Below are 242,519 nucleotides of genomic sequence, written 5' to 3' on the forward strand. Positions count from 1 at the left end.
TACATACTTTTTTTTCCATTTCTATTAATTAATAATTATTAGGATGCTGACCCAACACTATTTTACCCATAGCAACTTACTAAACATTTATCCAATGATTTTTTCCAAGGTGACATATAATTTTATATAATAGGTTTAATTTAATAGGTTTTCACTTAGCCATGTGCAATTATTTACTCATATACAGTAGGGTATCATTCACTGGAGCACCCCGATCAAAGGTACTGGAATGTGGATTCAAACCCAGGTTCTTTGACTGCAAGGCAATGGCTCCAACCTTTGAACTACCTGATGCCCTAAATTACAATTTACGAAAAGATATTTTGCTATGTAGATTGTGCTCTAAACTTTATATAAGTTTGTGTGACACCTCGTACAATTGAGGAAGAGTTGTTGATTAGTAATAGACTTAATTAGAGTAAAAATAGTGTATATGGTCACCACTAATGCTGAAGAAGGCTGAAAACTGTTTTTCACTCAAAGGTTTAAACATGCTACTCTTCTCATTCATTTTATGGACTTTTTTTGGATTGGCTTCTACAAATTCTATATTCATTTCCCCCTAATTGTGTATGACTTCTCAACAATTTCTCTCCGATTATTATTTTTGGTGTAGCTCAACTTAGCTTTAAAAAATTTCGCTTGTTCGTTACCGCTGACACTGAAAAAGGCCAGTAGCTTGTTTATTTGAGCTTTAAATCCAGCGTTTCCTCTCCTTTGTTACATTATTTATCCTCATCATAAATAACTTGTGAAATGTTAGTGCTAACAAATAGCTGAAACGTAATAGCAGACCTCTGACATCCTAGGGATGACTGGGCTCAGCTCCAGTGCTCACACACATGTTTGGGGATGGTGTTATGACTGTGTTTGTTGATGCTCTCAAGCTGTGAAAGCTGATATGCACGTGTGTTTCCCTGCAGACTGCTGTGTACACTGTGTTCTTGCCTGCCTCTTCTGCGAGCTGCTGTCTCTGTGCTCGGTGCTGATGCAGTGCCTGGCCTGCGGGCAGGGTTGTGAGACTCTGTGCTGCTGTGGGGGCGGAGCTACAGGAGGTGTGGCCTGTGGAGAAAACTCTTGCACAGCTGCTTTGGATTGTGGGATGCTTGAGGACTGCTGTGAGTCTTCCGACTGTCTGGAGATCTGTCTCGAGTGCTGCTCCATCTGCTTCCCGGCCTAGCAGAGGCACTCTGCCCCGACCCCGAGGTCCCTGATAGGGAAAATAACATTGGCTCTTTTCAAGTATCGTATTGCATATTTATTTCGCAGGTTAATTGTTTTAACGAAATGAATCAAAACACGCAAATGAAAAAGCCACATTATGTGATTGTGCAACATAACAGTTTTAGTCCAGTACTATAGCAGGCTGATTCTTACGGTCTTAACGTAGTTCTAAGTGGAAAACTTAACTGCAGTAGTGGCATACGTGACATGTAGGCATCTCATTTACAGTTTGCTGACAAAATTTTCGTGAAACGCAACTGTAGGATGTTAAATAGGATTATAGTGATAGAGTGTATAGGAATATTATCACAAATGCAACTATATGGAAAAGATGACACCAGCACAGGATGTTAGAATATAGTGTTAAGCGCGACATTTCTGTGCTTTCAGGCATGTAACAAGCATCCTGTGTTTCATGATACACGGCCAATACACCTTTAAACAAAGCACCATAAATAAAACCAAAATATTGCCTATGGAAACTGAAATACTGTCTCTCTCATAAAGAGTTGTTTTCATATTACTGTGAATGAATGCGTCACATTTAATTCTAAATTGCATATTTAAAACCATAGTTTTATATATCAGAATATTCATTATTAAATTATTTAATTATTTTTAAAATTAAATTTTAATCAAATGTACTTCACATCAGGTTCCTTGTGGGTGATTACTTATATTACAGTGATGAAGAAAAAACTTGACAGATGTGCCTGTATTCACAACCTGATCAGTTCATTGTGTTTCTCTATGGAATATGAGAAATATTTTCTGCAGTCACAGAACACAAGAGCAGCCAGTTAATGAGGCCAGATCCTTCCACATCGTCTTAATGTCACTGATTAATGTTTATGCTTATTAAACTGCCTATAATGAATATTTATCCTTAAAATACAATTGACACAAATAGTTAAATGAGTTGTTATATGCTAAAAAGTTTTTGTTGTTCTTTCTTTGCCAAGAAAGGAAATCTTTGTAATTGTGCAAAAATTGTAAATATTTTGACTTTTTGATATGCAACAAAATGTATTTTAAATTGATTTATATACTTCTATTTGTTCACGATCTATAAGACTCGAAAAATTGTATTTATGTTGTACTTTAATCTGACAGCCCAAGAAATTAGCATTTTCTTCTTTTTTCACTTATTTTTTTGTCTTGTAACAGTGTAATGGTCATATTCACCATAAGCTCTGAAAGGTGTACAATTGCATGTCTACTTGTTCTGAGAATATGTTTATGTTATATATGTGTATACATTTGATTTTGTTTACTTTTGTGTTGGGGGTGCAGTGGCACAGCAGGTTTGACTGGGCCCTGCTTTCAGGGGGGTCTGGGGTTCAAGTCCTGCTTGGGGTGCCTTGTGATGGACTGGGATCCTGTCCCCTATGCCCTGTGTTGCTGGGTTAGGCTCTAGTTTGCTGCAACTCCATTTGAGGCAAGTGGTTTCAGACACTGTGTGTGTGTATTTTTGTGTTTATACACCAATCTGCAGAGGTGGGTAGTAACAAGTTACATTTACTCTGTTACTAGTACTGTTCTAGTGTACTTTTCACACTAGTGTTGAGAATAATAATTTTTCTTTAAACAACTTACTGTACTTGTCATTTTTCATTACTTTTAAAGTTTTGTTCTTTAATTGAGCTATGAGATGATTTGCACCTATTTTATTAAGTGAATGGAATATGCTGACAAAAATGGCATTTTCATTTTAATTTTACTGAAGTAAATTTCAGGGGGTGTGGTGGTGCAGTGGGTTGGACTGGTTCCTGCTCTCTGGTGGGTCTGGGGTTCAAGTCCTGCTTGGGGTGCCTTGTGATGTACTGGTGTCCTGTCCTGGCTGTGTCCCCTCCCCCTCCTGCCTTATGCCCTGTGTTGCCGGGTTAGGCTCTGGCTCCCTGTGACCCTGTGTGGGACAAAGGGGTTCAGACAGTGTGTGTGTGTAAATTTCTGGACAAGTGCTTGAGTAATTTGTTTTGAAAGTAACAGTACTTTTACTTAAGTACTGTGTTTTGCACATGAAAATAGAGAAAAAAACAGTTTTGAAGTTCAGGCTGAAAACTCATACAGGTTAAACAATGACTCATTTGTTTATATACAATCAAAGCATTTTTGCCTGTATTTTAGTGTGCTTGTAACTGCTCCCTACATTTATAAATTTAGCAGATGCTTTTATCCAAAGCCATGTACAGTGATTACTGTGTGCTGCTTAGCTGTCACCCTTATCCAAGGTGTATTACAACTCCCTGGGCACTCTGAATCCTTGAAGTCCACCATCAGCTCCTTCGTCTTTCCAGTGCTGAGCTACAGCTGGTTCAGTTTGCACCACTCCAGAAAGGCTTTCAGCAGGCTTCTACTCATCCTCCTGTCCATCCCTGATAGGCCAATAATCACTGTGTCATCTGAGAACTTCAGCAGATGACAAGACTCTGATGAACAAAGTGTCGGAGGTGTACAGTGTGAATGGGAAGGGAACCAAGACTGTCCCCTGAGGGACCCCTGTGGTGCACACATTTGACACATAGCCAGGCAGCCAAGGACACAATGGATGGGTCCACCCTCATAGACTGAAGCATCTTCCCCAACAGTCCAGGCTATATGGTGTTGAACGCACTGGAGAAATCAAAGAACACGATCCTCATTGTGCGGCTCATCTCGTCCAGGTGGGAGTCAGCTCTCTTCAGCAGGTAGATGATGGTGTCCTCCGATAAACATGGAACTTGCATTTGATTAAATCATGTTTAATATACCGTTTATTGAGACATTTTTGGCAAAGTGATTAAGAATGCATTTCACACAAGGATCAGTATGTTGGGAAGTAATTGTTGTTGGACAACAAGTAATAGTTGTTTTGCAGTGTTTCATGGAGGAGGGGGGTTGCCTGTCTGCTGAAAAGTTGGGGTGGGGCTTCCCTAGAAAGAAATCACAGCTACATACTGTAATTCAGTTGTAAGTAGTTTAACATTGTAAATTGTTTTGGAGAAAAGTGTCAGCTAAATGAATATATGTAAATGTAAACTTACAGCACGTGTATAAACAGAATACACGTGATGAATGTGCAGGAAAAACACCAAAGGAAGGGCAGACATAAGGACATCAATATGAACAGGACATCATGCCCCATGTTGGCAGTATCATATCGCAAATATTTGCCAGCTTAGGTGGAGCTGGAGGGATGGAATTTTTTTCCAAACAGGAAAGAATTTTTTTTCTGTAGCGCAGTGGAAAATGATGTCTAATGCTTGTCATGTAAAACTGAAATTTTTGGTTATAATCTAAAACAGTATCTGCAAGAGTCAGAACCTACATTTTCTAGGTTTTGTCTTTCTAGAATCTAATTGGAAATTTTGAAAATTCTGAAAATAAACTAAACATATGCCAAACTTGTGGATGTCAGTTAATGTAATTGATACAGAGACTGAGATGCACAAATTAGCAGAGAAACACACACACACACACACAAGCACTTAGTTTTGATTTCCCCAATCAACAGTGCGACAGTTTACAAAAAGCCTTCAAACACTAATAAATGTGAAAGAGCTGCACTTAGACTTTCACATGGAGAAAGAAGTGGCATAGTGTTTCTTTCAAAAAACAATTAGTCAAGTAAAATGAAGGTGCTGAGCTGAAAACCTTAAATAAAAGTACCAAAAGTACAATAAAAGTGTCAAATGAAAAAAACTACTCAAGTGTTAAGTTACTTTCTAATGGCCAGAATGACAAGAAATGTTAACAACGTGAAAATGAAGTTTTAATTTGAAAAATTTCAATAAATTAAAATGAACCTGAGACACAATTTAGGATGTCTGCTGACTCCTACAAGTGATCAACAATCTCCAGGAAACTACCACTGCCCCCACCCTGAGCCCATGTTTTCTTATTGGCAAAACCCCCAGTGTGAAAAATCAAAAACAAATTACATTATTTACAGGGCTGGGTAACTTTACTGGAGCAATTTAGGCAAGTACTTTGCTCAAGGGTGCTACAACTGGAGGTGGGATTTGAACCTGTGACCTTTGCATCTAAAGGCAGCAGCTGGAACTACCAAATTGGTACAAGAGTTATTGCGCAACTTGGTTTTAAGGTGTGATCCTGTGTCCACAGAGACAGCTGTCCATTCCTGACACTACTGTCTCAGATGTAGTGGAACGGTGGTCCACCACAAACTGCCTAATTTTCAAGGATGAGAATGGTCACTGTCGAAAGCACATTTTACAAGGTGGTCGGGTACGTTGATGAGCCCTGTGTCCAACCAGAACCCAGTGGTGTCTACTGTGATGTGTGCCCTACCGTGGTGACCCACTAGTCATCTCTGCAAAGGACCAACAGGCAACAGAATCTGATGCATTTTACTTGGTTGACAGTGAGCAAAGAGAACTCCTCTCCATGTGTTTTGTTGTCCAATGAAAGCTGGAACTCATAGGGTGAAAAGAAATTGGTGACTCACGGCAGAAACATCGGAGAATGTGTTGGGTTTTTGCAGCAACTAAATAACAGGCCATGACTCCAATTAGAGAAAAAAAGGGGTAAGATGCAAAACTGTACCTATTTCAGGTGTGCTTCATATCTATAACTGTTACTGTAAGAAAAAAAATCTAGTTCTTCCACCTTAACACTGTAAGTCACTTTGGAGAAAAGCATCAGATAAATTAATAAATGTAAATGTTAATGTTATGTTCAGTTAACGACTACTGTTGTACAATAACACTGAATGTCATTAATAAACATAATCCAGATTTAATACACAAATGTACATAATTTCAGTTTCATTTACGAGTGTCATGGCAACAGACGGACTGGAGACAGACAGGTAGGGTGTGAACCCAAGTGCGGGCTGGTTTTATTCTTTTCTCCAGGTTTTAAGGGTAGGACAGGATCAAGGTCAAGGACAGGCAAAGGTCTTCGAGGCGCAAATGTCACAACAAGGGCAAGACAAACTTCGGCGGTGAGGAAACAGGCAATGGTCAGGGATCAGGAACAGAAGTCGTAGGCTCGGGACAAGAAACCGCAAAACCACGAGGGCATTTGCAAGAATCCGCACCATGGTGTGGTTCTGAGCTCCTTTTTCCCGTGTGTCATCAATTAGCCACAGGTGTTGTCGCTCCGCTCGTTCCCGGGGGGCGGTGACAACGACACTTTCGGAATGTGATCATACCTCCTTTCTTATTTATTCCTCCCTGTGTTGCAGTTAATTAATATGCATGCAAGTGGAATTGTTTCAGTAGTCATAGATGAGTAACTGTCTATTATTTCAAAATTGAAATTGAATATTTGATCATTTCAGAGGTGCATCAAATCATTCAGTATCATTTGCATTCCAGCAATATTTGAAAACAGTCACAAACTATTAATACTTTTTAAAGGCAGCGTAATTGATTGTTGTTTCAGTATTCACCCCCTTTTCCTTGATAGTCTAGATTGGGTCAGATGTATTCTGTTTTACTGACACATCACTAAAATGTGGACATCCTACCTGCACTGAGCTGGAATCTACATGTTCAGTTGGACGAGTGCAGAATAAATATGATCAAGCTGGTGAGGTCTTACTGCAGAAACATCACACTCACCGCACTGTTCGGAGTTCGGTAATCGTGCTCAGCCATCCACAGATTCGGCCTCTTGGCCAGGGGTGATCTCTAAGAAAGACCAGTAATGTCCCTCCTGCAGTTTGCTGAAAGCCATGCAACAGAACCTGAGGCCTAGAAGAAGACTTGGTAGACTGATGAGACCTAAGTTGAGGTCTTCGGGATGAACGCACAGCAATACCAAACATTGCTGATCAACACCTTCTTTCAAGCACGGTAGTGGGGACCACGTACCTTGTCGTCATCAATGATGAAATGGATGGAGCCAAATACAGCAAACCCTGCACGATTATCTGTTTCAGCTGGCAAGAGATCTGCATTTTGGACTGGGGCCTCATGTTTCAAGAGGACATACAACCAAAACTCCAAAAGAGTGGCTTTAAACAAAAGGTCAGTATTCTGGAATAACCCAGCCAATATGTGATGTGAAAACTTCTGTGCATGAAAAGTTTCTAACTTGGCATACGTGGAGCAAAAATGCAGAGGGAAGAGAAGAAAAATTTCCAAAATACCCTGAAAGACTTCCAGACTACTTCCATTACATTTGTTTACTTAGTAGATGCTTTTCTCCAAAGTAGTGTTATCAGCCCACACACCTTATTCACCAAGGTGACTTACACTGCTAGATACACTACTTACACTGGGTCACTCATCCATACATCAGTGAAACACACTCTCTCTGTCACTCACATACTATAGGGGAACCTGAACAACATATCTTTGGAGTGTGTGAGGAAACCAGAGCACCCAGAGGAAACCCACGCAGACACGGGGAGAACATGCAAACTTCACAAAGACTGTATTGCGCTGCACACACACACACCACCAGAAATTGTGAACGGGAAAAGAATAAAACCCTGACCTCTGTCTGGAATTCAAACTGGAGCGGACATGCCTTGATTCCACCATCCACTCCACCGTCACCACCTGAGTTCATGCCCACTGCCAACACATGCTGGGTGCTGGGTTCCCGGTTCCAAGTAGGACAGGTTTGGTAGCGGACTTGGCAGCTACCGCCGTTGCAAAGAAAGGGCCAGGCAGCAGCTCCCAGCTGGACTTACCTCAAACCTCAGAGAAGGAAACAGGGTTCAGACCTACACAAAACACAGCACTGGTACCATAAAAAAAATACATAGCATGAATAACTCAAGCACAACTGATACCTAAGGTTTTGGCTGAAGTTATTCATAAGCAACGTAGAGATGAGCACCAGAGCTCTTAGTTCCGGTCAAGGGAAATTCAGCTGAGAGAACAACTCAACAGACCTCTGTGAGCTGGCCTTCAGATTTATTCCATCAGCCTGATTTCTGCTCTAATACTAAGACCCCTTGCAAAGATTGTGCTCGAGTTTTTACCTGAACACCCCGGCTTCTTTAATTATGAATAATCATCTTGTGATTTTTCAGTGATGGAACAATTTCTGTTTCTGTATTTATTTTCAATTGCTTTTTCTTCACTTATTTTATAAATAAAACTTTTGTTTGCTGTGGAGCAAATGTCACCTGTATTTATGAGTCTAGCCAATGTGGGGTCAGTAAACACACTAAGACAGAACAGGTGTGTAAGAACAAATTACTATTCATTCATTTTACTAATGGCTTTCAGTAAAGTGCCTTGTAATGTAGAGTAAATAATTGAAATACTTTGAGTTATTTATCCATTTACACACTTTGGCAATTCATGGTTAGCACCTTGATGCAGTGGGAGATGGGATTTCAACCTGGGCCTTTCGATTTCAAGGTGACGGCCCAAATGACCTAGGTACCTGCCACTGGCTTCCACAGTACCGACAGTGTTGCAGAGTGTTTTCTATTTATTATATCTATATCTGACAACTTTACAAAACCAACCATCCAACCATCCATCCAACCATACAACCAGCCATTCAACCATCCAACCAACCAACTAACCAACCAACCATATAACCATCCAACCAACCAACCATCCAACCAACCAACCAACCATCCAACTAACCAACCAACCATATAACCATCCAACCAACCATCCAACCATCCAACCAACCAGCCAACCTACCTGGAAACACAGGGCACAAGGTCAAAAGGGGAGGGGACACACCCCGGATGGGACGCCAGTCCACCACAGGGCACCCCAAGTAGGGCTCGAACCCCAGACCAACCACACAGCAGGCAGTGGATCTTTACAAAACTCATCCCATAAATAAATTGATTTCTTTTGGACTTCTATGTTAGCAAACTTCTAATGATAGTGGTACATTTTTATAAACTAAGGAAGTAGAGCAGTTACTTCAGTGTTTAACTGGAGAAAAACTGACAAGTTATACAGCTCCAGCGGGGGTTTCAATGTTTACATTTATTCATACAGCTGACATTTTCCTCTAAAGAAATTTGAAATGCTAAGGTTACAATTACTGACCCATATATAGAGCTGGGTAATTTCTACTGGAGCAATTTAGGGTAAGTACCTTGCTCAAGGGTACTACAGGCAGAGGTGGAGATTGAAGCTGTGACCTTTGGATCCAAAGGCAGTAGCTCTAATCACTGTACCAGCAACCACTCCCAATACAAGCAACCAAATCTGTCCAAGAGTCCCCACTCTCACTGTTACTCTGCTGCCCCAGGACATCTTACCTGGTAGTATTATAAGCACTTTGTACAGCCATGTGCCACTGATCGAGGCAACACAACCGTGTTCAACACATGATAAAGAAGTGGCTGCCTTGGTCAAGATCACGTTAATCATGAGTTCTTTGAAGTAACCGTGTGTACATCTCATTGAGTCCACAACTGTTCATCTGAGAGAGGGTGGGGACCAAGAAAACGGTGGTGTCTCCTATAACTCCGAAACATTAAGGAAGTTTCAGTTCTAAATAGTCTGAAGGTTTTTTTTCGTATCACGCAAAAGTAGTGGTACATTGTGATCGTTAGAAATTTTGTTTGTTCAGTCTCGATGCACAAAGATGTCTCAGGTTTCCTTGTACAATCAGTCAGAGCAGAGGCCCTTTGCTGGCTGAGGAGACAGGAAAGGCTGGTTTATTGAAGCCATATGCCCAGCCAGTGTCAACAGGAAGGACAGGAAGGACTAAAAATGAGTCGAAAGGGACGGTGCTGGATGACCGACCGTTCCCACTGAGCCCAGCGCACAGCCCTGAACTGGCGCTCAGCTGACCTCCAACCTTGGCCTGCTGGGCTTCAAAAGCAAGCCGATCGCCCGGAGAGGAAGCAGCTTTTCTCGATGTCACTTCACTGGGACCCCGTGCCAGTGGTGGAGCTCAGTCCAGTGCCAGAATTCCACAGCAAGCCCATCGCTCACCACTCTATGTGAGCAAATGCCGTGACACCAAGAGCGAAACTTGACTAGACGGTAACTTCTGGGGCTCACAAACCTACTCAACCATTTGGAGCTGGAACCCAACTGCCGCATTCGCGTGAATCAGCAGTTTGCTGCTCTCCACCTCAGGCTTCTTTCCAGTGAGACCTTTATTTTTTTTTTGTTTCCACACTGTCAGAATTGGAAGAGAAACAGCGGAGTTGATGCAAAACCTACTGAAGAAAACGTGAGCTGAGACTGAGGTGACCGGTAGACACAGGGCCCATGAAGAAGGAGCCACTGGGGAGAGAAATAACAACAGTTCTCCTGGGTCACGTTTCATTTTTTTGACCAAATACTGCAGTATGTCCAGAACAAATATCTGTAAAAAAAAAAAGATTATAATTTGCGCATTTGTAATTTTTAAGCAGAAGACAACAAACTTGCTAAAAGTTCTCATTTACAGTGAAAAATGTAACATTTCTGTCTTCAAATTTCTATCTGACCCAAAGTCATTCCCTTATCCTTAGATCATTTTCCTTCGTTCATTTTTACCTTGATTTACCAGCTGAATGTAATTTTGAAAATATTTTTACCCAAATATACACTTTTGCTAGTATTTGAAAAGATGTGTTTTCAATTATATCTCTACCTCCGTTTTCATGACCCTGATTTATGAGAATTTGCCTTTCCAAGCAATTAAAACCTGGACTTTAAAACTTGATTTACAGTCTACTTCCTGGACCTAATACCAGGACATTACTGGCAAGAATTCAAACCTTAAATGCACACACGTCTCCTTCGTGATGCAGCGGATATGCAATATTTTCAGTTGTTTGTTTTTCAGTCGGGTCGTGTAAAGAAATTCAACGCCGTTTCAACGTTACGGCACAGCACACTCAGCACAGCAATATGGTCACATCATTAAAAACTGGAAAAAACTTCACTTTCTTAATATCTTGTCTCACTTGGGTGCTTGCGTGGTATTTCATGAACCGATCTTACTTTAACTGGATAACCTTTGCAAAAAAAGAAGGAATACAAAGGAAAAAGGGTCAGGATTTTATCCGACAGGCCTTTCTGCCTTTTGTCAACATTTATTGAGGTTATTGGGCTAATTTGAGTAATTCTGCTTTGGGAAACATTCTTTTGCTCGAAAGGAATGTCAGGTGGCCAGAGGTACAACAATCTGTATTCATGCATGAACTTGCTTACGGAGCACTATGAGTGTACAATTTGCTATGGTGTTTTGAAATCATTTTCTACCACATTTTGCATTTATTTATTCAGCTGATGCTTTTCTCCAAAGCAGTTTACAATTATTCACCCCTTTATACGGTTGGGTAACACCACTGGAACAATTTAGTGTAAATGCCTTGATCGAAGGTATTATAGCTGAGGAGGGATTTAAACCTGTGACTTCTGGGTCTGAAGGCAGCAGTCCTACCCACTACCCTACCAGCTGCCCATCAATTTAAGCTCATGATTTTGGCCCCTGGTTGTCCCAGTTCAAAGTAGCAAGATACTTAACTTCTGTCCGGGGGCACGGTGGCGTAATGGGTTTGACTGGGTTCTGCTGTCTGGGGTTTGAGCCCTGCTTGGGTTGCCTTGTGATGGACTGGCGTCCCGTCCTGGGTGTGTCCCCTCCCCCTCCAGCTTTACCCCCTGTGCTGCCACATTAGGCTCCTGCTCCTTGGGACAAGCGGTTTCAGATGATGCGTGTAACTTTTGTCCACTTGAGGAGTGTTTTAAACAACCCCCAACGCTTTCACCTTATAGTTGATAAGACTTGTTCATATGAACGGCTGTCCGAACATTCTTATTTTTGAGGCCTGCGACTATTTCATCTTCAGTTATTCAGTTTAACTCCTAGGAAACACACAATTTGCACACAACTTGCAGTCTATTTAACTCAATGGGTTCAGAAAAGATCTGTTGCATGGCAAAGTAAAATCTGCCAAAATGAAAGGGGTGGAAACTTACGAAAATGCACTATTTTGTAGAAAATTACTATTTGGAAATGCACTATGTGTCAATATCTGAGGGGGTGTGGTGGTGTGGACCAGGTCCTGCTCTCCGGTAGGTCTGGGGTTTGAGTCCCGCTTGGGGTGCCTTGTGATGGACTGGCATCCTGTCCTGGGTGTGTCCCCTCCCCCACCAGCCCTATGCCCTGTGCTGCTGGGTTAGGCTCTGGTTCCCCACAAGCGGTTCAGACAACGTGTGCTAATATTTGAGTCACCTGTGATCCTTAGACATCATGCCTGGCAAAACACTTCAGTGGTCTTTCTAAACATTGATATCTGGAAAAAGGCTATGAGAGCTCAAAGATATTGCATTTTAATACAAGATATTTTACTTAATGACTCCAGAAGTCTTCAGCGCAGGTAAGTTACTCCTTTTTCGACACTATATATAAGGAAACGACAGGTCCTACTGTTTTACACAGGAAAGCAAAGGCTTCAAGAGGGACAATATAAAAGGAGCTCTAGAGAGCCATACCTCAGAATGCGGTACGGAAAAGTACGCCGGAGGCACCAGCGCTGTAGACGAAGTGTCGGGGGGCACGGGGCTCAACGGTGAGGTATGTTTTTAAAGCAGTTCTGCTCACCAGACGTCGAAAAAAGAGAAAACAGCAGAGGTGCCGCAGCACTTGTGCCAAAACCAACAGACAAGCGCAGGGTCTCCCAGGCAAAGTGGGTGCCGACGCCCTCTGGAGCGAGGGCTCGGCCCCTTTCCCTTCCCCGCCACTGATAAAGCACTGCTCCCCTTGGCTATGAGCTCAGTGCTATATTTATAAAACACCAGCGGCAAGACACTTCAGTCCATATTCATTTATTTAAGCCTCATCCACCCAATCCAGTGGCCCACCAAGCCCAAGGTTAAGCTAACAGAGCTCAGCAGGGAGAGCAGAACTCGAGTCCAAAGTTAATAAAAAAGTAACGAAGGGAAGTGGCTTTTATGCAAAAAAAAAAAAAGGATCGCAGATTTCATGACAGGAAGGGAAGGAGAGGATAAAATCCTCATAATTGCTGGGCCTTTCTGGGTGGACTGACATCTGAGAAGCCAGCTCCGCGCTGCCCGGTGGCGGATCAGTTTTTCAGAAGAACAATTTGCGCATTTTCGTGGAACAATGCAGGTCTTGGTCGGGACAAGCACGGGGAGGGCGGCGGCTGAGAGGCAGACGGGGGCTCGGGCGGTCCGAGATGCGAGAGCACTTAGGGACAACACATTCACGCGTGCAACGCTGCTGAAACAACAGCTGAAAAAAGGAGATCTGGCGCACCGCTTGTGGGATAAATACTACTCGAAATGGTCCCTGTCATCATGGTGTGTGTTTACCACACTCCTCTTCGCTTATGTACTTGGATCTTAAAAGGGCACTCTATACGGTATGGAAATTTCACAGATGGCCTTGCTGACAGAATTGTACGAAAGGCCTTGGGTCACCAAACAAGGTGAACTAGAACCTAAAATAAAGGTTATTATAATTCGGCCTAGAATATTTAACATATTGCAAACGTATAATGGGCGGCATGGTAATGCAATGGGTAGTGTCTGGGTGGAGGTTTGACTCTGCATGTTCTCCCTGGCTGTGTGGATTTCCTCCGGGCGCTCCTGTTTCCGCTCACAGTGCAAAGACAGGTATTTCAGGTGAATTAGCAATGCCAAACTGTCCGTAGCATGTGAGAAAGTGGCAAACCTGTGAAGGACTGGTGTTTCGTCTAGGGTGTAAACCTGATAGGCCATAGCCCAGTGATTCTGGGATAGGCTCCAGACTGCTATGATCCTGACCTGGATGAGTGCTTAGGAAACGTGGATGAGAGTGTGATGTACATAGACTGGCTGAAACCACTTGTCCTGAGCAGGGTCACGGTGAGCCGGAGTCTAGCCCGGCAACATGGGGCGCAAGGCCGGGGGGACGACACCCTGGACGGGATGCCAGTCCATCACAAGGCACCCCAAGCAGGACTCAAACCCCAGATCCACCAGAGAGCAGGACCCGGCCAAACCAGCTGCACCACCGCGCCCCCCCGTGACATACATAAAACACTTTAAATTTGTTGTGATTAAGTAGTTTTAAAAACATATAGTCAAATATATACAGAAATAACAGATTTTATATCCAGGGGTATCCATCTATTTTATTGTACTTCATCATTAACACTTTCATTTTCAGTCTAGGATGTATGATACTGTTAACAACCATACTAAAACCATACACCGATCAGCCACAACATTAAAACCCACTGACAGGTGAAGTGAATAACTAACATTGATTATCTCCTTACAATGGTACCTGTCAAGGGGTGGGATATGTTAGGCAGCAAGTGAACGGTTAGTTCTTCAATTTCATGTGTTGGAAGCAGGAAAAATGGGCAAACGTAAGGATCTGAGCAACTTTGACAAGGGTCAAATTGTGATGGCTAGATGACTGGGTCAGAGCATCTCCAAAACGGCAGGTCTTGTGACGTGTTCCTGGTATGCACTGGTTAGTACCTACTAAAAGTGGTCCAAGAAAGGACAACCGGTGAACCGGCGACGGGGTCATGGGCGCTCGAGGCTCACTGATGCGCATGGGGAGCGAAGGCTACCCGGTCTGCTCCGATCCCACAGAAGAGCTACTGTAGCACAGATTGCCGAAAACCTTAATGCTGGCCATGATGGAAAGGTGCCAGAACACAGTGCATCGCAGCTGGCTGCATATGGGGCTGCGTAATCGCAGACCGGTCAGAGTGCCCATGCTGACCCCTACCCGCCACCGAAAGCACCTACAATGGGCACGTGAGCATCAGAACTGGACCATGGAGCAATGGAAGAAGGTGGCCTGGTCTGATGAATCACATTTTCTTTTAGATCATGCGAACAGTCGGGTGGGTGTACGTCCTTTACCTGTGGAAGAGATGGCAGCAGGTTGCACTATGGGAAGCAGGCAAGCTGGCAGAGGGAGTGTGATGCTCTGGACAGTGTTCTGCTGGGAAACCTTGGGTCCTGAGATTCATGCGGATGTTACTTTGACATGTAGCACTTACCTAAAGATTGTTACAGACCACGTACACGCCTTCATGGCGATGATATACCCTGATGGCACTGGCCTCTTTCAGCAGGATAATGTGCCCTGCCACACTGCAAAAATTGTTGAGGAACGGTTTGAGGAACATGAAAGAGTTCAAGGTGTTGACTTGGCCTCCGAAGTCCTGAGATCTCAATCTGATCAAGCATCTGTGGGATGTGCTGGAAAAACAAGTCCAATCCATGGAGGATCTGCTGCTAACGTCTTGGTGCCAGATACCACAGGACACCTTCAGAGTTCTTGTGGAGTCCGTGCCTCGATGGGTCAGAGCTGTTTTGGCAGCGCGAGGGGGACCTACACAATATTAGGCAGGTGGTTTTAATGTTGCGGCTCATCGGTGTATACTTACAAGTACTGGTTGATGCGCGATATAAAGTTGTAATTCCGCCGGGACTGGAAAAAGTTGATTATTCCCATTAGGGAGCTTATTTGCATGACAGCACAGAGAAAGAGAAAAAGGTGTAAAGGGAACCTGCATCTTCTGAAACTGCTCGTTTAGGGAAGTGCAATAACCCCATGGGAACACCATGACCCAGAGGGCTCTCCTGGGCCCACGGTCCTAAGGGAAACCCTGCATCTTCCTCCACATAAACCCTCTTTGTGAGGACAGTCAAGCAAATAATGGCAAAACACACCAAAAAGGCTAAGATCAAAATAACCCCATTACATGTCATTGATACGTTGGAGATTCCCAGCAATCGTTACTCATCGCAGCAACGACGCGTTGGCAGTAGAACCGTGAGGTTCTTGCCACATCTTAAACCGAGAAATTCTGAACATCGATATGTAAAAGATGCCACAGGGGAAAAAATGTTCGTTATTAATAATAAATAAGCATTAAAAAAAATAACATTTATGAAAGCAAAGAGCCCACTAGTTGTGTTCTTTGGTTTAAGCAGCAGTGGAGAGTATGGAGGTCTTACTGGACTGAGTGACACCACTCTGCCCCCTGGGGGAAAAGGAGGAAAATTACAATCAGGCTGAAATTTCATTCCCAGCAACCACTTGTCCAGTGCAGGCTTATGCAGAGCTGTGAGATACCTGCTCGCCTTTGCCACTGAGTTCCAATCCATCTGAGCCAATTTTAAAAAATATTCAGCGTTACAGCAAGCTCACTTGAGTGCTGGAGGTACAGAGCCACAGTCATCCTATATAAACTGACAAGTCAATCTATAAAATTTTATTCATGGCCATAGCAATAAATCTCTGCCATTGATTTTGGTACAGTAATAATGTTTTTTTTGTGGCTTTTAGTTTTACCCCTAAAAAGGTTAATCATTGCAATATTCAGAAGGGAGATCATGTAACCAAGCAAGTCAGCGAATAGCATGATTTTTGGAACCGAAATAAGCAGAAGTACCGTGTTCCTTGTGTGGTCCTCCTGTTATACCCTAAAAGAGAATACCTGTACTTGTTTCTGTGGTAAAAATTATTAAAATGTAATTAAAAGTTATGGGGGTGGGGGGGGTGCAGTGGCACAGTGGGTTGGACTGGGTCCTGCTCTCCAGTGGGTTCGAGTCCCGCTTGGGGTGCCTTGCGATGGACTGGCGTCCTGTCCTGGGTGTGTCCCCTCCCCCTCTAGCCTTATGGCCCGAGTTGCTGGGTTAGGCTCCGGTTCCCTCCGACAAGCGGTTCAGAAAGCACGTGTGTGTGTGTGTGTGTGTGTGTGTGTGTGTGTGTGTGTAAAAGTTATGGAAGTGCATGATTATAAGTCATGAAATAATCTTGTGCTCATATCACTGAAAATATTGCAGGCATAAATGGACAAGGCCCTTACGGACCTTTTGTTACCCTGATACTGAAGTAATAGTAAATCACAAAATTCTAGTGACAGCTGGAAGAAAAAATATCAAAACAGATCAAAACGTGCAAAAGTACGTTAAGTATTTCATGTCACTTATATATATATATATATATATATATATATATATATATATATATATATTTTTACCTCATCTGTCTCTTAAAATGTTTTCCAGTCATCAACATTTTCTCCCATGCAAACAAATCTGACACATGTATTATTTTTGTACAATTTTATTATTTTTTACATAAATGTTTGACATAAAAAAAATGTATGACTTAAGTAAACAAGATTTTCTATGGTTGTGTGATCAGAAAAGGGAATCACGGGTCATGGAAAAAGGGGCCCGACGCGACGTAAAACAGCACAGCGGAAGGGAAGAATAATATAAAAACTGCATCAGAAATCCCTTTAATCCAAGACTGGTGACTGGACTTTTTACAGTACAGATTTCAATTGCAAAATTCGGCACCGGAAATCATTATTACCCGTTGCCTTTCTATTCCCTCGCGTATACATGGACTGCATCGGATGTGTATTTCATCGACGGAAATAGGCTTCTTGCACAATCCGTGAGCAAGTCTGCCACACCGGATTATGCAGAAAAAAAATGACATAATCGGAGAACGTTACATCGGACACGAAACAGAAATAAGGCTCAATGATTGCTGCATCTTACAAGACGTGCTGCGGATTAAAAGCACTCATTTGTCAAAGCTTGTGCCTAAACACAAATGTTATACAGAACACACACACACACACACACACACACACACACGCACATCGCCTTTTCCGCGTTGTTGCTGGACAAAAATAAGATGGAAGAAGCTGCCACTCAGATGGCGAAAGATGCCCGAACCAGTACCGCGGTACAGATATTTGGCCCACTCTCGAGGGAACGGGACGGGACAGGGCGACGCGGTCACGACCCGACTTACGCCACACGGCACCGGGGAGCTCGCCGCCGCGCACGGTCGCTAACGTCTGGCCAGGGAACCGCTTCCGGCGCGAGAAAGCTTCGAGGAACACGATTTCAGGGAAACGGTCACGCTGCACGACACCATCTCTTTACGTGCAGTGGCTTAATTGAGGGAAGGGGCGTAGGGCGAGCACGCCCGTTAGTCGCACATTGGCTGTCCAGGCACGGTTCCGTTTACCGCGTTGTCTCTACGCTCAAAAGTGGAAAAAGGGAACATCATCTGCTCTAGATGTCAGATGTTAGATGTCAAAGAACTTCTTTGAATAAACCGACAGCCGTGACCATTTTCCGAATCCCTAGTTCACGAAGCGTACGAAACACGTGGTCCCCGTGACAATCTTTCACACAACAGGCAATGACATCGCAGTGGCAGTTGACTACTGACGGCACGTCGACTAGGAGCGCGCACGCACACACACACACGCACAGAGAGAGTCAAGGCGCTCTTCCCTGATCAGTACACACACTTCCCACTTGCTAGGAGTTCCCTCACAGGGGCTGTCAACATACGCTGCACCTGACCGACAGTCAAATATACAACAAGTCAGAAGAACTAAGACAATCGTAAAAAAAGTTATACAAGAACAGCAAATATCTCATTTCAGAAGCATTACAAGAAAATCTATTATGTATTTTACTATTACATACTAGACAAGTATACATACTCTCTTTAAAATATACCACGTGTAGGAATATTTCTTTCCGAACGCCATACATACAGGTGTGTGCGGATGTATATATTACATACATATATACATACACACAGATGCAAATGCATTGCATATGGATAAATCACTTTGTATATTTTTATAAAACATCTTTTTACATAGTATTTTACCTTTGTGCCCTAGCAGTACGGTTGAAGATGGCTTCATGCGTAAGTGTCAAAATATATGAACCGGTTAAGACTTATAAGCTGTAACACAGAAATGCAAGAAACCTGTATAACTCTTTGAAAATGTCAAATGCAGAAGTGACGAGAAGTGAAATAAAAGAAAAACCACAGTGTGTAAAAACCGGGACACGTCCCTCTTTCTTAGTTCTGCTACATGAGACGGGATGGCACTGAATTCGGAGAGAAGCGTAATAATTTTCCCTGCAGTAAGAGCTCGGATGCTGGAGTTGTGATGCGAGCAAGAGCAACTACGCTTCGCGTCCACGTACAACACCCACTGCGGGATGTTTACTGGATGGAAGAACTTACAAAGAGTGACACCAGCCACCAGGAGGTGTGCGCACGTAAATATTTTACACATAACACGTTATAATGGAACAGAAGTTGACGAGCAACTAGCGCCGGAACAGTTTCCGCTGCGGAGACGGGTATATCCGCCGAAGAAGCGAGGTCCACGGAACGAAGTAACGTTTGGACCGTAAGAACAAGGGTGGTCAGTTGTTCTGAAGGAGACGGATCCATCTATTCCATTCTTTTCTGGGGTGCAATTGTACGTTGCTGCTCTCCTGCCGCTCGCTTTAAACGAGACGCGGCTACGGCTCCCGCGTGACCGGGGGAACCGGAACGGACAGAAACGCCAGGCGTGCAGACAAGGTGTGAATGCCTCCACATCTGCAAATCCAGTCAAAGACAGGCGGAAACCCCAAAGTCAATTCGGAGGGGTTGTCCTCCGAAGCAGCACGAGGGGAAGACCGTCCTTTGCACCGCAGGCAGAAGGGACGGAGCTAGACGGTCGTGTCCATCGTCAACGGGTGTTTGCACACATGCACACAGAGCAGATATTCCACAGTGAGCCCAATTACTACTGTCTTTTTATGCTGTAAACATGTACAATGATAATTAACATGATCTGCAAAAAGAAAAAAAAAGTCAGTTTTGTATAGGTTTCAGGTCTGCATATTGTGAAGGGTAACCCTTCACAAATCACACCATCATGAACAAGTTCTTTACACCCTTGCAGTTTGGGTGCAGGGGAGAGGGGAAAGAAAAAGGGGAAGAAAAAAAAAAAAAAAAAAAAAAATCACTGCTCTCTCACAGTGAGTGGACATTTTGCTTATTGCTTATGGTCTTGCACAATTAAATGCATATTTTGTTTTGGGGAAAAATGAACACAGTGAAGATGACGAGCGATTTATTACTAAATCAAGTAATTCCTTGGAGACGTTTTACTCGCGTATTTCTTGGGTATCATAAAAAGGGACCCGATAGTTAAGCGGGTGCGTTTCCGGTGGGTTCTGCGAACCGTCAGTTTGATGTCGGCGTGCGGGTGAGCAGCAGCGCTAACCATTACTATCTCCCTGGAGTGAAGCAGTTACTGGGAGTCAAGACATTAGTTTGCCTGGAACTCAGCAGCTAGAGGTAAGCGGCAGGTACGACAGTCGAAAGAGCCCAAGGGGTCTGGTTGGCAGCATGTCTGATCTCAACTCCCTCCACCCCCATCGCGTTTTCCTCAAACTGTCAGTCACTGTCAGTTTAGCACAAACGTGTCTGTCATGTCGCTGTCATAGGAGCGCTCATGCCTGTACATTACATCTGTACATTCACTAGACACACAAGTCAGTCTCAACATATCCGTCACAGAGGACAGCAGACTGCGACAGGACAATTTTGTTAAAAGGTCAGCGCTACATATTGACCGCAGGCAGCTGGTCTTCCCTAAAACCCAATAATGAACAGAACTGTTTAGTCCATATCTTGCGTGTATTTTTTTTTGTCCCAAGGACATCAGAGCAGGATGGCAACTGCTTTCCGAGGCCATACAGTGCTAGGCTGAAAACCCTACTGTTAAAAACCCGGTATCCCTTTTGCAAGTCAACAAGCTATAATCCTGTAGATGAGATTTGACATTAACGCACAAATATACTTCCATGAAAAATCTAAAGTCGGTAATAAAAAAAAAAAAAAAAAAAAAAACACTAAAGTTTCTGGCAACTGAATCACATACCTTCTTTCGTATGTCTTTGTTTCACTGAAACAAAGGGAAAACACGAATACTTGAAAAGTTCTCTTCCCCCAGAGTTACAGTGCTTTTCACTATATCCCAACAGGAAACACTTTCTAAAGTACAAACCAAGAAACAAACATGAAGTGTAGATACGCATCTAAAACACACATCTGCTCGTGTATAATACAGCTGGATATTTCTTGTTGCTCCTGGTAGCTAAAATATTGGTAGAAGTCCACAGGAGCCACAACAATTTCTGCATTTCACACCAGGTTCAGCTCTCATTTTTATTGCTGCAACTTTTTCCACGATAAAAGCCTTTGGTTGAGGTTAGCTGCCTTCACAGCCAATTCTTTTCTGCTGGACTTGGGAGACTGACATCTCCTTCAATACAGAGCAGGGAAGCTGGCCACCGGGCACGACCCTGATGAGGGGTGGTGAGGGATGGTGCAAGGGGGCGTTCCTCGCTCTCCGGGATTTGAGCTAACCCTATTCACAGAGCTGGAAAGCAGAAGGCTTGTTGTGGCTCCTTGCTGGAGTCTGTCCTGTCAGTCTAGAACCTGGAGGCCATACCCTTGTCACAAATCCTCTTCCATGCTGACGCTGCTCCGGCGGCTGCTGGCCTTGGAGGCACCAGGGGACACGGAGGACAGAAGGGGGTCAGCGCCCCCTACGGGGGAAAGGGCACACCCGTCATCCATTAGGATATCCCCCAGACCCATGTCTGACATCAAGGAGGGGTCAAAAGTATTAGAGGTGGGGTTGTCCAGCTCAGCAAAGGTCAAAGAACCCAGGTCAAGAGGGCTGCTTATGGGCACACCCACTGGGGAAGCGGAAGTGGCCAGAGACAGGAACGAAGGGGAGGTGGCGTGAACAGAAACCGGGCCTCCTCCTATCCCTGGCCCAGCCATGTTGAGCAGGCTGTGGGCGAGGACATCAGAAGAACCTGACCCGAGGGACTGGCCAGCCAACTGATGCTGCTGCTGCTGCTGCTGCTGCTGCTGCTGCTGCTGCTGCTGCGAGAGGCGATCTGACTCAGGGGCTGACGTGGTGGAGGCAGCGGTGCAGAGGCCATGGAGCCGAGCCTGCGTCTCCAGTTCCTGCAGGTATACCCCGGGAGATTCTCAGCAGACAAGTCAAATATTTGGCATACACACTGTATACTTTACACACTGCTGACAGAAATCACAAGTATCGTCGTCGTTTTGACTGCCAATATAGCTTATTTATGTAACGGACAAACACCTTCAATCCAACACTGCATTTTCAATTCTGAAATCCTGTGAAATGATCAAACAAGTAAATGACTGTATATGGTGCTGGTTTCTTTTCTGGGAGGCATGTCTGATAGCAAGTCACACCGCTCAGGGACAAATTTAAGAGTGGTATGAGTGAAGACGGCACAGGGGCCTCTACTAAGAAGCAGAAGAAAGACAAAATGCTCCATGGGAGATTAACCCAAATGTGCAGGCAGTGGGAAACGGTCAAGGAAACCCGGGAAGACAATGCGCTCTGGAGTCCGTTTGTCTGACCTGGACACGGAGCAGCAGACTGCGATTGGCATGTTCCAGCTTCTTCTGGCGCATCTCCATCTCCTTGGCCTTCTGCTGCTCCTTCTGCAACTTGCGAATGTAGTCCACCGATGCCTTCAGGATGGTGCCCTTGTTCCAACGCATCTCCCTGTGTTCACAGCACAGACGAATGGAGACTGCAGAGTCAAGCGGGAGGCCTTTTGGCAGCAAGACACAGTGCCAGACACACGCAAACACACTTACGGGTCACTGGACTTCGGAATGAGCTCTCCTAGCTCCTTGATGCGGTCATTGATGTTAAACCTCCTCCTCCTCTCGACTGCACGGAAGAAAAATCGGTCAACTGGAGCACGACGCAGGCATTACCCCAGCTCAGAAACTGACGTTCAGACACACACTCATATGTCACCGTGTAACTCACTCAGGTTGTGGTTGTCCTTCTTCTGTCGCTCCTTCATCAGTGCCTTGGCTTCTGACTCTGCAACAGGATCAACACAATGCTATAAAACACAGGTGGAAGAAGCCTTTTATATTTTTGTGATGTCTGTCCCAGATCCAGAACTCTGTATTAAAACATTTTCCATATGCAGCTGAGGTTAGGAAACAGCTGTCATGGAGAGTGAAGGCAAATCTAAATGCAGATGTAGGAGAGACTGACGGTGCAGACAGACTGAACAGAAATGAGGGAAAAGAGTGAAGAAGGCAGAATCCAGGTGAGGAGGCACCCCACGGAGCTGCTCGCACCAGTCAGCTCCTTCTTGACGTTGGTCAGGTCCGCTGGGCAGGAGCTGCTGACGGTGACGGAGGGAGCCGCCATCCCCGTGGTGCTGTACACATCCAGAACGTTACCCGACACCGGCAGCTGGGAAGAACAAGACACAGCCACATCTACTTAACGATGGCCCCGTCGCAGACAAGGACAGGCTTCTCCACGCATGCTGCACGAACGCGGCGGCCGCCCCTCTGCAGTCACAAACTCTTTTCCGCCTACAATCGATAAAGTCAGATCAAATACGAAAAATCTGGACCGAAATTTGAATTTTCTCTCAAACTGCAGGGTTAACTAATCCGACAGGGATTAGTTAAATGTCAGAACAGCGAAGGCATACGCCTGCGTACAGATACCATTGAGGCACCATCAATAAACCAAGGTCTGCACGTCCCTCCGTCAAGAGAAAAAGTCGCGCGAGTCCGGCATGGACGTGTTCTTGCCGACAAAAATCATTCCACTGTTACGGGTCACGTTCATAAACCTTCTTGTGAAACGCCGACCTCTGCCCTAAGACAGCCTACCCACGGAAACAAGTCGGCTCGCTCAACGCGAGTCAAAAATACAGAAGCAGCATCAACATAAAGAAGTGACTGCGTGTCAGCCTCAGAGCAGCAGAACGCCAGCAGCAGCCGCGCCGCGAACGCACAACAGTCCCTTGCAGGAACGCCGATGGCGAGACGCGAGAGAAGACCCGCTCTCAGTCGCTTCACACCACATCCCCCGGCTCCCCGCCGATGTTACAGAGGCCGAGTACAGCGCCGGGGCTGGAAAATCCACCCCGACGGCAGGAAATCCACCGTTTCAATCAAAACGTTCAGAGCCTACGAGACAACGAAATACGCAGCATTTCCTCTAATCTCGTTCCCCTTTCCCCAGCAGTCCCACTGCGCTCCGCTTTACTCCGCATTTGTAGCACATGTTCCACTCTTATCACCACATGTCGTGAAGTCCGGACATACAAAGCACACAAAACTTTAATGGAAGACGCTCTTTAAACCAAAGGGAAACGCATTCAAAGGATAATAAACGTACAGTAATATACGATCAGCACTGACACGTCGCCATTATTGCAAAGGTACAAATAAGAATCCTTGAACAGCTGTACAGCTCAGCTCCTCCAACATTTACCTTGACGTTACTTTTTTTCTGTTCATGATCCTGCTGCACAAACAAAATCCTCATCTTTTGCTCAACAGCAGTAAGTTCGCCTTCCTCTTTCTCTTTCACTGGACTGGAGACAGTTGAAAAATGGGGAAATGCCTTGTGAAGACAACCAAAAAAAAAAAAAAAAAAAAAAAAACCCCCCATCCAGTTTGCTATCAGCGTTTCGCATGCGGCGAGGACCCCCTGCGGTCTCTCTCCACCCAAACCCCACAGATCCGGCCAATTTCAGGCACGTGTAACAGCTCGAGCTGGATTTCCACTGCTCAGCTGGACTCGTGTCTGCCCCAGGTCAGAGCGCAGGCTCCGAACACACACCCCATCCACACCCAGAAGTCCCGCTCCTCCCACCCATAGCCCCGCCTTTCCTCCCATTTAGCCGTTTCATACAAAACCACAATTAAGCAACAAGTCTAGCAGGCATTCCTCCAACATGCTTCCCACAACCACCCCGGCAAGAGAGCAACCAGTTATTTGGGTTTGACGGCAATCAAAGATGTATTCTTTCTCATGTGTGAAAGGAGTGAAAATATGCAACAGCTGAATGTTCCTGGACAAATCGGTATCCTGCCAAAAATGTCATCACCAGTAAGCGTACACCTTACAGCAAGTGAAAAAACAGCTCACAACCACACTACAGCAGATATTTTCATAAAAGTTCACCAATTTCCAGAAAAATTCGCTCTTAGTTTGGATGACAACTCATGGCACAACCTGACGCTGAAGAGGGGCAGATATTTTGGTAAAAATATGGGACAGTAAACGACATTTAAAGCGCAAAAAAGGGAAACAACTGAAATCTGAAAATCTCTATACAACGAGCTAAAAGTACAGCATATATTTCAGAAATTCAAGTGCAGCTGAATTAGGAAGCACATCTATCATAGACTGGGGAAGATTCAGGTAAACTTGGTGCAACCACATATGAACGCTCTCATGTTACATACCGTGCTGGGCTGTAGGCCCGAGTCAATAAAAGTCATGATGTCATCATTGAAACTTGATTCCATGCTGATGATATCATCAATGACATCAATCTGTAAGGTTGGAAAAAAGATGATCACAATCGGACAAAGAAACAAAGGCGGCCTTCCGTATTTCGGTTGAGGGTAGCTGAAAAGACAATGTTGCAGAAGAGTAGTACTATAGGGCTAATATTTATACACAATCCATTAATACCGATGGTAACACAGACAGACAAGCAGCTCAGTAAACACAACCTGCTATATCCACCCTAACAAGCAGAAACTACAAGATGGTCTCAGGCAACTCATCTCAGCAATTTTCTACAAAAGAAGTGGCTTTTGCTGCTGCTGCTGCAGACACTAAGTGCAATATTATTATGTTCAGCTTCAAGGCTTTCTATCCGACCCTTGATCATCTAAGCAATGATTTCATTTGCCGTATGTACAGTTAATACACTTAAGACTAACCTCCATGAAGCGATCACCATGAGCTTTGTTGGCCGCTGGATTATTCGGTTATGGCGTACAAAGAAGAACTTTTGGGGGGTCCTTCTTACCAACCCAGGGCCTGTTAGCTCCTCAACGCGGTGAAGCAGGGAAGTGCTTCTAGTGTAACGTAATAGTATGTGTCGATTTTGTTATTTCCTATTTATTCTTTTCGTAGGTATAACGGAGCATCTTGTCGATAAATGTCATGTCATCATAAGATGCTGTGTGAGTTTTTTTGCACAAATTAACAACATACCTATCCTATCTTACTCTAATTTGATTATGGACACCCAAACGAAACACTGAGGCATCTTGTTAAGCCTTTATTTACATTCATTTATAGTGTAGTGCTATCAGCCCACACACCTTATTCACCAAGGTAACTTTACACTGCTAGATACACTACTTACAATGGGTCACTCATCCATACATCAGTGGAACACACTCTCTCTGTCGCTCACACACTATGGGTGAACCTGACCAGCATGTCTTTGGACTGTGGGAGGAAACCAGAGCACCCGGAGGAAACCCACACAGACATGGGGAGAACATGGAAACTCCACACAGACCGAGTGGGGATCGAACGCACGTCCTCTCGCACCACCCAGGCGCCGTAAGACGGCAGCGCTACTCGCTATGCCATAGTTTTTACCAGTTTTGGCTTGTGTATGAACTACGGGTGGTGGTGTCCTTATCCTGCTGGTGTGGAATCTGGTAGCACAAACTGGCACCAAAGCTCAGACTGACAGTGACAGATAAGAACCGTCTCCACAGCGAGCCCCGATAAGGAACCAGTAAACCCAGGTCTGACGAGCCTTCCATACTGAATATTTATCATCTTTCAACTGAAATAATGTTATGTGATGTGATCACTCAACGCTTGTATATTTTGCTTTTAAATACTTACGGTTGATCCGGAGACTTTTCAACCTAGATACGAGTCGTGTGCAAACTATCAAGAAAAACTTGATCGCTAGTGACTCGGAACACATTCGTGCACAGTAGACAGCTTATTTGTACCCATTCTAGATGGCACATTTGTAACACCACCTTATACGCTATAACTAGGTATTTGTTTGTCTGCGGTAAAGTTACACATCTCTAGTCGTTCGGGATATTTCAAAGCATGTTTGTAAGTAGGAGCGTGGCCGTGAAGCGCAACGTAGCTTCACTGCGAAATGCACGCAATGAGAAGCACCGCAGGTTACGTACTTCCTCTTTGTTGGAGCCCAGGTTGAGCAGAGCCATGGGGCTGCTGGGGGTGCTGCCGGCCGCAGGAGCCAGTTCTGGGGCTGATGCAGACTGCGGCGAAGGGGTGACCCCGAGCGTCTGATTGGCCACCTTTGTCCCGTGGGTCGTAGAGAGGTACTGCTTCACCTGTTGCCTTTGCGCCTGCTGGATGTGGTACTTCGTGGGATTCTCGAGATGGCTCTGCACCTACAGGACAACAGAACGACAGAGAAGTATATCTACTGCTGCTAAATGGGTTTAAGAGTGGCAGCGTTCAACGCTTCCCACAACCGTTGGAGAAGGGATACTTAAATGCAGAAATGGCTTACAAAAACAGTGGCAAACATACAAAGGGTTTTATTGAACAGGACAAAACTGGAGAGCAGACAAAGCCTGTGTGACATCCTTACCCTTAGCACCTCCACCGGCACCTGCGCTGCAGCTGGACGGACAGCGGAAGGAGGTACGGACACGGAGATGGCAGGAGAGGAGTCAGTTGGCCGCAGCTGAGCCGTAGAAGCCTGCTGCTGAGCCTCACGCCTCTCCTGGTCCCGGGCCTGCTCCCGCATCAGCTGCTGCCGCAGCAGCACACGTGACGTCATGGCTGGGGCAGACAGGGCGAACGGGGTGGCAGGGGTCACGGAAGGGCTGCGGGAGAGAGGAACCAGCACTCAGATGGGGCCAATATTACGTGCCTGATAACTTTAATAATATTTATTTAGCAAAACAAAGACAAATGCTTGCTATCCAAAGAGGTACTGAAATCACTGACATTTGTATACTTTATGTATATTTGCTTTTTCTAGAAAGAAATGCTGTTTAAGGCTCATAAAACCAAGCCATGCTGTACCCAGTGTATGATATTTAAAAAAAAAAAAAAAAAAAAAAAAAAAAAAAAAAAAAAATCACACAACCAAAAGGTACGTTCCCATCAGTGTCCAATGCAGTGTTTACTGCTTTCTCTGTGGTACCGCGCAGGATTCCTCCACTCATCACGACTCACACACATTTCAAATGTCTGACATGGCTGGGGCAAAAGGGATCACTTCTAATAATGAGCTACACTTTGAACCCACGCTGAACTCCTTTCAACGACGTTCACTTTCGAAACAAGCAGAACTGGCACTTTTCCTACGGTAGACCATTCCTCGGTCCTGGGAAGAAAGCAAACTTCAAAACAGTTCACATAAACGTTATCCTTTTTTTCATTTCAGAAAAGACACATTCATTACTGTAAATCATCGCAGTCCACTGTAACTAAAACATCACTGAAATCACTGCTCTCAGCCAAAAGGATATCGTAATCCTGCTGTTAATTACATAATTTCCAGAAAATATGTGCAATCCACTGTACGACTAGGCTGGCTGCTTCTCTCTCGAAAGGTTTCATTATTATACAAACACCATTTGTGAAACCACTCCCTTCTCTTTACTCTCTCTTTTTTGCGCACGCTCGCCACATCTCTGCTTTTCTTCCCTTGGAAGACGGAGCGACTGCCTCAACCGGAGCCTGTCAAACACACCCACTATGACGTCCCCTTTGCGGATGGACAAGACCCCCGGTACCGTCGGCTCCCTGCGGGAGGCCCAGAGCAGCACTGTGGGTCTGCAGTGCAATTCAAGCGGCTGCAGGGCACTATGGCCACGCAGCTCATTCCCTCCTTCCCAGCGGCCCACGTCTCATTCAAATCTCCAGCACAGCTCTCAATAAGTCCTGGAGAATCCAACTGACCACCCTCAACCCGGTCGGCCCCTCCTCGCCTTTGATTTTCACCTCCCACCAAAATCCGTGGAGACGGCCCCAGATTTGCTTTACGTTTACACTTTTTTTTACTTAGATGCTTTTCTTCAAAGCGACTTCCAATGGATACTATGTAGTGTTATGAGCCCACACACCTTATTCACCAAGGTGACTTACACTGCTAGATACACTACTCACAATGGGTCACTCATTCATAGATGCTTTAAAAAGTCAAAGTCAACTTTACTGTCATTCTTCCCGTATGCGAGTTACGCATACGGGAGAACGAAATTCCGTTTCTCTTTGGAACTCCGTGGAACATACCATGCATTTGGGGGGCATAAATACAGACAGACAGACACAGGGGACTAGACTAGAGACACTAGCTACACTAGCCACAGAAGCAGTAATAAATTAATCGTTTTCAGTGTATTGTTACTTGCTTAGTTCGAGTAACTAGCGCAGATTTTCTTTTATATGTGCGGGAAATCAACTATTTCAGGTGATGGGTGTGCAGGTGGTCTGGGGGAGTGGGGGTTGTGCTGTCGAGGATCTCGCAGCCGGAGGGAAAAGCGCCCGAAGATCAGTCTCCCGGGGCAAAATGACGGAAACGTCCGAGCAGGGGACCATCACGCGCCCAGGTAAAACCAACTGCCCCAAAAACCATAATATTAATTACTTCCACATCGTACTGCATTAATTACACCGGCAAGGCAAGCTGGCATAATTGTGGAACTCATTCCTTTGAGATCAAATGTATTTTGCTGGTTGAGTTACAACAATTAGGGGTAACCTTTCGATAATGGCACTTATTGTTACAACTGAGCCGACGGCTTAACTTGTTTCAACAGCCATCGCCTCACAGTCTCATTATATCCATTTTCCCTCGCAGCCGGCATTATTAAATTAAACTCTACTTGAAACCTACTTAATCTACTTAACAAAAGTGAACGGGAAACAAAATGTCCACTGTTGCAGCGGCGCGTGCATGCGACGTGTTGCCGCGAAGGGGCAGGGAGGGCGTCGGTGTAACGCCGATGAGTTGCGTGATGGGAGCCAGCGAGACGTGGGAGTGTGCTGAGTCACGGCGGGGAGGGCCCTGCGCCGCAGAGCCGCGTTCCATCCGCCGGCAGCGCTCGGCACAGAAACACGCAGCGCAGCCCGCCGCAGAACTGACAGAGCACCGGAGCTCTCCACACGCATTCAAGAAATGTGGAAATTTACCATGTGATGGATGTGCAGCAGAGCCGGCGGTGCGACCATCTATGGTCAGCAGTGCATGTTGGGGTAATAAATGAATCACACTTCTTTTTTTACTGAACATGTGGTTGGTAAGCAATGACCCCAAAAAAAAAACAACAAAAAATATCTGCAAAAATGTGAGAGGTTCTGCTTTTTCCGGCTGAAAAACTCCCCGGTTCACAGGTACGTTTCGCGTGAAAGCCGCGTTCGCGACGTACAGGAGACGCACGACAAACAGAAGACGGGAACCTAGCAGTCTGCGTAACAGGGAAATGTCACAGTCCTTCCTCTTCCCCTAACGTGTCCTATTTTGTCGCGGCGTCCGAATCCATCGGGGTCAACACGACTACACCGACACTTATCCGCTTAGGAGATGCTTTTCTCCGAAGCGACGTACATTACGTGATGCACGTTATTTTTACTGAGAAAAACGCTACGAGCGCATTGCGTACTTGACCAACTATAACAGTGTGATGCCAAATCATGGAGCCTTTAGCCAGTAAGACCCACAGACCTGAACAGCACTGTATTTAAACACATGCATGATGTCCTTTACAATAAAACTTGTGTATAAATGTAGCGTACCAGTCGTAAGCCTGAGTAGACCTGGACAACCTGGGCTACATTCTGGCTTTTTGCATGACAAAAGAAAGCCATCTGAAAGATACAAATATTTCCCAACTGGTTTATTTTTCGTTCCATTTTCTTTTCCATTTTATCCTCTGAAAATGCTTTGTGCTGCAGAGCAAAAGCATCCTGTGTGTCTGCACTCAGCTCTTAAGAGTAAAACACTCACAATCAGCAGGACTGGACTGGCATTCCATCTAAAGTGTACCTCGACACACTGCCTACACCTCCAGGATAGACGCTGGACCACTGCAACCCGGCACTGGAGGAGCAGCTACTTTTGATGGAGGAACGGACAGAACCGTCACAGTATTTTTAACCATTTATTATAGCTTTATCGTCAGCTTTTACACGAGAGACCCAGGAATGAATGGAGAGACATCTGTATTATGAGGCTTTTGTTGATTGTAACTAAATTTGTTTCTTTGCAATTACAAAATCGAGCTATGAACGCATTTCCGGTCCCATCGAGGAGTCAGCGCACCTGCATGAGACAAAGTGAAGAGAAAAGTGAAATCAAAACAACCCGAGTGCCCTACATCTGTGAGAACAGAAGAGTGGGGGAGACGGCTCATTTCCTGCTCTAACTAGTTAACTCGGAGCTTCGGACTGGTGCGGTACGTTACTTCAACGAGCAGATTAATTTCACGCAGCAACTGAGCTGAAAGAGGGTACACCTGCAACCAAGGCTCAGCTGCAGGACACAACATACAGTACTAGAAATGAAGCACAACAAACATGTAGAGATGCAGGTGCGTACCTTCCAAAATGTGGATGTGTGCGATTGGACCCGGGCTCACCTGAGGGTGATGGGCTGGCTCTTGAGTTGGTAGAACGTGTCCGTGTCAGAGAGGATGTTCTCCACGTCAATATCGGCAACTATACCCGACTCGGGCAGAACAGGCTCCACGCTGGTGAGAGATGGAGAACGCAATAGAATGAGAGATCCGAAGAGGAGCAAATCACTGCATTTCATTCAGCGCAGAGCAATAAAATGAACTGTGGGCATCACATGGCTGCCTTCTCACAGCACGGATGAGTGACCTATACAAGCCGTATCGCTAGCTGGTAGCGTAGTGGTTAGAGCTGCTGCTTTTGAAACCAAAGGTCGCAGGTTCGAATACCACCTCTAGCTGTAGTACCCTTGAGCAAGGTACTTACTCTGAATTGCACCAGTAAAAAAAAATAAAAAAAAATAAAAAATCTTCACCTGGTTGTATAAATGGGTAAATAACTGTTTAACACTAAGTCACTTCAGAGAAAAGCATAAGCTAAATTAATAAATGTAAACGACAGCTGTATCGTGTTTTCTTCAACAACAATTGACTTCTTACCCTTACTTTAAAAATAAAGGGGCAAAGACCAGAAACTGCTCAGTCAGTCTGACAGCGTCACTAGAAATTTTCTGTTAATCTCACACTACTTGATTCATTCAAAGTTCTCAGGCCATCGCTTCTTCCCCACAGTCGCTGCAGGAAAGTACAGCTTGATCCCAGCTGTGGAAAAACACACTCACGCTAGCAAAACAGAACAAAAACAAGAATGGGAGTAGCTGCCGAACGTGTCCTGACAACAGAGCGCCTGACTTGCAGGCTTTCAACACGACAGGCGTGTCAGTGCTTGCGTGCGCACGTTGGACGGTTACTGCTGAAACAGCATCGTGCGGCCTCGTCTCGTCGCCGTCTCCAAGCGCACACGAAAGCGGCCGAGGGAAAGCGAGCACAGCGCGCTTGCTTCCCCTTTTACCATCAAAACCACCTCCAATAACAGACATTACAATGTACTTTTTTATCCTGCTTAATCAACCACGCTTCGGACATTCAACTCACACCTAGTAAAATTATCAATTAATTAAATTGTTGCTCAGTAATAATAAACATATAACAATAATAGTGCCTTTAAAGGGGCCTATGAACGCGCATTACGGTAAAAAGTACTGTAAGTTACAATAATCAAAAACAAGCATTACAATAAGATGCATTGATGCAGTAAACAGCACTGCTGCCTCATAGCAACTGGGTGGTGTGAAAGGACCTGGGATTGATCCCCACTCTGTCTGTGGGGATTTCCTCTGGGTGCTCTGGTTTCCACCCACAGTCCAAACACATGAAGTTTGGGTGAACTGGTGCCTCTAAACTGCCTGTAGCGAGCGAGCGTGTCTGTGTGTGTGTGGCCACCCTGCGATGAACAGGTGTCGCATCCAGGGTGTACCCCCCTCAGCTTTGCTCGCAATGTTTCCGAGATAGGCTCCAGATCACCACGACCCTGATCAGGACACAGCAGTTATTGAAATTGGATGGATGAATTACAACAACAGTCAACATTAAAAATTAGAAAAAGAATAGAACTTGGTAAGGAGGTTAAGTCGCACTGCAGTTTGGCTTCCCCGCAGGGACGACATTCACCGCTCAACACACCACGAACGAAAATGTGACCTGAAGGCTTGTTACACTGATGTGCGAAGCACCGTCCCCTTGACTTCGGTGTAACGGCTTTAAAAAGGTAATAACCGTGTGTAAAACTGTAAACAATGCTGCTCACCCACAGAATCTAGTCCGCCTGAGCAAATATTTAATATACAGGAAGTGGCTGGATTTGAAATGTTACAAATTGTCACCGAACATTTGAGCACTTAATCCCCCGTGAATAAACGATGTGTGTATACGAAACCATGAGGAGGAAAGGAAGCTAGTTTAAAAAAACAGAGATTTTTGTTCCCATTAAGTTATCTTTCTGGGGTACTTTACATCGACCACTATGAAAACCAAACCAAAACATACACACACACACACACACACACACACACACACACACACACACACATAGACGGAAGGATAAAACCTGCCTGTTCATTTCTAAAATTACAAGACAAAGTAAATATACACACACACACACACACACACACACACCATCTGAACCGCTTGTCCCATAAGGGGTTGCAAGGAGCTGGAGCCTACCCCAGCAACACAGGGCGTAAGGCTGGAGGGAGAGGGGACACACCCAGGACGGGACACCAGTCCGTCACAAAGCACCCCAAGCGGGACTCGAACCCTAGAACTACCGGAGAGCAGGACGAGGTCCAACCCACTGTGCCAGCGTGCCCCCACAAAGTAAATATAGCGTCTGCTAAATGAATAAATGTAAATACAGTACATGCTTTGTCTTCATAGTGAATAGTGAGCAGGTACACACAACATGACACCCAACCACACAAAACACCTGCAAATCCAACAGTATCTCTAGTCTAAGAAACTGGAACTAAAGCGTACAGGAAGCTAGTAAAATGCATTAAACTTGTGTTTAAAACTGTATTTTTTTTGTCTTTGGGAGTGTGTGCTTTGAAGTGAACACACACACACACACACACACACACACACACACACACAGTACTACTACAGGGAGCACCCAGTGTTCCACCAGGCTGCACACACTGCAGTTCCACATTCACACGGTCGCACCGTCTCACTGGCGGCTTGGCTTTCACACCACGGAGAAGGAAGCCGGGTGCCGATGTAGAACCCGGCCACGATCCCCACTTTGCCGTGTTGAAAGAGGAAGCAAACCGAGTGCAACCGTAATAGCGCACGGGCAGCAGTTGTGCATCCCGTCTCTCGCACGCTCGGCAGATTGTCCTCTGCGCTTCGACTGAAATGCACCTCTCTCAACCTGCAGAGCTTTGCGGAGGAGCCGAGTGTTTTAAAGCGGCAAAGCTTGGAGCCCCAAACACAGTGAGAGTTTGGCTAAAAATAGCGACAAGTAAATTGGGGGCACTGCGTGGTGCCACCAGCTCAGCACACACACAAACACAGAGCAAAAAAAAAAAAACCTCAGAGACGTGGAAACATGGCTCAGCTGCTCGCTGCCGGTTTCTCTTCTGTGGGAAAGTTGGGTTTCATACCGCATGTTTTTGCTTCTAACATTACTAAAAGTAAACACATTTTCTCTGTAGTACCACAAAAGAACTAAGAAACTACAATAAATACATAGTAAGTAAAAGTTATCATACATGACAGGATGACCCCCTTTCTGCACCAAAAAAGCACACATTTTTGTATTATCATCATCATCATCATCATCATTATTATTATAATAACAATAGAATTATTATAGAATGTCAACCCTAACACCTATGGACCACAGAGACACTTGGTAACAGTGGTCACCCACATTACATACTTTACAAAACTAGCAAAGAACATGTACATATACAGTAAACAAAAGCTTTGAAATATTTTTCAGGATTGTATGGATTGCAAAAGGCTTTAAAAACATACGCATAGAACTGTTTCCTACACCGATCCTATAACCCTAAACTCTTACACTAAGACCAACAAAAATCCCATATCCGTACAGTAACAGTGACTATAACATTTACATGTATCTGTTTACCAGGTTCTTTTCTGCAAAGAAAATGATGATTATGTAAAATCTGACACCTTTATTCAGTGACTTTCAGTGCAGATACATTACACTGAACTCCTTACAGTCCTTCGCCCATCTAGAGCTCTTAAACCCTTAAACTAATAATTCAAACTCAAAATAACCCCTAAACACTCAGAGGCAATAACTAAACCCCCAAACCGTAACAGTAACAAAGACTAAACACTGACCCCCCAAATCCAAAATAAAAGATTTCAAAAAATATGGAGTCATTAAATAAACACTGCAAAATAGGAAATCGATTTTTTTTTTGGATTTCTTAGCATCAATGACTTCTTCTTTGAAGACGTCATGTTTACACTGTGACCATGGTAAGTAGATGAACTTTTGTCCATTGGTAGAATGAGCCTTAAAAAAAACTGATCTGTAAACAATTTACTGCACGTTAGACACGGATAAAATTATTAACAGAGAAGACAAAGAAGGGATGACTTATGAACTCAATGAGTTAACAGAATACAGATGAAAATCATAACAGTCTTCAATCTTCTAAAAATAATAATAAAAAAAAAAGGTACATGCATAATCATTAAAATGTGTCATGGATGAAGTGTTTTAATACTTCGAAACCACACTAGGGGCGGAGAAAAGAGATTACAATGTTTGTTTATTCAAGTGAAGGCAAGAAACTCGAATTCAGCAAAACCACAATAATTCCAGCCAAGAATTCCATAGGAAGTCAGAAGAGAGCTGTGGGGCCGTGGGGGTGGATATGCTGAGTCATATCCTCAGAGATTCAAGGTCCAGCGACACAGAGTAAAAACAGACTCGTATACATTTTAATGGAAGAACTAGGGGGGGAAAAAAAACATTACACAACAACCACCAAATGTCTAAACTGCAGATGCAGCCAGATGTTTCGGTGCCCCCCCCCCTTTCCTTTCTACCACCCTCTGTTTAACTCAAAGCCCTACTGTGAACGTTCAAGGTGTTCGCAGTTGGTTACAACCACAGCAATGAGCAGAAATACGTCAAGATCGTTCGCTAACACAAAGATTTTCTAAAACCGTACCGTTACATGCTGCACGACAACAGAATTATTAAATAGCCATCAACTATCACTTATTAAAATAGTGCGTCCATTATTGAAATGCGTGACACTGAAAGAGCACAATGACTGCGAGCGAAGACCACTCAACGGTGCTTGAAGTTCGAAAGTTCTGCGAAGGGCAGGGTTTTGCATGGGAATTTCACAGTTGGGAGGCCTTTTCTTATTTTATCGCTTGAGGCAAAAACGGGTACGGCAGAACCGAGAAGCACTTATCTGATGGCAGAACATCTGCTCTACTTTAATGCTGCATCAAGAGCAGCACGTTCTTACAAACCTTCGAAAGCACGCAGCTCGTTTTGAAGTCCATCCATCTCCGGCATTTAATCCCACCAACACAAACGTCTGGCAATCCGCATGATGGTTTTACCTACTGTGTAATACTGCCCTAGCTCTCCAATATTACTTTGATTTATTCATTTATAAACATTTTCAATTTTCTCAAATGCTATTACTGGCTTAATGGTTTCCAAATGTTGTGAATATACCGGAAACGCACGTTCGAACGACACCACGCTTCACGCTCTCGGTTTGCGCATTATAATTACAACGTGTTGATGAGATTCTCATTTTCAGTGCATCCTTTGTTCTGTGTTTACTCGTCCTTCTTTGTGCCACCTACCGTGAAGGGAAATCCTATTCTCTCGTACAATGGTGATGCAAACAGGCACTTTACCGTAAGAAATTCATCAGAATGCAGGATGAGTCACCCGCTGTCACCCCGAACTTGGCCGTCCACACTAGATGAGTAACTCTTTTAATAGGACTTGGAAATGGAAACAAAAGCGTCTCTGTTTTTAAAGTTCTCACATTGACAGCTCGGTGGGTCAGTAATAAGAAAACACATGCCTGGAGCTCACGGATTCCTTTGTAACGGCATCATAAGTAATTATGTACTGTATTTGTTATAAATAAATGGGACTAAGGGTTCATTAAGAAGTGCGACTGTCCATGTGCTCTACACACTGCTGGGTTTTCGTGACCTGGACTAGTTAGTGAGCCTGACTCGAACACCCTGCTAAAGACCAAAGGAGTTCAGCGTACTACTGCACAGCACTGGTTAACAAAACCAGAATCATGATCTCCAGCTCTGAAACTGAAAGTGCATCTTCAAGCACACTTGGTTTCACCCCAACACAATCAATACTCTTCACATCACGCACTCACTTTCTTAGTTTCTCCCCAGCCGCTCAGGGATGGGAATGGTGGGTTGGATGGATGGATGGATGAATGAATGCGTTACACACAAGTTCTCTCATCACACACCATGAACATCCTTTTATGTCAACATTTTCGTTACATTTGATTTGTCTTTTTTTAAGCACCGGCTTTTCCATCTTTCCAGTAACACATGGGCAAGATCATCATGTAGCCAGTATAATCCTGATCCATCATGCACCGCAGCAAATGCGAGCTGAGACCGGCGGCACAAATTAAAAGACGTGACACGGTGTCACGGAGCAATGAATGCAAACGCTTTGATGTTACAGTTTTATTTCTCGTTAAATCGCGGAACTGTGGCATTGATTAAAATATACCCCGGGGCAATTTTTTTAAAAACGCAAAAACGAAGCAGTCCTTTTTAGATTAGTGCTCCGACCACTTCAGGTCACGCTTCTGAAGTGACAGTCGCAGTTAACTACGCTGTTCGCACATCGCTGTACGCGGCCGCGCGGGAAGGACACGCGGCGGCGGCCCGGGAACGCGCCGCGGCCGGCTCGCGCGCACACACTGACTCCGAGGCGGGAAGTGACCCGGCAAGCGTCCTTAAGACGCCGTTATTAAAATAATAATTTAAAAAAAATAAATAAATAAAAATTTGACGCACACCGGCCGTGCCACCCTGCCACTTGGCGGAGACCAAGTTGGTATAAACTGCCTCAAATCACGCCATGCTGGCTCGTCGCTCCGCTTTAGGCAGCAGCTGAGCTAGCAAACGCCAGACTCGTGTAAACATCATGGGCCAGAGCAGCGGAAGAGAAACACTCCGCGCGAGCTCTTTTTGCACGACTGCGTCACGCGCGGCGCCAGTGCAGTGCGAGGAGGAGACTGGAGAGCAAACACACACCTGAGCAGGTTCACCGCGTCCGCGGTCGAGTCCACGATGACGAACACCGTCTGCGGCTGCTCGCGCGCACCCCGTTGTCCAGGTGACGCCACCTGGTCAGGACGGGGCTCGCGCACGTCTGCTGTCGACGACAGCACTAGTATTCCCTTGTCGTCCTTTTTCTGTGCGGAGGAAACAGCGGACATTTCTGAGACCGTTCGGGGGTAAAGTTTACGGTCTCCTATGTCAGATTATTTCAAAAAGTAAATCTGCCACTTGTTATTCAGTCAAAAGAAATCCTTATAGGTGTCAAAAATGGAGTATCGCGAATACGAGTGCTGGCTTGCTAATAACCTCACTTGTCGCTTTTACGTAGAAATACTGACCTAGTTCATATAAACACTACCAGTCGTGATATGTGCTCGCTTGCTACCAAATAGCGAGTACCACGGCCGAACGTCGTCTGGCTTGCTGGAAGCGACAGCCAATCAGATCGCCTCCTGGCATAGGCTGACGGCCCATGTCACGCTATTTGGAGAAGTAGGGGAAACCCACGGTGACGCAGCCCTTCAAGGACGAATCGGCTGAGGAAAGGACGACAAGAAAGCAGCCCAATGAAGCGAGCGAACGGTCCATGGTGACGTGTTCCTCATCCAATAGAGTCACGGGGCGGGGCGTATATTTGGACAGAGTTCATCTAACGTTACCAAACGTTTCGTCAGATGGGTTACGAAATGTCGCAGCTTTTTCCCGTAATGCGACCATTATTACAAACTTCAATACAAACTACTACTAGATTTCTACTTGTAGCCCTTTCAATGGCAACTCTGCTGAAATATTAACAAAACGAAGAGTACTAATTACGGATGGCCAGGGATTTTCTAGATGACATTTTCTCTACTGAGTCTGTCTGTCAAAACGGCCTAAGCTTTGAGTAACAATGTGTCATATACAGTATTGGGCACAACTATAATAGACTATATTAATCATGTACTCTGAGGCTGTGCCCTAATATTAGGTTTGTCGAACATCGGTGGGGCGTTAACACCTCCTTTATGCCCATGAGGTGAACAGTTCTTTGTACAAGATCTTCCTTGTGTATAAACATCTGGACAGTTATTTATTAAATGAGATGGAAATGGTATGACCGATGTTATGGTATGATCGGAACATGCGTTTTGGGAACACGACCAGTTCTCGCTACTCATGTATTATAACTTGGATCCCTTTGTCTGGAATTCTGGAATGGAACCGCAACAGCAAAGTTTAAATAGTGATATTTAATAACTGACTAGTGCCTAACAGGCCAGAACACCTGGCTGTTGAAACACTTAAATAAGTGTACAGGACTATATTTAAAGATTTTTTTTTTAAAAGAAAATAAAGGTGCTTTAGAAATGAGTCTGAAGTTTACTTTTTAATTGATAAACATTTTCATTGTTTTGCACAGATTTCAGTGGGATATCAACATACAATGGTACCCAGTGGCCTGCCACTAATATAATTAATAGTCATAACAATAATTATAACAATTATAATAACAGTAATACTCAATGTTTACAATTATCCTATACAGTTTCGATTCACGAAGAAAATTGTGCCACATATGATTTAGCAAAACTGAAATACTGTTTTAAAGCTGACAGGACTTAGTATTTCGGCAGTACTCATGCGTAGTATTAGTTTGAAATTCAACCATAGAACATTTTGTAAATCAAAGTAAATCCAAATGAGCATAATTGTGCCAGATTGGAGCTGTGAGAGTACTGAGGTTACCCAGATACTCAGTGACCTGTAAACACAAATGGAACACAAAATGTAAACATCAAAATATGGGTATTCTTGATGCACACAGTTCAATACGCATGGAATGACAATGCATAAATGTAAGGATTCTACATATATAGTTAATAATTCAAATGTTATTTACATGTTTGTTGTTTGTTTCAGCATGATGTCACAACCACATTCCCTTGCATTTTAGAACCGGTATGTTCTAAAAACCGAATTAATTAAAAACATGATTAAATCCAATTTACCAGTTTCTACACAGCTGGAAGTCAAAACTTGGATAGAATTTAGAATAAAATAAACACAAAACCAAAGCAAGCAAACAAACAAAAAAACACTGATAGCTGTACCGGTAATATTCCATCATGGTTTCAATGTACTTTGGCAAAAGCAGAGATAACATAAAAGTTGCACTTACTGCTAATTACAGAGACGTAGTGAACTGTAAGACATACGTAAGCCAATGATGATGCAAAGCAGACATAAGGTTCAGGAGAAAAAACAAGAATGGTTAAAATATCTCCCGGCTGAATGTGAAACAAGTGTAAATTTCCACATCTTGCACAGAGGGGGAAAATCATTTTCAAATGGGAAATGAAAAACTTGATAGGCTCAAGTGTCCCATTTGGGAGTGGTTTAAAGCACTTCTGACTCAAACCAAAATCATCTATGAACTGAATAACAACCACCGCAGCTCTACTGATCACCACATTTCATTGAAATCAAGGGTGTTGGTTCCTCAGACAACACAAGTGTCATCAGCCCAGCAGGCACTTTCTGCATTCGCTTACATGGCACTCAAGGTACGGGGGGGGGAAAGAAAGAAAAAAAAAAAAAAAGAAAAAGACGCAAGGATTCTGAACTGTTAAATATAAAATCACAAACTCTGAGGTTCTGTCTGGTCTGGGTTTACTATTAGTCAATTTTTTTTTTTTTTTTTTTTTTTTAAATAACAACAACCACAATAACAACAAAAGAACAAAACAACAACATATCTGATCTGAATTTTTCTTTTTCAATTCACCCACATTGCCTTTTAGCACAGAGAGCAAGAGATGAAATAAAAGAGGAGGAGAACACATCGCTCCTAGTTCCCTTCTTGGACCTGGACAAACAAGCTGAGCATGGGGGAGCACAAGTGGCCATGTAAAGAAAGAAAGGAGGGGGGAGAAAAAAAAAAAAAAAAAAAAAATTATTATTCCCACCACCACCATAATGACAAATCCAATTTTGACTGCACAAGATAGAACAAACAAGCTGCTCACCCTATCGCCCTCAGGAACTGGGCTTCCAACATAATAAATTATATTTACAAATGCATTTTTCTATACCTTTTCACCACCCCCCCCCCCCCCCCCCCAAAATACCCTCATATTCCAAAACCCCTGCATTGCATCTGAAAAATGTGAATTGTTCATGTCACCATACATTTAGTAAAAGCAAACCAAAACTTTAAGAATGTAAAGAGGCCACTATGAGGAAAACGCTAACACTATCTCAGTGACTTTTTTTTTCTTTATACTGCCATCAAGTTTTAAAATATCTACATTGCCTTATGGAGTTGCAGGGAGAATGTCGATTAGTGTCCACCACCTTTCATGCACACAATCACCCAGTTACACATCCCCACATTAAACAAGCCCAGATATACAATGGCAAAACACCTCTGGCTAAAGTCATCATTTTAAATAAGCCACTTTTCAACTTAAATTTTTAAACATTTACTGACCCACGAAATTATCTGCCCTCTCACACATCCCCCCTTCATGGTAAAACACATAGGACTTCTCACAGCTATTTCACTTCAGGTAAAATATGATTTTTTTTTTTTTTTATGGCATCACTACTGGGATGATAGACTTCTTTAGAATGTTATACAAAAATGACAATCTCTCAATTTACATTAAAAAACAACAGCAGTCTAAAATGTACAAATCACATTTTTTGGACAAATTTACATCCTGGAAATAATTCCGTTACATACTGTATAAGTTCTGGCAAAATTTGAGAAGTGTTGTTTTCACGCCTTATTAGCAGTGTTTAATACAGGACCTAGACTGCAAAAGCACGGTAAAAACAGACTATGTCACTTTAATAACCATTTAAGTACAACTGAACAGAGAAGAACTGAACTGAAAGGCAAATATATCACAAATATTTTCTTCCTAACCAGCTAGTGCTTTTACGAACGTAGTGCCTCGATTCAGTCGACGGCACAAAAAATAATTTAGGAGACACGGTATGGGACACAGCTCTTTTAAAGATGAACACATTACACAGTCAACTTGATTTCCTCTGCAAGTGTAGATACTAGAGTTCACACGATGCAAAACAGGTAAAATCAACCATGAGAAATAACCTGCCATCTCAAATCATACAAGACTAATCTAAAAGTACAAAATTGTGTGAACATAAACTTTTATTACTCATTTGAACCCACAAGAACTGTGCAGGAAAAGGATTTCACTAAGTAAAGAACTGATCTGCATAGAAAGTGCACCAAAAAAAAAAAAAAAAAAAAAACAAAACAAACTATCCCTTATAAACACTGCAATAAGTGCCCATACTGTTGACAACCTACAGACTGGCTGCTTTACTTTCTTTAAAGCCATACCATTTCAACAGATTGCAGTTGCGGAGTATAAAGAGACCAATAAATAATAATATTTCCTGTAAGACAAGCTGCAGATACACGTTTGCTCTTTGGTGTACGTTTGTGCAATATCCAAAATCTTCCACTAGAGGACACAGAAGATACGACTGCTGATTAACATATCCCACAGTGGATGTGATTAAGTATTTCCCGACAGACATAAAAGCATCCCAGGGGTCAGTATTTGATGCTGGTGAGGAAATACTAAATATGCGTCTCCGTGAGGAAATGAAAAGGATTCGACACACCTGCTTTTCTAAAACCTTGAACAAACTTCCACCGATTCATGTTCGGAATAAAATCCCACAGAGTATGTCAGTGCATATGATACACAAAAACTGTATGACTTATGAGGGGAGACTTTTTTTTTTTTTTTTTCTTCGAGGGTCGGGAAAATTCGACGACGACGACCAGCAAAAGCATTTTTGTTGCTTTGATGGAACAGTTTAGACACAAACACTTCGGATCTTGAAAGACTGCGGAAAGTTCACGAGCGATCCCTCACCAGACCGTTCGGTACTCGACCAGACGTGCGCCGGTTTGCGTCAAACGGTCTAAAACACATTCTTGAATACGCGGAGGTGCTGCAGTAGAACTGCGTATGGCCTTGGCAGCGGCAGCGAGGACCATTCCTGCTTGGCCGCCTCCTTTTGCATCTGTAGCCGTTTCTCGGGGAATGTTCTCAGTCCTCCTCGTACGCTCGTCACGTCCTCCGACACGTTGCTTCCCATCGCGAAGGGATGCGGCGAGCGGCATCCAACAGCCACTCGGAGGGGAGCTGGAAACGAGGGCGCCCTCAAGTTCACATGCCACGTTAAAGTCACCACATTCAGACAACCACCATTCCTTTAAACCACCGAAAGGGAGAGCGATGGACCGTATGCGAGTTAATTCCTTAAAACATTTGCACCGTTTCATATTTCTATACATTTCCTTTTTCATTGTCCAAAGGGTAAGTATGTTTCTAGCTAATTTTGAAAATGAACATTAATACTAGGGGACACTGAGCCTTTTCTCATCACATGCAACTGACCGATGATATTAAAAATGTGTATGCAACCGTTTTGCATGTGCGCACTTCTGACTCTGTGTGTGCGTGTGTGTGTCTGTGTGTGTGTGTGTGTATGGATTTATGTAAGTGTGTGTGTGAGACTGATGTTACTGAAGCAGTCATGTATTTTCTCCTGCGGATACTGGCTCCTCCCCTTCTTCCTCTACAGCCTCCGAGATGGGAGCGTGAGCTTGAAGCTCCTCCCCTCGGCCTGCTCTCGACAGGACTTCCATCCAGCGTCGCTGTAGCTCCTCCCCTTCAGCACTGAAGTACAAGGTTAAGTGACTCTGGCTGATCTTGAAAGCATGGCGCCGCTCTAGTCGGTCACATGTCTCTGGAAGAGACACTTCAAACCCTATTAGAGGGACACTCCTCTGAGCCTTAACATCCTAGGAAGGGAATAAAGAAAACACAGATGTTCAGTCAGACAAGTGTATACCATCTGCTTCAAAGCATCCCTGAAACCGAAATCGCTAAATAACCGTTAATGACACGTTTCCTCATCTCCTCCCACTGGCTGTGCATCACCTGTCGCTGGATCTCTCATCAAACAAACCGCTCCTCTGCCTGCCCCTAGAACTGAGAGACAGAGGGACTGAGACGCCTTGGTGAAGCTACCGCCTGCGCTGCTGGCCTGTGCCTGCCATTAATGGCTCCCTGAGCTTCCTAAACTTCACCGTTTGGGAGCCTTAATTTTTAAAAGGGCTCGCTTGAGTGAGAGTCACCCTAGGATGCTTACAGAGCGAGCCAACAAGTATAGTGTCCCACCAGATTCATGCTGGAGACAGAGACACGTCACCTAAACAAGTCGTATTTGGAGGACTGATGTCACCTGTTTATTGCGTTTCACCCTAACCCTTGTTCAGGATCTCGCGCTGTACGCGAATGTTTTGGTGAATGGAATCATCTCCTGTTGGCAGGCTTACCTGCAACATCTGAAATTTCGGTTTATAAGTTCAGTGCAGTCCAACGACTTCTGATAACACCAAATTGTTAACGTTGTGACAATCCAGAAAGAACCAGCAGTACTGAGTGCAGTATCATTCGTGATAATCCAATCATACGTTATCAATAACTGCCTGCGGAATGCATGGCTGTGGCAGTCCCGAGCACAGCCCAGAAGCGCAGCACGTGAGGCAGGGTACACCCTGGACGGGATCCCTGTCCGATCACAATGCTGAGTCATGTGTCAGACTCGCACATACACACACACACGCTATGGGCAGTTTAGAGTCGCCAGTTCACCTGAAACACAAGTCTTTGGAGCGTGGAAGGAAACCACAGAATCCCGAGGAAAGCCATACACACAAACACAGAGAGGACGTGCCGGCTCTCTTAGGCGGAGCTGGATTCGAACCCGCGTTTACATCCATCAGCACTATCTTTTGTGTCACCACACATTTGCAGCAAACAAACAGCAAATTAAATCACACAAATGCATTTGGAATGATATTGCATTTCAAGATCTCTGCATTTCAACACTTTAGGATTTAAACTGCTGGGTAAGGCTTTTATATTTGCCAGCTCAGCATCTTTTAATATGTTTTTGCTGTAGGACTCTATTTTGATAGATTGTTTCGCTACATGAGAAAGGGTCACACGAGTTCTGAGAGGTGCCGGCAAGCGGGCGCATGGCGATGAAACAACCGAGAAGACACAGCCAGCACGAAAGGGGCCGCTCGGCATGGGCTGCGGGAATTTTAGGGCACAATTTCAGGGCACCTCGTAGCGTAGTGGTTGGAGCCAAAGGCTGTGGGTTCAAATCCCATCTCCAGCTATAGCACCATTGAGCACGGTAATTACTCTAAATTGCTCCAGTAATATTACCCGGCTGTATAAATGGGTAAATAATTGTGTCACTTTGGAGAGAATAAATGTAAATTACATGTGCTCATGAGCACAGATCATTACAATATGAGCACTCATTATGCGGGGTGAGATTGCACTTGACAAAAGAGGGTAAAGATGAGAGACGAGTAGGCTGGGGTGACGAACTGTCTTCCGCTTACCTGTGGTGCCCCATAAATGTACAGGACCAGGGGCTCGTTTTCCGGGACGACAAACCATGCTTTCTGCCAGCCACGCCCACTCCCCTTCTCCATGTGGTGTAGGAAGCTGCAGAGAACACTGTTCTCCGCAACCACCGAGGCTTGTTTCTGTGGACAACACGTGCACAGGTCCTTAGAGCAGCCTCTCACACATCAAACAGCGACTCTTACACCTGCTCCGTGTGCGGCGTCAGCAACTAAGCAGATCTGAACCTGGTCGATATTTCTTAGGCAATATTGTGACGCTACTTTTGGACTGCTTCAACGCTAACGCGAAGCTTCATATTCATACGCAGCTAAGTAAACATTTTTTTTTTTTTTTTTTTTAAAAAGTGATGTCTGCTGTCCACGGTTGCCCTTAATCCTGCATCACACGGCTCTCTTGTCCTGGTAGCACCTCACCTCCAGTATGGACCTGCGCCTGTGTGTAGACTGGCTCAGCCCAGCGGGGGAGGGGGCAACCCCATGCAAGGTTGTGTAGCAGTCCACACACACGCGGTTGGCCCGGTTGTTGTCGTACAACAGACGAGCCCGGAACTCCGAGCACTTCCCACACACCACCTTCAAAGTAAGACAGCAAAAGCTCGCTCAGTGCCATAGTGTATGGCGGTTCACGCCGAACTGCTACGAGCCTACAGCACGGACACACGAAACACTGCTACTTGGTTCTGCGCATCAGCGGATCAGACACCTGCCAGACAATCGACAGCAAACAACGGAGCCGACTCAACGTCCAGCCGGACCCCGAACCCCAAGACGTACATGACCGCAGGCCTTGCAGTGATGGCGCCTCTTAGTGATGGAATTAAACGGTTCCTGACACTTCATGCACAGCGTGACCTCCTTCTCGCGGATGGGTGTGGGGGCACGTTTCCCCAACTCTGTGCAGTTCTGGGAGAGACAAGGAGACGTAGGTCAGCACAAGCAGATTATCATGGAAGGGACAGAGGGTGCAGAGTGTCCTGTACTGACACTAGTCCTACTACTGAAGAACGAAGCGGGTAGGTGCCTCTTACTGGAGAGTTGGGAGGGGTATATTCCTCATCTCTGGAAGAGCAGTTGAGCAGTCGGAAGGTTTCCAGGGTCTGTTCGTGTCTCTGAATGGTGGCCTGGATGGCCTGGGTGAGAAAAGGGTCGATGTAGTAAAACACCACTGCAGGTAAATTGATCTCCATCAAGACGCCTGTAGTAAACACTGCAAAAGGATTATGGTAACAATGTTACCTGGATCCAGTCTTTCTTCTCCTCTTCAGTCCTACGCAAAATAAAAAATTAGTTCAATTAAAATCTGCAATAAACGAAAGCATCTCTCATATACTTAGCTATGAACCGAAGCACGTTGAGGCATCCGTTTGACGATCTCGTGTTCAGGTAGCCTGGGGTTCCCTGCCTGTGTGCGGAAGAGCCAGCTCACCTGGCCTGCAACTCCAGAGAGCGCTGTTTGCCTGACACAAGGAATGTCCTGGGCATGTTGACACTACTGGTCTCCTTCAGCTGCAAAACCCAGCATGAAGTCACCACAGAGTCAGTTATGCTTCCTGCGAAAACCAGTAAGTCATGCTGGCATGACTGGCTTTCAACAAGTCATATTTAAAAACAGGTCCATAAATCAAGGAATATTCATGCAAGCTGGACATTAGCAGTCAGCATGACCATCGTTGCAGTGACAGCAGCTCTGGAATCCCAGCAGTTTTAGTGTTACAGTGGTGAGAGTAAAAAATTATATATATATATATATATATATATATATATATATATATATACTTGAATCACCATCATTGTACAAAAATGTGTAAAGATATGAGAGTTAAAGACATGGAAAAATTATTCAACTTAGACTTCTAGCGAGTCCAGACTCACCTCCATGCCATCTACATCAATCCTGGCTCTGACTCCAAATTTCTGACCAATCAGCCGTAGTTTGGGGACACAGTATAGCAACCTGTCGTTGAACTTCAGCAAGAAGGAGAAGTTCAGGAAAGGACACAGATCGCACATGGTACACAATTGCTATAATACTTAATTACGTGTTGATCACGCTCACTCACCAGTATGAGGTATCGATCTTGGGAAGTCCCGTTCTTGGCTGACAGTTTGAGGATGTGCCCTTCCTTGATAAGCTCATTGGTGGGGTTAACAATGTCCTCCTCGCCACCCAGCAACTCGTACACCTTCAACAGCTTGTGCATTCTCTCCTGAGACACAAAGACGCACGCAAACACGCGGACGCACGCGTTAAAGCCGGCACCGATCAGCGGAGCGGTTGCACACCAAGCTTTCTGACTGGGCTCTGCTCTGCGGCACAGCTGGCGGAGTACTTTGGCGGGCGAATGTGCTTCGGAGCTCAAGTCTATGTACGTGAGAGACTTCAAACCTCAAGCAACTAAATATAAACCGTATCAAATTCGAGTCTTTGCAGATAATGTTTGAGGATGTTAATGTGGTCTGCACTCTGCTGTGTCTACTCACCATCTTTCTGATTGCTGCGTTAGAGTGTTCTGCAGCTGTTGCTATCAACTCCAGCGATTCTAAAAGACAGAAGAACTACATCAGAACAAAAAACCTTCCAGAACGCCAGTAGAAGTGCTCTGATGTTATAGCTCTCATATAATTTCTCTGATATTATCAGACAACGAGATGACCTCATAGACTTGTGCGCCCAACCACAAATGAGTACAACTCAGACGAGGTTCTCCGGAGGAGAGGTTGCACTGGTGAGAGCCCAGATGCGCTGGAGTCAGAGGCGGCAGGGTGGCAGACTCACTCTGAGCATCCTTGAAGTCATCGGCATCCTCTGGTAAGCGGTGCAGGTAATCCTTGAGCAGCAGTTCATAGCGTGGGATTCGCTGCACTGGCTCCAGCATGTGGTGCTGTAGGGTGAGGTTCCCACACATCTCTTCTTTCTGAAAGACGGATGTAGGGAAAGTCAAGCCTTGAGAAGTACATACACACACATACACAAGTGTTCGGAGACAGGGTGCGAGGTACAGACAAAGTGTTCAAAGAGACGTATACTGCTGGCCCTCGACTTTGACCAACAAACTTTTTACATTTACATTTATTCATTTAGTAGACGTTTCTGTTCAAAGCGACATACATCTCAGCAAAAGTACAATTTATGCATTACATTGAGAAAGAGACATAGCTGCAGACATGTAAGTCTCAAGTAGACGTAGTTTGTTCCCTACCACTTGTTGGACCGAGGTTCATCGATCGAGTAGGTGCATAAAACACAGGATAGACAAATCCCAATACCCTCCCACCAATTTTTTAAAAAAATATTATAAGATACACAAATAAGCAAGTACAATGCCAGCGTAATGGCTGAATAAAGGTTGTATCTGCGGATGCTTATGGAGTTACGATGCGTGAACAGTTACACCGTAAATGAGCTGGAGAGATCTTGGGCGAAATGGATCTGGAAAAGGTGAGTTTTCAGACCCTTCTTGAAAGTAGACAGTTTCCGCCGTTCTGAGTGACAGGGGAAAGTCATTCCACTGCAACGGACCCAGAACCGAGAACCTCCGACCTTTACCTTTCGTGCGCAGGACCAGTGGAAGTACTGAGAAGTATTTAGTATTTGAAGATGAAGAGGGAAGAACAATAAACATCTTCTTTTTGAGGAAATTTAGAAATTAGTTCCACTTAATGACACTGAACCACATATTAATAATGGAGTAAAAAGAGAAAAACAATCAATGCCCATGTATTTAGCAGGCAGTGTAAATATAGCCCAAGATGAAAGAATGATCAGAGTCTACAAGGCAAGAATGATCAGTTTATTGGTGATTTCAGTATGGCTTGTAGTTGTGGAGTGAGATTCTTTTGTAATTAGTTGACTAATTTCAGCGTGAAAAGAGTTTAAATATGAAAATTCTAGTAAAGATGGACTGTTTTGATGGATTACAAAGTTTGAACAAACCCAAAGACACACCATGGATAAAGAGGAATAAGTTATAAGAGTTACTTCATGATAGTCTGACACTCATTGCTAGAGCTTTGCAATAAATTTTTTACATGAACATGGCTCATTGAGCCAAATTAAAATGTATTTTCATGGAATTAATGTTTATGGGGTCATTCTTCCCTCTGCATTTTGATTTATTATTTCATAAAGCTTCACCCAATATGCTGACAGCTGTGAATTTGCAAATGCTGCTTTAAGTTTTTCCAACACATTTCTTCACCTGTGGCCAGGGTTCTTTTTCGTGCTCTCTTATTTACGATGTGTCATAAATGCTCAAAATGTGCAGCAGTGTGTGCACGAGGCATCCTGGCTCACCAGCATGGCCTTCTCAAGCTGCCCAATGGGAGAGAGGGGTAGAAAGTCTGCTGTCCAGCACCCGTCCAGCACCCATCCAGAAATGCGGATGGCTCCCAGCCCACAGGGCTATCATGTTACTGACATTTACATTTATTCATTTAGCAGATCCTTTTCTCCAGAGGTGCCAAATATCAGAATAAACAAGAGTACATTTTGCAACACATGAAGAGTTATAGATGCAGACATGAAATTCTCAAAGCACAGGCAGTTTGTCCGAACCCAGTGTTTGCTGGTGCGCATTATACAAGCAGCTGACTGTAGAACCGAGATAATACGATATAATTTGTTATTCTTCTTCAACTAACAAACTAATGCTCACTCCCAAATAATTTCCTAAGCTGGGAACCAACTACACAGAGAAACAAAGGCATGGAGAGAGACACGTGCACAAAGCATAGAGAGACGAACACAAATACCAGGGACAGAGCTACACCTTGTGAGAGAGCACAAAAGTATAGCTCTCAACCTTAATTACCATTTAGTAGGATGGCATTTTGTGTCGGTTCATTTTTAGCCAACCAAGTCATTAGACATGTTGTTAAGCAGTCAGGATCACAGATAAATATACACATTAGAGGAAGAAACATGAAACAAGAAAAGTACTCTTTCGGTTTATTTTTAATTGCATTTTCAACGGATTTTTTAAAATCTCACTGCCTTTCTGGATTTTGCTGTCCAGGTAATCAATGTCAGAAAAAAGGGTAGTTGGTAGTGTAGTGGTTAGAACCTGTGGACCCAAAGGTTGCATGTTTGAGCCCCACTTCCAGCTGTAGTACTATTAAGCAAGGTACTTAATCTGATTTGCTCCTGTAAAAAATTCTAGCTGTAAAAAGCCCAGCTGTTGTCACGCCCTCATCCACCGGCCCCTCAGCGACACCTGCTACCAACTGGGGTAACACGGCATAAAAGGGTGTCCCGGAAGCTCCTCAGTGTGGAACCTCCAAAGAGAAACCGCAGCACCCCGTTCCTTATTTTTCATTGTCCCCCGTGTTCTTTCTTTCCTGGTTTTTGATCTCCGTCTTGCCTCACTGATGACGATTCTTGTGTATTTTCTTTGAACAACGTTTGCTCAACGATTGACCACTCTTTCGCCTGTCCCTTGTTGAAAATAAAGAAGAACAAGACCGCACTTGAGTCCATCGCTTAATCCCGACCGCCAGAAATGAAAGAAGGTTCCACCTCACCCACGGACAGAGTGGGGATTGGACGCCTGCAAACACCATCTTAGTGCAAGGCGCCAAGTTAGGAGCCCACAAGCAATCCCTGAAGCTGATTGAGGGGGACACTCCACGAACTGATATTGGCTCTCCAGTCCAGCAGGCTCATACAGTCTACAGAGGATGCTGCAGAAAGTCCTCCTAGTGGCGATTTGACAGCGACACCTCTGAGCGCCCCGCCTCTCAACCCATGCTTCGCTACCCCGGAAAAGTACGACGGGTTGCCGTACAACTGCCAAGGTTTCCTTATGCAGTGTGAGCTGGTGTTCTCCAGCTCCCCCCAGGTCTATCTCAATTCAACAAAGACTGCTTACTCGGTGGCCCTCTTGACCGGACCAGCGTGAGGGCAGGCTGGCACACCCATACCAAAACCACATACGCCGACTTCTGCAAGAAGTTCGAGGCGGTCTTCGACCACCCGCTCTTAGCACACGTCGCCAGCGACCGCCTCCTGCTCATTCGGCAAAGTAACCGCTCAGCTGCCGAATACGCGCTGGAGTTCTGGACGCTGGCAGAACAAAGCAGATGGAACACCGTGTCCCTCCTGGCTTGCTTCTGGAACAGGCTGCAACCCCTGCTCCAGACACAGCTGGCATATCACGGGGAAGAGGGGACTTTCGACCACTTTGTGAAGACCGCTGTGGACAACCTTGCTCATAAGAGAACCCCAAGGCGATGGGCGGTCGCACCAGTTACGGCTTCCCAAGAAGAGAACCCCAAAAAAATGCTAATTGGATGGAGTCAACTGAACCCCGATGAGAGACGTGCCACCTCCAAGTTTACCCATACCTCTACTGCGGCACTCCAGGTCACTTCCCCTTCTCCTGTCTAGTGCGACCACCTCGAGGAGCCCACCCAGAACCACAGGTCAGTTCCTTTTGTCATCCGGGGCAACTTACTATACCGGTACACGTAGCCTGGCCAGGTAACCAGAGAAGTAACCACGCGTTAGTCGACTCAGGGGCGGCTGGGTGTTTTATGGACGCCGAGTTTGCTCAGGCGAACGGGATTCTGGGCAAAGACTGTGACGTAATGTTAAGGGTGAGCACACTGGATGGGCAGCCCCTAGGTTCGGGTGTCCTGCGCAAAGACCCTCCACATGACCGTTAGGGCATGCCATCAGGAGAACTTGGTGTTTTTTCTTACTCACACCCCAGACATCCCTGTCATCCTGGTTTTCCCCTGGTTGATAAGGCATCTGTCACGAGGAACACAGGGAGCCAGGACGGCTGAACCCAAGTGCAGCATTGTTCATCAGAAGTTGAGGGAAGAGGCGAGTTCTCAAAACCAGGGACAGGCGAAGGGTCGGTCGATGGGCGAACAGGACAGGAACGAGGATCCATGGACGTAGTCGGAGAACGAAGCAAGGAGTCAAAAAAAAAAAAAAAACCGGAGATCGTGAACAGAACAAGAGTGCATGTAGTAACACGAGAAAGGGCGGTTGTCCCAAACGAGATTCCGCAACGGTACGGGAGCTGAAGAGGGTCTTTATAGGGTGAGTAATTACTCATGAGGTAGTGTGGAGTCAGGTGTTGTTGCTTGTGTTGTGGGCATGGATGTGACAGCATGATCCAGTGGCCACTCATGACATTTTGGACCCTGCTCCGATTGTTGCTTTTTACAGGGACCGTCCAGCACCTCGTCCCGGGGCGTCCCCCTTCTCAGCATAGGGCGGCAGGGGCCACCCGTATGGGGGGGATACCTTCAAGTTGTCATCCACCGGCCCCTCAGTGACATCTGCTGCCAATTGAGGGGAACACGGCATAAAAGGGTGTCCCGGAAGCTCCTCAGTGCGGAACCTCCAAAGAAAAACTGCAGCACTTTGTTCCTTATTGTTTCCTTGTCCCCCCTGTTATTACTTTTCCGGGTTTTGATCTCTGCCTTGCCTCCCTGACGAAGATTCTTGTGTATCTTCTCTGGACAGCATTTGCTCATCAATCAACCCTAGCCTGGACTTTGACCATTCTTTCACCTGTCTGTTGTTGAAAATAAAGAAGAACAAGCCCGCACTTGAGTCTGTCACTCAGTCCTGAGAGCCAGCAATGACAGCTGTATAAATAGGTAAATAACTAAGTAGTTTAATGTTGTAAGTGTAGAAGTGTCAGGTAAATGAATAAATGTAAAAACATCCAAGTAGAAGAGAATTATGAGACTGCCTTAATTCAACTCCTGCGGTGCTTACATCTCGTCTGATATTTGAGTGTCAGAAATCAGTTGACAAAATGTATTATCAGCCAATTTGTCAAACGCTGAATATTAAAAAAGGTCATGAGTAATGACTTTGTACCTCAAAGTTATTGTTTTAGTAATTACTTCAGTTGCACTTTTCTGCAAAGCGGTTCTTAAGTTTGTATACCGAGTCACAGTTGGTTCTGCTATAAAACCTTTTAATTAGCAATTTGGATATAATGGATGCATAGACTAATAAAATTTACATAGTGCCATCTTTTGAAAGCATGATTTGGGAATAAGACCGTACACTAGTAGATGCAGTTTTAAGTTATAAACAAAAGATGTAACACTGAAATTTCAAACATGTTTTGGGTTTGGTATTTAATTTTCATCTGCTGTATTATGGTGGCATGGTGGCACAGCAATTAGAGCCTGGGTGGTGCGAGAGGATGTGGGTTCGATCCCCGCTCTGTCTGTGTGGAGTTTGCATGTTCTGCCCATTTCTGCGTGGGTTTCCTCCCAAAGACATGCTGTTCAGGTTCACCCATAGTGCTTGAGTGGTACAGAGACTGATTTACACTGATGTATGGATGAGTGACCCCTTGTAAGTAGTGTATCTAGCAGCGTAAGTTACCTTGGTGAATAAGGTGTGTGGGCTGATAACACTACATAGAGTTTGCTGGAAGTTGCTTTGGAAAAAAGCGTTTAAGTGAATAAATGTAAATTTATTACAGTTAAATGTGGTTGGCTAAGTGTATTGAATTACAAAAAGGGACTGAGTGCCAGTTTCATTGTAATATATATAATACATATATGACGCCAAAACGACCTCTTGCTCCCAGGCCTCCTAAGCCCCAGAGACTGCTGCAATGTTCCACAGAAGGGTGCTGTGTTAGTATTGTACAGGTGCAGGGAAGAAGCGTTTGAAGGCACACTGGCGCTCTGGGCCTAGCCCCATTAGCATTCCTCCAACTCTCCAGGACTGTTTGATGTCATGCGTAACTCAAGGTGGACTGGGTAGTCAAAAGTCAATTATTCAGAACCTCTGCTTTCTGAAAAAGGTTAGAGATAATTACTTAAGCTCATCTCACATCTGACTTTACTGTAGTTCTCGGTGCTGTCATCATCTGAAGCGGAACAACTCGGAACCCTTAAACCCTTTCCTGACACATTACACTGAAGTCAACGAGGGGAAATCTACATGCTGTTGGAACGCAGCCAGAGTTCTGCAGAAACAAAATCAAAGCCAACATTTAAAATCTTAAGGAATTTTAAACTATTTCAAGCCTTTTACCACAGCTGATGACCACATGCACATTTACCTCTGCTCAAAACGTGTAACGGAATAAACAGCATCGTAACATTGTCCGTGTCTCCTCACACACAAAACTGTAAAAAATATCAATAATTTGTTGTATTTTTGTATAGCACCTTCTTAACATCCTCGCTTTAATTGCCTAACACTATATAGTGCAAAAGGTTAAAAGCAAAAAGGAACATTAGGAATATAATAATGTTACCGTTTAAAAAAACCACTACACCCCAACCAAACCGCTTCTCTCTTCCACTGCTGCCTGCTTGGTGGTCCCGCGCACAAAAGGTAAAGCACGGAGGTTCTGGGCTCTGTCTCCGTTGTGGCGGAACGACCTCCGCCCCCCACCCAGAACTGTTGAAACTCTGTCCACATTTAAAAAGGGTCTGAAAACTCACCTCTTCCACACTCACTTCACCCATGATCCCTTAAAGCTCACGTAAGGTGTAAATGTTCATGCACCATAACTTTATGATCACGCCCGGATAAGCCTTTACGCAGCTGCTACTCCTGCATTGTACGTAAATGTTTGTGCATCTCAAAAAGTAAGGTGGCGTAGGAGTAGCAAAGTGATCAGGAATCATCTGTTTTGAGTTGTGTGCAGCAACTTGTGTGACGAACATTGTTGCATCTGGTGGAAAGAAACTAACTTTAAAGAATCACACATCTGAAACTATGTCTCTCTTTCTCCTAATGTAATGCACAAACTGTATTCTCCGAGACGTACGTCACTTCGGAGAACAGCGTCTGTTAAGTGAATGAATGTAAATGTAAAAAAGAAAGAGACTGGACTGCAATGAGAAAGAAAGCAAAACCTGTAAGGCCGGTACAAAATGAAAAACTTTTGAGAGTTCAAGGGCAACTGGCTGACTAATTCCGCATTTGTAAAAACATGGTCGCTTGAAGCCGGAATTTCCATTAGCGCCTCTCAATCAGGACTCTATATTATTATAGATATATTATAATATTGCACTAATAAGCAGCATTTTACAAGTTAAAAACAAAAGATGTATCTGACTAAAAAACATAGAAGTAACAGTATTATAAAGAGAAACTAAGAAATTTACAACAAAAGCATTTTATAACTGTTGGTTCATTGTCAATAAATGTGGTAAATCACTGACACTTTCCTGCTGATACAGTCCATTGATGAAAATGCAGCTGATGATAATTGCACAGAGGGAAACGTTATAATCGCCTTCAGAGTGAATTGCTTTGCAAAACTATGCTGCCGATTATGCTTAGAAATCAAAAGAGAATTCAGGGACAAAGCGCTGTGGTATTTATAACCCCCCCCCAAAAAAAAACGGTCCTGCCACTAATATGTATCCGGCATGTGTGAGAGAGAAACAATGGGAAGCACGCACAAATGGCAATGTTTTACTCCATCATAAGAAAGCATAACCAAAACTGAAGTCAGGGGCCGAGCAGAGGAGGTTCTCACCTGAATGTCATGAATGATGGCCTTGAACTGGGAGGAGCGCTCCATCCAGGTGTTGACCAGCTCCATAGCTCGGTCAAAGTTCTTCACGTACTCCCCGTACATCTTCAAGAAGGGAGCCAGCTTCTGCAGGATGTCCCCGATACGGGGGTTCAGGTCCCTGAAGAAGCGGGTAGCGCATCAGCACTTGGACAGAGCAAAGGAGTTGGGGAGATCCTGGGGGCCACTTTTCTGCTGCCATTTTCACGACTTCGCTCATCCTCTACATCCTTATCTCGTTCCAAACAATTACACAGTCTAACGCAAGCACAACTTTACGTCCTTGCGTTTGGGAAGAATGGCTTTCATTGAGCACAGTACTCTTATTACATTTTTCACTTGTCAAGTGCATAAGTTGTGCAAAGGGCCCTAAAATGACAACCCGAGTCAACAGCAGCACTTCATTTGCAATTACGCCGTCCTCCACGGTTCAACTCTTTGACTCGTGTGGGTGGGATTAGTCACTACGGTTAAAACTGTGATTAAGTGAACGTGTGTGACACTGAAGAGTGGTGCATATCTGCTTCCGCTTATTAGCCGCAGCTGGCTGTTGCCGTGCACACCTTTTTACATACATCAAGGATTTATTTTGATACTGATATAAGCCAGCATTGCCATACAGCTATTTTTGTATTTTCTCAAGATACTCTATCTCCGGTTGCCTGAGGACATCTGAGAAAGGTAGGAGGGAGCTGAACAAAGTGCTAGAGTCCTGAGTCTCTCTCACCACTCCTCCATGCGTTTCTCCAGCGCCGGTAGCAGGAACTGCTGGTGGAAGCAGTAGATGGAGCAAATGTTGGAGAAGATGCCCATGACCACCTCGCAAGGGAAGGAGCCACGCAGGCGTGCCTCCTCCATTAGCTGGGAGCAGAACACCTGGTCCAGGAGGTGCAGCCTGGACACGTAGGCTTTCTCCGTGTGCAGCAGCTCATTGGCGATGTTGAAGACCCTCTGCTGGACAGACAGCTGCTAAAAGACACAAGCAACACACTCAAACTTAAGAGTTCTGCGATATGCATTCCGTGGGTAGGCTGTTTTATTCACCCTACTACTTAATCTGAAATGTTCAGTTATCTGATGTTGGTTCTGTACATGCTATATATGACTGATAATCCAACCTTTTCTTCTGGATTCCTTAGTGACTGATGAAGATCTCGTTACACTCTAGTGTACCAAGCGTATCATATGTGATTATACATTTTCATTAAAGAAGGAGAGTCGGCTATATGCAGATACTACAATCCTTACATAAAACACAGAGATTATTAACGCAGGTTATTTTTGAAAATGTGGCTGTGGATCATCCTCACGACTGAAGGAATAACATCAAATAATCCATGAAAAAGAATGACAAGAGGGGTGTCAATTTTTGGGGAAATATTCTGGAAGGCAGCCGCTCACCTCCGAGGAGTCCTGCCTTTCAGTCTTGGGCAGGGCGAGGGGTTGTAATGTTGTGGGGGTCAGCTCACTTTCATCTCCACTTCCCTCCTCCATATCACTGTCCCCCTCTGAGTCCCTTCCCCCTTCTGCAGAGGCTGCCCCTTCGCCCTCTGGCCCCTCCGTGCAGCTACAGGAGTGGACAGAGGAAAGGGTGGGGAGGGGCTGGGCAGGGCTGCAAGGGCACACCTCCCTCCCGTGTCCTGCCCGCTCCTCGTCCCCACCGAAGCAGAGCTCCTCGCTGTGAGATGGCGAGCTGATGCTATCGATGCCACTGTCCCTGTTGGCCAGTTTGCCGTCCGTCTGCGGTGGGGGAAGGGACAGGCGCTCGGAGGGAATGCCCGACTGACTGGCCAGCAGGTCTCTCATCTCCAGCGCGTCAAGTAGCTTGTCGGAGAGGCTGTAGCCAGACTCCAGAGAGAGCCGCCTCTCTGAGCACGATGCCCCCAAGTCCTGTTCCTCCTGCCTGTCCTCTCCACCCTCCCTTTCTCTGTCAGCATCGCCCTCCTCTGCTTCATCGGCTGCCTGCAGCGCCACGGACTGGACCTCCTGAGGCTCGGGGCTGGGCAGGGAAGGTTCCGGTGCGACGGAGGCAGCCACTCCTGCTCCTGACTGTGGCTCTGGGACTCTCGGAGTACACAGTGCCCCCCCGGTGATATCTGGCACCACAATTATCTGCTCTCTGTGAAACGGAGTACGGACTTAAGGTCAGCATTCAACTAAATTCCAGTGTTTCTGAGGAGTAAAAGTGAACTCAGTGTTGAGAGGGAAACAAAAGAACTGCCAGTGGTGGGTGCACTAAAGACCATTGACCCTCATATGCAGAAACCACCTAAAAAAGCTGCGAGCACTTTGACGAACACCTCGGATGATGTTCTTACCTCTCAAATTTCTCAATTAGAGAGAGCACACAGGAAGGAGACACAGTCCCCTCTCCACGGGTCAGGGAAGAACGGGTGGAGCGTGGGTCTGCTGGGAGAGGCCTTGAAGGGGGTGGTGGTGGAAGGGGCTTGTCCGGGGCTCTCGGTCGACGCCCACTTTGCAAATGAGGTGGCTTTGGGGGGACTGCGGACAATAATAACAACTGATGTTTTACTGCGGGGTTCTCGCAATCACGCTGCGTAAAAGGTGAGAACCGAACTACCTTGTGGTTTCGGGCCTGGAAGGGGTGGGCGTGTCTTGGGCGTGGGTGCAGTTATCTCCGGGAGGCCCTTCTCAGGGGTGCCATTGCAGTGACGAGGTCCCAGTGGTCCCGGGTCAGAGCAGAGACGCTGGGGGGTCTCGTGGCTCCCAACACAGGGGCCAGGCTCCAGGGAGAGGCTCTTGGTGAGCAGCCTGGGACTGGAGGAGGAGGAGCCTGTAGAGAGAAGGAGCCCGGGGCCATTGGCTTAGGGTAGGTTCCATTCCACGAACACGATAAAATGTGTAATTTTTGCTCAAAATATAATTTCTACTAATAGAAAGAAAACTGCTTTCAATTTGTCAAACGCTTTCAGCAGTTCCCCAGAGAATCGCATAAATATCACTACAGTCAGCAACCGATTGCTAGACTGACGGGGAGAAACCGAGACAACTTCCGCGTGAAGCACACACTTGACCCACAATTCCCCTCCGTCTGAGTGTGTGGCTTCGACAGAAGTGATGTCACCGAGTTATTCAAAACTCCCAGGCCACCCGTAATACGAGGACTGCTCGATTCCTGACCTACATCTGAAGTTTCAAACCTAGACTTTTTCCCAACCTCGTTTCGGACCCTGCAGGTTACTGCCTGTGCGCTCTGTTTACGGTGCATTCTTTGACACGACGACATCCAACGTGCCGAGACATGTGAAACACGTTGAAATATTTCGAGGGTTCTCGTTTAACCATCAAATCTCGAACCCTGCGGCAGTGAAATCATCGAGGAGCGAAACGTACGTAACGAAGCGTGTTTCACGTTCAGGTATAAAGAGAGCCAGCGCGTGTTTTCGCAAGTAGGAATTGGTTTGAATTGCTCTGAAGCAGACCGAAGGAAATTTCAGATCGGATTGCACAGAAGTCGGCATTTCTGAGCAGAACCACAGCCTGCTTTGTGCGCGGCTGGGAGCGCAATTCGGCGGCAGCGCGTTCGGCGACGGTGCTCGAGGATTAGGAACGGGCGGCGCCGGATTACACTCAGGAGTGTTTAGTGGGTCAGTGTGTTGGTGCCGGGCTGCAGCGTGTTCAGTGGGTCAGTGTGCTGCAGGGGGCTCCCCGTGCCAGCCCGCGCTCCAGCGTCGGCAACCAGCAAGTCGAGCATCACGGTCAAACCTACGCTCCGCTTCCCAAGAGCTGCGGCGCGACCCCAGGAAACTCCCGAGTTCACTCCCATGGATATCTGCCTCCCAGCGGGAGTAGCAGCAGAGTTCAAATGCACCCCCCCCTTTGTTTTCCCCTAAAATGGCTATGATACCAACAAAAGCAAGTGACCAAACAAGAATGTTTTCCAAACTCGCAAGGAATCTCTTAAAGTGGCGTGGACAGGTCATTCGGTAGGCAAGCTCGCTGTCTGGGGGACGTTGCCATCTTAAAAAAAAAAAAAAAAAAGCAAGCCTGTCCCCCACATGGTCCTAATTGGTTCCGTATGATGATACCAGGACCCATTTCTCCAGACCGGGGGATTTAAATGAGTTCCACATGTTTTCCTAAAATTGTTTCAGTGAGACAGACTAGTATCAGCAAACCCAAGCTATTCTGGCCCTTGGTTTGGCTTTCAGTTGTTTGCACTAATTTCTTTTTTTTTTTTTCCTTCCAACAAAAGGTCAAAAAGAGCATAGAATACACACACAGACACGAGAAATACTGTACTGCTATTTTTAAGACAATCGACTGAGAAAAACATTGTCTTAGAAATTCGACAAGGGAACAAAAGGTGCATTTTAGCACCAGTAACATTCAAAGTATAATGCCAGCGCTTTCCCTTTTATCCTTTGACTTTCAGCGATAACGTGGCACCAACTCTGCCTCGTGATAAGCAGTGTCCTCAAGCGTACCTCTGGTAACGGGATCTATACATGACAAATGGCTCCGAGATAATCAGATGTGGTGGAGGACGAGGAGGAGGAGGAGGAGGAGCTGGCTGCGAAATGGGATTTGCATGGCAAAAAGAGACCAATACACATCCCAAAGGGCCTCCATGGCCTCTTCAAATCTAAAACCAGTTTGAAAGCCCTTTGAAAGTACCCCAGCTTAACTCACCGCCCGGACGCACCGAGATCCACCACAAGATGCTATACTTTTCCTTTTGAAGCATTTTAAGGGTGCATTTTTAGCTGCGATCAGTAGCTGAGCCTTAATCTAATGTCACTCATTCGATGGTCACCTCCTCCTGTTCAGGCAATTCACAAGCCAAACAGTTCACAATCCTTGGTGGATTTTAACCATTTGCTTTTGGAAGAACCACAAAGTAGAAACAAAGCAAGTGTGAAATTACGATCTAGCACCGACAGAACTTGTGAGCGACTTCACCTTTATGAGGCCCTGGATGCTTGATAATCCCTCCGTACCGGGGCCCCTATTCCCATCTCCGTGTTGGATTTAATCCACCTTTATGATTACATACACTCAACACCAGGCTGCACCAGATGACACCCTTGCCATATTTTAGTAAAACACCTTGTTAAATGTGTAACTCATAAAACACTATTTCTGGCTGCGAGTTCTGGTGACATTTGTGAACCGCTGCCGAGTGTGGTCCAGAACTATTGAATGATCCATATATGGGGACCTTTGACTAGTATATGAAACAGCCTCGCAGAAAAGAAGGAGGAAAAAACATGGCATCAGACAAAAAAAAAAAAAAAAGAGGGGCAGCAGGTAGCGTTGTGATTGCAACTTTCGCCTTGCAGACGAACAACCCCGGGTTCAAAGCTGGAGGTCTCACAATGTGCTGTAGTCCCCTTGAGCAAGATTCTTATGCTAAATCACTCCAGTAAAAACTACCACACCATATAAATGGGTAAATAACTAAGTAGTTTAAGCATTTTTTTTCAAAAAAGAGTCAGTCAAGTAAAAGAAAAAACACAGAATAATGGGGGAAGGCTCAGTATAATGGACTCTCTAACCAAAAAAACTCTGGACCCCAAACAATATCCCTAAGCAGTCCCTACTCGCACCAATCAATGATTCATGGACTTATTTTTAGTTGGTACAGGTCTGTCATTACTTGCCTTTTCAAGAACCCCGACAACAGAAGCCAAAGATGGTGCGAACAATCATTTTGTTTTAAATCACTCGTCTTCTTACCGACTCTCGCAGGTTTCCGGTGTATCTACAGGTCGGAGCTTGAACCCTAAACACCTTACGGCTGTCGCAAAGACATTCAAAGAAATAACCGAAAAAGGCTGACGAGGAGGGACGAAAAAAAAGTGTCAGACTTATGCGAATTGATTTTGAAAACGCAATATTGACTTAACCTTCAAAGCGTTAAGAGCAGCTCCTTCTTTCCGAAGACTCATCTGAACACGGAGGCAGAAGGATGAAAGCCTGCTAAAATCTATACAAACAGAACAGCAATTACAAGAACACATGAGACTAACTGATAAACAGTTCATTGCATATTAACACCACACACACAATGTTTTTAAGAACAGCTTGCATTTACACAGATGGACATTTCACGGGACCAATTCAGTTAAGTACACTGCTCCGGCACACAATAAAAGGATGCCTCCTGGGACTTGAACCTGCAGCATTCTAGTCTGTGTCCTTAATTACTGCGGTATTCACTGTCCCAAGGCACTGCCTCACACACAGATGTCTGCCTTGTCCTCTTGTCCCACTGTATTTCATACCCAGCTGGCTTACAGTACATTTTCTTGCCCTACTTCCCAAATAGACAGTAAAAGGCAAAAGGGGAGGCTTTCAGGTCTGCACTACACATGGGCTGAGAGCAAAAGAACCATCATGGTAACAGACACTAATCAATAGAAGTAACCAACAATTTCAGATTTTAGATCATAAAAATGTTAATCTGTACAGAAGGGGGTTTAACAGTAAGTTAAAAACAGCAAGACAGGAGGCAGAAGCAAAATCGCCATATTTAGTGTGTTATTCTTTCGTCGCCTTATTTATGCATTCTAGGAAACTGAGACGTCTGTTTCATTGAAAGCAGTAAGAATTTTTGTAAGATGATTTCTAAGTGTAAAAGGTATTTTAAGAGTTAGTTAAATATCGAGTTTTAAAGAGGGGGGGGTGCAGTGGCACAGTGGGTTTGACTGGGTCCTGCTCTCCGGTGGGTCTGGGGTTCGAGTCCTGCTGGGGGTGCCTTGCAATGGACTGGCATCCTGTCCTAGGTGTGTCCCCTCCCCCTCCAGCCTTACGCCCTACGTTGCTGGGTTAGGCTCCGGCTCCCCGCAACCCCATATGGGACAAGCAGTTTCTGATGATGATGTGTTGTAAAGAGTACACCCATGCAAGCACTACTTGGGTTTTTTTGGGGGGGGGGGGAAATCAGTCCATGTACAACAACAAAAGAAAGATGAGGAACCTGGCTACTAAAAGTAAGCGGGATTCACAGATATCCTCCTTTAGACAAATGGTCGCTAATTTTCACATTAATTCGCAATGAGGATTCAAGTGAAGGTTTATTTGCCAAGGACTGCAGGCTTCATAAAGAATGGGAACACGCCGAGAAAACTGCATGCACCAGTGACCAGGACCGCAACACCAGAAACCACTTTTTAGTAGCTGCTTCATTGACACTACTGGCTCTAAAAGACGAGGACGAATTAAGAAATGAATTATACGACCGGACCGTATTTTAAATTTCTAGTTGACATGGTTATCTTTGACAAAGACAAAACGGCAAGATCACCTTACAAAAATATAGAAAGTGCATTGAATCAAAGTGATTCGGATCACCAATCTTCTCCGACCATATCGGAGTGCCGCAAGGAGACACGAGAATCGCTCTCCGACAGTCAACCGCCACAACCTCCCTCCATCGTTGCGATCCATTGGAAGACTTGCCCGGGTGTGATGATGGTGACAAGTGAGGGGAAGTCTACAAATCATCTAAATTCTCACTTGATTGGTGTACAGGATCTGGCAGGACATTGTGAATTGTCTCGTCTTTATTGTCACTATTTTCTTGATGTCTTCATCTGCAGCTGGACAGCTTGTGTAGGCCTCACTGCTTTCACAGAGCTGGGTTATTTATAAAAACAATTCACGTTGCTCAAGCTTACCAAAAAAAAAAAAAAAAAACCTCCCCACCTGTCAAAGTACAGCTTCTGCATTCATGACCCCGCCTAATGCCCAAGTACGGAAAGGTGAGACCGAATTTACATCCTAAGGTGTCATTTGTCCAGATTCGGCGCTTGCGTTACAGTATAATGATATTTTGAGACACAGACGTCTTTTTTAACGCCAACTTTATTAGGCTGAAGCTACCACTGTCTTTGCCATACATTTTGCAGGTCACCTTGCTGCGAAAGGCGGCGATGAGGATTAACATTCTCCTCTCGCACACGAACCACTTGAACGCCTCCAAATAAAGAAATGTTGACGAAACCCGGCCACGTACGTCGAATGTCCTGACAGGCTGCCCTGCACAGGAACCCATTGTCCGTCATCTTCGATTGCACCTCATGACCGGTATGAAAACGCTGACTTGACTTAAACCCGTGAAGTGTGACACACCCCCTAAAACAGGTTGTCCAGATGAGTGCGCGGGCGCGCACACACACACACACACACACACACACACACTACAGGGCCTCCAAAGCTTCCCCAACACATAGGTTGCAAGGGCAACACTGTCAAATAAAAAGGATGCAATGATTCCATCCGGTGTCCTACTTCTGGGTGTCCACCTCAACCAGAAGCCATTTATGTACCTATAGCTGCGATGTCTACGAAACGCCACATTTACATGATCAGCACATCGACATCGCCCTGGCCAAACACACCCACCAAATTCAGCTGAACGAACTCTGACGGGCACACATCTCTCCCTACCCAACAGAAGGCAAATACACACACTCTAGCATGTGTGGTCGTGATGGACTAGCAACACACACACACACACACACACACACACACACACACACACGATGAATTGCCTACTGGATCCTCCACTGCACCGCTTTGGAAAATTATGGTTTTCATGAAGGGTTCTCCTTGTAACCCTTTGCATATTGATTTTAAAAAAAAAAAAAAAACTGCATTGAAAAAATAGTGGTCACCCAAACTAGATTATGCAGGCGAGATGTATATAAAAACCAGACACAAAAAAAGCGGGCAAGTTCCCTCCTTCGACAATGAACCGTTACAACAAAAAAAATAAATAAATGAGAGCGACTGTGTGACCGTTATTTCTATTAGCATCAATGCGATCCAGGCGCGCGCGCGCACGCACGCACACGCACATCTGCGTTTTCCAACACACTCGCGGAAATAACCCTTTAGCCATTTGCTCAGAGGAGAACCTCGTCGAGCGGGATCGCACCGCAAACACAGCACATACATGATGAAGAAGACGGTGTGTCCGTGATGCGCCGCACACATGATCGTGCGCACGCTACGGACGAATTATATCACACACACACACACACACACACACATCATCATCATGCACAGACACACTCGCAGCAGCTGGGAATGTGTGTAACATCATCATCATGTCGGTGGGTTCATGCATGCTCGCCGCTGCTCTCGGTTCGGTTGCAGCGTGTGCAGAAGGAGCGGCGGCGGCGACGGCGACGGCGTCGGTCTCTTACCCCGGAGCACGCTGCTTTTATCCATGTACATCGCGCAGCACAACACGAAACCGGTCATTAAAACAGGGAGCGGGAGACAGACGCGGTCCCCCCGATGGCTGCCAGAGACGGAACGACGTGGATTTATTCTTCCTTTCGGCGTGGGGGGGGGGTAAAAAAAGAAAGGAAGAAAGAAAGAAAGAAAAAAAAAAGCAGCTCCGCCGCCCGGTCGCCCGCCACACAGGGACACCGACGACGGTAAAACACCACCAGGCAGCGTCGCCTTATTTCAATAAACGGAAGCCGGCGTTCGAAGGAGCCGCTCCGCTCGGCGGCATCCTCACCGGGCGGGTCAAAAGCAGGAGAGGAATCCGACGGAGCGACCGGCGAAAACGGCTCTAAGGGTGGTGGTAAAAAGCAGTGCGCGGACAGTGGCTGTGGTCCTCGTCATCCTCGTGGCTCCGGAGCCGATCCTCGCACGACACACCTCTTCTCGCGCCCGGGAAGTAACTGGAAAACGGCGATTTCGTGCGTTGTGCGCGTTTCAGACGCGCTCCCCCCACCCCCCGCTCCCCCCCATGTTCCCGTGGCGGCGCGCGTACATGCGATGTGACCCGCACCCCCCTCCCCGCGTGTGTCTGTCTCCGCCGCTTTCCCACCCCCACCCCCCCCTCCCCGGTTGTTTCCTTGACAACAAATTAGAGGCAGTGAGTGCGTCGCTGGCGAAGACACACCGACACCAGAGCACAAGTTAGGGCGAATGACAGTAGAGCGAGGTATATAAAAAAAAAAAAAAAAATTTAGAAGAAAAAAAAAAAAAAAAGCGCTGCGGTGCGCTCCGCTACGGTAAATGTGCGGACACGGAGCCCAAGGTTACACTACGAATCCGCAGTACAGTCCAATACCTGACAGCAGCTGCTCACACCCCGCCCCCCCGACACCATTGATACAGCTGCTGTCACGGCCTCAGCAGGAACAGGACTCGAACCCACAACTTACAGGACACCTATCCAGGTCTTCAACCATTACAGTAGCATAGAAATTTGCGGTGGCCCCAGCATCACTTACGTTCGCTCGAAACAAAATCATTTGGCGTGTCTCGTGTGTCTCTGGCAATGTAAATATTATTATAGTCAAGCATTTTATCACAATGCATAGAAAAAGCAAAAAAAAAAAAGAGAGAAATTATTAAAACCAAAATGGTATCTGGTTATCCTTACATTTATTCACATAGCAGACACTTCTCCAAAGCAACTTACAATCGATACTATGTAGTGTTATTAGCCCACACACCTTATTCACCAAGGAGACTTACACTGCTAGATACACTGCTTACAAAGGGTCACTCATCCATACATCAGTGGAACACTCTGTGTCACTCACATACTATAGGGGAACCTGACCAGCATGTCTTTGGACTGTGGGAGGAAACCAGAGCACCTGGAGGAAACCCACAAAGACACAGGGAGAACATGCAAACTCCACACAGAAAAAGTGGGGATTGAACCCCTGTCCTTTCACACCACCCAGGCACTGTGAGACAGCAGCGCTACTTGCTGTGCCACCATGCCACCTTTAACTCATCTACATATATCTATACATGTCCCCACACACACACACACACACACACACACACACACACACACACACTATATAGCTTTGAAGGGTGTCTCATGCCACCAGTTAATATCCCTAAAAACATTGTACTGTTCAGTTCTTGGTGCAGCGGGTTTGGCTAGGTCCTGCTCTCTGGTGGGTCTGGGGTTCGAGTCCCACCTGGGGTGCCTTGTGAGGGACTGGAATCCCGTCCTGGGTGTGTACCCTCCCCTCCCCAGCCTTACGCCCTGTGTTGCCGGGTTAGGCTCTGGCTCTCCGTGACCCCACTCGGGACAAGCGGCTTCAGCCACTGTGTGCGTTCAGTTCTTTCACAGTTGGTTCGAGGCAAAGCAACATGTATAGCCACCCATTCTAGTTTTAGAGTTCAACCACATCCACTGAACAGCTTTAAAAGAGTTTGTGCAAAAGCTCAAAAGCTGAATAAAATGCAGCTTATTCATTTAGAAGTCAAATAAATTAAACTTGCTTTTCAAGGTTTTTGTCTCCATGGATCTCAAGACCTTAAAGATGCTCACAAATGACATGGTATTTTCTGCTAGCGGATTTTATACCACGCAATATCAAGTCACAATATGGCATGAGAAATCGGGCTCCTTGCTCTCCCCGTTCGGCATGAGAAATGAATATAAAAGTGATTCTGGCACTCAAACTGGTCATCCTCATATTGATCCATTTTAAAAACAAAGAACTCTAAATATTGCGATACAGCCAGATATTTAAGTAGGGCGTAATACAGTTTACAGCTCTATATTACAGTTAATACAGCTGGTAGCATAGTGGTTAGAGTTGTGGCCTTCGGACCCAAAAGGTGGCAGGTTTGAATCCCAGCTCTGGCTCTAGTACTCTTGAGCAAGGTACGTACCCTAAATTACCCAGCTGTACAGACAAGTTAAAAAAACTCAGTTTCTTCAGAGAAAAACATCTAACTAAACGTAATACAAATGATATTGCTATATACAGGAGAATTACATATACTAAGCATTCTTACTGTAGACCAACGATAAGAGTCCAACCATGGTGACCATTCTGAACTACAACACCCACCCCACTTATCACTTGCAGTGAAGAGGGAAGTACTTTACTAATATTTAGGATAATTTGCAGTAACTGGGGAATGATTAGATGGCACGCTTGACTGAGCCAAATGGAGGAATTGGCCGTAACATCCTTATTTGTTTGCAAAAAGCACCTTGGGATTCCTAATGACCAGAGTCGGAGCCTTGATTTAGAATCTGCTGTAGAAAGCAGGAGGTCCTACTGCGCAGTAACGCCCAGCGCTGCCTGGGCCAAAGAAAGGAACGTCTTCGCTGGAAACAAAGTTTAATCCGGCCTCCCTAGAGCGTGTGAATGAAAATGGACAAAGGCTAATTAAAAAGCAGTCATTCACAAAAATGTGATGCAAAAAAAAGGGGGGGGGGGGGGGGGAAACTCGGTCAGTTCTGTCATCTTATTGAGTCTCGTGATGTAACAGACGTGGACTTTGCCGTACTACCGCTGAGTACCCTTGAGCCCAGCATTTACCTTGAATTGCTCCAGAATAAATTGCACATCTGTATAAATGGGGGGGGGGGGGGTGCGGTGGCACAGTGGGTTGGACCACAGTCCTCCTCTCCAGTGGGTCTGGGGTTCGAGTCCCGCTTGGGGTGCCTTGCGACGGACTGGCGTCCCGTCCTGAGTGTGTCCCCTCCCCCTCCGGCCTTACGCCCTGTGTTACCAGGTTGGCTCCGGTTCCCCGCGACCCCGTATGGGACAAGCGGTTCTGAAAATGTGTGTGTGTGTAAATAGGCCAAATGCTTTAAATCACTTTGGACAAAAGCATCAGCAATTTGCCAGTTTAAAACTGCAATAATAAGGTGGTGTACCAGTAGCGCTGGCACAGAAGTAGTAAACTGGGCCAATTAAAGGTGCACAGTAAGGAATCTTCCTGCATGTCAAATGCATAAAACTACATAATGATCTATTTCTCTGCTGGTAAACATATTTTGGCACTATACAATTTTTAACATTTATTTTTAACTGACAATTACGTTAAAAGTTATTCTTTGCGTCTCTAGCTACACCTATCCACCGATACAAAAACCACTTGTCCGATGCGGTGCCGCGATGGTCCGGAGCCTTTCTCGGAAGCATGGGGCGCGAGGCACGGTACATCCCGGACAGGTTTGTCCACCGCAAGTCACATCTCACACACCCACACGGTCCCACACTAAAAGCACTTTAGAGTTATAGATCCGCCTGAAACATCTCTTTGCACTGGGAAGGAAACTGGAGCACCTGGGCAGAACCTGGAGAGAACGTACCGTCTCCGCATAGACCGAGACGGATACAAAGCCAGAGCCGAAGCCACATCCCCAAGAGCCAAGAGGCACCGGCACGACCCATCGTGCCACCGGACCGCCCTCCTCACATTAACGATAACAAAAAAAAAAAAAAATGCAGACTTTGGTTACATTTTACCCGCTGATGCTGAAAACTCTTTTACAACCGCTTTAAATTTGCCATTTGCGCGAAGGCTGAAAAGCAAACACCGGGACATTCGTTTTCGCAGTGGTTTCCCATTAATTCCGCTTTTCTGTATCTTCTCCTTCGAAAAATTTAAACCATGCAAATCCGATGGAGATTAAACGAGCTTAGCACTGGGTTAAACGGTAAAAGAGATTTATTTACAGTTACAGTTACCGAATGATGGGTGGCGTTCCTGGGCGACTCCATGCACCGGATGCAATGGGAAAACACACCGCCGTCAGGTGTTTGTCCACCTAGCTCTCGCATACAGCAAGGCGGTGCAATGTGTACGGCCAAGGAGCCACGCTACGCACGCCGTCACGCGCATTTTTGCGGACGCGGTTCTAACCTCGGGCACGCCGCTGTCGGGGGGAGCTGGCACCCTCCTCCGGCACGTCGGCTCCACCTGGCTCTGCTGGCTTGTGGCCCGCGCCGCCCCTCCCGTCCGCCCTGGCGCAAGCCGCGCTCTCTAAATGGAGAGATTTACCCCCCGATTTCCCCTGGGACGACACCATCTGCCCACTGTCACCAGCTCCATTGTAGCAGCAAATGCACAAACACGCACACACACAAAACACACACGTTACCTCCGATTACGAACTTCCAGGACAGACAGACGGCAACCTACATTTACCGCACGCAGTGGCCGCTACCTCCGCCGCATTACTATGCGTTTCTCTTCCCGCAGGTAATATATAAGCTGATGTAAACAACAGATATTAGAAATACCTATAAAAAGCACAGACATCAGAAAGCAGCGTGAAATAAATAACCAAGTTCGCTGGGCCTATTTCTGGGTAACGGGTGGCTCTCGGACGCATCTTTTCCGAGGCGCTGAGGGACATCTCAATAATGTGACCCCACCCCACCAAGCCCTCGTCACACGAAGAACAGCGGGAGCCTCCTCAGATGGTCATTGATCCTCCGCTGCAGTAGCCTAACTGACCCGAGGGTTATCCGAGGTAACATTTACATGCTTTTCCAGCAAACAGACCCTTAATCCAATGGAATTCACGCCACGTTAACTTCAATCAAAATAAAAGTGTGTTTTTGTACCCGAATGTTGGGATTCCTTAATTTCATAATTAACCCGTAAGTATAGCTCCCTAAGGGGGGGGGGAGGCAGTGGCACAGTGGGTTGGACCACAGTCCTACTCTCCAGTGGGTCTGGGGTTCGAGTCCCGCTTGGAGTGCCTTGCATTGGACTGGCGTCCCGTCCTGGGTGTGTCCCCTCCCCCTCCGGCCTTACGCCCTGTGTTACCGGGTAGGCTCCGGCTCCCCGCGACCCTGTATGGGACAAGCGGTTCTGAAAATGTGTGTGTGTATAGCTCCCCAAATATAACATTTGCTCGGCGCAAACGCACTCTTCCACCAGGGCTCCGTTACGTATGATTCTTTGCTTCTCCCCTTGAAGCGAACCAGAACGCGCCGCTTTAGGCCACCGTTCGTTTTCGGTGCCAAGTGTCTCAGTCAGCGCTCCTTGCGATATCACCAACTCCTCGTTACGTTTTGTTTTAAAGCTCTCAACGCAGACGAGTCTTCTGAAGCTCTCAGACGCAGAAATAATTACAGCACGTCGTTGCTCGTAACTTTATTTTTAGCACTAGCTTTCCGACCTAACGTTTCGTCCTTCGTGTTAACGGTTATTTTAATGCGCCGTGCACGAGGCCCGCGAAAAGTTATTCCCGACATGCGAACGTGAGGTGAAAACGATGAGCAGCGTGGAAATACCAAGTTCCAGCTGTCTTGGGGTCTACCAGTAGCCCGGCCCCGAAGGCTCGGAAGCGTACGAGCAAGGCACAAAGTGTGACGGCGATGACACTCCCAGACGGGGAGGGGTAGCACGCCCTCTCCCAGCTGTCCTCATACGCATTCAGGGGAAAGGTCCACGGACAGAGCCGTTGACCCTCACAAATGCTGGCTCCCTCTAGTAACCAACACAACCACCACGTTTAACCCGCCCTTTTTCTAAACAGCCATAGGTCCCGATGAAGCTCCCCCCGCCCCCCAAACTCTCTTCTGGTGTGGAATGTGTTTGTTTCATTAAGAATAGCAAACAAAAAAACCACAGCCGTGGAGTTGAAAAAGCACCTTTTCAAACACCCTTCTCCGCCGGACGATGATAAACATCAAAGGCGAAAGAGTCACAACAAAGGCCTTTATCAGATTTCCTTCGGCCGACATCTGGAACGTTCCGGTTGAGGGCTTTCGGGAGCCGAGCCTCATCTTAAACGCATTTCCCATCTGACGGCGTAACAAAGCTGAACGCGCCACACCCCCCAAAGGGATCGGAGAGGAGCCTGGGAGCTCTCACGGGCTCTTCTGTAAAGACCTCAAAATGCATGACAACTGCAGCTAAAGAGTTCTTAAATCAAGCTAATACATAAAATATGAAGCTGAAATCTCTGAATCCGTAAACTCCGTACGGTTTAAACGTTCTGCGTAAATACAGGCTGATTTGACAGCCCTTTGCACCCAACTTGCACAAACACCTTTCACTGGGACTTGCACCGTAAACACCAGGACGGTTCAAGTACGCGCTCGCTGTGCTACCAGCGGGCTTGTCTGTGCAGACGAAGAGAGAGACGGAAATTGTTGGTAGCCCAATTAATTAAAACTGATCCTGCAACGCTTTGGAAAAAACAATAGGTGCGTTTAAAGCTGTTGCTTTGATGGCTCATGGCCTTCATCTCAAATCCCACTCCTGCTGTAGTACCATTATTCAAACTACCTACTCTGAACTGTGTAGTAGAGATACCCTGCTGTATAAAACAGTAAATCACTGCAAGTTGCTTCGTATAGAAATAAAACTGCAACTTGCCTACGACAAAGGCATTAAGATAAAGGTTAATAAATAATAATAATAATAATAATAATAATAACGTAACGATCCCTGTTACTGAAGAACACCCCGTTTGAGTGGGAACAGATGTTCATTTTGAGTAGTTGTGAATGACAGGAATGGTGGGAAATGTAGAATGGTTGTTCAACCTTGTTGGGGGCTGTGAAGGATTATAAGGAGGTGAGTGCATGTTGGGTAGCGTGTAAGGCTGGCTCGAGGTGGTGGTCCTAGAGGGAAAAATGGGTCCTCGGACCGAGAGCATTATTTCCGTTGACACTGGCCGATACCTGATACTAGACGATGTCCAGATGTCTTCTACATCACTACATGAAGCACCATGTGCACAGTTCTTTTCGTAGTAGAGCACTGATCTGCTGCTGCTAGTGCTGCTTTATGGAAAGGACACGGCAGATGTCTCACGGTCACATCACAAACACACAAAGGGCACTCGTCGGCTCAACTCTTGTGCCGTGTGGAAGGGCAGCGCTTTAGGACTGCTTGTTCAAAGTCAGCTACACAACTCATCTGTGAGATGCAGTTTGGTCAACATACCATACTCCTCCCCAATCTGTTCCAGTCTTTGAACAGGATGGCTGAACTGTCAGCGCACTGATCTCAGGCTGTTCCAGAAAGAGACGATAAAATGCTTCTCTCAACTTGGTGCGGTAAGCACAGAGTTTCTTACCAGGCGTGTCAGTTGTCAATTTTGTTTCTTTTCCGTTATACATGACTAGCCAGAACAACTCCTTTCGCAAGCAGCGGATGCTACGCGGTTGAATGAGGCATGAACGGCAGACTGTTACGAACAAACGTTGTCAGTTGAACTGCCATTTTTTATTCCGTATTCAATAAAATGTTTAATGCATGTGCTTTTCCTCCTGGTAATAGACACTATGTATGGATGGCTGGGCACATGTTAATCTGGTGTACAGGGTTGGCCACGTGTGTTCATTTCCGAACAGCACGTTTCCATGATATCCGCACTGCCTTGATTTAATGAAACGTGTTTCACGGAGGTCAGCCGGTAGTGAGGAAGTTAGAGCCAAGGACCCGGGTTCAAATCCATGCTGGGCCCGTAGAAGGGTTAGGGTTAGGCACTTACCGTGAATTGATAGTGGTAAAGCCCAGCTGTAGTAAGAGAGAGGTAATTTCAGGGTGGCACAGTGGCACAGCGAGAAGCACTGCTGTCCCACAGTGCCTGGGTGGTGTGAGAGAACGTGGGTTCGATCCCTGCTCAGTCTGTGTGGGTTTTCTCCAGGTGCTCTGGTTTCCTCCCACAGTCCAAAGACATTCTGTTCAGTTCCCCCATAATGTGTGAGTGAGAGAGTGTATGTTACACTGATGTATGGATGAGTGACCCATTGTAAGTAGTGTATCTAGCAGTGTAAGTCACCACAGTGAATAAGGTGTGTGGGCTGGCAAATAAACGTAATTTATAATAATGTGCAAAGGTCTCAAATTCATGAACTGTACATCTTCAGCCAAGGTTGGAGTTTATTCTACATCATTCTCCAGAGTGTATGTGTACAGTTTTAAAAGCAGAGGTGACCAGGGCTCCCCCAGAGAGCTGTCAGACTGTGCTGACAGACACCCTGCCTCTCGAATCGCCTGCAAGGCCCTGCTGTGATGATGGATCTGCACCTACGCAGGCGTGGTGTGAGCTCCAAGAAGGGACTGCACCAGCTTCCCAACACATCCCTACTACCTACTTAAAAGCCAGCAAATCCTGCACGAATAACTATGCACAGCCTGCATTCCACATCAACAAACACATGCATGTACTAAAATATGACATCGCACACAGCAAGCTCATTCCATAGTGTGTGTGTGGTGTAAGAGGCTGCAGATAAGCCTGACAGTAATCTGTTTTCCTCAATATTCTCATTAGGTTTTCTGCTGTGGGGGGGGGAATCAAAGGATAACAGAAGCATATTTTTCCAGTTATCCTGCCTCTCTCCGTCATAAGAGTTTAAAATATCTCAACCAATTCAAAGCTACATCCTCCAAGTTATGACACCCTGCCTTCCAGGGATTAAAACGTTCCTCTCACGGCAGTTTAAAGCCCTCTCCCCCATTCGTCTGGAGTCGCCGAAGCTAGTTCTCCAGCTCTCCCTCTCTCTCTTTTTCTCTCCCTCTCAGCGCTGCCACGTTGTCTGTGGTTCCCAGTGGCATGGCGTTCCCACACACTGACACAGTGACACACTCTCCGCTCAGCCCCTCCTTTCCCTCTGCACGGCTTTGCGCGCAGCTGCCGCCGGCCCGTCGCACAGCTCTCGTGTGGCCACGTGCGTCACGGATCAAGCAAGCTCTCGTTTGCTCGTTCGGGGATCTGCATCGCAGCCGCACTTACAGAGGAACCACCAGATACCACACATACACACACACACACACACACACACACACACAGCCAATAGCCTTTCCAGGCACTGCACCAATGCCACTGTAGAGAAGAACAGCAGGAATAGGAATAATAGCACAGTGGTTCGTGTCACACAGGACTTCCAGAGGAGATGAGCACAATCAAGAACATGCCAGCCCATGCGCCCAACAAATGAACGGGTATTTGATTACCGCAAAGACGTACAAAGATTAAGAAATCAGGCATCAAGTATTTTAGTTCTGTTTTGCCCGCACCGACTGCAGTGTCCCTTTGGTAGGAGGAGGAGGCACGGCCGCCCTACAACCCCCCCCCCCCCAACAGTTCGGGGATCCAGCAGAGCCGTCCAACCAGGCTCGCCGGAGTCTCGGATCAGCACAAAGCACAGCGGTATGCAACGGCACTCCTTCTCCAGAACAGTAACTACAATGACTCCTTTCTGGAGTAATTTGAGGTGGTGGACAACTGAAGAACGCCTGCATTGCCTTTTTATTGAATTACCAGCTGCAGTTCGGTAAATGCAATTAAGGGGAAGGAGAGCGATCATGGCAACAGTCCCCGCACACAGAGACAAAGTGTGTCCCGTCTGTTTTCTTACGCCTCCAAAATCTATCCTCGCCATCATTTCCTAGCGTCCCTTGCACTGATCTTAACATCCAGCCCCGGTTCATCATCCTGGTCAAAGCAAAACTGTTGGAGAAATAAAAATTAAAAACCACACTCTTTTATGCCTCTATTTGCACGCAACCATTTTCTACATGAGTAAATGCGGAGTTTAAACACTCGCTTGATAAAATCGGTGATAAGAGCAATTATAAATCTGCTAGACAGAGATACTCCACTGTAAACGTGAACAGTTGCATGTGCATATAAATAAAACATTAGTACTGAAGACCCGAAGAGCATCTTTTCCAGTGGTTGAATCGAGGGGCTTCGACGCTATGGTACGGCAACGCGTATGGTTATGTTCACAAGGGGCGTCGGCGAACCCAAATGACTGTCTTGCCACCTAGCCAAGGAGTCACAAGACCAAGATTTTATGGAAAGTGGCCAATGAGTGGGGTCCGCTCCCTCACCGAGCGCAACACACACACACATCCATACAACACGCTATTTATATCCGCAGAGCTCTCAGCACCTGTCCCCCATCACTGACATTCTCAGTCGCCATCCCCAGCACAAAGACACGTCTTGGCACATGTTCACGCCAGCGCTTCCCTCTGCTTACAGCACACACACAGAGAACACCGGAGATCCTGCGCAGAGGCTCTAACGCTTGGAGCTCTCCGCTGTACCGGCACCCGCAAATTTCTTCCCGGAGATGTTGGCCTGCTGTTGGAAAAGTCCAGTGTCGTCCACAATAAAGCTTTTCCTCTTGCCCTTATCTGCAGCCACTTTCACCCTTGACCACCGGAAGCTCTTCCGCAGTAACCATTAACCGAAGACTCTACCGAAACATGTGGTCTTGCATCAAGGTACGTACAGCAGGGGCAGCTGGTAACGTAGTGGTTAGAGCTACTGCCTTTAGACCCAAAGGTTGCAGGTTTGAATCCCACCTCCAGCTGTAGTGTCTTTGAGTGAGGTACTTACCTTAAATTGAATGACACTGGGAGATCAGAGAAAAGAGAAGCCAAGTAGTTTACTGTAAGCGTTTGGCCAAATCCCTCCCACGCTTAACTCAAATGGTGCAGATAGATGGCCTTGTTACACAGTTACTTCTCAGTACTAATCATATCTCTAAAACTTCCCTTTGGCCACAAGTAATGTTACGCTTTTTAAAACTCTTACTCAAAAAAGGGGTACTTTTTCCATATTAAATACTTTTATCCCTGGTAACGCACCAGAGGAATGGTTCCCTCAGAGGAAATCTCAGGCAGAACAGGAGCAGACTGCAGCATCAGGAAGCGATTGGAGAGGTGCCTTCTCTTTAATTAAGCAGCGTGTGTATTTCTTAAGATGTCTGGAAAGTCCTGGAACATCACATCCCACCACTTATTAGTAGAAAATGATCAGGGATTAATCGACGCTTGATGAAGATAGGGGAGATCCGAACGATTTACACAAAAACGGTTATACAACGTTCACACTCCTTAACAGTTCTAGTGACACATCCTTCCGTTGGAGACTGTTAGAGGCTTAAAGGATAAAAACGGTAACAGAAGCAGCACGGCATTTGGAATGCAAAGTATCATTTGACTGCAAAAATTGTACCACAAGAGCCAGATCACACAAATTTGTTTGTTGCTACTGGAACACCAGCGGAGGCTACTGAATACATGGACTTCAGCTGGATCACTTCCACGGAGGAAATAATACACGTGGCTACGGAGAAAGCGCGGTTGTGATTGTAGTCTTCTCCCTGGAAACACATTTTTTGTGCAGGAGAGGGGGGAGGAAAAAAAAAAAAAAAAAATTGTAGGCTTAACAATTCCCATAAATAACATCCTGCATGGCAATAGACATAAGGCAAACGCTATCTGATTTTAAAAATCATTCATTTTTGGATACCGTATTTTCCATTCAGTAAGTGACCTGGAACCCAAAAGCTTTTTCAAAAAAGTACATCTGACCCCGGTCCAGTTCAACACCTCTCTTACATTACAAAATATTCGCTGAAGAAGCTTTCATAAAATCTGCCTTGAAACAGAATGATGAAAACATTTGCATTTTTTTTTTTTTTTTTTTTTTTTAAAAGAAAGGAGATCAGAATGAGAAATCTTACGAGCAACCATTTTTCTGAATAAACAATTCAAGGATTTCAATATATTTGATCGTTATCCTTTAGTTATAACTATAAGAGTCAATATATGCACTGACACAAGCGCAAAAGTCGCACACTCTTTTCAGACAGACGCAGACACGTAGACCGACGGTATGGAAACGGCTGCTTCTGTGTAATCTAATCTCTCCTCCAGATGGCTTTTATAGGAGTATGGGGGCGTTTATAAACTTCTTAAAGGGTATGTCTGCTATGTTAAAGGCATAGATCCCACTCCAGTGTTCCAGCAGAGGAGGCGAGCGCGTCTTTCCCGCTCACAGGCGCACGCGGACGTGACTAACGGTTTAGGTTTGCCCTAAACATGGTCAGGAAGGAGGCATACATCTGCAGCAGAAGCAAATCCGGAACGGGCTTTGAATAGTCTGCAAAAGTAAACAACAACAGTCAGTTTGCATTTAAGCACGACTCCAAGAATGTTTCTGGCACGCTGTCAATTGACCATCTAAGGCAAAGTACAATTTAGGAACAGTGGTGGCTATTTCAAACATTTGGTAAATAAGAAAGGTTCTTGGTATTTTTAATGCCTTAAATGCAAAACTCGAGTCTCGGTAGGAGCGCGACTCGTACGATCGTAAAGGTGCGCGCATCCGCTCGAGGACGGAAAGCGCGGCAACCCTGGCAAGCTCCCGAGCGTCACCGTTAGCGCTGCGCTCGGATACATAGCCGAAGGCCCGATTCAGCCAGCCGCAGTGCATAATTACACAGGAGGGGAAGGGATCAGGCATCCATGGCTTTGCACTCTGACTCACTTCCGGTTCCCCCAGCTGCAGACAGCTGTACATTAACATTTTTCCCACCAGCCCCCATTCCACATAAAGCACAGTGCTCTGGACCCTTCAGCCCTCCTCCACGAAATGCTGAATCTAAGCAAGGCCATCTGCGATCAGTGCCGATGCTGGGCCTTGGACCGGACTCTGGGTCTCTGTTGAACCTGCGGTTACCAGGCCAGTGGAGGAGAGACCCTGTAAACAGTGATGCACCTACAAAACTATGGTGGTGTCGCACCACACAAAGTCACTTGGACCACACACTGAAAGCCTGGAGGCACTCTAGCATTGGTAAAGAAGAGCCTTCCTTGGATTCCTACTGCCTTATGCTCTGTAAGCAGGAAATTTAAAACTGTCAGCTTTACAATGTTGAATAACACGCAAGACATACGAATGAATCAAAATATTTCCCCAGTTATCCCCTCTGGCAACGGATGCACGGTTGTATCAACATGGAGAAGTGTTTTTCAAGTGATATTTCATTGCGGCAAAGGCCAGACACATTTACAGTGGTTCTAAGAACAGTGTGAGACTGTTGTATGAGAGCAAAACAAGTCATGAAGTCAAACACTGCGTCCAGCCTATCATCCCACGCTGACCCTGAAATTAAGCATAAATTCTGCAAGTCGTGAAACGCTTTGGGAAAAAGTGTCAGATAATAAATATAAATCTGGCAAGCAGGTAATGCAGCATACATCAGAACCCAGTAGAGGCAGCTAGTAGTGTAATGGTTGGCCCTACTATCTTTGAATCCAAGGGTTGCAGGTTCGATCCCCACCTCTGGCTGTGGTACCCTTAAGCAAGGTACTTGCCCTAAATGCTTTGGTAAGATTACCCAGCTGTATAATTGGGTAAAAAACTGTAACCTTGCAATAACTTAACATTCTAAGTCACTTTAGAGAAAAGCATTAGCTAGATGAATGAATGTAAATCCCACTGTGTACAGCATGTCGGTTTCATTAATACTGCTGATTTTCCATTTATAGCAGCATTGCTAGGTACACCACCATAATTTTTTTGCATAACAACACACTGTATTCAGTGGAAGATAATCTACTGAAATCTGTTTTACAGACCAATGAAGATTCCTTTTGGTGCCGCTTGAGTCCATTGTCACAGGTATTCCATGCCGGACAATACATGTACACTAAATTGTATTCCTGGAAAATGTCACCAAAACTTCATACTAACAAATATGACCATTCTGTTCTTCTTCAGAAATCTTTACTCTTCCTAAATGTTCTTCACACAAGGTCAAAGGGGGGGGGGGGGGGGGGGAATCAAGGGTGATATGCAGAAATTGTGTAAGTGTTAGAATCCAATCCCCAAGTCGGCGTAGTCATCGGAAAGCTTTGGAGCATTTACAAGCACCAGCAGGATCATATGCAATTCACCCAAATCATAACCGATACCAGTCATTAACAGTGCAAAGTTAGAGATTAGGGCAGAATTGTGTGACCACCCCCAGCCGACTAATAAAAAGCCACATCGTTCAGTCAAAACCATGCAATGCTTCGCCCGTTGATACACATATGAAATGCAACGGTGCCATTTTCAAACTTCCAACCTTGCCGAAGACTTAACCTTCACGGTGCAACGTAAAAACTTCCGCTCGTTGTTTTAGCGTTCAGCTGGTTGTCTGTGGGCGGGTGACGCCTCCTGACAGACGACACCATAAGCGCAGCGAGACAGGAGCCCAGTGGCGTAGTCTGGCATGCAGACAGCAAGGGGTAGGGTCGCTGTCAATCCTGAGCATCATGCATCTGTCGCACAGAGATAAATGGGGAGGTCAGAGGTCAGGTTTAATGTGCCCCTACCGACGTCGAGATGCAGCTGAGGAACCCCGAAGAACAACGTACGAACATTCCACAGTCCCCTGAATGAAATCTGAACGGGTACTGGTGTCTCGCACACAAAACCCAGTACCCCTTACTTGTCATGGCTCAATGGGCACACTGATACAAAAAAAAATATTACAGGCACATGCCATGGAGATCCCTGATCCCTTCCCCTCCTGCGCTCGGATCGGACCACATTTACAAGACGGGCAGTTAATTTAGAAGAGTGCTCATACCACCCCGAACCACCATGTCTCCATCAGCAAATCGCCGGCATTCCCAGTTGAAGAAAATGCCTTTTCCACACAATGAAATGGAGCTCATTTCAACAAAAAAACAGTTATAAACTGCGCTGTAGTCTCAATGGCAAATATTTCCTAAAAAGAAGTATGGTCATCACCTAAGATACGCCCATTAGAGTAATGAGAATTGGACTGTACCGGGAGTTTCATTTGATACCACTGCTTTGTCTTTCAAGCCCTTTCTGCACGTTTATAAAGACTTAATTTAGATTCCACATGCCTCTGGACAGCTGACCAGAACATTCACATTTATTCATTTAGTAGATGCTTCTCCCTAAAGCGACATATAATTAATCTTTATTATTTTGCTGACACCTTTATCCAGGTTGTCGTACAATGGTAGATATACTACGCTAAATACGGAACAACCCTTCATCTACCTACAGAGCACAGCAATGTAACACACACACACACACACACACACACACACACACACACACACACACAACCAGAAATTCAATCACCGGCTCAATTTAAAATGATGTCTTCGGACTGTGGGTGAAATCCCATGTTTTGTTAAGTATCCAGTATGGAACAGCAACGAAAGAGCTGAATGAGCACCATTAGACAGCCATACTGTATTAAGCTCTCTTCTTATATTGTATTATGACATATAAAATTAACTGCTGCAGTCCAGTTCAACGGGATTTGGTGATATTTATTATACACTGGTGTCACTTTGGGGCTCAGGTATAAACAAATCTTAAAATTGAAACTGATTGCAATTACATACTATGTTAATTCACCTTATGTGAAAAGCATGATTTTTAGGAACACATTCCCTTTGTGGGGGTATATGTTAAAATACACTCTCTTGTCCAGCTGTCCCAGGATCATTAATGGCATGATAAAAGTTTCTTATGTAGGAAAAAAAAATCTAAGCAACACGTGACAATATACAAGAATAAAATACATCATTAAGCAGCGGTACTTCTGTACGTAAAAAGTATACCAATGTTATATTGTATTTTTTAATTAGCTCCACATACATTACACAAATTCCCACTGTATCTAAATAGTGAAATTAAGATGCCCGACCTTTATACAGCGGTATGAAACAGGAATTAAGGCTCTAAACTGAGCCTTAGGGGTGTGGGTTCAAACCACAGGTGGGCACCTAATGAAGTATTTCAAGCTGTGTAAATGGGTTACAGGATGTGAACTTTAACATGGTCAAATAGATGAGGGCCTCTGATGCACGTCCAGCATTTACTACTTCTCTATAACAAGGAATACGCCTGCCACACCATCTAGTCTTACCTTTGATGAATACAGAAAAACAGTGTTGTAGGTCATCTTGGATGGGAAACAGCATCATTTTACACTTATTCATTTAGCAGATGCTTTTGTCCAAAGCGATGTACACCTCAAGCAAAAATACAATTTGTGCATTACATTGAGAGAAAAAGACATGGCTGTGGACATGTGACTCTTAAGTAAACCTAGTTTGTTACCTTCCATTTGATGCACCGATGTTCATCGCTTGAGTAGGTGCATAAAACGCAGGATAGATGAATGCTGATAACATCCTACCAAAATTTTTTTTAATTAATAATAAGATACACAAAATCACATACAATGCCAGAGTAGCAGTTGGATAAAGGCTAATCTGGGGATGTTCCTGAAGTTATGGTGCATGAACATTTACACCATAAATGAGCTGGAGAGATCTTGGGCGAAATGGGCCCGGAAAAGGTGAGTTTTCAGACCCTTCTTGAATTTAGACAAAGTTTCCGTAATTCTGAGCGAGAGGGGAAAGTCATTCCACCACAACGGAGCCAGAACCGAGACCCTTCATCTTTACTTTTCGTGCGCGGGACCACCAAGCGAGCAGAAGTAGATGAGCGAAGGGGTCTAAGCTGGGGTGTAGCAGTTGGTCAAGTCTTGTAAATAGCTGGGAGCAGTTCTATTGACGCATTTAAAGACAATAACCAGGGTCTTGAATTTGATCCAGGCAGCTACAGGAAACCAGTGCAGAGAAATAAGTAGAGGAGGTACGTAGGAACGCTTTGGCAAATCAAACACAACTCGTGCAGCAGCAATCTATATCAGCTGCAGAGGTTTGATGGCAGTAGCGGGAAGGCCACACAGGAGAGAGATGCAATAGTCCAGACGGGATGTCACTGTGGCCTGGACAAGTAGTTGAGCACAGTCAGTTGTGAGGTAGGGACACATCCTGCATAATACTCGCAGGATCTATCTGCAGGACGGGTTGGGGCTTCGATATGTTGAGAGAATGACAGACTTGCATCAATCGTTACTCCCAGACTCTTAGCAAAGGAGCTAGGCAAAATGAGTGAGTGGTCGAGTTTGATCTACCGATCATGACAGGAGGACAGGCCAGCTGGGAGGTGAAAAATCTCTGTTTTGAAGAGGTTGAGTTGGAGGTGGTGATCAGACATCCATGGAGAGATATCCAGCAGGCAGGCAGCAGTGCGTGCGGAAATGTCTGACGCTCCAGGTGGAAAGGAGAGGAAGAGCCGAGTATTATCAGCATAGCAGTGGTATTTGAATCCGTGAGAGGCTATGACCGGCCTGAGGGAGGAGGTGTAGATCGAGAAGAGGACCTAGTACCGAGCCCTGCGGGACACCGGTTGAGAGAGGCAGAGGAGAAGAACAAGAGCTCCGCCAGACCACTTGATAGGATCTGTCAGAGAAGTAGGACTCAAACCATCTTAGTGTCGCTCCTTTGATCCCAAGCTGACTAAGAGAGGAGAGTAGAATCCGGTGGTTGACAGGGTCGAATGCTGCAGACAGATCAAGGAGGATGAGGACCGAGGAGAGGGAGGCGACTCTAGCGGCTTGGAGAGCATCAGTACAGTTGAGGAAACACAGTATTGTATTTCGTATCATTTCAGTTTCCAGAACTCATGACCGAGCACACGACAAGGTGCCTGACATTTTATTTTCCGCTCGATTATCTAATCAGGAGATGCTGGACTTCTTTCAGGGTTGGACGGAGGGAACACAACAAGGGTAAAGTCAGCACGCAGGCAGCAGCTCACCATCTGTATGAGAACCGATACAGAAGCTGAGAAAGTGTTACACGCGTGTTCCACTGCAGGCTTTCCTGGAGACGCCAGCAGGGGTGCGTTTTATCTCAGTGAACCCGAAAACCGTTTGCTCCATTTTGGTTCATCCGCACCCACAGCGCATGTCCGCTGTGTCTCGCGACATCAATAAATTAGACTGCTTTTCAAAGAGGCTCCTCTTTTTCGACTTACAATAAGAAAAATTACCGTAAAAATTAAAATTCCTTACTGCTTCGAGTACAAAGAGGGGAATCTGGCAGCCAGTGTGTCCGTCAGCTTCCCTGCCATCAAGAGCCAACTGGTACACCGCCTGAGCGAACTGCTCCCACCTCCAGCGGCCGACTGCACTTCAGAGCTTGAGTAAATACACATAACTGACACACACACACACACACACACACACACACACACACACACACACACACTCTGGCACATACCTGAGAGCAAACACAAACAGTACACAGAAAGCAATGGATGACCAGCACTGCCTTTTTCATAGACTTACTGTTACAGGTTGTACCACAGCACATTCAGAATACCGCATTTCAACTCAGAGATCAAAGCTGACAGCAGAAACAAAGGAGATCAATTTTTTGCACTCTCTATAAATAGCTCTGGGGGGAATGTACAGGGGTGTTAGCAGCACTTCTCCCACCTCTCCTAGTGGTCACTCCACACAGCTGTGCACAGAAGAGTGTGTAGCATCTCAGCTAAAGGTCATTTCTAATTTCAGCTTTCATAATCCAGCAAGCTCCAGAACAATATTTAAAAAGCGACAAAGTGCGCCAACAAACTGAAATGACATAAAATGAGAGAAATTTGTTTTGCATGATTTACCCTGTGTGTCAAAGCAATGCAATCAAAAATGTAACCAAAGTGCACACATCTGCTTCAGCAAGGTCTTGTTTTGTGATATGTGAACTAGAACATTGGAAACTTCTCTGAAGGCTTTTCCATTCAGAATTACAAACAACTGGTATCGGGAGGGGGGACAGCTGGTAGCGTAGCGGTCGGAGCTGTGGCTTTTGGACCCAAAAGGCGGCGGGTTTGAATCTCACCTCCGGCTGTAGCACCCTTGAGCAACTTACCCGAGATTGCTCCAGTAACATTACCCAGCTGTATAAATGGGTAAACCATTGTAAAACAGTTTAACGTCATAAGCCGCTTCGGAGAAAAGCGTCAGCTAAACGTAATGAGATATTTCATATTGGTTTATAGTTATTGAAGACATCTTGCGAAGATGTCCTTTGAGAGTGGTGACAAAGGCTCCCTCCTACAACAGGTACCGATCTACAGCGCCAGGTGGTTTCTTCAGCCAGTGGGTTTTCAACAGCTCTTGGGCAGTATTTCCAACGCATGGTCGACTGCAGCCACAACCACACGCAAGGCATGGCTCAAAGCAGCACTGAGGCTATACAGCAAAAGGCGATTTCAAGTGCAGAGGTATCTCAGTACAAGCTATCACTGTCACACCGAGGACAGATAATGCGAAGGTCAGTGATAAAAACATGTGTTGGCCATCAATGTTTGACTGACTGAAACCGCTTGTCCCATGTGGGGTTGCAGGAAGCTGGAGTCTAACCCGGCAACACGAGGTGCAAGGCTGGAGAGGAAGGGGACACACCCAGGATGGGACGTCGATCCGTCGCAAGGCACCCCAAGCGGGACTCGAACCCCAGACCCGTCAGAGAGCAGGCATAGGCCAAACCCGCTGTGCCACCGCACCCCCAACACCATCGATGCTTACACTAACGCAAATAAAAAAGGTGTTACGGCAGCACCAAAGCCTACAGACGATCGCAGCATTATCGCGTGCTGTGGGAAGTGCTACATCAACGCTCCTTCACAGCCAGGTGTTATTACACCATAAATGACATACCACTGGAAGTGATGTTTTACCATGACTCCGGTATAAGAGCACATCAGCACGGAGAGAAACGCAATGGGTCTCCTCATCTACCCTGGGTACGTCTTGATTGCGCCCAAGTTTCTGCCAAAGGCTCGATCATAAGCGGGAATACCAAGGCCCTGGAACAGCCTCGCAATTTGATTTAAACAATAAATTTAATCCGTTGTCTTTGGGTAGACCTAACATTCAAGACACTCTCTTAGACTATTAGTCAAACAGGCTACACATTGCTTAATTCGGAAATATTACATATGCGTGACCTTGTGGGGTTTTTTTGTTTTTTTTTTTTGCCTGAGATGACAATTGCAGTTGTACAGGAATCACTGCAAGGACACACTCGGGTAAGATACATTCTGTGTCTCTCTCTCTCACACACACACACTGCAGAGGTCAGATTACGGGTTCAGTCCTTTCCGATGAAGCGTGGGGGTTCAACACAGGTGATCTGCTGCCGGGATGGACACACACGTCGCTAAAAAACGAAGCTCCGCCGTGACCTTAGTCTCCGTCAACGGCTGGTGAGAAGGTACGAAGCGTGCGCGCGCACACACACACTCACACTGACAGACGTAACGAACGCGTGTGACAGTCAAGCGTCGAGACTCACCGATGCGGCGCAGCGGCGGCTGGGGGCTCGGCGCGCCGCCGCCGCCTGCGATGTGGTAGGAGAAGCGCATGGTCCTGAACTGGCTCGAGAAGGAGCTCTGCGGCTCCGGGGGCAGCAGCGGCGGGCTGAGGCTCATCACGGCGCTCCTCGGCCGGTTCAGCTGCATACCTGTGCCGCGTGGTGCCGTTTCGGGTCCTCGCGTGACGTGATAACAAGAGATTCAGATGCCCGGTGCGGTCATCAAAGCCCGCGGGAGGTGGTCTCCGAGGAGGTGCCCGGTCCGGAGGTGCCCGCTGCAGCTGCCCGTCCCGCCAATCGCTGCGTCCGCGTCCCGCTCAGGACCGCAACTTGCGAAAGCGCTCGCGAGCAAACTGCAGCGTTCCGCCAGGACACCTTCTAGCTGCCCCCCGCGACTGTAACGGCCGTGGAAACCTCTCGCGAGCATGTAAAACGCCATCAAACAACGGTTTAATCCAAGCGGAGCAAGTGCGCGGCAGGGCAGAGTTAAAAGTGCGGGGACGAGTGGAAGCGCTCTCGCCACTGCGGGCCTGTGGGGGAGAGCGCGAGCGAGCGAGCGCGCGCGCGAGCCGACCAACTGCAGAGCCTCTAAATCACTGAGCTGAGGCGCGTGTGGAACGAGCGGAGCCCCAGCGGCGCGCAGGGCAGCACTGCGCTCGCTCCCGAGCGCCGTCAATAAAGGCACTCTCCCTTAATTATTCATTATAAAACTGTCATTCTTTAGTTTAGTTTCAGCCCCCGGAGGGGAACGTAACCCGTAGTACTCTCCGGGTTACCGGGTGTTCGCTGCGGGCTGCGCTTCTCAGTCCCCGCAAAAAAAAAGGAAAAAAAAAAAGTACAAAAGCAATCAGGTTCCTCCGAAACTCTGCCTTTCCTTCACCTTAGCACAAAACCCAACTTCCATTGTTTCAACCCCCCTACGCCTGTTGAATACCTGTAGGTTCGGCCGCTCTAAAAACAGACCGTTTACTTTTGAATGCGTTTATATTCCTGAGGCGAAAAATAAACGTTCACTTTGAGGACCGCGGCTCGTCACTCAGTCCGTCCTGGAGGTGCGGCGTCCGACGCTCTCGGAGTCCGGCCGGGCTTCGCTTCGCTTCGCTTCTTCTCCTCGATTTCCTCCCCGAAAATATGCAAGCTCAGCTGCTTTCGCCGAAATCCAGACGTCGAAGAAATGCCGACACGCTGAAGTTGACTCGGCTTCGAGCACAGCCGCGTCCCGCTCGGGTGTCTCCTTCCCTGTGTGGCCGCGTCTCAGGTCCACGACACACCGTGCGGCGTCTCCTCGCACCCCGAGTCCATCCTTTCCTTTGTGTGAAACTTGGAGGGGTTCCGTCACACTCGAGCTCCCGAGTGTGTGTAGGAGCGCACTGCCTCCCTCCCTCAATCCGCCGACATCCGAAACCCGGCCTCAGGCCCCCCCCGCATCTCCTTCCACCCAAGTCTGTTTCTCATTTCGCCCCCTTTTTCCAAGAGCTTTTTGTCCATGAAATCTGATTCTTTGAAAAACGTTGACGAGATTCTTACTTCCCTCCCAAGAACGGTGGTGTGTGTATGACGGCTCCCGTCTCGCTCGAAACTCCTCTGTTTATTAATGTTTACTGCCATCGATCGTGCATTCGGTACATTTATTAAAGAAAACAACCAAATGGGGGGGGGGGGGGAGTTAATAAGTCGTCAAATCTATTGTTCGTGGAGGCCTGTCCGAATGGAGGGAACACACATCTCACACACTTATCGCACTCCTCTCCCACTTCTCACACGCTTCCACTACACCCGAACGGATCCCACTCGCTGGGTGTATGCATGGAAACACCCGCATTGTTGTGCTAATTTAAACTAATCTACATAATTAAACAGTAAATGTGAATTTCCCCATCAAAAGTGAAGCCGCTTCCCTTTCGATACATATAGTAAAATGTGTCTATGTATCTCTTTACATTGACACGCACATCTTTTTGATATTTTTGTTCAATACTTTCTGTGCATTGGACTTTTTCCCGATGCTTCCTACCTTGCTCCGTTAAAATGACGTATACAGGCGCTCCTCGACTTCCGGTTGCTCGACTTACGATTTTCCGACTTACAATTTTTTTACTTTATGATGGTGAGCTGGCGATAGACATCCAGTAGAAACTGTACTTTGAATTTTGAATTTTTTTTTTTTCCCCCAGCCAAGCGATATCCGGTGTGATGCTCTCCTGCGATGCTGGGCAGCGACAGTGATCCGCATCTTCCAGTTTTTCATGCGGTCGCTGTACAGATACCCCCTGTAGTTACGTTGGGTTTTGTGCATCCATAATGTCACAAAAATGCCTATCTGGGTCTCCTGCTGGGAAGAAGAAGAGGAGGGCAATTACTCTTGAGGAGAAACTCAAGATAATTGCCCAGCATGAAGGCGGTAAGCCTGTAATGGCCATCGCTCGTACGCTAGGCGATGATGTTCGGTAGGTGTATTAAATGCATTTTCAATTTACGATATTTTCGACTCACGTTGGGTTTCGCGGACCGTAACCCCATCGTAAGCTGGGGACCACCTGTATAGTTGTGGTAACATGAGCTATTTGATCTTATGAGCATGCGGTTGAGCCCTAGGTTGCTCTAGTATATAATGAACATTGACTTATTTAACTGACACTTTTCCCCAGAGTGACTTAAAATTTTAAGATACAGTTGGATATCTTTTCCTGGAGGAATTCAGGGCAAGTACCTCACTCAAGGGTACTACAGCAGGTGGTGGGATTCAAACCTGGAACCTTCAAATACAAGATGTCAGCTCTAACCCCTAGACCACCTGCTGCCCTCATGATTCTTACACATTTGTTGCACCTAAATGCAGCAGACTGGATATATATATAAAGTCCTCTTGATGTGATGGTGCAGTAGCATCCCAGATAAGAACAATGATGTTCAATGAATTAGAAAATTAATCTTGAAACAATGACTTGTTCTAGGAGAAAGAGCAATTACCTGGGCCTGTTCACTGCAATTTCCTGAAAGTGTTTACATTGTTTGACTCAGTGGATGTTGAGTCATATTACATTGTATCAGCTGCACATCATGTACACTCATCTATAAACATAAGAATCAGGAATGCATCCTTCATAAACATCAAATGAAATATAAACACTAAGAGGTGACACACTGTACCATTTTTGTAAGGGAAATTTAAAGCATCTTGTTTCACTTAAGTGCTCAGCACTTGTTAGCAGATACTCATATTAAGCAGTCTAACAGAGGAATAAAAGAGTAAAATACATATGTCTTCAATTCCATATTGGCAAAACATCACCAAAAGGTAGGATGGGTGGTGGAAGAGTTGAGCTCTTAGAGAAGCTGAGGAAATGCCACAGTGTGCTGTAGTTGGCTGTAGTCTGAGCAGGTTCTGATATGCAGGTCTGGCTCTGCACCCCTGAACCTCCACATGAGATTTAATTCTGGAATTTGGTACATTCCTACACATCATTCACAATAAACACTCAAAGTAGTGAAAAACTTACTTCCTGGGAAGAAAAAAAAAAAAAAAAAAAAAAAACATTCATTAAACGTGTTGGACACACGGTAGGCTTGACTGGTGGTTTCTGTGTCAATTAGTATCTTCATGTCACCAGTAACAAAGGTTTTGCACCTTCCACCAACAAAACTGAATGTTCTGTTTAAGCCATTTCACAACTGAACACCAAGATGGTCATCTAATATACCAATTAGTATGATCAAATCTACATATATAACCATGGAAAGTTTGTCACAAAGCATTGAAAATAAGAGGCAAACAAATGTTTATTCAGGTATGTCCAATATGCATCCCACTACAGAACAAACAAGTGGAAATGTCAAGTTAGAAGGTTTACAATGATGTTCATGTGTTACATTTAAGGCACCATTTCATCATTTGGTAATTGTTAGTCATAGGACCAGTTACTGGAATCCCACCAGCAGGTGTCGGTCTTTGCCGAAGTGTCGGCCTATAGGAAGCATTAGATGGAAGACAGAGTGAAAATACATACCGAATAGTTATACCAGTCAATCATTAGCATGCAGTGTCTTGTAATGTTACCCTCCAAGGAAGAACTGAATGCAGTTTAGTGAAAGAATGACTTATTTAAAAAGTACACACACAAATTACTTGAAATATGGATTTAATGAGTCTTTTGGTAAATGTCTGCACACAGTTCACTGTAAATATGCAAACTGGTTTTTAAAAAACACAAAAAATTTCTCCAGAAGACATGGGAACAGAACTGGGGGCACTTAGCCCTGATCCGTAAGTAAAGGCATGCTGCATAAGCCTTTATTTAAATATTAAATTTTTTTATTTGCTCCATTAAAACTTCAGTTGACATTAAAAAGTTTAAAAAGATACTATGGAAAGAAGTTCAGCTACACACACACACTTTGATTTAGGTAAATCAGTGGCTTGGAGTAACATACATTTGGATTTACAAACTGAAAACACCATACAGAACATCTGCTGATTGATGAAAATATAGCCAAGATTGCAGCAGAGTTATTTGCTCTCATCTCCCTGTTATAATGAGCCTTTCAGGATTTCAGTGCACTTACACCGCAAATCTCAGACGCATGCATGCATGCACTCCACCAGGTCTCCCTGTTCTACAAATAGCGTGGTGGTGATCTCCTGTTCCGCAGATTGTACCTTGGCTCTTTCCCATAAGGAGGTGTGCATGCAGGCTGGTGGAAATAAAGCACAGTGCTTAGACAGAGTCCAATAAAGGTGCCCAGGCAGCAGAAATAACCATCGATTCTACAGGCCCCTTCCCCCAGTTACAACCCCAGGGAGATACATTCAACCTGACTGGTGTTGTGTCAGCATAAGTGAGTAGAGGCTATAGAGCATTTGACATGTATTGATGTAGGTGGTCAGCTGAGCAGATATTTGTATCTCATGACTATGTATGAGTTTATCCATCAGACTGGTCATTTCTGCAACTTAGTGTCTGCTAGTCAGTGCAAATACCTACCTGCAGGTCATCAGCCAGGACACTGTACACAAGGGCAGAGGACAGTCTCTTTTTAGAACCTGACGACCGTGAACGACTGTGCTTCCTAGGCGTTTCCAAGATCACGCTCCCACGATTCCAAGCTGTAACAAAATAAATAGGTTTTTAAGCTCTATAGCATTGATCTGTGTATGCATTTATATGCTGACCCCTGTCAAAAACAAGGACTCTACACATGGCTTGAACAAGTGGTTGACAGTTAAGACTTGCCATTTCAAAAGGTGTAGGAAGAGTATCAAGGCCTTTGAGAAATTTAATTTAGTATTGATTTGCATTTTACCTCTTTAGTTTGCCGGTTTCACTGTGGCCAATTACCCAGTTTTCATGCCTTCCACATGAAGCAAACACCTACACTAACTCCAGAGCGGCAACACTGAGACACTGCTCCTCCAAGTAGGCATGCTGTGAGCCATAAGCTTTTTTGCCAATAGCTTCAGGCTTCACACGGTGACACACTCGGATGAGAGCGCCATCCGTCAGTTTCAACCGCAGCGCTCTTGGCATCCAGCTGAGCATAGATGCTGCTGTGAGCTATGATGGTGAGAAGTGTCAACATCTCACCCAGCCACCCTTTCTGTATCCTATGAGCTGGTCAGTGCTCTAAGTCGCACACTGATTTAACAACGTGCCACTGGATAAGCCAGTTTAGAATATTCCATGTGTGTCTGCAAGATAAAATGGTGAGGGAATAAATTATCCCCCATGGTAAATACAGTCAAGCTACCACCATTGCTTAAACAAGAGTAACTGAGCTATAACTAATGCAAGCGATTTACAACAGATACAACATGTTGTGGTCTTTGCCAGGTCCTCAACTGCCTGTCATGGTAGGGAACAGGGAGCACTCACTGTCCACGTGAGAAGGCTCATCATGGAGCACAGATGTTCCTTGGAGCATAGAGGTGTGGGGCACAATTGCAGAGAGCTCTTGCACTACACAGGACCCGTTCTTATCCTCGCTCCTTCTGGTGCATTGCTGCACTTGCAGGCTCTCCCTCATCGCACACTTCTTGAGCCACACATCCTGCATGGTGCTTCTGACATACTCTGGACGTACAGGTAGACAGAGAAAGTGATGTCATTAATAGGGATACATTGCACAGCTACAGCAGCAGGCAGGAGGGTCAACCCACCGGTCTTCTGCAGGGCCAGCTGAAGGCGGGAGTGAGACTCCTTCAGCTGAGTCAGAATCTCCAGGCTCTCCAGGGTGACGTCCCTGAACCTCACTGCCACGTACACCAGAATCAGCAGCCCTAACAGCATCACCCCACGCCGGAGCAGCCCCACGAGCAGGTCGAACCGTTCCTGTCACAAAAACCTAGTCATCTTCTCCTAGTTGAAGTTTTATTGCACCATCTCAGCATGGTACGTCACACCAGAGCAGAGCAATCATTTCCCTTTGCCTGTTTAATCCAGAAGTTGTATGGCCTTGAGACAGACGCACAATCCAGGTGGTGTTCCTATGGACTTCTCTTTTGAACTCATTTCCTACTGTTCCCAGCAACAGAGTCACCACAGTGTGCACCATCCTATTGCAGACACTCACCATCTGCTGGTATCCTGGGTCTGTGGACTCCAACACAGCCATGTAGAGCACTCTTTCCAGGTAAATATTTACAGCCACCAGCCCAAAAAGAATTAAGCTGTTTAAAAAAAAAATTACATATATCATGGAGCATTTTTTTTTTTTTTTGCATTTTCACTTATGTACAAAACAGCTCCAGCTCCTCAAAAAAAAAAAAAAAAAAAAAAAAAAGTGCATGTGGCTCCGCTGCACTACAAACCAAGTCATCTTCTAATCATTTCCCACTGCACACCACAGTGGTCAGATGTGTTTGTGAGTATTTAAACCTGCGCTACCCACTTCCATTACCTTCATCAACAGACGGGGGAAGTGCTCAGTTACATTCTGAAAGCGAAGCACTCGGCAGCGAAGGAGCACATCCTCACCGAGCACCAGCTGTGCGCTTGGTGGAAGTGGCCAGAAAGGCAGCACATAGGCCCAGGGTGTTGTACAGCAGGGAGCTCAGCGTGTGCGATTCCGACATCACGAAGCTCTGCAGGAAAGCCACACGGCTGAAGATCTCAGAGAAGGCCAACTGCTGCTCTCGCGCCGACTCCTGGATCTCCTCGAACACTTCCTTCACCCCTGCCAAGCCAAGAGAGGACTATACTAAGACACACTGAAGAACAAACCTGGAGAGCCAGAAACCATAAGGCACTGGTGCGCAAGGAAAACCCCACACAACACGAGGCTGAGAACGATGGAGACTTCCTGCCACACTCCCCATGATGCTGGGAGCCAAAGTTGAGAAGAGGATGCAGACAATATTCGTTATATAACATCACATTTATTCATTCAGCTGACAACAGGGGGAGTGGTGGTGGTGCAGCAGGTTTGGCCAGGTCATGCTTTCTGGTGGGTCTGGGGTTCAAGTCCCACTTGGGGTGCCTTGCGATGGACTAGCGTCCCATCCTGGGTGTGTTCCCTCCCCCTGCAGTCTTGTGCCCTGTGTTAGGCTCCTGCTCACCGGGACAAGCGGTTTCAGTCAATATGACTTATAATATTAAATCTAATTAGATATTTATACAGCCAGATAATTTTACTGGAGCAATTTAGGGTAAGGTCCTTGCTCAAGGATACTACAGTTGCAGGTGAGATTCGAACCTGCGACCTTTGGATCCAAAGGCAGCAACTCACCACTATGCTACCAACTGCCCAAAAGCGAATCCCTTTACAGTGTTAACTCTTGTTCCCAACAAACTAAGCGATGTGCCTCAGGGGCAGGGAACTAGGTTTCTCACCTTGTGTGGACTCATGCAGCGTAAGCTTGAGTTCCTCCCCGTTACGCAGAATGGCCTCCTGAGACTGGAGGGCGACGCTCTGAGCCTGTACTAGGTCCTCGGCCAAGCGCTGGGTGGACGCCAGCTGTTCAGCCACTCCTGCCGAACTCTCCGTTAGCCTGAGGGCAGATTTGAGACGAGGGTCACCGGGGAGACCGACACCGAATCGTGACCCAGAGAGCAGGTACCGGCAGCTGTCGGTCACCTGAGCACAGTGCTGTGCGTGCGCTGCTGCCAGCGCTCGCTCTCCAGGTAGTGGCAGATGCTGTAGGCGTGGGTGAAGAACTCCGTGTAGGCGTTGAAAGCCACGGGATCCATGTCTCGGGTGCACTCTTTCACATCGCCGCCGTCCGCGCACTCTGGGAAGGGGCGGCTCGACCTGCTCCGGGAAACGGGGTCAGTCATCCTTCGCTTGATAGACATCAATCACCACACTTCAGACCTAAAACCATGATATTGACAATCGCCTTCACCCCTTTTACATTAATTCACTTAGATGTTTTTTCCTAAAGCATTTACAATGTTAACCTACATTTACCCCTTTTATACAGCTGGCTAAATTTTACTGGAGCGATTTAGGACAGGTACCTTACTTGAGGGTACTACAGCTGAAGTTAGGATTCAAACCTACAACCTTTGGCCCCTACTCCACCCCTTTTATACAGCAGGGTAATATTACTGTACCACAGGGGATGTTGTACCTCAAGGGACAGTACTGAGTACAACAGGATTGGTTCAAACCGGGAAGCTTCAGAGAGAGAGGCTTCCACCCGCTGCCCCCCCTCCCCGGGAGCTCACGTGTGTAATAATAATGCACTAACAAAGTAAATTACGGTAATAACAACCCCGTTAATACCGTCCCTTTGAGCGCTACCTGCGAAGGTGGCAGTGCGTGAGCGAGAGCGCGAGCTGGCTTTGAGTCTCTTCCGTGAGCTCCTCGCAGCGCGCGCGCAGCCCTTCCAGCGCGCGCGACCAGCAGTCCCCGTAACGCGGCTGCGCCGCGAAGGCGCGCACGCGCTGCAGCGCCACGCGGCCGCGCTCCGCGGCGTCGGAGGGCTGGAGCGCGCACGCGGACGGGCGGCAGGCGAGCGCGCATAGGAGCGCGAGGAGGGCCATGGCGCGCGGAGCACAATTGCGCGGGTCCTGAGGCTCTGAGGAGGCGTGAAAAGCAAAATATTTTTTTTCCCCCTCTTTTTCTTTTAACCCCCCTCTCCCCCCCCCAAAGCAAATAAACGTTTGTAACCAAATAAAAACGTTTTTATATGGAAAAAGTATCATTACAGTACCGTCTCTACACACACAACCGCGTGACGAAACAGACATCGAGTGAACGGGCGCGTTTGTTACAGCCGTTCGCTATTAAAGGTGTAAAAGGCACTATAATGTCTCTGAGATTAACATGGAAAAACTTGAGGCCGTGAAGAAAACGGCTGTATCACTGTCAGCGAAGAGTTTTGAGTGTTAATTCCAGCGTACTGGGGTGTTCGTATTGTTGAGAGCTAAAATACGTTTAAACTGTGTGTGTGTCGCGTTCCCACTTTGACAGGCTGATTCACTTTACCTCCAGGCGACATAAAATATGCGCGAATCAAAACTCCCACAACGATTTCGATTTGTCACAGAAATAAAGACGCGCTACTTCACCCAAAGTTATGAGACCGAGAGGAATAACAGCCCTTTGAAGAACAAGACTTTCGCCCTGGGCTTAAATTTCGCGCATAAAACTCTGATTGGTCAATACAGTGATTGCAAATGACTCATTCCTAACTAACCCATTTGCCTTGTTTATACGAGGCTTTGTGTGACTCCCCCTCCCCACCCCACCTCCCATACAACATACCAGTGCTTTTGTATAATGTTATAACCATAAGTGCTACTCTATTCCCTTTTATTAAAGTTCGTATAAAATGTATACAAACGTTTGTTTCTGTGCTTTACAATGTTTTACTGACTGCCAGTAAGCAGGGCTATTTGGATTGATTAATAACCCAAATTCTGAATTTTCCAGCAGGAAGACTGCAGCAGGGACAAAGCTAATAATATAAAAGGCTGAAATATCAATTTACCGGTGACAAAGAAAACTACACACACACACACACACACACACACACACACACAAAGAGCTAACCACTGCAATATAGAAATCCCGTATTATTCAGGCAGGATGCAGAAACAAGCTTTGTCTTGTGGATTAGATACAGTCAAATTATTGCTACTAACTCTATTGTTAAAACAATTGAAAGAACTGCGTAATTTCTTTCCAGTACGCATAATGCTGAGAGAACATTCATTTCATCTCGAGAGGAGACTAAATCCTACAAGCTTTTATAATGTAAAATGTTATATAGCTCTGGGCTGCTTAATATTTATAAGGAGGTGTACTAAGATTTATTTATTTAGTCCTGCACAAAAAAATGCCCTGTGATCAATAGATCAGTGCCAGGATGGACTTATAAATACACTGTCACCAGACAGATTTTGGAGGATCTAGTCACGAGAAAGGAGGAAAAGCTTTTCAAACTGTAGTTTCACCATCATTGTTAATGATGTTTGGTAACTACACTGACAATGACTGTAAAACTCCAGCATAAGCGATGAAGGCACACGCTACCAGACGCATTGCTGCTTTCTGGCCCTCAAAAGAATTAATGGGTTCAGGAAACGTGTCATGTATAAAAATGCTGAATCACAAGAGATAAACTATGATCATTACAGGTCAATATTTCACAGGGCCTAAATATAACACTGTGTCCATAAACGACCCTACCAGTCATAGCGCTATTTTAACTGTAGCCTCTAGGTGGCAGCAGACCACACAACAAGAGGATGGAGAATAAATGTTACTTTTTTCTTTATAAAGAAACGAGAAAAAAAGAACATTTTAACTCGTTCACTTGTCAGGCTTTTGTCCGACCTTAAAGATACATATCTATTTGCTTGTTATTTCTATTACGAACACAGATGTCTGAAACAAAATCAAGAATGAAGGCTTTATGTAATTTTGACATGTATACACAAAATTTCCTTTGGACCCAAAAGTTTTGATTCGCACCTCTGGCTGCAGTACCCTTGAGCAAGGTACTTACTATAAATTACTCCAGTAAAATTACCCAGCTGTATAAATGGGTTAATTATTGTGAGAACCTTAATATTGTAAGTTGCTTTGGTGAAAAGCATCAGCTAAATGAATAAATGTAAAGATTCTGATATTTCTCTGCTGTCATGTATTGTACTTTTTAACAGAAATTAAATATTAAAGATAATGTCATACTTGAGCCTTCAGTTCTTCCGTTAATTTCATGTATTGCGAAAAGTAATTTGAATATCGTTCTCGATACATACTTTTTTCCTATTTTAATTAATTATTTTTAGGACACTAATCCAACATTATTGCCTAGACTTTACTAAACATTTATCAATGATTTTTTTTCAAGGTGAAATAAAATGTTAGGTTTTTACTTCTACATTACACGCTTTCCTCTAAAGAAACTTACAATTATTACTTGTTTACACAGCTGAGTAATTTTCATGGAGTACTTTAGGATAAGTACCTTGCTCAGTTATAGCCTACCACAGACAGAAATCAAACCTGCAACCTTTGGATGTAAAGGTAGTGATTCTAACCACTGCACTACCATCCTTTCACCACTTAACTACTTCCAGTTATTTACTCGTTTATGCGGTAGGATAATAGTCATTGGAGCACCTTGATCAAAGGTACTGCAATGGGGATTCAAACCCAGGTTCTTTGTAAAGCAATGACTCCAACCCTTAAACTGCCTGCTGCCTTAAATCACAATCTACAAGATATTTTACTACATAAGTGTAGTGCAGCACAACCCCTAACAAGAAGTGAACAAGTTTCCTTTATGCCGTAAGACTGTGTTCATTACCACTCTGCTACAAGCACATTTTCTTCCCCCCAGCATGTAACTACTTTAAACAAAATTTGTGTCATCTTTTGTTGTGTTTCCTCTGATTGCATACATGTGCAATCTTATGTCAGACTCAACAAGGAGCAATAGGTGAGATTTCTGAGAATTAGAAGCATCACTGGAAATTAATGTTAAAGGTTGTCACATGTCCTGAGATCACTTCTGCATTTCTAATCTTGTAGTGTGTTAATTCATAAATGAAAAACTCACATGTGAGACAATACCTTTGAAGTGGTACATGCTAAAAATAGAGTAACTGTGCTTGTTTGGAAATGCATGGGTTTCTTTCAGCGGTATAGGACATCACTGTCTTACGGAGTTATTCTAGTTTTTCTTTAATTAGCACATTTAGGGGAGATTCCAGATTGTATGATTCCGGTGGTTTCATAATTGCGGCCCATCAAAGGGAACTACAACCCAGTATTACGCAATATGGAAGCTTTGTACGTGAATCGCATGTTCCGAGCGTTCATGTGGCGTTTGTCCCCCCCCTTGTGGTGAACATGTGGAACTTCAAGTGTGACAGCTGCGCAAAACGGACAAACCTGAGTGACCCGCCAATGTCCGAAAGTGATGGGAGATCCTCATAACATATCTGTAAATTGTTCCGTGCCTTCTCTTGGCCCACCAGCAGCACAAATGAATAAAATAACGTCTAATACTTTTAATACAGTATGTGACATTGTTCACTGTTACGCCGGTGTGCAGCGCAGAGGGACCAAACCAGAACAAGCCACGAGGAAATGAATTAATGTCTTAGATCGACCACTGGACAAATCAATAATACCAGAGACACACACTGTAAATGCACAGTTTTAATTAAGCAGTTTTTTTAAAACAATACCAAGCATCACTGTGATCCTTGTGATACAAGCAGTTCATTACTTCAAAGGTTATACATTTTCATAAGGATAATTTAATTTAACATCTGAAAAGACGAGAAAATCAGGCATCAGCGATACATACCATTTTTTTTTTTTTCATTTTATAACTCTTGAGGTGTAAAGTGCATGAATAACACCAACTGAGATTTCTCCTACTGTTAAATACATTGCCAGAAAATTGCAGGAGAACACGTTCAGTTTCGGAGCAGGTACTTTTTGGGCCTTTTTACTAGTGTAACCTTTGACATTTCCTTTTACCTCGGCTGACAAGTAACTTTTTCGTAATTAAACTTTTTGTTTAGTAATCCTTATAGACTTATAAGTTGTACTTAACACTGATAAGCAAATAAAAATGCATATTGATTATGATCATCATCATCGTCGTCATCCGTAATGATCATAATAAAGTATCAATTAACAGTTAGAATGGAGATACTTCTGCTCATATCGACGAAGGCCCAATGCGAGCCACTCGATTGGTCTTGTCTACCCATGTGACGTCTCTAAGCCTATCGGAATCAAGTGCGATGTTTTCGAAAATATTACCTCCTAATTTGGTGATAAAAAATTTCCATTCTTACCACGGGGCTTTTCTTCAGACTGCAAGAAATTAGTTTGATTGACGGGCCGAATGAGCCTCACCAGCCAATGGCCGTGTGAGCAAGACAGCACTGACGTTTCGAAAAGCCAATCAGTATGGGCTAATGCAGACTTTGTGGGCGGGGAATTCCGGGGATCCTTTTGGACGAAAAATATTTTTGATTTCGCAGTTGCCGTGCGGTTCTCGCGGGACTCCGGTGCGCCTGCCTTGTGGGAAGCGTGCGGGCAAGTCTCGCGCGACCGCTTTCGAGCGGCGATGGCGTGCGTTAGGGGGAGGGCGAGCGAGAAAAGAGAGCGAGAGAGGGAGAGGGAGGGGACAGGAGAGGCGGAGGAGGAGGGGGGGCTGCCCACAAAAGATGTGTAGTGAAATTGTATTTATTTATTTAAATAAAAAAATGGCCGCCGCAGAGAGCGGAGAGGAGAGACTGTAAGTGTGAATCGGATACATAAGCTCTCATTTCAGCCTCCGTGTGGATTATAAGCGCGTGTCGCGCACTGCGCACTGTGTAATTTTGTCTTTTACGTTATTGCATGTTTATCGTGAGCGAGGAGGGAGAGGCGGGGAAAACACGTCAGAGTATTTTTCTCCCGCTTTACCATTTCGGTGGGATGAGAAGAACATTAATTTGCGCGTTCGGTGGGAGGAGGTGTGTTTGTCTGTGTCATTTTCTGACGTTTCTGAAAAGTCCCTTTGCTTCGTACTCAGTTAAGTTCGTGCAATTTGCACGTCGGGCGAATGTTTTATTCCCTTTTTTCTCCCCCCTAGTTTCTCTACTTGAAGCTCTCTCTCGCGTGTGAGCTTCCACACCCCTTTGTAAGCAGATTTTATAATTCGGCTCCGGAGCTACCAGGCTAGCGAGGCTAACTCAGGTAGCAGGACGGCTAGCCGGGCAACCGCGGCTCCTCCGCCGAAGACAGGCAGCAAACTTGTCAGTGCTCCTTTCCCGTGTGTCGCCTGCAAGATGACATTTTCGGCAAAGAAAGAAAAAAATAAAGAAGCACAAGCTGAACTGGTGTCTGAGCCTTTCCATGTCGCTGTTAGCAGGCTAGCTGCGCTGTGCAATTTTGGCAGCCTCGTACATTGCGTAATGACTTTATTTTTATTATTAAAGGGAAAGTAGGAGTCAGACACGGTATTTTTTAATCTTTTTGTCGGTGTCGGTGGGGAAGTGTTGCGGTGCTGCGTTGGCCAGCAAAACGAGAGTGTATTTAGTGCCGCCGACTTGGTGCCAATGAGGGAGCGCTACGGATAACTTACTTTCGTGGTGAAAATGGACGGCTCGCCTCACTCACTGCCACTGGCGGGTGACAGACATGTGTGCGCGCGAGTCTGAGTGTGTCCGTGTCTCTATGTGCGCGCGTGTGTGTTTTCTGGGTTTTTTTTATAATATCCCTGTGCTTGTGTGCGTCGGTGACCACGGCGATGCGATGAAGACACCTCAGTCTCCCCCGTCGGACACACACAGCCTTGTTGCGTCATTTGTTATACTTGTGGACACACTGGTCCCTCGCATCTTTATTCGCACGAAATCACGTCAGCGCGCACAGCGCTGCCGGGCTCCGTTCGCAGAAAACACGCATTATTGTTATTATTGTTATTTTTATTCTTATTATTGCTGTTGTGGTGCTGCTGGTGACATGTCTGTCCCTCTTGGTTCCCCGCGTTTAGCTAGTAGCTGCTCGTCGGCTGAACGCCACCAGCGTCTTGTGCGAACCGCCGGCCGTTCTGCGCGACAGGGACCATTTCGACGAGGACATTTCACATAATTGAGCGCGCAGCGTGTCGGAGACGGTTTTTTTTTTTTTTTTTTTTTTTTTTGGGCGCCGAGAGAGCAGAGGCCCGCGTGTGTGAGGCGAGCGCCTGAGGATGAGGACGGTGAGGAGGGTGAAGAGGATGTGGTACACACCAGTGTGAGTTCACCTCCCGCTCCTGCGCTCTCCATAAGTGCGTCACTCGTGTTTTTTGGGCGCCGAGTCGAGTGTCTCGCGGCGGCACGAAGCTCAGCTCCGCTGGTTCCTCATCCATCACCGCGAGTCTCTCTCTCTCTCCCTCTCTCGCCTATGAGCCTGACATTGATGTGCGTTTGCGAAGCTCTCCGGCTTCTCTTTCTTTCCTCACACACAAGGCCACTCGTGAGGCTTGCTCGTTTCCCCACCACCAGTTTACCTTTAATACGGAGAGAATATTTCTAATGCATCGTCCGTCAGGTGGTGTTAAGCTGCCGTGCTTTGTTCCGTTTTCGGGCAGGACAAAACACCTCATTTTCAACTAGTCGAGGCGGTAAAAAGAGGGTTTTTAGCAGCGCACTCTCTTCGCCCGCCTCTTTTGCTTGTTCATATGTAACGGTCGCATGTAGCGAATGTGCACTTTTTTTTTTTTTTTTTTTTTTCTCTCGGAGAAAGCGACGTGCGCGCGCCCCGCGCACCTGACTGAAGGTCTGTCTGAAGTTTGGCGAAAAGAAGGTCATTCGGCAGCCATTGTTTTCAAATGTCTCCTTTCTGTTGTTGATGGGCCTTTGGAGGAAGCTTTTCTCAAAATGTAATGTTTGGAAGGAGTCAGCTTGCAGTGCTGCAGTGCAATTGGTGCGGCGTGGCGTGGCGTGGCCCGCGCGCACCTTCACGGTGTGTGTTGTGCCTCTGTGTCTCCGGCCCTTGGTCTCGTGCCTTTCTAGGGACATCCGTCTCCCGAGTGTGTGACAGCTGGCCCTGTGACTTCACCTTGCTGCAAGACTCTTACTAAGTCTTACACCCCATCGTTTACAGCGAACGTGAGGGGTGTTCAGCATGCCAGCTGTCACTCTTGGAGGTTTTTTGGAAGTTATCATCATTCACTCACTTGTTTGTTTTTTTTTTTTTTTTTTTGGTGGCTTTATTGTTGTTTTTGGGCGTGCGACAGTACACGTCTGAAACAGCATGTGAGAAATCACGTTTGTTTTTCCCCAGATCTCGCACACTACGATGAAGTAATTTCGAAAACCTCGAAAACCTGAAGTTTTCCTGAGACGGGAGCGGGCGAGATTTCAGGGGGGTCGGGCGCACAAACGATAAACGCGGCCTTATTGTGGGTTGCGTCCCTCAAGCAACCACGTTTATGGACCCGCTTTCCCCGAAGCCCGTGGAAAGCTGTGAAACCAATTTAACAATTTAATCATTGCAAAATTTGAAAAGAAGAATGTTTTGAGCAGTCCCGGAGCGCCATCACCTACTGCTAGGCCTTGATTAGGAAAAGGCTTCAAACTGGACATTTTTAATGCATGTGAAATTAAATACAGGTGACCTATATTTTATCAAGAATATTAGGCTGTGTCGCTGCGACAGAAAAATAATTTGTAAGGGTTTGCGTGAGTGCAAAATGCAATTTGGGAAAAAGCTGTTTCTACTTTTCAGTTACGTAACTGTTTTCGTGCACGTGGACAGCCGGGATCCGGTTTAGTTGCAAAATGTGCAGAGGTCACGCTTCCAAAAGAGCTTAATCATAAGTCATATAGCAATGAAACTCCTATTTGAAATCAATAAGTCTTTGTAGAATAATTGGCAAATTTGGTATCAGATATGTGACCCACTGTGTTCTCTTCATGCGAAGATGCTCTTTTGAACCTTTTTGGAGGCTTTGTTTTCATCAAGTTTTACCAACAGCACCTTTCAGTTGTCTGCACTGAGATGGACCGAATCTTGATTAAATCTCATTAAATCTGTGACCGACTGACTGAAATATTTTTGTATCATTTAGGAAGTAGTTTTATGGTTCTTTGGCTAAGGACTATTTCACTCAAATATTGCTTGAAGTTTTGCAACAATAGTTTCCGTCTCTCCTGGATAATGACGTGAATATAATGTAGAGGCAAGACTAAAAAAAAAAAAAGACCACTTAGTTTGACATGTTTATCTTTTCTAATAATATTATGAATTATCATAGAATTTTTTTCATTGCGTGGGCAAAGTTTTGGGATCTTTTTTCTTAAATTCTTGTGCGTCCTACCCAAACGTATTTTAAACCTTTAGTTATTGTTTATTACTTTTGACTAACGTTTTTGTTTTTAGGGTCATCCTCCTCTCTCTTAGTAATGCATGGTTTTCTAGGCAGTTTTGACTGCCACATCCCTGTGTTTGCATGCATGTTTTATATGTAAGCGTTTTCCAGTTTGCTCACTGTCAGAGCTGCTCATTTCTCTACGCCCCTCGTGTTAAGCGGCACAACACAGGAGCTGCTGGAACTCTTTGCAGGCGTGGCACGTGTCTTTTTGTTGACAGACGCCAACCTGCAGGCGCCTAACAGGTGTGTTGGAGACAGTTATCCTTTGGCCAACTGAGGAACCCTGAGCGACTTAGACCTTTCTTTCCGTGTGGCGTGAAAGGCTTTGGAACTTCTGATCAAAACTAACACGATGACCGGTCTGAGGCTTAGACTGCACTGGTATTTACCTGTAGTCATCAAAACACCTGCTACATTCCATGACAACGTGTTTTGTTGAGATATAAGGAACTGTGTTACAACACGTAAGATGAGCATGTGGATGTATTTAAAGCAGTGTTCCTGAAAAACAGATGGTCGCAAACTGCCACCGCTCTTCGTCTCTCTTCTTGATGTCATCATAGATTCTCTCTGCAGGTTTATACCTTGCAAGGTAATCAGCGTTTGTTTATACATGCAGAGATTTACGTTAATCTAAATGGACTTTTTTGTTCACAAAACTCCTACCAATGAAAACCACATCCTTTTCACAGAATTAATTTTTTAAATGTCTTTTCATGTGCAAACTTTTTTTTCTTTCAGAAGGCTGATGTGGCACCTATGCATATCTTTGTAGTTGCTAAAGCTGCCCGCAGCGGAAGTGTTTGTGCTAACCTCATATGATCTGTGCTTATTGCAGTGAGTATATAAATGTACATCCCCATCGTTGGGCAAGATCAACAAATGAGGTTTTAGTGACGTTCACGTCAACTTTGACTTCATTTGTATGTCACAATTGTAATTTTAGAAAATTTGAGTGGTAGCGGGAAATTCCATTAAACATTTACATTTACGCTTATTTATTTAGCAGACGTTTTTCTCCGCCTCATCTGACGGCGTCTTAAATCTCGCAGAAAATACAAAGTGTGCATTACATTAGCAGAAAGAGACTTGGATGCAGACACGTGATTCTAAAGCACAGTTAGTTTGTTACTCTCCACCATGAACCAATGTACTTCACACGAGTAGCAGCATAAAGGTTTAATTAATTTCTACTAGTCAGGTAACCTAAGCTGTATTTTTACTGTTAGGCATGTGTAATTTTTTTCTGAGAAAATGTATAGGACACATTACAATAATAATTGCTGGTCTAATTAAACATTTCAAAGTTTTAGCGTAAAGAACATTGTTTTTTCTATTTTACATTCAGAAAAATTCCTGTAGTGAACATTTCTTTAGTTGATGCTAAACACTACTATTTTTCACTACTATTTGATTTTTATGTGACTGTCACTTTGATTAAATGGGCAAAAGTGATGATTTGGCCAGCTTTTGTTTTTGTAAAAGGTTACCGTCTGTTTTGTTTAGTAGTAATTTATTATTTAACTCTCAAATTGATTATTTTAATTTATATTAATTCTGGGTGAAGTAAATTTTGTTACAGCAAGAGCTGTAGATGTAATATTTTGGGCTTATTGCCAATTAGCTGTAGATTCAAATCCAATCTATGGTATATGCTCACAAGTAAAGTACTTGGCTGCATATAAGTATATACCGCACAGGTGTGTACGGTACATAATGTAAAATATTGTGCGACTTTTTGTCAGTAACAGCTGAGAAATAAAAAAAAAAAAAAAAAAAAAAGGCTTTTCAGGTTGATAAGATATGATCACCTTTATTCCTTTTGTCCACGTTCTGCAAATTGTAATGGAGTGGTGGTGTAGGGGCAGTCTGTCATAGTAATACAAGAAAGTAAATTTTGAAAGAGCCTAATAGTTTGTTTTATTATTCCCTCCCCTCCCAAAATACTGAATTGGATGTAAGCATTCAAATGTTTAATAAATTTTTTAAAAAAATTATGCATATTTTTAGAGACATGAATGTGAGCACTCTGTGTTGGCTCTGAACTTCATGTAACTGACCACAATTTTCACAAATTTATCACGTACCACAGGAACACTCGAAACACTTTAAAACCTATAACAAATTCATTATGTTGTGTTCCAAATGTTTTATGCAAACCTTTCATCACAGATTGTTTTTACAGTTAAAGCAATGGGACACACCTGACTTGTCATTTAAGGATTTCGCATTAGAAAACTGAAAATATTGTAAGGCAAAACATTTCGGCTGCAAGAACTAGTGATGTATTGATGAAGATGTTTAAAATCATAGCTTTATAAGCAAAGCTAAGAAGTCTATAAGCCTGAGGAATTTAACTTAGGAAATATCTTCGGTTGTTAAAATAACACCTTTTCCGTATCATTACATAATTAAAGGGATAATTTTTACTATCCTTATGTTAGGCAATGCAATTTCATTGAAACGTGCACTTTATTGTTACGTATGTTTTCAAAAATTGTAATTCTATGATGAAGGTGTTGACGTTTTGTGGTTCTATCAGAAGAAGATGCACTGTGTGTGAAGAATGCAATTGTGTATCGTCGTATGTAATCCTAGTATTTTTTTTAAAGGTAATTAGTAATTGAAAATATTTATATTGCGCTCCATAACTTTATTCTCGTGAATCAATTGCTTAAACCCCAATTCTTTTCTGTGGTTCTGTTTCCTAGTTTCCAGGGTTTACCCTCCTAACCTTTATGTGCATAGGCAAGAAAGTATATTTTCAAGGAGTCTCCTTGTTTATCCATCCAATTTCAATAACATCTTGTTCTGAGCAGGGTTGCGGTGAACTGGAGCCTATCCCGGAAGTACTGAACGCAAGGCTGAGGGGCGGTGCGCCCGGTACAGGACGCCACTCCATTGCAGGGTAGCCACACATGCACACACCCACTCACCCATTTACCATCACCAGCGCAGCTGAACTTCGTGTCTTTAGACTATGGGAGGAATTCCTGTAGACGCAGGGAGAACATACAAACTCCACACAGACTGAGCAGGGATTAAACCCACGTTCTCTCGCACTACCCAGGTGCTGCGAGGTGACTGCGCAAATTATTGCTCCACCGTGCCGCTCTCTGCTTGTTTATTATTATTTAAAAACACATTTATGTTTTACTGTTGTTAGCTTTGCAGTTCTTTCACTAGCAAAACTCATGTTATTTCCAGTTGTTTTTCACTTCTATCCAGAAGATTATTTAAAAAATGGTTTTTGTAGACTTGATCAGCACTGAGGGTGTATTATTTATATTCCCTGGCTGTGATTGTTTTTTTTTTTTTATGCTGATATTTTTTTTTCTTCTTCCCCCCCAAATTAGGATTTTCCTAACGTGGGCGATGTTATCCTTCTGTAACATAAATGCACATTTCTTTATGACTCCCCCTCTTTTGATGTTACAGCAATCTCGAAACCACTCATGGCACATCAGAATTTTTTTTGTGTCTTGATACCAAATAATTTGTGCTTTCAGTCAAGGTTTTAACCGAAACAACCCAAATAAAATACTTTCAGAGGATTTAGAGGTGGCTCTTAGGTTTGTGGCACTAGTTGTCCTGTTTTGCCCTTGCCCTCAAATAAATTTCAATGTTTCAGTGAACTAATTGATGACAAAGGGTGAAGCAATATAACCCCTTGCTATTGGACTGTTCATGTGTTTGTCCTGCACATTTTTTTTTTGCTTTTTGATCCTGAAAGATTTAAGAATTAACGTGGTTAGACATGTGAAGCGTTTACTGCTATTTGCTGTGAAGTAAGTTTGATGGATGCAAATTTTGCATCGCCTTTCCTTTGGGCTCCTCATCCACATTTAAATGATGTGAGTGGGATGAATCCCAGGCAACCATGTCCTCTTCCTGCTCACACTCCAAGGCTTAGCAAAAATCTGTATGGCAACATTGGTGTGTGTGTGTGTGTGTGTGTTTTGAGCCACAATAAGGACACTGTTAAAACACTTTGCTCATATCATAAGGTGCAGCTCCAAGGGAAGCAGCTGATTTATTTTGCCATAATCATGCTTTGTAAACCCAAATTATCAGCATGGGAAAAAGCATATATGTTCACCCCCCCCAGGGCTGCATGTGCGTTGCTTCTTGTTCCTCACCGCTCCCCTGGTCTTACTGGTCCAATTTAAGCTGTCGCTCGTACTGTTTGCGATTAAGGCTTTGTCCAAGGTCACTTAAGGAACATAGAGAATTCAGCAGGCATGCAGAAAAGAGACCTGCAGTTACCAGATATACTTTATCATTTAAAAAAATAAATAAAAAAAAAAAAATAAATAAAAAATGACAGAATGCTAAGAACAATGTGATGTTAATTGCCGGGTTGTGTGCAAGGCTTTTAAACTTGATGTCAGCCCTGCTTCCCCTCCTGGGGTCTTGGGTGACTGGCATGGCCAGTAAATGCCGGACTGTTACTTATTGCTCTCTTGATTTCTACGAGCATTGTGGGAAGTTAATGGACAGTGAAGGATGTGCACCGAGGTTGTGATTTTGCCTAATTTAAGCACTGAAATGCACAAATTTTTTGGACACTCTGGGGGAGTGTTCAAAGTAATTTTGCTGGATTTTCAATTGATGTGAGCACTGCGGTTGTTGGCAGCTGATTTACCGACGTCGTGCTAAATGCTATTAAGGGATAACCAGGTATTTACATTTATTCGTTTAGCTGACGCTTTTCTTCAAAACGACTGAAAACGTTCCGATTATCGCGGGCTACAATTATTTACCCCTTTATACAGCTGGGTAATTTTACTGCAGCAATTTCGGGAGAGGTACCTTGCTCAAGGGTACTACAGCCAGAGGTGGGGATTGAACCTGCGACCTTAAGATCCAAATGCAGTAGCTCTAACCCTGTTTTTCCCCTCACTTCTAATGAGTTTTGCCAATCCGAGGTTGTGTTTTTAATTACGTAACTTCGCTGCCCCCACTACAGCATCTGAGACAAGGGTTATAAATGTTTCTTAAAAATCTCCATCTCCAGTTTGGGATGGTTATGTGTCCTGGCAGACTTGAAGGAACAGAAGCACATCTCTACGTGGAAGTGGAAACTGACAGGCGTTTGCCTGGCCGACCGCCAGGAGGTGCTGATGGAGTGGTCGGCCAAGACGCCCTGCCTAAATTCCACAGTGCTCTCAATGGTTTAAAGCTGTGGAAGCACGTGTCCTATGAAATCCAAGTCAAGATGGTCGCATGTAGGAATAACTTTGTTTCTGTGCCGTGAAGTAACGCGAGCTATGAGGTTGTGATGTTTATGCCCAACAACTGTATATGTAATTAACACCAGTATAGGGTGGTGTCCTAATAGTTTTCGTTCATAAATAAGCTGTTGTGCTTCAGAATGCAGCCTTGAATGATGCGCTCTCAGGAATGCCAATGAATTTAAAGTGGTCTCCAGAGATGGAAGTACTTAATGATTGTGAGATTTAAGACTGAAGGTTATCAAAATTTTTACTGGCAGTTAAGCGTAGTGACTCGAAGGTCAAGGGCTTTGGTTAAAAATCTGTACGCGCAGATTTCATTGTAAACTCTGCCGATCTTAAGCAAAAAATTTGAACCGTCCTCGAGATTTGTTCCGTGGCAACGCGCTTACTCGCACGCGGTCCATCTGTACAAACTATCCCATGTTGCACCGTGTGCTCAACACCCAAATATTTTCAGATGACGGAGTGAGGAAATGTTTTGCCAGCGCCTGTCTTTCTGAGATGTGAATATATGCTGACTTTTATTATGAAATCTAAGCGAATGCTTAAAATGAGGCTCCTGGTCCTTGTACATCACCATGCCTGACTCAAGGTCAAGGCTTTACCTTCCTTTTATGTAAGGAATTGTTTACCTTTCAGGGCGTATGAACCACATGGCATTGACACGCAAGGTTCTTGCAGTTTACATGCGTTGTAGTACAAATATGCTGCGCTGTTGGTATCAGCTTGTTTGAGAATTTGTCATGTTCACGAGGCAGAGTGTAATTCGGTGATTCTGTTAGGTGGTATTTCGCAGCATGAGTGCCCTTGTGTGGAGTGATGTGCTGTACATGGTGTGCCCCACCTTAGGACCTGTGCTTTCCTGGCTAGGTTAGTCTTTTTGATAGTGGGCAGGTGGACAGGTGCATAAACTTTCCTGATGGAAAGTGCACTAATTTGAAATTTATTTTAACTAAAGATGAATATGATACATCAGGGGGGCGCAGTGGCACAGCAGGTTTGGCCTCTGCCTGCTCTCTGGTGGGTCTGGGGTTCGAGTCCCGCTTGGGGTGCCTTGCGATGGACCGGCGTCCCGTCCGTGGTGCATCCTCTCCCTCTCCAGCCCTACGCGCTGTGCTGCCGGGTTAGGCTCCGGTTTGCCGCGACCCCGGTTGGGACAAGCAGTTTCAGTCAACGTGTGTGAATATGATGTGAATAAATAAGATCGAGATAATCCTTATTTTATTTCAGTTTTTTTAAAAGGTTATTCTGGCTAATAAAACATGAAAAAGACCAATTGTGGTTGTTGTTTTGTGCTGTATGTTTTAATTATGCTTTTTCATTGACAAGAAGGGAAGGAAGTGACACTGTGTACATTGTGAAGCAGCACACAATGCCTGTCTGTTATTGAACAGAATGGGGAGGGGAGGGGCACCCCTTCCCCTAAACGAACAATAAACAAGTAGTCCTCCTCATGGAATTTTTAACATTTTGTTGACTTTTTTTTTTTTTTTTTAAAGGAAAATCTATTGATCATTTTTTTAAAATTAGCAGGTTTTATATTACCTGCAGTTATTCATGGAAATGTATGCTCCCTTTAGTTCCTTCGCTCTGCGCTTTGTGTGTTGGTGTACTTGATGGACCACCTTGGATATGCAGCTTTATGAGCACGGGATAGAAGGTGATGTATGATTCAGCACTTTATTCAATGGCCCAAACATAGCGTGGTACGCACCGCTGACCGTATTCCGAAGAATCGTTCGGCTTTTGCATTTTAAAAGGCCGGCGCGTTCCATGCTGTCCGTTGCATACGCTCGTATCGTACAGAGCAATACAATCGAGGGGTGTCTCTAAGGTCTGCGTGGACAAAGACTGATGCTTTTACATATTTTCCATGCAACGTGGTTGAATTTAGTGGGCTTTCAATGGCGACGGAGGCTGCCCGTAAGGAAATGGTGTTTGACACAACTCTGTGGCTGGGAAGTCGTGATCGCCAACTGTCCTGTATACGCTGCAGGAGCGGTGTAGTACAGCGGCTTTCACGGTTTTCCACGCCAAGTAGTATCTGTCATGTTTCGTTCCGTAATTGTTTTTATTGAGCTGACGGGACAAAGCTGTCGCCTTTCATTCACTGGATTGCGAGACGAGGAGTTAATATCTTCATTCGCCGACGAGCTTGTTTCTCTTTCGCTTTTCGTTTAATACCGTGTTTTCTTCAGAGTAGAAATATTTACGTTGTGCTTTGTACTGAAACGTTTAAAGGATGAGTGTTGGGAATTCTGATTTGAAATTACGCTGGAATGTATTTTGATAGTCTGCTGTTATTAAATAAAAAGCCTGCGTATGATATCGTGTGCGTTTTACGGGAGCTCCTCGGTGGGCGTTTATGTACGTCGTGTGGTTAAGAAGTTGAGAAAAGGTTTCATCAGCTATGACTGTTCTGGAGATGGATCGTAATTCACGTTTCAGGTGTCTGGTTCTGTGTGGCCTTAATTGGGCCGGCGTTGTTAAATGTAGTCCGTCTTCTCTGACTCCATTAACAAGACATTAATGTCCAGCCGGTTATGTTTTCCCCCTCATATGTCCCCATCTGAACAAGTCATATATTACGGACAGGTTCCCTCCGTGTACTTTTTTTCGTTTTGCTTCTTCAGTGACTGTTTATACCTCTTACAGATTTTCACCATACATACATACACCATTCGTGTACAGTCAGTTCGGTGAAACTGATGGCTGGCATACTTGTTTTTTGGTAAATTGCTGCTGCATTTTAAATTTTTAATTTTTACGTACGAAATATCTTTACGTTAAACGTTAACGTTTTTATGTTTAATTTTAATTCGGTTTACGAGGGTACTGGGGGCGCTTCTATTTACGGTACGTTCAACGATTAAATATGTTTTTGTGAAGAGAGAAATTAATTAATACATGCATTATGTTGACTTGGCATTGCCATGGGCATAAATCATGGGAGCAATCTTTATTTAATCTTTTCTGGCTTTTCCAGAACTGCCTCAGCAAAAGATCTCCTAGTGAGGCCTGGCCATTGATGTGATTCCTTCATGAAATACATTTAACAATTGGTTAATGTTTTACAATTAGTATTTAATTTGCTGTTATTTTTGTCCCCTCACCTTGCTTTAAAGTTCACAATTAGATTCTTAAAAAGCCTCAATTTTGCAATAAATCCTAATCAAATTAAATCTTAATAGGATTATTCATATTTACCACTTAAAATTAATAGGCATCCAAAAGGTATTTAACTGGTACTGAGAGTGAAGCACCACATAGATCCTGGTAATGAAGAAATATTAGCAATAATAAATTTGTATTATTATTATCGCTGCTGTTGTTGTTAAAATAAAGTTGGTGATTTAACTTCTGCATATCACACCTCCTTTCCTCACATTTCCATTGTAATCCCCAAATATTTCATTTTGAGTTATTCCAGCTACTTACAGAACCACCGGAAATTGTTTCACTTTGTGTCAGTTTACTTATTTGCCCATCTCAGTTTTATTTAAAAACTGAGAACAATTATTTAAATCACTTTGGTTCTTTGTGTTGAACTGATTTGCACTGTATAAGGAAGATCTGGCAGATACTACTGGGTACCTTAAAGAATATAATTGTCGGCTGTATCTTGTACAATATATGGTAATATAGTTAAAATTTTATTACTCTTTGGAGTAAAAGATAACCATCTCTAATTACAGCATCGTGTCCATAATTTGTAATGTTCCCAAAAGCTATTTAACAACGAATCCTTTTCTCATTTTTATGTAATGCGTCTGTGAGGCTTTTATTGTCAGTTTTCCCTGGTATAATACATTGTTGTGATAAATATTGTATTAATTGTATGCCTTTGTTGGTGGTAATATCCCATTGGCTTTTTCGCGACGATAAATTTTTAAAAGTACGTTTGTAATTAACATTTTACACATAATTAAGCTGAATAATTTTCCAGTCAAGTTTGCAGTTCGCGTGTTTTCCGGACGAGATTTTTCTTATTTTGGCGGTTTCAAGTTTGAACCGCAAGAAGTGCTTGCGTGCAGGAAGCAATACGACGGGCGGCGGGCCTGGCGAGCGTTTCCGATTTTACGAGAAAGCCCTCCCCTCAAAGGCGCGCCGAAATGTTTAGCCTTCCTCGCGGTAACGGTAGCTGATCAACCATCCCGTTCTTCCTGAGGGTGTGAATTGTGAGAACGTGGTCTTGGTGAGCCATTCTGCAACAGGATGTAGTGTCTCGCTTTTGACTTGTACAAGTCTGCGTTAAGTTTTGAGTTGCACCACGTTCTTGGCTTTCTGCAGCAAACCGCTGCAGTGCAGATTTTAACTTGGAGCGGAATGGCTCCACAGTGAGCGTAGACGTTGCCGTTATTTATCTGCTTTCGCACGTCGCGGAGAACAGTGGTCCGCGGCTTGCCCTTCTTCAAAGGCGATTTGCCGTCTTCCGCTTTCGATAGGGAATGTGCGCGAAATTACTTTGCATAATCTGTATTGTCGTTAGCAGCAAGATGACTGCCGGTATATGCAGCGCACATAATATTGGATTAATCAGGCTGAGCTGTCAGTCATCTGTTAATTTATGGACAGTCCATGAAAAGAGTTACCCTACTATTGTCAGTTAATCCCTAAATCAAATGTTGCCTGTAAATTTAGATGGAATTTAAGAGCTGTGTAATTGCGTACGTTTGCTTGCGGAATTCGGTCCGTGAGCGTGGTGTAAAAAAATTCATTTGCTCAGTAGTGAAACATCCTGTTTCCGAAGAATTTTTAATTGCGGCGCGCGAGGTTCGGCGCAGTCGGCCTTCGCCGTTTGCGTGAAGAGGAGCTAAAGGTTAAGCGCTTTTAAGGAAGTAGGAGGTGCAACAATGACACCGTCCAGTGTCGACAGGGTGTAGATAATGCATTTACCTTCATTTTACTGTAGTGCGTCTTGCATCGGCGCTAATATATCCGCAGACTGAAACGTTTAAGAAATAGTAGCATCGAACATGAGTGGCTGCCGAGATTTTCAAAAAGTTTGTGTGCGATAATGATGGTGAGCAAAAAAAAAAATACACAACTCACCCCTTGAGGACTGAAGTCGAGTCAAATATTATCCAGAAATTGGTACAATTGACAGTATATTTGTATTAGCATTTATTCATCGGCATAATTGATATTTCTATCTCTGATGTATGAGATGTAGTATGAATGTGATCACAGTTCAGCTTTACCTCTTTGGTTATATTTATTCATTTATCAGATGCTTTCTTCAGATTGCATACAACAGTTATCTAATATTTAGTTGATACCTTTGTCCAAGGTTACTAACATTTCTAGATACGCTAAACTGCCTGGTCGTACACACATCTGTACAGCAAAGCAGTGGAACACGCTTGATTATTGAAACGTACACACAAACACCCTAAGGCTGTTATGATTTTATCACAAAAGTTAGTTTTTTTTTTTTTTTTTTTTTTTTTTGTCTGTAGAATACAATGTTGCCCCTTCTTTTAATGTTCAGGTTTACCAGTTTTATTTGAATATTCATCGCTAAGAATATTCATCGCTAACCGAAACAGCGAGGAGTCCTTAATGCATGACTCAGTGTGCTTAGCTGCATCGGTGAAGCCGGGTCAGGACAAATTGCAAGCTAATTTGGTGTAACCCCTGTGCTACTTGATTTTTGATATTGCCAGCTATTTATTGATCTGTTCTGTTAAATGGTTTTACTGTAAACCCTAATGCCAGGCTGAGCGCTGGGTGAGTTGGATGGATGCACGCAAGTCTTTCTTCTGCAGGACCTTTGATCCTGTCATCGCTGCAGACGTGGGGCCTCTTTGAAAGTTTGAAAGGCAACGAAATGTGTTGATCAGGCTTTTAAGCATCGGACATATGGACATATTATATCTGTTGATGTAATGCGCTCATTGTATTTTCCTCTGCGATGTACGTTGCTTTGGAAGAAAGCGTCTGCTTAATGAATAAATGTAAATGTGAACGTAAGGGGGGGGTGCGGTGACGCAGCGGGTTTGGCTGCGTCCTGCTCGCTGGTGGGTCTGGGGTTCGAGTCCCGCTTGGGGTCCCTTGTGATGGACTGGCGTCCTGTCCGGGGTGTGTTCCCTTCCCATCTAGCCTTGCGCCCCGGGTTCAGCTCCGTTTTGCCGCGAGCCACTTGGGACAAGCGTTTTCAGCCTGTGTGTGTGTATGAATGTAATATTTTACAGTGTGTCTTAATGCTGAATTTGTCATTTGTCCACCCATCCTCCGGTAGATCCTGTTCACACTGGTGAGGAAAGCCATGTGTTAAATGTGTTGAACTGATGTGTTGATGTGTTAAATTCAGGACTACATTCAGACTGGATGCGGTGGCGCGGCGGCGCGGCTGGTTTAACCGGGTCCTGCTGTCTGGTGAGTCTGGGGTTCAAGTCCCACTTGGGGTGCCCTGCGATGGACTGATGTCTCCTCCTGGGTGTGTCCCCTCCCCCTCCGGCCTTACACCCTGTGTTGCCAGGTTAGGCTCCGGTTCACCGTGATGTTGCTTGGGACAAGCGGTTTCAGACTCTGTGTGTGTGCGTGCGTGCATGCACTCAGGCTTTGTGTCTCTTTGTGTGGCCGACCGTGTTGTCATGGTCACATAGCTCTCCGCGCTCGTCCCCGAGCGTTCCCGTGGATCTGGTTAGCGATCCCTCAGCAGTGATCTTTGACACCAGGACCGTGGGCTGCCCTCCGTGGCACACAGCGGGAAGATAGGAAGACAGTAGAGCTCCAGCGCGTTTGATCACGGTGACGTCTACCTGTCCTTGTGCTGTAAATTCCCTTCGGAAGTTCACCAGGATGCTGCGTTTGGCAGCTATTTATAGTTACGGTGTGTAATGTCTAGAGGTGTGGGAATTTTTGCCTGCACAGCATGCGCTTTCACTTGTGCTAAAGTGGTTTTCATGTGTAATTCTGTGCGTCTGTGAGCGAACGTTTTATTCCCCTTGAAAACCCGAGCTCTTCGTGGAGCGGAAGACTCTCCGGAAGGATCCGCTCTCGTGCCTGTCGCGAGTTAGTCTGTGAGAACGGGGAAGCTGGGGGGTCAAGCAAGTAGACGTGGAAGTTCAGCCTTCTTCCTGTAACTTTAATTTTCGCTGTATCATATCATGCTCCCGTCACTCATTTGAACTCATCGGTGTGATAAGATGCAGCTATGAACTCTATAAACTTTTGTCTTCAGTGTCTAAGTGTGCTCCACAGTTGTTGCTCTGTTTTACCCTGTCTGAGCCTATGGCCTTAACCCACTCTGTTGGATTTCACTCTGCCGACAGCCTCTCCTAGGACCCCCGCTGGGGATGGATGAGGTCGCGGTGCGATAGCGGAGATCTGCGCTTTACTCGGGGAAGGTGCCGTGGGCCGCTGAGAAGGACCGGGCCCTTCGAGAACCTGGCTTGGTCAGCCGCCAGGGTGTGCTGTACTTCCAGCCTGGTTCCCCTCACTCCAGCCTCCCTACGCAGCTCGGACAGCAGACTCCTTCCACCGTGTTTAGCGCTGTGCTGAGAAGCAGACTGGGCTCTCTCTGCACACGGAGACCATGCACTCGCGGTAAATCACCTCTGAGCCAGTGGCTGCCATTCAGGTCTTATGAGCTTTGTAGAGATGGTACCCCTAACTCTGTTATTTTTTTCACCACCGCGTCAGTGCACTAGATTAACGCTTAAGTCTTAAAGTCAGTCACGTACGGAGCAATTCATAGCACAACAAAGAGTTTCCTGTGCGCTGCCTGAGCTATCGTGTCTCGAGGGAAGCCGTGACAGTTAAGGATGCGGACTTAAAACCTGAAGGTTCCCAGTCGAAGCCCCGCTCCCTGCAACTGTTGTGGAACCCTTAAGTAAAGTACTTACCTTCAAATACTCTGGTAGAAAAAGCAGCTCTATGAATGAGTCTCCAAGTTTCTCTGGGCAAGAGCATCAGCAGAGCAGCAGATTAACGATAGTGAAACTGCTCCTCGTTCTTCATGGTCTTTGTCAATAATCATTAAAAAATCTCAATACTAAATTTGATTGTTTGCCAGTATTTCTGAATATGAACACATATATGCATAATATTTATGTGTATGTAGGTACATATACATATCATATATATATATATATATATATATTATATATAAAATCCATCCATTCAATTACTGCTTGAAATAAAGAAAATTATACACACACACTGAAGCCACTGTCCTAAGCGGAGTTGCAGTGAGCTGGAGTCTAACCCGGCAACACAGGGTGCAAGGCTAGAGAGGGAGGGGACACACCCAGGACGGGACACCAGTCCATCACAAGGCACCCCAAGCGGGACTCGAGCCCCAGACCCACCAGAGAGCAGGACCCGGCCGAACCCGCTGCACCACCGTGCCCCACCAAAAAAGTATTAGATAATAAAAAAAAAAAAAATCATATAATCTAAATCTTAGTTAAAAGATTGATATATGATTGATTTACACAAGCAATTCTTCTTACCTATATGGTTTTAATCAGTGCATCTTGAGGTTCACTTATTTTTTGCACCTGCGCTACTGTTTGTACTACTTTTAAATTTATTAATTTAGCAGACGCTTTTCTCTAAAGCGACGTACGTACATCTCACAGAAAATACGTTACTTGCGTGCAGACACGTGATTCTAAAGTACAGTCAGTTTGTTACTTTCCACCATAGGGACCAATATTCATCACACGAACAGTTGCATAAAACTTTATCTGAATATCGATGATTCCTGTTCGCCTTCCTAGTAATGTATATGTTGTTTTTTTTTTTTTTTGTAATTTTATAAGCATTTACGTTAGATTACAGGAGTAGCTGCATGAAGGTTTATCCGTTGTTTAGGAGGTATGATCTCAAAGTTGTAGCCCATGAACATGTAAGCATGACGTGAACTGAGATCATGGATGAAGTCAGTCCTGCACACATGATCTCCTTTAAACAAAAATATGGATTAGGTCCTTACACACTTCTTATGTCAGATGAGAAAAACTGCTTCTCATTCAGTAGCTAATACTGAACTGCTTAAAAATGGGCTTTTCCATGTAGCAGACAATTATCTTTATTATGAAGATGTAGAAGACATAGGAAGATAGTATATAGGAAAAAAAAAAAGATACGTTAGTTGTCCAACTTTTAGAGATTGCTTATTTTCAAGAATGACAAAAGTTGTGATTGTTTTCATTTACTGACTGCCTACACAGCTTTGAAATCTCTGCCATAACATCACAGTCGTTTTCAAGGTCCGTTGTGGGTTTTTTGCAGCATCAGTTGAACTTTCCGATGCTTGTGAATACTCCGGGCGCTCTTTTCGAAACTAAGTTGTTTTGACTTAATTGAATTAACATTAACGCGTTTATCACTTGTTTCTGAAATGATCAGTTTAAATAATCTGCTGCTTAGGTTGCGATACAGTTGCTGTGATTGGATGAGAGGGCAGCGCGGCGAAGGATGGAGGATACGGTTTCGTTTTTGGAGAGAGAGAGAGAGAGAGAGAGAGGGAGAGAGGGAGAAAGAGAGCGCTTTCTTCTTAGAACTGTGTGCGTTTTCCCTTGTAAACACATCAACTGAACTGCTTGTCCCGTACAGGGTTGCGGGGAGCCGGAGCCAACCCGGCAACATAGGGCGTAAGGCTGGAGGGGGAGGGGACACACCCAGGACGGGACGCCAGTCCATCGCAAGGCACCCCAGCCGGGACTTGAACCCCAGAGCAGGACGAGGTCCAACCCACTACGCCACCGCGCCCCCCTCCCTTGTAAACCTGTTTTAGAATTGCATCCCTCTCCGCCTCTAGTCCCAGCTTTACAGTGAACCGACCTCCACTGCGTCGAACCCTGCGTCTACATTGTTACTTCCCCCATAAGGATGTGAGTGATTTGTGCAAATTGTTATATGTCTATTACATGTGCCCTGATTGAGTTTACTGGGTCCTGCTTTCTGGTGGGTCTGGGGTTCGAGTCCCGCTTGGGGTGCCTTGCGACGGACTGGCATCCCATCCTGGGTGTGTCCCCTTACGCCCTGTGTTGCCGGGTTAGGCTCTGGCTCCCCGTGTGGGACAGGCGATTTCAGACAATGTGTGTGTGTGTATCTCCTAGCTAACACTTCTGTCTTATACACACGGACGAGCGAAAGTGAACGTGCACATTAGGATCCTGTTTACTTACTCTTCGTTGGGACACAGTGTTGACAAAGGGGGATTTTTCACTTAATCCATCAATTAATTGGGTTACTAAAAAAAATCATACAACTGGATACCTGCTGGAATTAGTGCTTTTCTAGATTCGGTAGACCCACTCATTCGTTCACGGTCAAAAACTGCTCCTCCCGCAGGGTCACGGTGGTCCGGAGCCGAACCCGAAAGGCACGGATCGCTAGGCTAGACTGTGGTACGCCTCGGATAGGGCTCTCATCGGTCACTAGCACTTTGACACACTGCGGGCTGTTTGTCATCACCCTTTACACAGGTCTTTCGGCTTTGGGAGGAAACTGGACTGTGGTCCCGGGACAAGCGAGCAAAACGTTACTTAATGTTCGTGATGTACTCCGAGTAGTGGCCTTTGCTATGAATCGCCCTCCTCCTACTCATACTTGGGGTCGTTTCGCTAAATGACACACTGATCCACCTATAAGCGCTCAGCAGCCATCGGTCGGCATCGCTGCAGTTAAGCTTTGACAGAAGTAATCACATTGTTGAGTGCAACGTGAGTTGTGCTAGCATGTTAGAACAAAAAATATTCGAAATGTTAATTATTTCTATTTTTGATTAATGATGATCTAGGTTTTAAAGAGAAAATGGCTTTTTTTGGTTATCATTGGATGATATATATTTTTTTTTTTTTGCTTACCGTTGGATGAATTTTTAAAAAAAATTTCCTTAATTTTTAAAATTTTTTTTAATTTTTATATTTTTTTAAATTTCCAAAATTTTTTTGCTTACCGTTGGGTGATTTAAAAAAGTTTTTTTTTTCCAAATATTTTAAAAAAAAAATCAAAATTTTTTTTGCTTCCCATTGGATGAATTCCCCCCCCCCCCCCCCCCCCCACAAAAAAAAAAAAAAAAAAAAAAAACCATTATACTGTTCAGTTTATTAACTTTTTATTGAACCAAAATAGGGGGCGCGGTGGTGCAGTGGGTTGGACTGGGTCCTGCTCTCTAGTGGGTCTGGGGTTCGAGTCCCGCTTGGGGTGCCTTGCGGCGGACTGGCGTCCCGTCCTGGGTGTGTCCTCTCCCCCTCCGGTCCTACGCCCTGTGTTGCTGGGTTAGGCTCCTGTTCCCCGCGACCCTGTATGGGACAAGCGGTTCTGAAAATGTGTGTGTGTGTGTGTGTGTGAGAACCAAAATAATCTTAATGCTGTGGTGCTTTTGGGAAACACCCTGATCAGTAATACACTAGCTGAGTAACAAATTTTCATAAGACACAAACATTTTCCAGTTTATTTTTAAACCATTTTCTTCATCTTCCAACTTTGTCTAATTTCTCTTTGTAGCTGAATGATCACAACCCATCTTTACACATCAAGTACAGCGGGACTGCCCTTCAACTCGCTTCCACAGTGTTCACAGCTGATGGTTGATGTTCGTGAATGTTGGTCACTACAGTAGTTTCGGCAAGAAGAGAATCGGAAGCGGTACAGAAAGTGGAAACCGGATAAATTGATGAACATTCGGTGTTGAACTGGAGTTTGTGGAAATGGGGCGTTTTTATTTTCAGTCATTCACTTTAGATTTTATGTCGTTCCAAGTTAATAAAAATATTGCAATATCAGGTTTTACAAAGAATTTTATTTATTATGGCTCTGCCCACGGTTTTTCCAGAACCTACCTTGTAATTGAATTGGGGGACATCTGCATTATTAAGCTTTTACTGATTGTCACAATAATTTTAATTATTATGTGTACAAACCTCTGCTTCTGGTGTCTTGGGATCTTTAGCTGCTTTGCTTTCAAAAGGCATCTGTTACATGGGTTCCCCTGTGCTGGCGACCCCTGTGTATCTCCAGTTTTATTTGCAGTGGAGCTCTTAATTTAGCTGCTCACTCAATGAACTGGATATCACAAACTTTTTTTTTTTTTTTTTTTTTTTTGCTTGTGTCCAGTTTTTATTACTGGTGTGATTGCTTCAGTGAATTATTGTATAATTGTTTGATAGTAGATTAATGAAGGATTAATAATTATGGGACAGTTGGTAGCGTAGTGGTTAGAGCTGCTGCCTTTGGCCCTAGATGTCGCAGGTTCGATCCACACCTCCAGCTGTAGTACCCTTGAGCAAGGTACCTACCTTAAATTGCTCCAGTAAAACAGCTGTATAAATAACTGGAGAACTCGGAGAAAAGCATCAGGTAAGTGAATAAACATAATTGATAAGAATGAGTAATTGTAGTGACTGCTAATCAAACTATTGACCTTCTTAAGGGAGAAAATTAAGCATCTCTGATTTTTATTTTTTTATTTTTTTCTTTCTTTTCTCCACTGTTATATAAATTTGGTTGAAAACAATAAAAAAAAAAAAAATATATAATATATATATATACTTCCTAGGCGGACATATTTCGTCTGACATTTCTTCAGTAATCCTCTGCATTGAGTTGAATGCTAAATGAAGCGGAATTAATGGTGGGCTCAGCTGGAACACAAACCAAAATACTTAGGGGGTCACCAGGACCTGGGTTAAAAGCCCTTGATCTGCAGCCACTCGCTGATGCAGGTAATCTCATAATGTCGATAATTATTCCTGTGGCACCATGAATATTAATTAAACCTTCTGTTCGGTAAACAGCTGTTTTTGACGGTGCATTTAAGCCTCAGTTTGTGATACTCTTGGGAAAGGAGTACTGTGATGTAATACCTATGATTTGGTGATTGATAAATGTATAAATGGGAGAGCTGATGTCAGTATTGGGGTGAATTGAGTGACAATTCAGGAAAAATATTTAAATTGAGAAAATGGTAAGATAGTGTATCATTAAGTAGGGGGCGCGGTGGTGCAGCGGGCTTGGTCGGGTCCTCCTCTCTGGCCTGTCTGGGGTTTGAGTCCTGCTTGGGGTGCCTTGTGATGGACTGGCGTCCCGTCCTGGGTGTGTCCCCTCCCCCTCCAGCCTTGCGCCCTGTGTTTCTGGGTTGGGCTCCGGCTGCCCGCGACCCCGTATGGGGCGAGCGGTTTCAGACAGTGTGTGTGTGCGAGTACTTAAATGTCCCTCTTGGCAAACTGACTTGAGCTGTATCCTTTATATTTGTAGGAATATAGTGCCGTGTGCAGAACACTCTTCAAAAATTATTTGTCTGCGTCTCTAAACATGTTTCCTTCTTCTGACTGACCATGAGCAGCACTGCAGCTGGACGAGTACCAGTGGCCAATGGGCCCGGATCACTGACCGCTGCTGTTCTGCTGCATTTGTCTCATGGAGCAAAGTGTGTCCAGGGGCTTTTGAGTAACAATGAACCTGTTACTCATCTCCTCTGTGTGCGTGCATCCCCTGTTTTCTGTGCCTGTCCCTCCATCCATTTGCATAAGCGTCACTGCGCTCCCTGTGCTCTCACCCCTGCAGCGAGGAGAAGAGTGAGGAGCAGGACCAGCTGGGGCAGAGGGACAAGACGCTGAAACTAAAGAAGACAAAGCGGGAGCGGCGAGATGAGGAGCGGGAGGAGCCAACCGTGTCCAGCCAGCCCCCTGTGCCCGCGCCTGCACCCGTGCAGCAGCAGGATCAGAAGCCGGCGGCGGAGGCCGGGAGCGCGGCGTCCTCCGACACTGCAGCAGGGGCCTCGCCTCCAGAGGCTGCCGCCTCCCCGAAACAAAGGCGTTCCATCATCCGCGACCGTGGCCCACTGTACGACGACCCCTCGCTGCCACCTGGCTGGACACGCAGGCTGAAGCAACGCAAGTCCGGCAGATCTGCGGGCAAGTACGACGTCTACCTGATAAAGTGAGTAGCGTGCGACCCTTTGCTGGGGCAATCTTGGTGGAAATTCCTCCTCTCTTACATTCCAGTAACCTGTGGCTTTGCGCTAAAGATGTCGCACGCTGGTGCGTATGTAACGACCGGACCGCGTAATATACGAGTGATGTCAGCCCCTGCGTGTGTTTTTTTAAAAAAAAAAAAAAAAAAAAGAAAAAAAAACGTTTGCGTCATCATTTATGTTCCAGGAATTGTATTTGTGGTAAAAACACAAGAGGACAGGAAGAATATTTCTTTTACGCTGTCATAGTTTCCAGTCTCCAACACACTCACATGCGCACACAGGCAGTACTGCTGAATTAATTGTCCCCCTAGAGGGCAAGTTGATAAATATAGTGAGTGACACTTTTTGAATAAGTCCCCCCCCCCCCCCCCCCCCCTTGAAATGGCGCAATATTATATTTTCCAAAAACATTCCTGGAATTTCCAGCCTGTCGTTCAGCTGTACCGTTTAATTAATCGAAGAGGGGGTTCTGATGAATGGTTTCCTTTGACTTTCTTGCCCATCATACAAGTTGGGGCATCGCTGCAGTGCACAGCGAACACAGGACACCCTGTGAGCGAAGCCAGCAGGTAGAAAGGGGCGAAGGGGGGGCGGCATAAAGGTTCCGAAACCGAGCGGCTTTTCCCCAGGGCCGATCCCGTCCGAAGGCAGAGTTCCTAACGGCAGCGGAAAAGAAGAGGGGGGGACAGGGGAGCACGTCAGGTCAGTTAACTGTGAGTTCACAGTCGCGAGGTTAGGCTGCCCCTTCTGTTTCGCTGCACCCTAACCCAGGCATGCAGTGGTCAGGCTCCCCTCTACAGACATCTTTTATTTATTTATTTATTTTTCGCTGATGGTGATTAAGATTCGGCTAAGAATTTTTCTTTTTCGTAGTAATAAAGCGGGTGGAAGCAGACTTCTTGTGATGTATCAATTGCGCATTGACTGTATATCATTACAAAGCTTGAAGGCACAGAAAAAAACCTTCAACTTGGGTGGTTCTCATTGCTAAAAGTATTTTTAAAAATAGTTGTATATTAGCAGATCTCTTCTAACTCTGGAACCATTTCAGTACCATTGACATAGCACCAATAGTAATGACAGTTAAGTGATTTCATTAAGTCAGTAGGGAATATACATTCACATTTACCTGACATTTATTCTTATATGTAAGTTTGTTACTTTTAAACAATTTCTTAAAATAGTAGAATGCGTAGCTATGTAGTGGATGTGTTTTTTTTAGTGTTTGAAGGTACGTGATTCGTCCGTGTGAAAATATGCTCAGAGAAAAATAGATGCATACTTGGAATTGGAAATATTTTCCTACTCGCTCTGCACGGATCCCTTCCATTGACTGGTGCCAGGAGCTTCATGCAGAGATTCTCGGTAAAGTGGCACTTTGAAAACCCGTCTCATATTTGAGCTTTGATTTCGGTATTTCGCAACAGGAGAAGTTTGACTTTTTACTGGAGCTCTCCTTTAACGTCATTGTTTATTTTGGGGTGTATTGTTGCAGCATTATCACTACCACTTTGGATTGGGCGTACAGTAAAACCCCGATTTACCGCAAATTCGGCTATAACGCGATGGGTCATTGGACCCTTTTTTTTTCTTTTTTTTTTTTTTTTGCCATTTCTGGAATGTGAAAAACTACATTCAAAATAAAAGTTCAAACGTTGGCAAAGTGTACAAACTTTGCAAACCGTCTTGCAGCGCGAGTCCGTTAGAAATGCTGAAGTGCCTCTTAGTCTTACAGCTGTCTGTCTCGGCACCCGCCATCAATTCATTGTCAGCAAATCACACTTAACCGAACTTTGAGGTTAGTTTCAAAAGATGAGACGTCCATCGACGTGAAGGGTTCAAACAACGCAAAGATCACGTGACGTTGGTCCTGCCGTCCACACTTATTTGCATAAGCAGAAGATGGAACCCAAAGCTCTTCTTTTGCTTAACAACTGTCCCGCTCATCTGCCAGCTGCCAACCTAGTAAGCCGTGACGGAAAGATCCGAATCTCTTACCTCCCCGACATGCTACGTTCAAGCAAGGAACACTCGATCGCTTTTTTTAAAAAAAAAAAAAAACAACTAAATGATTATTGCTGATACGTATACAGTACGTGCATTCTTGAATCAGGTTTTTGTTATCGAACTAACTCTCAGTTGAATGAGAGCAAAATTAATTTTTATAACTTTCATTAATCTAAACATTTGGTTTAAGACCAAAGTACTGTGGCTCCAGAGTCGATTGGGGCAAAGAAGGATGCACAGGCAGTGTTCGTTATGAATGTTTATTGGAATCCGACACACAGGGAAATACTGCTGTCAGTCCAAGGACCCCTTTTCCTCAAGAATCTTTTTTTTCCTTAACTGTCATTCCGATAATAAAACAGTACAATGGATAAAAGCCAACCTCAAGCCAGCATGCTTAGTGTCCCCCAGGCTTTTCTCCCTTTCCTACACAGTCACCCTCTTATATTCCCCGTAAGTCCCCTCAGCGGTTGAACAATTTATTCACATTTTACCCACAATCCAACTTTTTGCAATAGACCCGTTTCCCGCCCAAACTCTCAGTAAAGCAGGTCATTACAGTACTTTTTGTTGCTTAAGTAAAAAGATTTAATAAAAGTTAATTTGTGTTTTAATTTTTACTGTAACGACAACCATTTATTTACAGCATTCTTTAAATCAAAAGTAATCTACTTGCCAGAAAGTAAACGTGCAAAAAAAGGGTCAAATATGATGAAAATAGAGAGTGATGTAGGATGTTCAGTCAACATTTGCTCAGTTTGAACGCTGATTTTCTTGAACCCCCAGTTCACTGCGACCCCACTTTTTTCACGGTGACATTTTTATGGGCCCTAATGATCACGTTATAACAGGGGTTACACTGTATTTCGATCCAGTCCTGAAAGTAGCAGCCAGTTTACTGTTCGTCTGCTTCTTGAGTTAAAGTGGAGACACGGAGGACCCGATGGCTCATGCTGGCAGAAACACAAGTGCGTTTCTGGGAAGCGTTGCATGCCGTGTGCCACCAGGCCTGGCAGTTTTCCTGTCATATGGATGTCGCCCGGCCTTTCCACATGGTCTTTGTACTGGGCACCTTCTCAGCTTCTCGCTGACTGTAGTGCTCTCACACTACAAATAAGGGCCAGTTGCAGCCGCTAGTGCGAAAGGCCCGTTCCAACTAGACTGCTCTTACAAATGTGGGCTGTGAGTTGTTTTAGTGGTGACGTGGGAACTAAATTCAGTTGCCACTATTATTATATACAGCAAGAAAATATTTAATACACTTTTATTAGTGGTGACCATTAAAGGACCTAAAAATGATGACGAAAGAAAATTAAAGTATTGAAAAACACAATGTATCAAAAATGTCATGTGTTTTTTTTGCATTTCCATTTAGTTTTGTTAGATCAAACATACTTTCGGCGTTAGTTTCTACTTTGTGTCAGTTTTTAGAAAAATATTCCACATTCTTGGAATTAGCGAATTTTAGTACCGGGTTCCAAGCACCAAATATTCCAGTACCTCTTAGGATCCCATGCTTTCTGGTGCCTTCCAATGGCTGTAAAGAATCAAACTAAAACTGGCACTCTAGAAGAACATGTGGTATTTTTGCAGTCGGTACTAATCATAATTAATGCAAATATCGACATAACTAAGAACTCCAAAAAATTTTTGTTGCATTGCATAACGTTTTAATTGTCCTTTTACAGAGACAGAGATGCTGGATTTTTAATTCAGGGATGCATTGTTTCAGATTTTAGTTCAGAAAGCACTGAACATGATTCAAAGTGTGTACCTGCAGACCTGTATTTTAAATAAGGAGTCTCTTCCTGTGAAATGAGAATATATTCTGTACTACCAACAGGAAATGCCTCCACCACAGAAATGTGGCATGAAAGATGGTTTTAATCATTGTCATGTTTTTCTTTAACTACAAGTTTCAGTTTCTTCTGGTAAGAGTGTTAATTGATATTGTAAAACCAGTGATGCTTTGTTTTAAGTGCCAATGATATTTCTTTCATTTGCAGTTCTAAGTTGGTTGGAATGATCCAGTATACATTTCTGTATTAAACATTTGATATACTATTGATCGGACCGTAGTTTTTTTTTCCATTTACATTTATTCATTGAGCAGATGTTTTTTTTCCAGAGTTACTAATGATGATGATTACTATTAATTGTTAGTGATTATTAAAGATTATCAACCATTGTCTTCATATGTGAAATATCTTTTTTTCTTAATTTTTCATGTACTGCGTATGGCAGTGGACTTGTCCTTGTCAGCTACATGACGTTTATTCCTGGAGTATGTAAGATTACACATGACGACCCTTGGCTACTGACCTATGAAAGAGTTTTGCACTTTTGGAAGTCAGTTTATACTTCTAATGAAAAATAACTGAATAAAACACCAAACCAAGTACAAGAACATTAGTGTTCAGGTCAGAGTTAAAAAGTAGGATACCTCATTGATAACTTTGATTTATACAAAATACAGCTAATCTCATTATACAGTTAAAATATATATATTTTTTTTAAACTCAGGTGACTTGATGAGGATCCTAAATGCGTCTTCTCAATACACTCATTTGCTTTGAAATGAGGATGTGGAACTTGGCCAAGCTTTCGGTTTTGTTTGTAGGCCCCATTTGGCCTTTTTTGCCGTGGGTACATTTTAAGTTCCTCAAACAGTGTACTCTGTTGCAGTACTTTGCAAAGCCAGGCATACAGTGAGAGTATTGCCTCTGGGATCTGTAAGACTGCGAAGCCTTACATCAGGCACGATGCAGCCATTAAAAGGTTTCTGTTGTTTTAGATCGTTTCGAAAACAGCAACTTAGTTGCCTGGAGTCACACTGGGGTTTTAAATTTGTGTTTTGATTTTTTTTTTTTTTTTTTTTTTTTTTTTTTTTTTTATTATTATTATTAAACGAGGGCTGTTATAGGCAGAATTTGGTCATATAATTATATATAGAATTAGTGCCCAGTTAAATTATTACAAGTGTGTAGTGGATTTTGAGATTTTTTTTTTTAAAACATTTGCATCCATTTATATTTATATTTGCATTAATTTTCTCCAGAGTGACTTACAGTGTTCACCTACTTAAAACAATTTTCCCATTACAGCTGAGTAATTTTTACTGGAGTAATTCAGGGTAAGTACCTTACTCAGTGGTGCTATAGTAGGAGCCGGGGTTTGAACTGGAGCCCTTCGAGTCCAAAGGCTGCTGCCCCTTTTTACCAATACCATTCAAAACTCTACACTAAAGAAAACGTAAATTAATAAAATAAATTTTTGTGACTCATCTGCTTAGTTGTGAGAAGCAGGGTGTTATTAGATGCATAGTAAACTGATTTACAGCAAACTGTGAATAAACTGCTGTCAGTCTAACTCACCAGTTTAGATATATTGATGCAATTAGACATGCGTTACCTAATGGCAAAACAGTATGTTTTGCCAGGCTACGTTTGTGTACAGGGAAAATGTCTGACTGTATAAATCATCAGGCATATAATTTGCATCCAAGTTAGTGTTTTAAGAGTGCAGGAAATTCTGTAATATTGGGAATTTTGGCTTTGCCGTGATCCCAGACATCGTGATTTATGAACAGCAGCAAAGTTTATGTTTGAAACGTGTTTTTGGAGGCATTTTTCCCTTAGGCACCACACTTTTAGGCACAAAGAGAAGGAGCAGAAATGATTGCACCTACAAGAAATCTTTAATTGTTGATTTTACATGTCTCTTAATTGTAACGTTTGCGTTTTACACTTCACGTTGTCCCTTGATGCCTCTGTACGTGCACTGTTACACATGGAAACAGAGTTCGGGTGACGTGTCAATTAAGGAACATGCACTGTTTGGGCAGGTAGAGGTGCCTGCAGGTGCTCGGCAGCTCCGTAGGATATGTCTCATGCAGCAGTCACCAGGTAAAGACCACCCCTTTCCAGCAGACCCATGCAGTTCATGTTCCTTCAGCGTAAAAGCTATGCAGCTCACCTTGTTTTCGGAATGAACTTGGATGCTTTTCCCTTGAGGGGGGAAATAAAATCAAAAGGAAGTATCCAGAATGTTCACAGTGGACTACACAAAATCTGCAAATCCAGAAAAAAACAATTAGAACAGTGCAGTTATGTTCAGCTAATACAAATGATAAATTATGCAGCAGGCCATAGTTAATAGTATTGCGTTTGATTGTCTGTCAGTTACAACTGTGATTGCACTCGGTAAACACACTTCTTTAATTTATTAGTGTCCTTAATATTTAGAGCATGGATTGGAAGAGATTTTTAAACAAACTATTTTTACAAATGTGTATATATATGCAAATGTGTTCCGTGTCATAACTGCGTTTATGTAAAATAATTTTAAAAACCTTTCGAAAGGCTTCACTCTAAAGACTTTTGAATAAAACAAAGCTCTTGTAATAGATGTAAAATGAAACAAAGGAAAAATAGGCAGCATAAGCATATTCATAGCCTGTTGCACTGGGCTGCATTGTATTTGCATATCCAACCAGCATATGAACTTAACTTGGCTGGAAGGCAGATGTGCAGAGTCATGCCCGTGGCTGAAATTACCTTCTCCACTGGCACGGGTGCGGAATCCTTCACTTACACATCCTGCCGAGTTCTTGTACCTCATTCTGTTATATCTCCGGTGTCATCCTTTGGGAACACTACTGGACCTTTTACCGTTTAATAAATTTAAATTTGAAAAATGCACAATGGAAAATGAATGCGGTGCCAAGCAATGAATTAATCCACCTATTGTTTATATGTATTTCTGTTTAGCTTATTAAAATTCCCGTTGGAAGGGCTTGCCGTTGCAGCCTTACATGCGTAGCGCCTTGATAATGTAGCTAGCCTATGGATTCAAAACAATTGTCTTAAAAAGTCCAAAGGCTTTAAGTCAAGCTATGCTGCCCTCATGTGTTCAATCATTTTTTAAAAACAAATTTTTCATGCAACATACAAATCAGCCAAACAATGTAAAAAGGTCCAATTTACATAGAATTAATAGAAACAATAACCAGTTCGGTATAAGCAGTCATTTAATTTTATTGCTAAACGGCAAACCGTCGGCATCTGTTTCGGAAGTATTGTACGATTTCTCTTTGGAGATTTGTACAAAATGTAAACTATGGTTACGAGTAGATATTATGGCATTGGCCATTGAACAGACCAATTTGTTCAAAAATTTGTAGTCACAGATTTTATGGTACACACACTGTCTGAAACCGCTCGTCCCATACGGGGTCGCGAGGAGCCGGAGCCCAACCTGGCAACACAGGGCGAAAGGCTGGAGGGGGAGGGGGAGGGGACACACCCAGGACGGGATGCCAGTCCATCACAAGGCACCCCAAGCGGGACTTGACCCCAGACCCACCGTAGAGCAGGACCCGGTCCATCCCCCTGCGCCACCGCCCCCAATTGTAAACAAACGTAACTGATATTTTATTAAGTATATCCTGTATATCTCACACCTTCCCTTATCTGATAACTTAGCTTTCTGGGTTGTCTTAGTTGTCTTATTCTGTCTCAGTGCTATTTCATAAAGGTGTATGGGACTTTTCTCCAGTGTTTCCAGTGTAATGTGTAGCTTAGGCATCTGAAGTCATAAGCGATATTTCTGCATGCAGAAGAACGTTAGGCATTTCACATATTGAGAGAAATGTAAATCAGACAGACAGTAATGGGTTAGCGGTTTTGGGAAACCTTGGAAAACTGAAATGCTTAGTGTGGAACTCTTACAGTGGTAGGGTTCCTGTGGTGGGTGGGGCCTTACATTACCTTACATTTACACCACTGAAGTAGTTGCATAAAGGTTTATCCATTATTCAACAGTTATGATCACAAAATTATTGAATGTTAACCTTCACACGTATATCATTCACTTAAGAGATCAGGGGAAAAGTGAGGTCGGAAGAGGTGAGTTTTGAGACCCTTTTTAAATCCGCAGAAAGATTCAGCAGTTCTGAGTGAGAGGGGGAGATCATTCCACCACATCGGAGCCAGAACCGAGAACCTTCGTGCTTTGGATTTTGGACCGTTTGCGTGTGGGACCTTCAAGTGGGCAGAGGTGGAGGAGCATAGCAGTCTGGTTGGGGTGTCCTCCCGTCAGCTGCAGTTTTCCTGAGACTGAGGGCAGAACTACCACTGTCTCCAGTGTGGAAACAAACAAGCTACCTGTCAGGTTCCGAAGAGACCCGAGTGCCCTTCCTTCACACAACCTAAATCACTGTTATTAACAGCCTACTGGACAGATAATGATTTCATGCCTGGCAGGACAAGCCCAGCACCGCAAGCAGCAGGAGTGATGGAGGATTATTATGCCTTGAAAAGGTGTGGCACAGGAGTGGCCTGAAAGAGGGATTGATTTTTCAGATGTGCTTTGATGCTCTGTAATCTGACATTGTGCAGTACATTGTAGGGCTTCCTCGCTGGGTATGTTGAGCAGCCTGATTGATGCTGGCAGGACAATGTGGGGCAGTGTGACACCGACAGCTGTGTGATCCACATTTTGGGCTATTCTTGGGTTACCGTGTGCTTTCCTACAGGGCTCCCTCTGGAAAGCAGCCCCTTGGGGAAAGCGCTGTTCGCTGGTGGTAAAGGACAGAAAAACCATATTTACGAGAACGTCACGCACTTGTAAAAAGAATTACTTGACACATTTTGTTTCTGTCTTAAGAGTTTAGCAAGAGTACTGCAGATGAGTTTCATACTTATCTCCTAAGTAAATACATGTTTGTCCAAAGAGAATCAAAGTCCTTCAATCCAAGGCGTCCGTTACAGAAAAGTATGTAACAAATACTCTGTAGAGCACCCACAACTTCTGAACATGCTGTTGTATACTATGGATAGGCTTGAGCCAGTAGCTGTGCACTGATGCTTTAGTGAATAATGGAATCTATTATTATTTTTCAGCCCAGAGGGGAAAGCCTTCCGTTCCAAAGTGGAGCTGATTGCATACTTCCAAAAGGTAGGAGATACCACCACTGACCCCAATGACTTTGACTTCACGGTTACGGGCCGTGGGAGTCCCTCTCGTCGTGAGAAGAAGCCCCCCAAGAAGCCCAAGGTAGTGAAAGCCTCCGGACGAGGTAGAGGGCGCCCCAAAGGCAGTGGCAAGGTTCGGCAGGCCACCGAAGGCGTGGCGATGAAGCGCGTGGTGGAGAAAAGCCCTGGCAAACTGCTGGTTAAGATGCCCTTCGTCACATCCAAGGTGGAGGCAGGTGGTCCCTCGGGCCAAGCTGCTGTTGCCAAGACGCGTCCGGGTCGCAAGAGAAAGATGGAGCAGGAACCGCAGACGGCGCCCAAAAAAAGGGGGCGCAAGCCAGCTGCAGCGGCCGCAGCCGGGGCCGCGGGTTCGAGCACTCCGTATGCAGCTGCTGCTGCGCTGGCCGCTGAGGCCAAAAAGAAGGCCCTAAAGGAGTCTTCCGTGAAACCCGTGCAGGAGACTGCACTGCCCATCAAGAAGCGCAAGACGCGAGAGACTGTTGAGGAGATGGAGGTTCCCGCTGCAACAGCCACAGCAGAGCTGGGGGTGGGGCAGGGAACAGGGTCGGGGATAGGAACAGTAGCGGGAACAGGGATGAGTCTTTCGGCGGGAGCGGCTGGTGCGGAGGGGGTAGAAAAGGGACAGAAGTTGCCAAAAAGCCCAGGAAGGAAGCACAAGGAGGGCCCCACAGCCCCAGGGAGTGGGGGCAGCAGTGGCAGCAGCAGCCCCTCCAAGAGCCAGAAGAAGAAAGAGCGAGCACAGCAGCACAAACACCACCATCACCACCATCACCACCACCACCCTCACCCACCCCCGCCCCCGCCGCAGTCCACCCCGTACCCAGCACACGCACACCAACATGCCCACAGTCGAGCCACGCAGGGAGGGGCTCTGGGGCTCGAAGACAACGAGCCCCAGGACTTGAGTACCCCGAGGTCCTGCCACGAAGATAAGCAGCAGCCGCTGGCTCGCAGGGAGGTGGCCAGAGCCGACAGCTGTCCCAGCAGGGACACCGTCACCAAGACTCAAGCAGCAGCAGTGGCCACCGACCTGAAAGGCAAGCACCGCATGGGCGAGGGGGTGGAGGGGAGGGAGATGAAGGACATTGTGCCCACGTCAGCAGTGCCGAGGCCCAGTCGAGAGGAGACGGTAGAGTCGAGGACCCCAGTCAGTGAGAGAGTGAGCTGACTGACTTCACCATGAGTGCGGAAGTGTGAAAGGGGTGGGAGACGTTGGCAGTGAGAGCAGCAATTTTTTGAGAAAAAAGAAAAAAATGACAAAAAAGTTTGTGTATATATGTATAAACATATATATGTATATGTATATGTGTATATATATGTGTATATACATACATATACATGTATATATATGATAAAACAAAGGCAGCTGTTGTGTCTTGTTCTTTCTGTGGGTTGGGCTGTTTAACCAACAGTGATAATGACAAAAGAAAAAACAGATTGCTTCCTGATAAATTTACAGGTCTTTTTCATCTTTTTTTTTTTTTTTTTTTCTCCTTTTCTTTTTTAAGAAAAAAAAACTTTATATGTTTTTAAGATCCTATCAACAACCCCTCCTTGTACCTTTGTCAAAGCTTCATGTGGATGTGGAAGGTCCTAGGGGGGCGTGTTCCGTAGGTTTTGTGGTGTTTTTTTCCAGTGGGCTTTGGACGGTTGCTGGAATCCACTGTTGTCGAACGCATCACTTTAGAATATTCCTTAGGCCTGTGTGTTGCAAGTGACTTTATCCAAAAAAAAACACCAGATTATATTTATACTGAAATTTCCTATGATGTTCCAAATTTTTTTCCATAAATTCAGCTTAGCCAAACTTTGGTCATTGGTCTTTTTTTTTTTTTCTTTTTTTTTTTTCTTTTAAATTTATTTTTTTATTTATTTTATTTTTTTTTTTTATTAAACTGTATTGAGTACAGTATTTCATGATGGAAAGAAATTCTGAAACAGAATTATTACTTCATCCAGTTGAGACTGTTCCAAAATGTTTAATCTTTCAGCAAACTTCCCCTGTTCCCACTGTGTCATAATAGCCTCTATTAGGGGGGGAGGAGAGTGACAAATAAGTTAGAAACTTTTGCCTGGTCATCAGTCTTCAGAACGCAGTGTCTGATCTGTACTACGAGAGCTGTGAAATTTCCTGTTTTATTACCCCTGCATTAACTTCCGCTGTTTTTTATACACATAGTTTTTACCTCTTTGTCCTCTCCCCTCCGGGCCCGACGAAGAGACACCCTTGCTCTTAGTCCCGCGGTCGTGACGACGCTCTCGCTCTAGAGGGGTAGGACTGCATCCTCGTGGGATTTTGCTTTTGGATCCCTCATCTGAAGGAGGAGTGAAATGAGTGATGCCCTTGCACTGCTCCATCTCCACTGAAGCTTTGAACAGAGCATTTCTTTATTTACGTCACAGTCAGATGAGAACTTCCTGCAAGCTGGTGAAGGGGAATGATGTCTGTGCCCTTTTTTTTTTTGCCGAAAGACCTCTAAAGAGCTTCCGTTTTGGGCTTTTTAAACACTCACCCTTACAAAGTGTTTAAATTACTTGTCTCCTTAATTACTGTAAACAGGCTTATGTGAAAATAGCTGTTTTCAAAAATGTAGGGTGACTAACGTCTCTTATTAATAAGGTATGAAATTTCGGGTTGTTTCGTGTCAAAGAAATGAATCAAGTTTAGTGCTGGTGATTATACTCAAAGCAGATCGGAATTTTTTTCCTTTTTTTTTCCTTTTTTTTTTAATTTTTTTTATTTTTAAAAGTGCACCGTGTTTTCATCTTCCCCATCTTACCCCCTGGTAATTTCACTCTTTGTTGTGGGTTTCCACTCGTAAAGGGAAGTAGGCATCGAAACGTGGGGTTGGGGAGGCGTCGTAGCACAGCCGGAGCATACCAAACACAGCCAGGGGACCGAGGACTAGGAGCGCCGCACACTGCACTGGCTTCCCTTTAGTCCTCACCTCACCACAGTGTTACACGGTCCAAGAAAAGCATCCTCACGCCGTAGCTGTTCCAACACTGTGCTGCGTACAGCATTATACGTGAATCTGTTTGCTTTGTACTAAAGACCGCCAAAGAATCATTTTGATCCTCGCATGAAGGACACCTTTTATTGTTGTGTGAATAAGATTAAAACTTCCTTTCAGAATATTCTGGTGCCCCTGAAATACCTCTAATTTCCAAATCCTTTTCTTGTTTTACTTTGACGATTGAAAAAGTGGCTAGTCATAAAAGAGTGAATTTGCGAAAGGGCAAATCTCAAACAAATTGCGTGTATCTGGATACGCCGAACACGGGATGGGTGTTTGTCTCGCTTTTGTTTTGTCCGAAAGACATCATTTTAAATACCCGAATCCGCTTAAGGAAGTTCTAATGTGTCATGTTGTGTATTTATAATATGTTTCATAAAAATGTTGTGTTAACTGTGCATTTTTAACAATCCTGTTATCTTTATTGCAAATTATGAAGCACCTTATGTTAAATGAATTGCATTAACCAACACAAAGAAAATATGAAAAAGGAATGATGATATTACCGGAAATATCTGAGGCCCTCTCCTGTTTCCAGCAGACAGGCTGTTGATTAACCGAACAATACGCTGATTTCCGTTTCATGTCCGGAGGTTGAGACCTGTACAATATTTCGGTACTCTCTGTTTGCATGCTCTCACATTCAGATTATTTCTCCGTTTCATTGTGAAGTTGGCTATTAGGAAATAAATAGGTTTAGTTTTGAGTAGTAATCCCAAACTGCGGATAAAAAAGCAAAATATGTAGCACAAAATCGTTATGCATGCTACAATTTGGAACTGCTTTGTTGATGCCACAGTTCATTCCAGGACAATGGGTTTGGGTAATTCCTTACTGGAATAGGGATCATTGTTCAACATTGTGCAATTGATATATTGTATGCCAAAAGGAGCTTTTGGTTCAACTGCAGCAACATACCCTGCGCACACCATACATGTTCATATGACAGAATGTGTACAAACTGAGTCGGCAGGTTTCCAGGACATGCACATAAACATACACAGATGCATACGGCAAAACCCCAGCTGCAAGCGGTGATGCTGGTTGACCCTGGTTGATGCTGGTTTTTATCACGAGGTCTGGCTATGTCCCACACGCGGACGGCTGTAACGTTCGACAGAAGCCACATCTCAACTGGAAGAAGCCACTTTGTCTCTGAGGGGTGTGACACATGTAAGAAATTCGCAGACTAGTTGCCTCTCAGACCGTCTTCTGATCGACCTTTTGGAGATCTCTTCGTCTCGATTTGTAGCTCTACCGTTCCTCTTATCGCGGCGTAGGGCAAGGGCGTTTTCGTCTGTAATGCACCTTCGGTCAAGTACACGTCACGGTTGAGAGGGAAAAGGGGGCAGTGTCCTCTGTTCACGGGAGTCCTGGGTCGTAGGGTCCCACGTAGTGGAATGTATATGTATATTATTAGTTGCTGTTGTTCATCAGATTATTTCCTGAGATTTAATTACAAACCTTTTTCTAACAATACAAGAAGAACAAAAAACAAAATGTAAATATTTACAGTGTACATAGGACGGAACGAGGGACACGAAGTAGTAGGAAGACAAAAGACGAGCTTCTGGGAACCGGCCTAAAGCAGCAATATTCTGAAAAATAAGAGAAAAGAGGAAGTAGCTGCCACACCTGCCATTTTTAATTGAACTTTAAATAGTTTCCCTCTGCTGTCGGTCCTCAGGATAGAAGAAGTTTTGTCATAACGTGACAAATCACATGGTTAAACGAACGGAACACATTTTAACTCTTACATCAGCGTGGATGGAGGAGGCACTGCTTCCTCAGTCCGGCGTTATGCTTCATGCGATGATGCCAACGTCCCGGTCCAGCACCGTAGTTGTCAGTTATTACATCTGGGTTTCGATTTAGAGTTTAAAATAGATGAAGACTGGAGAGAAATCATTGTGTTTACCGACAGTACAGCTGTTCAGAAAAATCGATGTGAAAAACGCACTTACCTTGTGCATTAAGTGAAGAAAGTAGCTTTTTCGTTTTTTTTTCTTTTCTTCTTTTTTTAAATTTAAAATTTTGTGTTGTGTTAGTCTGATCTCTTTTTGTGGTATACAAAGGATGGTTAGTACCATTGTTAGGCCTCGGGCAGCTTTTGAAAAAAATAATTCCGATAGTTATTTTGTGTTTCTGACTCATGTACAGCAGAGTCACAATTACTGAATTGATCGTTTTTAGCCTGCAGGATTTAAAGTGGTAGAGATTAATACCATGCAGATTTCAAAGATAAAATGTGATGTGGGTATTTGGCAAATGTAATTGAGGAATGCTAAAAGTGCATTGAATAATTTATTACAGTAATTCTCGTGATTCCAGGTGGTAAAAGAGCAAAGTCTTCTTGGCTGGACACATTTCTTTAACCGTTAGTTTAGAGTTATACGAACTAGTCGGTTGCAGCTACGTGTCTGGATTCTGTTATTTTGTTGAACAGGCAATACTTCTATTCCAAGCCGCTTGTAGTTCTCGTACTACGCAATATTTTATTTGCAAAGTCCGTGTAAAGTAAAGGTGTAGCACCGGGACCTGTTCCGGGGGACTGAACCATCAGTCCTTCTTGTCCTTATCAACCATTCTACCTACTGTTCTTCATAGTTCAAGACTGCTGATCATTACAGTACTTTTTACTCGCTCGCTTAATATCAAGAACGCGTGACCGTGAAACCCAGTTTAAATAACTGCGGATTGGATCTTGCAACAAATCAGAAAAAAAAAGGAGCACATTAATATATTTAAATTGAATAATGGTGAAATAACTAAAACATTTTCAAAATGCAAGGTGCCTTAAGCGTATCTGCGTAGGTCAGTAGCGGCAGAACGGTTGGAATGAAGACACTGCCCCATACATCCCCAACACGCTGAAGCTTGATACAAACAGGGAAAGTAAACTTTTTCTGTCTCCAGATGGGACGGTAAAGCAGCTGTGCAGCACTGAGCGGAGTGACGACTGTCTTAGTTTACCTGATGGGCCCAATAATATGACTCGTGCCAACTCCAGCGGCGCTGATCATTTATTGTGACGGTTAGATAAAGTAATTAAGGAATTGCTGTCAGGGGACATGTGGGATATGCAGCCCTAAGGCACGGCAAGCGATAATTTACATTTAAATTGTGACTCGGTACAGTGTCCTGTCCGAAGAAAGAGAATCTGCGTCCTCTGAAATCTCCGTAAACTCAATTTTTAAAAAATGGAATAACCTTTCACGTACGATCGAGCGCAGCACACAGATGCATCGCTTTTAGATCCTCTCCACTCTGACCGTTCAAGACGCAGGTTATGAAATCAGAGCTGCGTTCAAGACGTGTCCGTATCGCGTAGATCTCGGAGGAGAAGTGATGTTTTTCGTACTGTGAACGATCTGGGTGAATAGATCGGAAATTAGGTCTCACATTTTCATGCCAAGTTTGCAGAGTTCTATTTGTTAGTGAGTTTAGAAGGATAGTAGGTAGTTTAGCATAGTTGACCAGGCTCCTGTGCTGGTACCTTCAGAAATAACATTTTCCCCCCTTTTCCTGTAGATGTCTAGGAGTCAGTCTATGAAACAGAGTAACACTGACAATCGGTTATCCTTCAGAAACAAATTGTCCAAAAACAAGTATTGGAATTCATACCAGAACATATTTCTTTCTTCTGCATGTTCACCTTAATTAAAGTGGATCCTTTAAAGTGACTGGATGAAGAAGGAAATGTGCGTGGCCCACATTTCTCCTCTCGCTTCTCTTCTCCCTCGTCCCCCGTGACTTAGGACGGGGGCTCATAGGAAAAGAGCAATCTTGCTCGAAAAGGGCTATGTAATATTTTCATATCTGAAGGAAAATCCAAACCAGTGCAAACAAGGCCCCTTGCGTGCGTCAGCGTCGCACGTGTGGCTCACGGCGCAGGTGCCGCGGTGCCTCCAAGCACACCGCTTACAGAGCATCATTTCGAGCACTCGCTCGCCCAGGGGCCCGCTCTCGGCCCCGCGGCCGTGGCCTGGCGGCGCGCCCACGCCCCCCCCACACCCCCCCATCCGGACTGAACCAGAGGCAGAGGCCTGAGGAGAAGAGGGCCACAAGGACAGCGACACAAGCGAGCAAGACGCAACACAAGGGCGAGCGTAGTCTGTCGAACCAAGCAGCAGCAGCAGCCGCCTTTAGTGCGCGCGCTACAAAAGACATTGTTTGAGGCAATGACATAAAAACAAACTTAATGGAAACCTCCAGGCATGAAGTCTGCAGGCAGCGCCCTGCACGTCGATGCCGCGTGGCTTTGACTAGACCAAGCCAACAAAGCTGTGTCTATAGGAACGTATAGACAGCCTGGCTGCAACAGAAGGGATAGTGCCTTGCTTTGGAGACTGACTTGGGTGATAGAAGTGGCCTTTGATTAAAGCTATAATCTCTTGTCTCCGAGTTAAAAATCCGAAAAGTATAAGGCGGGCTGATTAAAACATTTTTCCAACTAAATTGTAATGGTGTGATTTCCTATTTTTTTGCTGTTAATTGGGTTGCTCCCCCCCCACCCACCCACCCCCCTTTTCTAATTATTCTTATTGTATTGTTTTGCTACCACTTGACAACCATGCATTTAAAAATGGGAAAAATTCACTGATAAGTCTGTTCTCCACACCAAATAGGTGGGGGGGGAAAAAAAAAAAAGTTGCAAAGGATCAGTGTATCAATGAGTAATTTACTCTGCTCATACTGCTGTTAACAAACAAAAAAGAAAACGGGACACTGGGAAAGCAGGCTCACATTTGGCAAAAAAAAAAAAAAAACAATACCTGTGCTATAACAGCTGTGTTTGAAGTGTTAAATATTAAAAAATATGAACAACCTTGGTCTCGTGATGTATACTTAAAATCAGATTATGAGAAGTAAAGCACTAATGTTACAGCATGTGTGACGGAGGCACATGTACCATTTATAATTCGATTGGGGATGTCGTTGAATCTCGACAGCTCTGTTCTTGTCTGTTGGGCTGAGACTCACCGCGGTACAGTGGCTGCTGCTCTCTTCCTGGTCCCGGGTGGTATCTCGAGGTCCTTGGTTTATCTCCGGTCAACACAAAGATGGCGTGTTTCGCAGGCGTCTTCAGGGGTTTCACGGCCACCCCGTGCGATTACGATGAGGCTTTTCGAACCCTCGGCTTCCTCTGCCGGGAGCACGATCCGCACTCGCGGCAATAGGAGAACATCAGTGCTGGTTCGCGTCACGTCTGCTGCTGTGGTCCAACCGGCGCCGGTCAATTAGATGAGCGCAGGAAAGATCGCGGGAAACGACGAGTACGTTAAATTATTTACCGAGTACAAATTCGGGCTTAGCAAAACACGGAAATCTTCGCAAAATGTATTAGTAACATTGACATACAAAGACTGTTAAATCCATTTCACCTAGAATTTAAGTGTATTATTACTATAGAGAATCGTATCGTGCCTTGAAGTTACCCGGATAATTCTTTCGTACTCCAGTTCGAAACGTTTTCGTGGCGCTTGGGTTTGCAAGTGCGTTTGGGAGATGAATCTGAGAAGTTACCGAGTCTGCAGAGATTTCGATGGCAATAACAAACTTGTCAGAACCAAGACCTCGTGGTTTTTTTTTTTTTTTGGGGGGGGGGGGGGTTTCGTCCTTCTCCAGAAGCCCAGCATCCCGTCTTGACTTTGGAACAAGTTAGAGGGAGAACTTTTTCCATATCATAGAACTCGAAAACAGCACAGAGTGTTTTTTGGTCATTAGCCTGCCTTATTCTTTTTCAAAACACCTTTACATCCTCTGAAATAATTGAATGTTTTAAACGCTCTTTGAAAACAAAAAAAATATATATATATTTTAGAAAGGTAAATTTGCACTTTATGACATATGTTGCCTGACAGGATCCCCAGCTCTCTTTTTGTAATACGTTGTTATCTTCTTCCAAAGTTGTTTTTTTATTTTTGTATTCTTCGTTTTGGTATAATTTGTCAAAGAAGGGATGGGGATAGTCTGTGTACCTGCAAAAACCATTTTAACAGATGATTAAATTTGGATGTCAAAGGTCACTTTTCATTTACCCAGCCAAGTCCTTGCCTTCCTAAAACTGAACGTCATAGTTTGTCTGCTTTTATAAGTGATGTGTTGTGTGTTGTTTATTCAGTTTGCCCTATGATACATAAGCAAAATGGTTAACGAAGCCAGTGCTCTGACTATAAATACGTGACAGAAGACGTATGTGCCACAATGCGCGTGTATATTTTTCGTAGTGAGGAAAGCTAATCTTTTGTGTCCTTTTTCGTTTCACGGAGCGATGGCAAGCAGGGCACGTGAACATAGGGGTGAACATGTAGCTGTCATGGAGCAGAAGTTAAAGACACGCACAAAACGAACCGTTGTGGACACGATGTAGCTGCTTCGTCCCCCGGCCTTACCCGTGTCGGACGGGTGCGCCGCGAGCGAGGCGAGGAGCGGTTTTGGCGCGGGACCGCTGTTCTCCGGAGAGGAAGGTGCCAAGCGCCGTTGGAAAGGCGGGATCCCGACGCCGCTGGGCCGTGTGTTGGTGCAGTAGGTCTGGGAGTACAGATACGCTGCTTCGCTACAGAATTTGCTCATTCCCCCACCACGGAGGAAGAGAAAATATCCCTGCGCTTCCAGTTGGAGTGTAACTTTGTGCTTTGCGGACGGCTGGACGGGACGGGACGGGAAGGGAAGGATCATCCGCGCGTCGCTTCTCTCTTTGGCCGGATATCACTTTTCAGTAGCATCTCCACACAAACCCCGGGACTGTGTGACGACTCGCTGGCAAGCGGGAGCCCCGGGGACGGCAGGCCCCCGCCGCCACCGCCGCCCGAACGCCGACCTCCTCGCCGCTGGGTGCACCACTGTGTATTCGTGTCATGGTACTCGCTTGTGTGACTAACTGGCTGACGTGACCATTGAAAGTGTCTTCAACCAAACCCGAAAGATTAGTTTTCCTCCAAAGACAGGAGCTGGTTTCTGCATTCTTGGTCAAGTCTGCTTAGCTCAACAGCCACCGAGTATGAGGACATGGAGAGGAGCGTTGCTTACAGCTTGCACCTTCAAGCCCCCTTAACTTGGCCAAGCACCAAAATTCCGCAGTCCTCTGTACGTTGATATCCAGAGTTCTTTGCCCGTATCTTTATTTTTTCTTTTTTATTATTATTTATTATTATTTTTTTTTTTTTTAACTCTTGATGCATAACTGTGGCTGTCAGACCCACTCTAGTTGAACTACTTACACACACAAGTTTAACATCTTTGTCCTTATGTGTTAAGGCTTTTGACACTTAAACTTTTTATAAAGGGTATTACTATTAAAACCTCATATAACAATGAATACAATATTGTGTTTGTACAATGCTGATTGAGTTGTATCATTTTTGTAGCAAATACAGTAACTTATTTCTATTCCTTGATGGATCTCAACAAGTTCTGGATTCACAAATAGGTGATATATATTTGGTTCGGTAAAGTTTGAAATAAGAGTCTCCATCATTGGCAAAAGCAGAAAAATGTTATTTTAATTGAAATTTTATTTGTCCTGTGGTATTATCACCGTATCGTTAATGCTAGCTTTGCAGCGACAGTCGTAGCTGGCTGCCAGCTGGAATAAATAAACCCGTGGAGCTGCGCGGTAAAGACATCTCACCGGTTTGTGAATCTAGTGTGTATGAAGTGCGTATGAGATGCTGACTGGATTGATACGAATATACAGTAAGTGAGTGAAGGACTGTAAAAAAATAAGTGTGATGAGCTCTGGAAGTATGTCGGGGGCAAATTTTGGGGCATAGATGCTAAACTTGTTTGGGGGAAGTGTCAATGTATTGAATTAAAAAAAAAAAATTAAAAAAAAAAGGTAGGGCACTAATGTGTAACACAGCATTACCAGCATCACAGGGTTCAGGTTGACATTTTGTGTCTGTGTAAGCGCTTTGGGGAAACTCAAGTATAGCAGGGAAGTGAAAATGAAATTTGCTCAAATGCGGCAGTTTGTCTTCCTGCAGCTTTATTTTTATTTTTTTTATTTTTCCCCCACAACTCTGGGTACAAAGTATGACCGCACGCCACCGATCCGTCTGAGAGAACGGGACCCCCCCGGGAGGAAGCCGCACGGCTCGGTGCGAAACGTTACTCGTCCGATTGCGGGCACGGAGAGCTCGGTGCTCCTGAATTCGATGGAGGTGCGAGCTGCGGTGGGTGGAGAGTCGCGGGGAAGGACGCTGCCGCCTCATCGGGCTTTCCTGTGTCGTCCCTGGGACTTTTATTGGGGGGAGGTGAATGGGGATTAGGGCGCTGGCTACCGTCACACAGCGTAGCGTAGTCCACCGAGTACTCCGATAGAAGGCCACATGTCCCCTTGACCTCTGTTTACAACCGAATAAAAAAAAAAAACACAAAAAAACACAAAAAAATCAAAGGAAAACTCCATCCACTGGCTGTATATACATACTGTACATGCATACGTTGCTGTTTTTTCCCTCCCCCCGAACGTACATCCTGTTCCTTTAGTCAAGGAATTTGTTCTATTTGTCTTGCTGTTAGTAGACTATTTGCACTTTTACAGAAAAAAAGTATTAAAGTATTAGTTGTTATTTCAGCTTTTTATAATGTTTTAATTTCTTCATTCAGTACATATAGTTTAGTGTGACTACAGTAACCTAAATGAATAATAAATTATACAATATATACATACGTATATACTGTATTTATGTTTTGTTCCTGAAGACTGAATTATTGGAGTCTATATTTTTAAATCAGAAATAGTATGTTCTAAATCCCCTCTAAGACTTTTAGTTTTATCTTTGGGAGCTAGATCTTGCTGCACTTACCTTTGCCTGACAAGCTTATAAAGAAAAAAAAAAAATCAGTGAACACGAGTGGATGTGCTATAGTTCATCATACCTCCTTTTATGTCATTCTGGGAATGAGTAACTGTTCATTGCATCGCTGGTCACTTGTGGGCTTTGTCACGCGTTTTCATATTGTTAAGGTAGGAATTTCATATTCAAGGGCTTTTTAAAAGGTTTCGTACGCTGTGCGGACTGTGCGTTTTTGTATCTGAAAAAGGGACCCTTGACACAGTTACTTTTGGGGTGAGTAATGCCAGACTTTCAAATGATTTTCGCAGTTTCTGTGATTTTAAGACGGTCTGTAATCCGCTATTAATGTGTAATACGAAGCGAGCAAATAAAATACCTCCAGACTTTAGCCTGTAGAGTATGAAATCATGTTAGGATCTGCTGCCGCAGTGGGAACGAGCTTTCTCTTGATAAACGCATTAGTGTAAGCAACATGTAAGCAGTTACCTGATCAAAAAGTGAAACAATACACATTTACATAAGTGCTGATAGCAGCACTAATGGCAGGCAAGTAGGTAAAACAGCAGTAGCCCATTCAATGTATAATACTGTGAGTATTTGTTTCAAGCCATCCTTCCCGTGTGACCTTCTCCTCAAGTCTCCCGCTTAATACCATGTGATGAAAATCTTACAGATATGTCACCGTTTTGTTATATCCTCAGTCCACGACTGGAGTCTGTACCAAAAACCTACAATGCAGTGTGGTATTAATAAACCCATTTCCTACCTGTTCTTGCTCTGTATTTTGGTATGTCTGCAGTTAATATTTATTTGTATTTATTCAGACCTCGCTGCTAAGCAAGTAGAAATAGTCATTTAAAGCACAATCATACATATTTATTTTTTATACTGTGGTTAAAATCAAAAGAACTAAAAGCCTGTTATTTTTTTTCCCCTTCCAGAATCACATTCACATTGTTCTTGGTTCCTGTTTTTTTTTCTCTTTTTTTTTTCTTCCCCCCCCCCCCATTAATTTTCTCTGTGAAAATATTTTTGTGTATAAAAAAAAAAAAAAAAAGACAAAAAAAATGTATGTTTCGGGAACGTGACGCCATTTCTGTTCCTTTCTTTACCAACCTTTAGGCAGTTTTCTTTGTACAAACAGACTATTGGAGTTGTTCATTTGACCTACTCTGATATCCATTTGGCTCAATTTTTACAGAACTTGAGATAAATAACCCTTTAAATGTGTTACCTCCTATGACCTTACCATCATTTTGGTACTTTTGGTGGTGTCTGTGAAGTCCATTGGTCGTAAATGAGTTGCTGTGGTCATACCGAAATTGGCTCTGTTTTTAGAACCGTGATGCATCCTTTTTAAGTTGACGAGTTTCTTCCAGTCTGTACGCCCCTCCCGCTCCGGCCTGGGCCTCGTAGACACAACAACGATGACTCTCGGCGTTGACCCTTCTTGATGTAACACTGCTTCTGGTTCTACTCAGATGGACTAAGACAGGACCCTTCAGGTACAGGTTCATGGTACCTGCTCTCCTCAACTCCTTCCTCTTGCTTTTGTTCTGTTTTAGCAGATAACGAGTCAAATTACTCTCATGCACACACAAGGCTTCGGGAGCAAAGCGATAAGGTCAGTGACCGAGGAGCCCAGCCGACTGACACCGCAGAGACCGCTGGCGAATCGCTGGAGTTTTTCCAGTTGCGAGCAGTGGAGCTTTCTCAGAGACCGAGTAAAAGTCGAGTGGGTGTCCCTTACGGCCAAAGCAGACTAAAAATGAAATGGAAAACAGACTGAAAAAGCAGCAACGGTTCGTGTCATTACTGAAACCTGCAGAAGTGTCCCTAAAGTGGTCGATGAAATATCTATTTGCGCACCTTGAAAAATTTTTAAGAGGTCATATGTTTATTTTTGTATAGTTCTTGTTATTATATTAGAAACAGAAATTAAACAATAGCTTCAACTATAAATGTAATTGTTATTGAATAGTGTATTGCTAAAATATATGATGAATTTCATATACTGTGTCATACTTTGTCTTACTGTTGATCTCCATCAGTAAAAGTAAACTCCCTCAATGCTGTTTTCCATGTTTTCTCTGAGATATATCTGTAGGTACTTGGCACTGCTGGACGTTCTGCCATGTCATGGAACCAAACAGTCAGATATTTGGAGTTTGGTCAAGTGCCTGGCAAATACTTGTTTGAAATCCAAGCTTCAAAAAATATTCTTGTGTACGTGGAGACTCGAAAACAAAAGTAGCTTGCTGTAATGTCACTGAGACATTAAGAGTCAATATGGGAAATGCTTTATATTTTGTTTAAAGCATTGGCTGTTGCCATTACTGCTGATTATGTCTTCATACACAAAAAAAGGATTGTAAAAGTGAATTTTACAACCCAGTTTTAAACATGTGACTGACTGCTGTATCCCAGTTATAGAATGTCCTTTCCTCATATTCCGTGGCCTTGAATGCTTGCATTAAATTGATTTAAACTGATTTTTTAAGGAGACAGTTGTGCAGTTTAATACCGCGTGCATCACACACTCTTCGCCTTTTCATCATCTGCGCGCCGGCGTCCGTTGGAGTTCGCCCCTCGCTTCGCCTCCCGCATCCACGGTCACGCCGAGGTCTGCTGGTAACACGGTAACAAGAAGCACTTGCGTTATTACACGTCTGCTGTTTCTCTCCCCAAATGTGACATTGAGGAAGGACGGGAACACATCGTGTGCCACGCCTGCATTTTAACCCTTTCTGACCCGTGACACTGAAACGCACACGAGCTATGCAGCGGCGCAGCTACCGAGAAAAGAGCACAAAACGAAAAAGGAGGTATGGTGATGAGATAGCCGATAACACGATGTAATGAGTTACCTCGGTTTCCATAAAGACACGAATCAAGAAGTCACGGCTGGTGTTTGCACGTTGTCAAAAAGGGGAAACGAGCAGTAGACGGCAGCAGCACGGACACATCGGGCAGGTAGCAACATCGTAGGACTTGAGGGGTTCGTCAACCTCATTATAACTACGTAGCAATAGGTGTCTTCATTTGCAAATGCTGTTTAGAAGAATAGTAAATGTGGGTTTGTATTATTGTTTGAAGGCTTTGGCTGTTAGTTTGTGTTTAAAGCCTCTGTATTTGGACTGGTGAAATGTCTCTAAAGACTACTTTCAGCCTGTAAGACATGTACGTTGTGGTGATGACCATTACCAACAATGTGGACACCCTAGATGGCGTAGCCTTAGAAGTGGTTAGCTTGTGGTTTGAACAATGTGACTTATTTGTATTTTGTTTTTCGAAATCACTGAGGAAAGTAATACACAGTATATAGGGAACATCCCTATATATATATATAGAGGGAAAAATAAAAGCAACATGTAAATCCGCCCTTCTCTTGCAAAGCTGTTTTTTTATTATTGCCTTAAAACGTTGTAGTGACTCCCATCCTCCTCCCTCACATAAAGCTCGTAGTGCAGATACGGCCAACGCGAAGTGGCGTTTATTAACAGAGACGTCTCCTCGCCGACCTGCACAGTAGCTTCTGCGTCACATTCATTATTATTATTATTATTATTCTTTTTTTTTTTTCCCCCCAAATTATGAATCCCTGACAATAGTGCCTAAACGAATGGAAAGCATGCATTCCATGTGCTCCTTTTATTTAGAGCTGTCTCGCAGACTGGGAAAAGAGCAGAAACTAAGACAGGAAAGACAAATTTAAACAGCGACATGATGCGCGGTAAAATCTGCGGAGTTAAATCAGCTCTGTAGGAAGTTAAGTTGGCGGAAACGATATGAACCGTCTGAGAGTTGATTCAACGCTGGCAGTTTTACCTGCGGCTGGATGAAGTGTGAATTGGACCAAGTCGACTTTTGAAAACACCTGTTGTTAAACCACTCGTACAAAAAGTGTAAAAACCATTTCTTTACCACCAAAAGTATTACCTCAAAGTACATTTGTTTTCAGCATTAATCCAGTTTAAGTGCCATTAGCATAAGACACATTTGTAAAAATTTGTATGACATTTCATAATATATACCATGTTGTAGTGTAAATTGTAATAATTTTAAATGTGCAATAAGCTAACTGGTTTATGCTGACATAATTATTTAATCTCTTTCAAAAGATATGAAGTATACTGTATATACTGAGCATCAAAATATATTTATCATTCTCTATATGCATGTATGTTTTTAGAAAATAAAGTATGCAAATTTTGGATATTTCCTACACGTTTTGGCATCTTTTTAATGAATCGATCATTCATGACTGACCATGACATTTTTTATTCTCAAGTGACCTTAACTTCTCAGTAGTAAGTACTGTTCCGCGCAAAACGCGGTGAAAATCGTGAATAAAAGCGTGAAGAAAGGCTCGGGCACTAAACAGATGGGCACCGCTTATGTTTATAATGAAGGAGAACATCACTGTGTGATTGATATGACAGATGTGGGATCAAGAGGTGACAACGTTCCACCAGAGCAGCACAAACAGGTAAAAACAAAGAAAAAATAAAAGGCTCTGCATAATGAACAACAATTCTTCAGATCAAAATATATTTTGTACATTTTAGAAATTTTTTTAAAATGTTATTTTTCAAAGCTTCAGCTGAGGATTTTGCATGTTCAGTTGTCACCAGGTGGGGGGCGCAGTGGATTTGACCAGGTCCTGCTCTCCGGTGGGTCTGGGGTTCGAGTCCCACTAGGATGCCTTGCGATGGACTGGTGTCCCGTCCTGGGTGTGTCCCTCCCCCTCCAGCCTGGTGCCCTGTGTTGCTGGGTTATGCTCCGACTCCCCGCGACCCCGCATGGGACAAGCGGTTTCAGATGGTGTGCGTGTGAGAGTTGTCACCAGTATCAGTTTCTTTTTTAATATAACAGTTGCTTCACTGGAGATGTGGCAGGCTGGAGATGTACGAGAGAAAGAAGTGTGCGTCACAAGCGTGCTGCTGACGTGCCAACATTAGTCTCTTATTTTCATGAGGCATCTTGTTCATGACATGTTGATTATTTGCTGGTTAATTAATGACTGACAAATTTATTAAAAAGTTATTTAACACTGATCGTAAATTATATGAACAATTCACTATCTGTGACGGTGATAATTGGAAATTATTTCAGCAGGTAGTAGGTACACAGAATGTGTTGGCACAGTGGCACAGCAGGTAGCGCTTCTGCCTCACAGCACCTGTGTTTGGGTGTAGGTTTGAACTCAGCTCATCCTCCGTGGAGTCTGCATGTTCTCCCTTTCTTTGTGTGGGTTTTGTCTGGATGCTCTGGTTTCCACCCACAGCCCGAAGACATGTGTTTCAGGTTTTCTGGTGACTGTCAATTGCCCGTATTTTGTGGCTACCCTGTGAGGGACTGGGCGCCCCATCTGGGATGTATCCCTACTGGTGTAGCGCCCTGTGATTCCAGGATGTGCTCCAGGCTGCCGTGACAAGGACGAGTGAGGGAGGGAGGGAGGTATGCATATTGACACTATTTTGATGCTCAGTAAATGCAATTTAAATGCATAAATGGTATAAATTTTCACAAGCATAACTCACCGTTGAGCTCCTTCCATATTATGAATGTAAATTCGTGTCAAGAAAATCAGTGGCAAAAAAAAAAGGATGCGAAATCTGTGCGCTCGCCAGAGCGTTTGAAGCTCGGAGGAATGTACCATGACCCAGTATTCCTGCTGTTGCAAATAAGAAAACAAAACAAAAAAAAAAATTGTAAGACCATAAAATTGAGTTAATGATTTGTGCTTCAGCACTTCCTCTTATTAAATTATAACAACGGACTCCTTTAAACGCCGCACGCAGCTGGAAAACCCTGTTCGATCGGAGAAACGACCCACCTAACGCAGCTGGGCTCAATGGAAGAAAATTGGCGGGAATTCCTGCGTGACGAGGTGGCCTGTATCACTGAACTTTCATGAGCTCCTTTAATTTTCTCGTGGTTTATAATACAGCGCATTGGATAATGTGGTCAGAATCGTTCATCTTGATCATCCACCGCTCTTGCAGCACTTCGTGTGATTATTCTTATCTTGTTTTTCTAAATAGGTCACAGATTGCATTACATGCGTGCCAACATTCTCTCTTAAAACGAATGGTAATTTTTGTACTTCGGATAATAATCCTCTGCTTTCAGGTACAGGAGCATAAACAGTTGAGGATTTATCTATAATGTGTAAACTATCTATTCTTCCACCTATTTTCAGTAATAATCTACAAATAAAAATGCCTCTATTTAATGGGACTCTTCTATGCTTTTCGTGGAAGAAAAATTACATAATTTGGGGACCTCATCTGGAGCTTAGTTTAATTTCATTTTAAAGAATTATGTTTCCATTTCCTAAAAGGCCATTACAACAGTAGTGTTCTCTTAAGACAACGGTATAACAAATTTTCGAGTACTAATTCCGGAAACTTAATTGGCATTTATCGTAGTTTAATGCTGAATGTAACTTCTCAATACTGTGAACACATTTTCCTAATTCTACAGTAAACCTGGATAACTTTATAACTGATAACTTTCATCTTCAGGTATTTTCCTCATGACACACCACTATATCAAAGTACTCTGCAAAATTAATAAAAATTACCAAGCAGTATAAATGGGTAAATAACTGTAAATTACTTTGGACTAAACTGTCAGCTAGATAAATAAATATATTAATTTTGTATCCAGAGCTAAATTCTGATTGGCCATGGAGATTAATAAACTGGATTATTCTAAGATCAGCAAAGACTGGACCCAGTGCTCTTTTTTTTCCAATTTTTTTCCTCATTGTTGTATTATCAGTTTTTATCTATATATTCTTGTATATATAGGTAAAAATTGATAATACAGTAACGATATATATATTTATTTTATTTATATATATATATATATATAAAATGAAGAAATTAGGGATTAAATTTGTATGTGCCAATTCATGTGTTCCCTTACACCAAAAAAAAAAATCCAAAATTACATGGAAATCTACATTTATACTTAAAAAATAAAGAAACACTGGAAGACTGAGGAACTGTAAAGAGGAAATATGAAACAATTGAAAAATCCTGAATTCTAAGTGTTAGATGTTCTTGCTGACTAATCACACACAAAGTGTGAGTGGTGAGACCACAGCCTCAGTGGTTTTGTCGCAAGAATCTCTTAGTAATCTAGACCTGTATGTGCTTTTAGCAAACACATTAACTACCCCATGGGCATTGTACAATTCCAGATGATCCCATGTGATGTGACAGACCAGGAGCTGATAAGTGATTGCTGAGAGTCATTGCATTGCCCCACATGTGGAAACTCAAAAGCTCATTCACTGGCTCAGTAAACAATGTAATCGGAACCTTAGTTCCTCCAGGAACAGCGGGTAGCATAGTGGTTAACGCTATTACCTTTCGATCCAAAGGTCACAGGTTTGCTTCCCCAGCTGTAGTACCCTTGAGCAAGGTACTTACCCTAAATTACTTAGGTAGAAAATGACCTAGCTGTATAGATGGGAAACTGATTGTAACCTTAATATTTTAAGTCACTTTGGAGGAAAGTGTCAAGTAAATGTACTTATGTTTCCTTCAACCTAAGATGTTCAGCACATGTGATAATGCTCTTCACGAAGTTCATTGTGTTGCATACAGTGACAATAAAGTAATCTTATCTTTTCTTATCTTATCTTATTATCTTAGCTTATCATCTTATCTTATCTTATCTTATCTTATCTCATTTTATCTCGTCTTGTCTTGTCTTGTCTTTCTGAACCATCCTGGAAAATCACAAGTTACCACAAACACTAACAGAAAACTTTTTTGAAAGTTGGGTAACTGGTAGTGTAGTAGTTGGAGCTGCTGCCTTTGAACTCAAAGGTTACATGTTTGAATCTCACCTCCAGCTGTTGTACCCTTGAGCAAGGTACTTACCCTAAATTGCTCCAGTAAAATTACCCAGCTGTATAAATGGGTAAATAATGTAGGTATCTTAACATTGTAAGCTGCTTTTGAGAAAAGTGTCAACTAAATGAATAAATGTATTGTCACCAGTTTATAAATCACTTAACATTCAGGGTTGCAGACTTGTTACGTGGATATATTTGTGCAGACTCATTGTTTTCAGGTTATAGGTGCATGAGCATGAAAAATTATCTGTCAGGATCTCTGTCAGTTTGGTCTTAGGGACATTTTCACATGTCATGAAGAATAATTTAAAAATATTATGAATTTAATGCATGTCAGAGCAAACAACACATTAGAAGATCCATGCTTCATGGCTGGCTTGTCATCTGTGCATTTCACTTCCAAGAATATCCTTTCATTATGGCAAATATTGGCAACCAAACAAAAATATGTAGAACCTGTGCAAGCAAGCATTATTACTACCGTGTTGCATAAAATTTTCAGCAAAACACTGTAGGCCTACATGTCACTAGCTAAACATTTTACCAGTGAACAATAAATCTTTAAAACCCTACAGGATTAAATTAATTCAATTCGGGCTTGATTACCGCAAATCAGACAAAGACCCCGTTTTAGGAATGACTGTTTTGAATTAAAACTTATCTCCACAGCTCACCAGCATTGAAGAAGTTTTCCTAATAATTACGATAATTATTTTAATACAAATTTCGTAGCATTGGTGGAAAATTATCATTTTAACTGAAGCTATTTTTTTCTTTTTTATGACAGTGATCTAAAAAGAATATTTAAAAAAATAAATGATATTCATGGGATGCAAATTAAAATCACACAGCTTGAGTGGAGAACATTTATTAGTCTTAAATGTTCATCTAAGCATGTTATTGATATGGTCTGTCAGTTTATTGTTACTGCAATGAATACCTGGAAATTAGTACTGAAGTCATAAAAGTATAAATACAGTAATCTGAAAAGTACCCAAATACGTGGTACGGATACCTCACACATACTAAGTAGAACATGAATGGGCCATCAAGTCTGAGTCATAGCAGCCACTTGCATAATTTCTAAATCAAGGAGAAAATGGAAGTGATTTTCATTGCCTTTTTTTTCTGCGCACGTCCGGGAGGTGCAAACACAAGGGAAAACATGCAACCTCCACACATTTACATTTATTCATTTTGCAGATGCTTTTCTCCAAAGCGATGTACATCTCAGAGAAATACAATTTGTCCATTACATCAGGAGAAAGAGAGACATAGTTGCAGACATCTGATTCTTAAGTAAACCTAGTTTGTTTCTTTCCATTTTATGCACCGATGCATAAATGTACTCTGTGTCTAGTGTTACCAACCCACACACACCTTATTCACCATGGTGACTTACACCTGCCTACCACACACACACTCCCTGAGCTGGGCTCAAACCCCATACCCACCAGGCAGCTCAGGAGCTGTGAGGCATCAGCTGTGTCCTTATACATCACTTAGGATTGTGTAAATGTTTTCCTGCATCCAAATGGACATTTACGTTATATTTTCATGTGAGATCAGTTGCATGATGAACTTTTTGACTTCAGAACTGCAACCACCTTATGTCGCATTAATTAGCTACATTTTAAATTTATTGCAAAATTTGGGCTTATATGAGCCAGTCCCTCATCGAAAATACAATGAGTGACTTTCAATAAAAAACTGATCAATGAAAGTTCATTACCGTCGTACTGTACTTATAGTTTCACCGATCTAATAAAAATGTGATGTTATAATAATGACCCCGTTTAGCGCTATTTCGATTAGCGATCCCCGTTCTGCGAAGCTAAGCGGGGAATTACCGTAGAGACGTGACATTCACATTCGGAATGTTGCTTTTACTGTCTTTCCTGCCATCCCTTACGGAAACACATCTGGCTCACAGATGTTATGACAGAAAGAAATAAAGTTCATGAGATCGCTGCCGATGTTTTTCAGTAAAACTTAAGCACACGGACTCTGTGCCATTACTGGCTGTACAGTGTTAATAAATAGTAAGTATTGACTGCGATTTTGGTTGTGATGCATTTTACTGCTTGAAACTCTGCCACTTTTTGTATCGTACTTGGTTTTGTTACGAAACAAGCAGTGAACATAATCGAATAAAATATCAATCGCAGAGGTGATATTACGGCGTTCCCGGTTAAAAAAGAAAAAAAAAAAGCCCCGAAACCCATTGTAGGAAAAGATTGCACTTTCACAACTTTCTAACGGGTTTTCATTATACGGGAACTAATTTAATTAGGTGAGAGCTGTGGAGGTCAGCGCTTTCTCTCTCATTTAAGGTTCCAGGTTCGAATCCCCTGCCTGTAGCCTTGATCAAGGTATTTACTCTGAAATGATACTGTCAGAATACCCTAATATAACAATGGTAAATTGCTACTAGTAATGCACAATCAATTATAACACTGTTAAATTACTGGAGGAAACGTCAAATTAATAATACGTCTTAATTCTACTAGTGGAAGAGATGGAGAGCGTAAAGCCTAACAGTCACAGAGGTGTTTGTAATTTCTTGAAGCCACGTTGGATTTTTTTTTTCTGAGATTACTTAATCATTTGTTATTTTCCTCGCTGGGAAGCGCCGCTCTGCGCTCAGTTCCCCGTGAGTCAGCATAACGATAGCGCGGCTCCACTGACGTTCGCTGCTCGACCTCGCCGTGGAAAGTAGTAGCAGTAGCAGCAGCAGCAGCGACGCACGCGTTTCCCCTTTATGTGTTCACATTTCGCACGGCTCACACACACGAACTGAAATTATGACTAAGACGCAAGAAAGTCTTTCAACGTCCCTCTTCGGTGGTTTGTAGAGAACGCTTTAAGCTGACGAGGAAGTAAAGCGCCGAGCTCAGCGACTCCCACGTGCTGCAACACGTCACAGGCCGTGCGCGCGCCTGTCGTTGGGGAAGTGGGCGAGCGCGTCGCACGCGTCTCACTTCGGTAAGTTGTAGGCTGGAGTGCAGCTCGCGGCTCGCAGGTCGCCGGAGACGGGGTCGGGTAGTCCGAGGCGATGGTGTTGCACGCGCACGATCTGACCCATTCCCTGGAGTTAGCGGTCAGTTCGGCAGAAAACGCACCGACAGAGACCCATGTGTGTCCGGCCTGAACATGTCGCACAGGCACTCGGGACACCAGTTCCTCCATGATGTACCCTCGAAAGTCATGCTGGAATTTAACCGAGTCATGGACAGCCTTTCGGACTCGGAGTGGGAGCGATTCGGTGAGTTCGGCGGCGCTCCGGTCGCCTGCCATGTCACTGCGCCTGTTACGGTGTTTAACGAAGACTAGTAGGGGCGGATTGTGCGCCGTAAGTTACCACATGAACAATGTTATTAACCGTGTGCGGTGAAAAAAATGGTCGAACTTGTTCCACACCACAGAGTTAACTTAGGGCCACTGCGCGTAACTTCGGGCTTCCTGAGGGGGTTGAGAAAACGGGCGGACGAACAGCGCTAATAGAATTGGTCACTAAGTTCTGGCGATTTCTGCGTCTCGTGCCTGTTCTTTACGCGGTCAGTGTCAGTCAGTGTCCTGCGGCGGGAAAAACTGCAGTAACAAACAGTAACGTGAGGTGTTTTTTTGGCTCTGTGAAGATGAGCATTTTAAAACGAGCAGCACGCTCGCCTGCCGCATACTAGTAAATATTATTTGAAGAATAACGACCGTTATTCTTCAAATAATAATATTTACTAGTATGCGGCAGGCGAGCGTGTTCGTTTTAAAAATATTTACTGTGCCTTTTTGAAGAGGTTTTTTCTAATATCTACATTCTTTTGTTGACCAGTAACTATACTTGCTCAGACAGCTGGGTGGGGGATTTTAGTGGAGCGATTTAGGGTAAGTACCAAGGAAGGGTAGTACAGCTGAGGTGGGATTCGAATCTTCCCCCCCCACTTCGGGTCCAAGGGCCACAGCACACGGATACACAGGTGGAGACCTGCGGTTGGAGCTCAGTCAGTGGGTTCAAATGTCAAACAGGACACGACACGAATGTGGTGCTGAGTACAGTGGCCGGACTTTGTCACCAAGCAGTACCTACCTGCAGAGGAGGGGAAACCCCGGGCTCAGGAGTGTGTCAGAGCTCCGCTGCTGGGGACTGCTGCTGGAAAAGAGCAGCTACACACACACACAGAGCAGGAGTGACGACACATCAGTTCTCACCACCACTAATAACATCTAAGTAGTCACATCCAGGCAAATATTTGGGGAGTGAGCGGGAGGGGGGAAAAAAACACTGTTGTGTAATGGAGGGACAGCTGGTGGCCTTGAGGTCGGAGGACCTGGGTTTGAATCCTGGCCCCTGCTCTAGTGTCCTTGAGAAAGACACCTGCCCTGAATGGATACTGTGCAAATGACTTGTCTATAAATGGACAAATTGCTTTAACTTATACAAAGTATCAGAATGTAATATTTCAAGCCGATTTGGGAAAAAGTATCTGCGAGATGAACAATGGTGATAAGTGTAAGAAATTGAAACTGAAGCCGGGATGTGAGTCTAATGAGATCCGACTGCCGGTGTTTCCAGAAATCTGCAAGACCCCCCCCCCAAAAAAAAAAATAAAAACAGTGTACAGTGTTTGGCTCAGGCCCAGATTAAACATTTTATTGCAGGCAAAATGTGTAAATAATATGCACCAAGTAACATATCAGAAGGTACCTAAAACGAAGGTCATACAATTTATTTATTTTTTTTGTTCTTTGTTTCATTCGTCAGTGATTTTTGTTGTTCGGAAAAAATAAAGCAAGCTCTCGATTTACGAAATTCAGGTATTTCTGAAAACGGTGCAAATACTGGCATTTCAGATATCGAAAGCCTACATTTCTGAACCGCTTGTCCCATTTGGGGTTGCGGGGAGCCAGAGCCTAACCTGGCAACACAGGGCGTAAGGCTGGAGGGGAGGGGACACACCCAGGATAGGACGCCAGTCTGTCACAAGGCACCCCAAACAGGATTCGAACCCCAGACCCACCGGAGAGCAGGACCCGGTCCAACCCACTGTGCCCCCTGTGATATCGAAAGCCTATTTCCCATTATTTTAAATAGGGAAATAATAATAATGCGATCCTTGCCCATCTGAATACCGCACACACATTTTCCCAGATAACACTAAAACACCTATATAACTACTAATCCATGAGTTCAGCATGGTTAAAAAAAAATAAATAAATAATTTTTTTACAATTGCATCTGTTCATTGTGCGGACACTTTTCTCTAAAGCCACAACAATCTCAGAAAACAGACACCAACAAGCATTACATGAACAGACGGACAGATCAGGATACAGTCATGTGAGTTGCTTCATGGTTATCAAACCCTTAATGAGGTAATTAATGGATATGTTTCTAGGCAGAGCGTTTTTGAAATGGGTTGTGTTTTCCCCATGTCCAGTACACAGCAACAAACATTCAGTAATGAAATGTTTTTTTAAAAAAAAAAAAAGTGCAGACAACAGTTGCTAGGAAATTTACTGTAATGAACTGATTCTGTACTTACCAAATAAAGAGAAAACTGTAAAATGTGATGGGTGGCGGAGACTTGGTCATTCTTGCACTGCCGCTGCACAAATGCGTGGAAACAATGTAAATACAAGAAAGAAAACCAACTGGAAACAGCTGAGGGTACACGGGTGCCATACACTGTACATCACTTATACTTTGCTTCTATGACGTGCAACTTGCTTTAATGTTTTTGTGGACACACTTTAGATACATTTTGTTATACTGTTTTTTCCAGAAACTGAAAATTGGGTATCAAAAGGTGAGATGTTATGCAGAAATTTCAGCTGAAGAGAGTTCATAAATCAAGGGATGCCTGTTTGTGTGTACATATATACAGTGTGTACATATATATATATATATATATATATTTTTTTTTTTTTTTTTTTTTTTTTTTTTTATACATCTCAGTGTAATGTACGGCAGCTGGTACATCGTGGTTAGAGCTGCTGCCTTTGGACACAAAGGTGGCAGGTTTGAGCTTCATCTCCAGCTGTAGTTCCCTTGAGTAAGGTACTTACCCAAAAATTGCTCCAGTAAAATTTCCTAGCTGTATACGTAAATGGTTAAATAATTGTAAATACCTTAACATTATAAGTCGCTTTGGAAAAAAGTGTCAGCTAAATTAATAAATTTAATGGTGGGGAAAGTGTTGCTTACTTGTACAACACATTCCTAAACCAGGCCCGTTAATCTTTCATGACCGAGTCGAGCTGCTTGGTGTCTTAATGGATAGAGCATGATGCTAGAACTCCGGCTTGTGCATGAACTGTGTCCTTCTCTGGAATGCAGTCTGTCACCATCTTTTGTTGAAATGAGCTGTTTCCATATATTTATTTTTCCCATTTGTATTTACCCTCAGTTATGTGTAGGGCTTCCTCAGCCAGCTATGAAACGGCAGCTTGACTATGAAACAGTCAGTTACTGTGCTGGTTCCAACATTCCTGTCTGACGTTCTGATGAGATTTTCTGTGCATGGCTGTCTGTTTCGCCTTGCAGTGTGGTGCCAGGCCTTGTGGCTGACCTGGATTCTGTTCATATAAAGAAACGGGCCCTGTGGATAATTATTCTCAGTAGTACTGCTGCACTTCCAACAGTACCGAAAGCTGTGGTGCTTCAAAAGCAGGCCCACATCGTGCATGCCGCATTGAGACCCGGTATGTCTTTTGGGGATGTCAGTTGCATGCTGCTGGACTGAGCGCTCTTCCTGTGTTCTAGCCTCCCATGTGCTGACTGACCAGACGGACCTCCGGCTCGCCCTGCGGAGTAAGAGCCGCACAGACGTTGTGATAAACCGTTGGAGCATGCTGAACGGCACAGTCAAGGACCTGCTGAGACTTCTGGAGGAATTGCAACTGTACAGAGCGCGAGACATTTTTAAGGACTGTGAGTCACACTTCCCCTCCACTGTTGAACAGCATGAGCCATGGAATGTGTAATATTCCGTTGCAGCTGAGCAGGATACTCTGCATGCACAATGGATGCCTGCTCTTTAACCAGCTCATCTGCCAACTACTGTAGCGAGTGAACAGGATGGATGCTTTGCAAGATAATGTAATGTAATCCTGCCTCTACATGTCTGTTGAAGGGCACTCGTGCAGTGGAAGTTTTGGTACAGGCAAACATGCCTCTCCTACTCCAGGTCCTTCACAGGCACCTGTAACACTTCCTCTTCCTGACCCAGGTGATGCTTCATTTCTGATGCTCTCACCCATCAGTTAAATCCACATGCATGCAGTAAACAGCAGAATTTTTTCAAAATGTATTTTTATACTGTACTATAAGTTTTAAATATTCCTTTACAATTCTTTTTTCAGTGATCAATGACAGTCTTCCCAAGCCTGACCCTCCACCACCGCACTTGGACTCAGAAGGACCCTCTGTTTCACAGGTAATGGGCTAATAATAGACTGATTGAAAATATCTGGAAATGTATATCCAAATCAAAAAAAGGATCAATGTTAAGAAATTTAAAAAAAAAAAAAAAAAAAACCTGGTGCATGTATGTATGTTTTTTTACTGTGTACTTGTTCGATTCTCAAACGGTTCTGGGCAAAACATTGGAACCGGTTGGAATGAAATTATTCTAAGACCACCGTAGCGATGTTGTGGTTCAGATGTGTCCTCTTGCAGTAGATAATGATGATGTCACTTAGACTGTGTCAAAACACATTATGGAAAAGCGGGTCTTGACACATGGATGTAATAAGTGTTAACGGTAATGTATCACTAACATTTATTGTTATTATGAGTAGCATATTAGCACAGAAGATACAGTTCTGGTGCAATTACTATTCTGGTACGCTGGTAGCGTAGTGATTAGAACTGCTGGTTAGACCTTGGAACCAAAGGTCATAGGTTCGATTACCACCTCCGGCTGTAGTACCCTTGAGCCTTAACCTAAATTATTCCAGTAAAATTATCCAGCTGTATAAATGTGTAAATAATTGTAAGTACCTTAACATTCTAAGTTGCTTTGGAGAAAAGTGTCGACTAAATGAGTAAAATTACATGTACTCCTGGGGTTTGGGTGTGGTTTTAAATTTTCAGTTTGGCAAGGTCAAGTGAATTATTGCCTGTAAATTTCCTGTAGTGTGTGTGCATGTGTGATTGCCTTGTGATGGACTGCTGTCCTGTCCAGGGTGCACTCTCCCTCATGCAGTATGCTTCTGGGATAGGTTCCAGACCACCACATCCCTGCATTAAACAAGTGGTTATTGACTGAGGATAAATATATTAAATTCATAAAGTTTCATATTTGTGCTGGGGCTTTTCTGTGGTTCTTATCACTAGTGTTTTTTTTTTTTTGTTTTATTTTCTAGCCCCGTGAGTTGCTTCTTGTTCCGAGTGCCATGCGCTGGTCAATAGAGGAGGTGCAGCAGGGTACAGACAACTTCTCAGCAGCACGACGGATTGGTGAGGGAGGTTTTGGACAGGTGTATTTGGCAAATATGAGAAACACGGACTATGCTGTTAAGAGGCTGAAAGAGGTGAGAGGCTATTTGAATGTGAATTTTTTTTTTTTTTTTTTTTGGTCACCTCATTTCAGGGCGATTCCAGGATTTTTATAAATGAGGTGGCACGGGGGGGACCACATTTTACAAAACCTCACATTTCAGTGTTTACCACTTTATTGTAGCCTCTTTTGGAAAAGTGATTGTGCCTTTAACCTTCAAAACAACAGGAAGTACCGATAAAGTTATATTTGTCTATTTTCTATTTATGTTGTGGTGCATTGCTGCTTAATAACACGGGAAAGTCATAGCTATTCACAAGTCTGCCGAAGTTACGTTAGCGAAGCTAACTAACTAGCTAGCTACGTAATATTATAATGGGACTCTTGGGAGCTTTTGAAGCCGTTATACCTGTGTTGGTTGTCTGGGCAATCGAGGCTTCGGTAGCCTTCTGCCGTTGGTAGGCTACATCACTCATTACTGTTGCTTTTATCTGGAGTTCACCCCTGCATATTATTGCAACAGAAAATGACAACTTCCCAGTCCACATATTTCAAAATGTATAACTGAGTGTGTTCATACCATGAACGGAGATGTGGTCTGTGGTCGAGTCGTGTCTCTCCTCCTGTTTAAAAAAACGTGGTACTGTGATTCTGCATTATAAATCAAGCAGCTATATCCCAGTGGCGTTAGGGGTGCACTGGGTAGTGGTGAGGGGGTAATCATATTTTGGGGGGGTGCCACCCCTTTAGACACGCCCCTGGCCTCACTGCTCCACACATACACAGGGACATGATATGGCAAAGGGGCCTGAAAAGTTCAGCACATTCAGTGAGACAGTGCTACGGTAGACCCCACTTCTTGTTGGAACTCTTGCTGAATGACACGTTTGGGCATTTGATCTTCTTGGAACCGCTGGCCTTAAATTTTTGTTCTTTTTTTCTCTTCATTTTCAATAGGATGTTTTTCCACCTTTTTAACACTGATGTAGTATTTATCAGTTTACCATTTCTGGGAAACTTTATCTGTGATGGGCCTTAAGTACCATTATTCTGAGGTCATGGTATTGTGAGCAAACATTTAATTACTTTTAACATGTTAATATTTAGAATGAAGTGTTCTATGCTCCCATATCAAGAGTTGTTTTTTCCTTATTGCCTTCAATTTTCATAACATCGAATTAAACTTTCATATTTTTAATTCTTAAACTTTTTTAAAAAAATACTGTTTATAGAATGGGAAATGGTTAACCGTTCCCTTTTTTTGAAATACCAGAACAGCCTTTCGTGTAGCAACATTTGCCAAATCATGCGCAAAATGGTTGGAAAAAGGCACCTTCTCCGAGTTAAAGAAGATGCTCCAGAAAAAAGATTTCTGTGTGAAAGGATACCTTTCAATGCTTGTAAGGCTGTGAATGTGCTGCTGCTGAAACCACTTGACTTACCCTGAGGTGTTTCTGCACCTCTTAAATGTCTTGTGGTGTGAACATCTTTGAGTGGTGTGGGGCAATTCGGTGGCTTTAACGCATCGCTGTCTTTTTGCAGCAAGACTCTCGGCTAAACTGGACACTTGTGAAAGAAACCTTCAGGACGGAGGTGGAGAAACTGTCACAGTAAGGCAGCTTTCCTGAGCTTTTGAGAATATTTTCGTCAGCTACAGTGTCATGGAAATTTCTAGCAGTACTGTTTATTTGTGTTCCTTTTTATCATCCATGACTGCGGCTTATATCTCACCCTTTTGTATTTCTTTTATTTGATTACCCCGATTTAATTTCCTTTTCTTTCATTTTTCCAAAAAGATGGTTTCTTGGTATGGTACAGCTGCAAGCTATGTTTTATAGAGGGATTGCAGTTAAAAATTACTGGCATTATCAGACGTACTTTACATGGGTACTATGTTTCTAAATGTAGGTACCAGATGAAGATGGAAAGTTTTCAGTTGTGAAAGTTCTGCATTGGGGTGCAAAGGTTGTTTTGCTTCATAGCGATGACCCTACCCTGTGGTGAGGCTTACATATATAATAGAGATAAGATCTGTAAACATACAGAAATGCCTCTTTCAGATTGAGGTCATGGAAAACTAGCTTGTAGGTTGAATAACTGGGTTATTTTCTGTGTAATGAGACTGCACACTTGATGTACAGAAATGAATTTGGTCATTCTCAGGGATTTACAATGAGTCTTATCTACTGCGTCTACTCTAATAGGGACAGCTGGTAGCATAGTGGTGAGAGCTACTGCCTTTGGATCCAAAGGTCACAGATTCGATTCACACCTCCGGGTACAGTACGCTTGAGCAAGGTACTTACCTTAAATTGCTCCAGTAAGATTACACAGTTGTATAAATGGGTAAATAATTGTAAGCTTGTAATAACTGTAACCTTAACGTTGTAAGTCGCTTTGGAGAAAAGCATCAGCTAAATATGTATAATGTACATCTTAATTTTCATTAGAAAAAAACTGCAGTATATATGGTATCATGTAGCTCATAAAGTGGTAAAAATAACATGCAGGTTATGATATTATCTCTGGGAACTAATGTCTTGTTGACAAGAGGCAAGTGCCCAAATTTATCATTAATCCCTTGTGGTTAGTCAAATATGCACTGAATATATTTGGCAAAATATATTCTGAGCTACATGATGCCATATATACTGTATTATATTAGGCCAGTATTTAATTATATGCCAGGTATAAAGGTCTAGATATTTGCAGAACCACACATTTATTAGGGCTCACATTTCAGGGAACAATATTTTTATTCATTATGTGAGCTGGTCACATAGCAAGGTTGATACCAGGTACCTTTACGGTTAGTAAGTAAATCTTTGACTAGTAAATCAGTCAAGCAAGTCCACTGTACAATGTAAACACATAAATCAATAATTAGTTATTTGATTCTCTGGTGTTTCATGTTTTGATGGTTCTGTTACCATTGGTGGATTCAATACCACTTTGCTCAGGGTAAGGATTTATTCTTAAAACCAAATAGAATTTAAATACAAGGCAAATTCATCTTTGACCTCACCAGTATTCATGAGCGATCTTTGTCTCAGCCAACTGTGTATGAATTCAGTTCAACCTTTCATTCAGGTACAGTTGCATTTGTACACTCACTTGGAGTAACCAGTGCTTCTTGTTTTTGTCAGTCTGCATTCTCTTTGTTATGCTCTTAATCATTATGTGATATAGAATAACAATTCTGCAAAGATACACATTTTCAGGAACAGTAACAGCGATACTTTTTGCCATTTCTCTGGTATTTGTAATGGATGTTATTTATTGCACCAGTAATGCTCCAGTCATTTAGAAAGTGCTTTTTTGCTAAAAACGGTGATAGCCCACATTGAGCCTAGTGTATGAGATGCATTTCAGAAAACGGCTAACTTGTATTTGTTTGGTTTAAATAGAAGTACTTCAACAACTGCACTTCCTTATTAGTTTAATCATTGCCACATTGTTACGTTTGCGTTTCTGCTTGTTTTGAAGTGTATATTTTTACAGAGAGCTGTACTGAAAATCACTGCTGTCTTATGTACTTCAACCTCCACAGATACAGACACCCTAATATTGTGGACTTTGCGGGATACTGTTTTGGAGGAGGGGCATATTGCCTGCTGTACGGGTTCATGCCCAATGGCTCGTTGGAGGGCCAGCTCCATTGCAAGGTAGACCCCTTCTGTTGGATGGTTCATGAATCCATTTACTGGTAAACAGACATAAATTGCAACTACAGCTGGTCCCCAATTTACGATGATTCGACTTATTTTCTTCAACTTTATAATGGTGAGCTGGCAACAGACATTCAGTAGAAACTGTACTTTGAATTTTGAATGTAGATTTTTCTCCAGGCAAGCGATATGCAGAGTGATATGCTCTCGTGATGCTGGGCAGCGGCAGCGATCCGCATCTGCCAGTCTGTCACGCAGAGGTGTGTATTAGGTGCATTAAATGCATTTTTGACTTACGATATTTTCGGCTTATGATGGGTTTCCCGGAACGTAACCCCATTGTAAATCGGGGACCACCTGTATGCTACTGGATAAATTGAGTCCTTAAGCTCTCACATTTACGTAGACTCGAGAGACCTCCTTTTAATATTCCTCTTCAGCGTTTGTATCTGTTTGTATTTTAACCATCTGTGATGCATGTGTGTCTGTTATGTGCAACTGATTGAAGACTGGAGCCCATGTCTATTTTCCAGAGTGGTGCTGCCCTCTCTTGGCCACAGCGTGTCAGTGTGTTGCTGGGGACAGCAAAAGCTCTCCAGTTTCTGCACCAGAGCAGTCCTCAGCTCATCCATGGGGATGTGAAGAGGTGGGTCACATGTTCATTGAACAACATCCCAGCACATAGAGACCAGGAGGGATAGGGCTGGACTGACTGACTATTGATATTGACATTGTCTTCCTGAGGGGAAGAATTACAACTGATCATAGTCTTGCTGCAAAAACTATCATGTTGGGCACATGGAGATGGGAGCTGCTGGTAACCACGGATTAAAAGTTGTCAGGAACCAGTGTAAATAATTGAAAGTTTTGGAACCATGATAGAATAGCCTGAGCTTTCTTTATGAATCCATTGATACGTCACCTTTCTCAGCTGGTACGAGTGCAGTCACAAAGAGGGGGTGAATGTCATGTTTAAGGATCACCCATCTTCACAAGCACGTATAGTTTGTGCAAAGACTCTGAATTCATTACTAACACTCCAAATTATTCCCTTAGCTCCAACATCCTCCTGGGAGAGCATCTGGAACCAAAACTGGGGGACTTTGGACTGGCTCGGTTTTATCAGAGCAGCCACAGGAAGTCTGGTAAATCCACCACTGTGGCTCAAACAAAGACCTTGCGCGGGACATTGGCCTACCTGCCTGATGAGTATGTCAAAGGTGGAGAGCTGGGACTGTGGATCGACACCTATAGCTTTGGTGTGGTAAGACAAATAGCATTTTCGAGACTTACTCTAAGCCCGTATAGACTTAAAATTGAATATCTGGCTTGACTAGATGGAGTAACCATGGCAACACAAAGACAAGGACAGATTTTTGACCTAGTATTTTAAGCACTTGTTAAAAAACCAAAATGGAAAACATTCACAAAGAGAAAATTTAGTTTATAGTATTTTTGTGTGCTGTATTTTAACAGTACGACTCATTTGGCATCTATGGTTTTGACACAACAAAAAAAACTTGCTGTGTTTTTGTTTTTTTCCCACTTGGGCAGTGAAGGTAACCTGATAGACTCAAGGAAGCTCTGTGTCCTCCATGCTCAATGGACAGATTAATCAATATCTGATAATATTTTGTGATTAATTATTGAAGTTGTACAAGTACTTATATAGGCTGTGATACAAGCAAATTTTGCATTGTTAAGCTTTTGAGAAGTACAAGATGTCAAAGTGAGGGTTTAAGGTATCACTGTTGATGATGATATGACTTTGACCATTGAAGAGAACTGATTAGTCAGCATATTTAGACAGTAAATCAGCATATTCCAGTGATGGGGCTTCACCAGTACTTGTGGCGGTAGGGGCTTAGGCTGTGTGTCTGCAGCTTTTTCAGGGGGCTCTGGACTGGAGACCTACAACACTCAACGTTCTTACGTTCCTCAGGTGTTGCTGGAAGTGCTGACTGGTCGCAAGGCCATGGAAACAGACAACCAGGACAGGACTTTGTATTTGGTAAAACACCACAGTGATACAGACTGTAATTTGCTTGGTATTCTGAAGTCTACAGCAACAGGTGAAGTGACTGGATGCTCTTGTCACTGTCTCTGCTGCTGGTAGTTAATTCTTGTGGAAATATAAAATTACCTTTACCTCAGATTACTGTTTTTATCAATAGAAAGATCTGGCTACAGAATGTGAGAGTAAGAAGGAAGCTGCAGCACACATCTGGAAGAAACACCTGGATCCCAGTATTCTCCCTGCAGCTAAGCCGGGTCCTCCAGGGTCCCTGGAGATCTCATCACTTGCCTGTCGCTGCCTGGACTCTAGGAGGAAACGACCACCTATGGTAGAGGTGAGTGAGGGTAGGAATTTAGTATTATTTAAACTTGAACCTTCAGTGAATTGTTTTTCATATGTGGCATATGAGCAGAACAATTTTTTTTTTTTTTGATGACTTGTCTTTTGTATTGATTATGGATGAGGAGTTTGCCCGACAATGAATGTTTATAGGTCATACATCTCATGTATTTGTGCATTTATTGGCGTTCTGCTTTGTTTTATATTTTCCAGGTGTTCAAAACCCTTAAAGAAATTAGTGAAACACTAGATACTTCCAGTAAATGTTCTCCTGAAGTGTGTGTGGAAGTGGAATCTCTTCCACTATATCAGTCCCCTCCTCCTGTGCCTCCATCCCTTTCTCTTGACCAATCATTGGCATCTCTCACCCATCAAGTCCTGAAAACAGGACCCCAAGAGGATACTTATGACTGTCCCCCCAACACCCACTCTCAGTTGGCTCCGTTAGAAATGGTCAGCTCACCAGCACAGTCTTTGAAGAAAGCAGGTGGAGCGTGGGAACTGCGCCCACCCTCCTTCCAGACTCCCTGTGAATCAGATGAAAGTCAGGGCTACTCTCAGTACTTCGCTTCTGGGCAGTCGTCCCTTGACCACAAGTGCGGGGTCCAGAGCGGGGCAGGCCAGTCCTCCTCTCTCTGTGAAGGTTGTCAGCTGGAGGGCGCTACACACGCTGCTTCAGCACAATCTGCTTCTCTGACAGGTAGGGCTACAACAGCTGTCGCCAATATTCCACATTCCATAGAGTAGATGCATTCAGATACTGGAAGCGTGGATTGATTGAATGCTTCCTTGCAAACATTTCTCTATCGCCTCACTAGACCTCCCCAGTAAAAGGATAGTAATAAATAGTGTGAAACAACGTTTTGTCCAGAAGATGGAGCTGTACAAGGAAGGCAGGATCCCCATCTCTAACCTGTTTTCCTCCGACAGCCTTTCTGGTAATTTTTTATACTCTGCATGGTATGGTTTGCTGTACTAACAGGAAGGGTAATTGCGTGCAGTAAGAAACGTTATTGAGAACTCTTACTGTTTTAAATAATCTAACTTAAAATTTACTACTGATAAACATTTTTGCACAAATATCAATGTATGAAACACGTTGCCAATTACTATATCTAGGTGCAATTCAAAATTTCTGGTGTTAAGTGGCAAAATTGAAAGTAAACTTTACAACTGGTCAGGACTTCACGCATTGGCTGGGCAGTCACTGTGTTTTTTTCCTCTACAGATGATGGTGTGGACAGTAAAAGCCAAGAACCAGTGGAAAGTGATGAGTTTGAAACCGCACCTGCAGAAGCTAGTCAGACTTCCACACAAACATCTTTTTAAAGAAACAATAACCGTCAAACTTGCCAAGTCAACAATTCACTGCATTACTCTTAGGTGAAAATGTTATTTTTTTTCCCCCCATATGTATATTGATACAGAATAATTTTTGTTTGCATATGTAAATAGTTGTTTACCATAGTAAAATACTCTAGGTCCTGCATTTATTTCTCATTGTTTACATATTTTTGATAGTTTGATATTTTAAAAGTAATTATTACATGAGGAATCAGGTACCATATTGTAAAAGTTTTAATATGCACAATAACCTGAACTACTTTGTACAGTACTTAGTTTTAAAGTATTTTGTAACTTTTTAAACCATATTTTCTATTTTGTGGTACTTTTTTAAACAGTTTGTGTATGCAAGGTTTGTGTTTATGAATCGCAAACACCCTTTGACCAAAGTTCTCATAATAGTTTTGTTTATATGGTGGAGCATTTGTTGCCATATTTTCTTTGTTTCGCTGAATGTAATGCATATGATTTTCTGTCCCTGTGTGTTTAATTCTCTGCCTGCCTTATGTTAGTTTAATCACTATTGTCTACTGTAATTTAAGTAAAAATTATATGAATGTATTGGTTGTCATCCTATGAAGAGAGAAGAATTCAAGGAAAGCTGGTCATTTTGTGTAAGAAATTGTGGAGTCTTTAAAAAGCTGCTGTCTCAACAGCATGCCCTTGAATGTTTTAAATGCCGGATGCTTGATTAATTCCATTGATTCATACTGGTGTGTCGGTGCATGCGTAGTCTTTATTTAAACAGTACAATCATAAGTTTTCTTCCTGGATTTTGATTCCCCAGTCTGTCAGGACTTATTTTGATGACTTGCACATCTCAAAGCAGAACGATTACATGTTGAATTTACTGAATTTGTTTAACATTAAATAAAACACACAGGATACTCAAAGTTTTAAGTTTATTTCAGGCACACGGTTACCTATTGTTTTTTGTGTACTGTTAATTTATTTTGATTATATGATGGTGTTTTCAATTTCAAGTAATTCTTTTAATGTTTATCAGTATTTAATCTTGGTTTTGTATTACTTGGTTTTTCAATATATTTTAAAGATTTTCTTTGTCATGTATGCAGCTGAAATACACCAAATTTAAATCTTTTTAATCATGTTTTCAATGATTAGTAAATTTTGATCCATCAACATAATGTCATTTCGTTTTCTTGTTGAGTTTCTCTATGTTAAACAATACTGAAAGTTCCGAGAAGTTTCTGGAAATCTGACATTATCCTCATTCAAGTTTGGAGCTGAAGACTTATGAAAACGTGGTTTTGGTCAATTTATTTCGGGTTCTGTTTGTAGTCGGTAGTTTTGTCAATAAAATAAACAAATGGCATCTGCCGTCTGTGGTGACAGGTTCTGCCAGTGAACCATCTGAACAATGAGCCTCACTTTTAAAATGCAGACATGGGTGAAGAAAGTGAACATTTTATTGATTGATCAGGGTCATGTCTGACCAAAACAATGTCAGTTTCTCAAAAGGAGTGGAGACGGCAGCTAAAAAAAGATGAATTCCAAATAGCTAATGCTACTTTGACCTTGCTGTTGGTTCGTGATCCTGTGCTTTCTATCTTCTTCTGGACAAATTATGAGTTATACAGTATATATATACCCACACATTCTCCTGACACAAAACTTTTAGAAGTGAATACCCAAATGTATATTTTTGAGATGTGTTCCTGTCATAAAATTGTACCTTCTGAGGACAAACCTCACTAGTGATTTGAAGTGTTGGCATTGAAATATTTATACTCAAGAGAATTTATTGGCATTCTTGGACTGGATTAAACCTGTTCTGTATGAGTAACATTTTGGGATGTACATAGGAAAAAGTGGGGGACTTTTCTACATCATTATATCAAATTATCCGTTGAGTGTTGGAATCAATAATTGTTTAAAATTCTTCCTTGGTAGTTTTGAACTGCCTAGCAACTTGTACAAGATGAAGTGTTTTAAGTTCATGAGGCAGACATTGTGGATATTCAGCCTGGCTGAATGAAATGCAGACAAATATATAAACTTTGCAACAAATAACGTCAAAAACCACACAAATACGATTCTGTGAGCGTTCTGTAAGGTACCTACAAAATGCTCCACCAAGCGAGCGCATTTTGGTTTCTTTTTTTTTGCTATTTAATTCGTAATCCGACAGTGTGCGCAACGCTTAAAACGCGAGCCACTGAAGTACAGTAAAACGAGCCTGACTCCTGCTGGGCGCATACAAACGCTTGCAAAAAGCGATCTGTCCGCCATTTATGCGGAGGGCCCAGGCGGCGGGCAACCGAGCCGAGTTGTAATGTAGTTTTTGTTAAGAAGATGGCGGCTTCCTGGAAGGCATGAGAAAGGCTAGCTTCTCCTTAACAAACCGAAATCATAAGAGCATAAATTCACCGAGTCCCGCCCTCGAGATATTTTGCTAATATAAGGCAAAGGAGTAAGTATTCTGTGTTATGACGAATACACTTTTAGCTATTTTGCGTCTTTTTGTTACGGAAAACGGTAGGTCCGCCATTTTTCTTGAGCGTGAAGAAGCCGATTGTAGTCCGCAAGATGGCTGCTTCCATCGGAGAAGCGTGAAAGTAGCAATTTTAATACCCCAGCGTTGCAGTAAATGTTTGGTATATACCGCTATGCATTACTCGAATGTCATTAAATTGTTGACCATCTCAAAAAAGTTGGTATTTTTCCTTTTGGCGTTGCGTTAATTCATCAATGAACCTTTTTTTACTGTAAATGATAGCTTAGCTAATGCTAGCAAGAGGTAACGATGCACAAATCTACGTAAAGTTAGTATTACAGCAGGTGTTTCGAGAATAGATAAGGGATTGATTTTTAAAAAATACAAAAAAAAACACGAAAGTGAATTTGTGACAAAAATCATTACACCTATTGATTTCCTGATTGTTTGTGTGAGTGCAGTCCATGCTAAAGTAGGTATGTTGGCAGCAGGGAGCCCGCCCACCGCTGAGCGCTCCGGCGCCCTGAGAGGAGGGGATTGATTGTGTTTGGGTTTTTCGACAAGATGGCGACTCCCAGAGAGGCATGAAAATCGCCTTCAGCGGCAGCTAGCTAGGTTCACCACTAAACTAAATGGGTAACTTCTGCCTTACAAGCTATATAGTATGCTATTAAACGTAACGGCTTGCAACATCTCCATTGTAACAGTTATAATTTGCAGCGAGAGCTTAATGTATTTTTAGAACATTAATGTAGAACCGTTACGAAGGATTTTCGTTTTGTTTTTTTACATCATCGAACGCCGCCATTTTTTAGCCTGGCGCAGGTTTGTTTGGTTGTTACAAGATGGCGGCTCCCATGGAGTGGCACGGCTTTGCTTTTGGTGGGATCTAACTAAATATGAAAACGGCAACGGGGCTGTTTTGAAGACACAAACAACTCTGACTGTCTATTGGAAAGTGCCACCAAATGTTTTTGATTTTACCTCTCCGTAGCCTAGGGGCTCACTTCTTCAGTAGCCGGCTTTTCCCCCCTCTTTTGCAAAGCTTTTACTGCTGAGTAAAATGGCGGCTCCCATGGATTTTACATATTCTTGAATGGATTTTGACACATTAACATTTACCACTTCAATATATAGTACATATAACTAGAATATACTTTCACGTTTACGTTTTATTTCATTTTACTTTGGTTTTGTGTCCATTGCATTAGCTCGCAGTTTTCTTTAGCTGCTAGTTAGCTAGCTAGCTAAGCTATACCGTAACCGACGACTCCTGAAACGGCTTCGTGTATTCTCCAAAGAGTGTCTTTGTAGGATTTAGTCCAGGAGCCTTTTCTTTCTTTTTTTTAAAAGTCGATATGTCTTCACCTGGTTCCACGGGATCCGGGACCACGGGCACGGTTCTGCAGCCTCGATGGAAGCGGGTGCTGGGCTGGTCCGGCCCCGTTCCTCGACCGCGACACGGCCACCGAGCTGTCGCTATCAAGGAGCTAATGGTAGTTTTCGGGGGAGGAAATGAAGGAATCGTGGATGAGTTGCACGTATACAACACAGGTAAGGATCTTCGCCCTTCTAACTACTTATCAGTCCTAGTCAGTGGAGCTTTTTGGCCGGGGTAGAAGTATTTGTCACTCGTACAAATACAAAAAAAGCTATCCTGTGATTTGATTCATACGAACTGCAGTATTTTAAAATAAAACTGAATATTTGCATAAAGACCATGTGCATGTGTAAACACGGCACCGTTCAGAACTAGACGTGCTCAGCCGAGCATGCGTGGCGTCGCGCGACACCGAACGTTGCAGGCGATGGGAGTTGTGTATCCGCGCGCTTCGCGGAACGTTACATTCAGATGTTGTCGCATAGCCTGAGCGCGCCGAGCCTCACTTTCAAAGGCGGTTACAGCTCCGCGCGCTTAATGTCAGTCCCGACTCGCTTCATTGACCGTTACAGTGAGCGAGTTCCAACAGTATCGAGTCGCCATGTCTGAAACAAAGCGAAGTCCAGCACTTGCTGACTCTCTCTGTCGTTTGTATAAACAAGTAACGAATCGTTATTAATTATGTTCTAGGCGTTTTGTAACTAATGGTGCCCGTTTGTTTTCTCAAACGGCGGTTAATATATATTTTAGACGCACTGTAGCCCGTTTGGCGGTATCGTGAAGAGAATGGTGATGCCAGGAAGAGGAGAGAAAATACAAAGAAAAATGGCGGGTTCAAATAAAATGGACGATAGCGCTTCCGACGTTATGGTCGTCTGCTTAACAGTCCGTTAAATTACATTAGCCGACTGATCAGTCTACTAAAAAAAGCTGTAATTTTACTTTTAATATTACGCTTTAATTGTTTTTTCATTATCATGTCGTATCAACAGCAGTTAAGTCCTTCAGCCTGGATTTTTCCCCCAGATAAACTGTGGGCTGAACATAGTAAGAACATGTGTGGGATGTTAGACAAAACAGTTTTAAACAGTGTCACAGAAGGGAGTCTAAAGCCCTCGACAAAACGACACCTAACAGCGATACAATTAACACACTTTATTGTAGTCTGTCAAGTCAAGGTGGTAGAATTCTGTCAGACTCAGAGTCCTTTAGAAGTTATTTCTTACATGTTTGTGCCCAAGTGTTGCTGTAAAGAGCCCCCATGGTAACCAAGTACAGAAGATGAATGTCACTGGTATAAAATCCCGAGATGTGTGGAAGCACTGAAATTATACACAAATCTAATTATACTATAATTATAAATATCCACTAATTTGTTGAAGTTGTTAAAGTAATCATGCTGTGTTAAGCTCTCTTTCACTTTGAGTTGTCTTTGGTTTGATGATCTGCTATGTATTTAGTTTCCATCTGGCTAAATATGAATTCTGCAGTACACACTGATGTGCTAGAGATCTTACCATGGCTAATTCAATAAACTACATTGCCTGTTTAAAAGCACCTGTAGCTGGTGGAGGACTGATGTTTGGAGGTACGCTTTTGCCGTTGGGTTATGAATGTGGGCCATAAAGTGATTTCACTTGGAATGTAAGAACCATGAAGGAAATCTGTTGTATAAATAGGTAATTTATTTGAAAAATTTCCGAAAATACAGCATTTTATAAAATGCTTAAAGAATATTCCTAAGTATAATTGGTTTGGCTGCAACAGCAGATTGTGTTTTAGTTTGTGACTGGACACTTTTCAGTAAGGTTTGTACACAAACTATTTTCACTGATGTGCTTTCCATACTTTAAGTTTGATGAAAGAAGCTGAAGTCAAAAGCTCCACGGAATGGGCCCCTGTTCTTGCCCTCTCGGGCCACAGCTTCTCCTCCACTATCCCATTCAATTATAATTCATCACTGTTGTGAAATTAGATACCAATCCTTGTGACCATGTGGTTTTCAAAGTTGCCAACTCTGTTCTCTGTTGTAAAAATGTTTGTAATTGCCCAGCTTCCTCAGTGGATGGTATACCATAGGGAACAGCTTTGTAATTAATCATTTTAGCTATGGACGTTAGTGTCCAAGACTCATTGAACTGTGAACTCTTGTCCCAAAAAAAACCAGAATCCTTTAATTGGTGTATTGTTCATTGAGCCTGGACACCTAGTTCTAAATATTTCCAAGAGTCGTACATGTTTATTTTGGTATCCTTTTTCCATGTCTTGAGAGCGTTCTTCTGTGACTGGCGCTCCATCTGTCAAAACCCAGACCCAAACTAGGTGCAGTGTTAAACATCCATTGAAAGACCAGTCTAATTCAAGAAATGAATACACTTTTTAGCAGCAGCAAGAATTATTTCTGAAAATATGAATACATTTTACGGTGAATACTGTTTTACATTAAAGATTTAAGTATTAATCGATGTATTCCATTCTCAAGGTATACTTTGTGGAGCTGAAAGTTATGTCTACTGAAAGTACTGAAATGTGGTTTATTTCTTCATGCGCTGCAGCCACTAACCAGTGGTTTATACCAGCCGTTCGTGGTGACATTCCACCTGGCTGTGCTGCCTATGGTTTTGTGTGCGATGGCACACGCCTGCTGGTCTTTGGCGGCATGGTGGAATATGGCAAGTACAGCAATGACCTGTATGAGCTGCAGGTAAGACATGACTGCACAGCCACAATAAGATTCACATTTGAGAATGGTTTCAATTAGTTCCTATAGTTTAGCACACGTAAAAGCAATAACATGACATAATTTCACAATCGGTTAGTGTCGTGTAATTTTCCAGTGGATGAAATGTTACTCCTTAAAGAACCGAACGCCTTTGCAAGCGGTAAAAAAAAAGGCGCTTGTCAGAAAATTCCACACTGAACACCTGCAGTTGAACCACAAGACGAAATAAAGAAAAAAAAAAAAAAAACCATTCCTCAGACAGAATAGTTAAATGAGTTTTAAACAAAAAGTCTGGTGGAGTTTGAGATTATATGGTTTCCGTTTGTGCCTTACATTTGTAGTTTGAAATTCAATTGAAAACTGATAGTAGAAACATTGTTAAGAAATTGCTTTGGCAATAAATGGATCTTTATTTGAATTAACATTTTCTTTTGTGCAGATGGTGTCTTAATTTACTGGGGTGTTATGTGTTATGTTGTCTGACTTGTATCTCAGGCCAGCCGATGGGAGTGGAAGAAGCTGAAGCCGAAAGCTCCAAAGAATGGCCCCCCTCCTTGCCCTCGCCTGGGCCACAGCTTCTCCTTGGTTGGAAGCAAGTGCTATCTGTTTGGGGGACTGGCTAATGACAGCGAAGATCCCAAGAACAACATTCCCAGGTGGGTCATATTGAGGGAACGGGAATGATATGACCAATAGTGAAAGCATTGTTTCCGTAGCTTAGTGGGGGATTTTCTGAGAGAAATCTGTGTAAATCTTTGGCACAACAGTAGAGGTAAGTGGAGTGAATCCTGTATATGTATATTTGCACTAATTTCAGATTATCGACTTAGTAAATTAGTTATGTAGGTCTAAAAGCTGTCCTTAGGTCTAGTGTTGCATGTTTATATTTATGCTTATTTTACACAGCACCGTGGTCCTGCGAGACACGACATTTCGTCCCACTGTATGTCCACACATGTAGTGGAATGACAATAAAGCTTGACTTGACTTGACTTGTATATGCCCCCATTGCCTTACATAGGTACCTGAATGACTTGTACATCCTGGAGCTGCGTCCTGGCTCCGGAGTTGTTGGGTGGGACATCCCCATCACATATGGTGTGCTGCCGCCCCCTCGCGAGAGCCACACGGCTGTGGTCTACACTGATAGAGCCAACAAGAAGTCTTGCCTGGTTATCTATGGAGGCATGAGCGGGTGCCGCTTGGGAGACCTGTGGACCCTTGACATCGGTGAGTCTGAGGAGGTAGTTATGGCACGGGATACAGTTCCTGCAAAAAAGTTTTCCTGCATCCTGCTTGCTTCAAAGGACCGTGTTATGTAGGTAAATGAGTAATTTGAGAATTTTGACATTGCAGGAGCACATTTTTTGTACTGTCTGTGTTGCACTGTTAAGAATAAACCCAGTTGCAATGTGTATTGACATGCCCTTGAAGCCACCATTGTTCGGTGGATCTGAGCCCTGCTCCTGGTTACCCCTCTGTATGTTTGGTTTTCCTCAGGTTGAGTTCTTTATTTGCTTGTCTCGATTCAGCTGTGGAAGCAATTAATCTTTCCGTTCAACCCATGCTGAAGTAACATATAGTGGAGTACTGTATACTTTTTCACTTGAGTTGAACCAAAGTGCTGCTGATATATAAACACTATTAAAGGTGTGCTTGTGCTGATCTAGTTTATCAGATTAGATTGTTCCTGGTACCTAAGCAACACAGTACATTTCTATAGCACAAGTGCAAAAGTGTGGCGTTCCTTACTATCTCAGGCTGCATACGTTGTTGAAAAGCCAATTACTATTCATAATTAATTTCATATTAAGGGCTACAATATATAAATGTTTTTCTTTGGTATCAGAAAATGGGTTTAAAAGTTGTAGCAGCTATATTTGACTTCAGTTGTAATGCACTTTATTCATAGGTCAGCAGTACTTCATAAAAGTCACTCAAAGGTATTGGATGGGCTCTCGCAAACTCATTCTTCTAGGGGAGGACTTCACTACACCATTCATAATTTTTTTTTAGCCGTATCTCATATGAATGTATCACATGTATGACCCTGGCCTTTTATTACCCCAGCTTTTCCTGTCTGTTTTAGACTCCCTGACCTGGAACAAGCCTACCGTGAATGGCACAGCTCCGCTGCCACGCAGCCTCCATTCAGCCACTACCATCACTAACAAGTGAGTAGCTTCTGTTGACTTCCAGCTAGTGCCTTGGGCACCTGGTGGCTGTGTGGTTGGGGCTCAGCTCTCTGCTCTCTCCCTCTACAGGATGTATGTGTTTGGAGGGTGGGTGCCCCTGGTCATGGATGACGTGAAAGTGGCAACACATGAGAAGGAGTGGAAGTGCACAAACACTCTGGCCTGCCTCAATTTGGGTACAACTTGCTTTCTCTGTTTTTGTGGTTTTTCTGTCATTTTCTTCAGGTGCTGAAGAGACGTATCTAAATTCTCACATTAATTTTGATGCCTAATATCTATTCATTGGATCATTTGTCATTTTGTACATTAGTTATCAGACATACTATGTATTTGCTGTGAGTGCACTGGGGGCTGCAGAACTTTTATTTTTGACCACGTGGCTGATGGACTTTACCGCTTCATGATTATTCCTATGTACATGTATTAGCACCTGTTTTTTACTATTTACTTACCATGTAAATCATATACTCATGACCTGGCCAGACTCCATGACATGGGAATCAGTGTTGATGGACACTCTAGAGGACAACATTCCAAGAGCCCGAGCAGGACACTGTGCTGTTGCCATCAACTCGCGCCTCTATGTCTGGAGTGGTCGTGATGGCTACCGCAAAGCCTGGAACAACCAAGTCTGTTGCAAAGACCTTTGGTACTTGGAGACAGGTGAGTATGTCTCACACCTATGTGCTGAAGTGCAGGAGGGCACACTTGGGCCCATTTGAATGTGGACACCAAGCACATGTTTGGCATTTTTGTTTACAGAGAGACCACCAGCCCCAGCAAGAGTCCAGCTGGTTCGTGCCAACACAAACTCCCTGGAAGTGAATTGGGGCACAGTGACCACAGCTGACACATACCTGTTGCAGCTGCAGAAGTATGACATCCCTGCTGCCACAGCTGCAACTTCACCAGCTGTCAACCCCACACCCTCACTGCCCAGCAACTCTCCGAAGAGCCCTGCTCCTGCAGCAGCGGCCCCTTCCTCACAGAGCCTGCCCCTCACTGGCATCACACTTGTGCCCCAGGTGGCCTCACCCACCGCCTCTCTGCCTGGTAGCCCACTGGCTGCCGCTGCGGCCCGTGGACCAGGTAAGTTCTCCCACCTTCTGTCCTCAGACACAGAGCGCGTCTTCTGTGTGATCGAGACAAGACCCTTGTTATTGTCTACAAATGCATCAATAGAACTGCTCCCAGGTATTTACAATACTTGATCAGCCACTACACCCCAGCCAGACCCCTTTGCTCATCTACTTCTGTTCGCTTGGTGGTCCCGCGCACGAAAAGTAAAGCATGGAGGTTCTTGGTTCTGTCTGTTGTGGTGGAATGACCTTCCCCTTTCACTCAGAACTGCAGAAACTCTGTCTACATTCAAGAAGGGTCTGAAAACTCACCTTTTCCGGCCCCATTTTGCCCAAGATCTCTCCAGCTCATGTATGGTGTAAATGTTCATGCACCGTAACTTTATGATCATCCCCAGATGAGCCTTTACACAGCCGCTACTCCTGCATTGTATGCAAATGTTTGTGTACCTTATTGAAAAAAAATTGTAGGAAGGTGATCAGGCTTCATCTATTTTGAGTTTTCTGCACCTGCTTGTGATGAACATCGGTGCATCAAGTGGAAAGTAAAACTAGATTTACTTCAGAATCACATGTCTGCAGCTATGTCTCTTTCTCTTAATGTAATACACAAATTGTGTTTTTACTGAGATGTACGTCGCTTTGGAGAAAAGCGTCTGCTAAATGAATAAATGTAAATGCGATCGTTCTGTCAGGTAAAGAAATCTTCTTTTCAAGATGAGCTTGCTTTGTATTGTCACTTGTTTCATCTCTGCTCCTCAGCCATCCTGAAGGTAGCAGCACCCCATTCCAGCACTGGGACCTCTATTGTCACTGTGCGGCATGCCAGTCAAGCTGGAAAATCTCCCGTCACTGTGACCTCACTTCCGGCTGGTGTCCGAATGGTTGTTCCTGCACAGAGCACTCAAGGAACGGTATATAAGATCCATTTTTTCTGAGTGATGATTATTATATACATACCTTTTGTGTTTGTAAAACAGTATAATGTTCTTGTGACTTTTTTTTTTTTTTAATTTTAAATTGCAGATGTGGTATTGTTGTTGCTTGAGTTTTCCAGTTCCTTTTTTGTAGCCAATTGGAAGCAGTCCCCAAATGAGTGGAATGGCAGCTCTTGCTGCTGCTGCTGCAGCCACACAGAAGATTCCCCCATCATCGGCCCCCACTGTACTCAATGTGCCTGCTGGTGCCACCATTGTCAAAACGGTGCCAGTTACTGCTGGTACCACTACCCTGCCGGGCACTGTCAAAGTGGCATCGCCTGTTATGGTAAGCATATTAGTTGTGCTTTAGGTAGAGTGAGCCTGTGGTATCTTACCAAATTGTTATTGTGGAACCCTGGGGTGTTGGCCAAAGTTCACGTATTACAACAGTCTACTTCCCATCCTTTGGAAAGTGTGACCATGGTGCTTCCTTCTGATGAGAGAAAATGACCATACAACTACCAAAAACCTACCAGTTGTGGTTGTGCTTAATTATACATGTTTCTTACAGAGGAAAAATTAAAATTTTAACACGCTCTATAAGATGGGAGTTCTGTCAAAAGATGCATTTGCCACAAAAGACTTTGCGACAGGGATTCTGTTAGGATGGTTTGGGACATATTGCTGACAGCATGTTCCTTGTGTAGCAAGACTTCAGTTGCCTCCCGTTTGAAACTTCACAAAGATCATCTTCATCTGTCCCCTTTCTGCTTTCTCAGCTGATACAGCCTCAAAGTTTGATAATTGTTTGTGCTTTTTCATGTATGAAATTAAGGTTATTTGAAATTAATTAATTGAACTAACATTTAGCATAGAAGCCCAAAATACATTTTATTAGAATTAATAAGTACCTGGTCAAATTCAAAGTCAAATGCCCCATCTGAGCTGTTTGCTGCTTATTTGGCGATGGTGTTAGATAGGGTGCACTCAGTATTTCCGTATGTTTTATGAATGTATGTTATGTTAGAAATATCTTCCAGCTGATAAAATGGTATACAGTGCATTGTTGTCCACAACCCAGAGGGTCCAGGGAGTGTGACACACTGGTCATATTCCTGAACCTCACAGAGTTCCTCATATTTCTTGAATTTTTTTTCAGGTTAGTAACCCTGCCACCCGCATGCTTAAGACGGCAGCAGCCCAAGTGGGAACATCAACAGTTTCCACGCCCAATACACCCTCGCGGCCCATCATTACCGTGCACAAGTCTGGCACTGTCACTGTTGCTCAGCAAGCCCAAGTAGTCACGACTGTGGTGGGTGGTGTCACCAAGACCATCACTCTCGTCAAGAGTCCCATCACGATGGGAAGTAGCGGTACACTGGTAAGCAAGGGATGGGATGGAGTGAGTAGTTCTTTCAGGGTTCAGCAGGGTGTACAGTTCTGTGTTCCCCAGAAAACCTCCAGATGTTAAAGTATCTATCTACCTAGGTTATAGGTCTTTATTCTTGGTCCTTTTGTTTAATCTGATATTACAGTTGCTCAGCTGTGTTTAGGATTTTGGTTTAAAGGTGTTTTGTGATTCAAATGACTTAAAATGGAATGCCTTTCTGCTCTTTATGGCCAGGAGTGAAGACCTAAAGTGTGGGTCATCTTCATCTAGACTGTTGTAGAATAGGACAAGCCTCAAGAGAATAATGTTGTGCCCAGTTGTGTTTTTAAAAAAAAAAAAAAAAAGTTGCCCATTTTTGTGTCATTTGTTTTTTTGTAAGTTCGTTTAATAATTCCTGTTTGTCATTTGTATCCTTCAGATCTCCAATCTGGGGAAGGTGGTGTCTGTTGTGCAGACCAAGCCAGTGCAGACCTCTGCTGTGACAGGTCAAGCTTCCACCAGCCCGGTCACTCAGATCATACAGGTCAGAATTGGACTTATTAGCCTGCCAGCTCAGATTTTGTTTTAGGGCATGCTTTCTTTGCATGAATTTTCTGCTGCCTTCTCTTAGCTTTAATTTTTCAGTCAATTAAGTCACATATGAGCAGCAGTAAAAGGACACGTGTGTAAATTTTTCTGAGCTTTTCCATGCTGTTAATTTTTTTTCCTGATATTAAAATGTGTAGGAGTTTATTAGGCGTTGCACAATTTAACCTATATGCTAACCCCTAGTCAGTATGGTTATTTCTTTGCTTAATTGTTTTTCTCTTAAAGCTATCATTTAAATTACAAAACAAATGATCAGATTGTTAGCGGGGAGAAAATCATTACAAGTTGTTTTTTTTTTCTTTTTCAAAAAAGGGAAATACTGACTTGTTTTTGTCTTAAGTTTAATGCATCTTTTTTTGTGCTGGCCACCTGGGTGTCTCTCTTTAGACAAAGGGTCCTCTCCCTGCTGGCACCATCCTCAAGCTGGTAACTTCAGCAGATGGAAAGCCCACCACCATCATTACTACCACCCAGGCAGGGGGCACTGGCAACAAGCCCACCATCCTGGGGATCAGCAGTGTGTCACCTACAACCACCACCAAGCCAGGCACCACCACCATTATCAAGACCATCCCCATGTCAGCTATCATAACCCAGCCTGGAGCCACAGGTTTGTACTGACAATTGTAGTTCATGGACATCCCCACCCACCCACCCACACACACCACACTTCACTGTCACTCTAATCAATAGAGATCCTTTCTGACTGTAGAATCCTGAGGTGAAGTTGTCTGCTGTTTTCCATCAGGAGTGACTAGCACCCCAGGGATCAAGTCGCCCATCACAATTATCACTACTAAGATGATGACGGCTGGCACAGGAACACCTGGAAAAATCATCACGGCTGTGCCCAAGTTGGGTACAGGACCTGGCCAACAGGGGGTGACACAGGTACTTGTCTTCTCCTCCTTTTTACTTATTCTCACTGTCTCGGTGCTTATTCTGCATCTGCGTATAGTACACATGGGTGAGAGCAAGATTTTTTTTTTTTTTTTTTTTCTTCATACAGTGGTTACAGTATCTCTGTAGTGTTCTCTTTTACATTTATTGTTGGAATTTGTAACCTTTTCTGTATGGTTGTTTTTACACACTGTGGACCTGTCAACACCGGCTCACTTTCATCTTAAAATAAAATTACTCAGGTATCACTGCATTTTTACCTGGATATTTTGTGTTCCTTTAAGAACTTAATTGAATTGATTTTCACCGCTCGCTGACTCCTGGTTTCCATATGAAAGGCTTACTGTTCTAGGAATGGGTTTTTTAAATAAACCTTTGGTACTGCTTTGGTCCTTCTGCTATGACATGAGCTATAACTGCTCGATTAAACTTTTGCTAGCCTCATTAGACTGAGCGGTTTAATCTCCGGGTGACCATAATGAATATGATGTTTTTTGTGCAAGCTTGAGAGATTTAAGTGTGTTCTTTCCTGTGTGTCTTTGTCTCATGGTTTCCATCTCTGTGTATTGGAATTAATTATCTGAGGTGGCTGTGATGAATTGCAGGCATATGACATGATTGGAAACAAGACTTCTAATTGGCAGAGTTGTTTACCCCCCCCCCCCCCCCCCCCCCCCCCTTTTTCCCCCTCCTCTCTGATTGCAGGTAGTTCTGAAGGGGGCACCAGGTCAGCCAGGCACTATTCTCCGCACAGTGCCTATGGGTGGGGTCCGTCTGGTTACCCCTGTCACTGTGTCTGCTGTCAAGCCAACCGTGACCACACTTGTCGTCAAGGGAACAACTGGTACAGTATTAATTATAATAGACTCAAGCTTGATTTTCTTGTCCTTAATTTGTTGCGTGTTTTGCTACTACTTTTTAAGTTCTTGTTTTTGAAATATTCTGCACTTGTTCGTGTGAGATCTAACAGAACCTGTCTCATTCCCCACTTCACTGGTCTAGGTGTTACCACTCTTGGGACTGTGACAGGAACAGTTTCCACCAGTCTTGCAGGAGGCAGCATTGCCGGTGCTAATGCCTCCCTAGCAACTCCCATCACCACCCTGGGCACCATTGCAACCCTGTCCAGTCAAGTGATCAATCCTGCTGCCATCACTGTCTCCAGTGCCCCAACCAGCTTGACTACAGCGTCACCTTTGCCCACTCCGACCATCACCATGCAGGTAGAAATTCTGAGCTTCCTGGTCATTGTCTTTTCCTTATTATCATCCTAGGATGAAGATCGATGGCATCATAAATCTACTTAAACAAATCTGGAAACGCGTTCATGTATTATGGTACTGATTACAGGACCTCCTTTCAAGAACACTCCTTTCACAAGAATTCAGGCTTGGTCAAATGTAATTTGTACCCTAAACATTTGCATAATGTGCCACCAGCTCACACCAAAATAAGAAAGCCTTGTCTATGAGTTCTAAACGTGAAGTGATAAATGAACAGAAACACTTTGTCTCATCAAAGACAGTATCACTATAAAGTATCTTAAAGCACTTCTGAGTGAAGAAGAAAGGTACATAAGTTGAAATTCTTAAGTTACAATAATTTCACAGAACAAAGCAACAAAATAAAATGACAGCATTTAAAAAAGTCAACTGCAAAAGTTGAACAGAATTTGCTGATTATTTTTACAACTGGTGTAATTAAATGTAGTGGTAGTCTGGAACCTATCCCAGAAATATAGGGCACTAGGGAGGATACACCCTGGATGAGACACCAAACCTTCGCAGGGCAGTGACACATTCTCATTCACTCCCTTGTATGTAAAGTATTGGAATTTTGCATTCACCCACAAAGCTAGGGTGATGGCAAACTGAGGCAGAGCTGGATTCAAACCTGCGTCTATATCCAGAGCCCAGGAGCTGAGTCACTTGTGCGGGTCACTGTGCCATCTAAGATTGACAAATTAAAACAACAAAATAAAAAGAAAATAGGTAAACAATTAATGGGAGGGAATGTGAAAATGAAGCATGCAAATGTTCTATAAGAAATCTGAACGCACGGGTCTTAAGCCTGGATACGAACCCTTCTTATGCAGTTCTGATATTCTGGACTAGATTTTTTTTTTTTTTTTTTCCCCCCTCCCACGTTTAAAACGAAGGTTTGAATTTTGCATGTTTTGATTCAAATGTGTGAAACCTTTGTGGTTCAGGAATGCGCTATATTTCTTAATTTAAAATGGTGGGGAGTAAGTTTTATGGAAATTTTATGTGGAGATTTTTAGGAACAAATTAAACTTATGCAAGGGAAGTCTTTATAGTTAACTTACTCTTTTCGACCCTTGGAGGACAGATGTTTTTGTTGTACAGATGTAAGCAGCTTTAAAAGTGTTGCTAAGGTTAATTTTGTTTTTGCGTATGCGTACGCTAAAATGACTAATGTAAAAAGCTGTATGTCCCCCTTCTTCCATTGCTTCTTTCTTGGGGTTCTCTTCCCCCCCCCAGTTGAAATATTGAAGTTCTGCTAGGAAGAACAATTTATGGATGCCTCTAAAAACTACATTTTTAATTACTGTTATCATGGGGTCATGGTGATCTTAGTTCGTTTACTAGTTATAAGTATTGTAATATTTAGAATTTGTTAATTAGAAGGGTACTTATCAAGACTCTTCCCTTTTGTATCAAGCATTACATTGTGTCCCTCATTTTTTCCCCACTGTGCAGTCTGTGAACCAGCCGACCCAGGTGACCCTGATAACCACCCCCAGTGGTGTAGAAGCTCAGCCGGTGCAGGACTTGCCAGTGTCCATCCTTGCCTCACCCACCTCCGAGCAACCTACTGTTAGTGTGGCTGAGGCAGGGGGTGATGTGCCCGGGACTGTAACATTGGTTTGTTCAAACCCGCCGTGTGAGACCCACGAGACCGGGACCACCAACACAGCAACCACAGCCTCAGCAAACATGGGAGTCCAACGCGTGTGCTCAAACCCTCCGTGTGAGACCCATGAAACCGGGACCACCAACACAGCCACCACCGCTTCTGCCAATATAGGAGTGCAGCGCGTGTGCTCAAACCCTCCTTGCGAGACCCATGAGACCGGGACCACCAACACAGCCACTGTGGCCTCTGCAAGCATGGGCGGAGTACAGCGAGTGTGCACCAACCCACCATCGGAGACTCATGAAACTGGCACCACCAACACCGCCACCACCGCCAGCTCCAACATGGGCTCTGACCAGATAGGCACCGTCCAGAGCCAGTCTGGTTCAAAGTCTCCGCCCTCTAGCTCCTCTTCTCCGCCACCTCCCTCCTCCATTCCAGAGCCCAGCGCTGCCCCTGGCGTCCTGCGGCCAGAGAACCTGCGCACCGGCACCACATACACCTCCACCACAGCGCATGCCAACATGGGCTCTGACCAGACGGGCACTGTGCAGAGCTCACAGTCCACCCCAGAGAACCGTAGATCCCTCAGCAGTGCCTCTTGTCCTGTCTCCCAGATGTGCTCAGGGAAAGAAGTTCCAGTCTGCTCCAGTCCATCCTGTGAGACCCACGAGACAGGCACCACCAACACAGCTACCCAGGTAGCTTCCAGCATGGGCACTGGGCAGACTGGGGCGGTGCAGAGAGTGTGTTCCAATCCACCCTGTGAGACCCATGAGACAGGCACCACCAACACAGCTACCCAGGCAGCTTCCAGCATGGGCACTGGGCAGACTGGGGCGGTGCAGAGAGTGTGTTCCAATCCACCCTGTGAGACTCATGAGACAGGCACCACCAACACAGCTACCCAGGCAGCTTCCAGCATGGGCACTGGGCAGACTGGGGCGGTGCAGAGAGTGTGTTCCAATCCACCCTGTGAGACCCATGAGACAGGCACCACCAACACAGCTACTCAGGCAGCTTCCAGCATGGGCACTGGGCAGACTGGGGCGGTGCAGAGAGTGTGTTCCAATCCACCCTGTGAGACTCATGAGACAGGCACCACCAACACAGCTACTCAGGCAGCTTCCAGCATGGGCACTGGGCAGACTGGGGCGGTGCAGAGAGTGTGTTCCAATCCACCCTGTGAGACTCATGAGACAGGCACCACCAACACAGCTACTCAGGCAGCTTCCAGCATGGGCACTGGGCAGACTGGGGCGGTACAGAGAGTGTGTTCCAACCCACCCTGTGAGACTCATGAGACGGGCACCACCAACACACCATCAACAGCCTCCTCTAACATGGGTGCCAGCCAGACGGGCACTGTGCAGAGGATCTGCTCCAATCCGCCCTGTGAGACCCACGAGACCGGGACCACCAACACAGCTACCACAGCCACGTGCAGCATGGAGACTGATGAAGGTTCAGGTACTTGCACTCTCCCCAGTGGTTCTTTTGCTGTGGTCACTGTTTGCTGTGTCAAGCTGTAGAACTGAGTTAATCAGCATAGTGTGATCATGTGGTTTGTGTTGGCAACTTCTACACCTCCTTCACTATTCCAGTGCTTTGGCACCAAACCCATGTTACACTTGATCAAAGGGTAAAATACAGAGGCATGTCTTGGCCAAATTTGTGTGTCGTGAACTTTCACAAAATGTCAAGGTTTTTTTTTTTCATTCCTGCATGTGGATTGTCTTCCAGTTCAGCAGAGCAATATGCCACAGGGAGACAACAGCGCAGACTCTTCTTCCTCTCCTGCTCTCTTGCCTGAAGCAGCTAATCCCACTGCGTCGCAGAGCCGAGCCATTACCACTGTGACTCAGGCAACACCAGCGCCAGGACCTTCAGTGCCTGTAAGATACAGCACAGGATGATTTGCACTGATGCTGCTTATGTCTATCCCTCTACCACAGTTCGCAGCAGCTGAGATCACTGTTGTTCTGCACTCTGCTGAGAAATGTGCTCTCTAAAAGCAAATTGAATGATGTCACATTGGTGCATATATATCTGTTTGGTTACCTTTACAGTTTTTACTCTTGTTTTAATTCATGCGAGTATCACCACTTGTCATTTCGTGGACATATTGATCATGGGTAGAACTGTCATTGTTTATACAGTACAGTTAAACACGGTGGCACTAGATGCAGGTTGTAGGTGATGGTTAAAGCTCATTGGTTTGAATGTTATTCATAACACAAGGTTTAAAAAAAAAAATAGTTTTCATGATGAGAATTCATTTTGGCATACTGCCTAGGGGTGGGTAAGAGTGCCTGCTATGTTGTGAGGTATGTTTTACCATGTGTTCTCATCTTGATTTCCTGTTGCTTCCCGTGTAGGCAATCTCTTCAATCGTGGATGCCTCAGCTCTACCGTGTGAAGAGGCTCCGACTGAGCTGGCCCAGGAGCACCTGCCACAGCAGCAGGATGAAACCTTGGCTGCTGAGCAGCTCCAGGCGATGCCTGTGGAAACTGCTGCTCCGGAGGAAGAGGGTGAGCCGATGCAGACAGAGTGCCAGGGGGAGCTGGGAGCGGATTCTGTCGTAGGGGTGGTGTCCATGGAGGAGGAGGAAGCCACCAGTGTCGCGGTGGCTGTAGCAGAAGCGGAAGCAGCAGCTGTGTTACAGGCAGAGGTGGATCAGTTACCAATGGCCATGGAGACACAGCACAGTCAAGAAGAACAAGCAGAGGTACCATAGCTTTCTTTTCATTGTCTTATTTCATATGTAAAAGAGGCCACTGTGCATTTCATTGCAGGAATTAATGCTCACAAACCAGGTACAAACAAGTGTAGTGCACCATTGCCACACACATCAAAAATGTCTCTCATTTTTCTGTGCCCCAAAGCAGTTGGAGCAAGGAGTTGATGAGGCAGGAGCATCCCATGACCCAGAAGCCCTAGCGCTGCCCCAGGAGCTCATGGCAGAGGGGCAGCCCACCACCCTAATGGTAACAGGCCTTACTCCGGAGGAGTTAGCAGTTACTGCAGCTGCAGAGGCAGCTGCTCAAGCAGCAGCCACAGAGGAAGCCCAGGCCCTGGCCATCCAGGCCGTCCTGCAGGCTGCACAGCAGGCTGTCATGAGTGAGTATGAAGGATAGGATAGGAGAAAGGAGACTCTGGGCTTTCAAAACATTGGCACATGTGACAGCAGTAAATGCATCTCTGTAATTTCAGTAATGTCTTTCATGGTGCAGGTGAGGCTGATGCAGGTGCTGATGGTCAGCAGACCACCACAATTCCCATAGTGCTCACACAGCAGGAGCTGGCTGCTTTGGTCCAGCAGCAGCAGCAGTTGCAGGAAGCCCAAGCACAAGCCCAAGCAGCCGCCGCTGCCGCCGCCGCTGCTGCTGCCGCAGCCGCAGCTGCTGCCCAACAGCAGGCTAACGTCCAGGCCGCTGCCCTGCCCACAGAGGGTTTGGCCCCTGCTGACAGCCTCAACGATCCCACATCTGAGAGTAATGGGCACAATGAGATGGCTGCTGCAGTTTCCAGTGCCGTGGCCAGCCTGCTGCCCTGCACCTCTGCTGAGAGTAAGTATCAATTCATGACAGGTCATGTACTTCATGGAAAGTAGTGAAGCTCTTGAAGTTTCCTGTGTCTTACTGTCCCACTGTGTTGATGGACAGTGTAGAAATTCTTGTGGCGAGTGATCGTCTGGCAGTGATAAGCATCTCCTCCCATAGGTCTGGCCCCATCAAGTACCTTTGCACCCTCGCAGCCCATGGTTGTTGCCAGCCCTGTTAAAGTGCAGGCAGCATCTTCTCTGGGCGAGGTGGCTAATGGCATTGAATCTGCAGCAGGGGTGAGTGGGAGTAATGATTTCTTCTCCATGTGAAGCTTAAATTATAGAATTGCATTTGTTCCTGTATATCCTTAATGCTTAACATTTGAGCACATACTGTGTGCATTGATTATGCTAACTGTCTGGTAACAGGTTGGGGGTCACATGAGCAAGGATTTGTAATGCTGAACAATGTGACTCATTCCATGACCCAATCACTGATGTGTGTGTCATAAGCCAGTGTGCTTTCAGTATGCTAACTGTCTTGCTTTTGTCTTCTGTAGAAGCCGAGTCCCTCACCTGCTGTTGTCAAGGCCCCTGTGAAAAAGGAAAACCAGTGGTATGATGTTGGTATTGTGAAGGTCACAAACATGTTAGTAACCCACTACTTTGTGCCACCGGATGATGCACTTGCTACTGATGTAAGTCTTGCAGCCATAGAAGTGTATATGAGCGACACGGGCTTTGATGTCCTTTCTGGAAGCCTTTACCTACACGCTTGTGTGTTGCAGGATGACTCGGGGGCCATCCCAGACTACAGCCAGATGAAGAAGGTGGAGCTACAGCCAGGCACCGCCTACAAGTTCCGCGTAGCAGGGATCAACACGTGTGGTCGTGGGGCCTTCTCTGAAATCTCTGCCTTTAAGACCTGCCTACCTGGCTTCCCAGGGGCCCCCTGTGCCATCAAGATCAGCAAGGTAACACAAATGGAAGAGAATTCTAAACCACACCCACTCTGGTTTTTTGTTCTTGATCTTTTTTGGTCTGTGACTTATTTGTGTGATGTCTATTCCCCTTTCAGAGCCCAGATGGTGCCCACCTGACGTGGGAGCCCCCCTCGGTGACCTCGGGGAAGATCGTTGAGTACTCGGTATACCTGGCGATCCAGAGCACCCAATCTGCAGAGGCCAAAGCTTCGTCGCCTGCCCAGCTGGCCTTCATGCGAGTCTACTGTGGGCCCAGCCCCTCATGTCTGGTGCAGACTTCCAGTCTGTCCAATGCCCACATTGACTACACCACCAAGCCAGCCATCATCTTCCGCATTGCTGCACGCAATGAGAAGGGCTATGGCCCAGCCACACAGGTCCGGTGGCTGCAAGGTAAGCAAACTTATCTCTGAAAACTTCTGTCACCTGTTAGAGTTTGAGGGTAACATACTTATCAAAGTATGTATTTTGTGAATTGCTGTATTGTAAATTGTTGGCCCTGGTGAATGGAATATTCTAAATTTATACTTTTTAATGTAAGTCATCTGTCTTATTTACCTGTTTATTCCTGACTTAACAGAATCCAGCAAAGATGGTGCTTCTGCTAAACCTGCAACAAAAAGGGCTGTGCCCTCATCTGACATGTGAGTAGCTGGGCTTCCTTTTATCTCCTCGTACAAAATTTAAAATATTGCATAGATTTTTTTTTTTTTTTTTTTTAAAGCAGTTTTCATGGCTCCCTTTGTTTTCCCTTTTTATTTTCTACCTTGTGACATGATTTTCTTCTTCCCCTAAAGGAAGGGTGTTGGCCCAAAGAAGGCCAGGTCAGACCAGTGAGCTCCACCACCTGCCTTCCTCTTCTTCCCAACCAGGAATATGACTGAACCCACCTTCCCTGATAACCCGTACGTTCCCAGGTCATCCTCAACCAGGAACACTGCATCAGTTACTAAAATGAAAGCAGATCCACCGCACCTGACCAGGGTCCGACTACAGCAAGAACTCGGTGAAAATCTGTGTAAGACACACAGACCAGTTGTGGGACTTGGTGGTGCCATGAACGTCTTATTTCAGTCTATATATCGTTTTTTGGTTTTAAATTCCATTAGTGATGATATTACTTCTAGAGAAAAAGGAAAAGCACATTTACTTTTTGCTTTTTCATTTTTTTTTTTTTTTTTTTTTTTGTTGAATCAAAGCTGCAACATTCAGGCAACTTAATTTGCAGTTACTGGTTGGTTGTATCTCCCCCCCTGCCCACGTTGTGTTCCCCCAACAAGAACGATGTGTGGAAAATACAACTGCTATTAATTTTATTCATGAATCCTCGTTACTCAAGGGGGAATGTGATAAAATTAACATACCTGTTTGAGGACATGAGGAACATTGACCTTCGAATGCAGGATATTCAAAAATGGAAAAACAAACAGCACTTCCTCTGAAAAGAGAAGCTTTGTCCAAGAAAAAAAATTACGAATATACATATATATTTCTATATATATATAGACCTGGACTCCATCTCTGTGTTCTCTGGCATCACTGTGTGCTTTGTCCTTTCCTGAGGGTGATGTGCAAAACTGGGGGCCATCTGACAAAGTGGAAGAAGGGGCTTGGGTTGGTGCTGAGAAAAAGAACATGGACTACATTGGGACTGGCAGCGTGTTAAAAGAAAAAAATCTTGTAAAAACTTTAAATTCAAAATTAGGAAGCAGTGATGCAGACGTTCTGCGTGTTTATTTTTGTATTTTTTAAAAGTACCTTTTCCTTGTGTGTTATGTGTATTTCAGACAGCAGTTTTAAATTTTTTTTTTTTTTTCCTTTCCCTTTTACTGTTTAGTTCCCCAATGCTTCTTATATTCCCTCTGTAAGAGCTGACATGGCTGCACTGAAGGAGTCACAATTTTTTTTTTTTTTTTTTTTTTTTTTGTTTTTTTTTCTGTTCAAAATCCTGATTTCATTCATTGTTAATGGTCTTGCATCAGATAAAAGGGGAAGGACTTTGTTTTGGAAAAGGGCAACAAACAAAATGAAAATCCAGGAAGATGAGGGCTCTGTTTATTTCCTTTCATATGGGGGTTTTCGCGTGCAAGTAAACTGGACATGATGGGCATGACGGGAGGTTTTCTTTTCTTTTTTTTTTTCTTTTTTTTACATTAAATTCTGAGATACATGTTCCTTTCCGTATCTGTTCTCCCACATACTAGTCAATGGGTTCAATGCAGTGTGCTTTTAATTTTTTTTTTTTTTTTTTTTTCTGTTTCCTTAAAAGTCCAGGACATTAATTTTTCCTAAATTTGTTTTAGAAAGCTTTTCTGTTTTCCGAATTGTTGAAGAAAGTTTCAGAAGACATAGCTTAAAAGATAACGAAGGGAAATGGCGTTTACGGGGGTTTGTGTATTTTGCGGACCGTATGCAGGGTAATGTTTTATGTGGTAGAGAAAATATTTCAAGAAAGATCAGTCCTGTCTTTTTGAAAGTGTACAGGAAGTTTATCTTTTTTCCCCTTTTTTTTTTTTTTTTTTTTCTTTCTTTCTTTCCCCTCTCTCCCCCTTTCTTCCTCTCTCCTCCTTTTGGAGTTGGGAAGGGAGGGTTTTCGCCAGACTTTGGACTCTGTTGTAAATTGGTTGCTTCATATAGCAAGAAGAAAATCTTGGCTTTTTCTATATCTGTATCAGGTTTTTACATGTTTGTCATCTCTTTATTGCTTATGTCTTGACATAAACAAAAATTGTCTTTGCTCAATTATGCCTTTCATTTTTGAGATTCAACTTTTTCAACATGTGGGTCAGTGTGTTGGGCAATTCTTTAAGGAATAATTATATAAAATTTGGATTTCATTGCAGTTAGTCCTGCATGTCTACTCAATTTCATAATGCGTAATTTTTTTTTCTTTTTTTTGCCATCTAACTCCAGTTCTAGTTATTGACTAACTTTGGACAGTTTTTAATTTCATAAGATCCCACCATTGGCTAATTTATATATGAAGAAAAAAAAAACATGTCACAAATAGAATTTTGGTGTCTGTGCCCATGTCTCCGTCTCGTTAACTGTGTCATTCCAAACTGAAAGGACTTGTGACTAGTGGCACCTGAACTTCTGATCAACTGAAGGATTGAATTAAAAGCATAGATACATGCCCATTTTGTTCCTGTGCTGTGCTACAGAAGTGTCCTTTACCCCTACTTTGAATGGTCAGTGTTTTTGCAGCTCGTCCGTCTTCACCAGTGTCAACGTTTCCTGTACTGTACATAAGTTAAGTTGGCAGAGATGTCAGGCGTTATAAGCATTTGGTTGTAGTGTAACAGTAGTTTGTACAAAAATGTTTAAAACAGTCTGGTATGAGGAGTTTGTCTAAATATCCTTCACAAATACAATGGATTAATAAAAATGGACATCTTTCAGTATGTTTCCTGTGCCTTCTTTTCATTGTTGTTGGAAGTGGCGTATAAATGTGTAGATGGTAGCACTGCCAAGGCATGAAACGTCACTGCCAACTTAACTTACTGTGGGTATAGAGGAATTTGACACTGCAGACATATTTGTCCTCAGGTGGGATTGCACTTGCTTTTCCCCATACTTTGAGGGACCTCTGACTTCACGTCAAGGAGAATCCACTAACACAACTGGTAGCGTAGTAGTTACAGCTGCTGCCTTTGGACCCAAATACCACACGTTTGTATCCTAACTCCAGCTGTAGTACCCTTGAGCAAGGTACTTATTCTAAATTGCTCCAGTAAAATTACCCAGCTGTATAAATGGGTAAATAATTGTAGGTAGCTTAACATTTTAAGGTGCTTTTGAGAAAAGTGTCAACTAAATGAATGAATTGTCACTTAACATTCAGGGTTGGGGACTTGTTACGTGGATATATTTGTGTAGACTGTCTAGGTTATAGGTGCATGAGCATGAAAAATGATCTGTCAGGATCTCTATCAGTTTGGTCTTAAGGTCAGATAAATGGAAGACAGGACTCTTGTACTGCTGTTAGACTGAAATCTTGCTCAGTGTAGAAGTGTTATGTTCCTAAAAATCTAAGAACCTTTGACCTGATACCTCATAGCAATGGTTCTTACATTAGCAGCTGCATTAATGACTTTAAGTGGAAGGGTAGTTTAAATCACTTTCTGTCCCCCCCATGGACCTCTGGTAAGGAGTCAACATCCACCCTAGCTACATTTGAAGGTGGGATGTTACACATATTGTAGCATCCCCCCACAGAGCTACTAGAAACCAGAGTAACAGACGGGGTAAAAGAAACGTGCTCTTTATTAGAAGTGTACATGTCTCCAACAGCAGTCTTAACAAAGACACTTCAGAATCCCCCTGAATCACTCCCAGCCCCCCTGTTGCACCCTATGGTTAAGGGGTTCCCCCCGGGATTCCCCAGAATCCCACTCTCGAACACTGAACATAAATAGGACGACAACCAATCAGAAACCACATGCACGCACGCCAACTATTTACACATTTACTCCCCTCAGCGCTGTTGCAATATGTACGTTGTGTTGTTAAAATGATTGCAGTTAGGAAACCACCTCAACTGTTGTGCATCAGCAGGACTGTGTGTTTTCACTTGTTGGAAGTGTAGTTTTGGGCTGACCCGGGTTGGATGGTGGCAATGGTTCAACGGACAGCTGAGTGAGGACATTGTTTGCAGAGCGAAGGCAGGAGTTTCACAGAGGAACGCTTCTCGACCGCTGTTATGAGTGCTCCACAGGGAAGGTAGCAAGGTCTCTTACTTATCCAAAATTACTCAGCTGTAATGGGTAAATAATTTTAAGTATTGTAACATAAGCCTTAGGCGCTTTAGAGAAAAGGCGTTAGCTAATAAATGTAATGCTATCAGACTAACTTATTTTTCGACACCAAAATTTCAATGCACTGGACAAGCCTTGGAGTTACAGAGCTCTCGTAGGGCTTTTAAAAGTGGTGTATTAAAGTATTTTTTTGTCTAGCACTGTCCGTTATGTTCGGAAAGTTAGCAATATTCAAACAAAGCCGGTCTTCGCCTTTAGGGGGCAGTAATGGGTAAAGTGACGCTCACAAGCACAGTGAAGGAGCGAAGAAGAAGAGGCCGCGAACGCCGATTGGCTGGATAAGGCCAGGTGGCTCTTGACGTGGGCCGTGGCCGACGTGCCTCTAACGTCCTGTAACTATGGAAACACGGCGTTCCAGGGAGGTTTAGGGAAATCGTGAACGCTGGACGGCCGAACGGAGCGCACGTTGAGCGTTACGATTGAGTGGTTACATGATTAGATGACTGTAACATCGTTTCGTCATGGATCAGTACAGTATATTGGGGAGGATCGGAGAAGGAGCCCATGGCATAGTTTTTAAGGCTAAACATATCGAGGTACTTTTACAGTCATTTTTACCCGATGTTTATTATTCATTTCCCAATCGATTCATTTTACTTTGACATCACTCGTTAGACGTGTGCTTATAAGCCTTTGCGCTGTTAAGCCTGATGTTTAGGGCTGTGTTTCGTGTTGCTTCATCTGCTCTTTTGTAAAAAGATGGACTACTCTTCCATCCCGCTTAGAATGGACAATTACACTAGGAGCAGTCATTTTAACATCTGTTGTGATAAATGTTCTTAAGAGTCTTTAGTTGTGTTCCTGAGGGACGCAATGTTTTAATACTAAATCAGAATTAATACTCAAAGAGTTTTGCCTGATATTACATCTATCTGACACTTTTCTCCAAAGCAACTTACAGTGTTAAGGTACTTAGAATTACTTATGCATCTGAGTAATTTTTAGGGGAGCATTTTAGGGTAAGTACTTTGCTCAAGGGTACTATAGCCAGAGGTGGGATTCGAACCTGAATCCTGTAGGTCTAAAGACAGCAGCTCTAGCCATTATGCTTACCAGCTGTCTTTTAACTTTAATACACTGATATTTCCAGTGTTTCTCAGGTTTTGCTAAAAGTGTCATCACAGTTGACTCTTGGCTTTGAGGAAAGGAGGATGAACATGTGTAATTTAAGGACAAGAGCTGGCTTAACGCCAGAGTCAAATAACTGTTAGCTAAATCCTACCAACTGAAATTTGTCAAAATGTGAACCACATCAGTGCCTTGGTTGTCTTTGACTTTCGGGTCGCCCGGCAACCGCATCTCTGAAGAGCTGGCAGTCACTGCCATGTCTCTTTTCGCGTCCGATTGTGACAGCAGAGAAGTGTTCATCTGCCGTCAGAACTTCTGAATCACTTCCAGCAGACAAGAAAAGACTCATAACTCGCTTCTTCAGGAAGCACTTCACCACTGTACTCCTGTCTCATTGACAAGCCTTATTCAAATACCTAACACATTTAAATGCTGATGTTGTTTAATTGAATTGCTGATCATGTAGTTATCTTGGAACCCTGTAGGTGGTACTTGCTACGTCTCTCACTTTCATACGACCTCATGATGAGCCTCTTGCTAAGCTATCCCATCATCTTGGTTGACCTCCGTTGGATACACTACAGTGAGGCTGTCTTTAACTCATTGTACATGCTATACTTGCTGTCCTGTTCATAATCTTTTGTTTTAAATGCAGAAATGTAAATATAGCTCAGACAGAGTGATAAATCTGGAAAGCAAAGCCATCTTAGTGCTCCCAGATCATCCACTTGATTGTGTCTGTTCTTCTGTAGACAGGAGAGACGGTGGCACTTAAAAAAGTGGCTCTCCGGAGGCTTGAGGACGGGATCCCCAACCAAGCTCTTCGGGAGATTAAAGCTCTGCAGGAGATCGAGGAAAACCAATATGTGAGCTTTCATCTGAAATGCATGGATCAGTCAATACGAGGAAAACAAATTTACATACGGATATCTTTTTCTCCATGCTTCCCTCAACTCTTTTATTTCCGTCTTTCATGAAGGTAGTGACGCTGAAGAACGTGTTCCCTCATGGTACAGGCTTTGTGTTGGTCTTTGAGTACATGCTGTCAGATCTCTCTGAAGTTATTCGCAACTCCCAGCGGCCCCTGACAGAGTCGCAGGTCAAGGGTTACATGCTGATGCTGCTGAAAGGGGTGGCTTTTTGTCACGAAAACTGCATCATGCACAGGGTAAGCGTGGCTCTTCAGTACACTCACGATCTGTCCATAAATATCTGAAGTTGTTATTTTAAAATGCACAGTTCATCAAAGATAACATCCAGAACCCCTCTCATAAACACAGGAGAAAATGTCCCCGATGATTAAAATACATTTGAAGCTTCGCAGCAGGAATTGTGGTTTAATTTCTGCAAATAGTGCTTACAGCAGTAAACATAGATGCACCCTTTCTCTGCAGGATCTGAAACCAGCCAACCTGCTCATCAGCTCCACTGGTCAGTTAAAGATTGCTGATTTTGGCCTGGCTAGACTCTTCTCCAATGAAGGCGAGCGTCTCTATAGTCATCAGGTGGCCACCAGGTACACGAGAACCACGACCTGAAAAGACTTTCTCAGGTCACCTGTACACTGGTTATGTATATCTTTTTGTATCTGTGTCTCGATCAGCCATCCTCTACTTCATACATCAACAAAGCTTTCCCTTTCACAACATGCAAGTTATATGGAATTGCCAAGTGTTATCTGAGACTTCCTTAAGATCATTATTTATTTAAGTGCATGGTAGGGATTACACCTTTTTTTCTTGTTTCCCCCAGATGGTATCGAGCTCCAGAGCTTCTCTATGGTGCTCGGAAGTATGATGAAGGTGTGGATCTCTGGTATGTTCTACAGTCCTTCAACAGTCCATTGTTTCAAAGTGCAGTATCACATAAGAGCAGTGCGATAAATACATTTTCAGTTGTACAAAAATTGGCAGGGGACATTCAAGAAGGAAGTCTTTTACTGGCTCCTTGATGCATGTTCCAAGCAGGTAGGAGATCCTTTGTTGTGATTACTGTGAGGGAATATGATCAGACACCTTAGTGTTTTGACCCCACACTGCGTCAGCCAGGTTGATGGCCCCAGAGGCTTAACTTTTGTCCTAACTTCTGTTTCTATGGTTTTCGTTATTCCTCGCGGGTAAGGATGAACGCTTCTGTAGCCTAGAGTTCACTGATTCTTGGTTGGCACAAACCAGGGAATCAATATCTTTGTTTGATTTTTTAAAATTTTTCCAATAATTACAGGCAGTCCCCGAGTTACGAACATTCAACATATGTAAGCCCATAGTTACGAACCACCCCCTGTAAAGCCTATTATATTAAAAATTCAAATTACACACAATGATTCGTAATAACAAACGGTGCTACTTTGCCACGCGAATCAAAGCATTGCGCGTCGACAGTGGTTTGTCAGTTCGAGGTAGGACAAAGACATCCTTCTTTTCAGTTGGACCATATTGCTGTTAACAGTGTCTCGTGTGTTACTGTATTTGGCTTTAATTTTTTTTTTTTTACCCTCCTAACCATGGCACCAAAGCGTAAAAGTGATGCATCAAAGAAAAGGAAAACGATCACGATTGAAACTAAAGTGGAAATAATAAAGCGATCGAAAAAAGGTGAAACGCCAACGAACATTGGAAAAGGGTTAGGCTACAGTCGGTCAACTATCGGGACAATTTTAAAGGACAAAGTGAAAATAATGGAACATGTAAAAGGCTCTGTCCCAATGTCTCCTCTTTCTCTCTATTTTAAATACACTAGTAACATTTATTATCTCTTGGGGGTGCGGTGGCGCAGTGGGCTGGGCTGGGTCCTGCTCTCTGGTGGTTCTGGGTTTCAAGTCCCACTTGGGGTGCCTTGTGATGGACTGGCGTCCCGTCCTGGGTGTATCCCCTCCAGCCTTGTGCCTTGTGTTTCCGGGTTAGGCTCCGGCTTGCCGCGACCCTGCTAGGGACAAGTGTGTGTATGTGTGCATTTATTATCTCTTTCTATGGCTCTCTATTATAAATACTGTACGTAGTTACATTTATTATTATCATTAGTATCATAGCATCATTACATTGTATTATTATTACTGTGTTGTTATATTAAAGATGTTTTATTGTATTCAGAAGTGTTTCTTTAACGTTTTTTATGCATAGAAAGTTACACGATATACTATATACTAAGACAAACATTTGACTACCTAACTGTTCCGACTTACGTACAAATCCGACTTAAAGACAGACTTAGGAACGGAGCTTGTTCGTAATCCGGGGACTGCCTGCACATGGCCTCGCAAGTGGAGTAGGAGCACTTTTCCAATGTATATTGCGCTACAGTAGGTGGCACTAGCACACCTCTTATATCCCATATAATTAAGCAGTGAAAACCACACAGTAGCAGGACCCCCCCCCCCCCCCCCCCCCCCCCCCCCCCATGAGAACATGTTCCAGGCGCAGTTCTGTGTTCTGTCTTCGCAAAACTCGACACAGCGGTCAACCTCAGTTCTCTGTTGCGTGCAGGGCAGTGGGATGCATTTTCGGGGAGCTGATAAATAACTCCCCGTTGTTCCCTGGGGAGAATGACATCGAGCAGCTGTGCTGCGTGCTCCGCGTCCTCGGAACACCCAATCAGCAGGTTTGGCCGGTGAGGCATCGATCCAACAACAGCCCGCAGCACTGACACCTAAGACTGAAACGAACTGTAATCCCGAACACCAGTAGAGGCTCCATGATAATTCCAGCAATACTAATGTATGAGCTTTTTCACAAAAAGTACTCATTATTTGTTTATCCCTTTGTTGGTTTAGCCGGTGCCTTTGTGCAAGGCTGCGTACAGGAGCACGTTTAAAGAAGGCAAAATGTTGCTTAGAGGGCTGCAAGATAACCAGCTATTGACACAAGGATGGGATATTGTTGCAGCCAGCACAATTTGTGCTGAAATAAGCAAAAATATTTAACAATTCAATACATTAACGATTCAGCGCGAGTAGTACTCATTATAGAGTCACGCAGTGTATTGTTAGCACAGTGATACAAGGCAGAGGGGAACAAAGCGGCTGGTAATGAATTACACTGAATGCTTCTTGGGAGTTTTTTTTCTCCTTTTCCCCAGATGCCAAATCAAGAAAACTGGAGAAAAATTAACCAAGTACTACTCGCTGCCCACTGCTCCTCCCATAAATAAAAGATGAACTTGCTCACACACTCACAGTCAATACCTCTGTCCAATACAGGGTGGTCTGGAGCCTATTCTGGAAGCACAGGGTGCTGGGCTATGCGGGCTACACCCTGGATGGGATGCCATTCCATTACATGGGTAGCCACACACACACACTAAAGGCAATTGAGAGTTGGAAATTCACCGGAACCACATGTCTTTGGACTGTGGGAGGAAACCAGAGCACCCAGAGGAACTGGACTTATAGAAAGATTTTCTTCTTGATATCTCTTGCTTCAGGAGATTACAGAGTTGCCAGACTACAACAAGATCACGTTCAAGGAGAACCCCCCCATTCCCCTAGAGGAGATTGTGCCTGACACTTCCCCCCAGGCAGTTGACCTTCTGAAGAAGTTCCTGGTCTATCCTTCCAAACAGCGCATCACTGCCAGCCAGGTCAGCAGTCCGAATCTTCTAAAGGGAATCTCGCATCCTTTCAAGTCACGTGAAGTCGGACATGTGCTTGTCGTGCAATTTGGTGGTGTCGGGCGATGACTCGTTAGCGATAAGTCCTGTTGGATTCATTCTGATCGAGTCCTTGCTTTAAGACTCCAGATGACCTGCAGGAATCGCTCTGGTACAAAGCAGTGGAATTGAGGCTCGCTCTTTTCCGTACACAGAGCTTATTCCCTTCACAGAGGCCTGAAACATTCTGTAACAGTGATGTCATGCAAAGGCGGTAGGGATTGAAAGTGACCGCCTTCTTTCCCTGTCCTCTTCCAGGCTCTGCTTCATCCCTACTTCTTCACAGATCCCCTGCCCGCCCATCATTCTGAGCTTCCTATTCCCCAGCGTGGAGGCGGTCGCTCTCGGCAGCGTCTCCAGCCGCCCCACGAGTTCTCTGTGGATCGGCCCCTATACAAGAGCTTGGTGGATCCTGCACTGATCCATGGACATGCTTGAGGGAATTCCTGAGTTGCATCTAACAGTTTTTCAACTTTTATATGGAAATAAGACCACCGATATTTCCTTTCGCTGATGGAGATAATATCACTCAGTCTAGCAGAATTACTAAACGTTTCAGTCCTGCAAGTCCATTACTTAGGGGTTATTATGCTCTTATAGGGTGTTCTGATGATTGCCTTTTCGGCGTTTTCGGTGAACTCACGTGTGACACTCTACACTTGGCCAAGGATTCTAATCAGTGGTCGTCTTGGCATGATATTTCACTTGAACCTTACATGGTTACTTATCTCATCAGGGTAATTACTTCAGCTTTGTTCGAGGCTATCTGTGCATCATATACTGAAAAGGCAGATAATACCTTCAGGAACGATCGCTCGAGGAAACATCCGTAACGACAGCGGAGCAGACGAGCGGCTCTGGCGCCCTGCTGGACCTCAGCCGAAGTTAGATATTTGTGTATTTCGGCTCCTGCCGTTATTCACTTTCACCTGGAGGTTTACAGTGTTTGCACCATGATGAAGGAACCATTTTTTTGCCTTCTCAGAATTGCCATACTTGCATTCAGGTAGGGTTGCAAGTCATCTCGCCTTCATCACAGAGGATGAAGTGGCTCTATTCTGCTTGCTGGGACGCTGGGCCCCTGTCTGTGACGGGAAGAATTGGGCCGGAGCGATGACTGCCAGGGCGTGGTATTGAGTTCAGGGTGTGGAGACAGGTGGCTGCAGTCGCATGGGATTTATTAAGGGCTTCCTAAGGACTATGCCTTTGGTATTTACTGGGAAAAGTGAAGGGTTCTGCTTCAGCATTGAACTGATGGGGTTGGTGGCTTTGAGGTCAGTGGTAGATCCTCTTATTTGTATCTTGTGAAATGTTGATTCTGTAGAAACGTCGGTGTTCACGAGTCCAGGGCAGCAGAGGGACAGTGTTTGGGGCATCATCTGCACCACTTATGATTTTGACTCCATTCAGTGCCGAAGATGCATTTCTTATCAGGGTGGAAAATCGTGGAAGATTTTTCTCTGTGTTTGTACAATTTCACGCTCCAAACGGGGGTGAGGGGGTGCGGTGGCGCAGTGGCGCAGTGGGTTGGCCCGGGTCTTGCTCTCCAGTGGGTCTGGGGTTCAAGCCCTGCTTAGGGTGCCCTGTGATGGACTGGTGTCCTGTCCTGGGTGTGTCCCCTCCAGCCTTATGCCCTGTGTTGCCAGGTTAGGCTCCGGCTCCCTGTGACCCCTGTATGGGACATGTGGTTTCAGACAATGTGTGAAAATCTGGGTGGTGATGTCTCAATCTTCACTTGAAAACACGGTGCTATGTTATTAATCTGTATTAAAATTGTTGTTGAAAACCTGAACGTGCCATTGATTAGACTTTATTTTGCTCTCTCTGAGGGAGCTCCTCGATGCAGGTCCGGGGTGTGGACAGCCGTGTCGGCGGGCCCAGTGAGGGCTGTGTTGCTGAGATAAGACTTTTTCACAGAAGCCTATTTATCTGGAACTGGAGGCCCCGGAGGTCAAGAAGCAGAAGCAGACCCATCCCTGGTCCCCTTACCTCTGCTCAGCACGAGTCCCCTCCACTAACCTTTACCTGAACCTCTTCTGCATTCAAATTTGTTTGATTAAAATCATACAATTCAAATGACTGTTAGAAGAGGGGATTTCACTCCATGCCTGCACCATTGTCCCCCGTGTAATGGGAATCACAAAATAACCAAATAAAAGGAAAGGGGATACTGTAGGTGTAAGAGTTTCCACAGTAAAATATAAACACCTGTAATGCTCCCTGTCGCGGGGGGGGGGGGGGGGCATGAAAACGGGGCTGTCCAGCCTGCCAGGAACAGGACTGACACAGCGCAGTGGAAAGGCGTCGCGGAAAGCCACTGTGCATGAGTGAAATAGGGGGAAAATGCAAATGTTTAAATTGTTGGGCTTCATACTGCTTATCCTCGTTCTCTGTGAAATGAATGGACTCCCCGAATCCTCGTAAACGCATGACACCTAGCTTGGTTAAGTACCATATGGTAACCACCTAGCATGGTTAGGTATCCGTATGGCAGGGTCTCGAAAGGTCAGCTCGTGAACTGAGCAGGGTAACGCTTTGTGTCCAGGAAGGGATGTCTCGCCTTGCCCGATGTGATCGGGTCCCCCCGTGCGCGGTGCCTGTGGAGCGGAGCAATGGGCGGCAGCTCTGGGGGCAGTCCAGAGAGCGCGCTGGGCGTCCCTCCCTTCCCGGCGTGTGACTGTACAATGTTGCCGCGCCAGTTCACCGTGAGCCCCGCTCTGGCGGTGTGTGCCATCCCCGAGCACGCGAGTGCACCCAGTGACACTGGCAGCTGCCTTGCTCCTTTCGTTTTGATAACCCCTTATCAGAGCTGTGCAGCCGCATCCCTGCCTTAGCACCCTTCTCACAGGCCCAACTGTACACTTGCCTGCACCCCACCCCCACCCCCACCCCCGACTCGGCGCGCCAACTTTCTCCTCTTCTGCCCTCCTCTTCCTCCTCCTCCGCTTGTCGCTCTGCAGGTTCCATCGTGCTCCCGCACGGAGCCCGAGCCGTTCGAAAGCTGACAAGGAAACAGCTGCGTAAGCTATCTGCACATGTGCAAAGGCTGACAGATTTGGTTGTCCCAGTTCCTATTAATACCTTTTGTAATTGTCGATATCGCTTTCGGGATCACGTCGCATCTGCGTCTTATGTAGTTGGTGTGCGCAGTTTCTTCTGTAACACAGTGGCAGAAAAATGTTGCTCGATGGAGAGAAAGCATACGCAACGAGTGATTTACTCCTCGTCGTACAGGTGGAAGGGATTCCGCGAGTTGTGACCTGACAAGGCTAACAGGGACAGCTTCTAACATAGTGGTTAGAGCTGTTGTTTTTGCACCCAAAGGTTGCAGGTTTCAATCCCACCTCTTGTTACAGTAGCCTTGAACAAGGTTCTTGCTCTAAATTGCTCCAGAAGAATCACCCAGCTGCATAAAAGGTTCAGTAATCATAGATGGCATTCTACGATCACTTTGGAGAAAAGTGTCGGCTAAATGAACAGATGTAACCGAACTGCACACACACAGGCTGAAGCCGCTTGTCCCGAGCAGGGTCACGGTGAGCCAGAACCTAACCTGGCACCACAGGGCATAAGGCTGGAGGGGGAGGGGATACGCCCAGGATGGGACACCAGTCCATCACAAGCACCCCAAGCAGAACTCGAACTCCAGACCCCCCAGAGATCAAGCCCAGGCCAAACCTGCTCCACCACCACACCACCTCTAACTGAACTGCATCAACAGTTAATGTTTTTAAATTAACCATGTGGATTTCATAGTGCTGATCCTGATGGGTATTCCTTAAAATTCTGCTTTTTGGATGCAAAGCTTTGGAAAACAATATATGACAAGTGCAGTAGCTTGAGTTTCAGGCAACCCGATGGCATAGCTGCTAGCACTAGTGTCTCATAGTGCCTGGAATGTCAGGTGTAGGTTTGGATCCAGCTCAGATGATGTGGAGTTTGCATGATCGCCCATATTTGGATGAGGTGAATTAGTGATTTTCAGTTTCCTGTAGTGTGTGTGTGTGAAATTGAGTGGGTTATTTGCTACTCTGTGATGGACTGGCATCCCATCCAGGGTCTACTCTACTTAACCTTGCACCCAATGTGCCCTGGATCAACTCCAAACCCTCGCTTGAACAAGAAATAGTATGACTGTGCTTGTATTTTAATTGGAATTTAAACCCAAAGTAGAAGTGATGAAGAATATAATAAAATTTTTAAAAAAAATCACAATTTAATTTAAAAAACTAATTACTTATTAAACTTGTAGGTGTGATCATACGAAAACCAGCGTTACGTTAAGTCCTTTTGGCTTCATTTACTTTTAACATGACAGAGAATAGAGGACGGTAAAGTGAAGCACAACATTTTAATTCACACATAAGTCATCTGAACTGCTCGTCCCATACGGGGTTGCGGGGGAGCCGGAGCCTAACCCGGCAACACAGGGTGAAGGGCTGGAGGGGGAGGGGACACACCCAGGACGGGACGCCAGTCCATCACAGGACACCCCAAGCAGGACTTGAACCCCAGACCCACCGGAAAGCAGGAGCCGGTCAAATCCACTGCGCTACTGCACCCCCCAACATTTTAATTTTTGTTTATTAAAGCATATCCCACTGTGAAGCAGGTAAGCATTGTAATTTCTTTCGGGCTCCAATGCACACGTCAGTAGTGTTTCACTTTCAGTACCCTGCTGCTTTTTTACTTAATTTCCATGAAAACTGTACATGAGCAAGAGAGAAGGAATGGTGTGGAACACTTTGCTTAACAAATTTCCTCTGGGCCTGTCTGCCCCTGGCCATAAAGAGACAGTATCTTTCTTGACTGCAGCATTTGTCCCCATTTGCATTACTGTTTCCCAACTCAACTGCTGAGCTGTGCCACATCTTCTTTGCATTTTTATTGGCTTTGTTCAACCACCTTTCCTTTGTCTTTATCTGAACATGTGGGCGGGTCAGTGCGGGCTTGGAAATTTGTATGTCTATCTTTCATATAAATCCGTTTGCAATTCAGTGCCGGGTCCTTAACCACTTAGTTCAAACCACCAGAACTTATATACTGCATTTTTTTTTGCACAACAAATAAGTATCTAAACGATTTAGCATCTGACAAATTCAAAGATGCTTAAAATAATTCTACAGAATAAAGATATCAAAACCCAGTTCTATAATAAAATGTGTTCTGTTGTTATGCGTTACGTTCATTCGGTCTACATTTCAGTTCAATGCTATAAAGGGAGTTTATTGTAAAAAAATTTGATAAGGAAATCAGTAATTTCTGAAATTACTTAAGTGATGTCATCTTGAAATGTCCAGAAATAAAGGCATGAACTTCTGTCTTTGCCACAGATAATAAGTGGGAGAACTGCTGTCAATGAGAGAGCGATCAGCAATTCTTTTAGGTTGCGAGATGTCAGCTTCACTGATTGTATATTCCGTAGCTCGAAATGAGCAGCACTATGAATAGGGACAAGACCTGTATGGAATTTAAAGGGTACAAGTGTCATCGTGGACTTGGCCAAAAAAGGTGCTTTCATCACAGATATCTTAAAAACCAGGTTCCCAGAAACCATATCTGCACTTTGTGCGCTTGATGTAAATAACAGCATGCTTTTTTAATTCCTAACTTCTTTTGTGTGTTATCTTCCTCTGCTGGTGGTCAAAACTGTTAAAACTGAAATTTCTTGCAACAACAATGCAACACTCACTTTCTGGCTTTTAGTCCACAGAGTGCGATTGTTATGATACGACGCCAACTTGGACATGTGACCCAGCTAATCGCAATTCACTAATCGAAGACCTTTACACCAGATCTATAACGGTAAATTTCGTAAGGAACGGCGTACAAGTTGTTCCTTCACAAATCATTCCATTTATGTCAATAGATAATTCATAATGAATTAAAAGGTTCTGTAATGTGTAGATTAGGAAGTTCGATAAAAAAATGTAAATAAATAAATTGCCGTTTCGTCAATGGGCAGTATGTCAAACAAAAGAACAACCGGTTTGGAATTTTAACACAGCTAATATCAGAATCAGGATGTAATATATTGTGATTTTTCTGTTCAAGGTCACTCCAGAGGAGTAGATAATGCAATGAAACAATTCTCTACAAGCAAAGCTTATATTTTTCCCAGCATTTTGTACTTTGCGCTCTGTGCAATGCAATTTGTTTTGGTTACAACAGTTGAAAGTATTACTCGTACGATTTTGTTTTAGGCGAAACGAAAAAAAATCCTAATTCTTCTATGTCGTTTCTCTATGCTGGGGGGCAGGTGCAGGCTCACTCGTCTTCACAAGCTCGAAGTGATGTGCAGGAGCAAGAGGAGTGACGGAGGGTGTGTCTTCTACACTTAAAAAACACATCTTCTGAAGTTGACCCCTTAACTCCCTCCCACCTCTCTCCTCCTTCCACGTCTGTCACTATAAGCTAGTGCCCCACGGAGTAGTTACTCCACTGGCAATTGCCCTACATGCTTGGTGGCGTCCTCTACCACTGTCCTTTGCCCTTGCTCGGCCTAGGACCCAGGAGCTGCTCGCACATACTCAGGAGAGACAATCTACGAGGAGCCCACAGTCTGGTAGGTGTTGGTTTCCACGTATCCTGTATTACACAATAGCTTAATTTATACATTTGCCAGAGCTCATGGCACGTATTTAAAAGCAGAATAGCACTGCCATGTTGTGTACCTCACACACGACAGTTCCTGCTTTTATTTTATTTTATTTCATGTAACGTTTTTGGACAAAAAAAAATACAGAATTATTAGAAAAGCAGGTTATTTCCAATATACTTCCAAGGTATTTTCGTTGAGTTGTTTCGTGGTGTTGCATGCTAAAAAGCAGACAGGAGACATCAGTCTTAAAAGTGAGTATAATAAAAGAAGAGAAAATTTGCCTCGAGACATCCTCCCTCCGTATGTTTTATTTTGAATTTTTTCAATGTTTAGCCCAAAGAACTTTTCAGATCTCTATGGTATTTCATATATTTGGAGATGATATACTTTGTATACATATAGGACAAGGAGCAAAACGTTATTGTAGTGGCTCGTGAAAATCCCTTCAAGTTCTTAAGATATTGGATATATTTATTATTTCATTATCAATTATATTTCTTAATCTATTCTGTATAAAAGACAGATGGCTGATGTAAGCATATTTATCATTTTTCTGAATTATTGAAAGTTTTGAATGAGAAAGTCCTGCTGTCATAGTCAGACTTTTTCTCTCCTTTGTAGCTTTTGGTTTATGTTGTTTCCCAGTTTTATCCTAAGCGTGAAATCCATGTATTCCATATGTGTTACAGGTCTTTTGCTCCACCTCGTTTCACATTTACCTTTGCTAGGCTGCGCTCACATCAGCACAGATTCAGTCTACAATAGTCTACAATACCAACGCAACTCAGTCGCACTACTCTTTCGATTTTCAAGTTTTATAGTTATGTGTAGTTGACAAATGCAATGAAATTTTTTTGCTGTCGTCTCCTTTTCCTACAGTAACATACATTGGGAGGTGGGGGGTGCAAGAGGGGCAGCGGAGATATATAAATCAAACAAGAGAAACAAAATGAGACAACAGTGCAGGACAAGGTAGTAGAGGACAATACAATAGTACATTTTTCTTCATGTAAGTAGCATAAAAAGTGCAAGGTGGCAGTGTGCAAAGTGACAGCAAGGAACGGCTATTAAAGTGGTAATGGGGTATAATCTGGCAATAACGGTACAACGAATAAATAGTGTAATGTGAGTACGGGGGGAGCGAGGTCACCGGTGGTTCAGTGTTCCGATGGTCTGTGGGACGCACTGTCTCTGAAGTGGGATTGTGGGTGGAGATTCCCTAGCCTCACTTACCAGAGTGCACAAGTGTGAAAAGGGCATGAGTTGGATGGCTGGCGTTCTTGATAATAAGCAAGTAGAGTAGATGTCTTTAGGAAATCCTCTAAAATTGACCCAGAAGACTCATTCCTACTTAACTATGGCTGGGTTATATGACTCTAATCATTCTATAATTTCACTTATCGCAGTTATAGGCCAAAACTGAAGATCTTAGGAATTTCAAAGGTTGTCAATGGAGTCTCTCTGGTGGAAATTGCGTGTACTGGCGTGACACGAGGATTGTTGAGGAAAGGTTCGGAAGCCTTGAGAAGCACTGGCTTCTCTCGTCAGTCTCCACCCACAGATCTGTGGCTGTGCTACCACGGCAGGTCGGCATGACTGGAAGAGCAGAGTCCCTCTCGTTGCGTCTTTCGTCTGCAATGCCATGGAAAATCACCACCAAACACTCTTTCTTTGCAGGCCTCAGTGATGAGAGACTATATCTCACAAGTGAAGGTCACATGAAAAGAGCTGTGTGAGGTGTGTAGGTACATTTATGTATGTAAGCCTCATGCCAAGTGGATCAAAAGGCCTCTGCAAGGTCCTTCCATCTCTTGCAATTGTGAGCAGCTTTGGATGTTTTCTTCTCAGTTCTCTCACTGTGTCAAGTTATCCATGGTATTCTTTTGTCTATAGGTGGAAGTAGCATCAATATAACATAATTGCGTTAAATCCTTATATTTAAATTTATAATTTTTACATTTCAAAATATATATGTGCTTCTACCACATGGCTGACTTAAAAAAGCCAAAAATATGCACATACATTTTTATTATACCCATTATATTCTGAAATTTTAAAGCCATAGCTTTTGTTTGGAGTAGAACAACATTCTCTGTTCTCTTTCGTGCTAACTGTTGTTTTAAGCAAAACTGTGTCAAAACATGTCAAAGGGAAGGTAGGTGGCAGGTGAAATTAGCTGTGTCATTCTCACGTCTACCAACGAAGTCAGAAGCAACAATAAAAAAAACACAACAATGTAAAACAGGGCCTAAACCAGGGACTTGAGTTTCCCTCGTGTAGCAGGAACTCTGAGGAGTTAAACTTTGAAATGAGCAAAATTTGTAGACTTTTTTTAGACTGCTTTTAGACAAAGACTTCAAGTACACTGCAATCTCCATGAATGGTATCAAATTCTCCAAAAAAGCGCTGAAAGGCTAAGAAGGCCTGAATGTGCAAATTCAGAAAGGTCGCTGACAAGCTTCATAACTTTGACGAGCACCGAACCTAGACTGAAGGAATTCGACAACTGTTGCGTGTCATAAGATGTTCTGGTTTGTTTGACGCCTCGCAGAAGATTGCCTCACAAGTGCCTCACAGTGGTTGGGAAAATCTGGACTCAGGGAAGGGTGTAAATGCATTTCTAGTGACACACACGACATGCTTGACATGGGATGATTGCAAGTCTCGGTTTGATTGCCTGTTCCTCTTTCACACAGCAGACAGGATGTCAGGGGTCTCTAGTTCCTCATTTGTGGAAAGAGAAATTTATATGCCTACCCTCAGAAGACAGTGTGAAAGATCACCCAGATGAGATTGCCGCGATATAAGATGAAGTAATTAACTACAGCCTTAGTCAGATGCATTCTGAAGAATTGTGATCGCAAGATGGAAACATGCAAATGTATCTGCTCTGGCTCAGTTTTTGTTCTTAAGAATTCTCAACGGGGGGTCGCTTACTCGATTTACATATATAAATGTAAACTATTTCAGTCAAGCACTTCACAAATGGTTTCGCAGTCCGGCTGAATGTTTTCCTGCTGCTGCTTTTTACAAAGAATTGCGAAGGTCTCCTGTAAAGTGCTAGTATTTCAAGGGTCTGCAGAAGATTAATCTGGACTGCAGTTCTAGTAACTAGTCCACACTATTAGGAGTGCGGGGCTTCTTTTTATTCCAGATATTGTTTGGACGCGCGGAGACGTCAGCTCGCGTTTCGTTTGCTGACTCACCATCTACGTTTCTCAGCGGCTGGGCAGAGCTGCTGCAGCACTGTTAAGATATACATGAGGGATCTGACTATTTTCACGACTAAATCCTCACATTTTATCCCAGTTTCCAAGAGATGCGGTCCTGCGGTGTAGTAGCTCTGTATTAATTCTGGTAATTCGCGTGTGAAACGGCAGAGAAGTGCACTGTTTCTGAGCTGTGAGGTCAATCGCACGCCTGCTCAGACCCCAAGTGGACTCAGGGCTCACAGGTCCTTCGAGATAAGCGAGAGGCCGTTGCGGTGAGAGGTGAAGGTGTGCTCCGGGTGGTGCGGAAAGCATGTGCCTATAGTTTGTAATTTCCTCTCTTGTTACAGCTTTTATCTTGCAATTCTTACCAACGAGGCACGAGATAACAAGCACCGCAAAGCAGCGCCAAGCAAGAAAAAGCAAACAGCTGCTCGCAGCACAACGTTGACGGCCGCTTCAGCCTAGTGACAGTCACTCCCGAGCCGGACTGAGGATTTGTCGGATGATCCTGTGCATTGGGACTACATGGGATATTTTGCATTGATCCCTCAAAATGTTCAATTTTGGAGAGAGGTCTCGAAATTCAAATGTGAAACGGACATTAGAATGCTTGTGGAAGCGGGGTCTTCTAAAAGAACGTGGTTTTCTGTGCTTTTTCAGACACTGCTGTGAAGAGTCTTGAGAAATAAATTATATATTTCTCCACTGCCCTACTATAGTAAATGAAAAATAGTAAAAAAAAAAAAAGGTTTTGAGGACTTGATATCCTTAAACATCTCTGAGATAAATGCCAAGAAAATACATTTTCAACTCACCCATTCATACACCGTTGAAAAATCTGTCCTTTCGGGCTTCACTTTTAAACAAACACTCAAGCTCATAAGTAAACATGATAATAAGTCAACAAGGAAATTACTTTCTGTGTGTAGGTCAGATCTTTGATTGTTGCTCGATCGCTAGGTGAAATAGCGCAATACCCTGCATTGCACGTTTTCAAAGCAAAATGATGGAAGTGTTCGTAGGTTGTGCTTCATTTGAGTAACACAGCAGGAAAGGATTAGACTTCAGAAATGTAGTTATGTGGCTGTTTGGTAATTTCATCATCTAACCTCTTAGTCAGCAGTACCTTATCACCCTTAATTCATCTAAATGAGAAAGAATGGCACATTACCCAGACTGTGAAGATTTTTGAGGTATTAATCACGGAGCCTCCTCAGTAATGAGTCCTACATTGAAGATAGAGGAAGTTGTACCACAGAACAGTTACTAGTCAAATGAATGCAAAGGAATGTATTAGGGAGACGCTCCCTGGAAAAAGGAGTTTGGAGAAGTCAGGATTCCCAGGAAATTCTCAGAGACATCAAATCACTGTGTGCGGAAGTTCACGGCATATGTCCTCTGCTTTATTTGCCAAGAACAATTTATGATATTCAACAGAAGGCTTCCGTAGATCTATAAAGCCGTGTATGATGTAGTGCCAGGGAGAGTCGCACACTTCTCTGAAACAAACACACGAGCAAACTATCCGTGGAAGAACATTGACTTCTCCATCAAACCTGTTACGTCAAAGCCGAACGCTCGGCGACACTGAAATATATGCAGATGTGTAGCTCAGCAGTTGGTGTGCATCTTGTCTTTTCAACTTTGTCCATTTGCTGCATGTATATTTTTTTAGCTCTTTTCAGTCTTTGCATTTACATTTATTTATTTAGCAGGCGCTTTTCTCCAAAGCGACTTCCAGTGAACTCTATGTAGTGTTATGAGCCCACACACCTTATTCACCAAGGTGACTTACACTGCTAGATACACTACTTACAATGGGTCACTCATCAGGTGAAAGCAAAAGTATAAAATACTATTACTGTAAAAACACTAAGCTCAACAGTTTCCCTAGAAAGACAATGATGGCAACCTTAGTTTTCTATGATTTCTATTTCACATTGATTCTTGTCTTACATTCCAGGAAAATATGTTCTCTGGTGTTGGGGAATTATATGAAATTAATACGTTATGATGGGTCAGCATACTAAAAAGGTTATGATTTTCAATGGCTCCTACATAATTTAAATGGCAAATAAAAACAACTTTAAAGGCTTCATACAGATACAGTGCAAAATCTGTTCAATGAAATTGCTAAAGGAAGTGGGTACTTTTTAATTCTTTTGCACTCAAAAATGAAGAAAAGCTCAACGATTGTCCAGTGCAAAATGGATTTATTTTCTGAACTCTGTGGATTTTTGACAACACAGGCATTATTTCAACTGCTGTTGCAGGTACAGAGCTGATAGCTGAGTCCCCCGAACCCAGGTTGAGCCCACTCACTGTCCATCACAATGGAGGACTCCTCGGAGCAGTCCCGCTGGGTGTCCCCGGCACTGATTGGCTCTGAGGTCATGGGTAGCTTCTCCTCCGAGTCTGGCCTTCTGCCTCAGGGCGAAGAGGGAGAAGGCCTCTATTCCGGTGCGGATGCTGACTTCGCTGGCCTGCCGTCCTACTTCTCCAGCCCCGGCCACACTCGAGCTGCCACCACTTACAGACACAGTCCAGGTAAGCTCCATACTCGAGCTACCCTCAACCAACACTCCGGCTGCAAGGAGCAATGGTCCACTCTTTGGTATTCTCCACCTTGACCTAAAATTATCCCGAGTCGAAAATCAAAGTACAGCCATCATACTTGCACTGGAACACACCATCTTCTAGTCAGCTATGATAAAAATTTCTTTAAATATCTCTCAGTAATGATTTCTTTTTCCCTCAGTTCGCCAGGTGTACTCCTCTTCGTCGCTCTTAAACAACATGCAATGGCTCGATGGGCCTAGCAGCCACACTTTAAGCTCTGCCTATGGCCCAACACCTTCAGCCTGGCCTGGAAGCCCCTACACCAAGACCCTGCATCCACATACTTCATCATCGCTGTACCCCTTGACCCCTACCTCCTCCTTCACATCTCCGAGGGATGGGATCCCCTCACCAGAGAACGACAGCAAGGAGAGCCTCAGGCTCCTAGACACCCTGAAGGGTGAGCGCCTGAGTCCCATTGAGGCAGGGAGCAGCAGTCTGTTGACGCTGAGCTCCTCGGCAGGTGGTGTGTATCCTCACTCGGCCCATGCAAGCTCGCATCCTCTGGGGCAATATAGCTCCTATGCAGCCTCTCCGCAGGACTTCAGCACTGCAGCACTCTACTCCTCTGCAGGGGGTCTGATGGCCTCCTCTCCTTACTCTCCTAAACTGCGCAACAAAATCAAGTTGTCCCCACCAGGTAAGAAACCATGCCATTCCACACCCTTCATCCATAACGCATCGTTACCAATTTTGAATTAATACAAGAACTACTCTACTATAAACTCCTGCTGTATGTCCTGCTTCTTTTCTGCTGTCCGGAAAGAAGCAGCGTACATTGTATATGCCAAATGCCAGGCTCGGCGAACAACCGAACACCTCAACCATCTACCCGAGCTACGAAGACCACCAATATTCTCTGTGATCCTCAGGACATTGGATATGTTCACAGGAGCACCTCGAATTAGGCATGATGTCATTCAGAATAAAAATTCAGTCCACAAATTTCCAGTATATCTGCAATGCGAAGTGAGGCCGAGCGCTTAGGCAAGGTGCCAGGCTCAGCCTGGCTGAGATGACCGGTCATATCAGTGCGAATAGCAGTATAGCAGTGTATAGATGGGTGTGCAAGTGATTCTCTGCAACAGTGCTCATCACGCTTCTCCTGCCTGTCTTGCCACAGATGCTCGGGAGTGCGTGAACTGTGGGGCCACTGCCACTCCTCTGTGGCGCCGGGATGGCACAGGACACTACCTATGCAATGCCTGTGGGCTCTACCATAAGATGAACGGCCAAAACCGACCTCTGATCCGGCCCAAGAAAAGACTGGTACGCCACCGACTCATAGCAGTGGGATTCATAGCAAGATGTTCGTAGTGTGGTGATGGTTGTTTTCGTTCGTTGGGTTATCTAAAGCATATATAGTGATATAATTTGGAGATATAATCCTCTCTTCTCTGTAGCCCTGTCACTCTTTTCCTACCTGAGCCTCTACTTCTGTCTGTGCTTCTGCATCAGATTGTCAGCAAGAGGGCTGGCACGCAGTGTGCCAACTGCCACACCAGCACTACCACACTGTGGAGGCGGAACGCCAATGGGGAGCCCGTGTGCAATGCCTGTGGCCTGTACTTCAAACTGCACAACGTGAGTGCCTAGCTGCAGCATTGCTTTGTGAAAGAGTGAGCGTGGACCAGCATGGACCAGCTGCAAAATGGATGTATAAGTGCATATCACACACACACACGCACGCACACACACACACACGGAGCAACGGTATAACTTCCCATTCCACTCCCCTTGCTAGTGCTTTGAAAGTTGGAATCAGTACACTCAACTGCTGTGTGCTCCCCTCAGGTAAACAGACCCCTCACCATGAAGAAAGAAGGCATCCAAACACGGAACCGCAAAGTTTCCAATCGAAACAAGAAGAGCAAGAAAGCTGGAGGGGCGGACCTGTACTGCGACACATCCAGAGCGCCTCCGGCCGACCCACAAATGGGTCCATACTCTCTGGCTCCCGGGTCCCTCCTTTCCTATGGACATCCCTCCCATCTGCTCCCCACACCATCACCTCTGCACCCCTCTTCCTCTGTGCCCTACTCCTACCACCCGACGTCCGGCATGGTGCCCACGCTGGTGTGAGACACAGGAACACGAGGCCCTGCGTTGCCAGCAGCCGCACGCAGGCAAGCACACACGCTCACACACTCGCTCACACACACGCAACGGAGAAGGGGCGGACCCACATGCATGCGCAACCCCTGCTGGACTTACAGACCTCGACGGCTGTAACTGTGCGGAATGGAGGCACAACCACAGTTACACCAGACGAGATGTGCTGGACGACATATGCAACCTGACTGAACGACACACTGTTCCAGTCTGTATTATGAGCAGAGGTGAGCTTTGTAGATATGCTTGTAAACGTGATTTTTTTTTCCAAGTGTTTATGGGAATTTTTGTGCTTTGATTTTCATTCAAAATGCTGCAGAAATTTAACCATGTATGCAAAATGCAAATAAACATAACTGTGAATGAAATTTGCACAATAATTAAGACTTTTGCCCATCTGACTGAGAAGATTTCCTAAAATGGAAACATGGTTTTCCAAAAATGATAATATCTGAAAAGCAGAAGTGTTATCAGCACTGGCAGTAAAGTCTGTTTTATCCAGCCAGCATAATGGCAGTGCAGTTTGATGTTGGATTATATATGAACAACCGAGTATATGAGTATTGAGCAATGCTAATCAATAGACTGTGTGTGTTATTGTACATTCATATTGTAAGTGTTTCCAGAGAAATCCAGCCTTAGCTCAGAAACTAAATGATGGCAAGATGAAAAAATTGCAAGTGGGGGTCGCACCATTTTTTATTCAAATAACGTTGTCTGCGTTTAAATGGCATTTAAATACTTAGTGCTGTTTTTTTGTGTTGCGGTTGGACTTCACTGTAGCACCATTGTTACCCCGGTCGCTCGCTTACAGCAATATCTTTGCATTAGGTCACAGTACAGGTCTTCCCAGCGCGAATGTTTCTGGATTTTTGGATATGCAAATCCAGAACTTTCCATAAAACTCCTTTTTTGGATGAAATATTAAAATATTAAAAAAGCAGTTTTGAGGAATTTGGACTGGTCTGACATGGGCCTCAGTTCAGCTCACTGGCTGCTGCCCAAAGGCTTATCAGGTTTCTGGGGAGAAAAAATTGTTTGCTGGAAAAAAGAGGCATTAGCTGATGATTTACATACATTTTTTTTTTTTTTTTTTAAGTTAGACTGATTCTCTTTCAGGGGCCAACAAGAATTTAGCATACAGTTTACAGACATGCAGTAATTCCTGTGTATTTAAACTAAGACACAATTATGTAATATTTACACAAGACATTGGTTTTAATTTCCATCCAGCTAACTAATCACTGACAGTACTTCAGACACTAACTTCCTTGAAGTTTCCCAGAACGAGTCCACCAAAAACCTCAGTAACTTTGATTGATCAGATCTAACCAACTTTGCAACTGATGTCATCGCTGATTTCTAGACTCACAATGCTTTAGATATGCATATTTATCAAGGCAAACCTAAATATTAAAATATCTGGAATGCAAATTATTGGTATCACCATATATATGGTCTACTTAGCAACATTTTCAACTTTTCATTTCATAGTTACTTAGTTACATACTTTACTATGATGATGATTGCTTAAACTCTTAAAGTGCATCGTTGATTGCTAAGAGTTGTGTTCAAAATTCTGTATATCTCAATGTGTTAGTTTGAAAGAAAAAATATTCATTGCATTTACTTTGACACATGAACTAGTCATTGCTTGATCCTTGTTTTTAGGTCTCTGACACCTGCTGTTTGTTAAAATTTTAACTGTTTTAAAAGTTATCCATAAACTGTTGCTTCGTTATGATGATGGCAGCAGTCTTGCTGTAGTCATTACGGACAATTTGCTCGATGCTGTTGATCCTGGTTAAAGAGCAGAATGGACGCTCGGAAGGGATCATGATCATTATCTAAAGTTTCCTTCAGTAATACTTCATGCTGTTGTTGTTTTCCTTTTAGACAACTTAGTAAAGTATTTCATAGTGTATCTGACTGAACATTAAAGCCGCAGATATAATGGAATCCCTTTCAAAATCTTAAAATGGCAAATATGAATGTGCTGTTGGTAACACAAATAAATTCACAGCATGTTTGAACAAAAAGAAATGATAAAAATAAGCACACTTGCGCACACACACACACACACACCATCTGAAACCGTTTGTCCCATACGGGGTCATGGGGAGCCGGAGCCTAACCTGGCAACACAGGACGAAAGGGGACACACCCAGGACGGGACACCAGTCCATCGCAAGGCACCCCACGCGGGACTCGAACTCCAGACCCACCGGAGAGCAGGACCCAGTCCAACCCACTGTGCCACCACACCCCCCTGATAAAAATAAGCACATCTCATAATTGAAATTGTTCAGAACTCAGCTATTAGGGCAGCTGGGACAAGAGGTGAAAAGGGTCTGAATGCATGGATTAAAAATTCAAATAATATTGACCCTTCTTGTCATCCTCTTCTAACTCCCAGAGACAGGATCGCAAAGGCAGGGTTGGTGGAACAGTAGAATAGCCAGGAGCTACTTGGTTCTGTGCTGCCGTCGTACCCTACCGTTGTTTTGCTTCATTTCCCTGCAGCAGTGAGGGGTGGAGGAGAGATTATGAAGAGCATGATGTTGTCCAACGGAAAGCTTATCTCCAGAGCTGCAGATTGTCAGACCCCCATCTGCTAAACAGAACACACATTTGCTAAAAGACACAAATAATGCATCCATGGCTAAAAGTGAAGGGCTATGACACATGTAAAACTCACACACTTCCTCTTGCACAAAGATCCACTATATATGTAAACAAACCTGCATCACATTTTGGCCGAGACGAATCTGAGTAGATCATCACTGGCAGCGTTAATGCATTAAGGTGAAAAGTCTATCCGGTCTAGTCGCTAGATGCCCGACATTAAATGCATAAATGTGCAGATTAAGAATGATTATGAGTGCTATTTAAACACTGTTATTATGGATCTTTCAGATTTAATTTGGTGAAAAATCTGATCACAAAAGCATAAAACAAGCGGATGCCGACATTGGAAATGCAGCTATTTGTACATGTCACGATTTTATACACCTGACTTAGCAACAGTGAGTCCTTTGTTGTCTTGCCCATGTTCACCTGCTAAACTTTTTATTAAGAGAAATGGGATCGATTGAAGACACAGTTTTCTTAGCACCAAACATAATGTTGTCGTTCAGCCACGTTATATTTTGGAAAATAAGTAATGAAACATCTTCTGTATAACCTACTGTATGTATTGACCATCAGGGAAACACAATGATATTAACAACGTAGAAATAATCAGAGAACCACAGAGATGAGAGAAAGGAATGAACAGATTTCCAAAGCATTTAGGCCTCCACAGTTGGATTACAGGTCATTTTATCCCATTAAACAAGCCTGCACTCTGCCATTGATGGACAGACCAGATGCGTTTTGTCTAAATTCATGGTTTTGCGTGTACTTATGATGCTGGAAGATAAAACCCTTTTAGTATCACGCAGTGGAAAAAATTCAGCGTGTGTGCGTTAGCTTCTCCAACCGGTTTTTTGACAATGTATAAGAGATCACATTACCTCCACCCTTTACACGTGCTGCATTTGTTGTACTTCTTCCTCATGTTCTCCCAGTGTTCCCACTGGCCATTACTGTTTCCCAGGCCCAAAAAGACTTGTCAGTTGCTCAGATGTAACGGATAATAAAATTTCATGTCAGAAGTCCCGAGGTTCTCAGTTTTGGCTCCGTTGCGGTGGAATGACCTCCCCCTCTCACTCAGAACTGCTGATTCTCTGTCCACGTTTAAAAAGGGTCTGAAAACTCGCCTCTTCCGGATTCACTTCGCCCATGATGTCTTAAACTCATGTAAAATGTAGTTGTTCATGCAACATAACTTTATGATAATGCCCAAATAAACCTTTACACAGCCGCTGCTCCTGTATTGTACGTAAATGTTTGTGTGCTTTAAAAAAAAAGAATTGTAGGGAGATGATCAGGAATCGTCTATGCTGAGTTTTATGCACCTACTCGGGCGATGACCGTCGATGCATAAAGTGGAAAGAAACAAACCTAGTTTATTTACTTAAGAATCACACATCTGCAACTGTGTCTCTCTTTCTCCTAATGTAATGCACAAATTGTATGTTCTCTGAGATTTACGTCGCTTTGGAGAAAAGCGTCTGCTAAGCGAACAAACGTAAACGGAAGCCAAACTGAAGAGTTAATGAAACCTCAAAGGGTGCTGATTTCCCAATGGCTCTTTGTGATGCATCAGCCAACTAATATTCAATTCAGTTCAATTCAATTTATTTTTATAGAGCACTCTTCTCATGCAATGACACAGAGCTCTTGAACACAGGCATAGAGCAAAGAAAAATACATCAGACAAGGAAACAAAGAAACTACAGCGCTAGCGTAATACATTATCAATGCGTTTATAAAGCTATAAGTATGCCTACTGGCCATGGAGGAAAGGAACAAAAAACGCCCAACTGAAAGTCGAGGGAGAAAAAAAAAAACCTCTGGGGGTCCAAGTGCCAGCGGCAATAGCCAAGGCTGACTCTACTGAAGAATCTCTTCTGTATACATATAGGTTCATGCTTATGTACCTGTTATACTGACACGTTCTCACGATTTTTCATTATTCACTTTGAAGGGATCTTCAGATATTAAATAACTTTGTGCCGTAAGAACAGCTGTTTAACAAACGGAAGAGATCGTCTACCTGCGGCAACCGACTTTGTGTTCTATGGGCGTACAAAGGAAAGGTCTTTTCCAAATTGGATTGTTTGTCCGGAAATCACCGAGTACTCATTAAAAACGGAACGTTTCTTCTTCTCACGGAAGGGAGACATCACGAACAAGAAGGAACCTGCAAAATACTCTAATAGGCTGCGCAGGCAAGACTGGAGCAGTTGTTAAACCACCAAGTCAGTGTAATAAGTACAGGACAGGGGTTCTGCTGAAGGAGGACTGTCCTCAAGACTCAAATGCACGTTCTTCTCTCCCATCCTCTTACACCTTCCTTTTCTTTCTCTCTCACTTTCAGGGGTGACCACATAGCTCTCCTCTTCTCGCCTTGGTTGGAGCCCCATTGTGCAACGCAGGAGGCTTATGGTTTTCCGGACTTTTGAAAAAAAAATGAAAAAGGAAAGGAAAGGCATACAGAAAGAGGCTGGTGGTGATGGCATGGGTCTGTTTATTCGTTTATCAGAGTTGCAGGCGGGCCGTGTTTCTCTTTTTTTTTCTTCCTCTGCCTTTTGTGAACCGGGTTTATCTGGTGGGGTGGGCAGCCCCAAAGTGGGGAAATGGCAGTGAATGACGGGGAGAGATTAGCAACCACAGGACAGGTCCAGCCAACTCACAGGCCCATCCGTTGGTGCCCATGCTCCCTCTCTCACATTCTTCCTCCCTCTGCTCGCTCACTCACCCAGTTGCCCACCCTCACTGCTCATGTACTTACTGTTGGTGGTGGACAGTTATTTGTCACCGTGTGCCACCAAACCCTCTTTTCCTGTATTCTCCACTCCATATATATCTACTTCCAACCCCACATATTCATGCTACATACTCACTGTATCCTGTGCAGTTAAAAGTGGCCTCATCATTCATCGTCTACCCTGACTCCAACAGTTCAGTTAAAACTACGAAAACTATCTAAGGCTATCAGAACAAGAACCTAGTGAAGGCCAAGAGTGCATGAGGTGAACAAGGTTGTTTAAGCCAATGGCTCCTTTCAAATGGCCTCTGGAGCAACATGCTCTTGCCTTCTGACCTTTTGCTTACACATTTACATTTTTTTATTGACCCGACATGTTTCTCTAAAACAGCATACAATGATTTTCCTATTTATACTGCTGGGTATTTTTTAGTGGAGCGGTTTTAGAGTAACTACCTTGCTCAAGGGCACTACAGCAACCTTCAGATCCAAATTCAACATCTCTAAGCACTATGTAGCTGCCACATTGCTCGATTTCAGTTTAACCTCAATGCAATCTTTTGACTGATACAGTGTTACATATAAAATCAATATTATGCAGTTTCAAAAAACTACAAGTAATGCACAAAGTTTAGGTAGTCACACCAGCCTGAGACGACAATATGCATTACAGTATTCTCTACGCCTTGCATAATGTTCAGAATGTAGGTATGCAGTACTTATTAACCCCTGACAATATTGTCTTTGTAAATATTTATATTAGATCTTGAAAATGTATTTGATGGACTTCCTACCCACTATAGAAATTACACCATTCTAGCTGTTACACCATACTTTACACAGCTATAAGGAGCGAGTGTTTACATTGATACATTTAAGTAGTGGAAAATTCAAGAAGGTGATTCGCTGACACAGATTAAATTCCTTAATAATATCTACCATATTTTGTCTCTGTAGCTAAATTTTTTTTTTTTTTATCATATATGGACCACTTTTGGGTTTAACCATAATATAGTTAATCTAATATCAAAATTTTAATCATGATCGTTTTGAAGGTCGTTGCAAATCAGTTGTAACCTCCAACTTTGAACAGTCAGCCCCAATCGATTATTTCTGTAATAATCAGTTTTAACATTACAGTATGGCTGCAATAATTTTCTCAGTGATGCAAAAAGATAACGCAAAGAAAGCGGTGAAGTGACATTTGCGCCATGGTCCAACTTCAAGAAAATGAACTGCTAACAACGAAAATTCATTTTTTGTTTGTGTGGTCGTGTGGTGTGGAAAATTCATTTTTTGTTTGTTAACATTAATAGAAACCTACTTCTAATCCTCTGAGTTGTAAAATATTTTATCAATTTATCTCGCTTTTGACCCAAACTCCCAGAATAAATGAAACCAAGACCACGTTATTCTACCATTCACACACAAATCACCAAAAACGAGATATGAGCCTTCTTCATGAAGTGATCATCTTCTTCTTTTTATTAGTTTTATGAACAGTATGGGGTCACAGCAACATAGACTAAGGGTTCAAGGTTAAAAGGTTACAATATATCACAAGCATGGTCATCTCGCATTTTCAAATGACTTCCAGAAGGGTGCCAAGACATACCAGAATTCATCAGAATTGTCATATAAATCAAAAGTCAATTTTTCAAGAGGGAGAAATTGTAATACCTTAGTCAACCATGTATTTATACAGGGAATTTCTGGTGTAGACCACAATATGAAAATACATTTCCTTGCCAAGTATGCAAAAGCAGTGGGCCTATGTACCATAATGTCATCAAAATGGGGATTTGGGCTGTGATTTAACAAGAAAATAGATGGAAAAAATCAAACTTTTTAAAGGTTTTTTGAATAGTTGCATAAACACCATTCTTGTCAACTTGTATGTGATCACATTCCCAGAATAAATGTTTCAAAGTGCCTATCTTCTCCCCAACAACTTTATTTGGGCTCTGTTTGGGCAACACGGTGGGATGAGTAGTGCTGCTGTCTCATAGTGCCTGAATAGTGTGAAAAGACATCGGTTTGATCCCCACTCAGTCTGTGTGGAGTTTGCATGTTCTCCCTGTGTCTGTGTGGGTTTCCTCTGGGTGCTCTGGTTTCCTCCCACAGTCCAAAGACATGCTGTTCAGGTTTCCCCTTAGTGTGTGAGTGACAGAGAGAGTGTGTTCCACTGATATATGGATGAGTGACCCAGTGTAAGTCACCTTGGTGAATAAGGTGTGTGGGTTGATAACACTACATAGAGCTCATTGAAAGTTGCTTTGGTGAAAAGCATCTACTAAATAAGTAAGTGTAAATCAAAGTATTCATTTGTTCCTGTAAGATTTTTCGGAGATGATTACTTCATCACCTTGTGTCGGGCATCACACTGGCAAAGCTTTCTCAGTTCTCTATAAAATCACCTCTTGAGCCCCTTGTGGCAATTCACTAAAAAAATTAAACTTTATTTGATTATGATTTCATGTATTAACAATGGCTAAACCGATTTTTTCCTTTTATGAGTTTTACTAAATATGAAACTAGACTTTTTAAAAAATTGTTGCCTGTTTAAATGTAGTAAAAAATAGCAAAACAAACTTTGAAATAATTCAAAAACTTTCTAAATTCTCGAAAAGTGAGTATTTTATTTATAGTCACTCATTATTTTTAGGACGTGGAGCAATGAGCTTTCATCCTTCACAGTGTGGGAAAAACTGCTGAATTACAGAGGTCTTTGCTCTGTTGACGTGGGTAAAATGAATTTAAATATTTAAATATTTAAGTACTAAACACTTTAAATGTGTAAATGCTCCTGATAAAACGTAACAATGTCATAATTGATATTTAGCTTAATATCAATAGCAACTTGCAAAAAAGTTCAAAATTTTAAGAAAGAAATCATGCTCATGGTCACGGAAGGGACGCGGTAGATTACGATAAGGAAGGATGCCACACAAAAAGCACAATGAACAAAAACAATTCTAAGAAAAAACACTAAAATGTCTACATTAAAAAAAAACAATACAGGAATATGTACTTTTATCTATACACCGCGTCTGCATTCACACTAACAGGTCGACGGCGAGCAAATCTCCCGACTACCGCACCGTCTGCCTCAGCGGCGCGACCGCGCCTTTGCAAAAAAATAGAAAAGCAGAGAAGTGCATTATTAGGGGCGTGACGTCATCAGACAGCGCCCGCTCCCCCGAGCGAAGGGGCGCGTGCACGACGACGTACGGTACTTTCAATTTTGGCGCTTGGGAAGGACTGTTACGTTTCGAAGTAAGTTAGTTAGCGTAAGAATGCACTTCATACAGCAGAAGGTGTACAGCGCTTCTTTGAATTTCTGTATTTTTACAGGCGACCTCATAACCAGACCAGCCCGCCGTAGTGGGCGTAGCCGGGACAGTGCGAGCCAATACGTTTTAGTTTGCTTTTTTATAACATATTTTTTTATTGACAGAGACGTGGCTAGTAAGCGTTAACGGTTAATTTTGTGTAACGAGCTGGGCTTAGCCGTACCGTACGTTGTGTTTCGTATTGTGAGTGTGTCGCGCGCTACTAGCTAGCTAATTCATGATTCACATTGTCTCAGACAATCATCAGGTCTGTCTCTCGTCCTAAATAAACTGAGGCGATGATGAGGATCCAGGATTTCCCTCGTGCTTTAACTTAAGTTTATCCGCTCATCATGTGATGATGGGTTTACTCAACGTCCTGTAGGGTCGTGTAGTCAGGGTGTCGCCGATATTTATTTTATTGTCGGTTACTCAGTAAGTTACTGGTCCTGCGTGACCATGATGACAGTTCAGCTGGTTCACAACAGCAGTGACAACATACATACACGAACAGTGGAATCCCACAGTGACACCTTTTACCTCATGAGACAAAAATGAGCATGGTCCATGGAAAGTTCTGGTTTGCCAGTGGTCGATGTGGATGGTGGTCCAGCATGGGGACGTTTGACCCTTTACAAATGTGCAGTACTGTCTTGTTTAAGCTCAATCAATGGAGGATTTCCTTTGTATTTAATACTGAACAAGTTCAGGATTGTATTTAGTGAAATGCTGGTTTAATTTTCATACAACTGACCATTTAACAAAAATCAAATTGTGTGACAAAAGTCCATATGATGAAATTAATATACATAAAGTATAATAAGGCTTACATATCAGTCACAAATTCTCATGAGCACTAAGTGTACATAGTTTTACTTAATTTTACTAAACTCGCTGTTGTAAGTTGATCACAGGTATAGCTATACGACCTATGCTTGTCTTACAAGTTACCGTTTTTCTAGGGTTCCGGATTTAACTGTAAAGAGTAGTGACTGTGAACAATTAAGTGTATAAAAACCATAATTGGAAGTTAGCAAGCACCGAAGAAACACAAACCGCTTCTTTTCTGCATTAAATCTCAGATACGAGATGTTACTCATTTGTCTGGTGTCCATAAAAGTGAACTTTTCTGTTTTCCCTGTAAAGCCCTGAGCAGCGAGTGCAAGTTTTTCTGGCATGGATTCTACACCTGATCCCTCAGGGTCAAAATCACCAAGAGGCTCCACCCATTCATCCAGATCACCAGACTCTGCACCCAAAGTCAGTCAGTTACTTGGCCTAGTGAAACCTCTGTTCTTGGCAGTTGTCAGTTTTTCGTTCTGTAAAAATTAGATGTTTACGGCTTTCTTCTGCAGTAAATGAAAGTCAAGCAGTCTACTAACAACATTGCTTTTTAAATAAAATGTTACTGATTTAAATGGGGTAGATAGTAAACTTTGTTTTGATTTACTGTTTCATATTTCTGTACTATATGTGTAGTAAAAAAATCTGATATCCCACATCTCTATTAAGGCAGGTATTGGAAATAATTAAGTTTGAGGACTTGTCCTTTTCCTGAGATCATGGGTGCGCATTCAACTTAGCATTTCCAGTCATTGTTAATCATTAATACTGGAACATTGCCATATAGTACATTTATGAAACATTAACCATGTATAAGAACATAAACTCATTTACTTTTGAATTCACCTTTTTGATACCTTTCTCGCCAGAAGAAGAGCACCAAGCCTAGCAGCAAAAAATCTAACCTCAAAGAGGTTCGCAAGAAAGGCAGGATGGATCGAAGCCGAGGAGAAGAAGAAATGAGTAATCAACTGAAAAGCTTGGTATGAGCACACTGACTCCAGAGATTTGCTCAAACTGAGAATAACAGTCAGATGGTGTCCTTTTGAAATATGAAAAAATGTAGTATTAATGCTGGAAAAGCATTTAATAATATAACATTAGTACTTTCTATGTGTGGATGTGCTTAATATCCTGTATTTTCAAATTCAGTGTTAGTGTCCAAATTATGCACATGTAAATAACTGAAATTTATGTACCCACTATGTGGTAGCTTTTAAGGTATTTTGAATAATCTCAATAATCTCTTGCTGTAATTTTAGAAGTGTTAAAGGTGCACTTGTGATAATGAAACACATTCATTTATTTGCCAAATTAAAGCAACAGAATATTAATATATTAGTCTATTAGTCCCTTAGAATATAACTTTTCAGTTGCTACTAATAATTACAGTGGTGGCACAGCGAGTAGCGCTGCTGTCTCACAGCACCTGGATGGTGTGAGAGAACACGGGTTTGATCCCCACTCAGTCTGGGTGGAGTTTGCATGTCCTCCCTGTGTCTGCTCTGGTTTCCTCCCACAGTCCAAAGACATGCTGTTCAGGTTCCCCCATAGTGTGTGAGTGAAAGAGAGAGTGTGTTTCAATGATGTATGGATGAGTGTAAGTAGTGTATCTAGCAGTGTAAGTCACCTTGGTGAATAAATTGTGTGGGCTGATAACTCTACATTGAGTTTGTTGGAAGTTGCTTTGGACAAAAGCTTCTGCTAAATGAATTAATGTAAATCTAATAATTTCTTAGTTTAAATGATTAAATTTACATTTAAAACACAATTAGTTTAAATGTTATTGTTGTTCATTTTGTCAGAACAATGTAGTCTTGCAGGCTATGCAGAACTGTAAAACTGTAACTAAATTAGAATTGATAACCTTAGTTGAAACCAGTGACCTCTAGATCACTTTCTTGCTTTGATTTAAAACAACTTTTAACCCAGTAACATTTACTGAAAGACTCTGTTGGAAGTGTACAGTCAGATCTTTATGCATACTCGTCTTACACTTTGAATGAGTATCCTGCTAGTCATTCGGTATTTCTGAAAGAGTTTTACGATTTGGAGCATCTTCTCTTAGGACCTGTGCTGCCAGGTTTGCCGCGACCCCATTTGGAACAAGCAGTTTCAGTCAATGTATGTGTGTGTGTGTGTGTGTGTGTGTGTGTGTGTGTGTGCGTGTGTGTGCGCGCGTGCATTCTCTTAGGACCTGCATGGTAAACCAAGGCCCACGGGGACAGGCCTGGTTTTCAGTGACATCTTCACTCACCACCGCTGCCTCTGGGACAGGTATTCGTTTTCTTTGTCTTTGTCTTCTCAGCCTTCTGCTGGAATTCTCTACAGAATAGTCTCTCCTAGTGCAATGCATAGCACAACTTGGCATTTTATTTTTGTTGTGCTTTACTCCTGTTTGTTCTATTCTACAGCTAATGTAAATGAATGTTAGCATGAATCAGCAGATATACTACTTGATATATTTCAATAGGCTATTTGGCCCGAGAATCTATATTTGTAAGATTTATTTTCATGCTCATCCGAGAATAGCAGTTTTGATGATTGAACAAGGACTTATCTTTTGTAAGATTAATTAGGCCAAAAGCAGGTGACTAACCCGTAATTCATTATGTGATTACCGTGTGTTTTACTCAGCTGCCATTCTGAGAATCCGGAGCGAGTAGTAACTATCCTGGAGAAGGTGAAACAAGAAGGGCTCTTCTCACGCTGTGTGGAGGTTGAGGTGAGTAATATGCCACAACCAACTTGGCCCCTTCATAGGTGATGAGACAAATAAATGCCGGGGGTTTGAGACTTTTCTGTCTTTTGTTTTTACAATATTGTACTCGCATAATCATGACTCAGTGGTCTTTTAAGCACTGTTCTGTTGTTCATACTGAAGACTGGTAAATGTAGGGCATTTCAACCTCTCCTCAGGCTGCTTTTCTAACATATCCAAAGCTTTAACTGAAAAGGAAACAACTATGTCATGATCCTTTTCAGGAATTCACACCATTTTACATAGCTTTAATTTAGAGGCAGTAAAAGGCTATGAAAGGAAACACCGAGTCCTCATTTCCACATGTGAATGAATCATTATGAATTATGCTAAATTCTGCGCATTTGTTGTGTTTCAGGCAAGGAGTGCTGTTGAGGAAGATCTTCTGCTGGTGCACAAGTAAGTAATATTAGCAATTATTTGATGGTAGCAGGATTTTATTTGTAAGGTAGTTCTTTGTTTTAAACGCCCTTAACCATTAGTGTTTCTGGCTCTGTAGAAGAGAATATGTTGAATTGATGAAGTCCACACAGAACATGACGGAAAGCAAGCTCAGGACTCTCTCTGATACTTACGACTCTGTCTACCTGCACCCAGTGAGTCCCTGGTTGCTTTATTCATTTCATTTCATGCACTTTTATATACCCTAAGTTGTACATCACTTTGGAGAAAAGCATCAGCTAAATTCATAAGTATAATTGCAATGGCAGTTACTCCTTAAGCAGTAGCTTCTTTTGAGCATAATTTATGGTATTGGAGAATGATGTCATGTTACCATGACTTGCATCTGACATCGAGTTTGTATTGTATCTCATCTCTTCAACTTAACTGTATTATCATTAGATAATATCTTCTACAAATCGAGTTGTTAGCATTATTTTATAATCACAGATTGATAATGTGACTTTTGAGGTCTTTTTCCCATCTTCTTTGCTGCTTCACTTGACATTTTTTCAGTGTTTTTTCCCTTTGCAGAAATAGTATAAGAAAATTTTGCTTTTTGATATTCTTTTAAATAGGATTTTGCGGACTTTGTCGCACTTCTTTTCAAAGTAGTTCTCAGACCCTGGTCCCAGCAGCTCATTTTTGAGCTATCATTGAACAGATTGCACAAATAAAGTGATGCTTGAATGAGCTGAGAGCTTTTTGTGTTCGTGGTTTTTGTTTATGAGGAAATCCTGTTACAGTGAATACAGTATAAGAAAACGTGTTCTTAGAGGTCAATTTTTCAGTTTTTTTTTAGAGACACTTTGACAAAAAGGTGTTATAGCGCGAGGGATTGGGGTGGATAGTGAAGAAGGGTATTTCTTTTCAAGAGACATTATAGTGAGAGTGCTGATGCTGGGAGGGCAGATAGTGGGATACCCCTCTATGTTGTAATTTCTTGCAGGTGATTTTGTGCCAGGTAAACACTGTTTTTATTTGCACATTTATAAAACTTGAGAATGAATTGTATTGATTTTAAAGTGTATAACTGAAAGACTAAAAACAATAGCATACATAATTCCTTGCAAGCACTGATTGAAACCAAACACTGTATGTGTTTAAATGGCACCAAAGAGATACAGCAAAATTTCATAACAAATATTTGATGACTAACAGAGTGTGAGTCAACAGATACTTTTTTAGTTTGTTTGAATCGTGCCACACATTCCAAGAATAGCTCATTGAAAGCTAATTGCAAAACCAGCATACACATGGGACTGCCAAGATCACGGCTGAGAACTGCTTACCTAAATAGTTCTCTTTTTTTAAGCAGTTACATGTGGCCAGTTTTTTTCTATCATAATATTAAAACACAAATGTAAAACCATTTCACTCCAACCTGAAACGTATACCATATACACACAGTTGTTTTGATTTATGTGACTGAAGTTTTGATATGGAGATCTAGATTTTCCATTTATTACACAGCATTGTTACAAAAAAGCTTATGAAAATGTCTTAGAGCTACTGTAAGAGAAATACTGTACCTAGCAATTACTAAATGAGGCTACTGTAAAGGACTCGTCCTCCTGCAGGCAAATGTTGCTAGTCTGATGGTGCTGGATAAGTGCAGGTGTTGGTTTGTGACCTGCTGTGTCATGCCATACAGGAATCTTTCCTCTGTGCCACTATGGCGGTTGGCTCCATCCTGCAACTTGTCGACAAGGTGATGTCGTCAGAGTTACAAAATGGATTTTGTGTTGTCAGGTAGGACAGAGAAGAAAGTTCCTTTTTTTGCTTATAAAACATTTTATATTTGCATTTAAAATACATTTGGACACAAATGTTTTGTTTGGCAACGTGATTAATAATTTAAAATGCATTAAGATGCTTTTTCTGCTTCTGTGTTGGTTTTTAAATAGTTTGCATTACTTCTCACCAATTGTTACTGACATTTCCAGACCTCCGGGTCACCATGCACACGTTGACATGGCGAATGGTTACTGCTTGTTCAACAACCTGGCCATTGCAGCACGTTATGCACAGAAACAGTATGGCCTTGAGCGGTGAGTTTGATGACATATCCATTACCACAGGCCACCATGTCTTTTAGCTTGTGCTGATGTTACTATGAATGTGTGAACTGGTCAGTTCAGTCTTTACCGAAGAAGACTTGTTCCACACTTTGCATCTACAGCGCTAATGAGCAGTGGTTCGGTAAAAGTGCTTTATCTTTGTCTTTGTATTCAATAGGGTTCTGATCGTGGACTGGGATGTGCATCACGGCCAGGGGATCCAGTACATCTTCCAGGAAGATCCCAGGTACGGCACCGGTTCCATTGGACTATACCCATTTTTTTTGCATGGAAATACAAGGATTAAGAGTACTGAATAACAGCTTTACTATCACACCTGTCTTTTCTCTGAAATAGACTGTGCAGTCTCTGACAGCATCACATTTCAGACCCTGCTTGTTAAAACAGGTTGATAGGTGCCAGGCAAATTTGTGTGTGAGAAATTTAAAACAGTGGGCAAAAGAGTAGATTTAAGAGAATGAATTGGGAGTTGTACATTTTGCCAGAAATGCTGGTGTGAAAATGTCAGAAGTGACAGCTGTGCTGGAATTCTTCACACAACAATGTGTAATCAAAAATACGCAACCACCTGAGCAGAATCTAGGCTGCTGCAGATTTGCGGTTACCAAACGCTGTCTGAGGATCAAATCATTTCAGTAACAGACAGCCTACAGTCAGTTGACTGTAAGGTGAATGTAACAGTTTTTCCAAGACTCATCAGAACATACAACTCATTCCTTTTGAATATTCCTGTGTAGCAGCCAACTACCTTACTGAGTACTAGTCTGGTTGTTGAAAACAAGCTCCAGTAAGCTAAGGAATATTGGATGAGTAAAAAAGCTACACTGTGTGATGAATCCATGTTCCTACTCTTTCATACTGTTCAGCAGACCAAGATATGGCAGTAATCACAGTCCCTCCTGTGGTGCTGTAGTATTTTAGTCTCACGCATTTGGCCCTGGTATTGAAGTGATGACATTTGAATGCTGCCTTATCGGAACATCCTTACCAGTCAGCTTCATCCCTTTGTTGCAGCACAATATGTATTACTGAAAGGGCTTTTCAGATTTAGGGTTGTTCAGGAAAAGTTCCTAGGACAAGACTGTAAGTTCAGTCACTTCTTTTGGATTGCGGAATCAACAAATCTCAGTACAGTTAAGCATCGCTGGGGTGAGAAAAATTTAGTAGAGATCCAGCACCAAGTAATTTACAGAAACTATGGGAAGCCAGCTTCCCTGTATTGTGCTGTGTAACTCTTGCTGAGTCGATTTCCAAACAAAATCAGTCTTTTCAATTCCAAAATTATTCAGTATCAGGTACTTCAACTTAATAAAGTATCCATTCGGTGTCTCTGTACAGTAATAGTAGGGTAATATCTTGAGTAGACTATTTGTGTATGGTTCCCTGAACAAACACACTTTTTCCCAACAGTGTGCTGTACTTCTCAGTGCACAGATATGAGGAAGGCACATTCTGGCCACATCTGCCCGAGTCCGACAGCAGTGCGGTGGGCACAGGGGCAGGCAAGGGTTATAACATCAACCTACCTTGGAACAAGGTGCCACGTCACACCTGGGAGCACTGTCTAGCTATGCTCCCCTCTTCTTACATTTCCCATTACTGTTTTTTTTATGTCGTCATGTTCAAGCCCTTGAAAAGCATCCTTTGTTATGTCTTCTCTTATTGTTGAATACATACTGAGGGTTTGGGTCGGCTCATTCATTCCTCCCTCTCTTATCGTGCAGATTAAAATGGCAGATGGGGATTACATTGCAGCCTTTCAGCAACTGCTGCTGCCTGTGGCATATGAGGTACTTTGGAGATCCCACATGAGCTCATTCCTGTGTTTTGATAAGCATTACTATAATTAAATGACCGTGTAGATGCTAATAGTCTTGTCCTCTTTCCAGTTTGAGCCTCAGTTGGTGCTTGTAGCAGCTGGATTTGATTCTGTGGTGGGGGATCCCAAAGTGAGTTTTAGTTTCTCCTCATTTTATGTTCCATTATGCAGAGGTAGTGTTCACATTGGAGTTTCTACCCAATTTTGTTAACATCCACTGTAGTGTAAGGACATCTTGGTGTTTTCTTAGTTTTTGTCTAATTAGATCAGCGAACAATTATAGACCAGTTTTGTGGCTTGTAGTGTATCCAAGTAATAAAATAATTTTACATTTGGAATTTCAAAATCAGTGAGTTTATCATTTATGATTGTAGTTTTGTGCGGTTTAATTCAAACACTTAACTGATTTCTGTGCATGGGTTTTCTCCCTAGGGAGAGATGTCTACCAGTCCGCAGTGTTTCGCTGTGCTGACCCACCTGTTACAGGGCCTGGCCCAGGGCAGGCTTGTGCTGGCCCTGGAGGTATTAGAGTTTTGGAGTGTCCTTCCTTCTGCAGACTGCCTATCACAATCACAGTTTTTCTCTAGAGAAATACATGCTTTACTCGGCTCCTTCAAGGAACTATCTTTGTTTTGTCAGGGGGGATACAACCTGGAGTCAACTGCTGAAGGAGTGTGTGCTTGCTTGCGGTCACTGCTTGGGGATCCCTGCCCCCAACTTAATGCACCAGTAACCCCCTGTGAGAGGTAAGTGGTTGTGCGAAACACTCCATTCCATGTTGTTTTAGCTCTTTCATTGGTAGTTTTATTAAGTCAGATTATATTTTGTCATATTTAGCTTATGTGTTATTTATAGAGATATGTAAAGATTGTGTCAATTACAAAGAATATATAGCTCGCTGTCACTGCTTTATATTTACATTTATTCATTTAGCAGATGCTTTTCTCCAAAGTGACGTACATCTCATAGAAAATACAGTGTGTGCATTACATTAGCAGAAAGAGAGACATAGATGCAGACACGTGATTCTTAAGTACAGTTAGTTACTTTCCACCACACGAACCAATGTTCATCACACGAGTAGTCGCATAAAACTTTACCCAAGTATCAATTGCAAATCGCCTTCCTAGTAGTTTTTTTGAGATATATAAACATTTAATTACATTACAGGAGCAGCTTTGTAAAGGTTTATCCGGGCATGATGTTAAAGTTATAGTGCATGAACATTTACACCTTACATGAACTTAAGAGATCATGGGTGAAGTGAGTCTGAAGCTTTCTGTGGTTCACAGTGTATTAGTAAAGTAGCCTTTCTGTGGCCCCAGCCCAGCCTTCTGTATTGCAACTGGAAGTGCACTGCTATGACTCTCAATAGCTGTTTGTGCCTGAAGTATGGGGCTTCTTATCCTCCAGTCTGTGGTGATGTAGTGAGAAAGCACTGTCAGGCAGCTTTCCGTAGCCCTGCAGACCCACCCATCTTCAGTATTAGGAACACCTGTGTGATGTGTTACCTGTTTAAGGTATTTGCTGGTCACATACCTGGCTCTTGGTGAACAGGAGTGACAGAGACTTTCTCCATCTTTGTAATCCACTGAGAATCAGGACATTTGAATGATAACAGAAGTGATTTCAGCTCAGACTTATTTCTTTGGGATTTTCTCTGGTTAAGTTACAGTCTGAAGTTTAATTTGCCCAGGTGCACTTTGCTCTTCTCACTTTACAGGGTGCAGTATTATGTCCAGTTCTGTGGGACATGCTGCAACCTTTGAGGGAATGAATGTGATGCTGTTATTTTACTGTGTTATTTAGAAGTGGAAATGTATTAACTTCACAGTGCAAATCTAGCTAAGGTTTGTGTACAGAATACACCCATCCCTTGCTATATGGGCCCTCATTTACTTGACCAAACTTTGAGATTTACTATCACTCATCTCGGTATAAGGATTCATTCCCTGGTTTTTAAGGATTTTCCATCTGCAGCTGTGGCAGATTTGGAGTGAAAGTTTCAGACTGGTGGTCCGAGAACACACAAACAACTTTGGATACGGCTTAAGGATGCTGCCAATAGATGCTGTCGCAGTCTCTGTTTACATGTTGTTGTGTGCTCATTTTTATCTTCAATTCCTGCTTTGTTACTCATGAACAAGGTCTTTAGCTTGAATTGCTCCAGTGAAATGTTCACCATCATGAATAGGTAATTTATACCTGTTGGTATTGTATGTTACTTAGTGCGCAGAACTAACAATATAAGTGACTTTGGAGAAATGCATCAGCTAAATAGAGAACTGGAATGGGTTGAAACACACTGAGCGTGCCGAAACAAAGATTTGATCATTACTTTACAAAGCGCTTGAAGCACCCCTTTCCTCCTTGTTCCCTAACACGTTATATCGTCATCAAAATCTTCACTCCAGCCTTTGATGAGCTGTTTCCACCGATTCCTCTATTGCATTTCTGGTTTAAACATTGACATTCCATTTAAATCATGCTTACTACATGCATACATTTCTTAAATAGACCACAATAAGCTGTTGCGTTTAATTTTGGGCTATTTTTTCTGTGTAACTCTGAAACTCATGAGGTTTGTGCTTTGACAGAGGAACATCCATAACACACCAGCTTTGATTCCACTGCATTTAAAACTTTATAATAGCTTGTTATTTATAAAGCTTCGCTTAATCTTATTAATGGCTGTGTATGTTTGCATTGTTTTTGAATGAACTTGTGACTGAGCAGGAACAAATTATATTTCCCAAAAGAAATAATGATTTACTCACTGATTCATTAACTGATTTCACCGACTGATCAGGTTTCAATAAAAAAAAGGATGGATGTATTTGTACTATTTCTCTATGTTTTACATGTTGTGAGCATTTGGGTGTTTGTCTGACTGGTTCGTGCCAGTCTTTTATTTTTTTGGATGTCTTTACAAGATTGATTTTTGAAATATCTGCATTTGTCTGTATTTGTGTGTATAAGTGTCTGTGTATCTACCTGTATCTATATCTGTGTGTGTTCCAGTGCACTGAAGTCCATCTCCCAGACCATCTCCTCACTTTATCCCTTCTGGACCAGTCTGCAGATACTGGGTATGTGTTCAAGGATTGGCTACAGTATTTGTTGCACTTTGAGCTGCTTTGTGTTGGTGGAATGTGACTGCATGTGTTACCCACAGAGGGTGGCCCTCTTCCCGGGGGTCACGCTACACCCACAGCCATGCTGCAGAAGCCCCATCAGTGTCCATGGGAAAGTGCATCACCGCTCACGGGACTGGTATATGATGAGAGGATGATGGAGCACCACAACATGTGGGACAGGTAAATGTTTCCTGGCTGCTAACAATAGGGACAATAAAACATATTTATGACGTCACAGATGCTTGGGGGACCGCAGACTCTTCTGTCTCTTTCCATATTATGTACTAATGTAGTTGTTGCTTAGTTTAATCTGCTTAATTGTTTGCTTTAATGAAGTCACCACACAATTACATGAGAATTTATGGCTACTCTGATTTATGTAGCTTGGCAGAATTCCAGTGATCAACTAGAAAATTCCACTTGGCTCCTGTCTTGTGATTGCACTCTTTGAAGACTTCAGTTTTCTAAAACTGAGCTTCTGAAATGTTGCCTCCCCTAAAGCCACCATCCTGAGCTCCCACAGAGGATTTCTCGCATTTTCTCCCGTCATGAAGACCTGGGCCTGGTCTGTCGTTGCCATCGGATACCAGCACGCCTTGCAACAGAAGAGGAGTTAGCATTGTGCCATAGGTAGGGCAGCGCTCATCACCTCATAGCTGTTTACATCCAATGTCACTTTGGCAAACTGTGCACTCATAGGTTTCCTTATGAAAGATGCAAGCATTCTTAATTAAGCATGAAAAATGTGTATACCAGTACACCTTTACCTCATACTGACAAGGTTTAAGTTTAACATGGACAGCTAGCTTTGGTGTACACTGGAAATGCACTTAGTGGAAATTTATTGTCACATAATAGAGTGTGTGTCAGATTTAGTGGACAGCTTGTCTGTTAAGTGGTAGCAAGAAACAGGAATGAATACACACAATGGGGCAGTGGGTAGTATAGTACTTAGAATGTTTACTTTAAAATCGAAATCTCCGGTAAGAATTCCCTGCTTCATAAGTGGGTAAGTGATTGTTTCTTTGACATTTTCTATTGCTTTGGTGAAAAGCAGGCGGATAACAGTTAAAGGGCGTAAAAAATCATTCAGATCACCATTTGTTTGGTTTTCTTTGTTTAATAGTGTGCCACATGCATCTTTTCCATGCTCACTGAGTGAACATTATTGTTTCATTGTTTTCTTTGTCATTAAACACATTTGTTGTTGTTTTTTTATATTTGATTATATAAGTCTTAAGTGTCGAGTCCAGCTCAGGTGTGTGGAGTTTGCATGTTTCTTCCATGTTTGCACCTCCAGACATGCATTATTAATTTCTTTAGCTGAAAACTGTGTCCAAGAAAAGTTAGAATGCCAGATACAGTATACTAAATTACCTACAATCCTTCGTCCATTTATTCAGGCATATATACAAACTAGGCTCAATTTAGAGTAACAAATTAACCTGAAACACATTTCTTTGGACTGTGGGTGGAAACCAGAGCATCTGGAGGAATTCCACGCAAACGCAGGAAGAAAATGCAAACTCCACACGCCTGATCAGACAGGTCACATGCTATGAGCCAGAATTTGTCCCCATGAACTTCATTTCATGCCTTATAGCACACAGAACAGGGTGGAAAAAAAGACATTTGCCTCATGATGCACTTAGCAAGTTTTGCAGCAAGTAAAATTTGGTAAAACTAGATGTAAACACAAGATTATTCAAAAAAGTGGAATATGAACAAACAGGTGTACAGCAATTAAAAATACATCCATGAACACTTGACTTATAGGTATATAGTTGCTGTAGTCAAAAATGACTCTTTTTCCCAGCTTGGAGCACATTGCCAAGATAAAGTCATCAGAGGAAATGAAGCCCAGAGACTTACACAAGCTTGGGGGCGAGTACAACTCCATCTACATTAGCCCTGAGAGCTACAAATGTGCCCTGTTGGCTGCTGGGTCATGCTTTAACTCTGCCCAGGCCATCCTGACTGGACAGGTACGCACATGCGCAAGCTGCTCAGGGCATTGTATGTGACCTACACTGATTATGGTGACCTGTTAGTATGTGTTAGAATGTTTGTGTGTGTGCGTATGTAAGACTGGAGAGTGAATGTCTCTGTGTCCACGTGTAGTGAAATATGAGCAGACTATATGCGTATTTATGTGTATCTATGAGAGTGACCATGTGTCTTGTGCTCACACTCAGGTGAAGAACGCCGTGGCGATTGTGCGGCCACCAGGCCACCATGCCGAAAGGGACATTGCCTGTGGCTTCTGTTTATTCAACAATGCAGCACTGACTGCTCGCTATGCCCAGAAACTTGCCAAGACACCCCTTAGGGTCCTCATCCTTGACTGGGACGTCCACCACGGCAATGGCATCCAACACGTCTTTGAGGAGGACGATAGGTAGACTCGTGTGCTTCTCTGCGCTCAGCAGCATGACACAGCAGGTTTAGTTGTCAACTCCTGTGGATCTCGTGGTTACTGTGTCCCTGCTGAGACCACCTGTGTTCTGTAGATGTTGTTTGTGTGCAGTAGTGTTGGATTCCAGCTTTACCCACCAGTGCCATCAGCTATAGCATAGTACGGTAAATAATTCAAAGTGAGGTAAAACACCAGAGATCTTAATATAGTAAAAGTACAATTCTTGGGTCATGGTGGCATTTTTTATTCTGTGCACCCTTCTATTTAAGGGTGCTTCTTACTGTGACCATTTCATGATTTTAATGTTGCAGTGCATTAATTTTATGTTTTATATAGTCTTACTGTCTTATAATGACCTTGCAATTAGATTTTATTAGGTATTCTAGTGTTTTGTAGTGGACATGTGCAAAGCAATGACAAAAAGTGAATGCAAATATCATGATGCAAAAGAAATGTGAAAAATTGCAAAAAACTTTTATTCTCATTATGTTCCAAAGACTGTGAAAGTCAGAACTTAGTCTTCAGCTGGGTCATTTGGACGATTTTTGAGATTTTGAGGTTCAAGTAATTTTAGACAATACAATTTCCGTCATTGTGTATATAAATGGGTTTAAATATTAAAATGTTTGAATAGTTTTTAACGGTTGTATTTAATAAGCTGACTTTTCCAAAGTATAAATACGTTGGATTTTTGTCCATTTGGGTTTTGTGAAATCATTGGGTTCAGTCAGGTTTTGTTTCTCCTGATAAAGGTTCTTAGGAGCAGACAGTCAAATATTCAGTCACATACTGATTGGTGCCCTTTCTTTCTCTGTGTCTGTTAGTGTGCTTTATATTTCACTGCACCGCTATGACAATGGCCAGATTTTTCCCTTCTCTGAAGACGCCAACTATGACAGGGTGGGCCGGGGCAAGGGGCTCGGCTTCAACGTCAACATTCCCTGGAGTGGCAGCAAGATGGGTGACTCTGAGTACCTGGCTGCATTCCATATGGTGGTGATGCCCATTGCTAGACAGGTACAGAACGTGGCACACACAGCTGTGCTGCACTTCCTTGTCGTAACTGTTACAGTCATACTACAACTATTAGCGCAAAATGTTGTTTTTATGCAAGTCAGGTATTATGAGTACTGTTTCCCTGTAGTTAACACTTCTGTTCTATCCCTGTACCCCTGCCAGTTTGACCCTGAGCTGGTGCTGGTGTCAGCAGGTTTTGACGCCGCACGGGGTGACCCCCTAGGAGGCTACAAGGTCACTCCAGAAGGCTACGCTCACATGACACGCCTGCTAATGAGTCTGGCCGGTGGGAGAGTTATGCTCATACTGGAGGTGTGTATCTCTACAGCACATTGAATAACAAGTGCACAGCACTGCTCCTAAATACTGTGTACGCATTAAACACTATGCAAAATGTATTTCTGGAGACTTGGGGGGCATCTAACTTCTTTGCTTTTCTTGCATCTTGACTCTTCCTCTTCCCCAGGGAGGATACAATCTGACTTCCATCTCAGACTCCATGTCAATGTGTACCAGCATGCTCCTAGGTGACACCCCTCCATCGCTGTCTCAGCTGCTTCCCCCGCATCCTGAAGCTGCCCTTATCATCAACCGTGTCTTACATACACATGCCCCCTATTGGAGCGGCCTGAGAATACAAAGTAAGTGCTGCTGCCATTGCGGTATTGGGCCATTTACATTCTGCATTGTGTCCTTGTTTTTGTGCCATGCGCTTACTGGTAGTTTACTGTAAACTGTGGATTATTGATTACAAAGCTGTATGTGAACTGCTTGTTGGAAATAAGCTACACAGGTGTTTGCAATAACAATGTGATGATGTGGACAAGATGCTAAATTAGATGGGTTTCAGACATGGTTTAAAACATAAGAGAATTTTGGCCAAGACAGGATTCGGTTTCTTCCTAATTGTTTTGCCTGTCTTTAGTTCCGGAGTACCTGCCTTCGTCTGTGCCATCCCACAAACAGAAGAATAAACGCCCTTCAGCTGGCAGAGGCAAGAACCCAAAACAGGCGACCCCAGCAGGAAGTCCTGCACAGCGATCCCTGCCTGTGACCCCGGGGCCAGTGGCCGGGGGGAGCCCAGAAAAGGATGAGGAGCTGGAGGGCATTGCACAGGGACTGCGGTCTTTGGACCTTGACACCGTATCCTCCAGCTCCAGTCCAACTTCAGTACCTGTAGGGGGGGGAAGGCGGAAGGTGAAGCCTAAACCACAGGACAGTCCAGCCCCCCAGGTTCACGTGACACCAGAGAAGAAAGAGAATGAAGATAACAGCCTCCAACATGACAAGACAGGTGTAATGGTAGGTCATTGTGAAAGTAGACCTGTTCTATACTGCTGTTTTACTGATTGTGTTCCAGGAGATTCTATATGTCTTTTATTTTTATCTGTCTCCAGCCAGTCAAAGAATCAGCTTTAGATACTGTTGCTACGGGAGACGTTCAGACTGGAGAACTGGGGGAGGCGTCTGGATGGACAAAGTCAGTGGAACATCAGACTGTCTTTGAGCTTTTCAGCAGAGGCCAGGATATAGAAGGGGTGAAGTATTGTCATAAAACCTCCAAAAATTACATGTACAATTACTAATTTTGCTGACAGGTTTCTCCAAAGCAACATACAATGGTTTCTGTGTAGCATTTTGCTGACATCTTTATTCATGCTTACTTTTATTGGCATATACACTGCAGGTAACCCCTTACAGTTATGCACCCATCCACACACCAGAGCCATGGGACGCAGACATACACACAGTCACACACTTTGTGAAATTTAGAATCACCAGTTCAGCTGAAACATGTCTTTGAACCGTGGATGGAGACCAGAACATTCACAAGAACCCTGCATAAACGTGGGGAAAAAATTCTAACTCCACACAGAATGAGCTGGGATCAGGTCTACGTCCAGTCGCACAGACCAGGCGCCGTCAGACACCAGAGCTACTGCCTCCACTGCCGCTCTGCATTACAGAATTCATGCAAACTTCTTATGGACTAATGAAAAAGTCTGTTAACTCTTTTGAGTTTAAATCAGAAGGTGCAAAACTTTTCACATAAGTTTATTTTTTGCAGTGTGTTTCTGTATGTTGTAGCTATAAGTCCTAAGAAGCTAATTTTACCAAAAAGGCAGTTAACACAGAAAACCATTTTTATTTATTTCTCTGTTCAGTTTATGACACAGTTGTTGGAGCGTATCTTAATAAGCCTGCTGTGATAGTGGGTCCATGTGCCTTTTTGTCAGGGCACGCTGTATGTTGTGGATCCCTTACCCTGGTGCCCACACCTGGAGGTAGTCCGGCCTGTGCCCCCTGGGGGGATAGACGTCTTCCTGCCCTGTGAGGACTGTGGGACAGATACCGAGAACTGGATCTGTCTAGTGTGCTATAAGGTACTCAGTGCATTGGCTACATCTACTGCATCACTTGCGGAAATTCTGGTTCCTTTATGTTCTAATATACGTAATGTTTTCAGCATTATTTTAATAGTATAATAAGTGCCGTAATAAACAGTCGTCTCTATAATGATTAAAAAAACTGTGATGAAACTGAAAAGAAAATGATGGTCATATCAAATTCAATCTTCTTTGCTCTCCTACTTGTTTATGCCAGGTGTTCTGTGGCCGCTATGTGAACCAGCACATGGTTTCCCACGGCCAGGTCTTGGAACACCCTTTGGTCCTCAGCTTCTCAGATCTCTCTGTGTGGTGCTACAGATGCGAGTCTTATGTCCACAACAAGGTGAAAGCTCCAGGCTTATTCTTGTCCTCACTCAGGGTCCCTTATTAAATTGTGTAAGATGCTGTGTCATTTTTCTATCTCCCTCCCCTATCGCTTGGTTTGCGATTTTCTTTTTAATATCTGTAAATTTGTTCTCTTCTGTCCTTTCCCTGCCTTCTATGACATTTAGGTGCTACATGAAGCCAAAAATGCAGCCCATCAGATGAAGTTTGGAGAAGATATTCCCTGTGTTCCCTAAGGAGATGTAACAGAGATCTTGGAGAGTTTCTGGAATGTGGAGGATGGATTAACGGCTGAACAGGATGAGGACTGCTGGAAAATTCGAGATGGATTGTGGGAAATTAGAGGGTAATGGGTACTGGGAGAAAATTAGATTTTGCCCTAGTAACAGCCGGTTTGTTCACATGCTTCCTGTCTTCTCTCCATCCTTCCTCTCCAACAGTTTTCCTTACAAAATGTACGCAGATATGCACATAAATACACATAAGTGCACGCACCAGCACAGAAAGGTCAGCACACACAAAGACAGAATAGTTTAATGGTGAGATTGCAGAATGTGTTCTTGTTATCGTAGTGTCATATACAGTTCGTTGAAGATGTCAATTGTTCTGGAATATCTCTGGTTTGGAGCTAAAATTGAGGTTCTTTGAGAAAAGTGAGTCAGTGCCAAAATATTTTTTAGCTTAGTGTCGCTAAGCAATCACAATACTAGTATTTTGAATACCTCGGGTAGAACAATATATTCAGCCCACATTTAAGCAGCGGAAACCAATCAGCAGATAAACCTCATGGCCGCGGCCACTGTTTTATACCAGCAACAAAGAGCCATTTTTACTGAACTGTCTAGTTTTGCATGTTTAGTGCATGTTGTTTGAATGTCAGTGTTGCCTTGCTCACTTGCAGCAGGACAGGTTACAAAATTTCCAGAAGTTCTTTTTATTATTTTGAATACCATTACAAATACATTTCTTCCAAGTTTATTCTTTTACATACAATATATTCCTGTGTACAATTTCAGGAAACTGGAGAATTGTTATTAATCACATGCATAAAATCAGCAATATGGTGCAATATCTTTTTTAAAATGTTTTTGTGAAGGCAGTTTATAATTGCATTGTTATACTTTGTATAATCAGTAGAAGTGCTGCACATAATTGCACACAGGTTCTCTCATTTTTTGCTATATGACTTTACTTTTATATTATGCACTGTAAAGTGAGGTTTTTGCAGAACATTTTTATGTCCACATTGTGTGTTTTGTCATGTGCCTTTTGAGTGTAGAATTTAGAAGATGAGTACACCAATACACAAAATATGGCCCCTATTTTGATGATGGGATGATGGTGTTCTTGTATCAGTGTCAAGGATCTCCCAGCAGCCTGCGTGTGTCTGCCAAAGCTGTATGGTCAAAGCTGAAATGGAAATTCAAGTGGAGAAGCAAGCTGATGAAACGTGATCATTTCAGTGCAAGGTCACAGAAAGTACTGTAGACAAACTCCCAGTGGTTAGTGCTTACTGCAAATCCAAAGATATCTTGTTCTGTAGACAAACTAAAATCCATGCATTTTGAACAAAGTTTGTACACACCATCATCTGTAAAATACCAGCAGTCAGATTTGAATTTAACAAATGTTTAGATGGATGTTGAAGTAAATTCTAGTTAAACCTAACAAATAATATGCAAGCGGTATAATGAAGCTTTTTAAGGCTGTATGATACACAAGGAGGTAAGTACTTAGAGAAGCTACTGGAAAGACTAATAAAGTTCTACACAGAGGTGTTTGAAATAACTGTTCCGTAACTGTTGGAAAGGTCTGCATCCATAGAGTCCGGTGCTCATCTCTTGGTGGAGCAACTTTGAAAGTATCTACTGAAGTTGCCCAGTGCCCAAGGGGGTGTCATTTTAGTATGTCTTGTTGACCAGGTGAAACTACATTTTTCAAGAATATTGAAGTTAATTATGATATCTACTTTTGTCTGGTTTTGCAGTGTCAGTTTATTTTATGTTAACATGAAGCAACAAAAAGTATACTTCAGAAAGACAAAATAAATATCCTCCGATTAAAAGTGCTGTCTTGTGCGGTACAGTGCCACATTCCTCCATCAGGTTCCACAGAAGAATCTGGAGTAAAAGGAGGGTGAGTTGCAGCATTATGGAGGATCATGTGAAGAGGATGTATTTAAAAAGTTTCTATGGAAATTTGGACCACGTCTATCATGGTAAATTTCACAGAACTGGCCACGAGGTAGCGATTGCTGCATTACTCTTTGTCAGTATCTGGTTGACTTAAGTTTGCTGTCAAAACAGACATTCAAGATACACAGGAAAAGATGTTATACCCTGTGCGTATTTTTCAATGGCTGTACACAAGGACCCAGTCCAACCACCAACCCGAAACCACAAAGAACACCCAGCAAGCCAACGAACATTTTCATGACCTGAGACCAAGAAGCTTAACTGACTTCTCCAACCCACCCACCAAACCAAAACTAATCCCACCAACAAACCAAGCCTAACCAAACAAAAAACCAGCCAACAAGCCATCCCACTAACAAAAAAAAAAAAACCAACCATTAAACCATACCCAACCAAAGCCAAACCAACAGATCAAGTCTCAACCACTGACTTGCTTTCTCAGCTGCTTCAGACGGCTCCTTCACCGCCGCCTTTAAAGAGCGGCCTCTAATATCGAACTCCCCCAACGATGCCGTAGCTGATTTAGCCACAATCCCTCTTACACCTACCTCTACCGGCCTCACATGAGCCCATAATCCACAGTCCCTTGCCTCTGCCACCAGATCTGTATACTTCAACAGTTTCCGCTCATATGCCTCCCCCATAGCATCCTCGAACGGCACTGTTAACTCTACAAAGTACACAATACGCTTGCCCTCCGAATATAATGCCATGTCTGGACACAGGGAAGTAACAGCAATGACCTGCAGAACCTGGAGCTGCTTGCCCACGTCAGCCAACAGCTTCCAGTCCCGTGCGTTACCCCACCTACCAGGGCACGTCTGCCCTTGCATAGTGCTCCTCTCTCCTGCCTGCACAAAACCAATTGCTCTAGCTAACCTGCCAACAGGCAGAGAATTAATAACTTGCCACTTACTCTCAGACACACCTGCTAAACATCAAACTAACCTTACACCCTGACAAAACGTGCCTCAGCGTCACCACATCACCACACAACTTACAAGAACCATCGCCACCTGCCCATTGCTTAACATTCTGTGGCGTCGGTAGCATGTAATAAGTCGCTCCAACAATAAACTTAGGCAGCTCGCCCCCATCGCCCACACATCTTGCCAGCCTTCCTCCTCTCCACGCCTTCCCAGTTGACCCACTGACCCTGCTTAACTAATGCGACCGCCTTTGTACACCTCACCTTCTCTTCCTGCCCCCAAACCTGCTCAGCAACCAACCGGCGTTTGTCTGCCTCCGGGGAAGCACT

The 242,519-nt window shown here is 43.7% G+C and overlaps 9 protein-coding genes across 19 annotated transcripts; 6 read left to right on the forward strand and 3 right to left on the reverse strand.

The window, feature by feature from the left end:
* Positions 1–17,249: 17,249 nt before the first annotated feature.
* Positions 17,250–38,644, reverse strand: tfe3a (transcription factor binding to IGHM enhancer 3a). The gene is made up of 10 exons (XM_018752942.2): positions 38,167–38,644; positions 31,411–31,521; positions 27,411–27,648; positions 26,983–27,207; positions 25,264–25,353; positions 23,128–23,245; positions 22,805–22,861; positions 22,627–22,702; positions 22,384–22,531; positions 17,250–21,951 (listed from the first exon to the last, which is right to left on the reverse strand). Exons 1-10 carry the CDS (start codon positions 38,349–38,351, stop codon positions 21,430–21,432), a joined length of 1,770 nt encoding a protein of 589 aa, XP_018608458.2. The 5' UTR covers positions 38,352–38,644; the 3' UTR covers positions 17,250–21,429.
* Positions 38,645–41,902: 3,258 nt separating this feature from the next.
* On the reverse strand, positions 41,903–87,446 carry fgd1 (FYVE, RhoGEF and PH domain containing 1). 4 transcript variants are annotated; one of them, XM_029257458.1, is made up of 17 exons: positions 85,924–87,446; positions 58,775–58,987; positions 58,512–58,695; positions 57,595–58,312; positions 56,921–57,159; positions 56,158–56,314; positions 48,453–48,591; positions 48,158–48,216; positions 47,737–47,883; positions 47,549–47,641; positions 47,103–47,182; positions 46,913–46,943; positions 46,705–46,806; positions 46,451–46,579; positions 46,091–46,249; positions 45,650–45,796; positions 41,903–44,029 (listed from the first exon to the last, which is right to left on the reverse strand). In XM_029257458.1, exons 1-17 carry the CDS (start codon positions 86,087–86,089, stop codon positions 43,760–43,762), a joined length of 3,033 nt encoding a protein of 1,010 aa, XP_029113291.1. In that variant the 5' UTR covers positions 86,090–87,446; the 3' UTR covers positions 41,903–43,759. The 4 variants fall into 4 exon arrangements, with proteins under 4 accessions (XP_029113291.1, XP_029113290.1, XP_029113296.1 ...); XM_029257457.1 differs by having other exon boundaries at positions 56,921–57,162; XM_029257463.1 differs by lacking the exon at positions 85,924–87,446 and adding an exon at positions 83,637–83,675 and having other exon boundaries at positions 56,921–57,162.
* Positions 87,447–90,073: 2,627 nt separating this feature from the next.
* On the reverse strand, positions 90,074–95,475 carry LOC108934803 (uncharacterized). The gene is made up of 10 exons (XM_018752905.2): positions 95,368–95,475; positions 94,681–94,957; positions 94,012–94,185; positions 93,768–93,925; positions 92,913–93,111; positions 92,509–92,605; positions 92,096–92,267; positions 91,812–92,009; positions 90,924–91,045; positions 90,074–90,633 (listed from the first exon to the last, which is right to left on the reverse strand). The coding sequence occupies exons 1-10, from the start codon at positions 95,378–95,380 to the stop codon at positions 90,556–90,558; spliced, it is 1,488 nt and encodes a 495-aa protein (XP_018608421.2). The 5' UTR covers positions 95,381–95,475; the 3' UTR covers positions 90,074–90,555.
* A 4,075-nt stretch (positions 95,476–99,550) lies between these two features.
* On the forward strand, positions 99,551–132,707 carry mecp2 (methyl CpG binding protein 2). 2 transcript variants are annotated; one of them, XM_029253996.1, is made up of 3 exons: positions 99,551–99,652; positions 122,020–122,394; positions 131,341–132,707. In XM_029253996.1, exons 1-3 carry the CDS (start codon positions 99,582–99,584, stop codon positions 132,599–132,601), a joined length of 1,707 nt encoding a protein of 568 aa, XP_029109829.1. In that variant the 5' UTR covers positions 99,551–99,581; the 3' UTR covers positions 132,602–132,707. The 2 variants fall into 2 exon arrangements, with proteins under 2 accessions (XP_029109829.1, XP_029109830.1); XM_029253997.1 differs by lacking the exon at positions 99,551–99,652 and adding an exon at positions 100,706–101,136.
* A 21,361-nt stretch (positions 132,708–154,068) lies between these two features.
* Positions 154,069–168,326, forward strand: irak1 (interleukin-1 receptor-associated kinase 1). The gene is made up of 14 exons (XM_018753003.2): positions 154,069–154,395; positions 157,891–158,058; positions 158,261–158,356; positions 158,490–158,563; positions 159,495–159,662; positions 161,171–161,238; positions 163,179–163,293; positions 163,830–163,942; positions 164,353–164,560; positions 165,239–165,307; positions 165,471–165,647; positions 165,866–166,352; positions 166,471–166,590; positions 166,881–168,326. Exons 1-14 carry the CDS (start codon positions 154,284–154,286, stop codon positions 166,979–166,981), a joined length of 2,076 nt encoding a protein of 691 aa, XP_018608519.2. The 5' UTR covers positions 154,069–154,283; the 3' UTR covers positions 166,982–168,326.
* A 957-nt stretch (positions 168,327–169,283) lies between these two features.
* Positions 169,284–191,419, forward strand: hcfc1b (host cell factor C1b). 4 transcript variants are annotated; one of them, XM_029254471.1, is made up of 28 exons: positions 169,284–169,430; positions 170,808–171,008; positions 173,391–173,539; positions 174,053–174,213; positions 174,579–174,787; positions 175,647–175,731; positions 175,822–175,928; positions 176,236–176,415; positions 176,515–176,841; positions 177,594–177,745; positions 177,903–178,097; positions 178,911–179,135; positions 179,563–179,667; positions 180,120–180,342; positions 180,481–180,623; positions 181,338–181,476; positions 181,635–181,855; positions 183,353–184,979; positions 185,253–185,404; positions 185,888–186,238; positions 186,396–186,630; positions 186,744–187,079; positions 187,233–187,351; positions 187,615–187,752; positions 187,843–188,028; positions 188,133–188,430; positions 188,618–188,681; positions 188,835–191,419. In XM_029254471.1, the coding sequence occupies exons 2-28, from the start codon at positions 170,813–170,815 to the stop codon at positions 188,872–188,874; spliced, it is 6,363 nt and encodes a 2,120-aa protein (XP_029110304.1). In that variant the 5' UTR covers positions 169,284–169,430; positions 170,808–170,812; the 3' UTR covers positions 188,875–191,419. The 4 variants fall into 4 exon arrangements, with proteins under 4 accessions (XP_029110304.1, XP_018608504.2, XP_029110301.1 ...); XM_018752988.2 differs by lacking the exon at positions 169,284–169,430 and adding an exon at positions 170,023–170,090; XM_029254468.1 differs by lacking the exon at positions 169,284–169,430 and adding an exon at positions 170,023–170,090 and having other exon boundaries at positions 186,399–186,630.
* Positions 191,420–192,528: 1,109 nt separating this feature from the next.
* cdk20 (cyclin dependent kinase 20) lies at positions 192,529–200,093 on the forward strand. Of its 2 annotated transcripts, none has more exons than XM_018752862.2 (8): positions 192,529–192,759; positions 194,675–194,788; positions 194,902–195,090; positions 195,317–195,438; positions 195,675–195,737; positions 197,405–197,528; positions 198,342–198,497; positions 198,825–200,093. In XM_018752862.2, exons 3-8 carry the CDS (start codon positions 194,962–194,964, stop codon positions 199,002–199,004), a joined length of 774 nt encoding a protein of 257 aa, XP_018608378.2. In that variant the 5' UTR covers positions 192,529–192,759; positions 194,675–194,788; positions 194,902–194,961; the 3' UTR covers positions 199,005–200,093. The 2 variants fall into 2 exon arrangements, with proteins under 2 accessions (XP_018608378.2, XP_018608377.2); XM_018752861.2 differs by lacking the exon at positions 192,529–192,759 and adding an exon at positions 193,120–193,390.
* A 3,916-nt stretch (positions 200,094–204,009) lies between these two features.
* On the forward strand, positions 204,010–213,334 carry gata1b (GATA binding protein 1b). Of its 2 annotated transcripts, XM_018752871.2 has the most exons (8): positions 204,010–204,077; positions 204,273–204,371; positions 204,826–205,131; positions 210,653–210,926; positions 211,138–211,638; positions 212,122–212,267; positions 212,457–212,582; positions 212,793–213,334. In XM_018752871.2, exons 4-8 carry the CDS (start codon positions 210,713–210,715, stop codon positions 213,078–213,080), a joined length of 1,275 nt encoding a protein of 424 aa, XP_018608387.2. In that variant the 5' UTR covers positions 204,010–204,077; positions 204,273–204,371; positions 204,826–205,131; positions 210,653–210,712; the 3' UTR covers positions 213,081–213,334. The 2 variants fall into 2 exon arrangements, with proteins under 2 accessions (XP_018608387.2, XP_018608386.2); XM_018752870.2 differs by lacking the exon at positions 204,010–204,077 and having other exon boundaries at positions 204,104–204,371.
* An 8,328-nt stretch (positions 213,335–221,662) lies between these two features.
* On the forward strand, positions 221,663–241,138 carry hdac6 (histone deacetylase 6). Of its 2 annotated transcripts, none has more exons than XM_018753008.2 (28): positions 221,663–221,760; positions 222,963–223,076; positions 223,529–223,642; positions 224,854–224,936; positions 225,297–225,384; positions 225,779–225,819; positions 225,920–226,016; positions 227,516–227,613; positions 227,808–227,912; positions 228,100–228,168; positions 229,353–229,479; positions 229,667–229,732; positions 229,832–229,891; positions 230,194–230,283; positions 230,401–230,507; positions 232,783–232,850; positions 232,937–233,078; positions 233,400–233,528; positions 234,715–234,883; positions 235,094–235,296; positions 236,139–236,331; positions 236,494–236,643; positions 236,798–236,972; positions 237,257–237,633; positions 237,729–237,869; positions 238,569–238,715; positions 238,936–239,064; positions 239,234–241,138. In XM_018753008.2, exons 2-28 carry the CDS (start codon positions 222,993–222,995, stop codon positions 239,300–239,302), a joined length of 3,321 nt encoding a protein of 1,106 aa, XP_018608524.1. In that variant the 5' UTR covers positions 221,663–221,760; positions 222,963–222,992; the 3' UTR covers positions 239,303–241,138. The 2 variants fall into 2 exon arrangements, with proteins under 2 accessions (XP_018608524.1, XP_018608525.1); XM_018753009.2 differs by having other exon boundaries at positions 223,532–223,642.
* Positions 241,139–242,519: the final 1,381 nt, after the last annotated feature.

The sequence above is a fragment of the Scleropages formosus genome, chromosome 1, assembly GCF_900964775.1.
Source record: "Scleropages formosus chromosome 1, fSclFor1.1, whole genome shotgun sequence".
In the NCBI taxonomy this organism is placed as follows: Eukaryota; Metazoa; Chordata; class Actinopteri; order Osteoglossiformes; family Osteoglossidae; genus Scleropages; species Scleropages formosus.

Excerpts from the sequence above, each read along its gene's own strand:
- gata1b (XM_018752871.2), top strand. The coding sequence starts at position 210,713 with ATGGAGGACTCCTCGGAGCAGTCCCGCTGGGTGTCCCCGGCACTGATT. Across the intron at positions 211,639-212,121 it reads AATCAAGTTGTCCCCACCAG|ATGCTCGGGAGTGCGTGAAC; the intron begins GTAAGAAACCAT and ends GTCTTGCCACAG. Across the intron at positions 212,583-212,792 it reads TGTACTTCAAACTGCACAAC|GTAAACAGACCCCTCACCAT; the intron begins GTGAGTGCCTAG and ends TGCTCCCCTCAG.
- LOC108934803 (XM_018752905.2), bottom strand. Across the intron at positions 93,926-94,011 it reads ACGCACAGCACTGTGCTCAG|GCTAACGGAGAGTTCGGCAG; the intron begins GTGACCGACAGC and ends ATCTGCCCTCAG. Across the intron at positions 93,112-93,767 it reads GCTGCATGAGTCCACACAAG|GGGTGAAGGAAGTGTTCGAG; the intron begins GTGAGAAACCTA and ends TTGGCTTGGCAG.
- mecp2 (XM_029253996.1), top strand. The coding sequence starts at position 99,582 with ATGTGTAGTGAAATTGTATTTATTTATTTAAATAAAAAAATGGCCGCC. Across the intron at positions 99,653-122,019 it reads GAGAGCGGAGAGGAGAGACT|CGAGGAGAAGAGTGAGGAGC; the intron begins GTAAGTGTGAAT and ends TCACCCCTGCAG. Across the intron at positions 122,395-131,340 it reads TACGACGTCTACCTGATAAA|CCCAGAGGGGAAAGCCTTCC; the intron begins GTGAGTAGCGTG and ends ATTATTTTTCAG.
- tfe3a (XM_018752942.2), bottom strand. The coding sequence starts at position 38,351 with ATGTCCGCTGTTTCCTCCGCACAGAAAAAGGACGACAAGGGAATACTA. Across the intron at positions 31,522-38,166 it reads GACGCGGTGAACCTGCTCAG|CGTGGAGCCTGTTCTGCCCG; the intron begins GTGTGTGTTTGC and ends ATCTCTCACCAG. Across the intron at positions 21,952-22,383 it reads GTCTGCTGCTCCGTGTCCAG|GAACTGGAGACGCAGGCTCG; the intron begins GTCAGACAAACG and ends GTATACCTGCAG.
- irak1 (XM_018753003.2), top strand. The coding sequence starts at position 154,284 with ATGTCGCACAGGCACTCGGGACACCAGTTCCTCCATGATGTACCCTCG. Across the intron at positions 158,357-158,489 it reads ACTTCCTCTTCCTGACCCAG|TGATCAATGACAGTCTTCCC; the intron begins GTGATGCTTCAT and ends TTCTTTTTTCAG. Across the intron at positions 165,308-165,470 it reads AGGACAGGACTTTGTATTTG|AAAGATCTGGCTACAGAATG; the intron begins GTAAAACACCAC and ends TTTTATCAATAG.
- hdac6 (XM_018753008.2), top strand. The coding sequence starts at position 222,993 with ATGGATTCTACACCTGATCCCTCAGGGTCAAAATCACCAAGAGGCTCC. Across the intron at positions 227,614-227,807 it reads AATGGATTTTGTGTTGTCAG|ACCTCCGGGTCACCATGCAC; the intron begins GTAGGACAGAGA and ends TGACATTTCCAG. Across the intron at positions 229,480-229,666 it reads TCAACCTACCTTGGAACAAG|ATTAAAATGGCAGATGGGGA; the intron begins GTGCCACGTCAC and ends CTTATCGTGCAG.
- hcfc1b (XM_018752988.2), top strand. Across the intron at positions 171,009-173,390 it reads GTTGCACGTATACAACACAG|CCACTAACCAGTGGTTTATA; the intron begins GTAAGGATCTTC and ends CATGCGCTGCAG. Across the intron at positions 173,540-174,052 it reads ATGACCTGTATGAGCTGCAG|GCCAGCCGATGGGAGTGGAA; the intron begins GTAAGACATGAC and ends CTTGTATCTCAG.
- cdk20 (XM_018752861.2), top strand. The coding sequence starts at position 193,316 with ATGGATCAGTACAGTATATTGGGGAGGATCGGAGAAGGAGCCCATGGC. Across the intron at positions 194,789-194,901 it reads AGATCGAGGAAAACCAATAT|GTAGTGACGCTGAAGAACGT; the intron begins GTGAGCTTTCAT and ends TCTTTCATGAAG. Across the intron at positions 195,091-195,316 it reads AAAACTGCATCATGCACAGG|GATCTGAAACCAGCCAACCT; the intron begins GTAAGCGTGGCT and ends CTTTCTCTGCAG.
- fgd1 (XM_029257457.1), bottom strand. The coding sequence starts at position 86,089 with ATGCAGCTGAACCGGCCGAGGAGCGCCGTGATGAGCCTCAGCCCGCCG. Across the intron at positions 58,313-58,511 it reads CTAATTGAGAAATTTGAGAG|AGAGCAGATAATTGTGGTGC; the intron begins GTAAGAACATCA and ends TCCGTTTCACAG. Across the intron at positions 48,592-56,157 it reads CCATCATTCATGACATTCAG|AAAGAAGAGATGTGTGGGAA; the intron begins GTGAGAACCTCC and ends TCCGTCTTTCAG.